At 43.3% G+C, this 266,601-nt stretch overlaps 1 protein-coding gene across 2 annotated transcripts; it reads right to left on the bottom strand.

The window, feature by feature from the left end:
• Positions 1–26,291: 26,291 nt before the first annotated feature.
• Positions 26,292–181,262, bottom strand: LOC121574818 (contactin-4-like). 2 transcript variants are annotated; one of them, XM_041887419.2, is made up of 23 exons: positions 181,128–181,262; positions 65,241–65,384; positions 58,969–59,113; positions 58,626–58,795; positions 57,333–57,428; positions 54,664–54,867; positions 54,024–54,126; positions 52,197–52,381; positions 45,547–45,689; positions 42,780–42,909; positions 42,278–42,428; positions 35,851–35,978; positions 35,098–35,270; positions 34,196–34,313; positions 33,638–33,796; positions 33,146–33,295; positions 32,256–32,326; positions 31,072–31,306; positions 30,842–30,957; positions 30,108–30,288; positions 29,409–29,521; positions 27,342–27,510; positions 26,292–27,206 (listed from the first exon to the last, which is right to left on the bottom strand). In XM_041887419.2, the coding sequence occupies exons 2-23, from the start codon at positions 65,293–65,295 to the stop codon at positions 27,121–27,123; spliced, it is 3,081 nt and encodes a 1,026-aa protein (XP_041743353.1). In that variant the 5' UTR covers positions 65,296–65,384; positions 181,128–181,262; the 3' UTR covers positions 26,292–27,120. The 2 variants fall into 2 exon arrangements, with proteins under 2 accessions (XP_041743353.1, XP_041743354.1); XM_041887420.2 differs by having other exon boundaries at positions 58,969–59,095.
• Between the last annotated feature and the right edge of the window lie 85,339 nt (positions 181,263–266,601).

Below are 266,601 nucleotides of genomic sequence, written 5' to 3'. Positions count from 1 at the left end.
AATAAGTATTTGACCCCCTCTCAATCAGAAAGATTTCTGGCTCCCAGGTGTCTTTTATACAGGTTAAAGGGAGTGCTCCTAATCTCAGCTTGTTGCCTGTATAAAAGACACCTGTCCACAGAAGCAATCAATCAATCAGATTCCAAACTCTCCACCATGGCCAAGACCAAAGAGCTCTCCAAGGATGTCAAGGACAAGATTGTAGACCTACACAAGGCTGGAATGGGCTACAAGACTATCGCCAAGCAGCTTGGTGAGAAGGTGAGAACAGTTGGTGCGATTATTCGCAAATGGAAGAAACACAAAAGAACTGTCAATCTCCCTCGGCCTGGGGCTCCATGCAAGATCTCACCTCGTGGAGTTGCAATGATCATGAGAACGGTGAGGAATCAGCCCAGAACTACACGGGAGGATCTTGTCAATGATCTCAAGGCAGCTGGGACCATAGTCACCAAGAAAACAATTGGTAACACACTACGCCGTGAAGGACTGAAATCCTGCAGCGCCCGCAAGGTCCCCCTGCTCAAGAAAGCACATATACAGGCCCATCTGAAGTTTGGCAATGAACATCTGAATGATTCAGAGGAGAACTGGGTGAAAATGTTGTGGTCAGATGAGACCAAAATCAAGGTCCTTGGCATCAACTCAACTCGCCGTGTTTGGAGGAGGAGGAATGCTGCCTATGACCCCAAGAACACCATCCCCACCGTCAAACATGGAGGTGGAAACATTATGCTTTGGGGGTGTTTTTCTGCTAAGGGGACAGGACAACTTCACCGCATCAAAGGGACGATGGACGGGGCCATGTACCGTCAAATCTTGGGTGAGAACCTCCTTCCCTCAGCCAGGGCATTGAAAATGGGTCGTGGATGGGTATTCCAGCATGACAATGACTCAAAACACACGGCCAAGGCAACAAAGGAGTGGCTCAAGAAGAAGCACATTAAGATCCTGGAGTGGCCTAGTCAGTGTCCAGACCTTAATCCCATAGAAAATCTGTGGAGGGAGCTGAAGGTTCGAGTTGCCAAACGTCAGGCTCGAAACCTTAATAACTTGGAGAAGATCTGCAAAGAGGAGTGGGACAAAATCCCTCCTGAGATGTGTGCAAACCTGGTGGCCAACTACAAGAAACGTCTTACCTCTGTGATTGCCAACAAGGGTTTTGCCACCAAGTACTAAGTCATGTTTTGCAGAGGGGTCAAATACTTATTTCCCTCATTAAAATGCAAATCAATTTATAACATTTTTGACATGCGTTTTTCTGGATTTCTTTGTTGTTATTCTCTCTCACTGTTCAAATAAACCTACCAGTAAAATTATAGACTGATCATGTCTTTGTCAGTGGGCAAACGTACAAAATCAGCAGGGGATCAAATACTTTTTTCACTCACTGTACATACTCCATGTTTCAGTTGTCTCAAGGCTTAAAAATCATTCTTTAAACTATCTCCTTCCCTTCATCTACACTGATTGAAGTGGATTTAACAAGTGATATCAATAAGAGATCTTAGCTTTCACCTGGACTCACCTGGTCAGTCTATGTCATGGAGTTCTTAATGTTTTGTATACTCAGTGTATATTTGAGTCCTGTTCAGCTACACACCAGTGAAACAAAATTATTATCATGTAACAACAACTTTGTTTTTAGTGCTCTAATTAGTGGCAAAATTAAAAGATGTGTCTGAAATGTGACAGCTGTTTGTCTACCTGACTTTAGTGTCTCTATATTTAGATAGGTAGTTAGGTGGTTAAAAGACTGAAGACAAGGAAGCGATGGAAAACAGCAGCAAAGAACATCAGAGCTTTTCATAAAAACTGTCCCCCTAAAATAAGGAGAGCACAAGACATGCAGCAGATTTTCTACTGTTTGTGATCACCGAGGGTCAAGACACTGAGGATGGCAACATTAATTGAGGTTATACCACTGGGGCACACACTCCATTAGACACTATTTCCTTGGAACCAGACTTTGCCCGCAGGAGCATGGGAAAAATTGGAACAAATGAGCGTACTTTTCTTCAGAGAGTTTACTGTGATTTGGGAAAACTGGGATCATTACATCAGATCAGATCTGTGTTTACACACTGTTGTGTACTATTTCCCTCTTGCCAGCAATAACAAGGACTAATTGCCAAGTTGCAAACAACACAACGGCATTCATCTCTTGGTGGGTTCCACTCAATTACTCAATTATCTCAAAGGAGTAAGCCAAACAATTGGCTTCACGTCTATAATTACAAATGTTCTCATTTCAGAATGACATTTTAAGTGATATAACATAATCATCCAATTGTTTTATCATTTGTGAGCACCTGTTAACACCCAATATATGTGTTTATTGGTATGATACGCATTGTGACAATGGGTAAAATATATTATGTCAAATGTTTTGCCTAAAAATGTATCACTCAATGCTCTTCATAACCCCATAGACTGGAGCCCCTTCCTCGACTGGAACATTATATAGGCCTCAAAACCAACTTGTACTGCTTCTAGTCTTCATCGTAAAAAATAGTCTTATTTTTACATGCTAGCCTTTTGTAACCTGTTAGTGCCTCACTCTTTATGTAGAGCATTTTGAGAATAAGTTTGTAATGAGAAGTGCTTTAAAAATATTGTTATTATGACTAAGCTGCTGCATGACACACTGATCCTTAGCACACCTGCTTTCCTCAATTAAAGCTGCAAAGTGAAAGTGCTGTTGGTTTCGCTCCTATTACACTGTTCCTCCTCACCTTCAGAGTTCATTGAGGCTAATGGAAGCAGCTCATAACAGCTCCATGCCTCCCTCACCTTTATGGGTAAATTCACTCATTTATTTTCACCATATGGTTGGTTGCTGCATCGCTGAAGACCATTTTAAATAAGCCCTCTCTGCACAAAGGCTGGGATTTAGCCACAGTCTCTGACAAAATGTTTAAGCTTCTATTGTTAAGGTCAGAACAGTAAGAGAAGAGTACAGTCATCACAAAGCGTCTACATGAAACCAGTCGTTTTTATAAAGCGGTAAAAAAAAAGTGTTTGTAATTGCAGCAATGTTCTCAGTTATTTTTATTGTTGATCACCGATAAAAACAAAAAAGAAATGTAGTAGAGTTTGAGGTCACGCATGTCGATTTATTTAACGTTTTTGTTTGCGTCTCCACACTACATTACCATTTCCATTCAAGCATTTGTTGATTCAAATTAAAACTAGCAAGTAATCCTGTTTCATAATTAATGCTAAAGAAATATAAATGCTTACTTGTTTGTCCTCGTATTTGTAGATGAGTTTTCATGTTTCCTGGGTGCGTTTGAGAGCTCTGTGTTGTGGTTCATACCAACCTGTAATTTGGGAAAGGATAATTGGTGAACATTGAAACGTATAATGAAACGTTCCATGGAGAAATGCATTATGGATAAAATATTTTTAAACTCCTCATTCCCTGTTGTGGCCAGACAGTGGAAGGTTGGGCTACGTGTCTTGCAGGGGGTGATATCTATGGTTGGCATAGCAATAACAAAAATCTATTCAATCATTCTCCTCTCTCTCAACTTGAGTAGTCAGTGGTTTATAAATTACTCACACAAGTAGTTTCCTTTGTCGATGAATACATTGAAATTATTCTATAACAAACAAGCTTAATCATCAATACTAGGCAATTGTCAGCATATACAGCTTTCAGATGCATTCTCCTGATTTTCCCTCCATTTAATAGTTTGTTCCATTTATCATTGTAGGACCTCTCCAACATGTTAAAATATTTACAAAAATACAAAATATCAAGTTTCAAACTCCTACAGCTTGAGTGACGTTTTGTATTCGATGTTTCCTGACATTCTCAGCTATGCTTTAGCTTTGGAGGCTGAGGTGCACATAGTCATGTCAATAATTATAAATGGTATATTGTGGCATATTAATATTGTTCAATATACTGTAGATCTTCAGAAAAACAAACATCCAACATTTTGGATGTAATGACAGTTATCCTTGATTTAATATTGATACATTGATATATCTCCCTGGCAAGCAAGCATCTGCTTCATTAAAGATGCACTCTCAAACTTTTGCATAATTTCAGCCAGTAGTTTTAGAAGTGGTGCTCACAAGCTAAAAGTGGTCCCCGTATAAAAATATGAATCCAATTTGTACTATGTGTTATGACTTTGTTGTGCTTAAGACCCTGGAGTGCATCTTTAAGTTTAATAGTAGGCTAGCTAAATCAAAATAGCTTTAACAGACATTGTGAATTGTAGAACTGTAAACATGATTCCCAGGGGAATAAACATAATGGGGAAATGTATAGTTAAGTCACATCATACAGTACATCATATTCGATTAGCAGTTTGTCCTTAGGGATATGTATGACATTTGTGCTCTAGCTCCAATGATAAGACTGGTGTCTTTTTTAATCTTAACAAGAGCAAACCATGTTAAAGGAGCCATGTATCAATTAATACTAATCACCCTGCTGATATTCATACTAACTAATCACCCTGCTGATATTCATAGTAACTAATCACCCTGCTGATATTCATAGTAACTAATCACTCTGCTGATATTCATAGTAACTAATCACCCTGCTGATATTCATACTAACTAATCACCCTGCTGATATTCATAGTAACTAATCACCCTGCTGATATTCATAGTAACTAATCACTCTGCTGATATTCATACTAACTAATCACCCTGCTGATATTCATACTAACTAATCACTCTGCTGATATTCATGCTAACTAATCACCCTGCTGATATTCATATTAACTAATCACCCTGCTGGTATTCATATTAACGAATCCCCCGGCTGGTATTCATAATAACTATTCATTCTGCTGGTATTCATATTAACTAATCACCCTGCTTGTATTCATATTAATTAATCACCCTGCTGGTATTCATATTAACTAATCACCCTGCTGGTATTCATATTAACTAATCACCCTACTGGTATTCATATTAACTAATCGCCCAGGATAATTCATATTTGTGAGTCATATTCATGAGCACAATAACTGTTTTTTGGGGATTAAACAAAACATCCTAATTCCAGGCCAAATCAGTAAATCATATGCACTCTAGCCTCCAGTGCACTCTGTCAGCAATGGACATTTGTAGTTCTATAGTTTCATAATCAAGCAATGAGAGCAAGTACAGGATGGGTTAATGAAGAATTACTTGAAGAATAGCTTTAAGAAAGCATGCTTTATTGTCAGACAGTAGCTATAATCGGTATGAATTTGGGTACATATTGTTTATATTATGTACTTCACTAAACATTGATTTTCCAGGAACCATGTGGTTTTCAAGTAAAAAGACATTCAATAACGGCTGATTTGAACCCACTTGCCTCATTATTTTAAAGAGTAGCCAGGTGCTCCCAAGAGATAATGTTTGACATCATCTAGGACTTACAGACCTCTTATCCGTTTTGTTATAATAACATGATTACTTTAATCAGCCTTGCATGGTTTTGTCACAGCCACAGAATACTTTAGCTGAGTTTGTCATTAAGGGCCTTGGCAGTTTTGCTTAGGTCTCAGGAAATGACAGATGAATCCCCTCCCCATTAGACTGTTTGGTTCATGATAGAGAATATCTGCTGTAAATGGCCCTCCTACAGATACATAGCGGCTCTTTAGAAAGAAAGGGACACAAGTACAGAACTCTCCAAAATACTGTCTGTTTTATGACCATTTATTTGCACAATTCCAATTTTCACCGGTACAATATTGAGCTCTTTTGAGCTCTGATACTGGTTACGTTGATTCTTCTGCTCGACTACAGTACTACTAAACGGTATTAACATAGACAAAATGAATGTAAACAATGGGTTACTTCAAATGGCTGGACACGATAGCCTCACAGTTCCTAATCAATAATTTATAGCAGAGACAAGAGGATACTCCTGATGCACATGGCAGTGTGGAGACCGCCCAGGGTTAATGGCAGACATGCATTAATGGACTGAAAGGCAAGAGGATGTTTGACAGAGGGGAACATATGAGGAAACGTTGTTCTTGCAGATTGCTGAAATGGTGACGGACTGAAGCTCAATTGAAGGAGAGAAAATTGCCTTTAAATGACAAAAGACTAGTGGAGAGCTGTGTGTATCTGCTGCTAGATTTTATAAGAATATATTTGACAAAGGTTTGATCAACACAATTGTAAGAATTTGCATGGAATTGACAGTCTGGATCGACCCTCTTCAATGTGTGTCCAATCTTTTCATTGCTTTTCTCAACACCCTGAGGTCGATGTCCGCGCCCCCACAGAAATTGAATTAGCACAATAAAATAATGCCCATACAAATCTGTCAGTTTAAGCTAGAGATATCTTTTGTATTGAATGCGTCTCAATCCATCGCATCCGCCTATGTTGCACTACCGCATCTGCAGTGAAAGGTGACAGAGCTAGAGTGGTGTTTGTCAGACCATGAGACATCCCGAAAATTGGTCTTCTCACTAAATCATCTGTAGCGTCCAAACAGTTTCCATAGAGGGGTCAAACTATTATGACCCCTCTATGGAAAGATGAGACTCTCACAAACTAATAGAAGTAAGGCCCTTTTCCCCCCATCATCATCAGGGCTTAGACTCTTATGGTTAAACCAAATAAAATGAGCAGCTGTTGTAATAGCGCCAATATTTTTGCTGCAATTTGTCCACTTTCACTGTATAGCTAAAGATGGCTATGCTGCTGTCTGGCATTAGACTCCAAATGTCAGGACAGATGACAAAGGCAAACATGGTAGAAATCAATATACCATCATGACACTATGATCCACCTGGGTCATAAACTCCATCGTATACTTTTGATCTCATCAGAGACATGTCGATCAACACTGCCATTGTTTGATCCTGACATAATTAGATGAAACTAAAATCCCTGAGACTGTGGAATGTCATGTTCTGTGAGAGAATACTGTCAATGAACTGGATCTCTACTGTCATCAATTCTGCTGGGAGAACACAGAACAGGTTGATTTGGCTCAAGTTCAATGACTTAGATAGATTTTTGATGCTGACCTATGTGTTCAAATGTATGTTCATGTGAGATAAAAGCTCACCTTCAGAGTCAATCAAGTAACAAACATGAAATAGAAATCATAGATACATCATGTTCATGTCTGAAACATCTTGATCCAAATTGAATTACATGTGTGTTGATTAAAATGTCATACCTCTTTCATATGCATGCATCTGCGTAGGAACTGAAATCAAAAGACCTGTCTCTCTACAGACTAGCCCAATTATCACACAATCAAAGTGTTTCTTCACAGGCAGCTTTAACATGTTCCACATTTTTCATATGATTATTTTCTAATGGGTGACTATGATGTTCCTGCAGATTGTAGTTTTGTAAGTCACCTCTATTAAATTAAGCAATTATTAAGCAAATATTCATTGCACAAGATACAATTATACCTTTAGAATAATGCCATACTAAAGAACACCATGTGAAAACTGCTTTTCTAGCTAGGAATCTTTCCATGTTTGTTTATAAAAAAATATATAATAATCATACATTTTCCTCTTGAGATGGGAGTATTGAAATACATTTTTAATATGTGTCCTTATTCTCCATACACAAGTCACTGTCTTGGAAGGATGCAATGAAGTACAGTCAGGGTAGGGAGGGTAGGGAGGTTAGGCAGGGTAGGAAGGGTAGGGAGGGTAGGGAGGGTAGGCAGGGTAGGGAGAGTAGGGAGGGTAGGCAGGGTAGGCAGGGTAGGGAAGGTAGGGAGGGTAGGGAGGTTAGGCAGGGTAGGGAGGGTAGGGAGGGTAGGGAGGTTAGGCAGGGTAGGGAGGGTAGGGAGGTTAGGCAGGGTAGGGAGGGTAGGCAGGGTAGGGAGGGTAGGCAGGGTAGGGAGGGTAGGGAGGGTAGGCAGGGTAGGGAGGTTAGGCAGGGTAGGCAGGGTAGGGAGGGTAGGCAGGGTAGGGAGGGTAGGCAGGGTAGGGAGGTTAGGCAGGGTAGGGAGGGTAGGGAGGGTAGGCAGGGTAGGGAGGGTAGGCAGGGTAGGCAGGGTAGGGAGGGTAGGGAGGTTAGGCAGGGTAGGGAGGGTAGGCAGGGTAGGGAGGGTAGGCAGGGTAGGCAGGGTAGGGAGGGTAGGCAGGGTAGGGAGGGTAGGGAGGGTTGGCAGGGTAGGGAGGGTAGGGAGGGTAGGCAGGGTAGGGAGGGTAGGGAGGGTAGGCAGGGTAGGCAGTGCTTACCCTGTGATAATCTATTTAAAAAAAATATATATATATATATATATATATATATATATATATATATATATATGAAAAGTCAAATAAAAAATACAATTATATATAACAAAAATATTATTTTTTGTTTTCTAATGTTTTTTATCAATGATTCTGGTGGTTTTCATGCTCAAAATCTCAAAAGTTGCAAAAATTGCATCAAACCTCAGGAAAAGCGCCAGGGTATGCATGCCTTCCTCCGCAATGTCCCCATCCATTCAAATCACACGCACAGCCATTCCTGACTCCAGTCACTGTTAATGGACAGGGCCAGCATAGACCTCACTACTATTCCTAGCTGACATTCGTTGCGTTGAGTGGATTTCATATTTTGCGCATGCGTATTGCCTAAACATGATGTGTGGGTATTGCCTGGGGTGGTAAACTGTGCACATTTGGGCGTGTCTACATAATTTGGCGCTCACATCCCTTGATCTGAACAGACTCGAAGCTAGCTATCTAGCAAAAATAACCAGACAAATGGACATTATAGTATGCTGCACCTCAAACAATAATGTTCAAAGAGTGGAATGTCATCTATAATAAAGGTTAAAGGAGAATTTAGCTTAAAAAAATATATATATAAAGTATATATTAAAAAATGTTTACGTAAATGGCATGTTATAGAAAGGTCCAGACACTTTTTTTGCGATTTCACATGTTTTTGAGAAACTTACCCAAGCTAGAGAGTCACTTCCTCATCTTTTTGGTGCAGTCGGGGCTCTGAAAAAACAAATGCTCCAAAAACACCCAAATACATCTTTTTAGAAATGGTATAGTGATGCAGGTCTTTAGATTAAATGTTGTCATTCTGAATTTATACGTTATATTCAATTTTGTGCGACTCAAGCTGTTTTCCCTATCCATTCTCAGTGTAGCTTGCTGCTAGATTGGACAGAGAGGTATCGCTCGAGTCGCAACAAAATAGAATATAACGTTGCGGATAAAGTTCGGAATGACACAATTTCACATGTAAAAAAACTAAAGACCTGCATCACTATACTGAGAGCTTTTCTGTTTCTAAAATAACATATTTGGGTGTTTTGTAGCATTTGTTCATGTTTTTTCAGAGCCATGCATTCATAAATGCATTTTCCTTAGCAATTTGTGGGTTAGGCTACTGTTAGATAGACAACATCCCTTTGAATAAATGTGATTTATCAAGCCACAATTTCATTTTGATCAGACACTTTTTTGACATTTTGTAAATGCACAGTAGCTTATGTATCTTGGCTACATTGGTATTTACATTTGGTGAAAATTGTTTGTCAATTTTGGTTAATAGCCTATGTCACTCTGGTTGTTGGAGCTATATGTTGTATTGTGAACTTGGGCTTCATCAAGGTTTACTTTGTGAGTAAATCTGGCTTTGATAATAGCCAGTGCTTACCCAGCCACCGACCTCACCGCATGTCACTGGAAGGATATTTATCAGTTTTTATTTTCCAAAATCAAATCAAATCAAATCCCATATTTATCAGTCGAAGCTCACTAGTGGCCTTCCATGTGGACCTGGGGAGAGAGCGCTATACAGGCTGCCTGTCAGCTGTCTTTTGGTGCTCGGAGAGGGCTCATTGCTTTTTTAATTCTCAGCCAATCTTCTGTCCATCACACCACTTTATCCCTTCTTTAGAGCTCAGCACAGGTCCACACACTGTCACTTTCTGACATGTCTCACAGCCTAGACCTCGGCAATAACACAAAATATATGTCAGCGCAACTTTACTCAAATGAAAAAGGGATGTTCAGACAATCAGATTCATTATGGATTTAAGTAATTTTTCTTTGCAGTATGGGACTAAACTCTGAAGTGAAAATACTAATTTACATATGAGCCATGAATACATTTAAAAAATAAAGAATTATGCCACCTCAGATGTGGTCAAAGGTAAGATAAAACACTATAGGAACAAGTGATTTTGGAAGTCACAAATCCATATTAAATGTAAATGAAACAATAACAAAGCGAAACCCCGCCTCTGTTTTGGTAAAAAGCTGAGAGATGGGCCTAGTGAAATGTAACCAATCTTAAATTCACAGACAGAGCTATTGATGCAAGGACTGACGATCCATGATCTAAGAAGTTTTTATCATGTTTTGAGACTATACAGTGTTTATTTGTGTTCTGATGGGGTACAACAGTTTAACTAAGCTCATGAGACAAGTCCAATTCTTCAAGAATCAATCGGTATATCATTAATTAATTAAAGTCCAAAAATGTATGTCGCAACTAAGGATTCTAACTTTAAGACATGTTTTTTTCAGGGCATGTTTTTCTCGGTTTCCTAGCTTAGAAAAAAGTTACTTTTGGAGACACTTTAATTGATGTAGCTCCTCAGCATGAAGCAGTTGCACATATCTAATTCCCCTGACATGGTTTATTTGAACTGGAACACCCATTGTGGATACTGTGTTGAATATTGCCTATGGTGCTATGGCCAATAATACACTACTGTAACATGTCACTTGCATTGTAAAGTACAGGAAAGATTAAAAATGCATGAGTTATGTTTTAGTCATTGAGAATCATCCCATGTCAATTTCTAATTTCTGCTCGGGCTAGAAATTTAATGATTTATCTTCATTTTTACATTCCACCCTTGGTCAATTAGTTGTATTGGTCACCAGACTTGATCCTCAGCAGTGAGTTAAATTAATGCGTAGCCTTACTTCTGCTTGACACAATTATTGAAACTGTAGCTTATAAATGAAATACCCAAATAATTAAATTACTCAAATAATGTCAGATGAAAAGTGGGTTTAGGTTTATTAAATGAACTGTTAATTCATCTTTGAGTATTAAGTTATAATCCACCATCTTTGGTATGCTTGCCATACCTGAGACGGTAGAGAAAGCGAGACACCCCATTTTTGGGTCTGGGTCGAACCTTGACCATTTTTTCCAACTGTTAACTGCCTGAGTAAGACATCTTCATTTATCCACCATACCTGAGCAGCTCTACTTCCTGGTCACCTTTGCCAACATGTGACCAGTGACCCATGACCCCACATATAGTGCCCTCTACTGTAGGCTACAAAGTAATAATAATAATAATAATGATAATAATAATAATACATGGTACTTATATAGCGCTTTTCTAGGACCCAAAGTCGCTAAAGTGGAATATACAAAGATAGACAAACTATAGACAACACAACAACTACATACGTAGGCCAAAATGACTCCTAGAATCAGGAAGGCTGACTTTGGCCAATATTAAGTCTATGAGCTCCCAGAGGTAAATAATCCATTTTTTGAATGATACAGGTTCTTATGAGATTTCCATGAAAAAGGGATTAGTTACAATCCATGAGTCAAGCTCTGGTTATACCAATTACTTTACATATTTCAGTCTGAGTTTCCCTCTTACAGAGCAGCCAGCTTAAACTCAACGGGGATTGAAGTTTTGGAAAAATTTAACTGACTTAAAAGTAGACTTTGAGTGATGTTAGTTTCCAAAACATTTACTTATCAACGTGTAATACAGGAACATATGTCTGAAGGATGACAAGGTGCATTGTAATATGATTTATAATTGTAGTTACGCTGTAGTTAGTTATGAAACCCATTTTAGCACAGTCTCTTCCTCAATTTAAATAGCTGTGGAGCATCAAGTTGCTGTGGAGCACCACATTACAAAGGTAGACGTTACACCCAGAGTAAAAAAGGTGGCCTGAAATTAACCATGACTGATATTTGCTCTCCTATCAGTTTAGCATATTTTAATTACTGCAAATGTCAAGTGGCCTTGGATTTGATCCCGTTCAGGCTCAACTCCAAATGGAATGCTTTCAGAACACCAAGAATATACTTATGAATGTTTAGAACATAATTTCTAGCTTAGCTTGTTTTTTTTTGTATGGAGTTCTCTCCTTGTCAAACCAACAGTGGTATTTTCCAAAAGCCTAAACATGTTGATACAAATCACAAATCACAAATATTTTTTTGCCGGATATACAGTACCAGTCAAAAGTTTGGACACACCTACTCATACAAGGGTTATTCCTTATTTTTAATATGTTCTACATTGTAGAATAATAGTGAAGACATCACAACTATGAAATAACACATAACCAAAAAAGTGTTAAACAAATCAAAATATATTTTATATTTGAGATTCTTCAAAGTAGCCACCCTTTGCCTTGATGACAGCTTTGCCCACTCTTGGCATTCTCTCAACCAGATTCATGAGGTAGTCACCTGGAATGCATTTCAATTAACAGGGGTGCCTTGTTAAAAGTTCATTTGTGGAATTTATTTCCTTTTTAATGCATTTGAGCCAATCAGTTGTGTTGTGACATGGTAGGGTTGATATACATAAGATAGCCCTATTTGGTAAAAGACCAAGTCCATATTATGGTAAGAACAGCTCAAATAAGCAAAGAGAAATGACAGTCCATCATTATTTTAAGACATGAAGGTCAGTCAATCTGGAAAATTTCAAGAACTTTGAACGTTTCTTCCAGTGCAGTCACAAAAACCATCTAGCACTATGATGAAACTGGCTCTCATGAGGACCACCACAGGAAAGGAAGACCCAGAGTTACCTCTGCTGCAGAGGATAATTTCATTAGAGTTACCAGCCTCAGAAATTGCAGCCCAAAGAAATGCTTCACAGAGTTCAAGTAACAGACACATCTCAACTGTTCAGAGGAGACTGTGTGAATCAGGCCTTCATGGTCGAATTGCTGCAAAGAAACCACTACTAAAGGACACCAATAAAAAGAAGAGACTTGCTTGTCCAAGAAACACGAGCAATGGACATTAGACCGGTGGAAATCTGTCTTTTGGTCTGATGAGTCCAAATTTGAGATTTTTGGTTCCAACCGCTGTCTTTGTGAGACGCAGAGTAGGTGAACGGATGATCTCCACATGTGTGGTTCCCACCGTGAAGCATGGAGGAGGAGGTGTGATGGTGGGGGAGCTTTGCTGGTGACACTGTCAGTGATTCAAGGCACACTTAACCAGCATGGTTACCACAGCATTCTGCAGCGATATGCCAAACCATCTGGTTTGCGCTTAGTGGAACTTTTTCAACAGGACAATGACCCAACACACCTCCAGGCTGTGTTAGGGCTATTTGACCAAGAAGGAGAGTGATGGAGTGCTGCATCAGATGACCTGCCTCCACAATCCCCCGACCTCAACCCAATTGAGATGGTTTGGGATGAGTAGGACCGCAGAGTGAAGGAAAAGCAGCCAATAACTGCTCAGCATAGGTGGGAACTCCTTCAAGACTGTTGAAAAAGCTTTCCAGGTGAAGCTGGTTGAGAGAATGCCAAGAGTGTGCAAAGCTGTCATCAAGGAAAAGGTTGGCTACTTTGAAGAATCTAAAATATAAAGTATATTTAGATTTGTTTAACACTTTTTTGGTTACTACATGATTCCATATGTGTTATTTCATAGTTTTGATGTCTTCAGTATTATTCTACAATGTAGAAAATAGTAAGAAATCAAGAAAAACCCTTGAATGAGTGTGTGTGTCCAAACTTTTGACTGGTACTGTATAAATGTTGTTATTTATAAATGTTCTTAGCCATGATAAAGTAAAATAAAACAAGCTTAAACTATAGTGATGGACATTAAATAGAAGTAATCCCTTTCTGGTCATATCTTATATGGCACACAAAAGCTACCTCCAGGGATGCATTCCAAGTCAACCATTATGCAATTAGAGGTCTTCACGGGTCCACCCGAACTGAATACCTGAGATCTGAACCGGGACCGGAGCGGGTCCGGGACCAAAATTCCTACTTTTCCCTCGGGTCCGGGTCTATGTAACTACAGCTGATAGACCCGAGTGGACCCGACCACGGCTCTGCACAGCCTATAACATATTTATGTTACTCTAAAAAACATATAGAAGGCCTAGCCAACATAAAGACATATTCATTAACCAGAAGAGCAACTTGGCTGATAAAAATACATTTTTGTCACTCTGGTCCAATCGGGTCTGGTCTAGATCCGGACCCGGTAGGGTACCAGTCGGGTCTATGTCTGGTTGTCGTCGGGTCTGTTTCGGGTCCAGGTCCAACTTTTTAGACCTGAGAAGACCTTTACATGCAATATCTCTAGCTATGTAAACAAAATATTCCATAGTGCTGTACCATAAATGTCCACTGGGTTTATATGTAGAGACATTCTGTGTACCTCTTTGAGGCTTGGAGAAATTACACACTGATGTTTCTACACATTACAAAAACTGACATTACCTCCACTCTGTAATCTGTTAGGGGTCAATGCTATCTGGGATCCTTGGGACATCCCTACCCTAACCTTAACCTTAACCCCTACCCTAACCCTAACCCTTAACCATTTTAAATTTCAACTTCAATGGGGTAGGGACATCCCAATGATTCCGAATAGCACAGACCAATCTGTTATACAACGTGTTAGTAATACAAATCTATCCAGCTCTTGCAAAACATTTAAAACATCTATGCACCTCTATGCAAATCTACTATGTTCTACTGTATTTAAAAAGCCCTTGATACGATTCTCATTATTACTGTATTGTTTTATGCAGCATCCTGTTGATATGAAAAGCATAGCTTTATAATGTAGAGTAACCTTCTCTTCTGTCTGCTATCTGGAGCAGTATTGCATTAATGTTTTACACCTGTCCCCATTCTGTGTGTCTGTGAAGAAAAAAATATAATTAAACACAATCTTAAAATAGAATGTAAAGAGACCTGTTTCAACAACTACATTTTTATAGGATTACTTTATATGTGATTATGATTCATGGTCTTCTCTGAGCCTTACAAAGTAAGTAGTAAGTAACACTAATATAAGTGTAGGCCGTCATTGTAAATAAGAATTTGTTCTTAACTGACTTGCCTAGTTAAATAAAGGTAAAATAAAAAGAATACTTTATTAGCTAAAGCACGGATAGAGAGCAGTATCAGAATGCAGGCATGGAACTATATCAATCTCAATCTATCAACCCTATGGAGTTGACCTTACAGATTGACTTTAAAATATGTACACCTGCCATTCTGCCAATGGCTCCACATTCCTCTATTTGTCATAGCGATCAGTTGATTTGGTACTGCACACACATACACCCATAACCACATACACATACAGTACATCCAATACAAACATATGGTATACATTGTCCTGAACTGAGCATGCTAAGTCCACATAAAGTGTCTGACACACTTAAAACATTTTATCTCGCTGTCAGTAAGGTGATGCTTTCCCTTTGAGTACTAATCCTGTTTAAAATAAAGATTATGGCTCTGTCATAGCTCCCAGTCCTGAGACCAGCTTTATCAGTACGGCACCTTGACTATTCATGTGAATTTGCAGGCCAAGTAGCTCAAGGTGCTACTTTGCAGATTGAGTGCTTTAACCTGGATCTTAGAACTTCTGGGCCCAGCATATTTTTAAACCTGAAAAAAATACTTGCAGATGTTATGTGTGGACTTGAGATCAGGTCTTGGTTATTTCCATAATTCTAAAAGAGATTAACTCCTTTATTAAAGGTCCAATGTAGCTGTTTTTATCTCAATATCAAATCATTTCTGTTCAAAACATTAGGAACACCTGCTCTTTCCATGACATAGACTGACCAGGTGAATCCAGGTGAAAGCTATGATCCCTCCTTATTGATGTCACTTGTTAAATCCATGAAGGGTAGGAGACAGGTTAAAGAAGGATTTTTAAGCCTTGAGACAACTGAGACATGGATTGTGTATGTGTGCCATTCAGAGGGTGAATGGGCAAGACAAAAGATTTAAGTGCTTTTGAACGGGGTATGGTAGCAGTGGCGGCTGGCCGATAGAGGGCGCTAGGGCGCCGCCCCCTTAAATAAAATTATTTAAAAAAATAAAATAAAAAATAAATAAAAATAATAATAATAATAATAAAAACATCAGTATGTCAATATTTGTGTGTTTGAAATATGGAATGCACACAGTAATATGTGTAAGATATGATAGAAAATCATATTCGCAACCTTTCCTCTGCCTGTCAAACGCCTCGTCAGCTCTGGGCGATACAGAAAGTGCCCCGAGGAGGCGGGTCTACGTAGCAGTTAAGCCAATTGCTAATTTAAGATATGAATGTATGACATAAAATGTAGCCAATCAGCGATCTTAAATCGAATCCAAGGAGGGCGATTATTTTATCGCCCCAAGCTCGCCCCTGATAAAATAAGGACCGGGCTCCAGTGGCGCCATTTTTACTAGACGACAATGGCGAGCGCAAACGTTACTCCTCCAAGACCCAACCCTAACTCGGTGAAATCTCTCCTCCAAGATCCGTTTGAGAGGAGAACTTTGTCAGAGAAAGTTCGGGTGAAAGAGCTGGGCCCAGATCAACCTGACCTCTCAATCAGACAGCAGGCTAGCGAGAAAGGGAAGCAGTATATGCGCGCTTCTCCCGTAGCTGGTACACCAGGAAGGCTTGGCTAGCTGGGTGCACTGATGCTAATGCTTTATTTTGCTTTCCGTGCTTGCTTTTTAAAAGCACGGGGTCAGATTCAGCATGGACAGGTACCGGAGTGAGGGATATGAAGCACCTGTCAGAGAAGGTAAAGAAACATGAGAACACCAGGGCACACATGGACAACTCTGTAAAGCTAGCTGTATTAGGAAGGGTGAACATTGCTACGCAGCTGGATGACGGCCACAGGATTGCGGTGAGGAAACACAATGAGGAGGTGGATAAAAACAGGCACATTCTATCCAAAATTATCGATTGTGTGAAGTTATGTGGGGCTTTTGAGTTGGCCTTGCGTGGGCACGAGGAGACTGACTCCTCGGACAACCCCGGCATTTTCCGGGGCTTAGTGGATTTTGTTGCCTCCCTCGACAGTGTGCTGGAGGAGCACCTGAAGACAGATACCATTTTTAAGGGCACGTCAAAGACGATACAGAACGAGCTGTTGGACTGTATGCTGTCAGTGCTTAAGGATTACATCCTGGAGGAAGTAAAGAGTGCTGATTTTATCGCCATTCAAGCTGACGAGACGACTGACGCTTTCCACCCACTGCCAGTTGGTGCTTGTGATACGCTACATCGATGCTAAAAGTAACGTCCCAAGAGCGTTTTTTCGAGTTCATTTTGATCGAGAACGCAACCGCCGACACCATCGCTACAGCGCTGCTGGAGAGGCTCAGCACCATACTCTCACATGGACAAAAGGCCAAACTTATTGCCCAGGCATACGACGGAGCAAGTGTGATGAGGGGGAGCCACCGGCGGAGTGCAGCGTAAAATAGTGGATGTGTACGAAAATGCGCACTACGTCCACTGCTATGCACATCAGCTGAACCTCATCATGCAGCAGGCTACTTCACGCATCCCCAGGATCGGCACTTTCTTTCCGACCTTGCAGGATTTTCTGCTTTCTTCTCCAGGTCTCCCCAAGCGAACCACCGTGCTTGGACGAAGTGGTTGCGCATAGACTCCCAGAGCCTCTACAACACGGTGGAACTTCCACAGTCGCGCTGTAAACACTGTGTACGAGTACAGGGATGACCTCCTAACGTGTTTCCAGACCATCAGAGACTCTGGGAACTTTGATGCCCCGACTGTCAGAGAGCCGGGGGGCTTTGTGAGGATGCTCGAAGACGAGGCTTTCTGTTTTTTCCTGGCACTGTTCCACAAGATCATGCCAAATGTGGACATGCTTTTCAGCCAGCTGCAGAAGAGGAACATCGACCCTGTCTTCATTAAAGGACTTGTCCAGAGGTTCACAGACAGCATGCTAACAATCAGGTAAATAACTATATTTACTATTGGCTGATAAAGATGTTGTTAGAAAGATGAATAGTTCACTTACAACAGTTTAAAAGCCTAAATGTGTCTGGTCATCAAAGTGAGTGATTATCATAGAGCCGTCACAATTATATTTGTTTTAGTATTTTAAAAGGAAAGAGAAGACACAATCAGACGTTGATAATAATGCAGGAAAGTACTACACAGTTTGTAATAATTATTCAGGTGTCCACCAGGTCAATTTCTAGAAGAGGCCTAGTTGTTATTGAAGATTAACTTTATTGCTAAGTGCACAGCAGAACAAAATGATGTTGCATCCCTCTCACAAATGTAATAGAAAAAGGCTTTAAAACGTAATAACATCAGTTAATTATGTACATCACAGGTTAAAAGCAGTTACTAGACATAGTTTGTGTGTATATACACACTATCTGTCTGTCTGTCTGTCTGTCTATATATATATATATATATATATATATATATATATATATATATATATATATATATATAAAAGTCACTGGTTGTGTGTTGAGGGGGAATTACAGTGAGTTAAGAAGTCTGATTGCAAGTTATCAAATTAAACTTTATTTTTTGGACCCAGGGCCTCAATTCCCTCTTTGTGTGGGGACAGCGCATCTGACGAGCAGCAACAGCCCATCAAGCGACGGAGGATGCTGGGACCAGGAGAACAACAGAGGTTGGCTATAGAGGTAAGTTGTGATGTAATTGTCAGTGTTTCCCCCTAGAACTTTTTTCAGGCCTGGTAGTATGTAGCCAAAACCCTGAACAATCAGCACCTTGGTAATCATATACTTGAGTTGGACATAGGCATGTGTCAGTCAGGATCACTTGCATCAAAATAGCTTAATTGCAAATTAAAGCTGATGATGTATCTTTTACAGGTATGTGATACCATCCTGAGTCATGCCAAAGAGAGGTTCTCCTTCACCCAGCACCTCATCAGCGCAACACTATTGCACGGAGAGTTGTTCCCACAACACAGTGTGAAGTTCCCGATACAGCGCTTGAAACAACCGTGGAGGCGTACCCCATGTTGAACAAGGCCAAGCTCAAAACCGAACTGTCCCTCATCTATGAGAACAGTGAGTTCAAGGCTTGTAGTGGTGCAGTGCCCCTGTACCAGTTCTTCATGGAGAACAACCTTCAGAGCACTTTCACAGAGACTGCCAGCCTCCTCAAGATCCTCATCACCACACCCATGACAACTGCTGAGTCAGAAAGGTGCTTCTCTACACTGAAAAGGATCAAGACCTTCCTGAGAAACAGCATGACACAGGATCGCCTGAACGCTCTGGCCATGCTCTCCATGGAGAAGAAACTTGTCAGGGACATTCCTGACTTTAATCAAAGGGTCATTGAGAGGTTTGCCACTCAGAAGGACAGACGGGCAAAATTCCTGTACAAATAAGATGACAGACACACACACACAGAGCAGCTCTGGCCGCATGTTTCTTTGTATATAGTTGACCTTAGCATAAAAAATCCAGTTATATATGGTACTCTAGAAAGTCTTAATAGTGTCTTTGCTAATATTACTGTATATATGTTGTTTTGTATCAATTAATTGTTGCAGTTCTGGAGCACATTAACAATTAGTCACATTTAGTATGATCATAAAATACTGTATGCTATTCTTCCAGTCAAAGGTTTGAGTTCATCCACTTGATATCCATTTCTATATTATACATCCTTTTATACAGTGTAAGATTTCCTATAAACTTTATAATAATTTCATGTTATTGTCCACTTTCCACTCTGTTCTGACAGCATGCCTGTTGCGTTGCCTGTTTACTACCAATGGTGAAAAGTTCACTTTAAATGCAAATGAAAGGCTTGGGTTTGTGTAATATGTTTTTGTGTAAGAATGCCTCAACTTTTTAATATTGGCATTAAATAATTACTGAATGTTTCACTGAGCACTGCTGTCCTGCAGTTTGTGTTAAAATATATCGCGATGGTTACAGGAAAAAAAAAGTATGGCACAGCCCCACCGAGAATATTTTTCACCAGCCGCCACTGTATGGTAGTAGGTGCCAGGCGCACTGGTTTGAGTGTGTCAAAAACTGCAACGCTGCTGGGTTTTTCACGCTCAACAGTTTCCTGTGTGTATCAAGAATGGTCCACCACCCAAAGGACATCCAGCCAATTTGATGCAACTGTGGGAAGCATTGGAGTCAACATGGGCCAGCATCCCTGTGGAACGCTTTCGATACCTTGTAGAGTCCATGCCCCGACGAAGGCTGTTCTGAAGGTGTTCCTAATGTTTTGTACACTCAGTGTATCTATAAAACACAGGAAATCACATTTTCTTTACTGTACTGGGCCTTTAATCACTGATTTCGATATTCAACACACCTTGACAATTCAAAACGTGTATTTCAACATCCACATTTTTTATTTGAACCTCGACAAACTCATTCTATCACCGACATTATTGCAATTCCAGGGAGTTCCTTTAAACCTTGACTCTCCTTTGTGTATATGCAGTGACCTTTCACCATTTCTGTGGGAAATCTGGGCCAAATGTTCTCTGGCTCTATTGCATAAGATCCATTACATGGCCTTAGGAGGCTCTGTCTAATCTGTCCCTACTTGAATTAACTGATCTCTATCTAACATCTATTTAAGTATTGTCAAGAATAAGACTGCTGTGTGTATGATTTAAGACTGACAGTGGATGGGGGAGGGAGGGGCTCCATTGAAATCCAAGAAAAGCATGACTGGGCTGTGAAGGCCAGTAGAAAATGGTGCAGAAATCACTAATGTCACAGATCATAATTATTTTATAGTCTGACAATTACAACATGCAGTTCCTTATAAGATGATATATTATTAACCTAGATCGTTTCTTGATGTATTAACGTAAGTAATGGAGTGATAAATTATTTAGTGCGTGATTGATTGATGGGAATTATTGGTAGATTGAACAATATCTACTTTCCCCATTCACTGTTACCTGTACATCAGTCATCTCTCCCCTCAATCCTCTTACATCAGACTTATTCTCTCAAATATGACAGTAAAGATAACACGAATATACCTTAACTCTGTCAGAGTGAGGAATTTAACTCCACCTGGAGGTCTAGATCATATCTCTTCACAGTTAATGTTACTGTGATAAATACCTATTTTTGAAGGTACTGACAGGATGGTATGTCCCTCTCAGGCTATGAATAATTAATAATCACAATAAGACATCTTTACTATTAATTCACAGTTCATGATCTCTATATTGATGGTGTACTGTGATGAAAAATAATCAGCTAAAAGAGACCTTAATTGTCTGTGCTTTATTTGAGACACACCTTTGTGCAACATAGTGACATATAGGACATTTAACCTTTATTTAACCAGGTTAATACACTGTTTCTATTTTCATTCCTACAATACACCTGCTTCTGTTTTCAGACGGCCTGGTGTCTGCTATGAAATCCCTGGTACTCCTCAGAGTTACAGCAGGTATCAGGAGATTAATGTCCATGTCCAGACACTTACCTGTCAGCCAACATGACAAGATTATTCCTATGTGTGGCTGGCTGGAATACACTTACTCTGCTATGGTGTAGATGTCACGCAGTCTTCATGTCACGCATCTTCTTGGAAATGTTGTCTGTCATGTGATACACAGTACTTTGTTATAATATATACAGTGCATTCGGAAAGTATTCAGAACCCTTGACTGTTTCCACATTTTGTTATGTTACAGCCTTATTCTAAAATGGATTACATTGTTTTTTCCCCTCATCAATCTACACACAATACCCCATAATGACAAAGCAAAAACTGGTTTTTAGAAAGTTTTGCTAATGTATAAAAAATAACAAAAAACTGAAATATCACATTTACATAAGTATTCAGACCCTTTACTCAGTACTTTGTTGAAGCACCTTTGGCAGCGATTACAGACTCGAGTCTTCTTGGGTATGACGCTACAAGCTTGGTACACCTGCATTTGGGGAGTTTCTCCCATTCTTCTCTGCAGATCCTCTCAAGCTCTGTCAGGTTGGATGAGGAGCGTCGCTGCACAGCTATTTTCGGGTCTCTCCAGAGATGTTCGATCGGGTTCAAGTCCGGGCTCTGGCTGGGCCACTCAAGAACATTCAGAGACTTATCCGGAAGACACTCCTGCGTTGTCTTGGCTGTGTGCTTAGGGTCGTTGTCCTGTTGGAAGGTGAACCTTTGCCCCAGTCTGAGGTCCTGAGCGCTCTGGAGCAGATTTCATCAACGATCTCTCTGTACTTTGCTCCGTTCATCTTTCCCTCGATCCTGACAAGTCCTCCAGTCCCTGTCGCTGAAAGACATCCCCACAGCATGATGCTGCCACCACCATGCTTCACCGTAGGGATGGTGCAAGGTTTCCTCCAGACGTGACGATTGGCATTTAGGCCAAAGAGTTCAATCTTGGTTTCATCAGACCAGAGAATTTTGTTTCTCATGGTTAGAGAGTCTTTAGGTGCCTTTTGGCAAACTCCAAGCGGGCTGTCATGTGCTTTTTGCTGAGGAGTGGCTTCCATCTGGCCACTCTACCATAAAGGCCTGATTGGTGGAGTGCTGCAGAGATGGGTGTCCTTCTGGAAGTTTCTCCCATCTCCACAGAGGAACTCTGGAGCTCTTTCAGAGTGACCATCGGGTTCTTGGTCACCTCCCTGACCAAGTCCCTTCTCCCCCAATTGCTCAGTTTGGCCGGGCGGCCAGCTCTAGGAAGAGTCTTGGTGGTTCCAAACTTCTTCCATTTAAGAATGATGGAGGCCACTGTGTTCTTGGGGACCTTCAATTCTGCAGAAATGTTTTGGTACCTTTCCCCAGATCTGTGCCTCGACACAATACTGTCTCGGAGCTCTACGGACAATTCCTTCGACCTCATGGTTTGGTTTTTCCAACTGTGGGACCTTATATAGACAGGTGTGTGCCTTTCCGAATCATGTCCAATCAATTGAATTTACCACAGGTGGACTCCAAACAACATCTCAAGGATGATCAATGGAAATAGGATACACCTGAGCTCAATTTCGAGTCTCATAGCAAAGGGTCTGAATACTTATGTAAATAAGGTATATATATTAATTATTTTACTAAATTAGCAAACTTTTCTAAAAACCGGTTTCGCTTTGTCATTATGGGGTATTGTGTGTAGATTGATGAGGATTTTTTATTTATTTAATCCATTTTAGAATAAGGCTGTAGCATATCAAAATGTGGAAAAAATCTAAGGGTCTGAATACTTTCTGAATGCACTGTATAATTTGCTGACCTAATTTGTCACTGGTAATGTTGAAGTGTAACATAGTAAGAAGGAAATAAAACAATATCACATATCAGCATTCCAATTTCATGCATTCAACATGATAAATTGATTTGGCAGAAGGAAACAACAATTAAACAAATATTTAGTTCGATTTAAAATTGAACTGTGGATTTTCTTTGACACCCGCTATTCCTATTACCTCTGTATTTGCCATTCTAATTGCCTGCTGCAAGTCCATTTGTTTTCTCTGAAAAAAATGTGGAAAACCTTCAATCATGCAGGGCAGCGTTGCTCATCATGAATCTTGCCCTGGAGGCAGCTCTGCAGAGTGGTCACTAGTTGGCACAGCCACAAAGTCATACAATCAGATTTGAAACCTAACTTTAACCACATTGCTGACCCTAATGCCTAACCCTAACCTTTAATTAAAACCAAAAAGCACATTTTTGTTTTTATGACTCTTTACAATTCTTTGCAGCTGGCCCATCTAGTGGAAATCACTCAGTTTTGCCTCCAGAGCAAGATTAATGAAAATAAAGTCAACCTGCTTCAATCATATCATAGTAGTGTCTGCTAAATGATGTAAATGTAAATGTGTTCAATAGAGTTCATACATGAGAATTTCAAAGGTTGATTTTCCTTTCTCACAAGTAATCTAAAACTATATGGAAAATAATCTGTAATTTCTGTATTCATGAGCTATTGATAATTAACAATCAGTATGCACAAGGCATTGAAGGGATCGTGTCCAGGCAACCATATAGATCTGAAGCATAAGATTCACATATTTATTGGTTTCATGTGGGGAAGGTACATCCACACAATACACATACTTTCAGCAGTATTGAGCTGCTTACAAATAACACCCTGGGGTGGCATTAAGGAAAACACTATTTTCTCTTGTTACTTCTCAATGTTTTGACATTAGTGCATCTGATAATAGGGCCATATTAGCAAGAGCACGAAGGTAGTTATTCCCAAGGAATATGTTCTGGGTCTAACCCAAGTAAGGTTCAGTGATATTCTCCATAGACATAACACAATTCATCCTTACCCTAAAATCCACTATACATGTACAGTGGGGAGAACAAGTATTTGATACACTGCCGATTTTGCAGGTTTTCCTACTTACAAAGCATGTAGAGGTCTGTAATTTTGATCATACGTACACTTCAACTGTGAGAGACGGAATCTAAAACAAAAATCCAGAAAATCACATTGTATGATTTTTAAGTAATTAATTTGCATTTTATTGCATGACATAAGTATTTGATACATCAGAAAAGCAGAACTTAATATTTGGTACAGAAACCTTTGTTTGCAATTACAGAGATCATACGTTTCCTGTAGGTCTTGACCAGGTTTGTACACACTGCAGCAGGGATTTTGGCCCACTCCTCCATACAGACCTTCTGTCGCTGGGCAATACGGACTTTCAGCTCCCTCCAAAGATTTTCTATTGGGTTCAGGTCTGGAGACTGGCTAGGCCACTCCAGGACCTTGAGATGCTTCTTACGGAGCCACTCCATAGTTGCTCTGGCTGTGTGTTTCGGGTCGTTGTCATGCTGGAAGACCCAGCCACGACCCATCTTCAATGCTCTTACTGAGGGAAGGAGGTTGTTGGCCAAGATCTCGCGATTCATGGCCCCATCCATCCTCCCCTCAATACGGTGAAGTCATCCTGTCCCCTTTGCAGAAAAGCATCCCCAAAGAATGTTGTTTCCACCTCCATGCTTCACGGTTGGGATGGTGTTCTTGGGGTTGTACTCATCCTTCTTCTTCCTCCAAACACGGCGAGTGGAGTTTAGACCAAAAAGCTCTATTTTTGTCTCATCAGACCACATGACCTTCTCCCATTCCTCCTCTGGATCATCCAGATGGTCATTGGCAAACTTCAGACGGACCTGGACATGCGCTGGCTTGAGCAGGGGGACCTTGCGTGCGCTGCAGGATTTTAATCCATGACGGCGTAGTGTGTTACTAATGGTTTTCTTTGACACTGTGGTCCCAGCTCTCTTCAGGTCATTGACCAGGTCCTGCCGTGTAGTTCTGGGCTGATCCCTCACCTTCCTCATGATCATTGATGCCCCACGAGGTGAGAGCTTGCATGGAGCCCCAGACCGAGGGTGATTGACCGTCATCTTGAACTTCTTCCATTTTCTAATAATTGCGCCAACAGTTGTTGCCTTCTCACCAAGCTGCTTGCCTATTGTCCTGTAGCCCATCCCAGCCTTGTGCAGGTCTACAATTTTATCACTGATGTCCTTACACAGCTCTCTGGTCTTGGACATTGTGGAGAGGTTGGAGTCTGTTTAATTGAGTGTGTGGACAGGTGTCTTTTATACAGGTAACGAGTTCAAACAGGTGCAGTTAATACAGGTAATGAGTGGAGAACAGGAGGGCTTCTTAAAGAAAAACTAACAGGTCTGTGAGAGCCGGAATTCTTACTGGTTGGTAGGTGATCAAATACTTATGTCATGCAATAAAATGCAAATTAATTACCTAAAAATCATACAATGTGATTTTCTGGATTTTTGTCTCTCACAGTTGAAGTGTACCTATGATACAAATTACAGACCTCTACATGCTTTGTAAGTAGGAAAACCTGCAAAATCGGCAGTGTATCAAATACTTGTTCTCCCCACTGTATATAATCATGATTTGTTAGACTCTAACTGCCACTTTCATTAGTTTCATTAGTCCTCTGCCAGTTGCAGGGCATCAAATCCAATTCAGGTTATTCAATTCTGATTGAAACAATCCAAATTGCATGCATGGACTGACACTACAGGAGTTGGATTTGTTCATTTTATGCTAGCCAAGGACCAAAGTATTCAGTTAAATATTGATCATGTTCAAAAATAAAACCTGGGTGAGGGAAAGCACAGCAGCCATGCTGTCAATGTCGTGTACCTACCTGTTGGTAACCATTAATGCAGGGGATGTCACACTGACTCCTGTGAATGATGGCTGTCATTCTCCCTGGCACTTTCAAAATGGTACAGAAATCTAAAATGAAAACACATTTAAAATAGACATTTCAATGTGAAACATTTTATTCAGTCTCAATTACATCTCACAGAGATACATTTAGTTTGTTAATACAATAGTATTAAAAGGCTTATGCAACACCTAAAATATATCACATTTATGGTAAATCAACAAAAAAAGGAGCTATCAAGCACACAACTTGAAATATATTGATTACAAAACATTAGAAAACGAAGAAAGAGTTAAATTAATGGAAAATATTAGAGAAAATCTTCCCCAGGTATCAACAAACATTAAGATGTTTTTTTTTGTCTAGTTCTGTATATTGATCCAAGATGTATGTGATGGTCATATTGACCATGATGATACTGTTAAATGTTGATGATAGAATATGTAAAACCTCAAGAACGTCCGAATACCACAGAACTGGGATTCTTTTTCACAGAATTTGCTGAATATTGACGGCCGCCAGACAGACGATATACAGTAACTGTGCTTCATGAAGGAATTAAAGGACAACCTCTGAGTGAACCATGGTCGTTTCAACAGTTGAGTCATCGTAACAGAACGTTTACTGTACAATAACAAACAGGTCACACAGAACACAGGGATGAGGCACAAATAGGCTAGGCTCATGTAGATTGTTCTAATATTTGACAATCTTCTCATATGTAAAGCCTATCCTTTCTGTGTAAAATCTAGAAATAAAACACTCAAAAGCCTGGTTGACAAATTAATACAAAAATGCATACAATTATAAGGCAATGCAGCTGCGTTGAATACTCTAAATAGTAAGCTGTTGATTTCACATTCTTGAGAAGTGAATGCTACACATAAAATAACAATAATGTTATCCTTTGCTGAGTACATGACTCTCAAAGTTAGAGTTCATAAAAGGCATTTTTAAGTTATAAAGTTAACCTTGAAAGTATAAAAAACATAACTACACATATGTTCCTTGGAGCTGAGTTGAAATGGCCGTTTGAGTTAAGACCTGAAAAAGACAAAGACACATTAACAAGCATACCTGGGTGACTCGTAGTTATGAGACAGACATTTGTTGAAGGCACTTTGGAAACCCAAAAGTTCATCCTGTGAATGGTGAAAGACAAAAAATGTAATCTCTTACTGGACATCTTTGGGATCCTGATGGGGCCACTGCTGCTGCCATCCCCTCCACCACTCAAGGCTTTGATCTCAATGAGGTAGTCCTCACCAGAGGGGACCTGCAGCTCCACGCTGGTCCTGTTGGTCTCCACCATGCTGGTCTTCCCAAGCCAGTTCTGACGGTACACCACCTTGATACGGGAGAGGGAATATCATGGCGAGTATCTGATGTCAACAAAAGTAGTTTGACCTTAACAAGAAATTACAGATTTATGGATAATGCCACTGTACTGTTTCTTTGAAGAAAGAGAAGCTGCTTCTCAGAGAAAGCAAAACTCTTCAGAAAAAGAAAGAGTATTTTCTTGTGCAGCCAAATAGTCTTAAGAAATGTATTGTATATTTTCTGCAGGCTCTTTCCAGAGGATGCCATGAATTGCAAATTATAGAATGAGGTGTTAGTGTGGCCCCCTGTGGCACTCAGTGGAGGCTGGTGGAGCCCTGTGGGGCTCAGTGGAGGCTGGTGTCTCCCTGTAGTGCTCAGTAGAGTCTGGTGGCTCCCTGTAGCGCTCAGTAGAGGCTGGTGTCTCCCTGTAGCGCTCAGTAGAGGCTGGTGTCTCCCTGTGGCGCTCAGTGGAGGCTGGTGGATCCTTGTGGGCCTCAGTGGAGGCTGGTGGACCCCTGTGGGCCTCAGTGGAGGCTGGTGGAGCCCTGTAGCGCTCAGGGGAGGCTGGTGGAGCCATGTGGCGCTCAGTGGAGGCTGGTGGACCCCTGTGGGCCTCAGTGGCTGGTGTCTCCCTGTGGTGTTCTGTGGAGGCTGGTATGGCCCCCTGTGGCACTCAGTGGAGGCTGGTGTCTCCCTGTGGTGCTCAGTGGAGGCTGGTGGACCCCTGTGGGCCTCAGTGGAGGCTGGTGGAGCCCTGTGGGGCTCAGTGGAGGCTGGTATGGCCCCCTGTGGCACTCAGTGGAGGCTGGTGTGGCCCTGTGGGGCACAGTGGAGCCTGGTGTCTCCCTGTAGCGCTCAGTAGAGGCTGGTGTCCCCCTGTGGGCCTCAGTGGAGGCTGGTGGACCCATGTAGCGCTCAGTAGAGGCTGGTGGACCCATGTAGCGCTCAGTAGAGGCTGGTGTCTCCCTGTGGCGCTCAGTGGAGGCTGGTGGACCCCTGTGGGCCTCAGTGGAGGCTGGTGGACCCCTGTGGGCCTCAGTGGAGGCTGGTGGAGCCCTGTAGCGCTCAGGGGAGGCTGGTGGAGCCCTGTGGCGCTCAGTGGAGGCTGGTGGACCCCTGTGGGCCTCAGTGGAGGCTGGTGTCTCCCTGTGGTGCTCTGTGGAGGCTGGTATGGCCCCCTGTGGCACTCAGTGGAGGCTGGTGTCTCCCTGTGGCGCTCAGTGGAGGCTGGTGGACCCCTGTGGGCCTCAGTGGAGGCTGGTGGAGCCCTGTGGGGCTCAGTGGAGGCTGGTATGGCCCCCTGTGGCAGTCAGTGGAGGCTGGTGTGGCCCCCATGTGGCGCTCAGTGGAGGCTGATGTCTGAATGTGGAGCTTCAAAGGCTCCCAGCTGCTTCCTCACCTTCTCTCTCATATCTCTGAGCCACGTCAGAAAATGTATACTTTAAAAGAAAGCAGGACCTTTTCTGAATCATAATCCTCTGCTGAATGCTCCAAGAGTTCAGATACCCAGGATGACATGAAACACTTCCCGTTACGCAGGTTGAAATACAGCAGGTCTTTTTACTACTGCGCATTCAGAGAGATCGAGAGGCAGGAATCTTGACTGAATGTATCAACAACCATCAACAAGGTCACATTTTGCGTGTTCACATATCGAAATGTTGCAGATGATCAATCAACCTACTCAGTGCAAAACCAGCACAATGGAGAAATAGGTTTGTTTTGGGTCATATCACTGGGAACAGACCTTTTAATTTTGTACGGCCAGACAGAGACAATCCGTATGTGACACTGAAAGTGCTGAGGTTTATATTTCCACAGCGACCACGGAGTCATTTATAGAGAACATAGAGGCTGAGGTTAGCCAAGAAACTGCATTTGTTTCCTAGTTTTCAAAGATTCTGCTATTCCATTGACAACACTCACCTTGTATCCTGTCACCTCAGACTCATTTCCCATTGCCTTGACATGCTCCCACTTTAAAAAGATCTTGGAGTTGGTCAAGTTCCACTCAATATTCCCTGGAGGTTGACTTGGTGCTGAAAGATATGCAATCATATAGCCACACGAGTTAGTCACGTAAAATTCCATCAATAGCTGAAATAACTCCTAAATTACTTTCTCACTTTAATCATCCCCTTATCGCTTCTGAATTAAGGAAATCTCGACTAGAATGGAACAAGAAAGCAGATTGCTTTGAGATAGAGTTAATGGTTGAATAATTGCCTCCAACTCTGATAAGCTCATAAGCACGCCTCCTCTCCTTGAGTCGTCAAGACAAACAGCATCTTGTCACAGATTTTCGTAATTTTTTTAAAGAGGGCCCTGCTAATTCACCTTGTAGGTATAACATAATCCAATTCCATCTGTTAGTCTTGCAGTCAACATGCAGTCAAGAATATACCCAGATGACTGTGTTTCGTCTCAGCAGTGCTGTTGATGTCGAGTATTCACAGAGGCTCTAAAGTCATTGAAGTTGTATTGTATCCTGCTGCATTTTACCACAATTCGATTAATGTAAAACTCTGCGGGATATGCAGGCTTCATGAACGTGAAAGCAGACTTGTAAAGAGAGAAATGCTCAAATTGCATGTGACAGCTATCCCATCTCAGAGAAAAACTCACGTGGTTTCTTGGTGGTGACTTTGACTGCGGGGCTAGAAGGCCCGGCTCCAGCGCTGTTCTGGGCCCTGACTGAGATCAGATACAACGTACTTCCCATGAGTCCAGAGAGAAGGGCCACAGTGTCCGTGACCTTCACCATCTCAGCATCGCTCTCCTGCACCCCCTCCTCCCAACAAAGGACCTGGAACCAAAGACATTAAGGTTATTCCAGACCTCCCGGCATCATTAGAAACACTTCCAGCACTGTTGTTTGTTGATTTATTTCTGGACCTGATGAACAGGGGCTGTGAGTGAACAATGAAGGTCAAGTAACCAGGGCCTTCCCTATAGCCAGCCAGTCCTGGGCTATACTAAGGGAAGAATGGGTAAGATCCTCTAGGTGTTCTGTCATGAGGGACGATGTTTGTTGTGGAGGAAATTGACATATGATGTTCACACTTGTGAGGCGTGATTCATAGAACACTACTCAGGCAGGGTAGCAGCCAGGATATAAGGGTCCTTGGGAGACCGTAACAGCTGTGGACAGACCTCTTCATTCTCCAGATTAGATGGTGAGAAATGTACCTGTATCCCAAGCAATTTTTCAGTGTAGGGGAAATTCCTAGTTTTTGCCACTGGCAGTTCTATTTAAATGCATGCCGACCCATTGCAGAGTCAATCATATTGAGGATAATATCTATCATGCTGTTTTCTGCTCTCTACCAGTATCATGAATGCTGGGATATTTTTCATACCTCATATCCAAGGATCTTTCCACTGCTGGCTGTCTGGGGGATGGGTTCCCAGTACACCTCAATTTCAGAGGCTGATAGCGTCCGGGCCCACACTCTGGACGGGGCTACAGAGGGCTCTAAACATGAAAAGATCAGACCAAGAACATTATCAAGAATGGTAAACATTCAAGTCAAACTAAACCAAACTTTCCCTTTCATCAACAACTTGACCAATAGTCAAAATAACTAACCTTCCTCTGCAGAATACACTACAACCACATGGCTAGATGGGCCTTCTCCTTTGTTGTTGTAGACTCCAACTTTCACCTCAAATTGGGAGAGGGGCGGGATGCTGTCGTTCCTGAAGGTGTATCTTGATGCATCAGGTGAAGCCAGCACAGTCTGTTTCCACGTGTTTGTACCAAGAGGACGAAAAGCCACAATATATCCAAATTCCTCTCCATTCTGTAGTTCCTCTGGTATCGGCTATGAGACAAAGACATTTCGACAGCATAAATTGTAGAATTTCTTCCCATTGGTTGTGAACTGAACATCAAATGATTATATCAACTAGAAGTGTCAAATTCTGAATAGCCAAATACCACAACACCAACAAGATAATACATGTACAGGTACCTGCCAAAATAATGGAAACACTTGAGTTAATGAAGCATACAAAGTATATTGAAAGAAGGTGCTTCCACACAGGTCTGGTTCCTGGGTTAATTAAGCAATTATAACACCCCATCATGCTTAGGGTCATGCCCAGTTACCCATTATTTTGGCTACCATGGCTAGAAGAAGAGATCTCAGTGAAGGGTGTGTCAGTATGTGTGTGTGTGTGTGAGTGTGTGTGTGTGTGTGTGTGTGTGTGTGTGTGTGTGTGTGTGTGTGTGTCTCAGTCACCGTCTCTTTACCCAATTAAACAACTTATGGGAGATTCTGGAGTGGCGCCTGAGACAGCATTTTTGACTGCCATCAACAAAACATCAAATGATGGAATTTCTCGTGTAAGAATGGTGTCGGATCCCTCCAATACATACCAGACACTTGTAGAATTAATGCCAAGGTGCTTCCTTTATTTTGGCAGTTACCTGTATATCCAAAGCTATACACAGTATACACACTTCCTAAACCATTCTGCACGATAAGCCAAATCACTTTAAGAGACCCACAGATATCATCCTAGATTTATGCACATACAATTTCCACCATCGCTAATTCTTGCATTTTGATTTACACACCAGGGGAGATGTTTGGAGGAGGCAAATAGCTAGGCAAGACAGCTCTTGTTTTAATTAAAACCCATTTAATTGAAGTCACATTGCTGTAGAGAATTCTGTCAAAACCCCATTCATGTCAGAAGACTGATTTGAAAACAGTCTGTCACAATGAAGACATATTCTAATAAGTCTGTGATGATCAGCAAGCTTACCTCCCATTGGATAACCAGTTCTCCTCGCCTTCCTCCTCCTCCACTCACATTACCTGGTGCTACTTCAGGAACTGGATGGACAGAAACAACAACAGTGTCCAATATAAGGGTGTGTATTCCTTCAGAGGGGGGAGCAAAGGCATATTTGAATCCTTACTACTCCAAAACCATACAGAAGCCTTGATATCACTATCATAGTGCCCCTAATCCCAATACGGTTTCCTAAATTCACAAAGCAAAGGCTTGATGTTTTTATCAAATTAAATGTGGGTTGATACTGGCACAAGCGCCTGCGCATGCTGCTGCTGTTACTACAGTGTGTCACCTCCATATGTACTCCTCTCTTGTGATTCAGTGAGCCAGGCGGACGCACTCTGCTAACCCGCTCAAAATAGACACTTTTAAGTCCTTGCCTTATGGCATGCGTGGGTATTTCACACGGTTCCTGTTGATATGGCTGACATGAATTAATCATGTTAGGTTTTCCATAGTGCTGATGTATACAGCATCTAAATGCTTAAAAGGTATGATGCATCCTGCTCGGGTGGTTCTAATCTGACGAGCAAAAGTATCACTAGTGTCAATATGCACATGGCTGTGTCATCTAAACATATGAATAAATTATCTCTCACTTTCTTTGCCTATTAGGTAAATCATTAACACCTGTCTCGGTGTCTGTCAAATTGGAACAAAGCTGATTATGTCTTCATTACACATAATTAGCGATGAGAAAGGCACGATAAAAGTGACTGTGGGATCTACATGGTGAACTCTATCAGGGGAGGAACAGAACACGCAATACAAGTTAAACTAATCAGACAGTTAAATTCCATTTCCACTGTGGGGTTGATAGATTCACCACGAGAGGACAGAAAGGAATTAAAAAGTACCTGCTGCTTTCGTTCGAATCTGCTTGGATTGCATGCTGGGCTCTCCAACACCCACATTGTTGATAGCCACCACCCTGAATTCATAATCCACCCAGGGGTTCAAATCTATCACCGTTGCATGAAACATCTGTCCAGGCACAGAATCAGGAACTAGGATTAAAGAATTTAGAATTTAAATACATATTGATTCTCATCCACCAACAAATCACATTTCAAAAAGCATCCATGTTATCAAAGACTGCCTGTGATATAATTCAGTCAATATAACTTATCCAAGAAGGCCCACGAGATAACGAATGAGTAAAAAGAAAGCAATACTCCTGTTCACATCATCCCCAAAGTTGACTCTTCTCACAATATTATCATAGTACAGAAACCACCTAATTATATATCTCTATGACAGAAACATTCTCTGAATATAATGTGCTGTAGAAAACAATTTCATAAACGCTGTGGTGTCTAAACAGATGGATGGGCTGGTGTTGTAGCTACCTGTCCTGACGGCCTGCCAGCCGATGGAGAAGGGGGTCCTGGCCTGGATGGTGTACGTGGTGACAGGGCTGTGGTTGTCAGGCCCAGACCCCCAGGAGAGCTGGACAGTGGAGTCAGTGATCTCCCCCACCATGAGGCCCTCTGGGGCACCGGGCGGCCCTGACAGAAGAGGGAGAAAACCACTGTCAAAGAGCTCTATTGTGTCAGCCAAAAAAGGATGGCAAGGTTAAAGCAGTTTCATGCAAGGCAGACAAGTCTACCCAAAAAAGAGAAAGACATTTAATATTTCACCCAGCGGAGCTAAAGATCCTTCAATTGATGAGGGGAAATACAAAATTATTCCAAAAGGAAGGAGAAGTGGAAAATTAATGTATTGATTTAGAGATTATCCTGTAATCATTATTTAACACTGAATGAATGTCACCCAGAATAGTTGGCTGAAGTAAAGAGAATGAATAGAGGGTGATAATGTGGTAGGTTTTCGAATTCCTCTTTAGATGAGTGCTACAGCATATCAGTAATACAAAGTAGCATCACGGTGAGGAAGTGCGTGCGTACCTCTGACAATGAGGTCGGCTGCTGCTGAGACGCTGTCCACCACGGTGTGAACCATGCACACATACTTCCCAGAATGCTTTAGCTGAATATTCCTGACCATCAGATCACCAGCTGATTCCTGATGACAATAGAACAGAAAACAGTGTAATTTCACAACAATCCTAGTAATTCCAAATACAGTCATTAAATAACTATTTTTCCAGCTGTGTACCAATTATCATAATGATAACGTTTCAACTCTCTATACGCTAGGGCAGTAGCAGATTGACCTAGGCCAGGCTAGGTCTTTAGTGAGAGAAAAGAGCAGGTAGGAACACTGGAGTGACACTGATTCTAACACTCCTTGTGTTAAACAAACGACTTCCAGAAGTTTAATAGCTCTGCTAAATGATGCTCACAGTGAAAATGTCAGTGTTATGCAGGCCATTTTAGTGCAGGGTCTTTGTGTGCTCAGCAGACCAGAGGATACATCCTGTAATCAGACAGATTTGTGCTCCTTGTTCACAGGAGTATCATGTGGTTTACTCCTAAGATCAGCTACAGGTTTGGGGTTTTCATCTCTCGCTACAGGTTTTACCTTGCCAGGCCTCCATGTTAAATGCCCTAGTCTTGTCTGACATGTAGGTGTACTGTTACTGTACAAGCTATGAAGCTTGTGAGCAGAAACGACTGTGTACAGTACAGGTCGGTGTTTCTCGACCCTGGTCCTCCAGTCCCTCCAACAGTACACATTTTTATCGTAACCCTGGACAAGCACACCTGATTCAACTTGTCAACTAATCATCAAGCCCTCAATGAGTTGAATGAGGTGTGCTTGTCCAGGGCTACAACAAAAATGTGTACTGTTGGGGGTACTGGAGGACCAGGGTCGGGAAACACTGATATAGGTAGTAGGTACACACCCCTCCTATCATCTCAAAGTGGTCCTGTTTGTTGAAATCAACGAGTTTGCCGTTGAAGAACCACTTAAAGGTGGGATCCAGGGAGGAGTCTCGGGACACTTCACATGGCAACACGATGCTCTCTCCCACAGTGGCATCCACACTCAGCGGTGGAACTGTTATCTTGGTCGGCTCTTTTTGACAACACAGAAAAACAAACACACAGGATCATGTGTTACTGGAGCCGTGCGACATGACTTGAATTTGAATATAGACCTGCTGCTGGACAAAATGTCCTGTTCATGTAGACAAGATGTTTTCAATGCAATGCTTATTCCTCTCAATCCAATTAACATGTTTGGAGAATTTTTTTTTTTATTGATATAGTCTTGAGATGGAATAATTCAACCTAATGCAATCATGGTGTCAATTTAATACTCCATGTACAACCATCAGTTATTAAAACAGCCAAATCAACAAATTTAAACAGCAGCTCTTTTTAAATTAACATGAAATGTCTGACTTGGGCGGAACATAACATCTCTATCCTCACTACTCTAGATGCCAGGGATTTTCTCCCCTCTGTTGTGTGACCAATAACTCACAGCTGACAAAACCAAGGATGATGAGTTATGTTTCTGTCAAACCAGCAGGAACATAAAACAACTATATATTTCATTATCAATTTCATGCTTGGCTTAGTATTTCCCCCCTCTAAACACAGGTTTAAACCATCTGCTTAAAAGGTAGTGAAATCTGTGTCCGGAAAAGTACCTTTCACCACCAGAGTGCCAGTACTGCTTGATGTCCCAAAGGGGTTCCTGGCCACACAGGTGTACCTCCCTCCGTCTGATTTGCTGATGTTGGTGATACGGAGAGTTCCATCCTCCATAATAGTCTGTCTGACAAGAATGAAAGAACAGACAACTGTTGTTATCAGGATCAATAATTATTTGATAGCACTCACTGGATTATATAGGGATTCTAAATGATAATTAGCATACAAATACATAAACACTTCTGGCTTCATTTCAAATATAAACTGGGTGGTTCGAGCCCTGAATGCTGATTGACTGAAAGCTGTGGTATATCAGACCGTATACCATGGGTATGACCAAAACATTTATTTTTACTGCTCTAATTATGTTGGTAACCAGTTTATAATAGCAATAAGGCACCTCAGGGGTTTGTGATATATGGCCAATATACCACGGCTAAGGGCTGTGTCCTAGCACTCCGCGTTGCGTCGTGCTTAAGAACAGCCCTTAGCCGTGGTATATTGGCCATATACCACACCCCCTCGGGCCTTATTGCTTAAATAGCCTACATCCATGTTGTAGTTTGAATAACAACTATTTCATGAATTAAAAACGGAATTGTCTGGAAGACTGAATTCTCTACAAGCACATTTGCACATTTCAGAACAGAGCAATTCTCTTAGTTGAAGCAGAACAGATTTGCTGTAGGGTCGACATGCTATTGAAAGCACAAAAGATGAAATGTGCATTTTAATAGAATACACAGCGGGACACAGCGGCCAATGAGGACATGGGAAGGAGAAGAGAGCAGAACAACAGTGAGAGATGATTCACTCCGAATAGGAATCTTTACCTGCGGCCTTGTAATTATACAACATGTGTGAGATCCTATCGACACACTAAAAGCCATTTCCAAAAAGTAATGAAAGCAGATATGACTAAAGAGCCATCTCACTTGTAGCTGGCTGTCAGGACACAGTGAGAAACCGAGGAAACTCAAGCAACAATGTTTCAAAGGCACATGACTGAAATACTAATCAGAGATGATTGTAGACTATATCTATTTGCAACATTTTCCCCACTGTCAAGTGGAAGTTTCACAAACTATCTAAAAGTGCTTTACTTTATACAACATAACAAAAGCAACCTCATAACAAAGAAGTCGATTCTGCATATGTTTTCTTTTCAGTCGCCTCCATCTCCTCTAACTGAAGCTAACTGTAGAGATTTTTTTTCTATTGATAATGTCAAATTAACAGCCACACAGAAAGACTCATGTGAAGGTGAAATTACAGAGGAGGAACTCCTGGATGCAATTAAAGACTTTAAGTCCGGGAAAACTCCAGGGTTGGATGGCATACCAGTCGAGGTATACCAAACCTTTTTTGATATACTAAGAGGACCGTTAAGAGCATGTTTTAACCACTCCTATGTAAATGGTAGATTATCTGACACTCAAGAAGAAGGTCTGATCTCATTATTACTGAAACAGGATACAAGTGGAAAATATAAAGATCCAGTCCATTTACAAAATTGGAGGCCCCTTACACTTCAGTGTTGTGATGCAAAAATCCTAGCAAAATGTATAGCGCATAGAATTAAAAAGGTATTGTCGGATATTATTCATTCTAATCAGACAGGTTTTTTACATGGAAGATACATTGGAGATAATATAAGGCAAGTATTGGAAACAATAGAACACTATGGAAAATATGGGAAACCAGGCCTGCTATTCATAGCAGACTTCGAAAAAGGCATTTGATAAAGTTCGACTGGGGTTTATATATAAATGCCTGGAGCATTTCAATTTTGGAGAATCTCTTATAAAATGGGTCAAAATCATGTATAGTAACCCTAGGTGTAAAATAGTAAATAATGGCTATTTCTCAGAAAGTTTTAAACTGTCAAGAGGAGTGAAACAAGGTTGTCCACTATCGGCATTTCTATTTATTATGGCCATCGAGATGTTAGCTATTAAAATCAGATCCAACAATAATATCAGGGGATTAGAAATACAGGGCTTAAAAACAAAGGTGTCATTGTACGCAGATGATTCATGTTTTCTTTTAGATCCACAACTAGAATCCCTCCACAGCCTCATGGAGGATCTAGATACATTTTCTAACCTCTCTGGATTAAAACCAAATTATGACAAATGTACTATATTACGTATTGGATCACTAAAAAATACAATTTTTACATTACCATGTAGTTTACCAATAAAATGGTCTGATGGTGATGTGGATATACTCGGAATACATATCCCAAAGGAAATAAATGATCTCACTTCAATAAATATTAATAGAAAGTTAGCAAAAATAGATAAGATCTTACTACCATGGAAAGGAAAATACCTGTCAATTTGTGGAAAAATTACCCTGAGTAACTCTTTAGTATTATCCCAGTTTACCTATTTGCTTATGGTCTTGCCTACGCCTAGCAAACAGTTTTTTAAATTATATGAGAAAAAAATATTCAATTTTATTTGGAACGGCAAGCCAGACAAAATTAAAAGAGCATATTTATATAATGAATATGAATTCGGAGGACATAAATTATTAAATATTAAAGCATTAGACCTATCACTAAAATCTTCAGTCATCCAAAAGTTATACTTAAATCCGAACTGGTTCTCAAGCAAATTAGTAAGATTGTCTCACCCACTGTTCAAGAAAGGCCTTTTCCCTTTATTCAGATTACAACCTCTCACTTTCAGTTATTTGAAAAGGAAATAATCTCCCAAATGTCACTATTTCTAAAACAAGCCATAGAAAGTTGGTTGCAATTTCAATTTAATCCTCCAGAAACGACAGAACAAATAATGCAACAAATATTGTGGTTAAATTCAAATATACTAATTGACAAAAAAACTTTATTTTTTGACAGAATGTTTAAAAAAGGTATAATCTTCGTAAATGATATCATTGGTAGGACTGGTGGAGTTATGTCGCACATGCAGCTAACAAAAACATATGGAAATGTCTGCTCTACCCAAAATTACAACCAAATAATTGCAGCCTTACCGCAAAAGTGGAAGAGGAAAGTTGAAGGGGGAGAAAGTAAGGAACTTGTCTGTCGGCCTTGCATTAAAGAACATAATTGGTTAAGGAAAACTGTGATAAATAAAAAAGTATATCAGTTTCACTTAAGGACCAAAGGATTGACAGCCGTCCCATATAGATTGCAAAATAGTTGGGAAGAGATCTTTGACGTACCGATCCCATGGCATAGTGTTTATGAACTGACACGCAAAACGACACCGGATTCAAAAATTTGAATCTTTCAATTTAAATTATTATATAAAATTCTTGCTACCAATAGAATGTTATTTATATGGGGGATACAATCTTCCCAGCTCTGCAGATTTTGCTGTGAAGAGACAGAATCATTTGTTTTGGTTCTGTCCATTTGTAGCTTGTTTTTGGACACAGGTCCAGGAATGGCTAAAGGATTGCAATATTTACCTGGAACTAACCTTGCAGATAGCATTACTGGGTGATCTGAAAAGTCATAGTCAATCAATCAATAATATAATAATACTTTTAGCAAAAATGTTTATTTTTAATTCACAATCTGTAGAAGCAATGAGAATAGAAAGGTTCAGAACTTTTGTAAAACATCACAGTACGGTTGAAATATATATGGCAAATAGAAATCCTATATGGATGGTGTTAAGAGATAGATGGGAGGTATTGAATAGAGTTGAAGGATGGGACTAATAACAAATAACAACAAATAATAACAAAGATAGCTAATAATGTAAGCATACTGTGTCCATAATAAGTATATAGGTTGTATGTTGGGAGCTTTTGGGAAAGAGCACAGTTAGAAAGATATGGCATTTAGAAGCAAACCGGATGGACATCATGAAAATGATCGGAGAGGTTGAGAGTATAGAAGTTCAGGAGCAAAAAATAAATAATATATATATATATATATATATAATAGAATTATTGTAAAATTAACTCTGTCCATAAGGTGTAGATAGTAAGTATAGACCGGAAGTAGAGGCCTGGGCATTGTTGTTCACTAATTTACTCCAAGTGGGGAAAGGATGGTGGGGTTGAAAAGTAATAAAGGGGAATATATATATAAAAAAATAAAAATAAAAATAAAAACATGGGGGATTGGAAGTGATGCAGACAATTACATTGATAGAAGATACAATCTATCTGCAATATTAAGCTGATCCATCCCCCCCCCCAAAAATAAAATAAATAAATAAATAAAAGAAGTCGATTCTATTCATTGTTTGCCATATTCCACAAACATTGGGTTTTGAATGCTTGTACGTTATTTTCTAATCTAACAAAATGTAACAAATGTAAACATGCATAAACAATGCTATGAACTCCTAGCTATCGTGACCTTCTGTTTCAACAAATAAAAAACAAAAACTGTGAACTGCAAGCTCAGAAATCAAACTATTTCACTGCAGCTCTTAAAAATAAATATGTATTCACTCTGGCTGAGCTGAGACCCAGAGACCATGTCTGACACAGGGTGCTTTGTGCTGATTCATTGACAGAAATATCAAACATTGAGTGATAGAGGCATGCTGAAAACATGACCTGAGGGGCAATGAGCTGCAAAACAAATCAAAATGTAAAGAACTATCTGCTTTAAGAAAGAAACGCCGTTCCACGCCGTGCATTTTCTATTCTCGTCCAGACGCACAGCCATCGTAATCACTTCTTTCTCCTTTTCTTCATGACCGCCCCGTTGAATATGATAACTAATCAATCGCTCTGCTCACATGTTGAGGCAGGTCCACTGAGTTACGGAAAGACTATGGAAATGTGGCAAGAACATATTGATTCAGGCCATAGCTTAAAAGCAGCAGTATCAACAAGGCTGCTGTTCACACTCCATCTGTCTCAACCGCACCATCTCAATTAAAGATGCAGAATTAGAGGGCGTGTGAGAGGAGTACACTAAACATTACGCTGCTGGTGAGATCTCTCTCTCTCTCTCTCTCTCTCTCTCTCTCTCTCTCTCTCTCTCTCTCTCTCTCTGTCTCTTTCAAGGTAGGCGGTAGTATATTGGATATGTTATTCTCCAGCTCTTGGTCCACAGCGTGCTCTTGACGGAGTCTTTCTCTCAGAGGGCTGCAGTACAGTAATTCACTGTAGGTTAGTGTAGCTGCAGCAGGGTTATGCAGCAGTTCCACTGTCCCCACAGACCTTCTGGGCTATGACCAGTACCTCAACTGAACTTGTCAGCTGTGAACCTGTGAAGCTGTGAGGCTTGCATGAGAGGTTACAAGGAATCATTTATAGCCACTGCTGAATACAAGCTTGAAAGACCAATGACATCATAATGAACATGAAAGTCCCTACCATAACAGTAAAGTTGTTGTACAGAACATTCCTGAATACAGAGATATACAGACAGCAAACAAGATCCTGGACAGCTCTATTGAACTACAAGCAAAAGCAAAAGCAAAAAGCCCCCTCACCACGTCATTGATTAGAGACATAAACAGCGTTGAGCCCTAGAGACTAGCACGTCCCCAGGAGAAGGGCCCTTATACACAAGCCATCGATGGCATGAGCAGCGATGGGTACTGTTTTTGGGTCATTCCACCATTTCGGTGCCTTTTGAGAAGTGTAACTTGGTAAAAGATATATATATTTCACCTTATTTTAACCTTCAACTTAACCTTCATCTCAAGAGGTTAAATAAAAAAATGACTATAGCAAGTGCCTATTAAAGTAACAGGGTTGACAATTTCTTCCTAAGTCAGCCATAAATCCCCCTGTGACAGGGGGAATGGAAGCTTTTTTTTTTTTGTCATTTTAGCAGACGCTCTTATCCAGAGCAACTTACAGTTAGTGAGTGCATGCATTTTTCATACTGGCCTCCCGTGGGAAATGAACCCACAACCCTGGTGTTGCAAGCGCCATGCTCTACTAACTGAGCTACAGGGGACTACAACAGCGAGAGGCAATTGAATGCAAGCTTCACAAAAAAATACAATTGTTAAAACATTTCTAGCTGTCTATCTATGGGTAACAGGGTTGATGTTGTGTTATGCTCGACACGCTCAGTTTTCCACCGCAAAACACCAGAAAATTGCAAAAAATTGTAGAACCAGCTCACCTGCTTTTACTCTATGATTTGACTATTAGATCTTCAATGTTTCTTAAACAAAAAAAACAAAAAAAAAAAAGGAATAGTTTAAACATTAAAACGAGAGTTCAGTTCACGTAACAGGGTTGACCTTAAAATGCTTTGTCAAAGCAACAAAATAACTTGACGGAGCTTCAGCAAGCCTTAATTCATATTAACATTTGGATTTATTCAATTTTCCCTGTTGTCTGTATTTAATTGATTCATTTAACATAACAGGCTTTAAAATGCAATATTGGTGCACAATATCTACTTAAAATATAAAAAGGCACTTATTTAGTGGAATGACCCTATTGCGACTGCGACTGTACCTCTTGCTGTCCTTCAGAAACTCTCCCCCTCTCCGCCAGGAGATAGAGGCCCTAGGGGACGCATGGGGACGGCACTCCATTATCACCTCCCCCCCTCTCTGGATCAGCATGGACTTCTTCACAAGACTCTTGGAGAAGTCGGGTGCAGAGGCTGCATGTGGAACAGAACAAACCCTGTTGAAACCATTCTGTTCTCTTTGACGAGGCAGTGGCACAGCAGTTAGCTACTGCATGTATGCATCAGCCAAACTCTGTCAAACGCATCATATTCAATTATAAAAATGTAATTTAATAAAAAACCACTGGCTGGCTTTCTTTATCAAGTAATTATGTAGATGTGGCTAAAAACCATGGCTCAGCTGATGTTAATTGTCTTTTGGAGTTGGTTCTTTCTACTGACAGTGTTAGTACACAGATGTCTTGACCTCGCTGTGTCTCTGGCTTCAGCTTTCTAAACAAGACAAAACAAACACTTCAGACTAGAGTCCCCCGACATATTTACCTACAACCTTGAGTTCAGCGCTGGCATAGATGGCTCCATGTTCGTTCTCTGCCAGGCACTGGTACATCCCTGAGTCCAACAGGTTGATCCTGGATACGGCCAATCGTCCACCTTCTACAAGTATCCTATCCTGGTAACAAGAGAGATATACCCTCAATAACACATCTCAGTATGTGATGTGTGATAAAACTCAAATTATAAACTGGCAGGTTCAAGCCCTGAATGCTGATTGGCTGACAGCCGTGGTATATCAGACCGTATACCACAGGTATAACAAAACTTTGATTTGTACTGCTCTAATTACGTCGGTAACTAGTGTATAATAGCAATAAGGCACCTCAGGGGTTTGTGATATATGGCCAATATACCACGGCTAAGGGCTGTGTCCTAGCACTCCGCGTTACGTCGTTCATAAGAACAGCCCTTAGCCGTGGTATATTGGCCATATACAGTGAGGGAAAAAAAGTATTTGATCCCCTGCTGATTTTGTACGTTTGCCCACTGACAAAGAAATGATCAGTCTATAATTTTAATGGTAGGTTTATTTGAACAGTGAGAGACAGAATAACAACAAACAAATCCAGAAAAACGCATGTCAAAAATGTTATACATTTTAATGAGGGAAATAAGTATTTGACCCCCTCTCAATCAGAAAGATTTCTGGCTCCCAGGTGTCTTTTATATAGGTAACGAGCTGAGATTAGGAGCACACTCTTAAAGGGAGTGCTCCTAATCTCAGTTTGTTACCTGTATAAAAGACACCTGTCCACAGAAGCAATCAATCAATCAGATTCCAAACTCTCCACCATGGCCAAGACCAAAGAGCTCTTCAAGGATGTCAGGGACAAGATTGTAGACCTACACAAGGCTGGAATGGGCTACAAGACCATCGCCAAGCAGCTTGGTGAGAAGGTGACAACAATTGGTGCGATTATTCGCAAATGGAAGAAACACAAAATAACTGTCAATCTCCCTCGGCCTGGGGCTCCATGCAAGATCTCACCTCGTGGAGTTGCAATGATCATGAGAACGGTGAGGAATCAGCCCAGAACTACACGGGAGGATCTTGTCAATGATCTCAAGGCAGCTGGGACCATAGTCACCAAGAAAACAATTGGTAACACACTACGCCGTGAAGGACTGAAATCCTGCAGCGCCCGCAAGGTCCCCCTGCTCAAGAAAGCACATATACAGGCCCGTCTGAAGTTTGCCAATGAACATCTGAATGATTCAGAGGAGAACTGGGTGAAAGTGTTGTGGTCAGATGAGACCAAAATCGAGCTCTTTGGCATCAACTCAACTCGCTGTGTTTGGAGGAGGAAGAATGCTGCCTATGACCCCAAGAACACCATCCCCACCGTCAAACATGGAGGTGGAAACATTATGCTTTGGGGGTATTTTTCTGCTAAGGGGACAGGACAACTTCACCGCATCAAAGGGACGATGAACGGGGCCATGTACCGTCAAATCTTGGGTGAGAACCTGCTTCCCTCAGCCAGGGCATTGAAAATGGGTCGTGGATGGGTATTGCAGCATGACAATGACCCAAAACACACGGCCAAGGCAACAAAGGAGTGGCTCAAGAAGAAGCACATTAAGGTCCTGGAGTGGCCTAGCCAGTCTCCAGACCTTAATCCCATAGAAAATCTGTGGAGGGAGCTGAAGGTTCGAGTTGCCAAACGTCAGCCTCGAAACCTTAATGACTTGGAGAATATCTGCAAAGAGGAGTGGGACAAAATCCCTCCTGAGATGTGTGCATACCTGGTGCCCAACTACAAGAAACGTCTGACCTCTGTGATTGCCAACAAGGGTTTTGCCACCAAGTACTAAGTCATGTTTTGCAGAGGGGTCAAATACTTATTTCCCTCATTAAAATGCAAATCAATTTATAAAAATTTTTACATGCGTTTTTCTGGATTTTGTTGTTGTTATTCTGTCTCTCACTGTCTTTGTCAGTGGGCAAACATAGAAAATCAGCAGGGGATCAAATATTTATTTTCCTCACTGTACCACACCTCCTTCGGCCTTATTGCTTAAATATACACTGAGTATACAAAACATTAAGATAGAATGACCAGGTGAATCCAGGTGAACGCTATGATCCTTTATTGATGTCACTTGTTAAATCCACTTCAATCAGTGTAGATGAAAGGGAGGAGACAGGTTAAAGAAGGATTTTTAAGCAATTGAGAAAATTGAGACATGGATTGTGTGTGTGTGCCATTCAGAGGGTGAATGGGCAAGACAAAATATTTAAGTGACTTTGAACGGGGTATGGTAGTAGGTGCCAGGCGCACCGTTTTGTGTCAAGAACTACAACGCTGCTGGGTTTTTCACGCTCAACAGTTTCCTGTGTGTATCAAGAATGGTCCACCAACTTGACACAACTGTGGGATGCATTGGAGTTAACATGGGCCAGCATCTTTGGTATATTCAGTGTAAATGGATACTTTCATAAATGTATAACCTACGAAGATCAGGATATAAACAATACAAATGTTCACACTAACTGTCTAGAATTTTGATATTTTGGTCATGTAGATTTAGCAGAACAATTGTCAATCAGCCTTTTATGCCCTGTAATATCTCTGATGATTGTGTGTGACCTTTGCAGCAAACTTTGTGATGGGTAGACATTTGAAATAAAAATCGGCTTAATGTTTGATCTCATGTCTTTGATCTGAGATGTAAAGGGATCTTAAGATGGGTAGAATAGTTCTTAATGGGATTGCACAATGACACATTCAAATTCTGTAGTCATTCTCACCTCCAACACCAGGGGCTCCCCATTCCTCAGCCATCTGTACACAGGTTTAGGCTTACCGCTCGCCCTACACTCCCACTGGAGATTAGCCTCGATAGCCATATGAGCATCTTTTAACGTCTGGACCCAGTGCAGATGTTCAACATCTGGAGAATAAAGAACACAATTTAGTTTCCAAATGACAGTATCTATATTGACAGTTCTAATGCAAAACTGGTCTTTATTGGCCTAAATCATCCCAAAATGAATGGCACAAAGAATAGCTGTATGGTAGAGCGGAAAGCTGCCCTAAGCTTGGGATGCAATTTGTATTTCTCTCTAAGGACCAACTGGGTTGTGGCAGTGTTCAAGTTGGCAAGACAACGACTTAGCCACTTCAGAATGACTAAACATAAAGGTTAATTGGTACACATTAATTCCAGATTATCCTGTCTTTATAATGCCCTTTCATAGAGTGAGCAAAAGGTTTTCCAGGCCTGACTTATGACCATAATTTATCCATAATTTATGGACCAGATATATAAATTAGACATGCTTAACTAAACATTGACAAAGGACAGATAAAACCATTAGCATTCAAACAATGTGTTAGTTATTATTAGTTATATTTCATTTTAAGAATTTAAAGTTGAAAACAACTTATTGGTTTTAATTGATTCATTATTATATTAAGAAGCAGCTACAAGGATGGGAAATAAAGTTAAAGGTCCCGAACAGTCATTCTGAGTCCCATGTAAAATAGCCTTTTGAGTGACTAAAATATCACCCATAATATTTGTTTTGGATAGAAATGCTCAATATTTGAGATTAATTTTTTCTCTCTCATGGCTAGAAACCAGGAAGTTTGAAAAGACAGGCTGAGTGAGCATGGAGCATATATTCATGAGCTCTCCTTGAATGACAGCTCTTTGAAATGCCTATGTCAAGCAACTTGGATGCAGTGAGCAGTGTTGCAGTAAAATCATCTCAAGCTAATTTGGTGATACACAAAGCAACTCAAACAACATTGAAATTGCATCAACATTCACAAGGCCGCAGGGCCAGACGGATTACCAGGACGTGTACTCCGAGCATGTGCTGACCAACTGGCAAGTGTCTTCACTGACATTTTCAACATGTCCCTGACTGAGTCTGTAATACCAACATGTTTCAAGCAGACCACCATAGTCCCCGTACCCAAGGACACTAAGATAACCTGCCTAAATGACTACCGACCCGTAGCACTGACGTCTGTAGCCATGAAGTGCTTTGAAAGGCTGGTTATGGCTCACATCAACACCATTATCCCATAAACCCTAGACCCACTCCAATTTGCATACCACCCCAACAGATCCACAGATGATGCAATCTCTATTGCACTCCACACTGCCCTTTCCAACCTGGACAAGAGGAACACCTACGTGAGAATGCTATTCATTGACTACAGCTCAGCATTCAACACCATAGTGCCACCAAAGCTCATCACTAAGCTAAGTATCCTGGGACTAAACACCTCCCTCTGCAACTGGATCCTGGACTTCCTGACGGGCCGCCCCCAGGTGGTAAGGGTAGGTAACAACACATCTGCCACACTGATCCTCAACACGGGGGCCCCTCAGGGGTGCGTGCTCAGTCCCCTCCTGTACTCCCTGTTCACCCATGACTGCATGGCCAGGCACGACTCCAACACCATCATTAAGTTTGCCGACGACACAACAGTGGTAGGCCTGATCACCGACAACAATGATGAGACAGCCTATAGGGAGGAGGTCAGAGACCTGGCCATGTGGTGCCAGGATAACAACCTCTCCCTCAACGAGACCAAGACAAAGGAGATGATTGTGGACTACAGGAAAAAAAAGAGGACTGAGCACGCCCCCATTCTCATCGACGGGGCTGTAGTGGAACAGGTTGAGAGCTTCAAGTTCCTTGGTGTCCACATCACCAACGAACTATCATGGTCCAAACACACCAAGACAGTCGTGAAGAGGGCACGACAAAGCCTATTCCCCCTCAGGAGACTGAAAAGATTCGGCATGGGTCCTCAGATCCTCAAAAAATTATACAGCTGCACCATCGAGAGCATCCTGACTGGTTGCATCACCGCCTGGTATGGCAACTGCTTGGCCTCCGACTGCAAGGCACTACAGAGGGTAGTGCGTACGGCCCAGTACATCACTGGGACCAAGCGTCCTGCCATCCAGGACCTCTATACCAGGCGGTGTCAGAGGAAGGCCCTCAAAATTGTCAAAGACTCCAGCCACCCTAGTCATAGACTGTTCTCTCTGCTACCGCACGGCAAGCGGTACCGGAGTGCCAAGTCTAGGTCCAGAAGACTTCTCAACAGCTTCTACCCCCAAGCCATAAGACTCCTGAACAGCTAATCATGGCTACCCAGACTATTTGCACTGCCCCCCCACTGTAATCCGCGCATGTGGCCAATAGAATTTGATTTGATTTGATCAATGATGTCAAAAATGTTTTATACACCCCCCTTTTGTCTCTTGTGATGCGGTTTACGGCAGCACTGACGGATGTGTTAACTTGAAAACTGCGTCCGAGTTTTGAACTACCATTCCCCACACTTTTGTTTCATGCTAGCTGAAGACGTAGCTAGCCAGTAACTACAGTTGAAGTCAGAAGTTTACATACACCTTAGCCAAATACATTTAAACTCAGTTTTTTTCACAATTCCTGACATTTACAGTGAGGGAAAAAAGTATTTAATCCCCTGCTGATTTTGTACGTTTGCCCACTGACAAAGACATGATCAGTCTATAATTTTAATGGTAGATTTATTTGAACAACAAATAAATCCAGAAAAACGCATGTCAAAAATGTTATGAATTGATTTGCATTTTAATGAGGGAAATAATTATTTGACCCCTCTGCAAAACATGACTTAGTACTTGGTGGCAAAACCCTTATTGGCAATCACAGAGGTCAGACGTTTCTTGTAGTTGGCCACCAGGTTTGCACACATCTCAGGAGGGATTTTGTCCCACTCCTCTTTGCAGATCTTCTCCAAGTCATTAAGGTTTCGAGGCTGACGTTTGGCAACTCGAACCTTCAGCTCCCTCCACAGATTTTCTATGGGATTAAGGTCTGGAGACTGGCTAGGCCACTCCAGGACCTTAATGTGCTTCTTCTTGAGCCACTCCTTTGTTGCCTTGGCCGTGTGTTTTGGGTCATTGTCATGCTGGATTACCCATCCGCGACACATTTTCAATGTCCTAGCTGAGGGAAGGAGGCTCTCACCCAAGATTTGACGGTACATGGCCCCGTCCATCGTCCCTTTGATGCGGTGAAGTTGTCCTGACCACTTAGCAGAAAAACACCCCCTTAGCATAATGTTTCCACCTCCATGTTTGACGGTGGGGATGGTGTTCTTGGGGTCATAGGCAGCATTCCTCCTCCTCCAAACACGGCGAGTTGAGTTGATGCCAAAGAGCTCAATTTTGGTCTCATCTGACCACAACACTTTCACCCAGTTCTCCTCTGAATCATTCAGATGTTCATTCGCAAACTTCAGACGGGCCTGTATATGTGCTTTCTTGAGCAGGGGGACCTTGCGGGCGCTGCAGGATTTCAGTCCTTCACGGCGTAGTGTGTTACCAATTGTTTTCTTGGTGACTATGGTCCCAGCTGCCTTGAGATCATTGACAAGATCCTCCCGTGTAGTTCTGGGATGATTCCTCACCGTTCTCATGATCATTGCAACTCCACGAGGTGAGATCTTGCATGGAGCCCCAGGCCGAGGGAGATTGACAGTTATTTTGTGTTTCTTCCATTTGCGAATAATCGCACCAATTGTTGTCACCTTCTCACCAAGCTGCTTGCCGATGGTCTTGTAGCCCATTCCAGCCTTGTGTAGGTCTACAATCTTGTCCATGACATCCTTGGAGAGCTCTTTGGTCTTGACCATGGTGGAGAGTTTGGAATCTGATTGATTGATTGCTTCTGTGGACAGGTGTCTTTTATACAGGTAACAAACTGAGATTAGGAGCACTCCCTTAAGAGTGTGCTCCTAATCCCAGCTCGTTACCTGTATAAAAGACACCTGGGAGCCAGACATCTTTCTGATTGAGAGGGCGTAAAATACTTATTTCCCTCATTAAAATGCAAATCAATTTATAACATTTTTGACATGTGTTTTTCTGGATTTTGTTGTTGTTATTCTGTCTCTCACTGTTCAAATAAACCTACCATTAAAATTATAGACTGATCATTTCTTTGTCAGTGGGCTAACGTACAAAATCAGCAGAGGATCAAATACTTTTTTCCCTCACTGTAATCCTAGTAAAAATTCCCTGTCTTAGGTCATTTAGGATCACCACTTTATTTCAAGAATGTGAAATGTCAGAATAATAGTAATTATTTCTTTCAGCTTTTATTTCTTTCATCACATTCCCAGTGGGTCAGAAGTTTACATACACTCAATTAGTATTTGGTAGCATTGCCTTTAAATAGTTTAACTTGGTTCTAACGTTTCGGGTAGCCTTCCACAAGCTTCCCACAATAAGTTGGGTGAATTTTGGCCCATTCCTCCTGACAGAGCAGGTGTAACTGAGTCAGGTTTGTAGGCCTCCTTGCTCGCACACGCTTTTTCAGTTCTGCCCACAAATGTTCTATAGGATTTAGGTCAGGGCTTTGTGATGGCCACTCCAATACCTTGACTTTGTTGTCCTTAAGCCATTTTGCCACAACTTTGGAAGTATGCTTGGGGTCATTGTCCATTTCGAAGACCTATTTGCGACCAAGCTTTAACTTCCTGACTGTTGTCTTGAGATGTTGCTTCAATATCATTTTCCTTCCTCATGATGTCATCTATTTTGTGAAGTGCATCAGTCCCTCCTGCAGCAAAGCACCCCCACAGCATGATGCTGCCACCCCCGTGCTTCACGGTTGGGATGGTGTTCTTCGGCTTGCAAGCATCCCCGTTTTTCCTCCAAACATAACGATGGTCATTATGGCCAAAGAGTTCTATTTTTGTTTCATCAGACCATTTACATTTTAGTCATTTAGCAGACGCTCTTATCCAGAGCGACTTACAGTTAGTGAGTGCATAACATTTTTTTTTTTTCATACTGCCCCCCCGTGGGAAACGAACCCACATCCCTGGAGTTGCAAACGCCATGCTCTACCAACTGAACTACATCCCTGCCGGCCATTCCCACCCCTACCCTGGGTCAATTGTGTGCCGCCCCATGGGTCTCCCGGTCGCGGCCGGCTACGACAGAGCCTGGATTCGAACCAGGATCTCTAGACCACTGCGCCACTCGGGAGCAGCCATGTAGACCAGAGGACATTTCTACAAAAAGTACGATCTTTGTCCCCATGTGCAGTTGCAAACCGTAGTCTGGCTTTTTTATGGCGGTTTTGGAGCAGTTGCTTCTTCCTTGCTGAGCGGCCTTTCAGGTTATGTCGATATAGGACTCGTTTTACTGTGGATATAGATACTTTGTACCTGTTTCTTCCAGCATCTTCACAAGGTCCTTTGCTGTTGTTCTGGGATTGATTTGCACTTTTCGCACCAAAGTACATTCATCTCTAGGAGACAGAACGCGTCTCCTTCCTGAGCGGTATGACAGCTGCGTGGTCCCATGGTGTTTATACTTGTGTACTATTGTTTGTACAGATGAACGTGGTACCTTCAGGCGTTTGGAAATTGCTCCCAAGGATGAACCAGACTTGTGTAGGTCTACAAAAAAATGTTCTGAGGTCTTGGGTGATTCCTTTTGATTTTCCCATGATGTCAAGCAAAGAGGCACTGAGTTTGAAGGTAGGCCTTGAAATACATCCACAGGTACACCTCCAATTGACTCAAATGATGTCAATTAGCCTATCAGAAGCTTCTAAGGCCATGACATAATTTTCTGGAATTTTCCAAGCTGTTTAAAGGCACAGTCAACTTAGTGTATGTAAACTTCTGACCCATTGTAATTGTGATACAGTGATAATGTGAAATAATCTGTCTGTAAACAATTGTTGGAAAAATTACTTGTGTCAAGCACAAAGTAGATGTCCTAACCGACTTGCAAGATCTATAGTTTGTTAACAAGAAATTTGTGGAGTGGTTGAAAAACAAGTTTTAATGACTCCAACCTAAGTGTATGTAAACTTCCGACTTCAACTGTAGCTAACACCAGACACAGGTTAAAGGGGAAACATATAGGTATCTTTGCCATAGATGAATAGGGTAAACTTTTAATTAGATTTGCTGACACCCTACAGTCAAATTTTGGCACCAGTAGAGTAGCTATCTAGCTATATATAACCATGCCCCTCTGCAAACATGCCTTCTCCGATGTTGTTTACAAGGCGGTACTTATTTAAATTAGGTAAGAGAACATCATCTTACCATTGGTGTATTAAAATGAGAGGGTTAAGGTAATGTCACCATATCCCTTTAATAATCCCGCCTCCTGAATCCAAGTGTTTGACAGGGGGGTGGGGACCAGTGACTTTATGATCAAACTTGATCAATGTAGAAGCAACAGTCATTTTTCATACTTTTGCCATCATACTTTGATCTGGTTTCATCCAAATATCATCAAATTTCATGAAAAACATGATTTTGACTGTTCATGACCTTCTGTACAGTTCAATTCTTTATCACATATCACAAAAGCAACATACAACTGTTAATTTATATACATTGTGAGCGATCATACTCTGGAATATGAGTTGCCCTTTGGCGACGTTCTTTCCTCTGGAGTTCTCTGCAACACACTCATATGCACCAGCATCCTCCGGTCTGAAATATGGTATTTCTAGGACCCCGTTGGAATGGTTGATTTTGATCTTGCCAGGGAGGGGATTCCCATCTGTTCTCCTCCATGTGATGGCAGGCACTGGGCTGGAGAGGTCAGGTAGTAAAGGTCACCACAGCCACATGCTTGATACTGACACTTAGTATTAAGACATTAGCTGCCAGACATAGATACAGTGCCTAGAGAAAGTCTACACACCCCTTGCACAGTCTTCACATTTTGCTGCTATACAATCAAATCTAAAAAGGGATTACATTAGATTTTTTTCCCTACAGATCTATACAACCTACTCCACATTTTCAAAGTGAAAGAAAGTTATAGAACATTTTCCAAAAAAAAAATAAAAAAAAATGAAAATGTCTTGATGTTTTCGCACCCCAGAGTTAATACTTGGTGGAGGCACCTTTGGCAGCCATTACAACTGTGAATCATTTTAAATTATATTCTACCAATTGTTTTTGTAAGAATTGCTTTAGTTCAGTAAATTTGGTTGGGAATCATTGATAGACAGCAATATTCAAATTGTGTCTCTAATTTTCAAGCAGATTTAACTAGACCACTCAGAAACACTCAACAGCTCTTGAATAGCCATTCTGGTGTGTCTTTGACAATAACAATTGTCTCAATGAAAAATACAACCCTATCCCAGGGTTAGGTTTTCAGTAGACTGAGTCGGGTTTTCCTTTAACTTTTTACCTGGGCTTTGCTCCTTTCGTATTTCTTTTGATCCTGACAAACTCCCCAGTCCCTGCCGATAACAATCATACCCATAACATGATGCTGCTTGTCACCGGCAGGGACTGGGGAGTTTGTTAGGATCAAAATAAATATGAAAGGAGCAAAGCCCAGGTAAAAAGTTAGAGAAAACCTGCCACAGTCTTCTGAAAACCTAACCTTGGGATAAAGTTGTATTTTTCTATGGGACAATTACATAAATTGTACTGCCAAAGACACACCACAATGACTTTCCAAGAGGTGTTGAGTGTTCCTGAATGGTCCAGTCTCTGTCCTGACTTAAATCTGCTTAAGAAATCACAGACAAGGTTTAAATATTGCTGTCCATCAATGATCCAACCCAATTTTCTGAGCTTGAGCAATTTTGACAAAAACAATGGATTAGTTGTGCAAGGTTGGTAGTCTTATTCAGAATGATTCACAGATGTAATGGCTGCCAAAGGTGTTTCCACCGAGTATTAACTCTGGGGTGTGAAGACATGCGCAATCAAGACATCCTCATTTTGTATTTCTTAGTAATTTCTAAATATTTCTATAATTTTTCTTTCACTTTGAATATGTGGAGTAGGTTGTGTAGATCAATTGGAAAAACAATCAATTTGTAATAATAATATGCCATTTAGCAGACACTTTTATCCAAAGCGACTTACAGTCATGTGTGCATACATTTTTACGTATGGGTGGTCCCGGGGATCGAACCCACTATCCTGGCGTTACAAGCGCCATGCTCTACCAATTGAGCTACAGAGGACCACATTGAGCTACAGAGGACCACAAAAACATCCTTTTTAGATGTAATTTTAAGGCAGCAAAATGTGAAGACTGTGCAAGGGGTGTGTATACTTTCACTAACAACTGTATCTAACAGTGGTGTGTGCCATGGGAGATGTCTGGCCATGACTAATACAGTACATTCTCAGAATATTAAATTCCATATGCAGACTATGTGATGCTTCTACAGTGTTCTTGATAATGATCCCAGTTGAGACCTACTTTCCTAAGGCGAAGCATTCCAGTTTCACTGATGATCCTTTGGCGACATGAAGACTTTCTGGGAACTGAACTTCGATCTTTGGCTCATACTCTGCCATTACAGCTGTGTGAGGTGAAAGAAAATCACATTCATTCAAACACAAAGTGAACGTTGTGTTTTATAATTCTAATTAAATGCAAGAACTGTGGCACAGGACAGGATGGTAGAGGGCAAGCCTGCATGTTGATATGCTTTAAAGCAATACTTTGTTCAGGGGTTGTATGACTTTGGATAACAGCTCTGCTCCAGCTCAAATCTTAAGTGGCACACACTGTATAATCAGCAGTAATGGGGTTGAGGTGAGGTGAATCTCCCTGTGCAGAAGTATGTTTGTGTGCATGCGCATGTGTGCCTGCATGTATGTGTGTCTGTGCACTCTGCATTTCTGGATATGTAAATGTTTAAATGTGTCTTTTCATGCAGAGAGAGAGGGCTTTTCAGACCCACAGCTCTGTAGAGTGTGAATACTGCACAACCCCGCTCCTAAGCAGCAGAAAAACAAACAGATGGCTGATTTTATCTCCTTAGCTTTCACTCCCCTTCAACGGCACAGGCAGGTTCAGCGTGCAGGATAAGCAGGAGCCAGTGGAGCATGCTTACCGTCCCTGCGCAGCTCCACAGGGGTGGGCGAGCTGTACACGGTGGCGTTGGTCATCATGTTCCTCACCACACACGTGTAATTCCCCACATCGGAGGCCTCCACTTTGGCGATGTACAGGTTGCCTGTCCTCTGGGAGACGAAGCGACGGGTATCCTGCAGCAGGAAACTTGGGCGTCCATTGAAAACCCATGAGTATTTGATCTCTGCAGAGGAAGAGCACAGACAGCAACCGCAGAGGATCGTGGGTATTGACAAAGGAAGAGATACATGTTCCAATGACATTCCAAAATCTGCCAGTGTGGTGAAACTAAGAATAGACAAGAGATCAGGTTAGATTCTTGTACCTGTACTGTAGCTATAAAAAAGGTGGAGACATAAAGTAGCTGAGTCCAGTTTTCTACTTATAATATCAATGAAACATTGCACTTAGACAGTGTGAGGTGACTTTGCCATTTCCCGTGCCAGATATGTGCAAACAGTTACTAATTCAATAATGCATCATTCAAATTGTTATGCTTAACATGGCTGAACCTTGCCCTTTTCACATCTCTAGGCATCCCAGAGAGTAAGCAGAGATTTGGATACGCTATTGAATTACATTTTCAGTTAGCCAAGCTAGATCCTCCTCCCGCACATATTAAGTGTCAGTATTAAGGGTCAGTGCCACAGGCTTGTGCAGATCACACAGACAAAACATTATCGTAATCTAGGCTGGGTCCTTTTTGTCCTGAAAGCCTTTAGACTCAGCTTCCCTTTAATATTAATGAGAGCGGGATGGATAGAGAGAGAGAGAGAGAGAGAGAGAGAGAGAGAGAGAGAGAGAGAGAGAGAGAGAGAGAGAGAGAGAGAGAGAGAGAGAGAGAGAGAGAGAGAGAGAGAGAGAGAGAGAGAGAGAGAGAGAGAGAGAGAGAGAGAGAGAGAGAATGGGGCATGGAGCAGCGGGATCTGAAGAAATGTATGTGAAATTAAGAGCTTCTTATTAGAGGTGTGAGGGACAGGGAGGGTAGGATGGGCTAGGGTATTAGAGCCCCTCTGTGATCAGAAACACATTACATCCTGCAGTCAGTCTTTTGACTTGACAGTAAAACATCCCATTGCTTCCTTCTGGGAAACAGTGAATTAAAAATCATCATAGTGAAAGTCAGGGCAGAATGACAGACCTTTCATGATTAGACCGAGTGGTTCTGCTTACGGATTGTGGTCTCACAACAACAGAGGACTCGCAGGCACATAATCTTATGTCCTCAGACAGAATTTAACTCTGAACACAGACCATTATGGACCACATCACACTGAACACAGACCGATTTAGACCACCTAACACTGATTGCTCAAAGTTGCTTCAAATAACATTAATTTTTTCTATTTATATAGGTAAATGTATTTCTGTACAAGCATTAACTTGCATTCAATTGGTTTGACATTACTGCAACTTATGGCAGAAAACTAAAAAACATGTTTGCTTGGATCTAAAATCCACAACATTGTTTTCCAATTTAAGAGTTGACATTTGATTCATTTAGCAAACACTCTTATCGAGAGCAACTTACAGCAGGGAGTGCATACATTTTCATACTGGCCCCCCGTGGGAATCTAACACACAATCCTGGCGTTGAAAGCACCATGCTCTACCAACTGAGCCACACAGGACTTCCTCTCAAATCCACCTGGAGACAGCAGCATCGTGTAACAAAATCCCATAAAATGTGTGACAATGGTCTATCTGGCTTGAAAATGTCAAATAAAGAGATGAAGGCATTTTGGGAAAAGGAGGGCAAATTGCAAACGGTGCAGTTCAAATCCCTTCTGGAAATTGATTCAGTTAGAAACAGAGTTGTGAAATGCTGGTGCACTGGCGTGAAAGTGTGCTGGTGGCGCGGAATGGCTGTGGGATTGCGGGCACTTTGAGGGTCTGCTAATCAGCAGCACACACACTCACAGCTGTGCCACGGGATAAACCTTCCCCCTGCGACACACCAGCCACCAGGAGCCTTTACTACCCACAGATACCCAGGCTACACTGAAAAAACCTGACGCTAGGAAGTGGAGCACCGGAGGCTTTACAGATGACAGCATAGTCGCGGCTCACATGGGGGAAAAAGTGAGCTTGAGGCCATGAAGTGTGAGGGTATGAACTATGGATGTGAAGGGCTGAGTTTGGGGAGCGTTCACCTAGAGGAGTGGTGCTGCTACAGTCCAGTAGGAATGATCATAAAAGCCAGTCCCACAGGAGAGGAAACAGGATATGAAAAGACTGAAAGATTTAAAATAGACTATAGCCTATTTATTGCCTTACCTCCATAACTTGCTACATTTGCACACACTGTATATATATTTTCTGTTGTATTTTTTTGACTTTATGTTTTTTTACCCCATATGTAACTCTGTGTTGTTGTTTTTATCGCACTGCTTTACTTTATCTTGGCCAGGTCGCAGTTGTAAATGAGAACTTGTTCTCAACTGGCTTACCTGGTTAAATAAAGGTGAAAGAAAGAAAAAGAAAGAAAGAGTAGTGAGAAGAAATAGTAGGCATGAGAACAGAAATGTATAGCAGTGTTGGGGAAAGACAGTGAGTATGACAGTGAAGAACAATAAGATGTGCAGGGCGTGACTGAGAGTGAAGCAGCAAGTAATCTGTGAGCTTTGAGGATACAAAGCATTATTGTACCTCCATTATGGGGTGGAGGGCCACACAGTAGCACCACAGCCTGGCCTTCTCTCACTGACACTGTGTTCCTGGGCTTTCTGCTGAAGTTCTGGAGATCTGTGAGGAGGCAAAGATAAAAGGGGCTTTGATTACTTTCAGATTTCTATAGCAAACAGCCTCTACAGCGCAGTGAGATTCTTGAGAGGGCATTTTCATTTTGAAGACCATTTTCCTCTCTATGCACATTGCTTATACCTCATCCACTTTAGTTCCCTGCTGATACCAACAGTGACGTGTGAATAGGGAGAGACGTAAATACCTTCCTCTAAACTGGATTTACAGATCACTTTCACTTTTCATTAAATGCTACTGCCTTATAAGGAAAAACAAACAGCACTAGGGACCACAAACCTTTGAAAATATCATCCAAATCCCAAGAGGGGACAGGCAAATATCAAGAATAATAAAGTCATAACTCATCTCATCCGAAGGCTTATCACCATTTAAATGAAAAGATCAAGTATGAACCCCCTACCTGCATGAATATAACAACCCCCTACCACCTGAGATTGGTTATAATTTCCCTAATGTAATGGGTTAGATTGGTTAATTAGCTGAGACTGGCAGTAAACCTGCGTTGTAAAGTGAAACAACATAACTAAATGTTCAACTGACATATGAACACCCAAACAGGTCTCCCAATTAAAGATTGTCCAACGATAAACAAGCAATCAGCAAGGAAGATAATTTCGGTGGACCTTTATAACTGGGATAGTCTTAGTATTATCTCTAGAGATGTGAACATGTTGATGGATTCATAGGATAACTTTAGTCTAAAATCATGTTTATCTTTTCACAAGCTATAGAGGGAGTGAATTTCTCAGTGCATTTGAGTGAGAGGAAGAGAAAAGTAGCCTTCTGTTGTTGAAATGCTCCAGACGATGTGATTCTCAGGGTGTAGCATTAAGCCAGTGTTAAAACCATGCTAAGATTCAGACTTACACTAATCACTAATGGAGCTGCAGGCTTAGTACATGTCAACATGGCAATTACCCCCAATAACGTCTCTTTTCAAATTAAAAGACAGAATGAGAGGAAAAACACTTTTTGTGTTCGTAACCTGAATGATTCGCTTATGCTGTACTCAATTGTGCATCAAATCGCAGCAAATCCCGCCTTCACTCGATGTGTCATCACAAGAAAAACAGAATGTGTCTAAGAAGGAGAAGTGGTCAAAAAATTCACTGTTTAGGTAAATGTCTGAAATGGCAGTATTTTGTTGTTCGTATTAGATAGAGGACTAGATGTACTCACATGCAAACTGCACCTTGGCCTCCCTGCTGACGATGGTTCCAAAGGCATTGGTAGCAATACACTGGTAAACCCCCCCATGATGTGTTGCATGAGGGTTATTGATCAACAGGTTTCCTTCAACCAGGTTGTAGTTCGAATCCATGTCAATATCTCTCCCATCAACCTTCCATCTGTACAGCAACACACACAAACACAATGATTATTCATCACTATCAGATTTGTTCATAACTGATGGAGTTGTTTAGAAAATGGAGACAATATAGACCAAAAGGATAAAACAGTATTATCAGTTAAAATCGTGACAAGAGGAAAGGTATGAAAAGTTAAAGGGACAAACACCTACTTATAATACGGGGCTGGGTTTCCCTTTGCTTTACAATTGATGAACACCTTGTTGTCCTCAAAACTCAAGGGGAAAATGCTGTCACTTGGTTCTTGACTGAAGACGGGTCCATGGCGGATGTTTCTCTCTGAGTGAAAGAGCACAACTGTTCTAGTTTTACCTTGCTGCTGACAACAATGTCTGAATGGTAAAAGCAATACAGAGGAGAATTACTGAGGACAAATGATAAGTTGTATGAAACTATACTCAATTATGTGCCAAACCATTTCATTATACATACAGTAGTCTTAGGCAACAAATTTGGCCCACAGTGTTGACATGAGAGAGGACAAATACTACACTGACACAAGAGGCCAATTAACTGATTACATTCTCTACACCCTGTAGCTCTGCATGCATATTAGCACTCTGCAATTTACAGTACACACTGACATATCCTACAGTGTTTTCCTTCTTTCCATTTGAATTCTAACCAACGTGCAGTCTGTTGTTGGCATACCCATGACACGCATGGCAGCTCAGTCAGGTCTGTTGTTTTGGTAAGCTGCGGCCAACATACCAATTCACCAGAGCAATTACCCAATGTTACAATAATTAACTCCACTGAAATGTAGCTATCATTCCCATAATGGGTAAAGTCCCCCCCAACAGAACTAATGGTCTTCACTATTCATACAGTAGGTCACAGTATCCTGGTGTTGAGACATACAGTAGGTTACATTATCCTGGTGTTGAGACATATAGTAGGTTACATTATCCTGGTGTTGAGACATACAGTAGGTTACAGTATCCTGGTGTTGAGACATACATTAGGTTACATTATCCTGGTGTTGAGACATACAGTAGGTTACAGTATCCTGGTGTTGAGACATACATTAGGTTACAGTATCCTGGTGTTGAGACATACTGTAGGCTACAGTATCCTGGTGGCTTCTCACAGCTATAGTTAAATTTTTTATGTCCCCTTTGAAAATCACCTGTTTTTTTTTTCTTTCATATGGTCTCTAACCTTGACGACTAGGGCAAAGAGAAGTAGTCCCTCCCGCATCATCACCCTAATGAGAGTGTGGGGGAGAAGTGTTGCCTAAGGTGAGGGCCTCCTTTCCTTTACCAGCCTCCAAGGGAGGTGCTTCATTTCCCTATGTGCTTTAAATGAAATAAATGAATGAACCTTTTATAGCTGGGCTATTCGACCTGGGAAATGCTTCATGTAAGTTTGAGAGAAGTCACCCTGGCTTGCAGTCACTCTCCTCTTGCCATCAAACTAAACATGCACACTGAATATCAATTATATGTGCATTTATGTAAATGAAAGCTCAATGATGCGGAAAATACTTAAACTCGCACAAAGTAGAAGTCTTTGACATCTCCACATTCTGTTACCCCCTCTTCATTCTCTTACGCCCTCATTCTGTTACCCCCTCCTCATTCTGTTACCCCCTTCTCATTCCATTAGCCCCTTCTCATTCTGTTACCCCCTTCTTATTCTGTTACCCCCTTCTCATTCCGTTACCACCTCCTCATTATGTTACCCCCTTCTCATTCTATTACCTCCTCCTCATTCTGTTACCCCGTCCTCATTCTGTTACCCCCTCCTCATTCTGTTACCCCCTTCTCATACTGTTACCCTCTCCTCATTCCGTTACCCCCTCATCATTCTGTTACCCCCTCCTCATTCCGTTACCCCCTCCGCATTCCGTTACCCCCTCCTCATGCTGTTACCTCCTCCTCATTCTGTTACCCCCTCCTCATTCTCTTACCCCCTTCTCATTCTCTTACCCCTTCCTCATTCTGTTACTCCCTCCTCATTCTGTTACCCCTTCTCATTATCTTACCTCCTCCTCATTCTATTACCCCCTTCTCATTCTCTTACCTCCTCCTCATTCTATTACCCCCTTCTCATTATCTTACCTCCTCTTCATTCTGTTACTCCCTCCTCATTCTGTTACCCCCTTCTCATTCTCTTACCCCCTCCTCATTCTGTTACCTCCTCCTCATTATGTTACCCCCTCCTCATTCTGTTACCCCCTCCTCATTCTGTTATCCCTTCTCATTCCGATACCCCCTTCTCATTCTGTTACCCCCTTCTCATTCCGTTACCTCCTCCTCATTCTGTTACCCCCCTCTCATTCTGTTACCTTCTCCTCATTCTGTTACCTCCTCCTCATTCTGTTACCCACTCCTCATTGTCTGTTTCCCTTTCCAGGCTGCCTAGATCCGTACGTGTCCCTGAGAAAGTGCTGACTTCAGACAAAATGCTAAATAAATGGAGATGGAAGCATAGAAAACAACACAATGGCCACCTACTCCATATACTGTTTACATTTAAATACATTTGTCTGACGACTTGTAAACATTCGGTTTGACTTCCATTTATATCTGTCAGCCAGGCCTGTCAACTTCAAACCCCTCTTCATTCTGTAGATAGTTCATAATATGATAACAGTATTATGACATAACCGTGTGGGAGATACTCGGCTCTATTGAAACTCCAGAGCTCTGCCTTTACCAGGTCACTCAGGTGTATGGAAACGGAATTCAGGTTAGCAATTGGGACCTTACAGGTGTGTGTTGAGTGTTTTGGCAGAGGGCGAGATATAGAAGGTAAGGAAGTGTTATTCCCATTGTACTACAAGGAGATGTGAGTATAAAGCGAGACATATGACATGAAGAATGAGAAATAGAACATAGATCAGCAGCATAGAAACCATTGTAACTGAGTTAATCACAAACTCTACAACTTTCACTCCAAGTTTGGTCAAGTTTGACACATGATAAAAAAAACATTATTTTTGTAAACAATGTTTAAAAAATGGTATAATCTTTGTAAATTATATCATAAATAGGACTGGTGGAGTTATGTCACCCATGCAGTTAACAAAAATATACAGAAATGTCTGCTCTATCCAAAATTACAACCAACTAATTGCAACATTAACGCAAAAATGGAAGAGGCAAGTGGTAGGGGGATAAAGTAAGGAACTTGTCTGTCGGCCCTGTATTAAAGACCAAAATTGATTAAAAAAAATTGTGATAAATAAAAAAGTATACCAGTTTGATTTAAGGACCAAAAAATTGACAGCTGTGCCATACAGATTGCATAATACTTGGGAAGACATTTTTGATGTACCGATTCCATGGCACAATGAAATTGAGTTTTTCAATTTAAATTATTATACAAAATTCTTGCAACCAATAGAATGTTATATTTATACATACAGTATCTCACAAAAGTGAGTACACCCCTCACATTTTTGTAAATATTTGAGTATATCTTTTCATGTGACAACACTGAAGAAATTACACTTTGCGACAATGTAAAGTAGTGAGTGTACAGCTTGTATAACAGTGTACATTTGCTGTCCCCTCAAAATAACTGAACACACAGCCATTAATGTCTAAACCGCTGGCAACAAAAGTGAGTACACCTCTAAGTGAAAATGTCCAAATTGGGCCCAATTAGCCATTTTTCCTCCCCGGTGTCATGTGACTCGTTAGTGTTACAAGGTCTCAGGTGTGAATGGGGAGCAGGTGTGTTAAATTTGGTGTCATCGCTCTCACACTCCCTCATACTGGTCACTGGAAGTTCAACATGGCACGTCATGGCAAAGAACTCTCTGAGGATCTGAAAAAAATTATTGTTGCTCTACATAAAGATGGCCTGGGCTATAAGAAGATTTCCAAGACCCTGAAACTGAGCTGCAGCACGGTGGCCAAGACCATACAGCGGTTTAACAGGACAGGTTCCACTCAGAACAGGCCTCGCCATGGTCGACCAAAGAAGTTGAGTGCACGTGCTCAGCGTCATATCCAGAGGTTGTCTTTGGGAAACAGACGTATGAGTGTTGCCAGCATTGCTGCAGAGGTTGAAGGGGTGGGGGGTCAGCCTGTCAGTGCTCAGACCATATGCCGCACACTGCATCAAATTGGTCTGCATGGCTGTCGTCCCAGAAGGAAGCCTCTTCTAAAGATGATACACAAGAAAGCCCGCAAACAGTTTGCTGAAGACAAGCAGACTAAGGACATGGATTACTGGAACCATGTCCTGTGGTCTGATGAGACCAAGATAAACTTATTTGGTTCAGATGGTGTCAAGCGTGTGTGGCGGCAACCAGGTGAGGAGTACAAAGACAAGTGTGTCTTGCCTACAGTCAAGCATGGTGGTGGGAGTGTCATGGTCTGGGAGCTACAGTTCATTGAGGGAACCATGAATGCCAACATGTACTGTGACATACTGAAGCAGAGCATGATCCCCTCCCTTCGGAGACTATTCCAACATGATAACGACCCCAAACACACCATATGTGTTATTTTTGCAATTTTTTACATTGTAGAATAATAGTGAAGACATCAAAACTATGAAATAACACATATGGAATCATGTAGTAACCAAAAAAGTGTTAAACAAATCAAAATATATTATAGTCCCTTTGCCTTGATGACAGCTTTGCACACTCTTGGCATTCTCTTAACTGTCTTCATGAGGTAGTCACCTGGAATGCATTTCAATGAACAGGTGTGCCTTCTTAAAAGTTAATTTGTAGAATTTATTTTCTTCTTAATGCGTTTGAGCCAATCAGTTGTGTTGTGACAAGGTAGGGGGGGTATACAGAAGATAGTCCTATTTGGTAAAAGACCAAGTCCATATTATGGCAAGAACACCTCAAAAAAACAAAGAGAAACGACAGTCCATAATTACTTTACATTTTACATTTACATTTACATTTTAGTCATTTAGCAGACACTCTTATCCAGAGCGACTTACAGTTAGTGAGTGCATACATTATTATTTTATTTTAATTTTAATTTTTTTTTCATACCCCCGTGGGAATCGAACCCACAACCCTGGCGTTGCAAACGCCATGCTCTACCAACTGAGCTACATCCCTGCCGGCCATTCCCTCCCCTACCCTGGACGACGCTGGGCCAATTGTGCGCCGCCCCATGGGTCTCCCGGTTGCGGCCGGCTACGACAGAGCCTTTAAGACATGAAGGCCAGTCAATACGGAAAATTTCAAGAACGTTTCTTCAAGTGCAGTCGCAAAAACCTTCAAGCGCTATGATGAAACAGGAATGGAAGACCCAGAGTTACCTCTGCTGCAGAGGATAAGTTCATTAGAGTTACCAGCCTCAGAAATTGCAGCTCAAATAAATGCTTCACAGAGTTCAAGTAACAGACACATCTCAACATCAACTGTTCAGAGGGGACTGTGTGAATCAGGCCTTCATGGTCGAATTGCTGCAAAGAAACCACTGCTAAAGGACACCAATAAGAATAAGAGACCTGCTTGGGGCAAGAAACACGAGGAATGGACATCAGACCGGTGGAATTTTGTCCTTTGGGCTGGAGTCCAAATTTGAGATTTTTGGTTCAAACCGCCGTGTCTTTGTGAGACGCGGTGTGGGTAAACGGATGATCTCCGCATGTGTAGTTCCCACCGTAAAACATGGAGGAGGAGGTGTTATGGTGTGGGGGTGCTTTGCTGGCACACTTAACCAGCATGGCTACCACAGCATTCTGCAGCGATACGCCAACCCATCTGGTTTGGGCTTAGTGGGACTATCATTTGTTTTTCAACAGGACAATGACCCAACACACCTCCAGGCTGTGTAAGGGCTATTTTACCAAGAAGGAGAGTGATGGAGTGCTGCATCAGATGACCTGGCCTCCACAATCCCCCGACCTCAACCCAATTGAGATGGTTTGGGATGAGTCGGACGGCAAAGTGAAGGAAAAGCAGCCAACAAGTGCTCAGCGTATGTGTAAACTCCTTTAAGACTGTTGGAAAAGCATTCCAGGTGAAGCTGGTTGAGAGAATGCCAAGAGTGTGCAAAGCTGTCATCAATTTAAAGGGTGGCTACTTTGATGAATACAAAATAAAAAATAATTTGTTTAACACTTTTTTGGTTACTACATGATTCCATAAGTGTTATTTCATAGTGTTGATGCCTTCACTATTATTCTACAATGTAGAAAATAGTAAAAATAAAGAAAAACCCTTAAATTAGTAGGTGTGTCCAAATTTTTGACTGGTACTGAATATATATATATATATATATATATATATATACAGAGAGAGAGAAGAGAGAGACGAGAGAGATGAGAGAGAGAGAGAGAGATGTTGTACCACTGGTAACCCTCTAACAGCATGCATCCTGGGTAAGAATGGCATGATACTCTTTGAAGAGATAAGGAAAGGATGAAACAGACATGCAAGAGATGAGTGTGCAGATCAGGTGTGGTATCAACGGCGACTTGGGGGCCATCTTACCAGCAAAGCAGTCCTTGAGTGACAGAAGGATTAACAGTTCCCATGGCAACAACATCTTCAGTTTGCGAGGTCAAAGATTGTCTTTCTCCCATCCAATTGCCAGTGAGAGGAGAATAGTTCCTGTGTAAACTCTGCTTCTTTTAGCTGTGGAAGGAGAAAAGAGGAAATGGGCAATGCGGCAACAGTCCTTTTGCAATATACACTGAGCCTGTCGAAAAAACGGAACTGGAACTTGAGGAAAATCAGTGAGCCGTTAACAAATCATTCATCTAATAAGCAGAGCCAAGACCCTGTGCCTGAGGGGCAGCTAGCATCTTATCCATGGGAGCTGATATTTGGTGTATACATTCTGCTGCTACAATATCTCCCAGGAGGACAAGTCAAAGGAGCGAGAAAAAAGATTCAAGGCTTACAGCAGCAGCCGATGAGCAGCACAGCCCCCCTGCCAAAGGCAATGTTTAGATTTCTCTAAAACTATTGTTGGTTCAACACATTTACACTGTGAAAATAATGTGATGCAAATACAGATCTGCATGAATTTCTCTCCCCATATATCAGTGAAAAGGATGTGCCGGGGTGGCGTTCGATGTGAGACTTTTAAATGGCAGGAAATAAGACAGCGTGGTGAGACATATTAAATTAAACTGCCTTTATTGAGAGAACTAGAGAGAGCAATCCATCTAGTGGAAAGGCATTCAATCCACTTCAAAACAGAGTAGACACAGACACAGACGATATCCTCTATGAATCATGAGGGAACTGTTACTGCTGTGAATTCTAAAAGCAAAGTGTTGCTGCTCAACACATTACATTCACAGGCTCTGATCAGCAGTTCCAGACAGAGAGGGTCAGGTATCAATAACATAAAGTCATTATATTGTGCTGGTATCGGAAATAAATACCTGGAGTATTAACAGGCCTAATGGGAGATGTTTGAATGGGAGACGGTTTAATTAATATCGTTATTATAATATTGTTAGATATTTCTGCACTGTTGGAGCTAGGAGCACAAGCATTTCGATACACCCGCAATAACATCTGCTAAATATGTTTATGCGACCAATAAAATGTGATTTGGATTTGAATTGGTGCAGTACCTCTCCGAAATAATATATAATATAATCAAATCAAATCACATTTTATTTGTCACATGCGCCGAATACAACAGGTATACCTTACCATTAAATGCTTACTTACAAGCCCATTGTCATCATATGATTTCTGTATTTTTAAAGTTACATTATCTTCCAAACATGATTGCTGAAAAGCAAAACATTTTGGGACTATATCAACAATGGACTAATGAAACAAATACCAAAATATTGTTTTTGGGTGGAGTTTTCCTTTCAACAACAATGCAAAGTTTTAAAAAAGTAAGAAAAATTTGCTAAATAAACTAAATAATAACAACAAAATAATAATAACAAGGTACTGGTACCGAGTCAAAGTTCAGGGGTACGGGTTAGTCAAGGTAATTGAGGTAATATGTACAGTTGAAGTCAGAAGTTTACATACCTTAGCCAAATACATCTAAACTCAGTTTTTCACAATTCCTGACATTTAATCCTAGTAAAAATTCCCTGTTTTAGGTCAGTTAGGATATCCACTTTATTTTAAGAATGTGAAATGTCAGAATAATAGTAGAGAGAATGATTTATTTCAGCTTTTATTTCTTTCATCACATTCCCAGTGGGTCAGAAGTTTACATACACTCAATTAGTATTTGGTAGCATTGCCTTTAAATTGTTTAACTTGGGTCAAACATTTTGGGGAGTCTTCCACAAGCTTCCCACAACAAGTTGTGTGAATTTTGGCCCATTCCTCCTGACAGAGCTGGTGTAACTGAGCCAGGTTTGTAGGCCTTCTTGCTCGCACATGCTTTTTCAGTTCTGCCCACAAATATTCTATAGGATTGAGGTCAGGGCTTTGTGATGGCCACTCCAATACCTTGACTTTGTTGTCCTTAAGCCATTTTGCCACAAATCTGGAAGTATGCTTGGGGTCATTGTCCATTTGGAAGACCCATTTGCGACCAGGCTTTAACTTCCTGACTGATGTCTTGAGATGTTGCTTCAATATATCCACATTATTTTCCTTCCTCATGATGCCATCTATTTTGTGAAGTGCACCAGTCCCTCCTGCAGAAAAGCACCCCCACAACATGATGCTGCCACCCCCGTGTTTCACGGTTGGGATGGTGTTCTTCGGCATGCAAGCACCCCCCTTTTTCCTCCAAACATAACGATGGTCATTATGGCCAAACAGGTCTATTTTTGTTTCATCAGATCAGAGGACATTTCTACAAAAAGTACGATCTTTGTCCCCATGTGCAGTTGCAAACCTTAGTCTGGCTTTTTTATGGCGGTTTTGGAGCAGTGTGTTCTTCCTTGCTGAGCGGCCTTTCTCAGGTTATGTCACTATAGGACTTGTTTTACTGTGGATATAGATACTTTGTACCTGTTTCCTCCAGCATCTTCACAAGGTCCTTTGCTGTTGTTCTGGGATTGATTTGCACTTTTCGCACCAAAGTACGTTCATCTCTAGGAGACAGAATGTGTCTCCTTCCTGAGCGGTATGACGGCTGCGTGGTCCCATGGTGTTTATACTTGCGTACTATTGTTTGTACAGATGAACGTGGAACCTTCAGGCGTTTGGAAATTGTTCCCAAGTATAAACCAGACTTGTGGAGGTCTACCATTTTTTTCTGAGGTATTGGCTGATTTCTTTTGATTTTCCCATGACGTCAAGGAAAGAGTTTGAAGGTAGGCCTTGAAATACATCCACAGGTACACCTCCAATTGACTCAAATGATGTCCATTAACCTATCAAAAGCTTCTAAAGCCATGAAAACATTTTCTGGAATTTTCCAAGCTGTTTAAAAGGCACAGTCAATTTAGTGTATGTAAACTTCTGACCCTCTGGAATTGTGATACAGTGAATTATAAGTGAAATAATCTGTCTGTAAACAATTTTTTGAAAAATTACTTGTGTCATACACAAAGTAGATGTCCTAATCGATTTGCCAAAACTATAGCTTGTTAACAAGACATTTGTGGAGTGGTTGAAAAACGAGTTTTAATGACTCCAACCTAAGTGTATGTAAACTTCCGACTTCAACTGTACATGTAGGTATGGGTAAAGTGACTAGGCATACAGTAGATAATAAACAGAGAGTAGCAGCAGCATATGTGAAGAGTGTGAAGGAATGTGAATATACACTATATATACTAAAGTATGTGGACACCCATTCATATTAGTGGACTCTGCAATTTCAGCCACACCCGTTGCTGACAGTTGTATAAAATTGAGCACACAGCCATGCAATCTCCATAGACAAACAGCAATCTCCATAGACAAACATTGGCTGTAGAATGGCCTTACTGAAGAGCTCAGTGACTTTCAATGTGGCACTGTCATATGATGCCACCTTTCCAACAAGTCAGTTTGTCAAATGTCTGCCCTGCTAGAGCTTCCCCGGTCAACTGTAAGTGCTGTTATTGTGAAGTGGAAACGTCTAGGAGCAACAACGTGAAGTGGTAGGCCACACAAGCTCACAGAACGGAACCGCCGAGTGCTGAAGCGAGTAACGCGTAACAATCATCTGTCCTTGGCTGCAACACTCACTACCGAGTTACAAACTGCCTCCAGAAGCAACGTCAGCACAAGAACTGTTCATCGGGAACTTCATGAAATGGGTTTCCATGGCCGAGCAGCCGCACACAAGCCTAAGATCACCATGTGCAATGCCTAGTTTTGGCTGGAGTGGTGTAAGCTCACCGCCATTGGACTCTGGACCAGTGGAAACGCGTTCTCTGGAGTGATGAATCACGCTTTACCATCTGGCAGTCTGACAGACGAATCTGGGTTTGGAGGATGCCAGGAGAACGCTACCTGCCCCAATGCATAGTGCCAACTGTAAAGTTTGGTGGAGGAGGAATAATGATCTGGGGCTGTTTTTCATTGTTCGGTCTAGGCCCCTTAGTTCTAGTGAAGGGAAGTCTTAACGCTACAGCATACAATGACATTCAAGATGATTCTGTGCTTCCAACTTTGTGGCAACCTCACTAATGCTCTTGTGGCTGAATGGAAGCAAGTCCCCGTTGCAACGTTCCAACATCTAGTGGAAAGCCTTCCCAAAAGAGTGGAGGCTGTTATAACAGCAAAGGGGGGACCAACTCCATATTAATGCCCATGATTTTGGAATGAGATGATTGACGAGCAGGTGTATACATACTTATGGTCATGTAGTGTATGTGTGTGGGGTCAATATGCGTGTGTGTGTTTTGTGTATGTGTCCGTGTGTGTTTGTGTGTGTGTGTGTGTGTGTGTGTGTGTGTGTGTGTTGGAGTGTCAGTGTAGTATGTGTGAGTGTGTGGTTAGGTCCAGTGAGTGTACATCGAGCCTGTGCAAGAGAGTCAGTGCAAAAAATAATAAATAATAATAAAATAAGGTGGTCAATGCAAATAGTCCAGGTAGCCATCTGATTAACTGTTCAGCAGTCTTATGGCTTGCGGGTAGAAGCTGTTAAGGAGCCTTTTGGCCCAGAATTGGTGCTCCGGTACCGCTTACCATGCGGTAGCAGAGAGAAAAGTATATGACTTGGGTGGCTGGAGTCTTTGACAATTATTAGGGCCTTCCTCTGACACCGCCTGGTATAGAGGTCCTCAATGGCAGGAAGCTCGGCCCCAGTGATGTACTGGGCTGTGCGCAGTAGCGCCTTCCGGTCGGATGCCGAGCAGTTTCCATACCAAGCGGTGATGCAATCTGTCAGGATGCTCTCGATGGAGCAGCTGTAGAACTTTTTGAGAATCTGAGGTCCCATGCCAAATATTTTCAGCCTCCTGAGGGGGAATAGGTGTTGTCTAAGCCCTCTTCACAACTTTGTTGGTGTGTTTGGAGCATGATAGGTCTTTAGTGATGTGGACACCAAGGAACTTTAAGCTCTCGACCCGCTCCACTACAGCCCTGTTGATGTGAATGGGGGCGTGCTCCGCCCTCCTTTTCCTGTAGTTCACGATCAGCTCCTTTGTCTTGCTCATGTTGAAGGAGAGGTTGTTGTCCATATATGCCATTTAGCAGACGCTTTTATCCAAAGCAACTTACAGTCATGTGTGCATACATTTTTGTGTATGGGTGGTCCCGGGGATCGAACCCACTACCCTGGCGTTACAAGCGCTGTGCTCTACCAGCTGAGCTACAGAGGCATACATTATATAATTGAGAAGGAAACACATTGATCCTAGATTGTAATATTCTGTCACCTTCCATGTGAACATTAACTAATACACTGATGGGAAAGTAAACACTGGTGGTTATAAACGCTAAAAGGAAACAAAGCAGTGAAGTGAAATCTGTTTCGCACACTGCTACAATCATTACCTTTATAAATTACATACTGAGACACAGCATGAAACAATGTGCCTGAAAAGCTCAGCATGAACTTCTACATAGGTACTGTACTTCTTAAATCAGGTATGCAATCACTGTTCCTGTAGTGGAAGGTTGAGCTAATGGACTTTTGTACAGTTATACAGTGTTCTTTCAGATTTTTTGTAAATGTTAAAATCAGATCATTACATTTGATGGATACAATAATTCTCTAAACTTTGAAAATACAAAGCTTATACATAATTTTTTCCTTCACAATGAGTGCAGTCCCATTCCCAATTTAGAGAAAACCCCATGAAGGAAACTTGATGGATGTTGAAAAAAGTAGTGTTCAGGGAAGAAAAAATGTAAGTAGATCTCAGAAGGGATGAGCAGAGAGATTAAATTAGATGAGATTTATTAGGTTATTTATCTTCTACTCAGAGGGACTTTTCAGCCATCTCTATTGATTTGGTTTCCATAGTTTAACCTCCTGCCTTTTTGTTAGTCATTCTGCCCACAGTCTTGCCATGGGTCTCAATCAACTATGGAGGAATAAGTCAATAACCGGACATTTGGTTGATGTCGACTCCCCTTACATGAGTTACAAGGATGATGTATCTGTCTCATATAGGGAAAACTGATGCTGAAACAGTATACATCTGACAATAGAAGGAACTCACATTTGATCCATTTGAACTATCATGGAAGAGCTAAATGTTTTGACTTTTCCCCCTATCCATTGCAATACCATCAGTCTGCATCAATCTCCAGTCTTTGGTGGGGGTATATGTACCATTTTATGTTATGTTAAGTTTGTGTTAAATGTTTAACTCTCTGAACCTGCCAGGAATATTTGCCAGCCAACTACCTAAAATGTCTATTTGTAATCAATAAATTATACATGCCAGTTAGTGTGGTGAGTCATTCACAATCAATGTGATCTAAATTCAGGCAAGCTTGCCAAAAACTGGCTGAGTGAGATAAGGTGCAACGAATTCACTGACAGTAGTGATGTACATTGGCCAAGAGGGGGCACTCTTCCTTTTGGTCCAAGTATATCCTACTGTAATGATGTAGAGTCAGGGTCTTAAATACTGTATCTTGACTAAATCCCTAATCATAATATTCTGGCCATCCAATCATCCCTCAGTTTAGAACGGGCTGGAATTACTCCTCACATTTTCCAACTCCAAGAACTGCTGCATCCAGTAGTGATCATTCTGGTGCTCTTTTCCCTGCATCGCCCAGACAGGTGGTGCACATGTTAATGGATGAGTTGATTTAAACCCAAAAACACTGTAAAGCACTTTAGGATCCAGCCAAACGTGTTACTGTACATGGATATGAATTGTGTAGTAGAGGAGTAGTGGCATTAATCTAGCCATTCCTATGGCGACTAGGCTCACTGAGGAATTATAGCTATTTATGGGATTGTGAGGGAAGGTGAACCATTTCAGCCCATTGCTGAGGTTGTCTAACAAGGCCCTGAAGCCTAAAGTCATTAGTGTCCCTGCTCTGCCAGATGATCGATGCTAATTTATGTTCACTCTAGTCAGCTGTCCAGTTTCATTTTCGAGCTGATCAACTTTCTTTTGTCTCCTCACTGTAGCACGTCCTTTCCCCCTGGCGTTCAAAGTCAAACTCATGGAGCTGTATGCATTTGCCTCATGGATCGCAGCTATGATTATGCTCAGCGTCAAGATGCAGAGACTAGATTCCCGTAAGCGTAATGTACCACTGAGAGAGATGGCGCTGTTCCTCTGTCAGATAGCACAGCTCTGTTTTAATGATGCTTAGGTCCTGGGCATCCTTGGGGAGGATGTGTTTCTTGGTCACAGTCCAGAAAAAAAAAATTGTTGCTCATGAACCCCATGATTCATTTATATACCCGAGAAAAATACAACGGTAATAATTCTTGTGCCCAGCGGATGGTGGTTGCAGGTGTTGGAAATACCAAGTGGGATGAATCTGAGCTAATGGTGCCTGCAAGGGAAACTATCTGTCAGGGATAATCCCTAATAACACTGTGGCATAGATAATGAGCCTCTTCTCCCTCAATGGCCTCCGATATTAAGATAGCTAGCTGGAGAGAAATGATTCAATGAGGTATGGGTATTGACACGGCTGGATTCTAGTCTGATGCATTGGCTGGTTTAATGTTCATTACTGATGAGCAGTATCCCCTAGTGGGATATGTAAACTAGGTGGAACTGAGAGGAGGATGCAGTTGAACTCTGGTGAGCAGTGTTCCACTTCATTAGTTCCTGAGTACTGAGATAAACACGTGACTACTGAAAATGTACATCAGCAGCCCAGCCAGAGGTAATTAAGTCATGTTTTTCGAGTGTACCCCTTTTAATAAGACCAGCACACACCCTGGGTTTCAAAGGCCTCATTTTGTTAGGGTTAATCATGGCATAGAGCATCTGGACCAGGCTGGACATTTACATTTTAGTCATTTATCAGACGCTCTTATCCAGAGCGACTTACAGTTAGTGAGTGCATACATTTTCATACTGGTCCCCCGTGGGAATCAAACCCACAACCCTGGTGTTGCAAGCGCCATGCTCTACCAACTGAGCTACAAGGGACTAAACAATTTCTCTGTGAAATTGCAATGTCGAGGAGGGGAGAGGAAAGGGGAAAGGGAGCCTAAGGATCTACAGTGTTGCAATGGACAGACCTTAATTATTGCTATGAAATATTATACCGGCGGTATAGACTGAATTAAATCTTGTCCATCCCCTTCCATTTATATCCTAATCATATCATAGCTCGCCTTTCCAAAACATTCCTGTAATCTCCTTGATCTCAGGTTACCGTCAACCCATATCCAGTCATGGGGGAGCAGGGGCTAGGCACCACTATGGTGGCTATCTGTCAATCAACATCCACCGGCTAATGGGTAAACATGTTGATAGCTAGAGGAGAGGAGAATATTGACGAGTAAAATCTACTTACATCCCATATTGCTTTTCAGTATTCACAGGAACATAACAGTGAGTTCACAGAGTCAACAGGCAACGAAGAGTGAAGGACGGAGTGAAGATAGCTCTAAAGAGAAATCGTTTATATAAATAGATAGACCTCAAATTAACCCACCGATGAATCTTTACACTCTGAACTTGCAGTATACAGTAACTCAGTAATTCACTCATATGCTTAAATCACTATCCAATAAAAAAAATATCTACTTTTATGGGTTATGAAAAGCAGCGGCTCAAAATGGTAAGTAAAGTAAGTAATGATACTGTTATTAGAAAAATGGTTGTTGTCATGGAGGTGAAGAGAGCTTAAGAGTATAAGAGGAAGAACATGGTAAGATTCTAATTATCTGGACTGTAGTGATGCACACAATTGAAAGTAAACAATTCCTACTAGTCCTTACAGAGCTCGAAATGCAGACACGGTGATAAGACGATAAGTGCCATCACCAATAATGTAACTTACACAGATCAGCTCCATGGACAGCGCTAGTTGCTGTATGTTGAATATTCACAGCCCAGTATTGCTAAATGTAAAGTGGGTATAAACACTCACACGAAAACATGCATGCCTACATGCATGCACACACACACACACACACACACACACACACACACACACACACACACACACACACACACACACACACACACACACACTGTACAGTAGACACATAGAACAATGGGATTACAGTAGCTGCAGCCACAGCTCCTGTACCTGAAATAACACCCAAAGTCGCACTCATTTACACTAAGCAATAAATCACCAGCTCCACTGACAACCATGTTTCCCACTGATTGAGTACTCACAGAGTAACTGGAGAGAGCCCTATACTTCCCCAGGAGCTGAGACACAATCAGCCTCTTCCTTTGGTCAGCTAAGAGAGAGTGAGAGAGAGAGAGCTCAGAGACCATGTGAGCTGAAGCTCTGAAGCTGTGCATGAGCCACTGAAATGGTGGGAGTTGGGGAAGCTCTGTGCCTTGCTGCTGCTATCAGTCTGTAACACAGTGGGCAACCCTGATCACAGGGAACATTGTTCCATGCCCTACACCTTCAAGGCTCCGCAGTCCACCACCACAGGATTCAAGGATTGTCCTTGAATTCCTGGAGAAAAGGATGACAATGTCAAATAGTGATAAAGATGTAAAAAAAACTATACTACAAGTTTGACCCATCTCATCGACCCCAGATCATAGATTGTTTGACAGAGTTTGTGTATTTAGCTTGTAAATATGCATTATTGACTTTTAAAAATCAATAATAATAAACTTGGTAAGAATATACAGTGCTGAATATTAATAAGTTAAATACTGGCCAATAAATTCACTGCTTTTAACTTTTCTACAATGTTGTGTAGTGGTATAACGCTATAAAGATGTTTTGTACAAGTGGTAGCTACTTCATAGGGTATCACCATTTCTAAGAGCCATTGGTGTGATACACACACACACACACACAGACGCACAAGCACGCACGCATAGACACGCTCACAAACACACACACACGCGCACACACCAATCACAATGACCTGAATTCCTGTGCTTGCACCACAGAGGCCATTTACTCATTGTAATTTGGTTTCCAGCATGGCAGACACCAGCAGAGCTATCACAAAAAGACTGATTGTTTCTGCAGGTGGATAGAGCCCCGCTTGCAGTGGCCTTAATAAAAAGCACTCTGCATACTCTACAGTGCAGAGAGAAGGCAGAGAGAAGCAAACTACTAGCAATTTCACAACAAGAGTATTAGAAAGGATCATTGAGCAAGTTGCTGTTGAAATGGCTAAATGTAATAGGCTAAATGTAATCCAACTGGTGAGAATTCATAATATTTAAGAGCTGTATTTCCAACAAAACTAGTGTCCGTGTTTGTTTGCTAGGCAATTTCATGTTCAGTGAAAGGACCCAAGACTCAATAATAATAAGAAAATATTACTTAAGACAACTTTAGCTACTTAATCATTATGATGAATGGTTGTTCTCCAGAGAGAGAGAGAGAGAGAGAGAGAGAGAGACTAAGACTTGGCTTATAGCCCTGCATTATATTTCTAACATGAAAAAGCCCAATAAATATAAGCAGCAGCAGTGATATTCAAGATCTCATTCTACCTGAATGGCTGTGTCCAATAGGAGAGTAATCAGGAGAGGAACAATGCAAGGCTATTCTTTATTACTGATTACTATGCATAATACTGCCACTCTCTGCTTCCAATAGGGAATGGATATGTGCTACATAACACCACCCATAACCAATCATATATATATATATATTCCGCTCCCCTTTGAGCTAAGAGCAGGGGTGTTGGAGTTTGGTGTTATGCTTCTCTAGACTAATAGCGTTTCTATTTTAAGAGGTGACAGCGCAAGTCAAATGCAGGTAATCGGGTTCATGCCATTGTTTCCAGTGAGTTGCTTACGACACACACTATTTTTCACAGCTTGTTTTCTTGCCATATGTTGTAGCCTACTGTATCTTACTTAATGACAAGTTAGGTGATAATGAGAACACATAGGCATATCTTTAGCGCAATGAATAGTTTCAAGGAGAGTATGAATTCTTAGATTAAAATTTTAGTCATTTTAGTCATTTAGCAGACACTCGACTTACAGGAGCAATTAGGGTTAAGTGCTTTGCTCAAGGGCACATCGACAGATTTTTCAACTAGTTGGTTAGGGGATTTGAACCAGCGACCTTTCGGTTACTGGCCCAACGCTCTTAACCGCTAGGCTACCTGCCTCCCATATAAAGGAAAAAGATAACCTTGTGAAGTGTTGCTAGTCTTTGTGATCTGTGCTGGCTTTACAGTATGTTAATGATGTGAAATGGATCACAGCCTTGTCTCAGTAGCAGATTGTACAATAGTAAACCAGACATATACACTCAGATATCCATCTATTCAGACATATCCTTATCATATCCAACATCTTACTCTATTCTTTATCAAAAATCCTCACCCTGAGCACAGGGTTTTTCCTATATTTTCCTGTATTCTCAGCCATTATATCTAGGGTGTTAACATTTGAAGCCTCTGTTTCAGCATTCACTAAAAATGTCTCTAGTTCCACCCCTTCCTTACATGCTCAGGTATCCATCAGCAGGCTTTTTGGAAATGCAACTAAGTGCCCAAAGCAAGGGAGTCACATTACTGCAGCCCCGGAGATTATGAATGATAGGGAAACTCTTTTTACATTCATTACAGGGCCACCCATGAATAATTCATTGAATCAAATTACAGGCCCCGAAATATTCAACGGTGTTGTATCAGCCCTTTCCTCTCCAATTGATCACTTCTTATACAAGTGATGTATTTGCAGGCAAGGGAGCTGCAGCCCCATTCACCAGCTAACCAGATAGGAAATAGCTCTTACTGTAGGGCGAAGGGACATTAGGAGCAATTCCAAACTGATATGAAAAGGTGAAGTCAAGATCAAGAGAAATCTAACAGCAATGCTCATCTATGTCGGTGGAACCATTTTATTCGTTTGGTCAGGTGAAATATATGTTTCTGTAAATAATACTTTGCCCTGAGTCAAATAATACATCCCTTTGAGAATATCTGCTGAGGAAAAGTAAAAAAAAAACAACTTCAAATCACAAACTGCTGATACGGTAATGCACGCATCATCACCCTGTATCATCAGAGCTGTTCCGAGTTCTGTCAACACAGCCTGGCTGTGGGTCCCACCGGGCAATGGCAGCTGTCATTCACCTGCATAATGTGGGAGACAGCAATGGTATTTCAGAGAAAGGAAAGGGAGTCCATCATCTCTGCTAGGTCACAGAGTGAGTGACTAATTCTGCTAAAGAATAGGCAAGAACTGTGACCGCTCTCCTTGACACCGGCTCTGACAGAGCATTCACACCCAACAAAACAGGCCAATGCCAGTCTGATTATTCCTCCTACGCCCATAAGAATGGGAGAGATGGTAAAGTAGAAGGTGGAATCAGAGGTTGGCAGTGAAGGACATCAAATAGAAAGGTAGCTTGAGATGAAAAGAGACCACACAATAGAGTTACAATATAAAAAATTGATGGCATTTTGTTGCATCCGCTGGATTCCAAAGGGTGCGATCCACGTGGTCGAGCTCCTCAGAACAGCCTTGCTGAGGAGAAGCGTCCCTCATTTCACAGTCTTCAGATTGCAGCCCCTGTAAAAAGCTGAAGATATGATTCCATTGGACTTCAAATTAAAAAGGCATCTGAAACCAGTGACGATTTTAGCATGTAAAACTTGGTGGGGGAAAAAAATTAAATAATTGGGATGCATGCCAGCAAAACCACTACACAACACAACACTAAACAATACATTAATTGCACTATAACGGTGACAAACGGTGCCCACAAACTGTTAGGGCCTACATAAAGCTGTCCCAACAGCAGAGCTTTCTTTTCAGCACCATTGAGACTTGTCTGGCAGCGAAACAGTTAATTCAGCCTCATTTAATGACTTTTTAAAAAACATAGCTGAAATTGCTGACTTGCTTAAACAAATGTGGTTTCTACTGACAATTGAGATGTACAAACTATGGTATAAGGGAACAATGAGCGGATAAGAGGCAATCCGTAATTTCGATTAAGACATTAATGAGCGAGCTAAGACAGACGTAGTCAATATAACTATTTGTTCAGCACTTTTTAAATGTACAGCGACAGAATTCAGAACATGGGCCGTTCGTACAGTATTCTCCCTGTACACCAAGTCAGAACCGTAGGATAAATAAAGGGGGCATATAAGCAGACAATGAAAGCTCTTACAATATTCGATGATGACATTTCTCTAAAACAGGCTATAGGCTACATCAAATCAAATCAAATTGTATTAGTCACATGCGCCGAATACAACAGGTGCAGACATCACAGTGAAATGCTTACTTACAGCCCTTAACCAACAGTGCATTTATTTTTAACAAAAAAGTAAAAATAAAACAACAACAAAAAAAGTGTTGAGAAAAAAAAGAGCAGAAGTAAAATAAAATAACAGTAGGGAGGCTATATATACAGGGGGGGTACCGTTGCAGAGTCAATGTGCGGGGCACCGGCTAGTTGAGGTAATATGTACATGTGGGTAGAGTTAAAGTGACTATGCATAAATAATTAATAGAGTAGCAGCAGCGTAAAAAGGATGGGGTGGGGGGGCAGTGCAAATAGTCCGGGTAGCCATGATTAGCTGTTCAGGAGTCTTATGGCTTGGGGGTAGAAGATGTTGAGAAGTCTTTTGGACCTAGACTTGGCACTCCGTTACCGCTTGCCGTGCGGTAGCAGAGAGAACAGTCTATGACTAGGGTGGCTGGAGTCTTTTACAATTTTGAGGGCCTTCCTCTGACACTGCCTGGTATAGAGGTCCTGGATGGCAGGAAGCTTGGCCCCAGTGATGTACTGGGCCGTACGCACTACCCTCTGTAGTGCCTTGCGGTCGGAGGCCAAGCAGTTGCCATACCAGGCGGTGATGCAACCAGTCAGGATGCTCTCGATGGTGCAGCTGTAGAATTTTTTGAGGATCTGAGGACCCATGCCAAATCTTTTCAGTCTCCTGAGGGGGAATAGGCTTTGTCGTGCCCTCTTCACGACTGTCTTGGTGTGTTTGGACCATGATAGTTCGTTGGTGATGTGGACACCAAGGAACTTGAAGCTCTCAACCTGTTCCACTACAGCCCCGTCGATGAGAATGGGGGCGTGCTCAGTCCTCTTTTTTTTCCTGTAGTCCACAATCATCTCCTTTGTCTTGGTCACGTTGAGGGAGAGGTTGTTGTCCTGGCACCACACGGCCAGGTCTCTGACCTCCTCCCTATAGGCTGTCTCATCGTTGTCGGTGATCAGGCCTACCACTGTTGTGTCGTTGGCAAACTTAATGATGGTGTTGGAGTCGTGCCTGGCCATGCAGTCATGGGTGAACAGGGAGTACAGGAGGGGACTGAGCACGCACCCCTGAGGGGCCCCCGTGTTGAGGATCAGTGTGGCAGATGTGTTGTTACCTACCCTTACCACCTGGGGGCGGCCCGTCAGGAAGTCCAGGATCCAGTTGCAAAGGGAGGTGTTTAGTCCCAGGATCCTTAGCTTAGTGATGAGCTTAGAGGGCACTATGGTGTTGAATGCTGAGCTGTAGTCAATGAATAGCATTCTCACGTAGGTGTTCCTCTTGTCCAGGTGGGAAAGGGCAGTGTGGAGTGCAATAGAGATTGCATCATCTGTGGATCTGTTGGGGGCGGTATGCAAATTGGAGTGGGTCTAGGGTTTCTGGGATAATGCTGTTGATGTGAGCCATGACCAGCCTTTCAAAGCACTTCATGGCTACAGACGTCAGTGCTACGGTTCGGTAGTCATTTAGGCAGGTTATCTTAGAGTCCTTGGGCACGGGGACTATGGTGGTCTGCTTGAAACATGTTGGTATTACAGACTCAGTCAGGGACATGTTGAAAATGTCAGTGAAGACACTTGCCAGTTGGTCAGCACATGCTCAGAGTACACGTCCTGGTAATCCGTCTGGCCCTGCGGCCTTGTGAATGTTGACCTGCTTAAAAGTCTTACTCACATCGGCTACGGAGAGCGTGATCACATAGTCATCCGGAACAGCTGGTGCTCTCATGCATGCTTCAGTGTTGCTTGCCTCAAGCGAGCATAGAAGTGGTTTAGCTCGTCTGGTAGGCTTGTGTCACTGGGCAGCTCACGGCTGTGCTTCCCTTTGTAGTCTGTAATAGTTTTCAAGCCCTGCCACATCCGACGAGCATCAGAGCCAGTGTAGTACGATTCAATCTTAGTCCTGTATTGACTCTTTGCCTGTTTGATGGTTCGTCGGAGGGCATAGCGGGATTTCTTATAAGCGTCCGGGTTAGAGTCCCGTTCCTTGAAAGCGGCAGCTCTACCCTTTAGCTCAGTGCGGATGTTTCCTGTAATCCATGGCTTCTGGTTGGGGTATGTACGTACGGTCACTGTGGGGACGACATCATCGATGCACTTATTGATGAAGCCAGTGACTGATGTGGTGTACTCCTCAATGCTGTCTGAAGAATCCCGGAACATGTTCCAGTCTGTGCTAGCAAAACAGTCCTGTAGCTTAGCATCTGCGTCATCTGACCACTTTTTTATTAACCGAGTCACTGGTGCTTCCTGCTTTAGTTTTTGCTTATAAGCAGGAATCAGGAGGATAGAGTTATGGTCAGATTTGCCAAATGGAGGGCGAGGGAGAGCTTTGTATGCGTCTCTGTGTGTGGAGTAAAGGTGGTCTAGATTTTTTTTTTCCTCTGGTTGCACATTTAACATGCTGGTAGAAATTAGGTAGAACGGATTTAAGTTTCCCTGCATTAAAGTCCCCGGCCACTAGGAGCGCTGCATCTGGATGAGCGTTTTCCTCATTCAGTGCAATCTTAATGCCAGCATTGGTTTGTGGTGGTAAATAGACAGCTATGAAAAATATAGATGAAAACTCTCTTGGTAAATAGTGTGGTCTACAGCTTATCATAAGATACTCTACCTCAGGCGAGCAAAACCTCGAGACTTCCTTAGTATTTGATTTTGTGCACCAGCTGTTGTTTACAAATATACACAGACCGCCACCCCTTGTCTTACCGGAGTCAGCCGTTCTATCCTGCCGATGTAGCGTATAGCCCACTAGCTGTATGTTATCAATGTCGTCGTTCAGCCACGACTCGGTGAAACATAAGATATTACAGTTTTTAATGTCCCGTTGGTAGGATAACCGTAGTCTTAAATCATCCAATTTATTTTCAAATGATTGAACGTTGGCTAATAGGATTGATGGAAGAGGCAGTTTACTCGCTCGCCGTCGGATCCTTACAAGGCACCCCGATCTACGTCCACGATATCTCCGTCTCTTCCTCACGCGAATGACGGGGATTTGGGCCTTGTCGGGTGTCTGTATGATATCCTTCGCGGCCGCCTCGTTGAAGAAAAAATCTTCGTCCAATACGAGGTGAGTAATCGCTGTCCTGATATCCAGAAGCTCTTTTTGGTTATAAGAGACGATGGCAGAAACATTATGTACAAAATAAATTACAAATAACGCGAAAAAACACACATAATAGTACAATTGGTTAGAGGGCTGTAAAACGGCAGCCATCTTCTCCGGCGCTGTTAGCTCACATGTGCACCACCAAGAACAGTAGGCTAAGTTATAAGGGGGAAAGGGACCAAATTATTTGGGTGAGGCACATGAGCTACTTACAGGTTACTACACAACATAGACTTAGTATTACTTTCTTAGCTACGGTATACATATCTCAATGGCATATTACATCATTTATGCAGCAGCATACAATACATTTTTGGACTCACCATTGTGCTGTGCTCACTTGAACAGGAAGGTGGTGCGGCGGTCCTTCTTGTGGACAAATTTTGTCATTAAACTTTGTCATCAAGTCTGGCATTCTCTGGATTTATGGTGCTTCAAGACAACTGGGAACTCTGAAATAAACATGGTCAAATCATGACGTCAGTGATCTTCAGATCGGAGCTCTAGAAAGAGGACCAATGTCCCGACTTGGAATTCCGAGTTGGATGAACGTTCAAAGCGTATTTTCCCAGTCTGAGCTCTTTTTTTGGGGAGTTCCCAGTTGTCTTGAACTCACTGAAGTTTGAGATTTCCCAGTTCTGAGTTTCCAGTTGTTTTGAACACGGCAGAAGTCATGCTGGATTGACAGCATGGCCAATGTATTCAACCTTTTCTGGCCCATGATGTTGCGTGTGAATGTTCATCCTTTTAAGCTTGGAAAAGAGACCCTTAAACCCAGACTTGGACCACACACACTCTCCACCGAATATCAGGCAGGGGAAGCAAAATAGTGATTGCTTTGCAACGCTTGCAGTTAGCCACTGATTCCTTCCAAACCATTCATTGATGAATTTGCGATTTCCAACTTGTTGTGTAATGTTTATGTCCAATGGCCGATGAGCACCGATACGTTTTATCTATAATTTATCTTCATATGACAAGGATTGAAAAGGATTTGCCAGTAGATTGTCGACTTGATTCATGATGATGACTGCTTGTCTAGATTACTAGCTAAGATTTTGAAAGTATGATGTTGACATGATCAGTCCATTCAAAGCTACGGTAGATATAACGTGATTTAACATAATTTTACCTGTGGCCAATGACCTTGAGCATTCTTGGATGGGCACTTCTAATGTAAGTCTATGGCAGCACCCAAGGGGGTTGAACTTTCTAGCTCTCCCTGTAGATTTTGCGGTGACAGTTCTGAGCCAGAACACTGAGCCAATCACGGTGCAACTAGAGAAGATTACCAACCCCTACACTCTGTTTTTTCCACTGGCTGCTCCTCCACCACAGAAAGCACTGAGCTAGGCTGAAACACCTGCATTTTGGAGCTGCCTTACTTAAGAAAGTAATAAAGAGACCATGTTTGTATGCGGCTTTATTGAAATTTGTTTTATTTTTTAATTTTTAATTTTGCAAACTGATATGTGACACGTATTAATGCCAAAATAATATGCAAAACAGACCCCCCCTTATCTTAATTTTATTTCAGCTAAACAGGTGGGGCTCAAAACACAGGTCGCCAGTGGCTGAAACACCTATCGACTTACAGCATCTACTCACATCACCATATAAATTATCTATGGTAATGTGGAGAGATTTGTATTAATGCATATTTTATTGTAATGTCCAGGACCCCCATATCTAAAAGGAAAGTGCTGTTTTTCATAATCATACAAAAATCAAAATATATCCCCACCTCAGTGTTTACCAGTGAAATAACCTACAAGATAATCTAAAAGGCAAGATCAAAAGAGCACGGCCATACAATAAGATGGAGTCAAACGGCAAGTTGTCAAGGTCATGAGTTGAATGATTAAAGCTACTGTATATTTGGAGACATTTTTTTACATAGATTGAAGGTCAAGAGTTGAAATGGGAAAGAAATCCTCAACCTCCTCAAGCATGAAATAATAATGCAGATCATTTAAAAGTCGTTGAAATCACTACCACATTTGGGCATGTAATACAGCTGCTAAATACTGTATGTCCTTTTTCAATCTTTTTTCCCCTCAAGGGTAGCCTACTTGTTCCAGTGATACCATGGCTGCTGCGCCCTTGCCTGCCCATGCACCCTAAACTCTCTGGGACCCCAATCTCAGAGGTCTCAATTAGGCTGTCTCCCTCAGCTAGAGACATCTGGTACCACGCAGCCCCAGAGACATAAAGCCCATTAACACTAGTTCTCCAACTCCATTTGAAATCTAGCTCAGCCAAGAGAGGATTTTTTCTGGCATATCTACCCTTATCACCATTGACTTTAAGCCCCTGCCTGACACTATTTTACACACATGAAATAAGGGAGGCCGAGTGATAATTAGGAGTGTGTTTTTTAACCTATTTTGAGATGTCAAACTTGACCAATTTGACATTATTCACACCATTGTCATAATGATTCAAAACACAGGCTTGCAGGGTAGGAAGTGGAAGTGCTCTTTTTCAAGTCTGAAATTATTCATAATTGTTAATCCCCCAGTAATTAAGTTACCACAAAGTTAGCATTAAAATAGCTTTAGCTGTCGGTGGAAGATTTATTCAGTGTTCACGTGTTCTGTGAAAAAGGTCGTCCATTGTGTTACTTTTAACAACCAAGCGTATTCCAAACACAAAGTGTTTTGAAAAGGATTTCAGATTTAATGGCTGAAGTTGAGTTTCTTCACCATGACCTGGGCTAAATTGCAGTGGGCTTCAAATTTTATTTTAAATATGCTTTTAGTATAATGTTACCTAAAAGCATGGAGAAAGTATCGAACATCATAAAAAAATGCTGTCACTAAAGTGTTGTAACAGCCTGTGCGGTGCAAAGCCATTACTACATCACAGTGAGATACAGTGGCTTGGCATTTTTCCTATTTTGTTGCCTTACAACCTGGAATTAAAATGGATTTTATGGGGGTTTGTATCATTTGATTTACACAACATGCCTACCACTTTGAAGATGCAAAATATTTTTTCTTGTGAAACAAACAAGAAATAACTTGAGCATGCATAACTATTCACCCCCCCAAAGTCAATACTTTGTAGAGGCACCTTTTGAGCAAATAGCAACTGCAAGTCTCTTGGGGTATGTTTCTATAAGCTTGGCACATCTAGCCACTGGTATTTTTGCCCATTCTTCAAGGCAAAACTGCTCCAGCTCCTTCAAGTTGGATGGGTTCCGCTGGTGTACAGCAATCTTTAAGTCATACCATAGATTCTCAATTGGATTGAGGTCTGGGCTTTGACTCAGCCATTCCAAGACATTTAAATGTTTCCCCTTAAACCACTCGAGTGTTGCTTTAACAGTATGCTTAGGGTCATTGTCCTACTGGAAGATGAACCTCCGTCCCAGTCTCAGATCTCTGGAAGACTGAAACAGGTTTCCCTCAAGAATTTCCCTGTATTTAGCGCCATCCATAATTTCTTCAATTTCCCAGTCCCTGCCAATGAAAAACATCCCCACAGCATGATACTGCCACCACCATGCTTCACAGTGGGGATGGTGTTCTCTGGGTGATGAGAGGTGTTGGGTTTGCGCCAGACAGCGTTTTCCTTGATGGCCAAAAAGCTCAATTTTAGTGTCATCTGACCAGAGTACCTTCTTCCATAAGTTTGGGGAGTCTCCCACATGGCTTTTGGCGAACACCAAATGTGTTTGCTTATTTTTGTCTTGGTGGTGCCCCTTGCTTAGTGGTGTTGCAGACTCTGGGGCCTATCAGAACAGGTGTATATATACTGAGATCATGTGACACTTAAATAAAGTCCACCTGTGTGCAATCTAACTAATTATGTGACTTCTGAAGGTAATTGGTTGCACCAGATCTTATTTAGGGGCTTCATAGCAAAGGGGGTGAATACATATGCACACACCACTTTTCCGTTATTTATTTCTTATAATTTTTTTGATACAAGTAATTTTTTTCACTTCACCAATTTGGACTATTTTGTGTATGTTCATAACATGAAATCAAAATATAAATCCATTTAAATTACAGGTTGTAATGCAACAAAATAGGAAAAATGCCAAGGGGGATGAATACTTTTGCAAGGCACTGTAGATATGTGAAAGGACTACTGAATACAAAAGCTTTTTTTTTGTAGTGTAGCTGACACTTATCCAGAGCGACTTACAGTAGTGAGTGCATACAGTTTCATACTTTTATTTTCGTAATTTATTTTCGTACTGCATAATGCAAATGCTAAGTTTTAAGTTTTGTCACGTGCACAAGTACAGTGAAATGCCTTTCTTGCAAGCTCTTTCCCAACAATGAGGTAAACAATATCAGTAGTACTACAAAATAAAGTATAGTAGAACAAAAACACAGAAGAAATAGAAATAAGCAGAACACAAGAAAGTAAGTAAGCTATATAGATGGTCAGTTTCAGGGTCAGTTGCCAAAACCACATTTACAATGTGCAGGGATACTGGAGTGGTAGGGTTAGATATGTATAGGGGTAAGATGACTAGGCATCAGGATTCATGATAAACAGAGTAGCAGCAGCGTATGTCAGTAGAAGCTCCTCAGAGGAGGAAAGGGAGGACCATCCTCCTCAGTGAATTTCATAAAAAGAAAAATAGTGAAACATCAACAAAGTTATAATTTTTAGATAAAACTATATTAAATATATTCACGTCACCATTTTATAGATTAAAACATACTGTTTTGTATTGAAGGTCTACAGTAGCCTCAACAGCACTCTGTAGGGTAGCACCATGGTGTAGCCGGAGGACAGCTAGTTTCTTTCCTCCTCTGGGTACATTGACTTTAATACAAAACCTAGGAGGCTCGTGGTTCTCACCTTCTTCCATAGTCTTACACAGTAATTATAACAACTTCCAGAGAATGTCCTCCAACCTATCAGAGCTCTTGCAGCATGAACTGACATGTTGTCCACCCAATCAAAGGATCAGAGAATGAATCTAGTACTGAAAGCATAAGCTACAGCTAGCTAGCACTGCAGTGCATAACATATGGTGAGAGGTTGACTCAAAGAGAGAGAAAGACAATAGTTGAACAGTTTTTAACAAATTAATTTCTTCGAAAATGAAGGAGAAGCTAGAGAGAGATATTTAGTATTATTTTCTACTTTCTCTTTCACATAGCCTACTTAACAAGCGAATGCAGCTAGCTAGTTTAGCTTACTCAAACACCCGGCTCAAACAGAGAGGGATGCCATGTTAGCTAGCTGGCTATGGCTATCCAACATTGGAACTCATCCAAGTCAGGTAAGCTATTGATTTTATAAATGTATTGCCACCGGGGCCTTCCAGTGTAACTGTTAAACTGTGTCACGTTCGTTCATAGACGGGTCAGACCAAGGCGCAGCGTGATATGCATACATGTTTATATTAAACGTAATAAACAACGACAAAACAATAAACCAACGAAACGTGACGTCCAAAGGTAACACACAACAAACCTCACACGGAACAAGATCCCACAACTTAACGAGTGCCAATAGGCTGCCTAAGTATGATCCCCAATCAGAGACAACGAGTGACAGCTGGCTCTGATTGGGAACCACACCAGCCAACATAGAACTACACATACTAGAACATAAACATAGATATACACCACATAGAAAATCACACCCTGACTCAACAAATAAGAGTCCCCTGAGTCAGGGCGTGACAAACTGCTTGCTGCTGACTGTACACTATACTGCATGATTGTAGCGGGTTTACTAACGCGTTAGTTCTAGTAGCTATGTTGACTATGACGTTAATATGGTAACAATGATGTAGGAGGAATGCATCCAGCAGCACTCGACCATGCTGCAGACTAGGTTTGCCTATGGATCTAGTGGTGAACACCATGGATCGATGGGAGAGAGGTGGGTTTCCTACACTTCCTCCTCCTCCGATTTCTCCCCCATTAAGACCATCAAACCCTGGATCAAGTGGAATTCGGCTCTCGCTCCCGAGGGAATATGATGGGACAGGTGCCGGGTGTAAGGGTTTCCTGCTCCAGGTGGAGCTCTACCTGGAAACCATCCACCCGGCTCCCTCGGGATACGAGAGCGTGTCCGCCCTCATCTCCTGTCTGTCGGGCAGAGCGCTGGAATGGGCCATGGGTGGAATAGACGCTGAGTCCGTACGTTACGAAGATTTTACCCGCCGTTTCAGGGCAGTATTCGATCATCCGCCGGAGGGGAGAGCGGCGGGGGAACGTCTGTTTCACCTCAGACAGGGAAGGAGGAGCACACAGGACTTCTCCCTGGATTTCAGGACACTGGCAGCCAGCGCGGGATGGAATGAGAGGGCCCTGATTGACCACTACCGATGTATTTTACGGGAGGATGTTCGTAGGGCGCTGGCCTGCAGGGACACGAATCTAAACCTGGACCAGCTGGTAGATTTATCGACCCGGCTGGATGACCTGTTGGCCACCCGCGGACATCCGGATCAGGGTCCGTCCAGTCCATTCCCCAGCACTTCCGACTCCACTCCTACGGAGCTTGGAGGTGCTGATGTGGAGAGACCCGGCAAGGGGGTGGTCTCCTGCACCAACTGTGGCCGCAGAGGACCCACTGCGGGACGGTGAAGGAGAGGACCCTCAAGGAATCGAGGCAGCAGGGATTCCTATATTGCCTGTAGATGTGCCCTTCCCCATACGTGCCCTAGATAGTCGCCCTTTAGGGTCGGGTATGGTTAGGGAGGTCACAGTTCCCCTCCGGATGGAGACGCAGTGGGGTCATGAGGAGAGAATTAGTCTCTTCCTTATTGATTCTCCTGCATTTCCTGTGGTGCTGGGGCTTCCCTGGCTAGCCACCCATGACCACAGGATTTCGTGGTAACAGAGGGCTCTTAAGGGATGGTCACCTCAGTGCTCGGGAAGGTGTGTAGGTGTTTCCGTAGGGGTAACTACGGTGGAGAGTCCAAACCATGTCTCCACAATGCACATTCCCTCAGAATTTGCCGATTTGGCTCTCGCCTTCTGTAAAAAGAAGGCGACTCAATTACCACCCCATCGACGAGGGGATTGTGCGATAGATCTCCGGAAGGGCGCTGCAATTCCCAGGAGTCACGTGTATCCTCTGTCACAGGAGGAGACGGTAGCTATGGAGACATTCAGTGAAGGAAAAAAGTATTTGATCCCCTGCTGATTTTGTACGTTTACCCACTGACAAAGAAATGATCAGTCTATAATTTTAATGGTAGGTTTATTTGAACAGTGAGAGACAGAATAACAACAACAAAAATCCAGAAGAACGCATGTCAAAAATGTTATAAATAGATTTGCATTTTAATGAGGGAAATAAGTATTTGACCCCCTCTCAATCAGAAAGTTTCTGGCTCCCAGGTGTCTTTTATACAGGTAACGAGATGAGATTAGGAGCACACTCTTAAAGGGAGTGCTCCTAATCTCAGTTTGTTACCTGTATAAAAGACACCTGTCCACAGAAGCAATCAATCAATCAGATTCCGAACTCTCCACCATGGCAGCAGCTTGGTGAGAAGGTGACAATAGTTCGTGTGATTATTCGCAAAAATTGAAGAAACACAAAATAACTGTCAATCTCCCTCGACCTGGGGCTCCATGCAAGATCAGTTGGTGAAGAAATGATCAGTCTGACAAAGAAATGATCAGTCTTTAATTTTAATGGTAGGTTTATTTGAATAGTGAGAGACAGAATAACAACAAAAAAATCCAGAAAAACGCATGTCAACAAAATTTCCCTCATTAAAATGCATATCAATTTATAACATTTTCGACATGTGTTTTTCTGGATTTTGTTGTTGTTATTCTGTCTTTCACTGTTCAAATAAACCTACCATTAAAATTATAGACTGATCATTTCTTTGTCAGTGGGCAAACGTACAAAATCAGCAGGGGATCAAATACTTTTTTCCCTCACTGTATGTCACCGAATCTCTGGGACAGGGATACATTCGGCCCTCCACTTCCCCTGCCTCCTCGAGATTATTTTTTGTGAAGAAGGATGGAGGTTTACGCCCATGCATTGACTATCGAGGTCTAAATCAGATAACCGTAAAATACAGCTATCCTCTACCTCTCATAGCTAGTATGACGGAGTCATTGCACGGGGCGCGCTTCTTCACAAAATTGGACCTCAGGAGTGCGTACAATCTGGTCCGTATCCGGGAAGGGGACGAGTGGAAAATGACATTTAGTACGACCTCTGGTCACTATGAGTACCTCGTCATGCCGTACGGGTTGATGAATGCTCCCTCAGTCTTTCAATCCTTTGTCGATGAGATTTTCAGGGATCTGCACGGACAGGGTGTAGTGGTGTATATAGATGATATTCTCATCTACTCCGCTATACGCGACGAGCATGTGTCCCTGCTGCGCAAGGTGCTTGGTAGACTGTTGGAGCATGACCTGTACGTTAAGGCTGAGAAAGTCTCTTTCTTAGGATACCCCCCGTCAGAATCAGGGGTCGAGATGGAGTGTGACCGCATTTCAGCCGTGTGTAATTGGCCGACTCCTACCACGGTAAAGGAGGTGCAGCGATTTTTGGGGTTTGCCAACTACTACCGGAGATTTATCCGGGGCTTTGGCCAGGTAGCAGCTCCCATAACCTCATTGCTGAAGGGCGGACCGGTGCGCCTGCAGTGGTCAGCTGAGGCGGACAGGGCTTTTGGTCAGCTGAAGGCGCTGTTCACCTCGGCTCCCGTGCTGGCTCATCCGGATCCTTCCTTGCAATTCAGGCTGGGATAGGAGCTGTACTGTCTCAGCGCTCGGGTACGCCTCCCAAACTCCGCCCCTGTGCTTTCTTTTCAAAGAAGCTCAGCCCGGCGGAGCAAAACTATGATGTGGGGGACCGGGAGCTGTTAGCTGTTGTGAAAGCTCTTAAGGTGTGGAGACATTGGCTTGAGGGGGCAAAACACCCTTTTCTCATTTTGACTGACCACCGCAATCTGGAGTACATACGGGCAGTGAGGAGACTGAACCCTCGTCAGGCAAGGTGGGCCATGTTTTTCACGCATTTTGTGTTCACCCTATCGTACAGACCAGGTTCCCAGAATGCTAAGGCAGACGCTCTGTCCCGGCTGTATGACTCAGAGGAGCGGACCAGGGAGCCCATTCCCATACTTCCGGCTTCTTGTCTGGTTGCACCGGTGGTATGGGAGGTTGACGCGGACATCGAGTGGGCATTACGCACGGAGCCCACTCCCCCCAGTGTCCAGTGGGTCGTGTGTACGTTCTGTCTGAGGTTCGCGATCGTTTGATCTATTGGGCTCACACGTCACCCTCTTCTGGCCATCCTGGCATCGGTCGGACAGTGCGTTGTCTTAGTGGGAAGTACTGGTGGCCTACCTTAGCTCAGGACGTGAGGGTTTATGTTTCTTCCTGTTTGGTGTGCGCCCAGTGCAAGGCACCTAGACACCTGCCCAGAGGGAAATTACAACCTCTCCCTGTTCCACAACGGCCGTGGTCACACCTATCGGTGGACTTTGTTACGGATCTTCCTCCGTCACAAGGTAACACCACGATCCTGGTCGTTGTGGATCGGTTTTCTAAGTCCTGTCGTCTCATTCCTTTACCCGGTCTCCCTACTGCCCTACAGACCGCGGAGGCCCTGTTTACACACGTCTTCCGGCACTATGGGGTACCTGAGGATATAGTGTCTGATCGGGGTCCCCTGTTTACATCAAGGGTCTGGAAGGCATTCATGGACCATCTGGGGGTCTCGGTCAGCCTGACCTCAGGGTTTCACCCCGAGAGTAATGGGCAGGTGGAGAGAGTAAACCAGGATGTGGGTAGGTTTCTGAGGTCATATTGCCAGGACCGGTAGGGGGAATACAGCCGAGGCTGCCCCTCCTCCTTGCTCGGCAGGCTTCGGCGTTTGTCGTCACCGGAGTACTAGCTGCCACCGATCAATGTTTCTGTGTTACACTAGTCTTGTCTTTATTATTCACACCTGTTACCCATTATGCTTATTTGTTTCCCTATAATTACCTCTGTTTTCCCTCCTGGGTTTGTGCGTGATTGTCCGTTGTTTTACGTCGTTTGGTGAGCTGTTGTGCTGCTCTTCCCTGCGTGGAGGGTTTGTTATGGTTTACTTTTGTTTTAGTATATCCATTCATTTCTCAGTTCTGTGTCCTGCGCCTGATTCCGTTTCACCACTTCACCCAGACGTTGACAAGTGGTTATGATATAAAGGTTTGGCATGGAAAGGTTTTGTCACCTGGTCACAAAGCTGGTGTGTTGTGCACTGATGTCCACAAGCGAAGGGAAAAGGTGAGAGGAGAGCGCTTCGATTGCGAGAAGGAATACAACAATCAAAGGGATCATGCTTTTTTTATGTGGCTGCTATGAAAGTGAACTGTGTTTTCGTGTGATCAGGGGTGTATTCATTCCGCCGATTCTGTTGAAAAACTTTTCTTAAATGGAAGCAAGATGAACGAAACGGTATATACATACCTAAACCAATAGAAACTGTTGTTTGCAACTGTTGGACTAATGATTACACCGTAGATCAGCTAGATGCAGGCAAGAGTGTGCAAAGCAGTATTGAATGTGTCAATGTCTGTCACCTTGATTATTCAAATTTCTCTCGACCTGTGCACCTATGTTGTAAAGTTGTAGCAACCTCATGAAGGGTACAGGGAGAATTCATGTAGTAGCCTAAACCTATCGATGTTACATTGACCTGGTTGAATGGAATATGAATGAGAGTCATCCAATATGCTGTAATAGAAAAAAGGCCCATAAAAAAAAGTATTGTCCTCCCTCATCTTAAACGGCACAGACGCCACAGGTGTATATGATGATTGTATGTGAGTGTGTGTGAATGTGTGTAGAGTAAGTAAGTATGAATGTGTGTGCGTGTTATGTGTTTGTGAGCAAATGAAGTGTGTGTGTGTGTTGGAGTGTCAGTGTTAGTGTGTCTGTGTTAGTGTGTAGAGTCCGGTGAGTGTGCATAGTGTGCATATAAATAAACAATGAATAAAAGAGTCAATGAGGATGTTTTACTTACCACTTATTTTTCATAAAACTGCATTGTTGGTTAAGGGCTTTTACGTAAGCATTTCACTGTATTGTGGCAAATACAAATTGATTTGATTTGAAAGTCCATGTAGACATTTTTTTAAAGCTATTTAGCAGCCTTATGGCTTGGGGATAGAAGCTGTTCAGGAGCCTGTTGGTGTCAGACTGGTTGCTCCGCTACCGCTTGCCGTGCGGAAGCAGAGAGAACAGTCTATGACTTGGGTGGCTGGAGTCTTTAACAAATTTTCCGGGCCTTCCTTTAATACCGCCTGATATAGAGGTCCTGGATGTCAGGGAGCTTGGCCGTAATGCACTGTAGTCCCTGCCACATGCGGCGGGCGTCTGAGCCTGTGTAATAGGATTCCACCTTGTTCCTATATTGTCCTTTTGCTTGTTTGATGGCTCTGCGGAGGTCGCAGCAGGACTTCTTGTACTTGTTTGTGTCCTCAGCAGTAATCAGGGAGGTATTGTAAGAGAGCAACATTTGACCGCATAATGATAAGCTCACTGTTTTCTTAACATCTTATAAACCATTCTTTCAGTAACCATTTTATCCTCTCTTAACACGTTGGTTCCAGCTGTGCCAAAGTACTCAATATAAGTACTCAATACAAGTACTCAATATAATAATGGATTTTTTTTGTCTATTCCAAATATTGTATCTTAAGAAATAGTACATTGGTATAATTATGCTTTAGTAACTAGTGGTTACCAACGGTTATAGATGAAGACCATCATGAAAATAAAATAACCATCATAACGAACAGCTGACTGAAGACGGGACAGCCGGGCATTCGTGCGGTTGAGTCCGTTTCTGCAGTAACATGGACTCTTAACAACATGATGAAACTTTGTTGCTCCTTGCTGAAACAAGCAAGGTATTGTAGCAAACAAGTCTTCAGTTGCCTAGCAACACCCCCCACAATAGACACCCCCCACAATAGTCCCAGTCGGTATTAGATAGAATGTCGCGGCCCCGCCCGAATGTGGGGAAAACAACTTGTGGTTACCTAGTGGCTCACAGCAAAACTTTTACCTTTTTTAACGCAATTTTCTTGTTGTCTGCTTGTTTTAGTCAATTACAAAACTACATTTAAGAAAAGTACAACGTCTTAAGATTACATTTCAACATTGCCTGCCCCAAGCAATCTCACTACTTAGAAAAACGTAATATTGTTGGGCTTCCCTCATGCCCCTTTTAATGACATGCTAGCAGCCACGTGAGTGAGTGAGTGTTAGCTAGCTACCGACTGGAACAGTAAGCTAGCCAAGACCAACAAAACCAACAAATGGACTTTACAGCTACAAGGAGTGAGTTATTTTTTTATAACTAAAATCGACAACGAAGTTGGCTCTTTTACAATGGTGGTCAATGGGAAAGAATGTTTGTTTTCCCCAATTTGTGGGCATGGTCGAAGGGAATTCCTTATTATTACATGAATATAGATCCGGAGTATGCAGCAGGCGCACACATAGAAATCAAATGAATAGAACAGCCTTGGAAACTCTAACCCTGACATTTTGACTGGTAAACTAATGGGTACACTCGCAATGGCTGCCTGGTATTGTGATGCAATAATTTCCATGGTAATGTAGAATGTTCATTTAAATTATGTTAACTGATGTGTCTCATGCAATGGAATGTATTTTTTGTAATGTCAGTTGAGTTGAATAAACAAATCACAGCACATATTGATGGGTACACTTCCTGCTTTTACTTCATGCTTTTACTTCCTGCTTTGCTCCTATGGGTACACTCGCAATGGCTGCCAGTCCACCCATTATGCCATAATTGATTTGAATGGGGACGCCCGTTCTATTCATTCTATTCCTATGGCAGCACAAGCGTTCAGGAGCGGATGAGAGGAGAAAATGTGTGTCACATTACTAATGTCACATTACTAATACTAGTTTTAGATCAATACATTTTAGTCATTTAGCAGACACTCTTATCCAGAGCGACGTACAATTAGTGCATTCATCTTAAGATAGCTAAGTGAGACAACCACATATCACAGTCATAGTAAGTACATTTTTCCTCAATAAAAAAGTTAGCAGCAAAGTCAGTGCTAGTAGTAAAAGACAAGTTCCATTTTTAAAAAATGATTTTAGGGTGGGGAAAATAAGACTGACTTATGTCTTATTTAATTAAATTACTCTTTGAAGAGGTAGGGTTTCAGAAGTTTTTGGAAGATGGGCAGGGACTCTGTTGTCCTAGCATCAGGGGGAAGCTGTTTCCACCATTGGGGTGCCAGGACAGAGAAGAGCTTTGACTGGGCTGAGCGGGAGCTGACCTCCCATAGGGGTGGGACGGCCAAGAGACCAGAGGTGGCAGAACGGAGTGCTCGGGTTGTGATGTAGGGTTTGAGCATAGCCTGAAGGTAGGGAGGGGCAGTTCCCCTTGCTGCTCCGTAGGCAAGCACCATGGTCTTGTGGTGGATGGGAGCTTTGACTGGAAGCCAGTGGAGTGTGCAGAGGAGCGGGGTGACATGGGAGAACTTGGGAAGGTGGGTTGCGGCATTCTGGATAAGTTGCAGGGGTTTGATGGCACAACTGGGGAGCCCAGCGAACAGAGTTGCAGTTATCCAGACGGGAGATGACAAGTGCCTGGATTAGGACCTGTGCCGCTTCCTGTGTGAGGAGAGGTCACACTCTACTGATGTTGTAGAGCATGAACCTGCAGGAGTGAGTCACTGCTTTGATGTTTGCAGAGAATGACAGGGTGTTGTCCAGGGTCACGTCAAGGTTCTTTGCACTCTGGGAGGGGGACACCGTGGAGTGGGCAGGCCTTCCTCAGGAAAAAGAGCAGCTCAGTCTTGTCGAGGTTAAACAGGTGGTGGGCCTACATCCAAGCTGCGATGTCTGCCAGGCAAGCAGAGATGCGTGTCACCACCTGGGTGTCAGAAGGGGGAAATGAGAAAAGAAGTTGAGTGTCATCCGCATAGCAATGATAGGAGAGACCATGTGAGGATATGACAGAGCCGAGTGACTAAGAGCAAATTTATGCTTGATCCGAAAATGTGGTCGGAGACGCCGTATGAATGGTGTGACGCAATTGCGGTGCCTCCGGAGGCATGCAGAGGCCAAATTGAGCTCCGCACTGCATCACTGTGCGCATCTCAAATTTTGCAACAATGCAGAGGGCTCCGTATAGCTCCGCATTGACTTGATTGGTTGACGGTAGGTGAGGGCAAGAGGTCCTGTAAAAACACAAACTCACTTCCTTGACAACTTCCTTCACAACAGCGCTGCGCTGCGCTGCTCGGCAAAGCTCAACAAATATGAGTGCCCTGACTTCTGCAGAGGCCATATTATCGTAAATGCTGCACGGCCAATGCAGACGTCGGATTGACCATGCAGCACCTTTTAGTGTAGAGAGAAAATATATACATTTACAGACTAGTGTTGTCACTAGGCCATGTATCACGATACCGAGTAGTATCGGGACACCATGGGGAGAAAAAATCAGTGGCCTAGCGTCCTGTTCTTCCCATCCCACGGACGCTTGTTCCCGTTTTCTAAACTTTCTGCGCATGCGCAACGCAAAAACCTATCACTGAAATTCACACTTCTACTCAATATAAAACATTGAATTTAACTTCACACTGTTCAGTGTATAATATAATACTGCATAGAATGGCTGATTTGCTCATATTTGCAAAGGCCTACCTGTGATTTGGCTGGAATAATGGGAGGAAGGAATGCCTTCAGAAAGTATTCACACCCCTTGACTTTTTCCAAATTTTGTTGTGTTACAGCCTGCATTTTAAATGAATTAAATTGAGTTTTTTGTCACTGGCCTACACACACAATACAACATAATGTCAAAGTGGAATTCTGTTTTTCAACATTTTTACAGATTAATTAAAAATGAAAAGCTGAAATGTTTTGAGTCAGTAAGTATTCAACCCCTTTGTTATGGCAAGTTTAAATAAGTTCAGGAGTACATATGTGCATAACAAGTCACATAGTAAGTTGCATGGACTCACTCTGTGTGCAATAATAGTGTTTAACATGATTTTTGAATGACTACCTCATCTCTGTACCCCACAAATACAATTATCTGTAAGGTCCCTCAGTCGAGGAGTGAATTTCAAACACAGATTCAACCACAAAGTCCAGGGAGGTTTTCCAATACCTCGCAAAGAAGGCACCTATTGGTAGATTAAAAAAATAAAAATAAAAAAATAAACAGACATTGAATATCCCTTTGAGCATTGTGAAGTTGTTAATTACACTTTGGATGGTGTATCAATACACCCAGTCACTACAAAGATACAGGCGTCCTTCATAAATCAGTTGCCGGAGAGGAAGGAAACCGCTCACGGATTTCACAATGGTGACTTTAAAGTGGAACTGACAGCGTTTTAGCAACATTAAATCTTATTCAAATCTGTTCATATACACCCCCAGGAAGATCATTACACCTTTTTTGGAGGGGGGACAAGCGAGCACTTAGATATGGTCATTTTCACATTTTCATAAATTCATAGAATGTTTGGGAATGATGTACAGTAAGGCATTTTTGAAAATTCTATAGCAATATAGAGTGGGAAAGTGGCCGTGTGTTTGGACAATTAATAGACACTGCAGTAAATAAAACCTAATAATAACCTCTGTCTTGTCCAGGTCCAGAGTCTACACAGACCGGTGCGCCATAGCCAATCAGAGCTACAGTAGGCCTATATGCAAATAAGCCATTTGCCACACGGGCCTGCCATCATTCACTTTGAACAGGACTGTGTGTTTACAGGCAGTGGCAACAGAGCAACTTTAGATCATTAGAACACATTTGCCAAAAGCCACAAAATACAATTGAATGGATTTCTGTAAATATGTAAATATCACTGGAGTCCTGTTACATTTGGGAATTTCAGAGCTATCGATCAAACAACCATGAAAAGTAAGGCTCTCTCTCCCTCAGTTGCCTATACACATCAACAACAACAAGATCAACAACTAATGCTAGCCATAGCGTGATGAGCTAAAATCTAACGAGAGAACAGATAAACCCTCTCTAACTTTTTCAGCTAGTTGGCCGTCATATAATTGCACTGATAAACGGTGGGGAATAGTAGCCTGCTCGTCCTCCTGCAGCTTGCCTGCCAATGCATGCTTGTCCCAACTCACATTTTAACAACTAAATGGGAACTTGCCTGCCTGCCCGCCTGCCCATTTGATCGATGCTAAATACATTTGCTTGACAACTAAGAGATATGCTAACTGTGGATAACAGTCGTTCAAGTTCAGCATAGCTAGCTAGCTAGCTAGCAAAGCAATTCACACGTCTTGCTAGCTAACCAAATGACAACTGGATCTCTAGCTGTAGCCACCGAAAAACGATATGAGGGAAAAAAGTTGGTCACTCACCCACTCCTCTAATGACATGACATCCTCCCAGCTGCTAGCTAGCTAGCTAGCTAACTCAATCAGTGCATGGGCCATATAAAAATAAATACATTTGTGTGCTAGACATAGCCTATTTGTTTTTACCAAGAAACGTTCAACTGCGACCCAAACTGGCCATTGTTTTATTAGAAAAAATATGGCCCTTTATAATGTCCACTTATGGTCATAGGATGCTGTATATAGCATTTTAACATATTACAACAAAAGAAGAGATAAATAATATTTATCCAGCCTTTGCTGCTATGCTTGCAGATGTGCATAATATGCTGCGATCCTAATCAAAATGTATTTAACAACTCCAAATAACAAAAACGTAGCTATAGGTTGTTGTAACATTTAAACTTAAAACATGATTTTCGTTTTTTTGCACTGCAGGGATCACTGGTGCGGTTGAATGCAGCATTGCTGTATGGTGTTTTGTTGCAGGTTTTGTTTTTTGGTCATCCATTGTCAAGCTTTAAAAACCTAAGCCTGACTGCAACATTTTAGTAGCCTAGCATGACTGTGGCATGTGTCTGTACACTTTCCCTCCGCTGCGAGCTGTAAGCAGGACACACGAAATCAGTGCAATTGCAGTTGAATTCATCGATGCTGTTGCATCAGGCTGTAACTTCATAAAGTACATGACTCAACTGTTGACTCATTTATACTCGCTTGGTGTCCTATACGGCCCGCGGGCCTTGTGTTTGACACGTGTGCTAGCCTATTAGCCACGTTATGACTGACTTGTGATCATTGCCCTTGCTAGTTTGATTGTATTGATATTCTCAGCCTTAGTTACAGTCGTCCGTTTTTGTTCAAAATATTGAGTGATTGAAACTGAAACATCCCGAATGGGTGGAGGAAGCAAACAATGTACCAGGCCAGCTGTGATTTACAACCTGTATTGGTGAATTATGTTAATCATGCATTGAACTGCATCCACCTATTCTGTCAACAATGCCTTACTGTATGTCATGGAATTTTGAGTCAAATAAAACTTATTTTTTAAACATCTTATGAAGTTGGTTTTGAAGAATAAACTGGGAATTTTATATTTTTTACTGATATTATGATTGTCTGTTTGTTTTATATCTGCAAAGTAGTTAAAACGCTGATGTGTTCCACTTTAAAACAGTTACAGAGTTTAATGGCTGTGATAGGAGAAAACTGAGGATGGATCAACAACATTGTAGTTACTCCACAATACTAACCTAATTGACAGAGTGAAAAGAACGAAGCCTGTACAGAATAAAAATATTCCAAAACATGCATCCTGTTTGCAATAAGGCACTAAAGTAAAACTGCAAAGCTGTGGCAAAAAATTTACTTGATGTCCTGAATACAAAGCGTTATGTTTGGGGCAAATCCAACACAACACATCTTAATATCTTCAAGCATGATGGTGGCTGGATTGGTTATGGGTATGCTTGTCATCGATAAGGACTAGGGAGTTTTTTATGACAAAAAGAAACAGAATAGAGCTAAGCACAGGCAAAATCCTAGAGGAAAACCTGGTTTAGTCTTTTTTCCAACAGACACTACGAGACAAATTCACCTTTTAGCAGGACAAAATCCTACAACACAAGGCCAAATATACACTGGAGTTGCTTACCAAGACAACGTTGAATGTTCCTGAGTGGCCTAGTTACAGTTCTGACTTTATCGGCTTGAACATCTATGGCAAGACTTGAAAATGGCTGTCTAACAAAGGTCAACAACCAAATTGACAGTGTTTTATTAATTTAAAAGAATAATGTGCAAATATTGTACAATCAAAGGTGTTCAAAGCTCTTAGAGACTTACTCAGAAAGACTCACAGCTGTAATCGCTGCCAAAGGTTATTCAAACATGTATTGACTCAGAGGTTAGAATACTTATGTAAATGAGATATTTCTGTATTTCATTTTCAATACATTTTCAAAAATAAATAAATAAAAACATGTTTTCACTTTGTCGTTATATCACGACTCAGGATATGACCCAGATGCAGACACAGGAGGCGGATAGTACAGTTCTCAATAATAATTTATTAGAACACAGGGTAAAGGGCAGGTCGAGGACAGGCGGAGGTTCGTAATCAGGTCAGAGTCAGGCAGGTACAGGACGGCAGGCAGGCTCGGGGTCAGGGCAGGCAGAGGTTCGTAATCAGGTCAGAGTCAGGCAGGTACAGGACGGTAGGCAGGCTGAGGGTCAGGGCAGGCAGAATGGTCAGAACCGGGAAAACTAGGAAATAAACACTTGAGAAACAGGAAAATGGGAAAGAACGCTGGTAAGACCTGACAAGACATGACGAACTGGCAACAGACAAACAGAGAACACAGGTATAAATGCACTGGGAATAATGGAGAAGATGTGCGACACACAAACAGATCAGGGTTTGACAGTACAAGTTGCTGGCTAAGGGTGGTGGGATTGGTGGAGACGAGGCAGCGAAGAGTCGTCTCCAGGACCTGATTGGCTCGCTCCAACTGGCCGTTGGACTGGGGATGAAAACCAGAGAACAGGCTGACGGCGACCCAATAAGGGTGCAGAACGCCTTCCAGAACCGGGACAAGAACTGAGGACCACGATCGGAGAACATGTCGACCGGCAGTCCATGGATCTGGAAGATGTGCTGCACCATGAGCTGGGCCGTGTCCTTAGCTGAGGGCAACTTAGGAAGATTAATAAAATGGGTGGCTTTGGAAAACCGGTCCACCACCGTAAGGATGGTGGTGTTGCCATCAGACGGCGGGAGGCCCGTAGCAAAGTCCAAGGATATATGGGACCAGGGGCGGTGAGGGACAGGAAGTGGTTGAAGGAGGCCAGCCTGAGCTTGCCGTAGAGTCTTGTTCTGCGCACACACAGTACAGGTGGCAACGAATGCAGAGACATCAGGAACCATGGTGGGCCACCAAAATCGTTGTCGGACAAAATCCAAGGTCCGACGGTAGCCAGGATGACAGGTGAGTCTCGAGGAATGAGCCCATTCCAGAACAGGAGCACGGGCAGAGTCCGGGACAAACATCCCGTTAGCTGGGCCCCCAACAGTAGCAGACAATAACAGCCACTAGGGAGGACGTAGGGAGGATGGTCTAGGGGTGCGAGGGGATAGTAGCGGGACTGTACAGACGTGAGAGTGCGTCAGGCTTCACATTCACAGCCTCCACTCCTCCAACGCCATCTTGACAGCGAGTAATTCTCGATTTCCCACGTCGTAGTTCCTCTCGGCGGGTTTAAGCCGATGGGAAAGGAAGGTGCAGGGATGCAGCTTCTGGTCCTTTGCGGAGAGCTGGGACAGGAAAGCCCCTACTCCAACGTCCGAGGCGTCGACCTCCACCAAGAACTGACGGGACGGGCCAGATGGATTAAGATGGGGGCTATAGTGAATCACTGCTTGAGGTCAGAGAACGCCCGGTCAGCTGCTGGAGACCATATGAACGGCACCTTGGGAGAGGTGAGTGCAGAGAGGGGGGAAGCAAGGGTGCTGTAATCCCGGATGAAACAACAGTAGAAATAGGAAACGTTGCAGCTGCACTCTGGACGTAGCTTGTGGCCAATCCACCACCGCTCTCATCTTGTCAGGGTCCATCCGAACACTCCCTGCAGCAATGACGTATCCTAGGAAGGAGATAGTGGTGCGATGGAACTCACACTTCTCTGCCTTCATGAACAGCTGGTTCTCCGGGAGATGCTGGAGGACCTGTCGGACATGGAGGATGTACTCTTGAGCTGACCGGGAATAGATGAGGATGTCGTCGAGGTAGACAAACACCAATCTGTTCAACATGTCTCAGAGCACATCATTGACCAGGGCCTGGAACACTGCTGGAGCATTGGTCATTCCGAACGGCATCACCAGGTACTCGTAGTGCCCGCTAGCCGTATTAAAGGCAGTCTTCCACTCATCCCCTTCCCGTATCCGAACCAGATTTTAGGCGTTCCGAAGGTCCAACTTGGAGAAGATGGTCGCCCCCTGGAGAGGGTAAAAATTTGAGAAGATGAGTGGTAGCGGGTACCGGTTTATAACCGTAATGTCATTGAGACCCCGGTAGTCGATACACGGATGCAGGGTCTTGTCCTTCTTCTCCACAAAGAAGAACCCTGCACCGGCGGGTGAGGAAGAGGGATGCATAAACCCAGCAGTGAGAGAGTCCTCAATATACCCTTCCATCGCTTTGGTCTCCAGACCCGACAGGGAATAAAGTCACCCCCCGAGGAGGTGTAGTGCCCAGGAGAAGGTCAATGGCGCAGTCATAGGGCTGATGCGGAGGAAGCGAGGTGGCACGGGCCTTGCTGAAAACCTCCCAGAGGTCCTGGTATTCCACGGGAATGGCGGAGAGGTCCGGGTCTTTTCCGAAGCCCGCAGGAAGACGTCCCAGGGCAGGCAGCGCTGACTTCAAGCAATGCGCATGGCAAAACGTAGCCTCTGTCGTAGCCGGCCGCGACCGGGAGACCCATGGGGCGGGGCACAATTGGCTCAGCGTCGTCCAGGGTAGGGGAGGGAATGACCAGCAGGGATGTAGCTCAGTTGGTAGAGCATGGCGTTTGCAACGCCAGGGTTGTGGGTTCGATTCCCATGGGGGGCCAGTATAAAAAAAAATGATGTATGCACTCACTAATTGTAAGTCGCTCTGGATAAGAGCGTCTGCTAAATGACTAAAATGTAAATGTAAATGTAAAACGGGCTCCAATACAGGATGGAACCAGTAGCCCAGTCGATTAGAGGATTGTGCCTCTGGAGCCAGGTGGACCCCAAAACCATGGGTGCATGAGGGGATTCAATGGGCAGGAACTGCATACTCTCACTGTGATTGCAGACACTCTCAGGTCAATGGGAAACGTAGTGTGGGTGACTCTGCCAATAGAGCGCCCATCCAACGCTCTGACGTCCATGGGAATGGAGAGGGGTTGTGTAGGGATTCCCAGCTCCGACACCAGGGTAGCGTCCATAAAGCTCTCGTCTGCCCCAGAGTCAATGAGCACCCGGAGAGATTTGGACCGGTCACCCCGCAACAAGGTAGCATGGAGAGGGGTACAAGCAATGGAAGGTGGGAAACTCCCCATACGTCTCACCAGCTTACTCGTACCTACTTGATGAGCCTGGGTTTCTAATGGGCAGGTAGCTAAGAAATGTCCCGTTGCTCCACAATATAGACAGCTCTGGCTGTTAGGTCTGCGTAAGCGCTCAACAGGAGACAATCAAGCACTGCCCAGTTGCATGGGCTCTGAAGGAGGCAAGTCAGCAGCCCTCGGTGATTCCCGAGAGAACTCGGGTGACATCGGGTTCACTCGGACATGTAGACTTCGGGGGTTTCCGGGATTCCTCGGAGGTGAGGTGGGAATCGAGGGCAAGCGAGGGCGACAGGGCACAGATTCCCTCTCCCTCCTACATTCTTGTAGCCGCCCATCGATCCGGATGGTCAAGGCTATGAGGGAGTCGAGGTCCATGGGAAGCTCATCTAGTCTGCCACACTATGGGAGTCTTGACGTAGTTGGAGCAGCTTACAAGCAGCCTCTCTCCCGGACAACGGAGAATTGAACACCTTTCGTACTTCCCCCACAAACTCCTCCAGGCTGAGGCAGATGGCGGACTGTTGCTCCCACACCGCCGTAGCCCAGGCGAGTGCCATCCCGGACATCAGCATTATGAGGTACGTTATCTTCGAACAGTCCAAGGGGAAAGAAGAAGGCTGCAGCTCGAAGACGAGGGAGCACTGGGAGAGAAAGGCCCAGCAGGTTCCAGAATCTCCAGTGTAGCGCTCCGGAGGAGGTAAGCGGGGTCCTCGGGACACTGGGGTAGGCTGGGAAGAAACGCCGCTGGTGGCAGGGTTGCTGAGAGTTTTGGGGATCACTGGTGTGGCCTGCTGCCTAGTAGGGAATCCGCGGAATTGCTCCAGCAATGTATCAAACGCCTGGTCATGGCGTTCTGCCAGGGTATGGAGTCCCTCCATAAGGCATTGCAGTAACTCCTCGTGTCTTCCAATGGTGGCTACTTGATTGGAGACGGCATTGTGGAGCTGGTTTGAGTCTGCTGGGTCAGTCAGGGCCAGTTCGTAATATCACGACTCAGGATATGACCCAGATGCAGACACAGGAGGCGGGTAGCACAGTTCTCAATAATAATTTATTAGAACACGGGGCAAAGGGCAGGTCGAGGACAGGCAGAGGTTCGTAATTGGGTCAGAGTCAGGCAGGTACAGGACGGCAGGCAGGCTCGGGGTCAGGGCAGGCAGAATGGTCAGAACCGGGAAAACTAGGAAATAAACACTTGAGAAACAGGAAAACGGGAAAGCACGCTGGTAAGACCTGACAAGACAAGACGAACTGGCAACAGACAAACAGAGAACACAGGTATAAATGCACTGGGGATAATGGGGAAGATGGGCGGCACCTGGAGGGGGGTGGAGACAAGCACAAAGACAGGTGAAACAGATCAGGGTGTGACACATTATGGGGTGTAGATGGTTGATAAAAAAATCTATAATCCATTTTAAATTCAGGCTGTAACACAACAAACTGTGGAATAAGTCAATGGGTATGAATACTTTCTGAAGGGCATAATGATCTGCATGTCATTGTGGCAGTAAGGGGAAAACACAGCATGAAACCTTTACTCTTCAGTTAACACAGACACACACTCTCCCTCCCTTCCTCACACACTCTCTCAGTCTCCCTCTCTCTCATAAACACACATACACACAAATCTAAATCTAATCACATAATAATAATATGCCATTTAGCAGACACTTTTATCCAAAGCGACTTACAGTCATGTGTGCATAATTATTATTTTTTGTGTATCGGTGGTCCCGGGGATCGAACCCACTACCTTGGCGTTACAATCGCCGTGCTCTACCAGCTGAGCTACAGAGGACCACGTTATTAATTGTATTGGTCGCATACACATATTTAGCAGATATAGCTAAATGCTTGTGTTCCTAGCTCCAACAGTGCAGTAATATCTAACAATACACAACAATTCACACAAATCTAAAAAGCAAAAGTATAGAAATATAGAAATATTAGGATGAGCAATGTCAGTGTCCGGAGCATATATATACAGTATATATATGTGTGTGTGTGTGATGGGATGTATAGACAATATAGACAGTATATGGATAGAATATGTAGTATATCTGAAGTATAGTATAATGTATGTACAGCAATAGTTAAATAGGATAGGCCTTGGCTAGAATACAGTATATACATATGAAGTGGGTAAAACAGTATGCAAACATTATTAAAGTGACCAGTGTTCCATGACTATGTACATAGGGCAGAAGCCTCTAAGGTGCATGGTAGAGTAACCGGGTGGTAGCCGGCAAGTGACAGTGACTAAAGTTCAGGGCAGGGTACTGGGCGGAGGCCGGCTAGTGGTGACTATTTAACAGTCTGATGGCCTTGAGATAGAAGCTGTTTTTCAGTCTCTCGGTCCCAGCTTTGATGCACCTGTACTGACCTCACCTTCTGGATGGTAGCGGGGTGAACAGGCTGTGGCTCGGGTGGCTGAGGTCCTTGATGATCTTCTTGGTCTTCCTGTGACACCGGGTGCTGTAGATGTCCTGGAGGGCAGGCAATAAGCCCCTGGTGATGCGTTGGGTAGACCGCACCACCCTCTGGAGAGCCCTGTGGTTGCAGACAGTGCAGTTGCCATTCCAGGCGGTCATACACCCCAACAGGATGCTCTCAATGGTGCATCTGTAAAGTTTGTGAGGGTCTTAGGTTGAAGAGGTGCTGTTGCGCTTTCTTCACCACACTGTCTGTGTGGGTGGACCATTTCAGATTGTCAGTGATGTTTACGCAGAGTAACGTGAAGCTTTTAACTTCTCCACTGCGGCCCCGTCGATGTGGGCGTGCTCCCTCTGCTGTCTCCTGAAGTCCACGATCAAGTCCTTTGTTTTGTTGGTACCACTCTGGCTGTGGCGGTCATGACACTTTTAAAACGTTAGGCACCAAACAGAATTTAAGGAACATAAAAATGTTATGTACACTGCTCAAAAAAATAAAGGGAACACTTAAACAACACAATGTAACTACAACTCAATCACACTTCTGTGAAATAAAACTGTCCACTTAGGAAGCAACACTGATTGACAATAAATGTCACATGCTGTTGTGCAAATGGAATTGACAACAGGTGGAAATTATAGGCAATTAGCAAGATACCCCCAATAAAGGACTGGTTTTGCAGGTGGTGACCACAGACCACTTCTCAGTTCCTATGCTTCCTGGCTGATGTTTTAGTCACTTTTGAATGCTGGCGGTGCTTTCACTCTAGTGGTAGCATGAGACGGAGTCTACAACCCACACAAGTGGCTCAGGTAGTGCAGCTCATCCAGGATGGCACATCAATGCGAGCTGTGGCAAGAAGGTTTGCTGTGTCTGTCAGCGTAGTGTCCAGAGCATGGAGGCGCTACCAGGAGACAGGCCAGTACATCAGGAGACGTGGAGGAGGCCGTAGGGAGGGCAACAACCCAGCAGCAGGACTGCTACCTCCGCCTTTGTGCAAGGAGGAGCAGGAAGAGCACTGCCAGAGCCCTGCAAAATGACCTCCAGCAGGCCACAAATGTGCATGTGTCTGCTCAAACGGTCAGAAACAGACTCCATGAGGGTGGTATGAGGGCCCAACGTCCACAGGTGGGGGTTGTGCTTACAGCCCAACACCGTGCAGGACGTTTGGCATTTGCCAGAGAACACCAAGATTGGCAAATTCGCCACTGGCGCCCTGTGCTCTTCACAGATGAAAGCAGGTTCACACTGAGCACCTGTGACAGACGTGACAGAGTCTGGAGACGCCGTGGAGAACGTTCTGCTGCCTGCAACATCCTCCAGCATGACCGGTTTGGCGGTGGGTCAGTCATGGTGTGGGGTGGCATTTCTTTGGGGGCCGCACAGCCCTCCATGTGCTCGCCAGAGGTAGCCTGACTGCCATTAGGTACCGAGATGAGATCCTCAGACCCCTTGTGAGACCATATGCTGGTGCGGTTGGCCCTGGGTTCCTCCTAATGCAAGACAATGCTCGACCTCATGTGGCTGGAGTGTGTCAGCAGTTCCTGCAAGAGGAAGGCATTGATGCTATGGACTGGCCCGCCCGTTCCCCAGACCTGAATCCAATTGAGCACATCTGGGACATCATGTCTCGCTCCATCCACCAACGCCACGTTGCACCACAGACTGTCCAGGAGTTGGCGGATGCTTTAGTCCAGATCTGGGAGGAGATCCCTCAGGAGACCATCCGCCACCTCATCAGGAGCATGCCCAGGCGTTGTAGGGAGGTCATACAGGCACGTGGAGGCCACACACACTACTGAGCCTCATTTTGACTTGTTTTAAGGACATTACATCAAAGTTGGATCAGCCTGTAGTGTGGTTTTCCACTTTAATTTTGAGGGTGACTCCAAATCCAGACTTCCATGGGTTGATACATTTGATTCCCATTGATAATGTTTGTGTGATTTTGTTGTCAGCACATTCAACTATGTAAAGAAAAAAGTATTTAATAAGATTATTTCATTCATTCAGATCTAGGATGTGTTATTTTAGTGTTCCCTTTATTTTTTTGAGCCGTGTAGTTTAGGCTTACATTGGGCCTATATGAATCCTACCTTTCAAGCACATTTATTGAGTAGCAGACCATTTTCCTTTCTTCCTGTGCCAATCAAATTAGCCTGTACCTACTGTCAAGTTACTAGGTTGTTAGCTAGCTAGGTAACATGACTGAACCTTTGTTATCAAACAAATAATTAGCGACCCGGGATTAGTTTAAAACGGCCCGCGACATGGTTTGTCAAGATGCTCTCAATGGTGCAGCTGTATAACTTTTTGAGGATCTGAGGGCCCATGCCAAATCTTTTCAGCCTCCTAAGGGGGCAGAGGCGTTGTCGTGCCCTCTTCACGACTGTGTTGGTGTGTGTGGACCATGATCATTCGTTAAATCATGTGGACACCGAAGAACTTGAAGCTCTCGACCTGCTCCACTACAGCCCTGTTGATCTGGATGGGGGTGTGCTAGGCTCTCTGTTTCCTGTAGTTCACGATCAGCTTCTTTGTCTTGCTGACGTTGAGGGAAAGGTTGAAGCAAGCATATAAGGTATTTAGCTCATCTGCCACATCCGATGAGCATCATAGCTTGTGTAGTAGGATTCGATCTTGGTCCTGTATTGACGCTTTGCCTGTTTGAGGGTTTGTCGGGATTTATTATACGCTCCTTAAAAGTGGCAGCTCTAGCCTTTAGCTCAGTGTGGATGTTCCATGTCCTCTATGGCTTCTGGTTGGGATATGTACGTACGTCACGACGTCGTCGATGCACTTATTAATGAAGACGGTGACTGATGTGGTAAACTTCCGGAACATATTCCAGTCTGTGCTAGCTAAACAGTAATCTAGTTTAGCATCCGCTTAAATAACATAGACAATGTTTAGGCTAGAGACAAGCCGTTTTATTTGCTGTAATGCTGCAACCATGCCTGTCGTGAAGCCTCTGGCCTCTGGCACTCAGAGGCTGCATGACAGTGAACTTGCAAAGTCTACTCAGACTGGCCTGTACTCTTGATTGTAACAGCCGATTAAATTATACAATGTATCAACATTGCTTGCGCTGCGTGCTGCTCCAATGTAACAAATGTATAAATTTAACAACAGAAGACTCATCAGGGTCTGCATTCCCGCTCGCCATCACAGCTAAATTATATTTCAAAAACTGATGGAGGAATAGATGCAGATGGAGAGAAGCAGGTGAGTGAGGGCTGGTAGGGGATGCAGCTGGCTGATTACAGCTGCCACAAGTGATATACACATGAAAATGAATAGCACATACAAAAGACTAGTTGCTGTTGCTTAAGTTCAACTGAATTTACAAACAAAACTGACTTTATAAACATTTTATAACTGGTGACACTTAAAAAGATGAGAGAGGCCTGTAATTTTCAACATAGGTACACATCAACTATGACAGACAAATTGAGAAAAAAAAATCCAGAAAATCACATTGTAGGATTTTTAATGAATTTATTTGCAAATTATGGTGGAAAATAAGTATTTGGTCACCTACAAACAAGCAAGATTTCTGGCTCTCACAGACCTGTAACTTCTTCTTTAAGAAGCTCCTCTGTCCTCCACTCGTTACCTGTATTAATGGCACCTGTTTGAACTTGTTATCAGTATAAAAGACACCTGTCCACAACCTCAAACAGTCACACTCCAAACTCCACTATGGCCTAGACCAAAGAGCTGTCAAAGGACACCAGAAACAAAATTGTAGACCTGCATCAGGCTGGGAAGACTGAATCTGCAATAGGTAAGCAGCTTGGTTTGAAGAAATCAACTGTGGGAGCAATTATTAGGAAATGGAAGACATACAAGACCACTGATAATCTCCCTCGATCTGGGGCTCCACGCAAGATCCCACCCCGTGGGGTCAAAATGATCACAAGAACGGTGAGCAAAAATCCCAGAACCACACGGGGGGACCTAGTGAATGACCTGCAGAGAGCTGGGACCAAAGTAACAAAGCCTACCATCAGTAACACACTACGCCGCCAGGGACTCAAATCCTGCAGTGCCAGACGTGTCCCCCTACTTAAGCCAGTACATGTCCAGGCCCGTCTGAAGTTTGCTAGAGTGCATTTGGATGATCCAGAAGAGGATTGGGAGAATGTCATATGGTCAGATGAAACCAAAATATAACTTTTTGGTAAAAACTCAACTCGTCGTGTTTGGAGGACAAAGAATGCTGAGTTGCATCCAAAGAACACCATACCTACTGTGAAACATGGGGGTGGAAACATCATGCTTTGGGGCTATTTTTCTGAAAAGGGACCAGGACGACTGATCCGTGTAAAGGAAAGAATGAATGGGGCCATGTATCGTGAGATTTTGAGTGAAAACCTCCTTCCATCAGCAAGGGCATTGAAGATGAAACGTGGCTGGGTCTTTCAGCATGACAATGGTCCCAAACACACCGCCCGGGCAACGAAGGAGTGGCTTCGTAAGAAGCATTTCAAGGTCCTGGAGTGGCCTAGCCAGTCTCCAGATCTCAACCCCATAGAAAATCTTTGGAGGGAGTTGAAAGTCCGTGTTGCCCAGCGACAGCCCCAAAACATCACTGCTCTAGAGGATATCTGCATGGAGGAATGGGCCAAAATACCAGCAACAGTGTGTGAAAACCTTGTGAAGACTTGTTTGACCTGTGTCATTGCCAACAAAGGGTATATAACAAAGTATATAACAAAGTATTGAGAAACTTTTGTTATTGACCAAATACTTATTTTCCACCATAATTTGCAAATAAATTCATTAAAAATCCTACAATGTGATTTTTTTTTCTCATTTTGTCTGTCATAGTTGACGTGTACCTATGATGAAAATTACAGGCCTCTCTCATCTTTTTAAGTGGGAGAACTTGCACAATTGGTGGCTGACTAAATACTTTTTTTTCCCCACTGTATTCGATTTAGAACTTTAGGACCCCTTTCAGTATAATATATATATATATATATATATATATATATATATATATATATATATATATATATATATATATATATATATATATAATATATAATATAGTATGTGGTCCTCTGTAGCTCAATTGGTAGAGCATGGCGCTTGTAACGCCTGGGTAGTGGATTCGATGCCCGGGACCACCCATATGTAAAAATGTATGCACACATGACTAAGTTGCTTTGGATAAAAGCGTCTGCTAAATGGCATATTGTTATTATAATAAAAATTACTTGATAAAATATTGAATTTGGCTACTATAGCCCAGAGAAACGCATTGAAAAACACATTCATCAATGGCAAAAAAGACAGTACAAAAATGTATCATAAGAAACAAGGTTTTGAAGTGTTTGTCCTACATCTAGGAGATACATATAAGAAAGATCAGGAAAGATATTTATATATATTTTTTAAATTGTCGTGGTCAAAAGTTTTGAGAATGACAAAAGCATTGGTCTTCACAAAGTTCGCTGCTTCAGTGTTTTGAGATATTTTTGTCAGATGTTACTATGGTATACTGAAGTATAATTACAAGCATTCCATATGTGTCAAAGGCTTTTCTTGACAATTACATTAAGTTTATGCAAAGAGTCAATATTTGCAGTGTTGACCCTTCTTTTTCAAGACCTCTGCAATCGGCCCTGGCATGCTGTCAATTAACTTCTGGGCCACATCCTGACTGATGGCAGCCCATTCTTGCATAATCAATGCTTGGAGTTTGTGGGTTTTTGTTTGTCCACCCGCCTCTTGAGGATCGACCACAAGTTCTCAATGGGATTAATGTCTGGGGAGTTTCCTGGCCATGGACCCACAATTTCGATGTTTTGTTCCCCGAGCCACTTAGTTATCACTTTTGCCTTATTAAAAGGTGCTCCATCATGCTGGAAAAGGCATTGGTCGTCACCAAACTGTTCTTGGATGGTTGGGAGAAGTTGCTCTCGGAGGATGTGTTGGTACCATTCTTTATTCATGGCTGTGTTCTTAGGCAAAATTGTGAGTGAGCCCACTCCCTTGGCTGATAAGCAACCCCACACATTAATGGTCTCAGGATGCCTTACTGTTGGCATGACACAGGACTGATGGTAGCGCTCACCATGTCTTCTCCGGACAAGGTGTTTTCCGGATGCCCCAAACAATTGGAAAGGGGATTCATCAGAGTAAATGACTCAGCAGTCCAATCCCTGTACCTTTTGCAGAATATCAGTCTGTCCCTGATGTTTTTCCTGGAGAGAAGTGGCTTCTTTGCTGCCCTTCTTGACACCAGGCCATCCTCCAAAAGTCTTCGCCTCACTGTGTGTGCAGATGCACTCTCACCTGCCTGCTGCCATTCCTGCGCAAGCTCTGCACTGGTGGTGCCCCGATCCTGCAGCTGAATCAACTTTAGGAGACGGTTCTGGCGCCCTGACGCCTTCTTCACAACAATTGAACCTCTCTCCTTGAAGTTCTTGATAATCCGATAAATGGTTGATTTAGATGCAATCTTACTAGCAGCAATATCCTTGCCTGTGAAGCCCTTTTTGTGCAAAGAAATGATGACAGCACGTGTTTCCTTGCAGGTAACCATGGTTAACAGAGGACAAACAATGATTTCAAGCACCACCCTCATTTTAAAGCTTCCAGTCTGTTATACTAACTCAATCAGCATGACAAAGTGATCTCCAGCCTTGTCTCCGTCAACACTCTCACCTGTGTTAACAAGAGAATCACTGACATGATGGCAGCTGGTCCTTTTGTGGCAGGGCTGAAATGCAGTGGAAATGTTTATTTGTTGATTAAGTTCATTTTCATGGCAAAGAGGGACTTTGCAATTAATTGGAATTGATCTGATCACTCTTCATGACATTCTGGAGTATACTTTGTGAAAATTAGTATTTGTGTCATTCTCAAAACTTTTGCCTTGCAAAAGTATTCATTTGCCTTGCAAAAGTATTCATTTGCCTTGCAAAAGTATTCATCCCCCTTGGCGTTTTTCCTATTTTGTTGCATTACAACCTGTAATTTAAATGGATTTTTATTTGGATTTCATGTAATGGACATACACAAAATAGTCCAAATTGGTGAAGTGAAATTAAAAAAATTACTTGTTATAAAAAATTCAAATAAATAAATAACTGAAAAGTGGTGCGTGCATATGTATTCACCCCCTTTGCTATGAAGCCCTTGAATAAGATCTGGTGCAACCAATTACCTTCAGAAGTCACATAATTAGTTAAATAAAGTCCAACTGTGTGTAATCTAAGTGTCACATGATCTCAGTACAGTGAGGAAAAAAAATATTTGATCCCCTGCTGATTTTGTATGTTTTCCCACTGACAAAGACATGATCAGTCTACAATTTTAATGGTAGGTTTATTTGAACAGTGAGAGACAGAATAACAACAACAAAATCCAGAAAAATGCATGTTTAAAAATGTTATAAATTGATTTGCATTTTAATGAGGGAAATAAGTATTTGACCCCCTCTCAATCAGAAAGATTTCTGGCTCCCAGGTGTCTTTTATACAGGTAACAAGCTGAGATTAGGAGCACACTCTTAAAGGGAGTGCTCCTAATCTCAAATTGTTACCTGTATAAAAGACACCTGTCCACAGAAGCAATCAATCAATCAGATTCCAAACTCTCCACCATGGCCAAGACCAAAGAGCTCTCCAAGGATGTTAGGGACAAGATTGTAGACCTACACAAGGCTGGAATGGGCTACAAGACCATCGCCAAGCAGCTTGGTGAGAAGGTGACAACAGTTGGTGTGATTATTCGCAAATGGAAGAAACACAAAATAACCGTCAATCTCCCTCAGCCTGGGGCTCCATGCAAGATCTCACCTCGTGGAGTTGCAATGATCATGAGAACGGTGAGGAATCAGCCCAGAACTACACGGGAGGATCTTGTCAATGATCTCAAGGCAGCTGGGACCATAGTCACCAAGAAAACAATTGGTAACACACTACGCCGTGAAGGACTGAAATCCTGCAGCGCACGCAAGGTCCCCCTGCTCAAGAAAGCACATATACAGGCCCGTCTGAAGTTTGCCAATGAACATCTGAATGATTCAGAGGAGAACTGGGTGAAAGTGTTGTGGTCAGATGAGACCAAAATCGAGCTCTTTGCCATCAACTCAACTCGCCGTGTTTGGAGGAGGAGGAATGCTGCCTATGACCCCAAGAACACCATCCCCACCGTCAAACATGGAGGTGGAAACATTATGCTTTGGGGGTGTTTTTCTGCTAAGGGGACAGGACAACTTCACCGCATCAAAGGGACGATGGACGGGGCCATGTACCGTCAAATCTTGGGTGAGAACCTCCTTCCCTCACCCAGGGCATTGAAAATGGGTCGTGGATGGGTATTCCAGCATGACAATGACCCAAAACACACGGCCAAGGCAACAAAGGAGTAGCTCAAGAAGAAGCACATTAAGATCCTGGAGTGGCCTACCCAGTCTCCAGACCTTAATCCCATAGAAAATCTGTGGAGGGAGCTGAAGGTTCGAGTTGCCAAACGTCAGGCTCGAAGCCTTATTGACTTGGAGAAGATCTGCAAAGAGGAGTGGGACAAAATCCCTCCTGACATGTGAGCAAACCTGGTGGCCAACTACAAGAAACGTCTGACCTCTGTGATTGCCAACAAGGGTTTTGCCACCAAGTACTAAGTCATGTTTTGCAGAGGGGTCAAATACTTATTTCCCTCATTAAAATGCAAATCAATTTATAACATTTTTGACATGGGTTTTTCTGGATTTTTTTGTTGTTATTCTGTCTCTCACTGTTCAAATAAACCTACCATTAAAATTATAGACTGATCATGTCTTTGTCAGTGGGCAAACGTACAAAATCAGCAGGGGATCAAATACTTTTTTCCCTCACTGTATATATACATACACTTGTTCTGAAAGGCCCCAGAGTCTGCAACACCATTAAGCAAGGGGCACCACCAAGAAAGCGGCACCATGAAGACCAAGGAGCTCTCTAAACATGTCAGGGACAAAGTTGTGGAGAAGTACAGATCAGGGTTGGGTTATAAAAAAATATCCGAAACTTTGAACATCCCACGGAGCACCATTAAATGTATTATTAAAAATGGAAAGAATATGGCACCACAACAAACCTGCCAAGAGAGGGCCGCCCACCAAAACTCACGGACCAGGCAAGGAGGGCATTTGTCACGGTTTCGGCCGAGGCTGCTCCTCCTCCTTGTTCGGGCAGGCTTCGGCGGTCGTCGTCCCCGGAGTACTAGCTGCCACCGTTCGATGTTTCATGTTTGTTTGGTTTTGTCTGTTTGTACACCTGTCCCTTGTTAGTGTTTGATTTTGTTTCCTATTTAGTTATCGTGTGTTGGGGCAGGTGTTATGTGTGATTGTTATGTCAGCTGTTGCTGTTGATGGTTTTTTCTCTCTCGTGTTGTTTGTGTCGAGAGTCCGCACTGCGTGCGCCTTTTCTTGTTTTACGCACTGTTGTGTGTGTGCGTAATTTATTCATGCCTCCCGGTTGGGTTGGCTATTCACCTGTTTGGAGTTACTATTTTGGATTACTAAAGTCTGTTGACGAACACCCTTGTTCCTGCGCTTGATTCCCTGCACCACATCCACACTCAGCGTTCTGACAGAATCACACATCACACCATGGAATCAGCAGGAGCAACCGCGCCAACAGAGATCATGGAGGACCGTCTTCGTGGGCAGGAGGACAGGATCAACCAGATCGGTCACGCCCTGGATCGGGTGATGAACACTCTCCACCGATGGGAAAGCAGCGGGGTACCCACGCCCCCACCTACCGGACCGTCCCCATCGGTCAGTCCTCCTGTCCACCTTCCGGAAACCAGTGGGATTCGGCTCTCGTTCCCGAGGGCGTACGACGGCTCCGCTGCCGGGTGTCAAGGGTTCCTGCTGCAAGTGGAGCTCTACCTCGCCACCGTACACCCGGCGCCCTCGGGACACGAGAGCGTCTCCGCCCTCATCTCCTGTCTCACCGGCAAGGCGTTGGAGTGGGCCAACGCCGAATGGAGGAGAATGGACGCCGCTACCATTACCTATGCGGAGTTCTCCCGCCGCTTCCGTGCCGTGTTTGACCATCCACCAGAAGGGAAGGCGGCGGGGGAGCGTCTGTTCTACCTCCGACAGGGGATGAGGAGCGCCCAGGATTTTGCTCTGGAGTTCCGGACTCTAGCGGCAGATGCAGGGTGGAATGAGCGGGCCCTCATAGACCACTTCCGCTGCAGCCTCCGGGAGGACGTCCAGAGAGAGTTGGCGTGCAGGGATACCACGTTGTCGTTTGACCAACTGGTCGAGATGGCCATTCGGCTGGACACCCTGCTCGCCACCCGTGGACGTCCCGGGTGGGGGTCGCCCATTTCACCCTCCAGCACCTCCGAGCCGAGCCCTATGGAGCTTGGGGGTGCTGGCGCTAGAGAACGGAGGAGTAGGAACCCGAGGGGGGCCGTTCCCTGCACTAACTGTGGCCGTGGAGGGCACACCGCGGCTAGGTGTTGGGGAAGGTCCCCCGGTGGAGGTGAAGGCAGGCCACGCATTGGGGGGTCCCCCCAGGTGAGTAGGCGCCCTACTTACCCAGAGCTTTCTGTCGTTCACATAACCTTGCCTGTTTGTTTTCCACAGGTTGCACCTCGTTCCCAGCATAAGGCGCTAGTAGATTCAGGCGCAGCTGTTCTGTGTAGAGTTAGGGATTCCTCTCCTTCCCGTTGATAAGCCTTTCCCTGTACATGCCCTAGATAGCCGTCCGTTAGGATCTGGGTTGATTAGGGAGGTCACAGCGCCCCTTAAGATGGTGGCGCAGGGGGGTCATGAGGAGACGATTCAGCTCTATCTGATTGACTCTCCTGCGTATCCGGTGGTGCTGGGGCTTCCCTGGTTGATTACCCATGACCCTACTATTTCGTGGCGAGAGAAAGCTCTTAAAGGGTGGTCTGCTCAGTGTGAGGGGCTGTGTCTGGGTGTTTCCATAGGGGCGACCTCGGTGGAAAGTCAGAATCTAATGCCAGCACTGCATATTCCCCCCGAGTATGAGGATTTGAAACTGGTGTTGAGTAAGACTAGGGCGGCGCAGCTGCCGCCTCATAGACAGGGGGATTGTGCGATAGATCTCCAGTCAGGAGCAGCCCTCCCGCGGAGCCATGTGTATCCCTTGTCTCAAGAGGAGAGGAAGGCAATGGAAACTTACATCGCCGAGTCTCTGAGACAGGGATACATACGGGCCTCCACTTCACCCGCTTCCTCAAGCTTATTTTTTGTGTATTGATTACCGCGGTCTCAATCAGATTACGGTGAAGTACAGCTATCCACTCCCTCTGATTGCGACTATGACGGAGTCATTACACGGTGCTCAGTTCTTCACAAAATTGGATCTCAGGAGCGCATATAACTTGGTGCGCATTAGAGAGGGCGATGAATGGAAGACAGCGTTTAGCACGACCTCCGGACATTACGAGTATCTCGTCATGCCATATGGGTTAATGAATGCTCCCTCAGTCTTCCAATCCTTCGTCGATGAGATTTTCCGGGACATGCAGGGACAGGGAGTAGTCGTGTACATAGACGATATTCTGGTGTACAGTTCTACCCGAGCAGAGCATGTAGCCCTGGTGCGCCGAGTGTTGAGGAGGCTGTTGGAGCATGACCTATATGTCAAGGCAGAGAAATGTCTGTTCTTTCAGAAGTCGGTCTCCTTTTTGGGTTATCAGTTGTCTGCGCCAGGGGGTGAAGATGGAGGTTGACCGGGTGTCAGCTGTGCGTAATTGGCAAACCCCAACCACTGTGAAAGAGGTGCAACAGTTCTTGGGTTTTGTGAATTATTACCGGAGGTTTATCCGGGGTTTTGGACAGGTGGCAGCTCCCATAACGTCTCTGTTGAAGGGGGGTCCGGTGCGCTTGCGGTGGTCAGCTGAGGCGGACAGGGCTTTTGGGAAACTGAAGGACCTGTTTACCTCAGCGCCGGTGTTGGCGCATCCGGATCCCGCTTTACCTTTCCAGGTAGAGGTAGACGCGTCCGAGGCCGGTATTGGGGCCGTTCTCTCACAACGGTCTGGCACACCACCTAAACTCCGCCCCTGTGCTTTTTATTCTAAGAAGCTCAGTCCGGCGGAGCGGAATTATGACGTAGGGGACAGGGAGCTGTTAGCCGTGGTACAGGCCCTAAAGGTGTGGAGGCATTGGCTTGAGGGGGCTCAACACCCTTTCCTCATTCTAACTGACCACCGTAACCTGGAATACATCCGGGCAGCTAGGAGACTGAATCCTCGCCAGGCCCGCTGGACTATGTTTCTAGCCCGGTTTGTGTTTAAAAGCACTTACATCCCTGGGTCCCAGAAAGGGAAGGCAGATGCCCTGTCTCGGCGGTATGACACGGAGGAGAGGTCCGTTGAGCCCACTCCCATACTACCAAAGTCTTGTCTGGTTGCACCGGTGGTATGGGAGGTCGATGCCGAGATCGAGCGGGCGTTACGCACCGACCCAAGTCCTCCACAGTGTCCAGTGGGTCGGACGTACGTTCCGCTCGAGGTACGCGATCGCCTCATTTATTGGGCTCATACGTCCCCCTCCTCTGGACATCCAGGTATCGGCCGGACAATTCACTGCCTTAGCACTAAGTACTGGTGGCCAACGTTAGCCAGGGATGTGAGGATTTATGTCTCCTCCTGTTCGGTGTGTGCCCAGTGTAAGGCGCCCAGACATTTGCCCAGGGGTAAGCTACAACCCCTGCCCGTTCCACAACGACCCTGGTCCCACCTCTCGGTGGATTTTGTTACAGACCTTCCCCCCTCACAGGGGAATACTACCATCCTGGTCGTTGTGGATAGGTTCTCGAAGGAATGTCGTCTCCTTCCCATGCCGGGTCTACCTACTGCCCTACAGACCGCTGAGGCTCTGTTTACCCATGTCTTCCGGCATTACGGGGTACCCGAGGATATAGTGTCTGATCGAGGCCCCCAGTTCACCTCCAGAGTGTGGAGAGCGTTTATGGAACGGTTGGGGGTTTCGGTGAGCCTTACCTCGGGTTACCACCCGGAGAGTAATGGGCAGGTTGAACGTGTTAACCAGGATGTGGGTAGGTTTCTGAGGTCTTATTGCCAGGGCCGGCCGGAGGAGTGGGCGAGATACGTTCCTTGGGCCGAGATGGCACAGAACTCTCTCCGCCACTCCTCCACCCAACTAACCCCTTTCCAGTGTGTGTTAGGGTATCAGCCGGTTCTGGCACCTTGGCACGAGAGCCAGATCGAGGCCCCTGCGGTGGATGAGTGGGTGCGGCGCTCGGAGGAGACATGGAACGCTGCCCACGTTCATCTGCAGCGGGCCATCCGTCGGCATAAGACGAGCGCCGATCTCCACCGCAGTGAGGGGCCTGTGTACGCACCTGGAGATCGAGTCTGGCTCTCGACCAGAAACCTGCCCCTCCGCCTGCCCTGCCGGAAGCTGGGTCGGCGGTTTGTGGGGCCATTCAAAGTCCTGAGGAGGTTGAACGAGGTGTGTTACAGGTTAGAACTGCCTATTGATTACAGGAATATTAACCCCTCGTTCCATGTGTCTCTCCTCAGGCCGGTGGTAGCTGGTCCACTCCAGGACTATGAGATAGAAGAGACTCCTCCGCCCCCGTTGGACATCGAGGGGCTCCGGCGCACACTGTGAGGTCCATCCTTGATTCGAGACGCCGGATGGGGGGTCTCCAATATCTCGTGGAGTGGGAGGGGTACGGCCCGGAGGAGCGGTGCTGGGTGCCGAGGAGGGACATATTAGACCAGTCCCTGCTGACCGAGTTCCATCGGGGTCATCCTACGCGCCCTGCTCCGCGTCGTCCTGGTCGTCCCCGAGGCCGGGATCGGCGCACGGCTGGAGCCGCGCGTCAAGTGGGGGGTACTGTCACGGTTTCGGCCGAGGCTGCTCCTCCTCCTTGTTCGGGCAGGCTTCGGCGGTCGTCGTCCCCGGAGTACTAGCTGCCACCGTTCGATGTTTCATGTTTGTTTGGTTTTGTCTGTTTGTACACCTGTCCCTTGTTAGTGTTTGATTTTGTTTCCTATTTAGTTATCGTGTGTTGGGGCAGGTGTTATGTGTGATTGTTTTGTCAGCTGTTGCTGTTGATGGTTTTTTCTCTCTCATGTTGTTTGTGTCGAGAGTCCGCACTGCGTGCGCCTTTTCTTGTTTTACGCACTGTTGTGTGTGTGCGTAATTTGTTCATGCCTCCCGGTTGGGTTGGCTATTCACCTGTTTGGAGTTACTATTTTGGATTACTAAAGTCTGTTGACGAACACCCTTGTTCCTGCGCTTGATTCCCTGCACCACATCCACACTCAGCATTCTGACAGCATTAATCAGAGAGGCAAGAAATAGACCAAAGATAACCCTGAAGGAGCTGCAAAGCTCCACAGCGGAGATTGGAGTATCTGTCCATAGGACCACTTTTGGATTTCGCCAAAAGCCATGTGGGAGACTCCCCAAACATATGGAAGAAGGTACTCTGGTCAGATGAGACTAAAATTGAGCTTTTTGGCCATCAAGGAAAACGCTGTCTGGCGCAAACCCAACTCCTCCCATCACCCCGAGAACACCATCCCCACAGTGAAGCATGGTGGTGGCAGCATCATGCAGTGTGGATGTTTTTCCATCGGCAGGGACTGGGAAACTGGTCAGAATTAAAGGAATGATGGATGGCGCTAAATACAGGGAAATTCTTGAGGGAAACCTGTTTCATTCTTCCAGAGATTTGAGACTGGGACGGAGGTTCACCTTCCAGCAGGACAATGATCCTAAGCATACTGCTAAAGCAACACTCAAGTGGTTTATGGGGAAACATTTAAATGTCTTGGAATTGCCTAGTCAAAGCCCAGACCTCAATGCAATTGAGAATCTGTGGTATGACTTAAAGATTGCTGTACACCAGTGGAACCCATCCAACTTGAAGGAGCTGGAGCAGTTTTGCCTTAAAGAATGGGCAAAAATACCAGTGGCTAGATGAGCCAAGCTTATAGACATACCCCAAGAGACTTGCAGCTGTAATTGCTGCAAAAGGTGGCACTACAAAGTATTGACTTTGGGGGGTGAATAGTTATGCACGCTCAAGTTCTGTTTTTTTGTCTTATTTCTTGTTTGTTTCACCCCAAAAAATATTTTACATCTTCAAAGTGGTACGCATGTTGTGTAAATCAAATCATACAAACCCCCAAAAAAATCCATTTTAATTCCAGGTTGTAAGGCAACAAAATCGGAAAAATGCCAAGGGGGGTGAATACTTTCGCAAGCCACTGTATTTAACCCTTTTTGGGTAGGCACAAAAGTACCTTCATACTTCCATTCATTTTTTTAAACGGGCACCGGTTACCTTCACGAGTCCCGTTACATTTCCGTAGAGTGGTCATAATAGTTTGTAGGTCTTCTCACGATTTTTGGGATGTCTCATGGTATGACAAACACCACTTTAGTTCCGCCACCTTTCACCATGGAAGTGTGACATCGGCGGATGCGGTGGATTGAGATTCATCCAATGCAAAAAAACAGATGTCTCTAGCTTAAACTGATGGATTTTTTTTATTTTACTTAGATTGACGCACCGGTGCATCAATCGACTCTAGGGGGTTAAGCAATAAGGCATGAGAACCCGGGGATTATCGAGGTTCGAGTGCTTTAATAATTGAGAACCCGGGGATTATCGAGGTTAGAGTGCCTTATTGCTTTTATAAAACTGTTGCCAACATATAAAAAGAAGATTAACAACATATTTTCATGAACAACATTATTTTAATTTTTTATTTATTTCAACCTTTCACCAGACAATATAGTCCGGGCAAAAGCCAGTTCATGGCCAACCAAACAGGATGGTCCGTTAATTCTATTTTCAAGTTTTGACCCATTCGTTAATTCTATTTGTTCCATGTTACTTTGCTAAACAAATCATTGGCATGTAGCTAGCTAGTTGAGGTTCAATGATGACGAGAGAGAAGAACTTCATACATTTATGAAATAATTAATAAATAGGCAACAAGAACTTCAGCAAATAATGATTTAATAAATAATTTATGAATAGGCAACAAACCAGCTGATTGTCGAGTCAATAACATAGTTATGGAGGATAGCTAGGCTAATGTTACTAATGTTACAGGGATGTAGCTCAGTTGGTAGAGCATGGCGTTTGCAATGCCAGAGTTGTGGGTTCGATTCCCACGGGGGGCCAGTATAAAAAATAATGTATGCACTCACTAACTGTAAGTCGCTCTGGATAAGAGCGTCTGCTAAATGACTAAAATGTAAATGTTACTTCTCCTTTGTTAGCTAGCTAGCTATCCAACTAAAGCTAACACACAATCACATCAAGCAGCTGAAATGACAGCAAACTATGTGCATTTTAATTTTTTTACCTTAGTTTCTATTGCCAATTCTTTGGATATATCCATTATAAGGATCTTAATAAATGAATTTGCCTGGATCAGAGAAGCTGTCAGTCTTATCAAGTTCATATGCATGGCACAGTGGAGATCACAAAAAAAATACTGCAACACGTTGCACAGGTTGGATAGGCACAGCGAGGCTTATATTAACCCCCACTATACCAAACCAAATCATAAGCAAGAAGCATGGGGAAATAATGTCTAGACACTTTTTTCCAGGGGAGATTAAGTTTATGATACTTGAAATGTAATTATGGCATTATGGCAATGGGCTAAAGCTGGTTTAGATGGCTAGCGTGAACCTGTGAAGTTGCTTGTTCTACCATGTTTTTGTTGTTGAGAGCATGCAGATTGTGTGTGTATGGCTGAGGGGACAGAATGGATTGTCTCAGTGGCTGAGAGAGCATGCCAGCCACTCAAAGCCTAATGTTTGCCGCTCCTCTGGGCCTCTCCCCTGAACTCCACTGTGCCTAAATCATCACGGCTTCGCCCTTTATCCGGACTTAAGTCCTGTAACTTGATCTCTTTACCATCAATTAAGACAAGGTTTACTCTAAGTCCATTTGAAGCCCGCGGCAGTGCACAGCACAGGCCTTCCACTACTCAGAGTGCTGAGTCCTTCACACTGGTGGCCTCCAAATATTCCTCACTATATCGCCCCATTAAACAGGCCCACTCCTAATTGCAGCAGCACTATCTTGCATCTACAGGGGGAGGGATGGTGTTGCTGCAGTCAGCAGTCCAAAAGGCTCATTTGCACTTCTCTCTGTGCTTTAGCACCGTGGAACATAGACTTCCTCTGAAAACACATCTCATTCTCATGTCACTTTAATAGATGGCAAACTTGCCATCGGTAATATAATTAACAACAATTAACAACATGGAGGTCTTCTTTCTTTTCTCTCCAAAACTCTTGAGCGTGCCGTCTTTAGCCAACTCTCTTGCTATCTCTCTCAGAATGACCTTCTTGATCGAAACCAGTCAGGTTTCAAGACTGGTCATTCAACTGAGACTGCTCTTCTCTGTGTCAAGGAGGCTCTCCGCACTGCTAAAGCTAACTCTCTCTCCTCTGCTCTTGTCCTTCTAGACCTGTCTGCTGCCTTTGATACTGTGAACCATCAGATCCTCCTCTCCACCCTCTCCGAGCTGGGCATCTCCGGCGGGGCTCACTCTTGGATTGCGTCCTACCTGACCAGTCGCTCCTACCAAGTGGCGTGGCGAGAATCTGTCTCCGCACCACGTGCTCTCACCACTGGTGTCCCCCAGGGCTCAGTTCTAAGCCCTCTCCTATTCTCGCTATACACCAAGTCACTTGGCTCTGTCATAGCCTCACATGGCCTCTCCTATTATTGCTATGCAGACGACACACAACTAATCTTCTCCTTTCCCCCTTCTGATAACCAGGTGGCGAATCGCATCTCTGCATGTCTGGCAGACATATCAGTGTGGATGACGGATCACCACCTCAAGCTGAACCTCGGCAAGACGGAGCTGCTCTTCCTCCCGGGGAAGGACTGCCCATTCCATGATCTCGCCATCACGGTTGACAACTCCGTTGTGTCCTCCTCCCAGAGTGCGAAGAGCCTTGGCGTGACCCTGGACAACACCCTGTCGTTCTCCGCTAACATCAAGGCGGTGACCCGATCCTGTAGGTTCATGCTCTACAACATTCGGAGAGCACGACCCTGCCTTACACAGGAAGCGGCACAGGTCCTAATACAGGCACTTGTCATCTCCCGTCTGGATTACTGCAACTCGCTGTTGGCTGGGATCCCTGCCTGTGCCATTAAACCCCTACAACTCATCCAGAATGCCGCAGCCCGTCTGGTGTTCAACCTTCCCAAGTTCTCTCACGTCACCCCGCTCCTCCGCACACTCCACTGGCTTCCAGTTGAAGCTTGCATCTGCTACAAGATCATGGTGCTTGCCTACGGAGCTGTGAGGGGAACGGCACCTCCGTACCTTCAGGCTCTGATCAGTCCCTACACCCAAACGAGGGCATTGCGTTCATCCACCTCTGGCCTGCTGGCCCCCCTACCTCTGCGGAAGCACAGTTCCCGCTCAGCCCAGTCAAAACTGTTCGCTGCTCTGGCACCCCAATGGTGGAACAAGCTCCCTCACGACGCCAGGACAGCGGAGTCACTCACCACCTTCCGGAGACACTTGAAACCCCACCTCTTTAAGGAATACCTGGGATAGGATAAAGTAATCATTCTACCCCCCCTTAACCCACCCCCCAAAAATAAAAAATAAAATAAATAAATACATATTGTAAAGTGGTTAACCCACTGGCTAAAAGGTGAATGCACCAATTTGTAAGTCGCTCTGGATAAGAGCGTCTGCTAAATGACGTAAATGTAAATGTAAATGTTCTGACTTCAGGTGTGTCTATTTGAAAGGGACTCGTCTAATTTATCATCCAGCAAGGCTGTGCTACTGTATTGGACTAATCTGGTTTCCTTCAGTAAATCATGCCATATACAAAATAGACTTTCCATATTACATAACTAATTACAGGTATAACATTTTCCACCTCGGAGTCAACACATTTTCATTTCTGAGGATGGATTACAAATTGACCACCACAACCTCCACTACACCTTATTTCAAGCCTGTCTTGTTTGATCAAGCCGACAAATTACATCAAGAGCCTCGCTTCTGTGCAGTTCATTGAGAGCATTTATGACAGCAGATAGATAACCTTACATGTCTGACATTTCAGAGGAAAAGGCTGCTTGGATGGGGACTGACACAAAACCCTGGGTTGTGTCTGAAATGGCACCCTATTCTCTGGGCAAAAGCAATGCACTATATAGGGAATAGGGTGCAATTTCGGACACAGCCCTGGTTAGGTGCTATTGAACCATGAGGCTCAGTGCTCCTGGGTTTGACCACACCTGCCTGGGCTGCTTTTGCTTGGAGACTCGATCACTAGGCCTGAGGATTAGTATGCAAAGCATTAGGGCATTGAACATGGTGTCTGCTGCCTGTGACAAACTGTAATGAACCCAGCGGTACCTTATCAACCCTGCTGAAAGCAGCAATGATCACACCAGAACAGCTCGCTGCGACTGAAAGTGAATTGAAGTGAAATTGTAGTGAGAGAAACAGAACTTTTGTGTTATTTAGACAAAACCTGTACTATTTGTAGACGTAATATACAATAGGATACTACTTTTACTACTAGGCTACTATTATCCTTTTATCTACAGTTGAAGTTGGAAGTTTACATACATTTAGGTTGGAGTCATTAAAACTCGTTTTTCAACCACTCCACAAATTTCTTGTTAACAAACTATAGTTTTGGCAAGTCGGTTAGGATATCTACTTTGTGCATGACACAAGTAATTTTTCCAACAATTATTTACAGACAGATTATTTCACTTATAATTCACTGTATCACAATTCTAGTGGGTCAGAAGTTTACATACACTAAGTTGACTGTGCCTTTAAACAGCTTGGAAAATTCCAGAAAAGAATGTCATGGCTTTAGAAGCTTCTGATAGGCTAATTGACATCATTTGAGTCAATTGGAGGTGTATCTGTGGATGTAGTTTAAGGCCTACCTTCAAACTCTGTGCCTCTTTGCATGACATCATGGGAAAAACAAAAGAAATCAGCCAAGACCTCAGAAAAAAATTGTAGACCTCCACAAGTCTGGTTCATCCTTGGGAGCAATTTCCAAATGCCTGAAGGTACCACGTTCATCTGTACAAACAATAGTACGCAAGTATAAACATCATTGGACCACGCAGCCATCATACCGCTCAGGAAGGAGACGCCTTCTCTCTCCTGGAGATGAACGTACTTTGGTGTGAAAAGTGCAAATCAATCCCAGAACAACAGAAAAGGACCTTGTGAAGATGCTGGAGGAAACAGGTACAAAAGTATCTATATCCACAGTAAAACAAGTCCTATATCGACATAACCTGAAAGGCCGCTCAGCAATGAAGAAGCCACTGCTCCAAAACCGCCGTAAAAAAGCCAGACTACGGTTTGCAACTGCACATGGGGACAAAGATCGTACTTTTTGGAGAAATGTCCTCTGGTCTGATGAAACAAAAATAGAACTGTTTGGCCATAATGACCATCATTATGTTTGGAGGAAAAAGGGGGAAGGCTTGCAAGCCGAAGAACACCATCCCAACCGTGAAGCACGGGGGTGGCAGCATCATGCTGTGGGGGTGCTTTGCTGCAGGAGGGACTGGTGCACTTCACAAAATAGATGGCATCATGAGGAAGGAAAATTATGTGGATATATTGAAGCAACATCTCAAGACATCAATCAGGAAGTTAAAGCTTGGTTGCAAATACTCTTTCTCAATCCAATTATAGTATAGTTTCCCTCTCATAATCTCAATTATCAATGGCACAGTAAAGAAAATCTTCCATTATAATGGTTCTGCTCATACACAGAGCCTATCAAGAGACCTTTGGTGAATATGCCTGATATCATATTGTATGTTTGAAAACTAGTAACATCCCTATCAGGGAAATACAAACTGGGCATATACACTGAGTGTACAAAACATTAGGAACACATTCTTAATATTGAGTTGTACCCCTTTTGCCCTCAGAACAGCCTCAATTTGTCAGGGCATGGACTCAAAAGGTGTTGAAAGTGTTCCACAGGGATGCTGGCCCATGTTGACACCAATGCGTCCCAGAGTTGTGTCAAGTTGGCTGGATGTCCTTTTGGTGGTGGACCATTCTTGATACACAGGGAACCTGTTGAACGTGAAAAACCCAGCAGCGTTGCAGTTCTTGACACACTCAAACCGGTGTGCCTGGCACCTACAACCATACCCCGTTCAAAGGCACTTAAATCTTTTATTTTGCCCATTCACCCTTTGAATGGCACACATACACAATCCATGTCTCAATTATCTCAAGGCTTAAAACTCCTTCTGTAGCCTTTCTCCTCCCCTTCATCTACACTGATTGAAGTGGATTTAACAAGTGACATCAATAAGGGATCATAGCTTTCACCTGGATTCACCTGGTCAGTCTATGTCATGTACACTCAGTATATATTATTCTTATTTTATTTTTATTTATTTTTTAAATGGGGGGAGGGGGCACCACTGCCTCACGGGGGCTGCAGGGGTGCGTGCCTAGCCATTGCTTATAACTATAAGTTAAGAAATCTAAGATGTGTCAAATAAATTATATCCAGCTCAGGGCTCCAGCTATGCGTTTGGTTTGCTAACTTGCTAGCTAAGTGGCTAGATGTCAAGATCAAGCTTCTTGGTTACATCAGAGACATTCAATCCCCTCCTGGATCAAGATCCCTGTTGCCTAAATTGTTTTGTGCAATGTTTATTTTTATGAATATTATTATTAAACACATTTTGGGGAAATAGCGCCCCTTGTGTGCACTTCTGGTAATACTGTATACCCCAGTATGGTACAGAAACAGTATGACGTATGAAATTCTGGATACCGCCCAACCTTAAGTTTTTGAACAGTAGGCATGTAGCTGTACCAGTCAGCAGTTTGCCTAGCCTGTCAGAGCCTGCTGAACAATGTGAGCTTTCACACTAAGGCCAATTAGTTTGGAGGCAGAGCTCATTGGAATGGAACAGCTGAAATGCAGAACAAGAGCTAAACTGTTCCTGGTAAAAGGGATGCCAATCAAAAGCATGTCCCACTATGTCTGACAGGAGGTGGAACAAGAACGCCCACCACTGAATGTGAGTCAGAAACTTTCCACTGTTGAATAGTAATCCTGTTCACAATGTGCCTGAATAGCAATTAGACAATTTCCCAAGCTTACAATCACAGGAAGATGCAATACTTATTCAGGTAAAATAACAATTGCCATGCTAACCACACATTTGAATCTGCCCTAGATGCCACCTAACAAATCATTATTTTCAATATTAGGCTGCAAGTCAGCAAAACCGAAACACTATGGGTGTATTTCTGTGTCAGGTGAAATTCTACAGAGTCCCTAAACTTCAGAGCAGTACCATGACAAGCTGTAATAACTACAGATTATCTCACACTGTGAGTTAATTTCAATGTGGTTGCAGTGTTTAAAAAAGACATGTTCAGCTGATTCACTGCTAAACTGTCAACAGTTTGGTAATCTCGTCTGACTTTTCTCACAACCTTCCTTGTGGTATGGAGGGATGAATTTTTTTAAGCACTTGAAGAAGTATTATGTTGTCTGCAAACCCTGCCTCCCCCGGCCAGATCAAGACCATGTACCACAGAGAAAGGAAAACCATTTTCCACAGTGTTCCTTAAGTTAAGCAATGAGAAAAGCATTGAACAATTAAAGACAAATAAATCTGAATAGGAAACTAAAATTCAGATTGGGTCACCAGTGATAGATATAATGCTTTAATCACTGGATAATGCATAACCGTAGTTAGCACCAGCAACAGACTAACATCTTAGTCCTCATTCTCCCTCAGAGATAATTTTGGGTCTCTATTCTAATGTGTGTTTATCGGTATGAATTGTTTACAAGACGCAACAAGCAAAGGTAGCTAGGTTCTTTGAAACTCCTAAACTGCTAGAGCCAGACTGGGTAATTGCTGTGAGGGCAGGAGTAGCATGTTTTAACTGGAGATCTTTTAACCCCTCAACATCTTTGAGCATCAACCTGTCAGATGACAGGTGTGTAGCCTGAAAGAAGAGGCAAAGGCCAACTTACCTCCGAAGTGATTTCTGGACCAAAGTGAAAGACTGTTCAATCCAACAAAGACGCACCACAAACTACTGATAGATTTGGATGGCAGCCCTTTTCCATTTGACCCAAGAGAAGCTGAGGATACAGATGTTTTCAAATTCTAAACATACTTGTATTGCCATAGATACAGTGCCTTCAAAAAGTATTTATACCCCTTGACCTATGCCACATTTTGTTGTGTTACAGCCAGAATTCAAAATTGATTAAATTGTTTGTTTTTTCTACTACACACAATACACACAATACCCCATAACGACAAAGGGAAAACATGTTTGTAGAGTTTTTTGCAAATGTATTGAAATATTTCATTTGCATAAGTATTCACACCCCTTTGCTTTGACACTCACAAATTGAGCTCAGGTGCATCCAATTTCCTTTGATCATCCTTTAGATGTCACTACAACTTGATTGGAGTCCAGCTGTGGCCAATTGAATAGTTTGGACACGATTTAATAAGAAACACACCTGTCTATATAAGGTCCCACAGTTGACAGTGCATGTCAGAGGCTCGCGGATTGGTCTGGAGGGAAAAACTGCTGGCTAGCGGAAGCAATGGCAGAAGCGGAAATATTGTGCGAATCTCTTGGCGCAAGTACAGTTTGTGAGAATGAGTGGACGATGGTGAAGAAGAGTGCAGTAAAAAGGGCTAAAGTTGGAAATGAACAGCAGTTTATGGTTGGAGTGCGATTCACGAGCAAGGATGTTTTTTTGGGTGCCCTGTTTGCTGTGGTGAAGGACGAATTGGGTAAAGTGGAATCGGTCAGAGTGACCAGGAGCGGTATGATGTGTTGATTTCCTGTGTGTCAAAAGCGCATCAGGAGAAAGCTCTGCGGCTCTACAAGATGTCAACGTATGATGTGGAAAGCTATGATTTTCAGAGTAGGGCACCGGTTAAAGGTGTCATCTCTGGTGTCTCGTTGGACATAGAGGCTGTGTGGTTTAGGGCTAACATTCCATGAGTGGTAGATGCACGTCACTTGAATCGAATGATAGCCGGAAAGAAGGAGCTACTGTCGTTTGATGAAGTGGTTCTCCCGCCTTATTTAAAACTTGGGTATGTGAGATATGCGGTGAGACCGTATGTACAGAAGCCGCTGCAGTGTTACAATTGTAAAAAGTTTGGACACATGGCAAGTGTTTGTCGAAGGAATAAATATGTAGTAGAGTCAGATCTCCAATGTGGAGGAAGTGATAAATTCCACTAGTCAAACTAATAAAAAATCAAAGAAGTTAGACATCATTGTAAATGCGGCAAATAGATCTCCAGGACTTAACAGCCGAAATGTTACAGGGAGTACTGAATGAAGAGGGTTCCCCCCTCCCAGGTTCCTGAGCCTGTGTAGGGATCTAAATAGACATTTAAATCCGACTGGAGTACATATATACACTACCATTCAAAAGTTTGGGGTCACTTAGAAATGTCCTTGTTTTCGAAAGAAAAGCAATTTGTTGGTCAATTAAATTAACATCAAATTGATCAGAAATACAGTGTAGACATTGTTAATGTTGTAAATGGCTATTTTAGCTGGAAATGGCAGATTTTTTATGGAATATCTACATAGGCGTACAGAGGCCCATTATCAGCAACCATCAGTCCTGTGTTCCAATGGCACATTGTGTTTGTTAATCCAAGTTTATCATTTTAAAAGGCTAATTGATCGTTAGAAAACCCTTTTGCAATTATGTTAGCACAGCTGAAAACTGTTGTGCTGATTAAAGAAGCAATAAAACTGACCTTCTTGATCTGAGAAATGAAGGCTATTCCATGCGAGAAATTGCAAAGAAACGGAAGATCTCGTTCAACGCTGTGTACTACTCCCTTCACAGAACAGCGCAAACTGGCTCTAACCAGAATAGAAAGAGGAGTGGGAGGCCCCGGTGCACAACTGAGCAAGAGGACAAATAAATTAGACTGTCTAGTTTGAGAAACAGACGCCTCACAGGTCCTCAACTGGCAGCTTCATTAAATAGTACCCGCAAAACACCAGTCTCAACGTCAACAGTGAAGAAGCGACTCCGGGATGCTGACCTTCTAGGCAGAGTTGCAAAGAAAAAGCCATATCTCAGACTGGCCAATACAAAGAAAAGATTAAGATGGGCAGTCAGAGATATGTATTTTTCTTTGCAACTCTGCCTAGAAGGTCAGCATCCCGGAGTCGCTTCTTCACTTCCAGATACTCAACTACTCTCAAGAAGGCCAGTTTTATTGCTTCTTTTAATCAGCACAACAGTTTTAAGCTGTGCTAACATAATTGCAAAAGGGTTTTCTAACGATCAATTAGCCTTTTAAAATGATAAACTTGGATTAGCAAACACAATGTGCCATTGGAATACAGGACTGATGGTTGCTGATAATGGGCCTCTGTATGCCTATGTAGATATTCCATAAAAAATCAGCCGTTTCCAGCTACAATAGCCATTTACAACATTAACAATGTCTACACTGCATTTCTGATCAATTTGATGTTAATTTAATGGACAAAAAAATTTGCTTTTCTTTTGAAAACAAGGACATTTCTTTTTTTTCAATTTAAAGTTTTATTAAGTTTTCAATCAACCAACCAAACACATTCCACATTCACAGATGTGAATTAAAAAAATTTAAAAAATAATAATAATAAAAAATTGTTTTATATATGTATATATATATACATACATATATATACATACATACATACATACATACATACACACACAAATAATAATTATAACAAAATTTAAATTATAGAACTTGCAGCAGCACTATCAAGGTTCTTATTAGCTATTTCCAGCCTTAGCTGAGATGACGAGCCAATAATTAGTTTTTAGGTTTTACAGCACCTTACACAACACGCATCTGCCCATCTCCCTGATTCCCCCATTCACTCTGTCCAATTTGAAATATAGTTGAGTAGTGGAGACCAGAGTCTATCAAACTTGGGCTGTCTCTTGTGGAGGTCATAAGTGAGCTTTTCAAGAGGGAGAAAGTCAACAATCTGGTCAATCCACATTTTAAATGTAGGAGAAGTATTAGAGGCCCACAATAGAAGAATACATTTCTTAGCAAAGTATGTAATGGTCATGAACAAATTTTCTCTGTCAGGATCAAGAACAAAGTCCTGCTGGGCATTAAGAAGATAGAGACACGGGGTCATATCAAACTGTACATCTAGTATTTTCTGTGCAGCAGTATGTATAGATTGCCAAAATCTGGCAATCTCTCTGCAGCTCCAAAATACATGCATATAGGTTCCACTTTCAGAGGTACATCTATTACAATTAGGAGAAATGTCTGTTTTCATTTTATGGAGTCTCAGGGGAGTGTAATAAAATTTGTAAAAAAATTTGTAATTAGATTCTTTCATTTTTACATTAGTAGAGGAGCAGTATACCCTGTCGCAAACCTCCGCCCATAACTCATCACTGATAGTCAGACCAAGGTCCTTTTCCCATATTATTTTCAAAGGAGTAAAGGAGGATCCTCCTTTCTCAGAAAGGAGTCTATAGATATAGGATATTTTGCCTTTAATGGATTGTGCTGTGACAAGAAGGGTTTCAACTTCATTCAACTGAGTTCTAAACCTCCTCTTGGAAGTAAATGAGGAGATGACATGTCTAATTTGTAGATATTTAAAAAAATGGGATCTTGGCACATTGAATTCATTGCAGAGCTCTTGAAAGGATTTCAGTGTAGTGGTCTTCTGATGAAATAGGTCTGAAAAGGTCCTGATTCCTAGAGTATGCCAAAGATTAAAGTTGGCATCTCTCAGGGCTTTTGGCAAGTCTGGGTTGCCTACTATAGGCGAGTGAGAACATATTTGGGAGGAGATGCCCAAGTATTTCTTTACAGTCCCTCCACGCTCGTAGGGTACTGTAAATCACAAATGTTTTGGCTATGTTGCCCACTTCACTAAAGTTATCAATGAATATAGTTGAGCTTAGTGGCAATGAACCACAAGATTGGGCTTCTATCTGGCTCCACGTTGACTCTTGTCTGTTTGTGATCCATGTTAGCATGTTGCGGATTTGGGCAGACCAGTAGTACAATTGAAGGGAGGGAAGGGCAAGACCACCCTTAGATTCAGGTTTCGATAGAGTGGAAAGCTTGATCCTAGGTTTTTTATTGCCCCATATAAATTTGGTGATGCTTTGGTTAATTGTTTTGAAAAAGGAAGCTGGGAGATAGCATGGGAGCATCTGAAATAAATAGTTCAGTCTAGGGAGGATGTTCATACGGATTACATTAATTCTTCCTACTAAGCTAATTGGGAGGGAGATCCAGGTTTGGAGGTTGTTCTTGATTTGATCCAGGAGTGGAAGATAATTATCTTTGAAAAGCCTATTCAGATCTGGTGTTATGAATATCCCAAGGTATTGAAACCCCTGTGTCTTCCATTGGAATGGGCATAGTGTCTTCATAGAACTGGTGAGTATAATATTGAGAGGGCAGACAGTGGATTTATTCAAATTAATCTTATAACCTGAAAACGTGCCATACTGAGCAATTGTATCTAAGATGGGAGGAAGGGATTTCTCAGGGTTGGATATGTAGAGCAAGACATCATCCGCGTAAAGCGAAATCTTGTGCTGCAGGCCGCCTGCAGGAACACCCATAATACTTGGATTGCTCCTTATCAACTCTGCCAGAGGCTCCGCCCCCAACAAGTAGAGCAGGGGGGACAGCGAGCACCCTTGTCGTGTGCCCCGTCCCAAAGGGAATCTGTCAGAGTTCAGTCCGTTAGTAGTCACCATGGCTTTTGGATGAGAGTATAGTGATTTGATCCATTTAATAAAGTTTGGGCCCATGTTGAACTTCTCTAAGACTGAGAACAGAAAGCTCCACTCCATCCTGTCGAACGCCTTCTCAGCATCCAGTGAAGCCAGCAGGACAGGGGTCTTCTGTGCGTTTACTTGATCAATAATATCAAAAAAGACGGCGAATGTTATCAGAAGAGTATCTGTCTCTAATAAATCCCGTCTGGTCCGCTTTTATTATTTTGGGAAGAAGAGTGTTTAGTCTTTTGCGAGCAATTTGGTGATTATTTTGTAGTCGAAATCCAACAAGCTTATGGGCCGGAAGGAGGAGCAGGATAGGGGATCCTTGTCTTTTTTGAGCAACACTGTAATGCGAGCTGTGTACATTGAGTCTGGGAGAACTCTGTTTTTGCAAAAATCCTCCAGCATTGGCATGAAAATAGGGCTAAGCTGGGGCCAAAAAGCTTTGTAGAACTCTCTGGGGAATCCATCTGGGCCTGGGGACTTGTTAGGTGGCATGGAGGTAATTGCCTCCAGGATCTCCTCAGGAGTGAAGGGGAGTTGAGATCTTCTTGGTCGGTCTCTGATAGTTTAGGTAGCGAGATTCCTCTAGGAAGGAGTGGAGTTCTGCCTCCGTGTGTTTTCTCTCAGAGGTATATAGTTTGCAGTAAAAATCATGAAAAGTTAAATTGATCTTTTTTGGATCATATGTGACCTCATCCTCTGCTGTTCGGATAGCCATAATTGTACGCTCTGATTGCTCTTTTTTAAATTGATAAGCAAGCAATCTACTAGGCCTATTGCTATACTCATGGTATTTCTGTTTAGTAAAGAAAACTTTTTTTTTTAATCTCCCGAGTATAGTCCAAATTCAGTTTGGCTTTGGCTGCTTTAAGTTGACTCCAGGAGGTGCTGTCTGGGGATTGTTTATGTACTTTTTCACAGCGTTCCAGCTCCCTCTCCAGATCTAGCCTGTGTGCTTCCATTGCTTTTTTCTTAGAGGAAGCATATGCAATTAGATGACCTCTTAGTGTGGCTTTAGCAGCGTCCCACATTGTGGCCGGAGAAACAGGAGAGAATCTTTGTTGTCTTGTGTGTAGTTGTCTATCCATGTAGTTACCAATGTATGGAATGCTTCGTTTTGATAGCATGGAGGTGTTGAATTTCCAGCTCTTTGATCTCGGGATGTTTTTGCAGAGGTCAAAGCGGAGGTGGACAAAGGCGTGATCCGAAAGCGCTATGGGTCCGATTGTACACGTGGCTGAATTTATGAAACTCTTTGGGATAAAAATGTAATCTATACGGGAGTAGGTGTTATGGACATTAGAGTAGTATGTATAGTCCATAGCTGAGCTATTAGTCTCTCTCCAGATATCTATCAGTCCCATCTCTTTAGTAAGAGAGTTCAACATCTTTGCAGATCTAGGATTTGTGGTGGTGATTTGAGATGATTTGTCTAGGGTTGGGTTCAGGTACAATTAAAATCTCCGGCCAACACTCCAAAGGAAACACAATGCTCATTGAACAGAGTTATCATTTTCGACATAAAAGCAGGAGTATCTGTGTTAGGGGCGTATATGTTTAAGATAGTAATTGGTTGCCCATACAGTGACCCAGTTATCAAGATAAATCTCCCCCTCCGGATCAGATATGTTTTTGTCAATTATGAATGGAACATTCTTATGGATAAGTATTGCTGTACCTCTACTGTTGGATTTGAAAGATGAGAAATACACCTGTCCCACCCAAGCTCTTCGGAGTTTGGCATGTTCAGCATCACAGAGGTGTGTCTCTTGCAATAGCGCGATGTCTGCTTTTTTCCTTTTTTAGAGCACATAGTATCTTTTTCCGTTTTATTGCATGGCCTAGACCGTGGCAGTTCCATGTCAATAGATTTAAGGTACTAGTCATCGTCATCGAACAGTAATCGAACTTTAGTGCAAGTCATCTCTGGGTAAAGGTGGATCGTAGTTACAGCTGCGTTCACATAAAAGGAAAATAAATGGTTTACATAAAATAACAATCTCTGAACACCCCAGCCGAGTTCCCAAACAACTCGACATATCCCGTTGGATCTATTACCTCCCCGCTCAGTCACAATTATGTGTTCCAACAAAAAAAAAAAAGACCGGGAACAGTTAGCAACGCACAACGTCTCCCCCTCCCCACCAAAGAAATGCCTCATCCTCTCCGCCCGCATTGAGTAACTGACAACGTAGCCCCCGTCCAGACCACATTAAGAAAGGGAGAAAATAAAATCAATAGCCCAGCCTACATACAGTAGGCCTAAGTTATAATATGGGGCCTATCCCTCTCAGCTAAAGGAACATAAATATAGATTGGACGGCTATAATGAAATTTAGCAGGGCGGTGGGTCTTTGGATATCGGCTATATGTTGTCTTACCTCCTTTAGTAATAACAGTAATCGCATTAATCGCATTTAGTCAATGGTCCATTTCTCATTGACCGGGGTTGTCCTTCAAAAAACTTTTTGCCTCTTCGGGAGTTTTGAAGTGTCGCAGGGCTCCTTGGTGAAGAATCCTGAGCTCGTTTGGGTATTTGAATCCCCTAAAGATGCCTCGGTCAATGGAGCATTTCTTCACCTCGTCAAACTCTCGGCGCTTTCGGCGTATTCCAGCTGACAGGTCCTGGAGTAAGGTGAGTTTGGCGTTTCCCCCTGTAATGGTGTTGGTTTTCGCCGCCTGTAGGACTCGTTCCTTGTCGGTGAATCTCAGGAAACGTATGGTGATTGGGCGCGGTGGTTGTCTGGCTGCTGGTGGGGGCCTCAGTGCTCGGTGAGCTCTCTCGAGTTCTATGGGCCTGTCGGTGGACAGGTGGAGCCACTCGGGAAGTTTGTCTTGCAGGTAGCGGATCAGTGGCATGTTTCCCTCTTCTTTTTCGCCCAGATTTAATAGAACACAATTATTCCTTCGCCCCCTGTTTTCCAGGTCCTCTGTTTTCTCTTCCAGCTGCTCTATTTTTTTTTTAGCATATGCTATTGTTTCCATGGCGTCTGTCAATAAGTTTTCCGTGGATAGGATTCGCCCCTCTGCCTCGTCCAGGCGCCCCGCGTTTATGGTTATCTTGTTGTTTATGTCAGGCAAGGCATTTTCCAGGATTGTCACCTTGCCCCCTATCGCACTGAGCTGAGCGTTAATGGCATCTAGTTTAGTGTTGAGTTCTGTACGTTGGGATCTCAGCTCAGAAAAGATGTCTTCGACAGAGTGCGAGGTTGGCATTCGTTGGGCCTCGGGGGGGGGGACGGGTCCTCTTTCTCCTGGCTAATGGCGCTAGCTTTTTCTGAAGCTAGCTGCTTCTTGGAGGCTTTTTCCGTCGCTAGTACTCGAGTCCGGGTAAAAATGTCACCTGTAGTGTTGCCTTTTGAAGCCGCCATGACTTTTTGACTAAAGCTAAATGAGTTTAAACTTGAAGTGGAGGTAAGATTAGGAATTGGAAACTACTTGTGCGGAGCTCCTAGTTCATGCGGCCATCTCGTTCAAGGGTCACGTGATCCTAACAAGGACATTTCTAAGTGACTTTTGAACGGTAGTGTATATTCATTTTTTTGGGTTGTAGCATGAATTTGGTTAGTGTTTTGGGTTATTAGTATGAATTTGTTAATCCATGTCACGGTTTCGGCCGAGGCTGCTCCTCCTCCTGGTTCGCGCAGGCTTCGGCGGTCGTCGTCCCCGGAGTACTAGCTGCCACCGATCTATGTTTCATGTTCGTTTGGTTTTGTCTTGATGTTGTACACCTGTGTCTTGTTAGTCCTCGTTAGTGTCCTATTTAGTTCTCGTTGTGTGTGTTTGTCTTTGTGTGTGATTGCTCTTCTGTTTTGTGTTGGAGCTACGTACTTCCCTCCAGTGTTTTGGAGAGGTTTTTCGCACATGTTAGTGCGCCGTTTGTTTGACGCCTGTGTGCGCCGTTATTTCGCCTTCGGGCTTATTGTGCTTATTTTCTACGTGAATATTGCACTAAAGTCTTTTGGACTGAGCTTCTGCGTCCTGCGCTTGATTCATGCACCACACCCACCTTCAGCACCCCTTGACAGAATCACACACCAAAATGGAATCAGCAGGATCTGCAGTTACGCCTGAGTCGCTCGAGGAGCATGTTCGCGGCCAAGATGACCAGATACGACAACTGGGGACCGCTCTACAGGACGTCATCAACACCCTGCACCGATGGGAGGCCAGCGGGTACCCACACCTCCACCTACCCTGCCAACCCCATCGGCCGGTCCACCAGTCCCAGGTCCGGAACCCAGGGGGATTCGGCTCTCGCTCCCGAGGGCGTATGACGGAACAGCTGCCGGGTGTCAGGGGTTCCTCCTGCAGGTGGAGCTCTACCTGGCCACTGTACACCCGGTGCCCTCGGGACACGAGAGCGTTTCCGCCCTCATCTCCTATCTCACGGGCAAGGCGTTGGAGTGGGCTAACGCCCGAGTGGAGGAAGATGGACGCCAACACCATCTCCTACGCCGAGTTCTCCCGCCGCTTCAAGGCCGTGTTCGACCATCCACCTGAGGGCAAAGCGGCGGGGGAGCGTCTAGTCCACCTGAGACAGGGGGAGGTGGAGCGCACAGGCGTTTGCTCTAGAGTTCCGGACTCTAGCGGCGGACGCAGGGTGGAATGAACGGGCCCTCATCGACCATTTTCGATGTAGCCTACGGGAGGACGTTCAACGTGAGTTGGCCTGCAGGGATACCCATCTCACCTTCGACCAGTTGGTCGATATGTCCATCCGTCTGGACACCCTGCTGGCCACCCGTGGACGTCCCGAGGGGGTCCGTCCATTCCGCCCTCCGGCACCTCCGAGCCGAGCCCTATGGAGCTCGGGGGTGCCGGCGCTAGAGAAAGGAGGAGGAGGAGCCCGAGGGGGCCTGTCTCCTGCACCAAGTGCGGTCGTGGAGGGCACACTGCGGCCAGGTGCTGGGGAGGGTTCTCCGGGGGAGAAGACAACAGGCCACGCACTGGGGGCCTCCCAGGTGAGTAGACGTCCCACTTACCCAGAGCTTTCTGTTGCGCACTTTTGTATACCTGTGTGTTTTCCACAGGTTGCACCTCATTCCCAGCATAAGGCGCTAGTAGATTCAGGAGCAGCTGGGAATTTTGTTGATCGGAAGTTTTGTTTAGATTTAGGGATCCCTCTCCTACCTGTTGACAAACCTTTTCCCGTTCATGCCTTAGATAGCCGCCCGTTGGGGTCGGGGTTGATTAGGGGAGATCACAGCACCACTTAGGATGTGTGCGCAGGGGGGATCATGAAGAGACTATACAGCTGTATCTGATCGACTCTCCTGCGTACCCAGTGGTGCTGGGAATTCCCTGGTTAAGCACCCATAACCCTGCTATTTCGTGGCAACAGAGGGCTCTCGATGGGTGGTCTGCTCAGTGCGAGGGGCGATGTCTGGGTGTTTCCGTGGGGGGCGACTTCGGTGGAAAGTCCAAACCAAGTGCCCGCACTGCACATTCCGCCTGAATATGGGGATTTAGCTCTCGTGTTTAGTAAAACTAGGGCGACGCAGTTGCCTCCTCATAGACAGGGGGATTGTGCGATTGATCTCCAGGCAGGAGCAGCGCTCCCACGGAGCCACGTGTATCCTTTGTCTCAAGAGGAGAGAAAAGCTATGGAGACTTACATAGCCGAATCTTTGAGACAGGGATACATTCGGCCCTCAAGCTTCTTTTTTGTGAAGAAGAAAGATGGAGGGTTGCGCCCGTGCATTGATTACCGTGGTCTCAATCAGATTACTGTGAAATACAGTTATCCACTCCCTCTGATTGCGACCATGACAGAGTCATTGCATGGAGCGCGGTTTTTCACAAAATTGGATCTCAGGAGCGCGTATAACTTGGTGCGCATTAGGGAGGGCGACGAATGGAAGACAGCGTTTAGTACCACGTCAGGTCATTTCGAATATCTCGTCATGCCATATGGGTTGATGAATGCTCCATCAGTCTTCCAATCCTTCGTAGATGACATTTTCCAGGATATGCAGGGACAAGGGGTGGTCGTGTACATTGATGACATTCTGGTGTACTCGTCTACCCGAGCCGAGCATATAACCCTGGTGCGTCGTGTATTGAGGAGGCTGTTGGAGCACGACCTATATGTCAAGGCAGAGAAATGTCTGTTTTTCCAGGAGTCGGTCTCCTTTTTGGGTTATCGGTTGTCCGCGTCAGGGGTGAGAATGGAGGTGGATCGTGTGTCTGCTGTGCGTAATTGGCAAACTCCAACCACTGTAAAGGAGGTGCAGCAGTTCTTGGGCTTTGCGAATTACTACCGGAGGTTTATCCGGGGTTTTGGAGAGGTGGCAGCTCCCATCACGTCCCTTCTGAAAGGGGGTCGGTGCGCCTGCAGTGGTCAGCTGATGCGGACAGGGCCTTTAGGAGACTGAAGGACCTGTTTCGTCGGCTCCGGTGCTGGCGCATCCGGATCCCGCATTACCCTTTCAGGTTGAGGTAGACGCGTCTGAGGCTGGTATAGGGGCCGTTCTCTCTCAACGGTCCGGCACGCCACCTAAACTCCGCCCCTGTGCTTTTTACTCAAAAAAGCTCAGCCCGGCGGAGCGTAACTATGACGTTGGGGACAGGGAGCTGTTAGCTGTAGTTCAAGCCCTTAAGGTGTGGAGGCATTGGCTTGAGGGGGATCAACACCCTTTCCTCATTTTGACTGACCATCGGAACCTGGAGTACATCCGGGCAGCGAGGAGACTGAACCCTCGCCAGGCTCGATGGAGTATGTTTCTCACCAGGTTCGTATTTAAAATCACGTACATCCCTGGGTCCCAGAATGGTAAGGCAGATGCGCTGTCCCGGCGGTATGACACGGAGGAGAGGTCCGTTGAGCCTACTCCCATACTATCGGAGTCTTGCCTTGTGGCACCGGTGGTGTGGGAGGTCGATGCCGAAATCGAGCGAGCGTTGCGTACCGACCCCAGCCCTCCACAGTGTCCTGAGGGTCGGAAGTACGTTCCGCTCGAGATTCGGGATCGACTCATTTACTGGGCTCACACGTCACCCTCCTCTGGACATCCGGGTATTGGCCGGACAGTGCATTGCCTTAGCACTAAATACTGGTGGCCCACTTTGGCTAGGGATGTGAGGGTTTATGTCTCCTCCTGCTCGGTGTGTGCCCAGTGTAAGGCGCCCCGACATCTGCCCAGGGGTAAGTTACAACCCCTGCCCGTTCCACAACGACCATGGTCCCACCTCTCGGTGGATTTTGTGACAGACCTTCCCCTCTCTCAGGGGAATACCACCATCCTGGTCGTTGTGGACCGGTTCTCTAAGGCCTGTCGTCTTCTCCCTATGTCGGGTCTTCCTACTGCCCTACAGACCGCTGAGGCCCTATTTACCCACGTCTTCCGGCATTACGGGGTACCCGAGGATATAGTGTCTGATCGAGGCCCCCAGTTTACCTCCCGTGTTTGGAGAGCGTTCATGGAGCGTTGGGGGTCTCGGTTAGCCTTACCTCAGGGTACCACCCGGAGAGTAACGGGCAGGTAGAACGTGTCAACCAGGATGTGGGTAGGTTTCTGAGGTCGTATTGCCAGGGCCGGCCGGAGGAGTGGGCACGGTACATTCCCTGGGCCGAGATGGCCCAGAACTCTCTCCGCCACTCCTCTACCAACCTAACCCCCTTCCAATGTGTGTTAGGTTACCAGCCGGTTCTGGCACCTTGGCAGCAGAGCCAGATCGAGGCCCCTGCGGTGGATGATTGGATGAGGCGCTCGGAAGAGACGTGGAACGCTGCCCACGTCCACCTGCAGCGGGCTGTCCTTCATCACAAGGCGAGCGCCGATCTCCACCGCAGTGAGGGGCCGGTGTACGCACCCGGAGATCGAGTCTGGCTCTCTACCAGAAACCTACCCCTCCGCCTGCCCTGCCGGAAGCTGGGTCGGCGGTTTGTGGGGCCCCTTTAAAGTCCTGAGAAGATTGAACGAGGTGTGTTATAGGTTACATCTACCTGTTGAGTATAAGAATATTAACCCCTCGTTCCATGTGTCTCTTCTCAGGCCGGTGGTAGCTGGTCCACTCCAGGACAATGAGATAGGGGAGACTCCTCCGCCCCCACTGGACATCGAGGGGGCTCCGGCGTACACTGTTCGGTCCATCTTGGACTCAAGACGCCGGATGGGGGGTCTCCAGTATCTCGTGGAGTGGGAGGGGTACGGCCCGGAGGAGCGGTGCTGGGTGCCGCGGAGGGACATCCTAGACCCATCTCTCCTGTCGGAGTTCCACCGGGACCATCCCGCGCGCCCTGCTCCAGCGTCCTCCTGGTCGTCCCCGAGGCCGGGGGTCGGTGCACGGCTGGAGCCGCGCGTCAAGGGGGTACTGTCACGGTTTCGGCCGAGGCTGCTCCTCCTCCTGGTTCGGGCAGGCTTCGGCAGTCGTCGTCCCCGGAATACTAGCTGCCACCGATCTATGTTTCATGTTCGTTTGGTTTTGTCTTGATGTTGTACACCTGTGTCTTGTTAGTCCTCGTTAGTGTCCTATTTAGTTCTCGTTGTGTGTGTTTGTCTTTGTGTGTGATTGCTCTTCTGTTTTGTGTTGGAGCTACGTACTTCCCTCCAGTGTTTTGGAGAGGTTTTGGCAGCTTCATTAAATAGTACCCGCAAAACACCAGTCTCAACGTCAACAGTGAAGAAGCGACTCCGGGATGCTGACCTTCTAGGCAGAGTTGCAAAGAAAAAGCCATATCTCAGACTGGCCAATACAAAGAAAAGATTAAGATGGGCAGTCAGAGATATGTATTTTTCTTTGCAACTCTGCCTAGAAGGTCAGCATCCCGGAGTCGCTTCTTCACTTCCAGATACTCAACTACTCTCAAGAAGGCCAGTTTTATTGCTTCTTTTAATCAGCACAACAGTTTTAAGCTGTGCTAACATAATTGCAAAAGGGTTTTCTAACGATCAATTAGCCTTTTAAAATGATAAACTTGGATTAGCAAACACAATGTGCCATTGGAATACAGGACTGATGGTTGCTGATAATGGGCCTCTGTATGCCTATGTAGATATTCCATAAAAAATCAGCCGTTTCCAGCTACAATAGCCATTTACAACATTAACAATGTCTACACTGCATTTCTGATCAATTTGATGTTAATTTAATGGACAAAAAAATGTGCTTTTCTTTTGAAAACAAGGACATTTCTAAGTGACTTTTGAACGGTAGTGTATATTCATTTTTTTGGGTTGTAGCATGAATTTGGTTAGTGTTTTGGGTTATTAGTATGAATTTGTTAATCCATGTCACGGTTTCGGCCGAGGCTGCTCCTCCTCCTGGTTCGCGCAGGCTTCGGCGGTCGTCGTCCCCGGAGTACTAGCTGCCACCGATCTATGTTTCATGTTCGTTTGGTTTTGTCTTGATGTTGTACACCTGTGTCTTGTTAGTCCTCGTTAGTGTCCTATTTAGTTCTCGTTGTGTGTGTTTGTCTTTGTGTGTGATTGCTCTTCTGTTTTGTGTTGGAGCTACGTACTTCCCTCCAGTGTTTTGGAGAGGTTTTTCGCACATGTTAGTGCGCCGTTTGTTTGACGCCTGTGTGCGCCGTTATTTCGCCTTCGGGCTTATTGTGCTTATTTTCTACGTGAATATTGCACTAAAGTCTTTTGGACTGAGCTTCTGCGTCCTGCGCTTGATTCATGCACCACACCCACCTTCAGCACCCCTTGACAATCCAAAACATATTTAGTTTTTGGGGTATTTTGTACTACCCCGTACAGTAGGTGGCAGTAATACACCTTATGAGTGTAGCCTGCCAATAAAACTTAAAGAAGAAGTGCATGTCAGAGCAGAAACTATACCATGAAGTCCAAGCAACAGTCCGTAGAGGCATATATAGTGCCTTGCAAAAGTATTCATCCCCCTTGGCGTTTTTCCTATTTTGTTTAATTACAACCTGCAATTTAAATGGATTTTTATTTGGATTTCATGTAATCAATATACACAAAATAGTCCAAATTGGTGAAGTGAAATGAAAAAAAGGACTTGTTTAAAAAAAATCTAAAAAATAAATAACGGAAAAGTTGTGCATGCATATGTATTCACCCCTTTTGCTATGAAGCCCCTAAATAAGATCTGGTGCAACCAATTACCTTCAGAAGCCACATAATTAGTTAAATAAAGTCCACCTGTGTGCACTCTAAGTGTCACATGATCTCAGTATATATACACCTGTTCTGAAAGGCCCCAGAGTCTGCAACACCACTAAGAAAGGGGCACCACCAAGCAAGCGGCACCATGAAGACCAATGAGCTCTCCAAACAGGTCAGGGACAAAGTTGTGGAGAAGTACAGATCACAGTTGGGTTATAAAAATAAATCAGAAACTTTGAACATCCCACGGAGCACCATTAAACCCATTATTAAAAAATGGAAAAAATATGGCACCACAACATACCTGCCAAGAGAAGGTCGCCCACCAAAACTCACAGACCAGGCAAGGAGGGCATTAATCAGAGAGGCAACAAAGAGACCAAAGATAACCCTGAAGGAGCTGCAAAGCTCTACAGTGGAGATTGGAGTATCTGTCCATAGGACCACTTTAAGCCGTACACTCCACAGAGCTGGGCTTTACGGTAGAGTAGCCAGAAAAAAGCCATTGCTTAAAGAAAAAAATAAGCAAACACGTTTGTGTTCGCCAAAAGGCATGTGGGAGACTCCCCAAACATATGGAAGAAGATACTCTGGTCAGATGAGACTAAAATTGAGCTTTTTGGCCATCAAGGAAAACGCTATGTCTGGCGCAAACCCAACCCCTCTTATCACCCCGAGAACACCATCCCCACAGTGAAGCATGGTGGTGGCAGCATCATGCTGTGGGGATGTTTTTCATCGGCAGGGACTGGGAAACTGGTCAGAATTGAAGGAATGATGCATGGCACTAAATACAGGGAAATTCTTGAGGGAAACCTGTTTCAGTCTTCCAGAGATTTGAGACTGGGACGGAGGTTCACCTTCCAGCAGGACAATGACCCTAAGCATACTGCTAAAGCAACACATGAGTGGTTTAAGGGGAAACATTTAAATGTCTTGTAATGGCCTAATCAAAGCCCAGACCTCAATCCAATTGAGAATCTGTGGTATGACTTAAAGATTGCTGTACACCAGCGGAACCCATCCAACTTGAAGGAGCTGGAGCAGTTTTGCCTTGAAGAATGGGCAAAACCCCAGTGGCTAGATGGGCCAAGCTTATAGAGACATACCCCAAGATACTTGCAGCTGTAATTGCTGCAAAAGGTGGCTCTACAAAGTATTGACTTTGGGGTGGTGAATAGTTATGCACGCTCAAGTTCTGTTTTTTTGTCTTAGTTCTTGTTTGTTTCACACAAAAAAATACTTTGCATCTTCAAAGTTGTAGGCATGTTGTCTAATCACATGATACAACCCCCCCAAAAAAAAAAAATCAATTTAAATCCAGGTTGTAAGGCAACAAAATAGGAAAAATGCCAAGGGGGGTGAATACTTTCGCAAGCCACTGTATCTGGGGAAGGGTATAAAACAATTTCTATAATGTTGAAAGTTTCCAAGAGCACAGTAGTCTCCATATTTGGGAATGGAAGAAATATGGAACTACCCAGACTCTGCCTAGAGCTGACCGTCCGACCAAACTGAGCAACTGGGCAAGAAGGACCTTGGTCAGGGGGGTGACCAAGAACCCAATGACCGGTCTGACAGAGCTACAGAGTTCCTTTGCTGAGATGGGAGAACCTGCCAGAAGGAAAACATTCTATACAGCACTTCACCAATCTGGGCTTTATGGGAGAGTGGCCAGACAGAAGCCACTCCTGAGAAAAAGGCACATGACAGAACGCCTGGAGTTTGCAAAAAGTCACGTGAAAGATTCTGAGACCACAAAGCAAAAGATTATGTGCTCTGATCAGACAGAAATGTTACTCTTTGGCCTGAATGCAAAGCACTGTGTCTGGAGAAAACCAGGCACAGCTCATCACCCATCTAACACCATCCCTATCGTGAAGCATGGTGGTGGCAGCATCATGCTATGGGAATGCCTTTCAGCAAGGACTGGAAGACTTGTAAGGATAGAGGGAACAATGAATGGAGCCAAATATTGGCAAATCCTTGATGAGAACCCGCTTCAGTGTGCAAATGATCTTAGACTGGGGCAAAAATGTACATTCCAACAGGACAATGACCCCAAGCATACAACCAAATCAATGCTGGAATGGCTTCAGAACAAGAATGTGAAAGTCCTTGAGTGACCCAGCTAAAGCCCAGACTTGAATCCCATTGGAAATATGTAGAAAGTCTTGAAGATTGCTGTTCACCGCCGCTCCCCATCTAACTTAACAGAAAATCCGCAATGAAGAATGGGAGAAAATCCCCAAATCCAGATGTGCAAAGCACCCAAGACGACTCAAAGCTGTAATTGCCACCAAAGGTGCTTCTACATATGATTGACTAAGGGGTAAATCATTATTTAAATACAAATAAAACCATGTTTTCACTTTGTCTTTATGGGGTATTGTGTGTAGATGGGTGAGAAAAAAATAATATTTAATCAATTTTGAATTCAGGCTGTAAAACAACAAAATATGGAATAAGTCAAGGGGTATGAATACTTTCTGAAGGCACTGTATAAAGTAAGTTTAACAAAACATGTGACTATTATTAATGCATTTGTCAAATCTACCAGTATATAAACATCACATCACAAAACAACACAAGGGAAAAGGTGGTTTCACTTGACTGATTGCTTCTTTCTTTGGGTTTATACTTTTCATAAGACAAAATAATATGCTATCATGACTAGATAAAATAACTCATCTAAACCCTAATCAACATCAAATGTTAATACCCAAGACATTTCCTGTCTCTTTAGAATTGTATTTTAGTATTCTCTTTTAACTGTGTGCTCTGTCAAACAAAATACATATTTAATTCATTTTACAAAGTTGGAAATTTCAGAAATGAAACGTGCATTCTCTGATGTTTATGTCTGGATATAAAGTAGCTGAATATGTATACAGGAACATTTGAATTACTATATGAAAATTAATTATTAAAATGTCTGCTCCATAGTCAACTCCGTCACTACTTTGAACAAAACCCCCAGACATCCAGAGAATTTAACAGGCTCCTGAGTAAATGGCCGCCACATAAACCCCCACCCCTGGTTTGACTTTTGAGAAGGTTGAGCGCCCTGCAGGGGGTGAATGCGCCAGCTCTTAGTCTGGGTCCTACAGCAGCAGTAGCACTGCTCTAGTTTATGTGCCTGGTTGCAATGAACACTTTATTATTTACCACTTCAGTATATTCAATCATCCTGCAGACTGCCACTGACACTATAAATACTCCTGCCCTGGGTTGTCTGCTACTTTGAGCTTTCAGTACAGACCAGCAGTTACCTTCAGTCAGTTCAATGGTGGCTTGCGGGGGGCAACCTAAGTGCTCTGAACTCAACTGACCGTGTGGACACTAGCTCAGATCACAGATCACTTTTCTATTTGTTTCAATCAAACCACAAAGTAATGTAGAGCCCTCTATGATGTCCTCTCTCCGCAGGCAGGAGAGGGAAGAGGGCTGTGGAAACTGCTGCTTGTGTGCATGTCTCAAATTGGACCACCTGAATCATACCGCAAGAAGACCTAACCTTGGATACATTCTGTGATTTAATTTGACCTTTTATTTAAAGCAATATGAATTCAACCCTCACAGTACTAATGGTCGGCTGATCTCTTAGAGGACAGAGATATATTTAAGACAACTCTTACTTGAGATGGAGTAGCAGTAAAGGTAACCATAGTGATAAAGATGACTGAAGCCCTCTTAATTGGCTCAGTGAATTATGGAAATGAATGACTTTCATAACTGATGTACAAATGTTCGTTTTATGAATAACAGCTTAATAATGGGGGTCCGTAAATTATTGCAGAAGTAGCCATAATTCCTATATGCATCTCAAAATAAACTAAAAAGATAAAAGATACCCCACTTTATGCTCAGTGTTCCTTGGAACCAGTATCATTCAAACAAACAGACTGAGTTTAAGCTGAGACAAATTCTCATGAGACATTGCTTTCAAAGCAATTATGAAATTCGTATCTATATAAATATGCACAACTTTCAGTATTCTTTCTGCCAGAAACAAGCGTTAGTTCTACTGTCTGGACATTTGAGATAGTCATATCTAAATATGTAGCATATTTCCCCCAGAAAATAAGCTATTTAAGAGCACCTGCCAACTTGGAATGAGTTTAGCTATGTGAAATCAGGGTTCAAATGAACATAAAGCTGATAATCATATAATAAAACAACTAATAATCAGTGGTTTGCTTGAGCATATGTTAATATACAACATTATCTCCCAATGCAATAGTACATATTTCAGCCTGTAGCAAGATAATAATTGTTATTGGTTGAAATGGGATGCATTGTTTGTCAACATAATGATTACACATCTAGTAGTGATGGAGAATAATGACGAGTGAATGATAGAACTATGATTATAATGGTTTTGGAATATGCAAACAGAACTGTGACTTCATCTGTCCATATTAAGATAGGCACGAGTGAGGAGTGAGGAGCTTAGGGAAGGGACGGGGAGCCATTCAGTGGGATGCTGCTGATTTGAATATGATTAATGGAGGGCCAGCTCCTGGAGTTCCATCCAGCACACACAGCCAGTCAGTCGCTGATAGGGTATAACCCAACGTTGTCTCTGCCATCACCAGATACACTGCTTCTATTTACCCAACACTCAGGAGGATAGACTCCTGCGCTCAGTCTTAAGACCAGACCAGGGATCTGACCATAATAAGACAGCGAGGAGTCTGTCCAGCTGGAAGAGGAGCTGAAGACCACTGGCACCAATGCCACAGCCACAGCCACAGTCACAGCCACAGCCACAGCTACAGCCACAGCCACAGCAACAGCCACAGCCACAGCCCAGTCCATGGGAGGTCAGGCCATCTCTCCCACACAGAGGACAGGACAGTCTGATGAGACAACAATGAGACAGCCTATGGGGAGGAGGTCAGAGACCTGGAAGTGTGGTGCCAGGACAACAACATCTCCCTCAACGTGATCAAGACAAAGGAGCTGATCGTGGACTACAGGAAAAGGAGGGCCGAGCACGCCCCCATTCTCATCGACGGGGCTGTAGTGGAACAGGTTAAGAGCTTCAAGTTCCTTGGTGTCCACATCACCAACAAACTATCATGGTCCAAACACACCAAGACAGTCGTGAAGAGGGCATGACAACACCTATTCCCCCTCAGGAGACTGAAAAGATTTGGCATGGGTCCTCAGATCCTAAAAAAGTTATACAGCTTCACCATCGAGAGCATCCTGACTGGTTGCATCACTGCCTGGTATGGCAACTGCTCGGCCTCCGACCGCAAGGCGCTACAGTGGGTAGTGCGTACGGCCCAGTACATCACTGGGGCCAAGCTTCCTGCTGTCCAGGACCTCTATACCAGGCGGTGTCAGAGGAAGGCCCTAAAAATTGCCACATTTTTCTTAACTCTTTATTTTTTTTTCAACTGCATTGTTTGTTAAGGGCTTGTAAGTAAGCATTTCACGGTAAGGTGAAATGCTTACTTACAAGCCCCCTGTTGTATTCAGCGGATGTGACAAATAAAATTTGATTTGATTTGTTGTGACAACAGCAGTCCCTTCCCCTCTATGTCACTTCATAGAGCTGGAATCAAAAGCCATGTCAGAGGAATGCATGTCATCACCATTAGGACAGAAAGCACTACAGGAATCAAGGTCTTGCTTAATGTTAGTGAGGGAGATAAGAGTCTCCAGCTTCAGAGATTTTTGCAGTTCGTTCCAGTCATTGGCAGCAGAGAACTGGAAGGAATGGCGGCCAAAGGAGGTGTTGGCTTTGGGGATGACCAGTGAGATATACCTGCTGGAGCGCATACTATGGGTGGGTATTGCTATGGTGACCAGTGAGCTAAGGTAAGACGGGGATTTGCCTAGTAGTGATTTATAGATGACCTGGAGCCAGTGGGTTTGGCGACAAATATGTAGTGAGGGCCAGCCAACAAGAGCGTACAGGTCACAATGGTGGGTAGTATATGGGGCTTTGGTGACAAAACGGATGGCACTGTGATAGACTACATCCAATTTGCTGAGTAGAGTGTTGGAGGCTATTTTGTAAATGACATCGCCGAAGTCAAGGATTGGTAGGATAGTCAGTTCTACGAGGGCATGTTTGGCAGCATGAGTGAAGGAAAAAATAAACTTTTGATTGGAGATTCTTAATGTGAGTCTGGAAGGAGAGTTTACAGTCTAACCAGACACCTAGGTATTTGTAGTTGTCCACATACTCTAGGTCAGACCCGCCGAGAGTAGTGATTCTAGTCAGGTGGGTGGGTGCAAGCAGCGTTCGGTTGAAGAGCATGCATTTAGTTTTACTAGTGTTTAAGAGCAGTTGGAGGCTACGGAAGGAGTGTTGTATGGCGTTGAAGCTCATTTGGAGGTTTGTTAACACAGTGTCCAATGAAGGGCCAGATGTATACAAAATGGTGTCGTCCGCATAGAGGTGGATCCGAGCTTCACCAGCAGCAAGAGCAACATCATTGTTATACACAGAGAATAGAGTCGGCCCGAGAATTGAACCCTGTGGCACCCCCATAGAGACGGCCAGATGTCCAGACAACAGGCTCTCCGATTTGACACATTGAACTCTATCTGAGAAGTAGTTGGTGAACCAGGTGAGGCAGTCATTAGAGAAACCAAGGCTATTTAGTCTGCCAATAAGAATTTTTTATTTTTAAATTTTATTTCACCTTTATTTAACCAGGTAAGCCAGTTGAGAACAAGTTCTCATTTACAACTGCGACCTGGCCAAGATAAAGCAAAGCAGTGCGATAAAAACAACAACACAGAGTTACTGTTATGTGGGCAGCTTGTCTCTCCCTTTTCTGTTTCCCTTCCTCCTTGTTTTGTCCCCTCTTTTTCTGTTGTATCTGTATGTGTGTTTGTCCCCTTTATGTGGGTGTGTCTGGAGTGGATCAGGGGGCGTGCTCAGGATCTGCCTCTCCTGTGCAGCTGCGGGTTGTTTCCAGTGATTCCTGCCTACGCAGCTGCATCCTATTCTCTCATCAACCTGCACTACTTATTCCTGGGCATGGCTCTCCACCGGAGCCAGATCGTTGTTCTTACCAGAGCGGTAACTTGGCTCACCAGTAAAGTTATTTTGTCTTTGTCTTCAGCCTGGCTCTCCACTCTCCTTAACCTGTCGTTTGTTTTGTCTTTAGTTTCGGACATATCTCCCAACCTGCCTGCCTTCCTGCCTGTCGGTCTGCCTGCCTGCCTGCCTGCCTGCCTGCCTCAGCCTCTCCTTCCTCCGGAGCCGACTAGCCCACTCTGTTCCTTTACTTCAGTTGTTTTTGGACTAAGACAATTTTAACTTTGATTAAATATTTTTGTTTCTTCCACTCCCTTTGTCGTGTTGTTTCTCTGAGTGCTGGGTTGAACCATAGCCTAACAGTTACATATGGGGTAAAAAAACAAAGTCAAAAAATACAACAGAAAATATATATACAGTGTGTGCAAATGTAGCAAGTTATGGAGGTAAGGCAATAAATAGGCTATAGTGCAAAATAATTACAATTAGTATTAACACTGGAATGCTAGATGTGCAAGAGATTATGTGCAAATAGCGATACTGGGGTGGTTGACAGAGTCGAAAGCCTTGGCCAGGTCGATGAAGACGGCTGTGCAGTACTGTCTTTTATCGATCGTGGTTATAATATCGTTTAGGACCTTGAGCGTGGCTGAGGTGCACCCATGACCAGCTCGGAAACCGGATTGCATAGCGGAGAAGGTACGGTGGGATTCGAAATGGTCGGTGATCTGTTTGTTAACTTGGCTTTCAAATACTTTCGAAAGGCAGGGCAGGATGGATATAGGTCTGTAACAGTTTGGATCTAGAGTGTCACCCCCTTTGAAGAGGGGGATGACCGCGGCAGCTTTCCAATCTCTGGGGATGTCTGTGATGTCGAAATTCTAACAACATATGTGTGTTAAATAGACTTCTTTATGTAAAGTCAAGGACGGAAGGGGGCATGACTTTAAAAATGGCAGAGATATTTAAATGTTTAATTCATATTGGGTCAACATTATCCCCTTGGCCTTTCTAGTGTTAAGGCTACTCAGAAATCAAGAACTGTCTACTGTATGTTGCATCCGAGAAATAGGGGACTAACCAATTTAAAGATGTCTCAATGACCTTGAGGTTAATAGCTACAATCATGGTTAAGCTCACGTTATTTTTGAATGAGAAATGTTTTGGAGTGGGTCTGAGGACAGAGGAGTCCTCATAAAAACACCATATAGGCCCATCTCTTTAATTTTTTATATGTTGCTTCCCACTCAAATAGCCTCCCTGGTTTCATATTTTACATCATGCAGAATGACAAGCAGGCACAGGCAGGTCAAGTGTGATTGATATCAACTTCAATGATGTAAGCAACATTTCAATCTCTTAGTATACAAAATCCCAATTTATAATTCATTATACTGTATGTCATTCACACCAAGGAATAACATATGATAGCATACTGTATGAGTTATGAATATGTCAATAATTCATATTTTTATCAAACTTTGATTATTGAAGAGAAGGTGAGTACCATGACTGGAAGGCTAACAAACTGGCCTATCACACTTTGACCATAAACACTAGCGCTGTACCTTTCTAGAGGAGAAATGTTAACTAATGGCTTTAAAAGCACCAGTATTACGAAAGGCAGCAGTATTATGTATATAATAGCAGGGAGAGAAGCATCATTTTTTTTATAGACAACTATTGATGCACAGTATGAGCCAAACCTTTTCGTTTAGACACAAATGTGGGGATTTGAAATAGAAAAAATAAGTCAATAACAATGCCAATGGAAATAAATCTGTGTATTTGTGCTTATAAAAGTGACAGAGTATGGATTATTACTGAGATCCCTGAACCCATGGTGTTGTAAAGGGATACATCTTTGTGGACAGGGGAGACGAGGGAGGCATAAACAACCCTCATTCAACATCCACCCCAGGAGGCATTTTCTATTCATCCTAACAAAAACAATACCATGTACCTGTAAACTGGCCATGGGAAGGGACGGGGAGCCATTCAGTGGGATGCTGCTGATTTGAATCAGTCTTTTCTATACACTCCTGCTGCATACCACACATACTCATGGAACACATGACATGCAGTATCTGTTCACCAGGGGGAAAATATGAATATCTGGGAAAGGTATCTACAGCCCACATCGAAGCACAGTTAGTATACTGTATCTGCATGTCATCAGCTGAGAGGAGACAGTAAGCATATTTGTAATATATTTCCTATAAGACATCTAGGTATTATAGGTTGGGCATTGGACACATCAGTGTGTCATATCTCTCTGCATGGACATGTCTCTCAGGGTAGTGGCATGGAGCCAGAGAGTGCTCTCTCATCGCTGGGACTGTCCACTAGCACAAAATAATGAGATCATCCTGGGTGAAGTGATGCTGAAAATGAATCATCTCCTCTCTATCCCCCCATGGCACGGTGTCCACATTTCTCCAAAACCTTGTGCTCATAGCCCATCCATCCTGTAACACAGGCCAGTGACACCAGAGCCATCACTGGAACAACCCAGCACCCACACAGCATCTAACTGACAGTATCCCCAAATCTAGTCAAATCAGAGCAGAAAACATAGGCGCATAAGAAGTTTGGTAACACTTCCTACTAAAAGGGATCCTTATTACAGTGTAATTACATGTGTAATTACACTGTAACAAGTATTGTAGTTAACTGTAACGACTCATAGTTACAATGTAATAACAACATGTACCTGGTTGTAATTGCGGTCTGTAATTACAGTAGTGTAACAACGAATGCTTGTTATGATGCTTCTTATAAATGGGCAGGTTTCCACTAAATTCACCAACTTATTGTTTAGCTTCTTCTCAGCTGCATCTGATTCATTAACAACTGTGACAAAGGTTGGGATCTCTTGTGGATGCGCTGGGTGTCTGAGATTATAGCCTATGCTCAATAGGCTCTAATTACTTAACCATGAATGTGTATTGTTCAAAATATATCGCCAGTCAACGTTGCTGCTAACACTTGCCCCAAAATAAAGTGTACCACCTGGGTTAACTTGGTTGAGCTTAAAAAACAGATTAAATATGAGTGTCATCCCAGATGAGGAATAAGACACTATTTCTAAGCATTTCTAAGCTAATATTTGCATAAGTACAGTGTAAATTACTAGTTGTTACACGTTTTAGCTAATTAAAATGAAGTGTATCTTGAGGAGTTCTTACTTGTAATTAATGTGTACTTATACAGTACATTACCCATCCTAACGAACTGGCCCTCAATTTAAAGCTTGTGGAAGCAAGATCCAAGTAGGAGAATATATACACTAGTACACCACAGAGTATAAGTAATATCTGCATAAGTACAATGTAATTACAAGGTGTTACACAGGATTTGGCTAGTTACAATGAAGTGTAGCTTTAGGGGTACTTACTTGTAATTATAGTGGACCGATAGCCAGTGATGGAAAAAGTACCCAATTGTCATACTTGAGTAAAAGTAAAGATACCTTAATAGAAAATGACTGAAGTCACCCAGTAAAATACTCCTTGAGTATTTGGTTTTAAATATACTTAAGTATTCAAAGTATAAATAATGTCACATTCCTTATATTAAGCAAACTAGATGGTACAATAAAAAAATATACAAAATATAATGGATACTAGTTTAGCGAGCTGGCTAACGCTTTCGCCGCTTCTGATCTAGCCTAGCTTGCTAGCTAGTTGGCTAATAATGCTAAGAATACATACCTTTGTAATCAGTTAAATAGGACGACGCTTAGAATTTAAAGCCCTTCTCCAATTTGCTTTTCGCCACTTACGTTGTGGCCCGGGCAATTCTGTGGACATTGTTTACGGTCAACTTCGGCAACTCCTGAAGGCACCGAGAGGAATCCTCCGCCATTTTCACCCACTGAGCTACGACTTCCGGCTATGCTGGAAATAATGGGTACTGTTTACTAAATATGGAAGTAACATTCTGCAAAGAGCCTTTAATTAATTTTTATTTAACCTTTATTTAACTAGGCAAGTCAGTTAAGAACAAATTCTTATTTACAATGACGGCCTACACCGGACGACGCTGGGCCAATTGTGAGCTGCCCTATGGGACTCCCAATCACGGCCGGTTGTGATACAGCCTGAAATCGAACCAGGGGGTCTGTAGTGACGCCTCAAGCACTGAGATGCAGTGCCTTAGACCGCTGCGCCACTCATGACCTCTGGAGTCTGATTACCAGGCCCAGGTCACGCTTTTGTTTCAAATTCATGGAAGCTCATGAGCGCAATGGCAAAAACAGGTTCCCAAACGGTTCACATAAAAACCAAATTAAATTGTTAAATCATTTAATGGTGTATTTGACAATGGGTCAATTGCTTTAACCGTCAATTAAAATGTTTTAGACACATTAATTAACAGTTATGGTTAAAATTGTGAGAGAGTAATTTGTGCTTGCCAAATTGTAAGCTTGGTTGAATAATTGTTTATAAACGCACTTAAAATGGTCATAAGACAAACTCTTATTCCATCATGTAACCTTGCACTGTTGAAGAACATTCTCACTTTTGGATGTGATGCATTGGTGCAATTATTTATTTATCGCAGGAATTAAGGCATGTCAAGGAATTAATGGAAATTTAATGTCTGCCCATCTGCGCAACACGCTCAAAATAATGATGACCTCGAACGTGTCCCTTTGTAAAAGAACGGGGTCGAGAAGGTCAGTGTGACACGTACTGAGTATACGAAGAGGCAGGACGCAGATGCAGGAATTAACAAGGTCAAGGTTTACTTAACAATGAGCAAGATAAATAACAAAGATAGAGTAAACGACATGAAGCTTAACAATCACACACAACATCATCCAGAACAGTCCAGGGCTAAATAGGGGTGGTGATGAGATGAGGTGCAGGTGCGCTGGAGGTGATTGGGGTGCGTTGGGTTTCCATTCCGGTGTTGCCGAGGTGGTGCGCTCAGAACGGTGGCTCAGTAGACTAGCGAATCAGAGCGCCGGAGGGGAGCAACGGGAGGAGACGTGACAGTCAGTGTACAAAATCCAGACATGATAGATTGCCATGAAATAAAAAAAGTGGTGTAGACGAGAAAAAAACGTGTGTGAATTGGACCATTTTCCTGTCCTGCTAAGCATTCGAAATGTAATGAGTACTTTTGGGTGTCAAGGAAAATGTATTGAGTAAAAAGTACTTTTTCTTTTTTTGAACTGTAGTGGAGGAAAAGTAAAAGTAGTAAAGTACAGATACCCCCAAAAAACAACTTAAGTAGTATTTTAAATTATTTTTACTTAAAGATGCACTCTCCAATTTTTTTGAAAGTGGTGCTCATGAGCCAAAAGTGGTCCCTGTTTTTTATGTACTAAGTCATCCATTTCGTATGATATGTTACGTCCTGCAATTATTATAATATATTTTGTAATTGGTGCAATTAGTATGATATGTTACGAATCCAATTCGTACTATATGTTACAAATTTGTTGTGCTTAAGATCCTGGGGTGCATCTTTAAGTACTCGTACTTTAGTTTACACCACTGCCGATAGCATCCCAACACGTCATATTTCAGCTTGCACAAATCCCGTGATATGTGTTAGCCAACTGAGAACCAATCTCCTCATTGAAACAACTCTGCTTAGATCGCCAGGTAGTAAAGTTAACTTAGTTTTTTTTTAAAACTAATTTAGCGAGCTGGCTAACGCTGTCGCTGCTGGTATGTACTGATCTAGCCTAGCTTGCTAGCTAGCTGGCTATTAATGTTAAGTATACATACCTTCGTAATCTGTTAAATAGGACAACACAGAATTTAAAGCCCTTCTCCAATTTGCTTTTCGGTATTGACGTTGTGGAATTTACGGTTCGCCTACCTGATAAAAGTCCCCCAATGAAAGTGATGCAAACGGAGCACACCCAGCATGTTAACGTTAGCTAGCTACGTGTGTCAACACACACTATGAGTAACATTAATTCCTTTTCAATGTAGCTAAACACTAACTAGCTAACTTTTTAGTGTTCGCACAGATAGAACAATGGCCCAGATGTTTCACCTGAAGTATAAATGTGAAGCATCCGGTTGGAGATGCCTCTCTCCGCCGAATCTGGTGGGGAGAGGAAGCTCAGTGGCCGGCAGTGGGAGAATATTTACATTTACATTTATGGAGTGAGATGGAACTGGGCTGACATTCTGACGATTTTCTCATCGATTAAACATTTGATCTCAATACAGTTTTATTTTCCCAAAACTATAATATTTTATTAACAGAGTAGACTCCCTTTGCCAAAGTTTATAAAAATTGCTATATTTAGGAGTGCAAGGGTGAATTGAGTTATTGCAGATGCACACTTCACAGACTAGGCGTTCCCTAATGGAAATATGCAAATACATGCTAGAACATGCCAGTAGGATCTTGCTAGCTCATGCTTGGCTCTGCCCACCTCCTTCCTTGTTCTGCCCACTCAACTCACTAGCTTCTCATTAGTCTTTCTTGGGTTAGTTATAAGAATTCATTATGATGATAACTAGTATCGGGTAACAGTGTCTAATGCTAGCTAAATTGTCATACATTCTTCTTCTCTACCACAGATTTCCACAAGGTCTCAGACTCCAGGATGGAAAAATGCTTACAAGAAAGAAACATATGATGACAGAGACAGATTTCCATTGTTACCAATAACATTTTATTTGATTTTACTTGTAACATTAAAAACGCTATCTAGGCTACTCAACATTCTATAGGAAACAGATTTGAGTCACCACTAGAATAGTTACTTTTATGTTATATTTTTGTTTATTCTAATTAATCAAATGTTTAATGTAACAATAAAATACTTAATATTTTGTACAAAATGTAAGTAATTTTTACATGTTGTAATTAAGTTAACCAGGTGAGCAGGTGAGGAGCTTGGAGCTTGGCGTCGGGTAAGTTTGGCTTTATACATAGCTTGGGCTTTGTCGAGTAAGGCTTAAACTATGTATTTAGATTGTAGTTAGGTATTGTAGGTAGGTATCGTGGGTTGTTGTAGGTAGTTATTGTATGTAATTATTGTAGGTTAGTGTTGTATTTGGCGGTGCCGGGTGTAGCACGAAGCTAGCTAGCTAGCTAACTCACCACCTGGACTAGCTGGCGAGTAGCTATTAGCAACGGTATAGTTGTTTCACGCCTGAGAGTGCCTGTAATTACGCCAGCTGGCTGCCTACAATAATTACATACAATAATTGCCTACCATTCAGCTGTTTTCTAACCTCATTGTCTGAACCGTTAACGTTAGGCAGCAAGTGGCTACTGTGCTCAAAAATTAGCAAGCTTGTTGCAACCTGGATAGCTACTTGTAAACAATAGCTGGAACGACCGAGCGAACAGACGCGAACTGGCTGAGTCAATTCAGTGGCTAGCTTTGCACTTGGCTAGCTAACAGTAGCTGCTAGGGGTAAGTCATAACCTACACTTGTGTTTTGTTTTTTTACATATTGATAGCCCGAGTCGCTCAAGGAATTCGGGACATGGGTGACTAGTTAACGTTAGTTTGGCTCTCTCTGTGTGTTCGTGCCGTGAAAGGAGGGGTTCTTCTTTGTCTGAAAGCAATGGCTAGCTAGTTTGCTAACTATTCTAGCTAACTAACTGGCTGAATAAGTTGACGACGGACTCGCTCAAGCTGTCGGGACTAACCCACAACGTTAGACACGGACGATCTGCTTGTGTGTTGATACACTGGTGGTTGTTGTGGCTGAGTATTGGCGCTAAACCCTGCTGTTGGAGACCGGCATGCTAGCTGGCTGTGGCGTCTTATGACGAGGTGCCCGGACGTTTTTCACGGAATAATACTGCCCCTAGTTAGCTAGCTGAATAAACTAGGTTAGTCTATTCGTAGAAAACATTGAACCGCTGTAGTTTACAACAATTATAGTTTCTGAGGTGGAAGTTGGGAGAGTTATATTTGGGAGTTGTGGTGAGGGAGGCCCCGCTCTCTCCTTTCCCAGATGTTTAGTTCATTTTATTCCGATCTCCTCTGCATTATTGTAGCCATCTGCTGCAGCCTGTCAACTATGCCTCTGCCTATCCCTGTTCTCTCCTCTCCGCACAGGCTACACAAACGCCTCACACCGCGTGGCTGCTGCCTCTCTAACCTGGTGGTCCCTGCACGCACGACCCACGTGGAGTTCCAGGTCTCAGGCAGCCTCTGGAACTGCCGTTCTGCTGCCAACAAGGCAGACTTCATCCCAGCATATGCTACCCTCCAGTCCCTCGACTTCTTGGCGCTGACGGAAACATGGATTACCACTGAAAACACTGCTACTCCTGCTGCTCTCTCCTCGTCTGACCATGTGTTCTCGCATACCCCGAGAGCATCTGGTCAGCGGGGTGGTGGCACAGGAATCCTCATCTCTCCCAAGTGGACATTCTCAATTTTTTCCCCTGACCCATCTGTCTGTCTCCTCATTTGAATTCCATGCTGTCACAGTCACTAGCCCATTTAAGCTTAATATCCTTGTCATCTATCGCCCTCCAGGTTCCCTTGGAGAGTTCATCAATGAGCTTGACGCCTTGATAAGTTCCTTTCCTGAGGATGGCTCACCCCTCACAGTTCTGGGGGATTTCAACCTCCCTACGTCTACATTTGACTCATTTCTCTCTGCCTCCTTCTTTCCACTCCTCTCCTCTTTTGACCTCACCCTCTCACCGTCCCCCCCCTACTCACAAGGCAGGCAATACGCTTGACCTCATCTTTACTAGATGCTGTTCTTCTACAATCTCACTGCAACTCCCCTCCAAGTCTCCGACCACTACTTTGTATCCTTTTCTCTCTCCCTCTCCTCCAACACTACTCACTCTGCTCCTACACAGATGGTAATGCGCCGTCGCAACCTTCGCTCTCTCTCTCCCGCTACTCTCTCCTCTTCCATCCTATCATCTCTTCCCTCTGCTCAATCCTTCTCCCTCCAATCTCCTGATTCTGCCTCCTCAACCCTCCTCTCCTCCCTTTCTGCATCCTTTGACTCTCTATGTCCCCTATCCTCCCGGCCGGCTCGGTCCTCCCCTCCAGCTCCGTGGCTTGATGACTCATTGCGAGCTCACAGAACAGAGCTCCGGGCAGCTGAGCGGAAATGGAAGAAAACTAGACTCCCTGCAGACCTGGCATCTTTTCACTCCCTCCTCTCTACATTTTCTTCATCTGTTTCTGCTGCTAAGGCCACTTTCTACCACTCTAAATTCCAAGCATCCGCCTCTAACCCTAGGAAGCTCTTTGCCACATTCTCCTCCCTGCTGAATCCCCCCCCCCCCCTCCTCCCTCTCTGTGGATGACTTCGTCAACCATTTTGAAAAGAAGGTTGACGACATCCGATCCTCGTTTGTTAAGTCAAATGACACTGCTGGTCCTGCTCACACTGCCCTACCCTATGCTTTGACTTCTTTCTCCCCTCTCTCTCCAGATAAAATCTTGCGACTTGTGACGGCAGGCCGCCCAACAACCTGCCCGCTTGACCCTATCCCCTCCTCTCTTCTCCAGACCATCTCCGGAGACCTTCTCCCTTACCTCACCTCGCTGATCAACTCATCCTTGACCGCTGGCTATGTTTCTTCCGTCTTCAAGAGAGCGAGAGTTGCACCCCTTCTCAAAAAACCAACACTCGATCCCTCTGATGTCAACAACTACAGACCAGTATCCCTTCTTTCTTTTCTCTCCAAAACTATTGAGCGTGCCATCTTTAGCCAACTCTCTTGCTATCTCTCTCAGAATGACCTTCTTGATCCAAACCAGTCAGGTTTCAAGACTGGTCATTCAACTGAGACTGCTCTTCTCTGTGTCACAGAGGCTCTCCCGCACTGCTAAAGCTAACTCTCTCTCCTCTGCTCTTGTCCTTCTAGACCTGTCTGCTGCCTTTGATACTGTGAACCATCAGATCCTCCTCTCCACCCTCTCCGAGCTGGGCATCTCCGGCGCGGCTCACTCTTGGATTGCGTCCTACCTGACCGGTCGCTCCTACCAAGTGGCGTGGCGAGAAGCTGTCTCCGCACCACGTGCTCTCACCACTGGTGTCCCCCAGGGCTCAGTTCTAGGCCCTCTCCTATTCTCGCTATACACCAAGTCACTTGGCTCTGTCATATCCTCACATGGCCTCTCCTATCATTGCTAAGCTGACGACACACAACTAATCTTCTCCTTTCCCCCTTCTGATAACCAGGTGGCGAATCGCATCTCTGCATGTCTGGCAGACATATCAGTATGGATGACGGATCACCACCTCAAGCTGAACCTCGGCAAGACGGAGCTGCTCTTCCTCCCGGGGAAGGACTGCCCGTTCCATGATCTCGCCATCACGGTTGACAACTCCGTTGTGTCCTCCTCCCAGAGTGCGAAGAGCCTTGGCGTGACCCTGGACAACACCCTGTTGTTCTCCGCTAACATCAAGGCGGTGACCCGATCCTGTAGGTTCATGCTCTACAACATTCGGAGAGTACCTCCCTGCCTTATACAGGAAGCGGCACAGGTCCTAATCCAGGCACTTGTCATTTCCCGTCTGGATTACTGCAACTTGCTGTTGGCTGGGCTCCCTGCCTGTGCCATTAAACCCCTACAACTCATCCAGAATGCCGCAGCCCGTCTGGTGTTCAACCTTCCCAAGTTCTCTCACGTCACCCCGCTCCTCCGCACACTCCACTGGCTTCCAGTTGAAGCTCACATCTGCTACAAGACCATGGTGCTTGCCTACGGAGCTGTGAGGGGAACGGCACCTCCGTACCTTCAGGCTCTGATCAGTCCCTACACCCAAACGAGGGCACTGCGTTCATCCACCTCTGGCGTGCTGGCTCCCCTATCTCTGCGGAAGCATAGTTCCCGCTCAGCCCAGTCAAAACTGTTCGCTGCTCTGGCACCCCAAAGGTGGAACAAGCTCCCTCACGACGCCAGGACAGCGGAGTCACTCACCACCTTCCGGAGACATTTGAAACCCCACCTCTTTAAGGAATACCTGGGATAGGATAAAGTAATCCTTCTACCCCCAAAAAAAAAAAAAAAAAAACATTGTAAAGTGGTTATCCCACTGGCTATAAGGTGAATGCACCTATTTGTAAGTCGCTCTGGATAAGAGCGTCTGCTAAATGACGTAAATATAAATGTAAAATCTATTGTTTTGTAGTTATTTTCACTTGGTAATGAGTAGTAGGCTGAAGTAATTACATAGAAATTGTTAAATCCTGTGTAAAACCTAGTAACTTAATTGTATTTATGCAGATATTACATGTACTCTGTTGTACTAGTGTGTTTATTTCTCACTTGGATGGGCGCTTTCAGAAGCTGATGATTAGATTGTCAGGATGTGTAACGTACTTTGTAGTTACACTATAATTACAAGTAAGTACCCCTCAAGATACACTTCATTTTAACTAGCTAAATCTTGTGTAACAAAAAGTAATTACATTGTACTTATGTGAACATTACATGTACTCTGTGTTGTACTAGTGTCTTTATTCTCCCACTTGGATGGCGCTTCCAGAAACTTTAAAAATGATGGCCAGGTTTTTCAGGATGGGTAATGTACTGTATAAGTACACATTAGTTACATGTAAGTACCCCTCAAGATACACTTCATTTTAACTAGCTAAATCCATTGTAATAACTAGTAATTACATTGTACTTAGGCAAACATTGCATGTACTATGCTTTAAAATAGTGTCTTATTCAAATCAAATCACATTTTATTGGTCACATAAACACATTTAGCAGATGTTATTGTGGGTGTAGCGAAATGCTTGTCCTCATCTGGGATGACACTCCTATTAGATCTGTTTTTGTAAGCTCAACCAAGTTAAGCCAAATGGCATAGCCGTGGGTGGTAGTTTTGGGGTGCTGCACATTTTTCAGAGGGGGCGGTTGTGTTGCAGACGGCTATATCGGTACGCTAATACAGGACAATTATTAAAAACCCAGTGCACTACTTTTCTGATGAAAAAAACATATTTAAAAAAAAATATATATATATATATATATATATGTGTTTTTTTTCATTCCTCAACACTTTATTTTTGGGGCAACTTCTAGCAACAACATTAACGGAGGATATATTTTTGAACAGTGCACATTCATTGTGCATAGGCTATAATCTCTCAGACACCCAGCTCATCTGCAAAGGATCCCAACCTTTGTCAGAGTTGTTAATTAATCAGATGCAGCTGAGAAGAAGCAAAACAATAAGTTGTTAAATTTAGTGGAAACCTGCCCATTTGTAACAAGCATTCATTGTTACACTTCTGTAATTGCAGACCGCAATTACTACCAGGTACATGTTGTTATTACATTGTAACTATGACACGTTACAGTTAACTACAATCCTTGTTAGTGTAATTACACATCTGAATCCCCCTTTTCATGGAGAATGTCATCTAAGTGGTTTCCAGTGTCCCACCTACGTAAGGTCAGGTAATGATCTATGCTGGCTGAGATAGGTATGGCAGGATTGTAGATCAACAGTGTTACCTCTGTATCTTGGGGAATTTTTTCTATTAGGAGGGCAAATAAAGAAAATGGCTCTTTCAGTTAAAAGCTATTTAGCTTTTGGTAGAAAGTATGAGAGCCTTTCTGTGGGTAATGAAAGCACAATGCAAGATCGGTGGTGTGGTTGTGGGATGGCAGTGGTCTTAATCCATTAGGACTGGCATTCATTGAGAGACTGATTAAAGCCTTCCTTATATTGACCCCATATTTGGGGACACATTATTGATGAATCCCTGCAAAGAGGCTTTTCCAGACAGACACAAACATAAACAATCCAGAGAAAGTAAAAAGGGCCACAATGTGGCCCTGAAGATACAGTTAAATATATCACAGGCCAGTAAGTGTAATGGAAAAATACAGTTTAAAGGTTTAGAATAATCACAGATGTCAAGAGTTAATTTTCACTGCGTGTTGTCCAAGAAATATAGAGTTGACTAACGGTGAGGTCATGTGATGTCTGGTGAGTTCTGTTGATGGATGAGCAGGCGCAGCGCCCACAGTCGCCTCACAAAGCCAGAGTGAAATGGCACAGGGCATAGGACAGAATGACAGACAGTGACACAAGCAGACAAAATCAGCAGAGCCAAGCTACCGGGTCAGACACACAGCACACACAGCCATAGACAAATAGGCCTTTGACCCGCACAGTCTGCCCCAGAGAGTTGTAGCCACACAGCGGACTGAGCCTGTCACAGACACAAAGCCATTACCTCTCTTGATTACTTACTCTCCTCACGTTAACATACATGGACCTAGATGTTTGGTTTGCAAATTCCAAGATAAAAAAGACTAGGAGGGAGACCCTAGACTGGAGGCAGGCATGTGCTTGTTTATTGCAAGTGTAAGCAGCTCATCAGAAGATTGGTTCATTGCAAATCCATTAAGTGTGCAGTGCATTAATCATGCTGCAGCCTGCACTGCCTCAGTATTTATGTTGTGCTGTAGTTTCTAGTGAACAGGAGTGGTGGAAATGCTGCCAAACAGCAAGGAAACTCTCATTATGTTTGTCACATCATTCATTGTCCCAATATCGTTGAGTTTGTTACACACACTGCTCATGTTTGAAAGTGTATATTAATAGACTTCAAAATATATGAAATTTGGGATGCAACCACGTTGCTCGGCAATCCAGTCTGTTACAGTAGAGGTTATTTTAGGGTGTCCACCCACTCTGCCCAGAGTGGGTGAAAATGCGCTTTGGTGATGACATTTCACTTCCTTATGTTATAAAATACATTTTACTAAGACAAATATGATTCTTCATGTTCTAAATCATTCAGTGGGATCTTTCTCTAACATACAATATCATTAACATTATATCAAAAAAGTCAGATTTCGTAACCTAATATATCCGATAATATTAAACCACAGAGCTCTTTTGACAGAGTGGTGCAGCTTTCTCACCGAAACTTTCGAGAATTTAAGAATTTGTAAAAGGATTTGAAAATAAAAAGCTTAAGGTACGCTTAGTGCTCTGTTGTCTTTTCACAGATTTACACTTGTTTTTGTGAGAAGTCTTCGAAAAAGAACAGGAACTTCGTATTAATATGAACAGCGTATACTAAAATATGAAAATACTATGTCGTGTCTCAATATCGATATCTATTTTAACTTTATATTGTTTTATGTACTACAGATTTGAAAAGAATGATGAGTTCAATGGTAAGCCTGTCAGGTAGCCTTAATTATCTCACAGTATCCAGCCTAGCTGATTCAATGCTATTTTCCTGATTTATGACCCGTTTTTTTTTATTCTGTCTCTCACTGTTCAAATAAACCTACCATTAAAATTATAGACTGATCATGTCTTTGTCAGTGGGCAAACGTACAAAATCAGCAGGGGATCAAATACTTTTTTCCCTCACTGTAGGTACAAATGGCAGTGGTGTGTATGGAATCAATATATATTCCACCCCACTATCTAATGCAGTGCCAGAATATGCATCATGCACTCAGAGAGAGGTGCTAAGTTTTAAGGCTGTAATTCTAGACCATTTGTGGAGGTAGATAGAGATATTACTGTATTAATATGAGACTCGCAATTTCCCAACAAGGTCCTATGGGATCTCTCTCAATTACATCTACGTGGAACTGCACTGACATTACATTCCCAGTTAATGTGATGTTAATACATCCACAGAATAAAATTGCATTACAAAAAGGTTATGCGAATTAACCCAGACATTAAAGAGCACACGCATACATTTCCGCCCCTCTCCATGTCTTGCATTGTGGCCTGTCATAGTTAATAGGTTCCTCTTAAAAAAGCAGGTATATGAGCCTGAAGCATATTCAGGTATACAGTACGTGATCATTGACAAAATTATGAATCATCTTAAAGCTTGAGTTAGTACATTACTACCTGTTCATTATAACACCACACGTTGTCATGACATTTGTACCAAGCAACATAGCGTACACACTCTTTTCTCTTACTGAGAGGACACTGAAAGCCTGCATACGAACATACAGTTCTATAAAGAATAGAGACTGAAAGAGACTCATACTTTCGTTAACCACTACACTCACACAATATATTATTTTGAGATGTGGCATAATGGAAGTGCTTCAGGTAAAGTTATATTCATTTCTACGATCTTAACCTGCCTGTTGTGAATGTGTATGGGTGAGTGGTGAGAGTAGGAGCACTGAAAACGCAGAAAAAGCAAACAAGTGGAATAGAAGTTTCTTGTAATGTGTGCGCTAGCAGCGCAGTGTATGTATGCAGAGGTCAGGGTTTGTCAGATACTCTCTTCACAAGCACAGCCACATAAGAAATTCACATAACAGTACATTTCATGTTCTAGCAACTGGAGGCACACTGTCAGAAGTGCATTGAAACATTTATGAGGCAATGGTGTGGCACTCGCATGTATTACAATGCAGCAATACAGAGAGCAACACAACACAACCACGCATTTAACTGCTACTGGGATATTCTAGGGACAATGCAAGTGGCAAACCCTGAGACAATACAGAAAATAACGATTTCTATTTCATTTTGAATTCTGCACGTCCCACTGAAATAAGAGCATCCTTACTGTGCTCAAAGAAGCCTCTGTGAAATCCCTCTACTGCATGTGGATGTTGAAGTCACTGACAGGAGGTAAGATTTCAAAGATGAAGAAGTGGAATATGCAAAACTGCTTAAAATTATTGAAAGAGAAAGTGTAGAAGAGTAAATCTGAAATATTTAATAGATTATTCATAAAGGGAGGTAGTGAGGGCTACTTTCCGAATTCACTGTAGATTCTTCATAATGGGAGGTAGTGAGGGCTATGGGATTTTGAGGTTATTTGAGGTTAAATGCTAATCAAAATGGTTATTCGCGCAGTTACATATTTACAGTACATATGCATTTGTAAACATTACCCATAATGTGTCTGAATGCAGGTCTATGAAATAGATTAGACATTAGAACAAAGAACACAAAATAGGAACACAAAAATGTGCTCTGATTTTGCCATCCCCACTATGCTACTGGAAGATGCTATCACAAAACGCAATGGCTTCATGAACAAGCTCCAAATACCATCTGATTATTCAGTCCTGATCTGACTGTCTTGAGTGAACAAAACTCAATTTTTCAGATTAGGCCTAAGTATTGAGTTCTCTGAGACATCCCTCTGAACGGCAAAGTCTAAAAGACTATACTTCATCCCAAGTCACTACCCCCACATAACTCAAACTTATACTTCATACTTTTTGAAGACATAAATTCTCTCCACGACATGTTTTGAATTTCCATTGTGGTGATTACCTGGAAATTGCTACTGTTATAAATGTAATTTGCGAGGGTTTTTGAAGTATCGGTCTTGCATGACAGGCCCTCTATCAGGCTGGTGCAGGTGGCTATATACAGTAGCTAGCCTATCCTCACTATGTGTTGACAACACAGTGTTGTGCACCACCTCCTCCTCTAACACCAACGTGTTACAGATGCCTGTGCGTCAGAGGATTTGTTAGATGTAGCTAAGCTCAGCTCCCACCTTATTCCCAGGGTATTATCCTCAGGCATCTTTCCCATAAACCCCAGAGTCTGCTCAATATCTCCTTGTAAATTCTCCAACTTCTCCACTGCATACCACAGGATTGAGCAGATGTTGGATTTATACTGTGTATCTGTACTTTGGCGTTAAAACGGGAGGTAATTTACTTCAAAGTATTATTGTGTCCTGTTTGAGGATGGTTTGAGTTAAACCTTGTTATGTATTCTAACGCTGTTGCACTGATATTAGTGTTGATGACGTAAACTTCCTAAGTGTTACTCGATAATCTAGAGCTGGAAATGTCATACAAATATTAGTGTGGTGACAGAATCCTGCAACAACATAACTGTAACCATTCCAAGCTTAATCAAAATGAATCTCATGAGAGCATAATCTATCGATCTCTTTGGAAATATATGGCGACAAGGTAATCTGCAGCACGGCATGATGATATTGTCTATTGCTAAGAAGATTACAACCAGGAGTGACCACAGTGGAGGCAGCCAATATACGTAAGGGATAAGTAATTGAGGAATATTTGTTCAAAACCATTACACAATGGCTTATGGGTTCACAGTCAGATTCAGATAAATAGTTGATAGTGACAGTACTACTATAGAAAACAAAAAACACATACACTACCAGTCAAAAGTTTGGACACACCTACTCATTCAAGGTTTTTTCTTTATTTTTAAAAATGTTTACATTGTAGAATAATAGTGAAGACATCAAAACTATTAAATAACAAATTAAAATAGCCACCCTTTGCCTTGATGACAGCTTTGCACACTCTTGGCATTCTCTCAACTAGCTTCATGAGGTAGTCACCTGGAATGCATTTCAATTAACAGATGTGCCTTCTTAATGCATTTCAAATAAAATAAAATAAAATAAAATGTTATTGGCCACATGCGCCAAATACAACAGCTGCAGACATTACAGTGAAATGCTTACTTACAGCCCTTAACCAACAGTGCATTTATTTTTTTATAAAAAAGTAAAATAAAACAACCAAAAAGTGTTGTGAAAAAAAGAGCAGAAGTAAAATAAAATAACAGTAGGGAGGCTATATATACAGGGGGGTACCGGTGCAGAGTCAATGTGCGGGGGCACCGGCTAGTTGAGGTAGTTGAAGTAATATGTTTTATTTTTATTTTATTTTTTATTTAACCTTTATTTAACCAGGTAAGCCAGTTGAGAACAAGTTCTCATTTACAACTGCGACCTGGCCAAGATAAAGCAAAGCAGTGCGATAAAAACAACAACACAGAGTTACATATGGGTAAAAAAACATAAAGTCAACAAAAAAAAACAACAACAGAAAATATATATACAGTGTGTGCAAATGTAGCAAGTTATGGAGGTAAGGCAATAAATAGGCTATAGTGCAAAATAATTACAATTAGTATTAACACTGGAATGCTAGATGGTGCAAGAGATTATGTGCAAATAGAGATACTGGGGTGCAAAAGAGCAAAATAAATAACAATATAGGGATGAGGTAGTTGGGTGGGCTAATTTCAGATGGGCTGTGTACAGGTGCAGTGATCGGTAAGGTGCTCTGACAACTGATGCTTAAAGTTAGTGAGGGAGATAAGAGTCTCCAGCTTCAGAGATTTTTGTAATTCGTTCCAGTCATTGGCAGCAGAGAACTGGAAGGAATGGCGGCCAAAGGAGGTGTTGGCTTTGGGGATGACCAGTGAGATATACCTGCTGGAGCGCAGACTACGGGTGGGTGCTGCTATGGTGACCAATGAGCTAAGATAAGGCAGGGATTTGCCTAGAAGTGATTTATAGATGGCCTGGAGCCAGTGGGTTTGACGACGAACATGTAGTGAGGACCAGCCAACAAGAGCGTACAGGTCACAGTGGTGGGTAGTGTATGGGGCTTTGGAGACAAAACGGATGGCACTGTGATAGACTACATCCAATTTGCTGAGTAGAGTGTTGGAGGCTATTTTGTAAATGGCATCGCCGAAGTCAAGGATCGGTAGGATAGTCAGTTTTACGAGGGCATGTTTGGCAGCATGAGTGAAGGAGGCTTTGTTGAGAAATAGGAAGCCGATTCTAGATTTAACTTTGGATTGGAGATTCTTAATGTGAGTCTGGAAGGAGAGTTTACAGTCTAAATGTGGGTAGAGTTAAAGTGACTGTGCATAAACAATTAACAGAGTAGCAGCAGCGTAAAAATATGGGGGTGGGGGGGCAGTGCAAATAGTCCGGGTAGCCATGATTAGCTGTTCAGGAGTCTTATGGCTTGGGGATAGAAGATGTTGAGAAGTATTTTGGACCTAGACTTGGCACTCCGGTACCGCTTGCCGTGCGGTAGCAGAGAGAACAGTCTATGACTAGGGTGGCTGGAGTCTTTGACAATTTTGAGGGCCTTCCTCTGACACCGCCTGGTATAGAGGTCCTGGATGGCAGGAAGCTTGGCCCCAGTGATGTACTGGGCCGTACGCACTACCCTCTGTAGTGCCTTGCGGTCGGAGGCCGAGCAGTTGCCATACCAAGCGGTGATGCAACCAGTCAGCATGCTCTCGATGGTGCAGCTGTAGAATTTTTTTAGGATCTGAGGACCCATGCCAAATCTTTTCAGTCTCCTGAGGGGGAATAGGCTTTGTTGTGCCCTCATCACGACTGTCTTGGTGTGTTTGGACCATGATAGTTCGTTGGTGATGTGGACACCAAGGAACTCGAAGCTTTCAACCTGTTCCACTACAGCCCTGTCGATGAGAATGGGGGCGTTCTCAGTCCTCTCTTTTTTCCTGTAGTCCACAATCATCTCCTTTGTCTTCGTCACGTTGAGGGAGAGATTGTTATCCTGGCACCACACGGCCAGGTCTCTGACCTCCTCCCTATAGGCTGTCTCATCATTGTCGGTGATCAGGCCTACCACTGTAGTGTCTTCGGCAAACTTAATGATGTTGTTGGAGTCGTGCCTGGCCATGCAGTCATGGGTGAACAGGGAGTACAGGAGGGGACTGAGCACGCAGCCCTGAGGGGCCCCTGTGTTGAGGATCAGTGTGGCAGATGTGTTGTTACCTACCCTTACCACCTCGGGGTGGCCCGTCAGGAAGTCCAGGATCCAGTTGCAGAGGGAGGTGTTTAGTCCCAGGATCCTTAGCTTAGTGATGAGCTTTGAGGACACTACGGTGTTGAATGCTGAGCTGTAGCCAATGAATAGCATTCTCACGTAGGTGTTCCTCTTGTCCAGGCGGGAAAGGGCAGTGTGGAGTGCAATAGAGATTGCATCATCTGTGGATCTGTTGGGGCGGTATGCAAATTGGAGTGGGTCTAGGGTTTCTGGGATAATGGTGTTGACGTGAGCCATGACCAGACTTTCAAAGCACTTCATGGCTACAGACGTCAGTGCTACGGGTCGGTAGTCATTTAGGCAGGTTATCTTAGTGTCCTTGGGCATTGGGACTATGGTGGTCTGCTTGAAACATGTTGGTTTACAGACTCAGTCAGGGACATGTTGAAAATGTCAGTGAAGACACTTGCCAGTTGGTCAGCACATGCTCGGAGTACACGTCCTGGTAATCCATCTGGCCCTGCGGCCTTGTGAATGTTGAGCTACTTAAAAGTCTTACTCACATTGACTACGGAGAGCGTGATCACATAGTCATCCGGAACAGCTGGTGCTCTCATGCATGCTTCAGTGTTGCTTGCCTCGAAGCGAGCATAGAAGTGGTTTAGCTCGTCTGGAAGTCTTGTGTCACTGGGCAGCTCGCGGCTGTGCTTCCCTTTGTAGTCTGTAATAGTTTTCAAGCCCTGCCACATCCGACGAGCATCAGAGCCGGTGTAGTACGATTCAATCTTAGTCCTGTATTGACTCTTTGCCTGTTTGATGGTTCGTCGGAGGGCATAGCGGGATTTCTTATAAGCGTCTGGGTTAGAGTCCCGCTCCTTGAAAGCGGCAGCTCTACCCTTTAGCTCAGTGCGGATGTTGCCTGTAATCCATGGCTTCTGGTTGGGGTATGTACGTACGGTCACTGTGGGGATGACATCATTGATGCACTTATTGAAGAAGCCTGTGCCTGATGTGGTGTACTCCTCAATGCTATCTGAAGAATCCTGGAACATATTCCAGTCTGTGCTAGCAAAACAGTCCTGTAGCTTAGCATCTGCGTCATCTGACCACTTTTTTATTAACCGAGTCACTGGTGCTTCCTGATTTAGTTTTTGCTTATAAGCCGGAATCAGGAGGATAGAGTTATGGTCAGATTTGCCAAATGGAGGGCGAGGGAGAGCTTTGTATGCGTCTCTGTGTGTGGAGTAAAGGTGGTCTAGAGTTTTTTTCCTCTGGTTGCACATTTAACATGCTGGTAGAAATTAGGTAGAACGGATTTAAGTTTCCCTGCATTAAAGTCCCCGGCAACTAGGAGCGCTGCCTCTGGATGAGCGTTTTCCTGTTCACTTATGGCCTTATACAGCTCATTCAGTGCAATCTTAATGCCAGCATTGGTTTGTGGTGGTAAATAGACAGCTATGAAAAATATAGATGAAAACTCTCTTGGTAAATAGTGTGGTCTACAGCTTATCATAAGATACTCTACCTCAGGCGAGCAAAACCTTGAGGCTTCCTTAGTATTTGATTTTGTGCACCCCTTGTCTTACCGGAGTCAGCCGTTCTATCCTGCCGATGTAGCGTATAGCCTGCTAGCAGTATGTTGTCCATGTCGTCGTTCAGCCATGACTCGGTGAAACATAAGATATTACAGTTTTTAATGTCCCGTTGGTAGGATAACCGTAATCTTAGGTCATCCAATTTATTCTCAAATGATTGAACATTGGCTAATAGGATTGATGGAAGAGGCAGTTTACTCGCTCGCCGTCGGATCCTTACAAGGCACCCCGACCTACGTCCACGATATCTCCGTCTCTTTCTCATGCGAATGACGGGAAATTGGGCCTTGTCGGGTGTCTGTAGGATATCCTTCGCGTACGACTTGTTGAAGAAATATTATTCGTCCAATACGAGGTGAGTAATCGCTGTCCTGATATTCAGAAACTATTTTTGGTTATAAGAGACGATGGCAGAAACATTATGTACAGAATAAATTACAAATAAACGTGGAAAAAAACACATAATAGTACAATTGGTTAGAGGGCTGTAAAACAGCAGCCATCTTCTCCGGCGCCATTCTAATTTGAGCCAATTAGTTGTGTTGTGATAAGGTGTGTGGGGGTATACAGAAGATAGCCCTATTTGGTAAAAGACCAAGTCCATATTATGGCAAGAACAGCTCAAATAAGCAAAGAGAAACGACAGTCCATCATTACTTTAAGACATGGTCAGTCAATACGTAACATTTCAAGAACTTTGAACGTTTCTTCAAGTGCAGTTGCAAAAACCATCAAGCGCTATGATGAAACTGGCTCTCATGAGGACCGCCACAGGAATGGAGGACCCAGAGTTACCTCTGCTGCAGAGGATAAGTTCATTAGAGTTACCAGCCTCAGAAATTGCAGCCCTAATAAATGCGAGTTCAAGTAACAGACATCAACTGTTCAGAGGAGACTGTGTGAATCAGGCCTTCATGGTCGAATTGCTTCAAAGAAACTACTACTAAAGGACACCAATAAGAAGAAGAGACCTGCTTGGGCCAAGAAACACGAGCAATGGACATTAGACCAGTGGAAATGTGTCCTTTGGTCTGGATCCAAATTTGAGATTTTTGGTTCCAACCGCTGAACGGATGATCTCCGCATGTGTACTTCCCACTGTAAAGCATGGAGGAGGAGATGCTATGGTGTGAGGGTGCTTTGCTGGTGAAACTGTCTGTCATTTATTTAGAATTCAAGGCACACTTAACCAGCATGGCTACCACAGCATTCTGCAGTGATACGCCATCCCATCTGGTTTGGGCTTAGTGGGACGATCATTTGTTTTTCAACAGGACAATGACCCAACACACCTCCAGGCTGTGTAAGGGCTATTTGACCAAGAAGGATACTTGAGTGATGGAGTGCTGCATCAGATGACCTGGCCTCCACAATCCCCTGACCTCAACCCAATTGAGATGGTTTGGGATGACTCGGACAGCAGAGTGAAGGAAAAGCAGCCAACAAGTGCTAAGCATATGTGGGAACTCCTTCAAGACTGTTGGAAAAGCATTCCAGGTGAAGCTGGTTGAGAGAATGCCAAGAGTGTGCAAAGCTGTCATCAAGGCAAAGGGTGGCTATTTGACGAATCTCAAATATAAAAATATATTTTGATTTGTTTAACACTTTTTTGGTTACTACATGATTCCATATGCGTTATTTCATAGTGTTGATGTCTTCATTATTATTCTACGATCTAGAAAATAGTAAAAATAAAGAAAAAGCCTTGAATGAGTAGGTGTGTCCAAACTTTTGAATGGTACTGTACATTAATTAATTATTCATGAATTCCACATACAAACTAAATCCCAATTATGCAGTTTATAGACAGTACTTTATAGCAGGGTTTCCCAAACTTGGTCCTGGGGTCCCCTCTGGTTGCACGTTAAATGTTTTTCCCTAGCACTACACAGCTGATTCAAATAATCAACTTATCATCAAGCTTTGATTATTTGAATCAGCTGTGTAGTGCTAGGGCAAAAAACAAAACATGCTCCCAGGGCGGTCCAGGACCAAGCTTGGGAAACCCTGCTTTATAGGGTCTGGGGGTGTTTGAAGGGAAGGAGGAGCAGGAAATAAGACGAAAGTACTTCCCAATTCAGAATGGTACAGTACGTGATAATTCCATTCCCTCAAAGCACTGATAGTGAGGGCTCTGATTTGTTTATGCCCCTCTGCTGCCAAAGAGTATTAAATGAAAGTGGGAAGACTGAAAGGTAAATATTCTGCTGAGAAAATTAAACTACAAATCAAAACAAATCAAATGTAGGTGTGGACAATGCATGTCTCGCACCCACCTATTGACTTTACAGAAATAGTTGTTTGCCTCGACATCAACAATTAAAGCTTCGCTGCCCCAGCCTCTGCATCATCCCGGGTTTCAGGGGACAATGCCAATCTTTCTTCAGTTTCAGATAAAGGACGATTCACTGAAATGGAGACCGCTTATCACATTCTTTCATCACTCCGAAAGGTTATTCAGTAAGTTCTTGTTGTGAAATGTTGAGGGCAGTTTTTAAAGATTGTAGCAGCACCAGAAATAAATGACGGAGGTTCCTGTCATATAAATCAGCCTCCACCCGCGCTCCAATCAGTGTCCATCAAGAGGTGAAGGTCACCAGTCTGTGCTGCTTACTGTGCCTGGCCTCCTGCAGACCTTCCACATGTCCTCTCCCTGCTCCTTCAAATATCCTCACACAAGATAGTAGGCATACTACAATCCATTGGAGAAGGATTCGTCAAGTGAAAATATATACTGAACAAAAATAAACGCAACAATTTTAAAGATTTTACTGAGTTACAGTTCATATAAGGAAATCAGTCAATTTAAATACATTCATTAGGCTCTGATCTATGGATTTCACATGATTGGGAATACAGATATGCATCTGTTCATCACAGATACCTTAAAGAAATAAGGTAGATCAGAAAACCAGTCAGTATCTGGTGTGACCACCATTTGCCTCATGTAGCGCGACACATATCATTAGCATAGAGTTGATCAGGCTGTTGATTGTGGCCTGTGGAATGTTGTCCCACTCCTCTTCAATGGCTGTGCGAAGTTGCTGGATATTGGCGGGAACTGGAAAACGCTGTCGTACACGTCGATCCAGAGCATCCCAAACATGCTTCATGGGTGACATGTATGGTGAGTATACAGGCCATGGAAGAACTTGGACATTTTCAGCTTGCAGGAATTGTGTACACATCCTTGCGACATGGGGCCATGCATTATCATGCTGAAACATTAATCTCGTCATGATATCTCTGTGCATTCAAATTGCCATCGATAAAATGCAATTGTGTTTATTGTCTGCAGCTTATGCCTGTCCATACCACCACCACCCTGGGGCACAAAATTGACATCAGCAAACTGCTCGCCCACACAACGCCATACACGTGGTCTACGGTTGTAAGGCCGGTTGGACATACTGCAAAATTCTCTAAAGTGACGTTGGAGGCAGCTTATGGTAGAAAAATGAACATTCAATCCTCTGGCAACAGTGCTGGTGGACATTGCTGCAGTTAGCATGCCAATTGCATGTTAACTGTAGCTCAATAGGTAGAGCATGGCGCTTGTAACGCCAGGGTAGTGGGTTCGATCCCCGGGACCACCCATACGTAAAAATGTATGCACACATGACTGTAAGTCGCTTTGGATAAAAGCGTCTGCTAAATGGCATATTATATTATTATGCTCCCTCAAAACTTGAGACATCTGTGGCATTGTGTTGTGTGACAAAACTGCACATTTTAGATTGCCCTTTTATTGTCCACAGCACACAGTGCAGCTGTGTAATGATCATGCTGTTGAATCAGCTTCTTGATATGCCACACCTGTCAGGTGGATGGATTATTTTGGCAAATGAGAAATGCTCACTAACCGGGATGTAAACATATTTTTGCACAACATTTTAGAGAAATAAGCTTTTTGTGTGTATGGAACATTTCTGGGATCTTTTATTTCAGCTCATGAATCATGGGACCAACACTTTACATGTTGCGTTTATAGTTTTGTTCATTGATAATGTCTCATTTTTATGTGTAGTTTTTTCTTTTCTAATTTCAAGGTAATTTTAGCTGTAGGTGTTCTTGATCAGAAGGATACTTCATGCAACTAGCGCTGGGCGATATATCGAATTAATTTGATATTCAAAGAATCTAGGTTTTTCATTTTTTGTTGTTTTTATGATCGGGTTCTAAGATAACATATGGAATTGTTTTAAGATGGTCATACCAAGGATTATATAGCTATTTGATTTGGAATTTTAAGACCCCTTAAGGTATCAAAAAAATATATATCAAAAAAAGGGATTGGATGAAACATTGAATTTGGCATTACTGCTATTAGCCACTAGAAACACATTGAATAACATATTCACTACATGGAACAACACATAGTCAAAAGAAATAGTCTAAAAGAAGAGTGTTCTTAAGTGTCTGTCCTATATCTGAGAGATATAAGAAAGATCAGGAAACTATTTGTATTTTTTTGTACACTTATTTATCCCCTTATTTTAGGCACTAAACTAACTCCATATATACTTCCATTCAGTTTTTTAAATGGTACTGGGGACCGACCTTCAGACAAGTCTTGTGAGGCTTGTGGTCGTCATAGAGCAAAACGGAGAACACCATCAAATTCGTGACAGTCTCAGCTTTCCACAGCTGGGTCATCCGTGTGTAGCCCAAACCGTTCGGAGGTTACCGACATAAATTGGCAGAAGAGGCTGCACCGACTTCAAACGAGGCTTGTGGGCGTCCTATAGCAAAACGGAGAACACCGTCGTGTTTGTGACACTTCAGACTTTTTTGTGAGAAGACCGATTTTCAGGATGTCTCATGGTTTGACAAACACTGCTCTAGTTCTGCCACCTTTCACCGCAGATGCGGAAGGGCAAAAAAAAATCTCTAGCTTAAACTGTTCTTTCTTGTTAGCAAGTAAATAGATACAAGTTGGCTACACTTTAAATATAAAGATTAGCTGGCTACTCAATAGCACGTGGGCTTGTTGTGCTTGAGGGATTGTTTATGAGACCTGTGTTAATTTTCTATAATGCCTGCTACAAGAAGTTGGTAATTATTAGTGGATGTGCATTGTTCTGGTTAAATTTGAAACAAAAAGGGCATTTTCATAGACAGACTTGAAAGCCAGATCTGTGCATAGTGCAATAAAGCAGATTAAACTATTTCGATAAAATAATTAAATTATAAGTGGCTTATATTTAGCCTAGGTATAACTTTACAAGCATAAATTCATTAGATTATTCCTGACTGTTTGAAATGCAGTTTATTGTGCAACAAAGCTTATTTAGAGAAAATGTTTTTTGTGGGGGTTTTTTGTTAGTTTTTTTTTACATATACAGCATATCGTGAATCGCTCATAGTTTTGAAAAAATAATAGAGATATGATTTTTAGGCCATATCGCCCAGCCCTACATGCAACCCTACCTTTTGAGAATTCTATTAAATGGTAATTTTGCTAAATGCAATGTAGCGTTGAGTGTTCTTCTGATGAAGAGTTGTTTTGCTCGTATGCATCAAGGATCCAGATAACCTTTGTTGAAAGCTTCGGGGAGTCTAACAAGGGTGTTATTATCCATCTGTGCTACACTTCCACAACAAGGGTGACATAAAGCATGATTCATGTAGCAATGAGCCATCATTAACTAATTGCAAGAACATTTACTTCCATTCCAATCACCATACTGGGTCATATACTGTAAGTAGGTGTATGCATCATTGCTCGCTTTCCTCTCTATTTTCAAGTGCTGAACTTGAAAAAAAATCGCACTACCTGAAGACATCACTGAGAATGTAGCCCACTCACGTCACAATAACATCCGGCTGCTGGCTGGCGGATGGCCAGGGAAGCATTTCACTTGAAGTGTGCGAGGGACTGACAGACAGCATCTGAGGCCGTGAATACCGAACCAGCCTGGCTCATACGCACACCGGCAGCTATTAACGCGACCAAGATCCCGGGCATGAGGACGGGTGGAGGGAGAATGAAGCTGGCTGAACTGGCGCTATGATATCACAGGCCTGACCCCGGCAGACAACACTGAGCTCAGGATGTTAAACCACACCACCCGCTCCATCTATCACTGTTATCTCCCTCTATCACCTCAGTGAAGATTAGGCCTCAGCTAGCTACCTGCCCTGGCCTGCCTGGCCACGGGGAACTGGGGGAACATGTGTATAATGCATGATACCTCAGGGAAATGTAATGTCTACTCAAGTCAACAATTAAACCCCATACATATGTACAGTGGGGAAAAAAAGTATTTAGTCAGCCACCAATTGTGCAAGTTCTCCCACTTAAAAAGATGAGAGAGGCCTGTCATTTTCATCATAGGTACACGTCAACTATGACAGACAAATTGAGGAAAAAAAATCCAGAAAATCACATTGTAGGATTTTTAATGAATTTATTTGCAAATTATGGTGGAAAATAAGTATTTGGTCACTTACAAAAAAGCAAGATTTCTGGCTCTCACAGACCTGTAACTTCTTCTTTAAGAGGCTCCTCTGTCCTCCACTCGTTACCTGTATTAATGGCACCTGTTTGAACTTGTTATCAGTATAAAAGACACCTGTCCACAACCTCAAAAAGTCACACTCCAAACTCCACTATGGTCAAGACCAAAGAGCTGTCAAAGGACACCAGAAACTAAATTGTAGACCTGCACCAGGCTGGGAAGACTGAATCTGCAATAGGTAAGCAGCTTGGTTTGAAGAAATCAACTGTGGGAGCAATTATTAGGAAATGGAAGACATACAAGACCACTGATAATCTCCCTCGATCTGGGGCTCCACGCAAGATCTCACCCCGTGGGGGTCAAAATGATCACAAGAACGGTGAGCAAAAATCCCAGAACCACACGGGGGGACCTAGTGAATGACCTGCAGAGAGCTGGGACCAAAGTAACAAAGCCTACCATCAGTAACTCACTACTCCGCCAGGGACTCAAATCCTGCATTGCCAGACGTGTCCCCCTGCTTAAGCCAGTACATGTCCAGGCCCGTCTGAAGTTTGGGAGAATGTCATATGGTCAGATGAAACCAAAATAGAACTTTTTGGTAAAAACTCAACTCATCGTGTTTGGAGGACAAAGAATGCTGAGTTGCATCCAAAGAACACCATACCTACTGTGAAGCATGGGGGTGGAATCTTCATGCTTTGGGGCTGTTTTTCTGCAAAGGGACCAGGACGACTGATCCGTGTAAAGGAAAGAATGAATGGGGCCATGTATCGTGAGATTTTGAGTGAAAACCTCCTTCCATCAGCAAGGGCATTGAAGATGAAACGTGGCTGGGTCTTTTAGCATGACAATGATCCCAAACACACCTCCCGGGCAACGAAGGAGTGGCTTCGTAAGAAGCATTTCAAGGTCCTGGAGTGGCCTAGCCAGTCTCCAGATCTCAACCCCATAGAAAATCTTTGGAGGGAGTTGAAAGTCCGTGTTGCCCAGCGACAGCCCCAAAACATCACTGCTCTAGAGGAGATCTGCATGAAGGAATGGGCCAAAATACCAGCACCAGTGTGTGAAAACCTTGTGAAGACTTACGGAAAACGTTTGACCTGTGTCATTGCCAACAAGGGGTATATAACAAAGTATTGAGAAACTTTTGTTATTGACCAAATACTTATTTTCCACCATAATTTGCAAATAAATTCATAAAAAATCCTACAATGTGATTTTCTGTAAAAAAAAATCTCATTTTGTCTGTCATAGTTGACATGTACCTATGATGAAAATAACACGCCTCTCTCATCTTTTTAAGTGGGAGAACTTGCACAATTGGTGGCTGACTAAATACTTTTTTCCCCCACTGTATGTATGTATATGAAATACATTGAGGCTGTCTGTCGGTCAGTGTAACAATTGAGGCTGTCTGTCAGTCAGTGCAGCATTTCATATTGCCATTCTGATCATTTGTCTATAATATGCATACATCTGTCAGCGAGAAGCAGCCAGGCCAATATTTTCTTCTCCAGAACAATTACCAAATGGATCACTTCTTTTATGTTCACATTAATTTCCTATGGATGGTGGGAAACAGAGTGATTTGACATCTGTTGCAATTCGGTGAGAGCAGGCTGAATGGTCAGGCCGTAGTGAGCCACTGCCAGTCTGTCAGGTGGGCATGAGAAACTGAGGGGGCCCAACGGCCCATATGTATTCTCTAGATTGCCCTCCTGAGGCTAATTGACAGAGCTGCAGAGATGTGGCACTTTTATTAAGTCACTGCTTGAGAAATTAAGCCACAAAGTGGTATATTAATCATCATTTCGCCAGATTAAGTGACAGAAGAGTGTGATCATGGAATAAATCTATTGAGTTACATTTGAAAGAAAACAGCTAATTATACATTATGCTTTACCTTCCTGTAAAGTTTTGAACCTCATGTTAATCATGACAGAAGGTAGGATTGCATAGCTTTCCTAGCAATTATGACTGCAGACTTGGGTCTAATTTATAAAACATTGTCCTGTTGACCAAAGTCTAACAGTACCATTTTCAAAGCTTAAGGCAATACATGTTCATAACAGACACACATGCACACACACGAGCCCTGCCTGTCGCAGAGAGAGAGAGAGAGAGAGAGAGAGAGAGAGAGAGAGAGAGAGAGAGAGAGAGAGAGAGAGAGAGAGAGAGAGAGAGAAGCTCAAATCTGTACCACAGACAGCACAAGCACTAGTGTGCTTGTTTCAAGTGGATGTTTTATATACTGCTTTAGGAAGATGTAGCAGCTAATTCCTTTTTGAAAATCTTAAAATGACTGCAAAATGATCTCATCCAATTTCATTTCAAACAAACACCTTTTGGGGGCAATACACTGAACAGCATTAATTTAGCTCTCATCACATATTATAGTAGCCTACTGCAGGTGTGTATGCCCACGGTAACCTGGGTACATTGCCCAAACAGCCTGTATGCAAAGCCTAGTTTAGTTAGGCACAAATACAGAACAGGGATTTTAGTGGGAACGAGTGCGTATTTGTATTTGTAAAAAATACAGACTTGTTCAGCAATTAGGCTATACCTGAACAACTCCCGAGAGCCCAGAAAAAGAATACGAAATAGGTTGAAAGACTGGGTGAAATTCAGTAACGTGATTCACCAACGTTTTATTTTATTTAACCTTTATTTAACTAGGCAAGGCAACTAGGCAACCTACCTGTTATGTGATGCAAGTTAAAACAAAAACCTATGTAGTTTGCTGCGTCTTCCAACAAGACATTTGGAAAGCATTTGTGCACCAAATGTAAAGGTATGAGGCAGGGAGAAGATCAATTAGAAAGCGCATTGCTTGCTATAGTGCAACGACAAAACTACAAAGAATAGCCTTCCCTTTTGAATGTAGCCTAGCGAAAATATGATTTGAAATGCAATTCCTAAGCATTTACTTAAGTGTAGATTAAAATGAACCGCACGAAATGTCGCCAGGGACTCAGTATGAACTTTATCTTAATGTAACCGGGAGAGAAAGCATTGATTGGTGTTCAAAACATTGGAATTCTAAGGCTTTTCATGAAAATGCGCAAATCAAACGGCTGTGGTTCAACTAGGTAACCTACTATAGTTATACCTGCTGCTATGCGTTTAGTCAAATTAGTGGACTGGACGCATTCGCCACCGAAGAAACATTCTCCATTCATAGAATTAACACACAGTAGACTACGTGGCACAATAACTTTCATGGAACCTTACCTTCAACAGAGAAGACAGGGCAGGTTGCTGCAGGCGAAGGAAGAGGTTGTTCAAAACCAGGAGGATGATGAGAGGACTGTGAAGACGTCCGGAACACAGGAATCTCAAGTCGCTTTTGATACAGAACCCGCTTGATGTCCAACCTGTTTATCCCAGTCTGGCTTTTGAAGGCACAAAATCGCCACACCATAGACCCCTCCTCCGCATAAAATCACAATATGTATCAAATATGGTTATTCTCATGCATAGTAGGCAATGTCTAGCCTATTTATCTCAACACAACTATTGACTATAACATCAGACTATTGAATATGTAGGTGAATTACACTATACCAATCTATTTGAGGTGTAATCCTTCAGGATTTGGGACAAATTGTTGACCTTGTTTTTACTGAATGACTAAACTACAGTAGGCCTACACCTATATGCCTTCCAGCAAGATTGATCGATCAGCAATGTTCTAATCTGCACCTTTTATGTAACCATATATTTTTTGTTATTCAACTTCAAGTTAGACTTTAATTAGCCTGTGTTATTACACTATGAAATGTGTTATGTCCCTTTATAAAAATGTGTCTATCTCAAACCAGGTTTCTTAAAGAGGCAATCAGCAGTTACATTTACGTCATTTAGCAGACGCCCTTATCCAGAGCGACTTACAGTTAGTGAGTGCATACATTTTTCAAACTGGCCCCCCGTGGGACACGAACCCACAACTCTAGCGTTGCAAACGCCATGCTCTACCAACTGAGCTACACGGGGCCAGTTGAAACAATAACAAAGCGTTGGCCTAGAGAAATGGGGCTGGAGTGTAACCACTCTCAAATTCATAGACAGAGCTACGGATGCAAAGTATAGTTTTAACCATGTTTTGGGGCTGTATAGTGTTTGTTTACATTTCATGTGTTTACAAACATTGGAGTGAAACAGGTTTATATTTTGGGTTCTGATGGGGTATGACAGTCCAACTAATGCTCATGAGAGATTTGTAAATTATATATTTCAAGAATCAAAAGGTACATTTTATTAATTCAGAAAATTGAATGTGCTACTGTACATCATGCACTATGAAGAGGATTGAAGCTAAGAGGTGCACAGCTGTCTATTATCTATTACTCTATGCTGTATTGACTATTCACACCTTATAGAGGAAATCAAATTATAGCATACCATAGCCATAGCAAATAATAGGTGAAATATCTCTCATGAGCATAATGTATTGCATAATGTAGGCTAAAAAGTAGTTGTTTCTTATCTCCAAGTGAACAATTTCGCAACACATAGGAGAATATTGGACAGGCCACAAAGAGTCAAAACATAAAGCTATTTTACTTTACGACTAATCAAGTGCAAAAAAATCTGTCTGCTTAAAGTGTAAATCATTACTTTACAGTAACAAAATATGCGACTGCCGTTTCAACATGTAAGTAGGTAAGCTACTTTAAAGGTCTTCATTCGTGTGAAAATTACAGTGTTGGCGTTAGACATTTCCAAGAAAGTAAGTACAGAAATATAAAGTAAAGTACCTAATCGTTACAAAAGTATATTTCTCTCACTAAACTGAAAGACTCATTATGTTATTAACAATACACTGTACCTCACATTACATTGGCTGCCAAGAAGCAAGCATAATAACTTAATGGACAAACCATGAGAACATTAGTTCTTAGAAGGAATATATAGTTCAACTTCCCAGGTATGGGCAATTTAATACTTACATAACACAATTGGAATCACATAACTTTACTTTAAAACTATGTAAGACTGCAAACAAAAGGACTAATGTGGATGGTCAATATTCATGTTTAAAAACTAAGTGAACTATCGTTTGACACCCTTCTCACACAAGTGTGCTACATCAGGCAAGTATTCTTCAAGTAATCAAGTTGTGATGAGGTGGTGTTGAAGGAGTCAGGCGCAGGATGGTCAATCACAGAATAACAGGCTTTAATCTGCAAAATACAGGTTTACGCAGAAATGCGTCAAACACACTCCCGGGCACAAAACAGGCGCACTGGAAAATACAAGGTACACAGGAAATACTCCCGTTGATACAAAATAGATGCGCTTCACTAACCTCCACAAAAAACAATCACCCACACAGACAAGGAAGCAAAGGGAACACTTATACAATGACTAATGAGGGAATAAGGACCAGGTGTGTGTGATTGAAGACAAGACAAATGGAGTGATGATAAATGGATCGGCAGTAGCTAGTAAGCCGGTGACGCCGAACGCCGAAACCTGCCCGAACAAGGAGGGGAGGCAGCCTCGGCGGAAGTCGTGACACAAGTATGTTGTTGAACTAAAAGAAACAGAGGAAGAACTGTAAAGACATCATTTCTTGCTATTTTAGAGAGGGTATACATCTCTGAATATCGCTAATGCCAAAATGTGCATGTTTAGGACAATGGACTTAATTAGGCTAAGCCTGATGGAAAGTGAAGTAGCCTCTGAAATATATTATCTTAAAGGATCAACACCATACTTGCTACCATTTGCAGGGCTAAGAACAATTTTCTTTGATAGATTGCAATCACTTTCCTTTATTTGTGTGTAATTTACATCACTTTAGGAAAACTGATGGATAGTGTTTTGTGACTATCAAGCCTAAAGCACAAGTATTTCTTGAAGCCTTTTTTGCGTTATCAACTCTGGAATGTCTCTCTGCTACAAGATAGACTTAATATAATAAATGCCATTCAGCAGACGCTTTTATCCAATACGACTTACAGTCATGCTGTCACAGCGACGTGTATGCGGTAGGCGAAGTCAAGAGCAGGACACCGAGCTACTGGCAGAAACTTTACTGCATGCAGTGCAAATACAAAGTACAAAGGCAACCTCAATCAGAGAGGAAATAATATGACCCGCACACATGGGCAACTGCCGCAAAGACCAAAACAATTACGCACAATACACAATGTGAAACAGAGGGTTATAAAGGGAACACAATAAAACATAATGGGAAACAGGTGTAAACAATAAAGACCAAACAAGACAAACACCGAAACATCGATCGGCAGCAGCTAGTACTCCGGGGTCGACGAACGCCAAAGCCTGCCCGAGCAAGGAGGAGGAGCAGCCTTGGCTGAATCCGTGACAGTACCCCCCCCCTTGACGCACGGCTCCAGCCGTGCGCCGACCCCAGCCTCGGGGACGGCCAGGAGGACGCAGAGCAGGGCGAGTCGGATGACTCCGGTGGAAATCCCTCAACATGGAGGGATCTAGGATGTCCCTCCTAGGGACCCAGCACCATTCCTCCGGACCGTACCCCTCCCACTCCACGAGATACTGCAGGCCCCCCATCCGACGCCTCGAATCCAAGATGGAACGGACTGAGTACGCCGGAGCCCCCTCGATGTCCAGCGGGGGCGGAGGAGCCTCTCGCACCTCACTCTCCTGGAGTGGACCAGCTACTACCGGCCTGAGGAGAGACACATGGAACGAGGGGTTAATGCGGTAATTAATGGGCAGTTGTAACCTATAACAAACCTCGTTCAATCTCCTCAGGACTTTAAATGGCCCCACAAACCGCCGACCCAGCTTCCGGCAGGGCAGGCGAAGGGGCAGGTTTCGGGTCGAAAGCCAGACCCAATCTCCCGGTGCATACACCGGAGCCTCACTGCGGTGGCGATCGGCGCTCGCCTTTTGCCGCCTGATCACTCGCTGTAGATGGACATGCGCAGCGTTCCATGTTTCTTCCGAGTGCCGAAACCACTCGTCCACCGCAGGGGCTTCGATCTGGCTCTGATGCCAAGGTGCCAGGACTAAAAGAAACAGAGGAAGAACTGTAAAGACATCATTTCTTGCTATTTTAGAGAGGGTATACATCTCTGAATATCGCTAATGCCAAAATGTGCATGTTTAGGACAATGGACTTAATTAGGCTAAGCCTGATGGAAAGTGAAGTAGCCTCTGAAATATATTATCTTAAAGGATCAACACCATACTTGCTACCATTTGCAGGGCTAAGAACAATTTTCTTTGATAGATTGCAATCACTTTCCTTTATTTGTGTGTAATTTACATCACTTTAGGAAAACTGATGGATAGTGTTTTGTGACTATCAAGCCTAAAGCACAAGTATTTCTTGAAGCCTTTTTTTGCGTTATCAACTCTGGAATGTCTCTCTGCTACAAGATAGACTTAATATAATAAATGCCATTCAGCAGACGCTTTTATCCAATACGACTTACAGTCATGCTGTCACAGCGACGTGTATGCGGTAGGCGAAGTCAAGAGCAGGACACCGAGCTACTGGCAGAAACTTTACTGCATGCAGTGCAAATACAAAGTACAAAGGCAACCTCAATCAGAGAGGAAATAATATGACCCGCACACATGGGCAACTGCCGCAAAGACCAAAACAATTACGCACAATACACAATGTGAAACAGAGGGTTATAAAGGGAACACAATAAAACATAATGGGAAACAGGTGTAAACAATAAAGACCAAACAAGACAAACACCGAAACATCGATCGGCAGCAGCTAGTACTCCGGGTCGACGAACGCCAAAGCCTGCCCGAGCAAGGAGGAGGAGCAGCCTTGGCTGAATCCGTGACAGTACCCCCCCCCTTGACGCACGGCTCCAGCCGTGCGCCGACCCCAGCCTCGGGGACGGCCAGGAGGACGCAGAGCAGGGCGAGTCGGATGACTCCGGTGGAAATCCCTCAACATGGAGGGATCTAGGATGTCCCTCCTAGGGACCCAGCACCATTCCTCCGGACCGTACCCCTCCCACTCCACGAGATACTGCAGGCCCCCCATCCGACGCCTCGAATCCAAGATGGAACGGACTGAGTACGCCGGAGCCCCCTCGATGTCCAGCGGGGGGCGGAGGAGCCTCTCGCACCTCACTCTCCTGGAGTGGACCAGCTACTACCGGCCTGAGGAGAGACACATGGAACGAGGGGTTAATGCGGTAATTAATGGGCAGTTGTAACCTATAACAAACCTCGTTCAATCTCCTCAGGACTTTAAATGGCCCCACAAACCGCCGACCCAGCTTCCGGCAGGGGCAGGCGAAGGGGGCAGGTTTCGGTCAAAGCCAGACCCAATCTCCCGGTGCATACACCGGAGCCTCACTGCGGTGGCGATCGGCGCTCGCCTTTTGCCGCCTGATCACTCGCTGTAGATGGACATGCGCAGCGTTCCATGTTTCTTCCGAGTGCCGAAACCACTCGTCCACCGCAGGGGCTTCGATCTGGCTCTGATGCCAAGGTGCCAGGACCGGCTGATAACCTAGCACACACTGAAAAGGCGTAAGGTTAGTTGAGGAGTGGCGAAGTGAGTTTTAGGCTATTTATGCCCAGGGGATATATTCCGTCCACTCCCCCTGCCGGTCCTGGCAATAGGACCTCAGAAACCTACCCACATCCTGGTTCACTCTCTCCACCTACCCATTACTCTCGGGGTAAAAACCTGAGGTAAGGCTAATCGAGACCCCCAGACGTTCCATAAACGCCCTCCAGACTCTAGAGGTGAACTGGGGACCCCGATCAGACACTATATCCTCAGGTACCCCGTAGTGCCATGAAGACGTGTGTAAACAGGGCATCAGCCGTTTGTAGGGCTGTAGGGAGACCTGGCATAGGAATGAGACGGCAAGCCTTTGAAAACCGATCCACAACGACCAAGATCGTCATATTCCCCTGGGAGGGGGGAAGGTCCGTGACGAAATCCACCAAGAGGTGAGACCACGGTCGTTGTGGAATGGGTAGGGGTTGTAATTTCCCTCTGGGTAGGTGTCTAGGCACCTTACACTGAGCGCACACCGAGCAGGAGGAAACATAAACCCTCACGTCCTTAGCCAAAGTGGGCCACCAGTACTTTCCACTAAGGCAGTGCACTGTCTGTCCAATACCGGGATGGCCAGAGGAAGGTGACATGTGAGCCCAATATATTAATCGATCACGAACCTCGAGCGGCACGTACTTCCGACCCTCTGGACACTGTGGGGAAGTAGGATCGGTACGTAACGCCCGCATCAACCTACCATACCACCGGTGCCACCAGACAAGACTCCGGAAGTATGGGAGTAGGCTCAATGGACCTCTCCTCTGTGTCATATAGTCGGGACAGGGCGTCTGCTTTAGCGTTCTGTGACCCTGGTCTATAGGTGAGCGTAAATACAAATCGGGTGAAAAACATAGCCCACCTAGCCTGGTGAGAAAAGGGTGTTTAGCCCCCTCAAGCCAATGCCTCCACACCTTCAGGGCTTGCACCACAGCTAACAGCTCCCTGTCCCCCACATCATAATTGCGCTCCGCCGGACTGAGCTTCTTAGAAAAGAAAGCACAGGGGCGGAGTTTAGGTGGCGTACCCGAGCGCTGAGACAGTACAGCACCGATCCCAGCCTCGGATGCATCCACTTCAACTTGGAACGCCAAAGAGGGATCCGGATGTGCCAGCACCGGAGCCGAGGTGAGCAGGTCCTTCAGATGCCTAAAAGCCCTGTCCGCCTCAGCCGACCAATGCAGACGCACCGGACCCCTCTTTAGCAGGGAGGTAATGGGAGCTGCTACCTGCCCAAAGCCCCGGATAAATCTCCGGTAGTAATTGGCAAAACCCAAGAACCGCTGCACCTCCTTCACCGTGGAGGGAGTCGGCCAATTGCGCACGGCTGAAACACGGTCAATCTCCATCTCCACCCCTGACGCGGACAACCGGTGTCCCAGGAAGAAGATGGACTCCTGGAAGAACAGACATTTCTCCGCCTTTGCATACAGGTCATGCTCCAACAGTCTACCAAGCACCCGACGAACCAGGGACACATGCTCTGTGCGGGTAGCGGAGTATATTAGAATGTCATCAATATACACCACTACACCCTGTCCATGCAAGTCCCGGAAAATCTCATCCACAAACGATTGGAAAACTGAAGGAGCATTCATTAAACCGTATGGCATGACGAGGTACTCATAGTGACCCGAGGTGGTACTGAATGCTGTCTTCCACTCATCTCCCTCCCTACTGCGCAACAGGTTGTACGTGCTCCTGAGATTTTGTGAAGAATCGAGCCCAGTGTAATGACTCTGTCATACTAGCAATCAGAGGGAGAGGATAGCTGTATTTCATGGTGATCTGATTGAGACCACGGTAGTCAATACACAGGCGTAAACCCCCATCTTTCTTCTTCACAAAAAAGAAACTTGAGGACGCAGGGGAAGTGGACGGCCGTATGTATCCCTGTCTCAGCGTTTCGGCGACATATGTTTCCCTTGAGAGCCCTCTGTTGCCATGAAATGTTGGGGTCATGAGACGTCAACCAGGGAAGCCCTAACACCACGGGAAACGCAAGAGAGTCAATCAAATACAACCAAATTATCTCCTCATGGCCCTCCTGCGTTTTCATCCTGAGCGGCGCAGTGACCTCCCTAATCAACCCAGTCCACAAAGGGCGACTATCTAGGGCATGGATAGGGAAGGGCACATCCACTGGAACTATAGGAATCCCTAACTTATGGGTGAAATGGCGATCGATAAAATTCCCAGCTGCGCCTGAATCGACTAGCGCCTTATGCTGGGAATGAGGAGAAACCTCGGGAAACACAACTTTAATACACATACAGTGAGGGAAACAAGTATTTGATCCCCTGCTGATTTTGTACGTTTGCCCACTGACAAAGAAATGATCAGTCTATCATTTTAATGGTAGGTTTATTTGAACAGTGAGAGACAGAATAACAACAAAATAATCCAGAAAAACGCATGTCCAAAATGTTATAAATTGATTTGCATTTTAATGAGGGAAATAAGTATTTGACCCCCTCTCAATCAGAAAGATTTCTGGCTCCCAGGTGTCTTTTATACAGGTAACGAGCTGAGATTAGGAGCACACTCTTAAAGGGAGTGCTCCTAATCTCAGTTTGTTACCTGTATAAAAGACACCTGTCCACAGAAGCAATCAATCAATCAGATTCCAAACTCTCCACCATGGCCAAGACCAAAGAGTTCTCCAAGGATGTCAGGTTCAAGATTGTAGACCTACACAAGGCTGGAATGGGCTACAAGACCATCGACAAGCAGCTTGGTGAGAAGGTGACAACAGTTGGTGCGATTATTCGCAAATGGAAGAAACACAAAATAACTGTCAATCTCCCTCGGCCTGGGGCTCCATGCAAGATCTCACCTCGTGGAGTTGCAATGATCATGAGAACGGTGAGGAATCAGCCCAGAACTACACGGGAGGATCTTGTCAATGATCTCAAGGCAGCTGGGACCATAGTCACCAAGAAAACAATTGGTAACACACTACGACGTGAAGGACTGAAATCCTGCAGCGCCCACAAGGTCCCCCTGCTAAAGAAAGCACATATTCAGGGCTGTCTGAAGTTTGCCAATGAACATCTGAATGATTCAGAGGAGAACTGGGTGAAAGTGTTGTGGTCAGATGAGACCAAAATCGAGCTCTTTGGCATCAACTCAACTCGCCGTGTTTGGAGGAGGAGGAATGCTGCCTATGACCCCAAGAACACCATCCCCACCGTCAAACATGGAGGTGGAAACATTATGCTTTGGGGGGGTTTTCTGCGAAAGGGAACAGGACAACTTCACCGCATCAAAGGGACGATGGACGGGGCAATGTACCATCAAATCTTGGGTGAGAACCTCCTTCCTTCAGCCAGGGCATTGAAAATGGGTCGTGGATGGGTATTCCAGCATGACAATGACCCAAAACACACGGCCAAGGCAACAAAGGAGTGGCTCAAGAAGAAGCACATTAAGGTCCTGGAGTGGCCTAGCCAGTCTCCAGACCATAATCCCATAGAAAATCTGTGGAGGGAGCTGAAGGTTCGAGTTGCCAAACGTCAGCCTCCAAACCTTAATGACTTGGAGAAGATCTGCAAAGAGGAGTGGAACAAAATCCCTCCTGAGATGTGTGCAAACCTGGTGGCCAACTACAAGAAACCTCTGACCTCTGTGATTGCCAACAAGGGTTTTGCCACCAAGTACTAAGTAATGTTTTGCAGAGGGGTCAAATACTTATTTCCCTCATTAAAATGCAAATCAATTTATAACATTTTTGACATGCGTTTTTCTGGATTTTTTTGTTGTTATTCTGTCTCTCACTGTTCAGATAAACCTACCATTAAAATTATAGACTGATCATGTCTTTGTCAGTGGGCAAACGTACAAAATCAGCAGGAGATCAAATACTTATTTCCCTCACTGTATGCGCAACAGGGAGCTCTGGGTGAGTTGGGCGCCTACTCACCTGGAATGACTCATCAGTGTGCGGCCTACTGCCTCGATTCCGAGGAGACCCTCCCCAGCACCGACCAGCAGTGTGTCCTCTGCGGCCACAGTTGGTGCAGGGGACGGCCTCTTTCCTGGTCTCTCTCCTTGTACCAGCACCTCCGAGCTCCATAGGGGTCGGCTCGGAAGTGCTGGGGGATGGAATGGACGGCCCCGAGTCTGGACGTCCGCGGGTAGCCAACAGGGTGTCCAGGCGAATCGACATGTCCACCAGTTTATCGAAGTTTAGGTTGGTGTCCCTGCAGGCCAATTCCCGACGCACGTCCTCCCTCTGGCTACATTTGTAGTGGTCGATGAGGGCCCTTTCATTCCATCCCGCGTTGGCAGCCAGCATCAGGAAGTCCAGTGCGAACTCCCGCGCGCTCCTCCTCCCCTGTCGGAGGTGGAATAGACGTTCACCCGCCGCCTTACCCTCTGGTGGATGATCGAATACTGCCCTGAAGCGGCGGGTGAACTCCGCATAGTTGACTGTAGCGGCGTCTATTCCCCCCCTCTCTGCGTTGGCCCACTCCAGCGCCTTGCCGGACAGACAGGAGATGAGGGCGGACACGCTCTCGTATCCCGAGGGCGCCGGGTGGATGGTTGCCAGGTAGAGTTCCACCTGGAGCAGGAAACCCTGACACCCGGCAGCTGTGCCATCATAAGCCCTCGGGAGCGAGAGCCGAATCCCACTGGACCCCGGAGATTAAGCGATGGGCATAGCTGATGGTGGTGGTATCGTCGGAGGAGGTGTAGACCAACTTCTTCTCTCCCATCGCTCCACGGTTTTCACCACCTGTTTCATGGCGGTGCCGAGAGCCTGGATCATAGCCGCTTGTTGTTCTACGCGCTCTTCTATTGATCCAGCTGGCACCGCCGCTCCTGCTGACTCCATGTCTAAAGGTGCGTAATTCTGTCACAGCGACGTGTATGCGGTAGGCGAAGTCAAGAGCAGGACACCGAGCTACTGGCAGAAACTTTACTGGATGCAGTGCAAATACAAAGTACAAAGGCAACCTCAATCAGAGAGGAAATAATATGACCCGCACACATGGGCAACTGCCGCAAAGACCAAAACAATTACGCACAATACACAATGAGAAACAGAGGGTTATAAAGGGAACACAATAAAACATAATGGGAAACAGGTGTAAACAATAAAGACCAAACAAGACAAACACCGAAACATCGATCGGCAGCAGCTAGTACTCCGGGGACGACGAACGCCGAAGCCTGCCCGAGCAAGGAGGAGGAGCAGCCTCGGCTGAATCCATGACACATGCGTGCATACATTTTAAGTATGGGTGGTCCCGGGATTCGAACCGACTATCCTGGCGTAGCAAGCGCCAAAGCTGTGGAACAATGGTATGTTAAGGGAGAGGGGGGAAGAAGGGGAAGAAGGGGAAGAAGAAAAGGGAGGAAAAAAGGAAGTTCTAGGGCTCAGATTAGCGTTGGTCCACACCCACATATTGGTTGTTTTCGCTGTGTCGGAGGTGGAACTGCGTTAGAGCTGTCAAATCCACAAGCGGCTTCTTGTGTTACCATATCGCCTACATTGCCATTGGATGCAACAAAACCATCAAACTTTATGTCCGACAAATCCCATGTAGCCGCGTTAGAAGTTCCTGCAGCCACGTTACAAGTTGAAACACTTGAATGCGTGATGTTCTATTGTAGGCTATAGGCCCTACTCCCGAGTAGACTGATAGGCTTTACATCCCCCTTCCAAATGAACATGATTGAATCAAGCCCCTAATTGTAGACAGAAGATAAAAAGGTTTGGAGTACAGCAGCGTCTATATGGAAACTAGTGATGCATTGCCACATATCAAACCAATCAAGTTTTTTCTATTAAGCTAACATATGGAATTGTTTTGAGATGGTCATACCATGGATCATTTAGCTATTTGATTTATAATTTTAGGACCCCTTTAGTTATCAAATTGTTTAAAAAAAGAACGTTAGATTAAATATTTAACTTGGCCTTTACTACTATAGTCCATATTGAATAACATATTCATAAATGACAAAAAAGACAGTAAAAAAATGTATTGTCTACGAGATATAAGAAAGCTCAGGAAATGTATATTTTCGGACACATATTTAACCCCTTATTTTTGTTGGCACAAAACTACCTCCATACTTCCAAAACGGAGAACACCATCGTGTTCGTGAGAGTCTCATCTTTCCAAAGCTTGTAGGACGTTTTCGCGAGAAGACCGATTTTCAGGACGTCTCATGGTCTGACAAACACCGCTGTACCTCGGCCACCTTCCACCGCAGATGCGGAAGACCTATGTGGAAGGCCTGATTCAGTGGATTGAGATGCAGCCCATGCAAAAAAAACGTATACGCAAGGGTGTGTCAATAGACTCTTAAGAATTAGAGGCTATAGCAGAGAAGAACACTAACAGAGGCTCTAGCAGAGCTGGCGGTGCCCTTGAGAGACAGCAGAGGCAGTGGTGGTCTTCACAGAGGCTGTAGAAGAGGGGGTCTGGGAGAAAGGCGAGGTGGTCTTCACAGAGGCCAGTAGCAGGGCTGCAGAGGGGCCGGGAGAAAGGAGAAATGGTAGAAGATTATTATATAACCTAAAATGAAAATTATTTGAGGCTAAACAGTATTAAAAATAAATACAGTGCTATGAAAAAGTATTTGCCCCCTTTCTAATTTTCTCCACTTTTGCATATTTGTGATACTGAATGTTATCAGATCTTCAACCAAAACCTAATATTAGATAAAGGGAACATAAGTGGACAAATAACACAACAATTACATATTTATTTCATAAACAAAGTTATGCAACACCCAATTCCCCTGTGTGAAAAAGTAATTGCCCCCTTACACTCAATAACTTGTTGTGCCACCTTTAGCTGCAATGACTCCAACCAAATGCTTCCTGTAGTTGTTGATCAGTCTCTCACGTCGCTGTGGAGGAATTTTGGCCCACTCTTCCATGCAGAATTGCTTTAACTCAGTGACGTGTGGGTTTTCAAGCATGAACTGCTCGTTTCAAGTCCTGCCACAACATCTCAATTGGGATTAGGTCTGGACTTTGACTAGGCCATTCCAAAACTTCAAATTTGTTGCTTTTTAGCAATTTTCATGTAGACTTGATTGTGTGTTTTGGATCATTGTCTTGCTGCATGATCCAGCTGCGCTTCAGCTTCAGCTCACAGACGGATGGTCTGACATTCTCCTGTAGAATTCTCTGATACAGAGAAGAATTCATGGTTTCTTCTATTAAGGCAAGTCGTCCAGGTCCTGAGGCAGCAAAGCATCCCCAAACCATCACACCACCACCACCATGCTTGACCTTTGGTATGATGTTCTTACTGTGGAATGCAGAGTTTGGTTTTCGCCAGGCATTACTGGAACCAGGTGGCACAACCAGTTATTGAGTGTAAGGGGGCAATTACTTTTTCACACAGGAGAATTGGGTGTTGCATAACTTTGTTTATGAAATAAATATGTAATTGTTGTGTTATTTGTTCACTTATGTTCCCTTTGTCTAATATTAGGTTTTGGTTGAAGATCTGATAACATTCAGTATCACAAATATGCAAAAGTAGAGAAAATTAGAAAGGGGGCAAATACTTTTTCATAGCACTGTATATACAGGCAGGTATCCTTGAGGTCAGAGCATTGGGCCAGTAACTGAAAGGTTGCTCGTTTGAAGACCAGAGCCAACAAGGTTTTTTTTTTTTTTGCTGTGTCCTTGAGCAAGGCACTTAACCCTAATTGCTACAGGGGAGCTGTACAATAGCGACCCTGGCCGTGACCCGACTCCTTGCGGGTGTCTCATGGGGAGTTGGGATATGCCAAACATTTCCAAATGTAAGCACCCCCAAAATTATTATTATATGTCATCAAACAAGTTCTTGAAAGGTTAAGCTATATCATATTTACCCAGACAGGCTTCCTAGGTACATCATGACAATAAAAAAAAAATATATACACTACCGTTCAAAAGTTTTAGAACACCTACTCATTCAAGGGTTCTTCTTTATTTTTTACTAATTTCTACATTGTAGAATAATAGTGAAGACATCAACACTATGAAATAACACATATGGAATCATGTAGTAACCAAAAAAGTGTTCAACAAATCAAAATATGTTATATATTTGGCAGAGCTAGCATGTTGGAGTGAACGGCTGTGTGTGAGAGGCTCCCGCAACTTTTTAGCGAAATAATCTAACCTAACTTACTTTATTGCACTTGTTACAACTAACTTTTCTTTCTAATACAATATTGTAACTTTCTATGTGAAAATGCCTAGTAATAAGCGACCAAAGGACAATAAATCCACATCAGAGGCCTACTCCCCACCAAACAACGAGACAAACATGGCGGAAGGCACAGGTAACAACGTGACACTTACAGAACTTACCCGGGCTTTGGGAGAACTACGTGTTGCTATAGCGGAGGATCTTAAGGCTACTATTGCTGAACTGGACACTAAAATCGAGAGCACCATTCGAACGGTCGCATCGCAGGGCCAGAGTATTGTGGACCTTGAGAAAGCTTCTGAATTCAACGCTGGTAGGATCGACGAGTTAGAGAAGCTATGCACGTCATTGCAGGATAATGTGCAGAGGCTTTCTGTGAAAGTGGTCGACCTGGAGGGCAGATCCAGGCGTCATAACCTTCGCGTTGTGGGTCTGGCAGAAGGGGTGGAGGCGGGCTCTCGCCCCACCGACTTCTTCGCCAAGCTACTGAAGGATGCAATGGGACCGGATGTTTTGGCGTCGGATCCCCTACTGGACCGTGCACATCGCGCCCTTGTCCCAATGCCTGGACCGGGCCAGCGTCCTCGCCCAGTAATCATCTGTTGTCACAGTTTCAAGTCCAAGGATCTTATCCTGCGCGAGGCTCGAATGAGGGGCAACCTGTTACATAAAGGGCACCCCTTTCGTGTCTATGAGGACTATGCGCCCGATGTGGCAAAGCACCGCGCTGGCTACAGAGATGTCATGACCAAACTCTACAAACTCCATCTTCGCCCAGCCTTGCTCTTCCCTGCAAGACTAAGAATTACCCCGCCTTCCGGGGAGAAGATTTGGCTCTCCTCGGTTTTGGACGCAGAGAAGTTTATCCGGGAATATACACCAATCCCCCGTACAGGTTAGAGTGCCTTGTCATTGTGTGTTAAGGTCTGCTCATGGACTCGAATCCATACCATACCATAACGGGTGAAACCGTATTAAACGGTCTCAGCAAGGGCTACCGAACATGTAATACGATGAGCTGACCAATGGAGGGCGGTCAGAGCTCTCACTTAACGTTAATTTCACTTTCATTCCGACTGGGTTTAGAGCGATGCCTGTTTGGGAGGCCTTCCATATAATAATTATTATTTGTACTTTATTATTATTTTCACTTTCATTCCGACTGGGTTTAGAGCGATGCCTGTTTGGGAGGCCTTCCATATAATAATTATTATTTGTACTTTATTATTATTTTCTCTTAGCATTTTAGTATTATGTATGTGTATATTTTAAATTAGTATAGATTATTATTCTGGGGTATGCATGTTTGTGTATGTAGATGTGTGTGTATGGATATATGTGTGTATGCGTGTGTATGTATCTGTATATATTTAAGAATATTCATTTTATATGTATATATTATTTTTTGGGGGTTTGTGTGTGTGTGTATGTATACGTGTGTATATGTGTGTGTGTGTGTGTGCGTATATATATATACGTATGTGTGTGTGTATGTATGTATGTAGGTATGCACATGTATGTGTGTGTGTGTGTGGATGTGTATATGTGTGCACATATGTATATATAAATCACTATTTAATTTTTTTTTTATTTGAAAATAATTAATTATTATTTTTTTTACAATTTTAATTTATTTATTTTTTTAAAACATTTTTTATTTATTTACTTTGTTATTTTTTTGATTGGGGGGTACGTTCAATTTATCAAAATCCTTGTTCCCTTCTCCTAACCCACAATATGTAACTGTACTGCTGTCTATGTCGGTTACTGATGGTTTATGTTTAGACCGGCATTGCTTAGCAATAGAATATTGTGATGATACATCTTGCTTATCTCAGGGATTGACCCAAGATGAACCTTAAGTGCGCAATATGTTTAAGTTGCAACTTATTCTGTTTAGGTTTATTAGATGCTAATTGAACACTTTAAGTGCGGGAGCCTCCTCAGTTCATATGTTTAGTAGAAGTTCTAGGATAGTGAGAGGTGAGCGTATAGTTGGGATTTTATTTTTGTTTTACCTCTTGTTCGAGGCCGCGCCGTGCTTTTTTGGCATCGGCCAGACAATGTGTTTGTTATTTTTATTTTCATATTTTTTTCTGTCCTATGTGTGTATGCCTGTTAAATGTGGGTTGATGGGGGGGATAAAGGTTGGGGAAAGTAGGGGAACAGGGTGGAGAGTAAAGGTGCTTGCGGGGGAGGGGTGGGTTGGATACTGCTCGGGTGTAGGTGCTACATATGCTGATTGTGATGGTTTGGTGCGCTTTCTTACCTTTTTAGTGAGTTACATGTTATGCAGGCCACCATAGGAACTACAAATGAGAGGAGGGCGGGACTTACATTCACTTCCTGGAATGTCAAGGGTTTAAACGAACCAATTAAGAGAGGCAGGGTCCTAGCCCACTTGAAAGCACTTTCTTCTGATATAATATTTTTGCAAGAAACCCATCTGAAAAACAAATCTCATAACAGACTTAAATGTAAGTGGGTGGGGCAAGTGTATCACTGTAACTTCTCTGCCAAAACGAGAGGCACAGCGATTCTGGTACGGAAAGGAATTCCCTTTCTGCATAAAACCACTATTGTCGATAAAGAGGGTCGTTATGTGATCGTAATAGGAGAGATCCATTCTACTTCTGTAACTCTACTAAATATCTATGGGCCAAACATTGATAACCCCTCTTTTTTCAAAAGAGTCCTTGCCCTGATTCCAGATATCTCCCATACTAATCTGGTCATTGGAGGGGACCTTAACTGTGTACTAGACCAATATTTGGATAGATCCTCTACCCGGCAAACCCCTACCTCCTATTCAAGCGAATTCTTGAATACCTACATAAAAAATTCTAACTTATTTGATATATGGAGGATCTCTAATCCTACGGGTAGGGAATACTCCTTTTACTCTCATGTTCACAATGTATATACTCGAATTGACTACTTTTTGGTTGATGCTAAACTACTCCCCTATACCTGTAATGTGAGATATCATGATATTATAATCTCTGACCACAGTCCACTCACCTTCTCCCTGAGATTGGGTGACATCGTACCAAACGAGAGGGTCTGGAGGTTGAATCCTCAACTCCTCACAGAACCAACATTCTGTGAACATCTTAAAGACCAAATTACATTTTTCTTCGATACCAACGACAACACAGAGACTTCCCCAGCATTATTGTGGGAAACGCTGAAGGCTTATTTGAGAGGCTGTATCATCTCCTTTCAGACTGCCAGGAGTAGGCAAAACAGAAAAAAAGTGGTAGAACTGGAGGGACAAATTCACTTACTGGATAGGGAGAATGCTAGACATCCATCTATGGAGAAACATAAAAAAATTATGTCTTTAAAATTTAAATACAATCAGATCCTCTCGGCTAAAATTGCAAAATCTTTTCTCTATGCCAAGCAAAAATATTTTGAGTTTGGTGACAAACCACACAAATTACTCGCCAGACAACTTCGAAAAAACGTGAGTGACCGAATGATTCACAAAGTTAAATCTGCATCTGGGGAATTACTCTCCTCCCCCAAAGACATCAATGACAGATTCCGTCAGTTTTATGAGACTCTATATACATCTAAAGCGGATCCTAACCCCTTAAGTATGCAAAACTTTTTGGAGGACTGTAATCTTCCTGCCCTGAACCAGGAAGACTCTAACTTCCTGAATAAGGAAATATCTCTTGAAGAAATTAGAGAAACAATTAAATCTCTAAAGAGTGGCAAGACCCCGGGCCCAGATGGATACCCTGGTGAATTCTATAAAACATTCAGCAACATGCCTACCTGCACAAAATGTTGGTTCGGGCCAATGAGGATGGAGCTCTCCCATCTACTTTGGATGAGGCGTTTATTACAGTTATACATAAGAAGGGTAAAGATCCGGAAGAGGTAGGGTCATACAGACCAATATCCCTCCTTAATACAGACCAAAAGATTTTAGCAAAAACTCTGGCTAACAGGCTTAGCACTTTAATTGGAAAATTGGTCCATTCGGACCAGACCGGCTTTATCCCTAATAGAAACTCATTCTTCAATCTCAGGCGCCTCTTCAACATTATGTATTCTCAGAGGTTACCTAACGTGGACCTTGCCGTTATATCTCTTGACGCCGAAAAGGCCTTTGACCAAGTTGAGTGGCCCTATCTATTCAAGGTCCTACAGAAATTAAATATTGGAGATGGGTTCATAAATTGGATCCAGCTTTTATATAGGAACCCCTGTGCGAGAATACTCACTAACCAATCAATGTCGCCCGATTTAACCTTCACAGAGGGACAAGGCAGGGTTGTGCGCTGTCGCCTATGCTCTTCGCCCTAATTATTGAACCTCTCGCTCAAGCGATCAGATCTCATTCAGCAATACACGGCTATAATACTAAAGATACTCTAAATAAGATTTCCCTATACGCAGATGATATTCTCCTTTATGTAACAGAACCCCAAGCTAGTATTCCAGCTATTCTTGAGGTGATTAATTTGTTTGGTACCTTCTCGGGATACAGAATAAATTGGAACAAGAGTGAATTAATGCCCATACGGTTGCAAAACACCTCCTGGCTAGAACATCTTCCAGTTAAGTTATCTTCAGAAAAATGTATCTACCTTGGAATTGTAGTTACCAAACAATACTCCTTACTATTTAAAGATAATTTCCCTTCTCTGATACAAAATCTCAAGGCAAACATACAATTTTGGAGAACTCTCCCAATTTCTCTGCTCGGAAGAATTAATGCCATTAAAATGGTCTTCCTCCCACAACTGCTCTACCTATACCAGAACATCCCAGTATTCATACCTAAATCCTTTCATAAACAACTGGACTCTATTATCAATCCTGTCATCTGGGATTATAAAACACACAGGATAGGTAAAAAACACCAATGTAAATCCAAGATGGAAGGAGGATTGTCACTCCCAAATTTTATATTTTACTATTGGGCCGCTAACCTCCGCGCTGTTACGTTTTTGCTGGATGACGCACCCCCGCCATCCAGCTGGCTTAGCATGGAGTGGGAGGAGTGTCACCCCTTCTCTATTGGTGCCGTGATTTTGTCACCGGTCAATCTGGAGATGTCACTTTACCATAACAATCCTATTATACATAGCACAGTCCGAATCTGGAAGCAAATTAAAGTCCACTTTGAGCTTAGACCAATATCATTCATGCTCCCTGTTGCCAGGAATCCCTCCTTTGCCCCTCTAACCTTGATAACACCTTTGAGCGATGGGGAGAGTTGGGGATAAGTACCATAGGGGATTTATATATAGGAGGGACCTTTGCTTCCTTTGAAGCGCTGAGGGAAACTTATAACCTTCCCAGAAGTAACTTTTTCAGATACCTACAAATTAGAGACTATGTTAGAAAACACCTCCCAACATTTGAGAATGCTAAACCTTCCATGTTCGACGGATGCATAAAAATATGCCCCACCTCAGACAAACTGATATCTCGTCTATATGACGCTTTTCAATCTGTTAGTGTACCCTCTACTGATGCCATTAAGGCAAAATGGGAGGAAGAACTAGGGACTGATATTTCGGTGGCAGACTGGGAGGATAGCTTGGAGTATATCCACACCTGCTCCATTAACTCCAGACATCGTCTCATACAATTTAAGGTATTACACAGATTACACTATTCCAAAACTAAACTGCATAGGATATTTCCTGATACATCCCCTATGTGTGATAAATGTCAGGCTGAGCAGGGTACACTACTCCACTGCTTTGCCCTATGCTCTAGTCTGTATGGTTATTGGTGTGGAATTTTTGGGGTCCTCTCTGAAGTTCTGGAGACTTCAATAGACCCAGACCCGCTTCTGATAATCCTGGGAGTCTCCGATTCCCTAAACGGATTAACCAACTCCCAAAAACAACTAATCTCTTACAGTCTCATTTTGGCAAAAAAATTAATCTTGTTGTTTTGGAAAAGGAGGGAAGCGCCCTCTACCAAATTATGGCTCAGCGAATTGGCAAAAACTGTACACTTAGAAAGAATTAGATATATTCTGAACAATAAATTATCAACATTTGATCAAATCTGGCAGCCTTTCCTCTCTTACCTGGACCAGTCGGTGCTGTGAATTTGTACTTTTTAACGCACTCTCAATTGTCATATTGTAATCCACCTTTGGGCAGCGTGTGCTGGCCCCGACACTCGAGCAGTCGGGAGGGGAACAGGGTGGAATAAGGGGGGGGTTACATCTACCCTTTTTCTTTCTACCTGTCCCTGTTCTGTATGTCGTGTTTTGTAATATTTGTTTTGTGTCCAGAACTCTGGGTCTTGTTGTTCATGTCTGTTCTCTTATGTTTAGATAAGAACTGTACACATGTCTTTCATACCTATACACCATTCTTGTGTGTGTTCAATAAAAAATATTTGAACAGAAAATATGTTTTATATTTGAGATTCTTCAAATAGCCACCCTTTGCCTTGATGACAGCTTTGCACACTCTTGGTATTCTCTCAACCAGCTTCACCTGGAATGCTTTTCCAACAGTCTTGAAGGAGTTCCCACATATGCTGAGCACTTGTTGGTTGCTTTTCCTTCACTCTGCGGTCCAACTCATCCCAAAACATCTCAATTTGGTTGAGGTCGGGGGATTCTGGAGGCCAGGTCATCTGATGCAGCACTCCATCACCCTCCTTCTTGGTAAAATAGCCCTTACACAGCCTGGAGGTGTGTTGGGTCATTGTCCTGTTGAAAAACAAGTGATAGTCCCAGTAAGCCCAAACCAGATGGGATGGCGTATCGCTGCAGAATGCTGTGGTAGCCATGCTGGTTAAGTGTGCCTTGAATTCTAAATAAATCACAGACAGTGTCACCAGCAAAGCACCACCACACCATAACACCTCCTTCTCCATGCTTTACTGTGGGAAATACACATGCAGAGATCATCCTTTAGCAGTGGTTTCTTTACAGCAATTCAACCATGAAGGCCTGATTCACACAGTCTCCTCCGAACAGTTGATGTTGAGATGTGTCTGTTACTTGAACTCTGTGAAGCATTTATTTGGGCTGCAATTTCTGAGGCTGGTAACTCTAATGAACTTATCCTCTGCAGCAGAGGTAACTCTGGGTCTTCCATTCCTGTGGGGGTCCTCATGAGAGCCAGTTTCATCATAGCGCTTGATGTTTTTTGCGACTGACCTTCATGTCTTAAAGTAACGATGGACTGTCGTTTCACTTTGCTTTTACCAAATAGGGCTATCTTCTGTATAACCGCCTACATTGTTACAACACAACTGATTGACTCAAATGCATTAAGAAGGAAAGAAATTCAACAAATTAACTTTTAAGAAGGCACAACGGTTAATTGAAATGCATTCCAGGTGACAACCTCATGAAGCTGGTTGAGAGAATGTCAAGAGTGTGCAAAGTTGTCATCAAGGCAAAGGCTCAAATATATTTTGATTTGTTTAACACTACATGATTCCATATGTGTTATTTCATAGTGTTGATGTCTTCACTATTATTCTACAATGTAAACAACAGTAAAATAAAGAAAAACCCTTGAATGAGTAAGTGTCCAAACTTTTGACTGGTAGTGTATACATGAATACAATACTGTCATGTGATATTTAAAATACAGAGACAACACTAGAGTATAGGATCTAATTTCAGTAAATTAGAAAAGAGAATAAATGTTGTTTCAGCCTGTAAGCTTTATTAATTTGACCTCCTGGGGTGAAATCCACAGACACATCCCTGAAGCCCCCCGAGTAGAGTTGTCCACGGACCTGCATTGGACAATTCTCTATCTGTAACAATACATAAGGAAGCCTGTGTTAGGAAGTCCCCTGCTGGTGATGTCACCATATCAAAGAAGTCTCAAGCAGCTCACCCCCACTACCCATCCCCCACACCGGGAGTCAAGGGGTGATGAACTCTGGCTCTCTCTGGAACAATCTACACAAAATACTCTAATGTCAAAGTGAAAGAAAAATTCTAACATTTGTAAAAAAATTTATATGTCTGTCATAGTTGACGTGTACCTATGATGAAAATTACAGGCCTCTCATCTTTTTAAGTGGGAGAACTTGCACAATTGGTGGCTGACTAAATACTTTTTTCCCCCACTGTATAAAAATAAAACACTAATACAGTATATCTTGATTACATAAGTATTCAACCCCCTGAGTCAATACATGTTAGAATCATCTTTGGCAGAGATTACAACTGTGAGTCTTTCTGGGTAAGTCTCTAAGAGCTTTCCACACCTGGATTGTGCCACATTTGCCTATTATTCTTTTCAAAATTCTTCAAGCTCTTTCAAATTGGTTGTTGATCATTGCTATACAACCATTTTCAGGTCTTGCAATAGATCTTCAAGCAGATTTAAGTCAAAACGGTAACTTGGCCACTGAGGAACATTCACTGTCTTCTAGGTAAGCTACTCCAGTGTAGATTTTGTGTTTTCGTTTATTGTCCTGCTGAAAAGTGAATTAATCTCCTTGAAAGGTGATTTCATCTCCCAGTGTCTGGTGAAAGCAGACTGAACCAGGCTTTCCTCTAGAATCTTGACTGTGCTTAGTTCCATTCTGTTTCTTTTCATCCTGAAAAACTCCCCAGTCCTTAGCGATTACAAGCATACCCATAACATGATGCAGCCACCACAATGCTTGAAAATATGGAGAGTGGTACTCAGTGATGTGTTGCATTGGATTTGCCCCAAACATTACACTTTGTATTCTCAACAAAAAGTTAATTGCTTTGCCACATTATTTTTTGCAGTATAACTTTAGTGCCTTGTTGCAAACAAATTTTGGAATATTTGTATTCTGTACAGGTGTCCTTCTTTTCACTCTGTCATTTGGGTTAGTATTGTGGAGTAACTACAATGTGTTGATCCATCCTCCGTTTTCTCCTATCACAGCCATTAACCTCTTTAACTGTTTTAAAGTCACCATTGGCCTCATGGTGAAATCTCTGAGCGGTTTCCTTCCTCTCCGGCAACTGAGTTACTGTAGGAAGGATGCCCGTATCTTTGTAGTGACTGGGTGTATTAATACATCATCAAAAGTGTAATTATTAACTTCACCATGCTCAAAGGGATATTCAATGTCTGCTTTTTTATTTATTTTCTACCAATAGGTGCCACTCTTTGCAAGGCATTGGAAAACCTCCCTGGTATTTGTGGTTGAATCTGTGTTTGAAATTCACTGCTCGACCGAGGGATCTTACACATAATTGTATGTGTGGGGTATAGAGATGAGGTAGTCGTTCAGAAATCACTATTATTGCACACATAGTGAGTCCTTGCAGCTTATGTGACTTGTTAAGCACATTTTTACTCATGAACTTATTTAGGTTTGCCATAACAAAGGGGTTGAATACTTATTGACTCAAACATTTCAGTTTACATTTGTTTATTAATTTGTAAAAAAAAAAAAAGAACAACTAAAAAAAAACATCATTCCACTTTGACATTATGGGGTATTGTGTGTAGGCCAGTGACATTTTTTTTTTTACTGTAACGCTATTGTTAACATTATCATGCTAGCTAGCTAGCTTACCAGGCAGCTAAGCTAAGTAGCAGCTATTGATAGTACAAGTTAGCGGTTGCTTTATAAATTCTACTGTTGGAAAACAAGTTGGCTCTGGTTAATATCACCATTGCAGTATCATTAATATTTTTTATCTTAGCTTGTGGTATGAAAAGCTGATAGTCCAGGAGAACGTTGGAAAAGGTTGGCTAGCTAGCTACAGTTCTGTCTCGATCGAGCACTGTCTGGACATTTGGACAATTGGCTGAGTCAACTAATAGTGTCGAAAGATGGAGGGGCGCGACGCTATCTCCTTCTTCCAATGAATAACAAGCTATACATGATTGACTTTTGAAACATGGACATGGAGATGGTGATTGGACAAGGTTGACAGCATAACGTGAGTAAAATAGCGTCAAAGTGCCATGCTCTACCAACTGAGCTACAGAGGACCACTAATAAAACCTGATATTTCTTAAAGCATTTACAGTTAGTTTAATCTTGAACCACTTGACACCAGACAACATCTATTATAACAGACACACAATGAGAGCCAGCTGCTCCATACTATCTTGCCAACTACCCTATAGGTGAGACTTCCTCAGTTTACATTTGAAGGCGTTTCACTTGTTAATGCAATTATCTTCTTCTTATTGAGGTAGAGATAGAAACCATTAATACAATCCCAAGACATATGACTCATACTAAACCATTATCTTGCTCTTTCCTCCAATCTTACAATAACAAGAAATGGGTTACCATCTGATTTCAGCTCAAGGTCCTTTACAAACAAGGTAGCATGAAAAGAGAGTGAAGTCGTTAACATAATGGATAATAACTCTGGGGGCATTCATGTAAAGAGAAGTCCCCTTGAAGGTATCTCTTGTGTCATCCTTTTAGCATATCAATACTCCCAGCTCCCTAGTGAAAACCCACTGACAGGAATAGAAAGGATGTGGCAAGGGTAGATCTCTGTTTCATCAACAGGAGAGAATGTGCTGGGGATCCAGGAATATAAAATACATGACCACAGTTATCAGAAGTGTTTACATAATTAAGGTATTCATTTCATGTAATTACTGCAAAAATCCAGAGGGACACAAAGTGTTATATTATGAACTTCCTGATATTGATCAACCTGGACAAGGGTGGAATATTAGATGTTTCCATGGTATTGGCTTATATATATATATATATATATATATATATATATATATATATAGTATTAGTCAAAAGTTTGGACACACCTACTCATTCAAGGCTTTATCTTTAGTTTTACTATTTTCTAGATCGTAGAATAATAATGAAGACATCAACACTATGAAATAACGCATATGGAATCATGTAGTAACCAAAAAAAGTGTTAAACAAATCAAAATATATTTTATATTTGAAATTCTTCAAATAGCCACCCTTTGCCTTGATGACAGCTTTGCACACTCTTGGCATTCTCTCAACCAGCTTCACCTGGAATGCTTTTCCAACAGTCTTGAAGGAGTTCAAACATATGCTGAGCACTTGTTGGCTGCTTTTCCTTCACTCTGCTGTCCGACTTATCCCAAACCATCTCAATTTGGTTGAGGTCGGGGGATTGTGGAGGCCAGGTCATCTGATGCAACACTCCATCACTCTCCTTCTTGGTAATATAGCCCTTACACAGCCTGGAGGTGTGTTGGGTCATTGTCCTGTTGAAAAACAAATGATAGTCCCACTAAGCCCAAACCAGATGGGATGGCGTATCGCTGCAGAATGCTGTGGTAGCCATGCTGGTAAAGTGTGACTAGAATTCTAAATAAACCACAGACAGTGTCACCAGCAAAGCACCCCCACACCATAACACCTCCTCCTCCATGCTTTACGGTGGGAACTACACATGCTGAGATCATCCGTTTGCCCACAACGCGTCTCACAAAGACACGGCGGTTGTAACCAAAAATCTCTAATTTGGACTCCAGACCAAAGGACAAATTTCCACCGGTCTAATGTCCATTGCTCGTCTTTCTTGCCCCAAGCAGGTCTCTTCTTCTTATTGGTTTCCTTTAGTAGTGGTTTCTTTGCAGCAATTCGACCATGAAGGCCTGATTCACAGTCTCCTCTGAACAGTTGATGTTGAGATGTGTCTGTGACTTGAACTATGTGAAGCATTTATTTGGGCTGCAATTTCTGAGGCTGGTAACTCTAATGAACTTATCCTCTGCAGCAGAGTTAACTCTGGGTCTTCCATTCCTGTGGCGGTCCTCATGAGAGCCAGTTTCATCATAGCACTTGATGGTTTTTGCGACTGCACTTGAAGAAACTTTAAAAGTTTTTGAAATGTTCCATATTGACTGACCTTCATGCCTTCTTCTCTTTGCTTATTTGAGCTGTTCTTGCCATAATATGGACTCGGTATTTTACCAAATAGGGCTCTCTTCTGTATACCCCCCTACCTTGTCACAACACAGCTGATTGGCTCAAACGCATTAAGTAGGAAAGAAATTCCACAAATTAACTTTTAAGAAGGCACACCTGTTAGTTGAAATGCATTCCAGGTGACTACCTCATGAAGCTGGTTGAGAGAATGCCAAGAGTGTGCAAAGCTGTCATCAAGGCAAAGGGTGGCTACTTTGAAGAATCTCAAATATAAAATATATTTTGATTTGTTTAACACATTTTTGGTTACTACATGATTTCAAATGTGTTATTTCATAGTTTTGATGTCTTCACTGTTATTCTACAATGTAGAAAATAGTAAAAATAAAAATAAAAACTTGAATGAGTAGGTGTCCAAACTTAGTACAACTGAAAAAGTGTTATTCTCTAATACTGATTATTCTCTTCACCAGAGCTTAAATATATTTTCATGCTTTCCCTTTTAATATGTGCCAATAAATCAACTGTTTGATTTCTATGAAGTATGACCTATAATGAATTACAATGTGACTGAAACTTTTCCTTCCCAAAAAAAATTGTCATTAAGTATGTTAAAAAGCTTTTCTGGGTTGAAATGGTGTGGGCGTACCCCAACAACAGAATGGTGTGGGCATATACCAGTCATTAAAAATATTAATGCAAGTAGACCGCTGATTGGCCAGCTCATCCTCCTCAGGACATTATCCTTTATGAGGAAATAGCAAGCATTTCTGAAACAGTCTGTTTGAGATAGAAGTTTGAGGTTGGGTTTTTTAAGTGTTTCTTCTCCAATTTATGCTTTGGCCACAAATACGAGTGTAGAATGAGTCAACAACATTATTTGGGTATGAGTTAACAGAATATGAACACAATTGTACTAGTCAGAGCCATTGCAGTTGACTGCAGAAGAAAATTCAAACCCAGTGGTGTACTTAAATAGTACTTTAAAGTATTTTTACCTAAGTAATATTTGGGGGTATCTGTACTTTCTATTTATATTTGACAAATTCTACTTTTAATTCACTACATTCCTAAAGAAAATAATGTACTTTTTACTCCACACATTTTCCCTGACACCCAAAAATACACATTACATTTTGAATGCTTAGCAGGACAGGAAAATGGTCCAATTCACATACTTATCAAGAGAACATACCTGGTCATCCCTACTGCCTCTGATCTGGCATACTCACTAAACACAAATGCTTGGTTTGTAAATGTCTGAGTATTGGCTCTCCGTAAATAAAAAACAAGAAAATCGTTTCGTCTGGTTTGCTTAATATAAGGAATTTGAAATTATATTTTAATATTTAAGTATATTTTAGCAATTACATTTACTTTTGATACTTAAGTATATTTAAAACCAAATACTTTTACTCAAGTAGTATTTTACTGGGTGACTTTCTCAATTTAATACTTTTTCCACCACTGTTCAAACCCAGACTAATTGAAATATGACTGTTGACCATCCTACTCACATTAATTATCTTATTTACAACTCAAAGGACTGCCGTATTTATATTTTTAAATGTCTAGAGTAGTAGCAGTGCTTTGCCTTTACAATAGACTGTCCCAAACTACATACAGTTTTATGTGTTAGAGTAATACCATTTTTAAAAATATATATATATTGTAACCCTCTCTAATTTCCAGAGGAAACCATGCAAGTTAACTCCCAGTACAGAACCCTCACTCTCTGACCTGGTTTCCTTGTTGATCTGCAAAATTCAACTGTTATGTTCCCCTGCAAGAAAACCCAAAACATTTTGCTCACACAGAAAGGGGAACTACCAAAGAGTAACTGACAAACAAAACGAAGCAGGTGGGGTTTTAGGAGGGGTTCTGAAAGACACTCATGAGGGTGTCCACTAAAAGTTGTCTAGCAACAACAACTGGGACCTAAAAGACACCCACCATGAGCACCCACTAAATTTGCCCACTAAGAGGCAAACAAAATAAAAACCCACACCAAACTTAAAGACAGGAAGCAAACCAAAATAGTGGAGCAAAATGAAAACAGGGAAGATCAGATAAAGGATTGTTTTTCGCATCTATCAAGACAACTAAAGGTGATAACCCTCCACATCTATCATGACTACTAAAGGTGTTAACCCTCCACATCTATCAAGACAACTGGAGCACTGGACCAGCCATTCTTAAATAGCACCTAGGCCAGCACAGGTGCAACACTTTCCGACTAACGAGATGGACAAGCCAGCACAGGTGTAACACATACTGACTAACGAGGTGACACCAATCGGTGCACCCTACGTTCTAATGTGCTATACGTGCTGAAAGTCCAACCTAAAAACATACATGGAAAAACCAAAGCCTGTAACATCAACACACACACACACACACACACACACACACAACCATGCATACAGGCACGCATGCACACACACACACACAACACATTTTCTCTGAGGATGCTGGGTTTTTTAAAAAGCATGTCGTAGTCATCAATGATAATAAGAGAAGAACTCAAAGATTTTTGTGTGACTAATTAATACTGTACGTCATATCAAGAAGCTAGAAGGGTATTACAGATAATATGTATTTACTCTCCTCACTTTGACACATTTCCAAGAATGCAAAGAAGGATTCTCAGAAACTGAGGACAAGGCAGCATTATTAATTATTAGTCCTCATTGTGGTGTTATGTTGGCCTGTGGCAACTGGCTACCTTCTGGGCAGAAATTGGTTGAGTCAATAAGGTTTCCTAATTTTTTTCCATGTACTTTATCAATGTAATCCCATTACTTCAAAATGGCTAGTAGGTTGAATTTGCATGAGGTTTATAACATACAAAGTTTGGTTATTTCATGTTGAATTCCATTTTTGTTGACAACACAAATGTCAACAAAAACTGGATGTTGATCTGACAACATGCTGAGAGATTTAAAAATTGCTCTCAGTAATGATATGAATATTGTGTACCTGAAAGGGCAGGCTCTTACTATCCTGGCAAAGAGAATGACCTTCATGTCTCCTGTGATCATGTGGGGCTTTCAACACATTCACAACACAGGAGGCTGCTGAGGGGAAGACGGCTCATAATAATGGCTGGAATGGAGTAAATGGAATGGCATCTAACACATGGAAACCATATGTTTGATGTGTTGGATACCATTCAATTAATTCCGTTCCAGCCATTACTATGAGCCTGTCCTCCCCAATTAAGGTGCCACCGGCCGCCTGTGATTCACAACTCACAAAATGTGCTGTCGTCACCTTGCATGTCCCCATTATGGCTGGTTCAGCTCATTGTTGTCACCTTGCATGTTCCCATCATGGCTGGTTCAGCTCATTGTTGTCACCTTGCATGTCCCCATCATGGCTGGTTCAGCTCATTGGCAACATGACTTTAATCAACCTATCAGATGACAGAGAGAACAGTAGATTGAAAACACAACTGCAATATGAATAATTAAGCCCACCTTAAGAGTAAGTAGTTTTATGCAACTTAGCCACAAGCCCCATGGCCACTATTAAGCTGATGTTGATTTCCTCTTGAGTCAGATGAAACCTACAGAACATTGGAACATATTGTACAAACATTTTCCTTTTAATTTCGAGCATAATATGTAATGTACCAATGCCAAATTGTATCATCAGATGGAATCAACACAATTTCTAACTGATCTTAAGGTTGATCAGCTATTTTGAAAGGGACATTTTTAATGTCCCTTTTAATATGAATCTGCTCGCTCCTCATAGTTCCTTATTTTCCAAGTTATTTGAAAGATTATGCACTTTTACTGGACCGTATTCTACATTCTTAAGTGGTAAACACTTTTCAAACACTACTCAAAGTTTCACTGTTTACGGTGGCTGTGAATAATGATTAATGGCAATTCTGCACTCTGCGAATGCAGTCACTGTTCAGTAGAAAGAGACAAATCAGAGAGCTGCTTTTTATATGCAGACCTTTAAATCAGGACCTCACCTGTCTCTAATAAATTACATCCTGGACTAGCTGTGTAATTTATGAGCTGCCTCCACAAATTGCTTCACAAGGGACCAGAGGAGCACCACTCAGGCAGATGAAACCCATGGAGACTAAGCCTCACACACACAGACACACTGATCTGCCTCGCTTTCACACAGAGCTGCCCTATCTCTGCCACCTCCTCAGGCAAATCTTACAAACAATGTGAGATAATCATATTTATACCCCATCTCTAAACAGCTATACCAACCCTGAAAGCTGCTTAAGAAGGTCTGATTACTTGTATTCATATGAATTTGCTTCAGTTTCTATTATTGTAATGGCTGTTGATGATTTCACATGCTTGAGAAAAGAAAGCCTGTAAATGTGGTTTGCCAGGGCTTCTTTTGTTGCCTTAAGCAATAGTGGTGTGTTATTATGTTTCGAAAACATTATTTGCACTCTTAAACCACTCTAGTTTTTCCCTCTAATTGTCTCTTTAGGGAGCATAGCGTCATCCAAGAAGTATTCAGCTCTGGTTCTTGAACCAGTTTTCTTCCTGACCTCCCAGAAGACCTTGTGACCGAGCATCACCCTTTCAGCTGGACTAGTCAGCTTTGGCATCATTTACCCACAAAGAAAACTCTGGGTTGAAGATGATAAATGGGTTGTTTTTTTTGGTCAAAAACTGGCTTCTAAGAACAAAATAAGTCTATAGTTCATGCTGCCATTATTTTCTCTATTTGGTTCTCTCTGCATGATGTCTCAGTTTAAGGGTGGCATGTGAATATGAAAAGATGTCTGTTCATTACAGTAATTACACTCAAATCCAAATGGAAAAGCATTTTCGAACTCAAGCACCAAGGCCTAATTTCCAAACACTCAGAGCACCTGGAATATTGTGGTGGAACTGTGCCTCAGACCTCTCTAAATATACGGCAATGAAATTACTGAAAGTATTTCAGAATAAAAAGAGCAATTGTTTTGCATGCACATAGTTGGGACGATGAATTGCTATTTATACCCTGAGAAGTGCATCCAAGCTGTGGCTTTCATAGCCACAGCTTCTCATCAACACAATGACGGGGTAGGCCGTCATTGTAAATACAAATTTGTTCTTGTCACGCCCTGGCTCTGGGGACTCTGAAATGTTGAGCCAGGGTGTGTAGTTTCTGTGTTATATTTTCTATGTTGATGTGCTAGATCGTTTAGATCTATGTTGGCCAGGGTGGTTCCCAATCAGAGTCAGCTGTATCTCGTTGTCTCTGATTGGGGACAATACCTAGGCAGCCTGTTTGGCACTAGTCGGTGTGGGATCTTGTTCCGTAAAGGTTTGTTTTGTGTAACCTAGGACTTCACGTATCGTTTGTTTGTTGTTTTGTGTCGTGTTAAGTACTTAATAAAACGTACGCTTATCACGCTGCGCCTTGGTCCGTATCTTCCGTTAACGATCGTGACAGAAGATCCCACCAAAAGAGGACCAAGCAGCGTGTCCAGGAACAGACAGCCTGGACATGGGAGGAGATCCTGGACGGGAAGGGATCCTGGACTTGGGAGGAGATTCAGGCCGGAATGGATCGCCGTCCTTGGGAGGAGACTGTGGAGGTGCGCTATAGAGAGGAGCAGCGGCAACGCAGAGGGTACCGGCCGAGGAGGAAGCCCGAGAGACAGCCCCAATTTTTTTTTGGGGGGGGGGCTAAAAGGGTGGTTGGCGGAGCCTAGGGTTAGAGCAGAGCCAACTCCCCGTACTCAGGCTAGGAAGCGTGTGACTGGGCAGGCTCCGTGTTATGCGGAGCCACGTACTGTGCCGCGAGTGTTCCGGCACAGTCCTGTACATCCTGTGCTAGCACCACGCATGTGTCGTGCAAAGATGGGCATTCAGCCAGGACGGGGTGTGCCGGCTCAACGCTCGTGGTCTCCAGTACGCCTCCTCGGTCCCGTATATATCCTGCGCCAGTGCCACATGCTGTAGCGCCAGTACGAGTGCACAGCCCCGTACGTCCTGTGCTGATGCCTCACACGTATTGTGTGGAAGTAGGCATTCAGCCAGGACGGGATGTGTCAGCTCTCCGCTCCAGACCTCCAGTCCGCCTCCACAGTCTGGCCCGGCCCGTTCCGGCTCCCCGCACCAAGCCAGTGGTGCGTGTTCCCAGTCCAGCCCGGCCTGTTCCTGCTCCCCGCACCAAGCCAGTGGTGCGCGTCGCCAGCCGGTCCGGCCTGTTCCTGTCCCTCGCGCCAAGCCAGTGGTGCGCATCGCCAGCCCGGTCCGGCCTGTTCCTGCCCCTCGCACCAAGACAGTGGTGCGCGTCGCCAGCCGGTCCGGCCTGTTCCTGCCCCTCGCACCAAGCCAGTGGTGCGCCCGTCAGCCCGGTCCGGCCTGTTCCTGCTCCCGCACCAAGCCAGTGGTGCGCGTCGTCAGCTCCGATCCGGCCTGTTCCTACTCCCGCGCACCAAGCCAGTGGTGCGCGCGTCGTCAGCCCGGTCGGCCCGTTCCTGCTCCCGCACCAAGCCAGTGGTGCGTGTGTCCAGTCCCGGCACGGCCCGTGCCTGTTCCACGGTGCCTGGTCGGCACCGGTCAGCTGCTCCACTCGAGTCAGAGCAATCCGCTCCACCGGGGTCCGGTCCAACTCCAGTCAGCGGATCCACTCCGGAGCCAGAGCAATCCGCTCGACCGGTGTCTAGTCCAGCTCCGGCCAGCGGCTCCAGTCCGGAGCCTGTACGGTTTGATCCACCGTCGTCGGGTCCAGCTCCAGTCAGCGGTGCCAGACCAGATCAGGGGCGCAACAGGGAGGTGGAGAGAAAGTGGTGGTCACGCCCGGAGCCGGAACCGCTTCCGAGGCGGAATGCCCACCCGGCCCCTACCCTGTTGTGTTTGTGTGGCGCGGTCGCAGTCCGCGCCTTTGGGGGGGGTACTGTCACGCCCTGTCTCTGGGGACTCTGAAATGTTGAGCCAGGGTGTGTAGTTTCTGTGTTATATTTTCTATGTTGATGTGCTAGATCGTTTAGATCTATGTTGGCCAGGGTGGTTCCCAATCAGAGGCAGCTTTATCTCGTTGTCTCTGATTGGGGACCATACATAGGCAGCCTGTTTGGCACTAGTCGGTGTGGGATCTTGTTCCGTAAAGGTTTGTTTTGTGTAACCTAGGACTTCACGTATCGTTTGTTTGTTGTTTTGTGTCGTGTTCAGTACTTAATAAAATATACGCTTATCACGCTGCGCCTTGGTCCGTATCTTCCGTTAACGATCGTGACAGTTCTTAACTGACTTAAATAAAGGTTAAATAAATACAAATATAAAAAATGCGCTGGGCCTTCGAGAAACTGGAGAACAACAGTGAGAAACTAAACACTTTCCCATTGCCTCTGCTGTGTCCAGAACATGCTGGAAACTATCATGCTGAAAACCAAAAGAGCAGACGCAAACAAAGTTAGCGTAGTATCTGTGTTCCCATTATGTAGTATCTGTGTTCCCATAGTTAAGATGCATTTACTGCATTGTGCATTTGTTATATTGTGCTTAATTTGTCTCATTGAAGTCCTTTATTTTCTTTTAGAATGACAATAATAATTCAACAACACAGTAGGTGATTCTCCACAAAATCATAACCAAGTTCACATTTCTGTTTAGTTTTTAAATAAAATGTTATACATACTGCTTTTAATTGACATGGCTATTTCAGCATAATCTGAATACTGACCTGAGGGAGCCAATGTCAACAGGGACACAATCTCAGGTCCTCACCTTTCGGAGAATGTGCCGCGTGTGCTCTAGTTTTAAAAGTGATAAATGATGCATCATTTTTCATGAAACGCTATCCTGCTAAGAGTGTCTAGTGTTGTGCTCTCACCACCCCTGAGTCTCCAGGAGGCGTTGGTCCCTGGCCAGAGAGAGATCACTGGACGAGGTTGATTTCATCAGAGTTTGCTTCGTACCTGCCCCCCACTCTATTACAGAGAGCCACACACAAGCTTGCACTGAGAAGATAACAAAGTCCACCTTCAGCTCCATTAAAGTTGTAATTCCCGTGCTGGTAATGATGCTTGGATAACAGGTTCTGTCTGTAAGTAATTGACAGTGGTAAAGTTTCCTTGAAAGTGAGTAGTTAGGCTAATGGTTTAAAGCCATTCTGGTTTGACCATAGTGGTGCTTGAGGGTCTCCTGAGTAGCAGGAACATAGACAAACATCCTCTTAGACATAGAAAACAACAACACAAATGAACACATTCATACAGAAAAATACATTGTAACTGTAACATAGTCAACCTACTATCCCACCGGGTTCCTTCGAAATGCTGATATGAGTTGTAGTGTAATGTTGACTTCATCAAGTAGCTAGTAGATACCAACATTTGCATAAGAATTACTCACGTTGGGGGTTGAGTTAAAGGACAACAGACCCATCTAAAAAAGGAAAGGCATTTGGAAATAATGGATGTTGAATGAATTAAACATTGTTTCTGCTCTACACTCCAAAAATGGCACACAGGCTGCAATAAGCAGATATGCTTTAAATGAACCCTAATCATTCCCCATGGTGCACTTGATTTGTATCCTGGAGGCACAATTGGGTTACCGTGTCAACAGATCTGTGACATCCATTTGAGAGTCCGAGGCAGCTCGCTTCCCTTGTCTGATCCTGTGATGAAACGTGGGTGGAGAAAGAGAAGAGAGGTAGACACATAGAAATAGAATGAATAGAAAGGGCGTCCCCATTCAAATTGCCGGGATCCAAGCCTGTTCTTTTCATTCTCTTTCTATGGGTAGACACACAGCCAGAAATCCCAGCATGACAGAGGGGGAAGACCGAAGCTCATTAAGGTAAAAGATATGGGGACAGCTAGGTGAGAACTCTGATGGTCAAGGCAATGTGTATCCAGTCTTGAGATTACATTTGTTCCCCAAGGACAAATGGCTTCATATGAAAAATGTATATGGGGCAGAAAATAGACTTTCAGTTAGATATAGAGGGAGTCTGACTGAGAGAGACCAGCAGGATTTCAAGTTACTGCAGCCCAATTGACCTGAATCAATTATTCACTGGGCAGCAGCCTGATATCAGCACCTAGAAGCACAATTAGAAAGACCAGAGGTTGAGCTTGTTTCAGGATATATCCAGAATAAAACTAATGAGGAGTGGCATATTGATTGATGGCAGCATATTTAAGCCATTTGTTTGCCTTCCGGAGGGCTCCACATTGGCTGGACTATTGCTTAACTTTGACAAAGGAAGTAGTGGTTTTCTAGTTGTAACCTGCTTCCTATAGTTTAAGACCTTCAATAGCACGTCATAAATAAAATAATTTACTTTAGATATGCTAAAAGTATTTGTTTTCAGACAATTATTTATCCTTATACATTGCCTTTTCATCACAGTGATTACATGTATGGAACCTGTGATGTCACGAGAGGCTGTGTCCTGGAGGGACGTTACATCCCCCTGAGGTGGCTGCAAACCCAGACAGCTATGGCTCCATCTGCTGGTATGGTCGGGAACTCCACCCCTCTATGGCCAATCTTCCCACGCAGCTGAAACAAATCAGGAGCTGATGAGCTGAAGGTTTTGGAAGGGAAGAGACACACTGAGGGAGTGTGTGGGGGGTGAAGAAACACAGTCTCCAACCTGGGCTCTCTGGAGGACAAGAGTGCTGCACGTCCACTTCCATGAGGAATATAAGGATTTGGAGATACTTACCTTTGGGAAATACTCACCTTTGGATATATGCACCTGTGGAAATACGTGAGAGACATTTGGAAGGACTTTTTGCTGGGTTGGCCACTAGCTGCAACGTGGACTACAGTAAGGCTGGGGAAAAGTTATCTGAGCGAGTGAGAATTATGATTTTGGATGTGGAAGAGACATCCCTGAACTGTTAACCCTTAAAGAGCCACAAGAGAACAGAATTTTGTTATATTTTCGTTAATTTCCCCAAGACCTATAATAAAATCCTTGTTTTGTTTGAACCTTGTCTCCTTGCACTACTTGAGCAATCCCGCTGAAAGCTGTGTAGCCTCTCGTGACGTCACAGATGGTGGAGAATACGGGCACGCTCAAGCGTTAATAGTGCATGTCAGAGGAGGATACCGAAGGTTTGATCACCCAGTTTTCCAAGTTGGCCGTAGGCTCCCCGCCCGACTGAAATGGAGGACATATTGAAAGCCCTTGTTGCTGGCCAGCAAGCCCAGATGCAAGCAAACGTGGCTCTCTTGGAGGAGCAAAAGAAAGCCAACCTTCTGAAGGCAGAGGAATTGCAGTTGCAGAGACAGAGGGTGGTCCAAAATACCCGCCCAATAAAGGCAAGTGACTTTATATCTAAGATGGGAGCTACCGATGACATTGAGGCATACCTGCATGCATTTGAGGCCACGGCCACTAGGGAAGCCTGGCCCAAGCAACAGTGGGTTGGTCTGTTAGCCCCCTTTCTAACCGGGGAATCGCTGAATGCTGTCCGGGACCTGGGCCCTGACCAGGTTACTGACTATGATGCCCTGAAGTCTGAGATCCTCAGCAGATATGGACTCACAAAGTTTGGTATGGCCCAGCGCTTTCACAGCTGGACCTTCCAACCAGACCAACCTCCTCGGGCGCAGATGCATGAACTTGTCCGAATCGCAAGGAAATGGCTGGATCCGCAGAGGAATACAGCAGCGGCGGTGGTGGAGGCCGTTGTGGTGGATCGTTACCTACGCGCCCTGCCTTATGAGGCAAAACGGTTCATCAGTCAACAGGCCTTGACCACGGCTGATCTGACCGTGGAAGCTGTGGAAAAGTACCAGGCCACAGCGGAGATGCTGAATGCTTCCCGAAAAGACCCCAGGAGTGCGGCCCCACCACAAATGGGAAGAACCCGTCCAAAGGACCCCAAGGTCTCGAACCCAGCCACGTCAGGACTTATCCCGGCTCCAGGGGGAGCCAGAAACCAGGCGGGTCCAAGAAGAGTACACCAGGAGGGGGAAACTCGACAGTGTTACCGGTGTGGGGAGATGGGACATATCTCCTGGCAGTGTGGGAAACCAGCCGATGAACCTATGCCCACTGCGGAGTCCTCCAGCTCAGCACCCACACACCGTTTGCCTCGCTCTTGGGAGTCGTAGATGGCGGCCCAGATCGACCCCCACCTGCCCGGTAACTGTGAATCACCATGATGTGGAGGCCTTACTGGATTCTGGTAGCCGGGCCACCCTGGTGCGTAAGGATTTGGTGGGCCCAACGTGTCTGACCCCGGGGAAAGTCCTCCCAGTTTCCTGTGTCCATGGGGACACCAGAGAATACCCCATTACTGAACTTACAATGACCAGCACACGGGGAACCATACACACGACGGCGGGGGTGGTTGATTCCCTCCCGTCCCTGTCCTTATTGGACGAGACTGCCCAGCCTTTTACCCACTCTGGAGAGAGTCTCAGGAGAGGATAACCCGAGTACCTCGGAAACGGAGAGGCAAGACTCATCCTGGGAAGGCTCGGTGCAATCCTCAGAGTTACTCACTCCCGCCCGGGCTCTGATAGGGATGGCAGGTGCCCAGACCGACACAGAGACGGAGCTACAGAATCTGGACAAAGAACTGTCTGGTCTGAAAGGGGACCGCTGAGAGGTATCGTTTGTTAAAGCAACAGTTAGACATGAAGACAGAAGAGTTAGATATCCTCCAGGCTAAACTCCAACAGAGCTCCTTCCCTAAGCAACAGGAGGAGCTGGAGAGGCTGCGCAGGACCATCGAGGAGTGTGAGGAGACCCTGCGCAGGAGTAAGGAGGTCCAGAAGAAGGCAGAGGAGAAGTACAAGGTGTTGGAGAACAAGATGAAGAATGCGGGAGGCAGAGAGAGAGAAGGAACTGAAAGCTGCTCAACAGAAGCTAAACTCTGCTAAAACCAAGGCTGATGCGTTCAGTAAGAAACTCAAGGAGAGACAACAGGAGGCTGAGTCCCTGGTCCTAGAGTTGGAGGAGTTGAAGAGAGAGCAGTCTGGCAAGCACCACGGCAAGGCGGACGCCCTCTCCCGGCGTGATGCCTTCTTCGCTGCCTTTACCCGACGAGGACGTCGGTCCCGAGAAGGGGGATGTGTGATGTCACGAGAGGCTGTGTCCTGGAGGGACGTTACATCCCCCTGAGGTGGCTGCAAACCCAGACAGCTATGGCTCCATCTGCTGGTATGGTCGGGAACTCCACCCCTCTATGGCCAATCTTCCCACGCAGCTGAAACAAATCAGGAGCTGATGAGCTGAAGGTTTTGGAAGGGAAGAGACACACTGAGGGAGTGTGTGGGGGTGAAGAAACACAGTCTCCAACCTGGGCTCTCTGGAGGACAAGAGTGCTGCACGTCCACTTCCATGAGGAATATAAGGATTTGGAGATACTTACCTTTGGGAAATACTCACCTTTGGATATATGCACCTGTGGAAATACGTGAGAGACATTTGGAAGGACTTTTTGCTGGGTTGGCCACTAGCTGCAACGTGGACTACAGTAAGGCTGGGGAAAAGTTATCTGAGCGAGTGAGAATTATGATTTTGGATGTGGAAGAGACATCCCTGAACTGTTAACCCTTAAAGAGCCACAAGAGAACAGAATTTTGTTATATTTTCGTTAATTTCCCAAGACCTATAATAAAATCCTTGTTTTGTTTGAACCTTGTCTCCTTGCACTACTTGAGCAATCCCGCTGAAAGCTGTGTAGCCTCTCGTGACGTCACAAACCATACAAGAAACAGTCACTGATAATGCTAAATAAGCCACGATGTATGTCAAATCAAAGTTTATTATTTGCGTACACAGATTTGCTGGTGTTATAGCAGGTGCAGTGAAATGCTTATGTTACTAGCTCCAACAGTGCAGTAGAATGTCTCGCAAATACAATACAAATACACAAACAAGGAATCAAGAAATGACAGAAGGAGTCCAATTAACATTCAAGAGTAGATATATTAGAGTGAGTATGTGTCACAATCCAGAATATAAATAGGTGGTGTGTATGTAATTTTGAAAGAAACTGGTATGTACTGTAGTAGGTATATTATATTAGGAAAATACAGTATATACATAAAAGGGAGTAAACAACAGTATATAAACAGAATATGAGGTGACCAGGGTTCAATGAGTCAATATACATGGGGCATTAGTCTCAAGGTGCAGGGCAGAGTACCGGGCAGATAGCCGGCTAGTGATGGCTCTTCAACAGTCTGATGACCTGGAGATAGAAGCTGTCTCTCGGTCCTGGCTTTGATGCACCTGTACTGTCTCTGTCTGCTAGATGGTAGCAGAGATGAACAGTCCATGGCTCAGGTGGCTGAGGTCCTTGATGATCTTCTTGGCCTTCCTTTGACACAGAGTGCTGTTAATGTCCTGGAGGGAAGGCAGCGTGCCCCCGGTGATGCATTGGGCTGACCGCAGCACCTTCTGGAGAGCCATGCGGAGAGCAAAACGTCAATACATAGACAAAGTGAAGTCGCAATTCAACGGTGGCTGGGACTCCAGATAATCATGGAGTATAAAGGGAAAACCAGCCACATCGCGGACACACACATCTTGCTCCGGACAAGCTAAACACCTTCTTCGCCCGCTTTGAGGATAACACAGTGAAACGGGCTGCTCCCGAGGACTGTGAGCTCGTGTTCTCCGTGGCCGACGTGAGTAAGACGTTTAAGCGTGTTAACCCTCGCAAGGCTGCTGGCCCAGACGGCATCCCTAGCCACATCCTCAGAGCATGCGCAGACCAGCTGGCTGGAGTGTTAATGGACATATTCAATTTCTCCATATCCCAGCCTGCTGTCCCCACTTGCTTTAAGATGTCAACCATTGTTCCTGTACCCATGAAAGCGAAGGTAACTGAACTAAATGACTATCGCCCCGTAGCACTCACTTCTGTCATCATTAAGTGCTTTGAGAGGCTAGTTAAGGATCATATCACCTCTACCTTACCTGACACCCTAGACCCACTGCAATTTGCATACTGCCCCAATAGATCCACAAATGATGCAATCACCATCGCACTGCACACTGCCCTATCCACTGCCCTATCCCATCAGTTCATTGACTACAGCTCAGCCTTCAACACCATAGTACCCTCCAAGCTCATCATTAAGCTTGGGGCCCTGGGTCTGAATCCCACCCTGTGCAACTGGATCCTGGACTTCCTGACGGGCCACCCCCCAGGTGGTGAAGGTAGTCAACAACACCTCCACTACGCTGATCCTCAACACAGGGGCCCCACAAGGGTGCATGCTCAGCCCCCTCCTGTACTCCACATTTTGTTACGTAACAGCATTCTAAAATGTTGAATTGGCTTTTAGAAATGTTGGCAAATGTATTAAAAATAAACAACTGAACTATCATATTTACATAAGTATTCAGACCCTTTACTCAACAGTTGAAGCACCTTTAGCAGCGATTACAGCCTTGAGTCTTCTTGGGTATGACGCTACAAGCTTGGCACACCTGTATTTGGGGAGTTTCTACCATTCTTCTCTGCAGATCCTCTCAAGCTCTGTCAGGTTGGATGGGGAGCGTCACTGCACAGCTATTTTATGGTCTCTTCAAAGATGTTAGATCGGGTTCAAATATGGGCTCTGGCTGGGCTACTCAAGGACATTCAGAGACTTGTCCCGAAGCCACTCCTGCGCTGTCTTGGCTGTGTGCTTAGGGTTGTTGTCCTGTTGGAAGGTGAACATTCGCCCCAGTCTCAGATCCTGAGCGCTCTGGAGCAGGTTTTCATCAAGGATCTCTCTGTACTTTGCTCCGTTCATCTTTCCCTCAATCCTGACTAGTCTCCCAGTCCCTGCCGCTGAAAAAATTCCCCACAGCATGATGCTGTCACCACCATGCTTCACCTTAGGGATGGTGCCAGGTTTCCTCCAGACGTGACGCTTGGCATTCATGCCAAAGAGTTCAATCTTGGTTTCATCAGACCAGATAATATTGTTTCTCATGGTCTGAGAGTCCTTTAGGTGCCTTTTGGCAAACTCCAAGCTGGCTGTCATGTGCCTTTTACTGAGGAGTGGCTTCCGTCTGGCCACAATAAAAATAAAGGCCTGATTGGTGGAATGCTGCAGAGATGGCTGTCCTTCTGGAATGTTCTCCCATCTCCACAGAGGAACTCTGGAGCTCTATCAGAATGACCATTGGGTTCTTGGTCACGTCCCTGACCAAGGCCCTTCTCCCCCGATTGCTCAGTTTGGCTGGGCGGCCAGCTCTAGGAAGAGTCTTGGTGGTTCCAAACTTCTTCAATTTAAGAATGATGGAGGTCACTGTGTTCTTGGGGACCTTAAATGCTGCAGACATGTTTTGGTACCCTTCCCCAGATCTGTGCCTCGACACAATCCTGCCTCTGAGCTCTACGGACATTTCCTTTGAGCTCATGGCTTGTTTTTGCTCTGACATGCACTGTCAATTGTGGGACCTTATATAGACAAGTGTGTGCCTTTCCAAATAATGTCCTGTTACGGATACAGGTATCCTGTGTCTTTTTGTGTTTTTCCTCTCCTTCTGCCCTAATCACAGGTGTCCTGTATGTTCCTGATTGGTAGTCATTGGGGTGTCTGCTGATTGCTAAGGTGGACCAATCAGTGAACATTCCTCTGCATTGCACCACCTGTTTCTGGTTTTTCAATCACACATCCCATTGTTTAAAAGCCGGTCAGTTGTGTTTGTTGTGAGAGACTATTTCCGTATGTGAGTATGGATACTGTGGTGTCCTGTGTTTTGTGTACTCACTCATTTGCTGGTTACTCTGTTTGGTAACTTTGTGTGTTTCTGGGAAAAGGGGAATTTAAGCAAGTTGCCCTTGGGCGTACATTACCCGTAGGAAGAAAACTGTCTAAAAACACTAGTTAGACCTGAGCGGACCACCCACTGTATTTTTGCATGATTAGCAGTAGCTTAGCGGTTCTTGAGGCAGGCAAGATCAGTTTAGTTATTTTTTTACACTATTGTTTCATTTCTTGGGTCCTGCTCAGCCCTTTTTCCCAAACCTTTACCGTGTGTTAAAAAAAATAAACCTTTTATGTTTGACGGTAGTTTATGGTTGTCGTGTAGTTTTTGTTCTCACTGTTCCATGTCACGCTTATAATTTGCCTGAATTATGTTACGGGTCTCATGTCCATTCACCCTAGACGTTTAAAGCCACGGGGTTCGTAACATGTCCAATTAATTTAATTTACCACAGGTGGACTCCAATAGAGTTGTAGAAACATCACAAGGATGATCAATGGAAACAGGATGCACCTGAGCTCAATTTCGAGTGTCATAGCAAAGGGTCTGATTACTTACGTAAATGTGACGAGATGGGATGGGTAAATATATTTTGATTTGTTGAACACTTTTTTGGTTACTACATGATTCCATTTGTGTTATTTCATAGTTTTGATGTCTTCACTATTATTCTACAATGTAGAAAATAGTAAAAATAAAGAAGAACCCTTGAATGAGTAGGTGTGTCCAAACTTTTGACTGGTACTGTATATATACTCTCCGGACTCCGACATTGCTCGTCCTAATATTTATAATTCCATTATTATACTTATAGATTTGTGTGTATTGTTTTGTATTGTAATACACTGCTCAAAAAATAAAGGGAACACTTAAACAACACAATGTAACTCCAAGTCAATCACACTTCTGTGTAATCAAACTGTCCAGTTAGGAAGCAACACTGATTGACAATAAATGTCACATGCTGTTGTGCAAATGGAATAGACAACAGGTGGAAATTATAGGCAATTAGCAAGACACCCCCAATAAAGGACTGGTTTTGCAGGTGGTGACCACAGACCACTTCTCAGTTCCTATGCTTCCTGGCTGATGTTTTGGTCACTTTTGAATGCTGGCGGTGCTTTCACTCTAGTGGTAGCATGAGACGGAGTCTACAACCCACACAAGTGGCTCAGGTAGTGCAGCTCATCCAGGATGGCACATCAATGCGAGCTGTGGCAAGAAGGTTTGCTGTGTCTGTCAGTGTAGTGTCCAGAGCATGGAGGCGCTACCAGGAGACGTGGAGGAGGCCGTAGGAGGGCAACAACCCAGCAGCAGGACTGCTACCTCCGCCTTTGTGCAAGGAGGAGCAGGAGGAGCACTGCCAGAGCCCTGCAAAATGACCTCCAGCAGGCCACAAATGTGCATGTGTCTGCTCAAACGGTCAGAAACAGACTCCATGAGGGTGATATGAGGGCCCGACGTCCACAGGTGGGGGTTGTGCTTACAGTTGGAGTCGTGCGTAGCCACGCAGTCATGGGTGAACATGGAGTACAGGAGGGGGCTGAGCACACCCAACTGTGGGGCCCCCTTGTCGAGGGTCAACGTGGCAGAGGTGTTGTTGCCTATCATCACCGCCTGGGCTAGGCCCGTCAGGAAGCCTATGACCCAGTTGCACAGGGAGAAATTCAGAACCAGGGCCCTGAGCTTTTGGACAAGCTTGGAGGGCACTATGGTGTTGAAAGCAGAGCTGCAGTCGATGAACAGCATTCTTACATAGGTATTCCTCTTGTCCAGTTGGGATAGGGCGGTGTACAGTGCAACAGCGATTGCGTCGTCCTTGGATCTGTTAGGGCGGTATGCAAATTGTAGTGGGTCTATGGTGTTGGGCAAGGTGGAGCTGATATGGTCATTGACTAGCCTTTCAAAGCACTTCATGATGACAGAGGTAAGTGCTACGGGGCGATAGTAATTTAGTTCAATTACCTTAGCTTGCTTGGATACAGGAACAATGGTGGACATCTTGAAGGAAGTGGGGACAACAGACGGGGATAGGGAGAGGTTAGATGTCCATTTTGTGTGACATTTGCAGAGAAAAATGCTGTCAGAACCAAGCCCACTTTCTCCTGAGACATCTACCAGACAATGCTGCCTTGATGCAATCAATTCTAGAGTCAGACAAATAATTACGGCATCAAAATTACATCATATTGTGTGTGTACTTTATCCTGCACATAATAATAACCTCTTTCTCCCTGGTCAATATGTTTGTAAATGGCAGTTTACTTAATAAGTCATTAACCAGATTGCAGAGATTCATGATCTAGGCTCAAGGCAGATACATAGATAATCAAAGCATGACAGTAGGTTTGACATTTCAAATAACCCACAGTGCATTACCAGCAGTTATTTACAGTGCAAGCACTGCTCATTCATTTTTTATCAGGCCCTTAAGGTCCCAGTGACAGACAAAGCTGACAAGCAAAGCAGGAGAATGAACAGTTGTTGTTTTTCCCCTCACAATATAAAAATAGTAATGGCTCTGAGCAAAGTGCAGGAAAATCAATTATTGATAGGGGGCTGTGCTCATCGATGATGTAATATGCAAAGGTTACAACTCCTGTCTCTTCATATGGTAATTAATAATTGGAAAGACAGGCAGAATTTCTGGATATCTACACTGAACAAAAATATAAACGCAACCTGTAAAGTGTTGGTCCCATGTTTCATGAGCTGAAATAAAAGAGCCCCTACATTTTCCATACGCACAAAAAGCTTATTTCTGTCAAATTTTGTTCACACATTTGTTTATATCCCTGTTAGTGAGCTTTTCTCCTTTGCCAAGATAATCCATCCACCTGACAGGTGTGGCGTATCAAGAAGCTGATTAAACAGCTAGATCATTACACAGGTGCACCATGTGCTGGGGACAATAAAAGTATACTCAAAAAATGCAGTTTTGTCACACAACACAATGCCACAGATGTCTCAAGTTTTGAGGGAGTGTGCAATTGGCAAGTTGACTGTAGGAATGTCCACCAGAGCTGTTGCCAGAGAAGTAAATTTCAATTTCTCTACCATAAGCCACCTCCAATGTAATTGTAGAGAATTTGGCAGTACGTCCGACTGGCATCACAACCGTAGACCACTTAAATGGCATTGTGTGGGCGAGTGGTTTGCTGATGTCAACGTTGTCAGAGTTATAGACAGCGCCGGAGAAGATGGCTGCCGTTTTACAGCCCTCTAACCAATTGTACTATTATGTGTGTTTTTCCGCGTTATTTGTAATTTATTTTGTACATAATGTTTCTGCCATCGTCTCTTATAACCAAAAAGAGCTTCTGGATATCAGGACAGCGATTACTCACCTCTTTATTGGACAAAGATTTTTTCTTCAACGAGGCGACCGCGAAGGATATCATACAGACACCCGACAAGGCCCAAATCCCCGTCATTCGCGTGAGGAAGAGACGGAGATATCGTGGACGTAGATCGGGGTGCCTTGTAAGGATCCGACGGCGAGCGAGTAAACTGCCTCTTCCATCAATCCTATTAGCCAACGTTCAATTATTTGATAATAAATTGGACGACTTAAGATTACGGTTATCCTACCAACGGGACATTAAAAACTGTAATATCTTATGTTTCACAGAGTCGTGGCTGAACGACGACAATGATAACATTCAGCTAGCAGGCTATACGCTACATCGGCAGGACAGAACGGCTGACTCCGGTAAGACAAGGGGTGGCGGTCTGTGTATATTTGTAAACAACAGCTGGTGCACAAAATCAAATACTAAGGAAGTCTCGAGGTTTTGCTCGCCTGAGGTAGAGTATCTTATGATAAGCTGTAGACCACACTATTTACCAAGAGAGTTTTCATCTATATTTTTCATAGCTGTCTATTTACCACCACAAACCAATGCTGGCATTAAGATTGCACCGAATGAGTTGTACAAGGCCATTAATCAACAGGAAAACGCTCATCCAGATGCAGCGCTCCTAGTGGCCGGGGACTTTAATGCAGGGAAACTTAAATCCGTTCTACCTAATTTCTACCAGCATGTTAAATGTGCAACCAGAGGAAAAAAACTCTAGACCACCTTTACTCCACACACAGAGACGCATACAAAGCTCTCCCTCGCCCTCCATTTGGCAAATCTGACCATAACTCTATCCTCCTGATTCCTGCTTATAAGCAAAAACTAAAGCAGGAAGCACCAGTGACTCGGTTAATAAAAAAAGTGGTCAGATGACGCAGATGCTAAGCTACAGGACTGTTTTGCTAGCACAGACTGGAACATGTTCCGGGATTCTTCAGACAGCATTGAGGAGTACACCACATCAGTCACTGGCTTCATCAATAAGTGCATCGATGATGTCGTCCCCCACAGTGACCGTACGTACATACCCCAACCAGAAGCCATGGATTACAGGAAACATCCGCACTGAGCTAAAGGGTAGAGCTGCCGCTTTCAAGGAACGGGACTCTAACCCGGATCGCTTATAAGAAATCCCGCTATGACCTCCGACGAACCATCAAACAGGCAAAGAGTCAATACAGGACTAAGATTAAATCGTACTACACTGGCTCTGACGCTCGTCGGATGTGGCAGGGCTTGAAAACTATTACAGACTACAAAGTGAAGCACAGCCGCGAGCTGCCCAGTGACACAAGCCTACCAGACGAGCTAAACCACTTCTATGCTCGCTTCGAGGCAAGCAACACTGAAGCATGCATGAGAGCACCAGCTGTTCCGGATGACTATGTGATCACGCTCTCCGTAGCCGATGTGAGTAAGACTTTTAAGCAGGTCAACATTCACAAGGCCGCAGGGCCAGACGGATTACCAGGACGTGTACTCCGAGCATGTGCTGACCAACTGGCAAGTGTCTTCACTGACATTTTCAACATGTCCCTGACTGAGTCTGTAATACCAACATGTTTCAAGCAGACCACCATAGTCCCCGTGCCCAAGGACTCTAAGATAACCTGCCTAAATGACTACCGACCCGTAGCACTGACGTCTGTAGCCATGAAGTGCTTTGAAAGGCTGGTCATGGCTCACATCAACAGCATTATCCCAGAAACCCTAGACCCACTCCAATTTGCATACCGCCCCAACAGATCCACAGATGATGCAATCTCTATTGCACTCCACACTGCCCTTTCCCACCTGGACAAGAGGAACACCTACGTGAGAATGCTATTCATTGTCTAAAGCTCAGCATTCAACACCATAGTGCCCTCTAAGCTCATCACTAAGCTAAGGATCCTGGGACTAAACACCTCCCTCTGCAACTGGATCCTGGACTTCCTGACGGGCCGCCCCCAGGTGGTAAGGGTAGGTAACAACACATCTGCCACACTGATCCTCAACACGGGGGCCCCTCAGGGGTGCGTGCTCAGTCCCCTCCTGTACTCTCTGTTCACCCATGACTGCATGGCCAGGCACGACTCCAACACCATCATTAAGTTTGCCGACGACACAACAGTGGTAGGCCTGATCACCGACAACGATGAGACAGCCTATAGGGAGGCGGTCAGAGATCTGGCCGTGTGGTGCCAGGACAACAACCTCTCCCTCAACGTGACCAAGACAAAGGAGATGATTGTGGACTACAGGAAAAAAAAAGAGGACTGAGCACGCCCCCATTCTCATCGACGGGGCTGTAGTGGAACAGGTTGAGAGCTTCAAGTTCCTTGGTGTCCACATCACCAACGAACTATCATGGTCCAAACACACCAAGACAGTCGTGAAGAGGGCACGACAAAGCCTATTCCCCCTCAGGAGACTGAAAAGATTCGGCATGGGTCCTCAGATCCTCAAAAAATTCTACAGCTGCACCATCGAGAGCATCCTGACTGGTTGCATCACCGCCTGGTATGGCAACTGCTTGGCCTCCGACCGCAAGGCACTACAGAGGGTAGTGCGTACGGCCCAGTACATCACTGGGGCAAAGCTTCCTGCCATCCAGGACCTCTATACCAGGCGGTGTCAGAGGAAGGCCCTCAAAATTGTCAAAGACTCCAGCCACCCTAGTCATAGACTGTTCTCTCTGCTACCGCACGGCAAGTGGTACCGGAGTGCCAAGTCTAGGTCCAAAAGACTTCTCAACAGCTTCTACCCCCAAGCCATAAGACTCCTGAACAGCTAATCATGGCTACCCGGACTATTTGCACTGCCCCCCACCCCATCCTTTTTACGCTGCTGCTACTCTGTTAAGTATTTATGCATAGTCACTTTAACTCTACCCGCATGTACATATTACCTCAACTACCTCAACTAGCCGGTGCCCCCGCACATTGACTCTGCAACGGTACCCCCCTGTATATATAGCCTCCCTACTGTCACTTTATTTTACTTCAGCTCTTTTTTTCTCAACACTTTTTTTTGTTGTTGTTTTATTTTTACTTTTTTTTGTTTAAAATAAATGCACTGTTGGTTAATGGCTGTAAGTAAGCATTTCACTGTAATGTCTGCACCTGTTGTATTCGGCGCATGTGACCAATAAAATTTGATTTGATTTGATTTGATTTTGTGAACAGAGTGCCCCATGGTGGTGGTGGTGTTATGGTATGTGCAGGCATAAGCTACGGACAACAAACACAATTGTATTTTATCGATGGCTATTTAAATACACAAAAATACAGTGACGAGATCGTGAGGCCCATTGTGAGGCCCATTTTCTTTAAGGTAACTTTGACCAACAGATGCATATCTGTATTCCCAGTCCTGTGAAATCCATAGATTACCGCCGAATGAATTTATTTCAATTGACTGATTTCCTCATATGAACTGTAACTTCGTAAAATCAATGAAATTGTTGCATGTAGCGTTTATATTTTTGTTCAGTATACATACCTAATATTCTAAAGTTATTTTCTCCAATGTGATTGCAATTCAAGCACATATTTTACAATGTCTGCGAGATATCAATCTCTGAGTGCACATAAGTGGCAGGAAGCAGATTGAGAGGAGTGTCCTGGATGACAATTCCAATTCAGCATAAACAACCTGAGAACTTTTACATTGCAGAAAAGCTGCTATGCTACCTGAGTGTAGGCTAAACGTAGGCCTACAGCCGTCCTCTTCTGTAAATGCTATCAAATTACTTACTAATCTTACTTCATTTATAGTACATGAATATCTCAGATTTTGCAATTACAATGACATGTCGAAATACATTTTCATACAATGTCACAAAAATGGATGAGATAATTTAACATTTTATGACTACATATTTTAAATTCTTGTTCATTAAGTAAGATTGATTGTCATCCCTTTCTCGACTTTGCTTGTGCTTCCGATGACAAGCCCGTGGAGATATCAAAACAGCTGCGACAAATGTTGTTCCCTGCCATAAACCTGATGCGTCAGGGAGCACCACAAGACCTGAGCGCCACAAATGAGATCACACACCTGCCATGTATCCACCATCCACGCTGGCACTGTGGTGAGTGTTAGATGAGGCTCACAGGTGTGTCCCTGCTCTCCGCAGTGGAGGTGAGGCTGTGACAGCATGTACCTGGTAATCTTCCTTTCTGGCTTCTCTGCTACATCTTTGTAATCTCATTACCGATGCATTTCTCATTCATTTCCATCATGGCCGACTGGCCCACCACTCCTGCTGTCACTGCCTGGGACCAGTCTCCTGCCGATGCTAGGAATCCAAGGACCTGCATCCAAAACAGATAAAGGGGAAAACAATGGCCTGTTAAAAGGTTCCTCTATGCTGAATCATCAATGAGCATCTGTCCAAGTGGAATTTTAAAGGTTAGCAAGCATTCATGAAGATGACATAAATGTAGTTGCCAAATTAGTCAAACAATTTTTTTTTAAATTGGGGGCCAACTTTTGAGAAAAAATTAGGCAATAATGTGATTTAAACAAATAACCAAGTCAAAGGAGAAAGACAGGGCAGTATGACTACATTTATTTGTAGAGATCGGAGTTGGCCTTGATGCTGTGTTAAATTAACGTTGGTTATGTGTAAAATAAAGTGAATGACACATTGAACAGATTTCATGCACCACTTCATGACAAATGTGTGTAGAGCTGATGTGGACATGTAGTCTATTGTAAAACCCAAGGGACTATGGCTTTCAGTATTTTGATGTAAGTTGTGTAGGTCTACAATAATGAGGATGCTAATGATGCTTTAAATGAGTTTATTGAGATGTTAACTGCTTAGTGTTTCTGTTCAGTTATTTTCTTGCATGGAATGATGACCAAATCCAATATCATTTTAAGTGGCCCTATTTGTTATTTTACTGTGTTGGACGTAGGAGTCAATTATGGAACTGTGTTTGTGAGGTAAAGTAAATATATTCTGTATATATGGGAGTATTTTTCTATTCCAAGCTAAACATACTATTTCTCCGAAAACTTGCGTAGTGGTTATTGAATTTCACTGTTTTCAGTGATGAATACAAAAGCTTAAAAGTGAATTCTCTCTCACACAATTCAACGATTCTTGCATATTTCATTGTTAACTTCTAAACCATGTATGAATTTAAAACCTGGTAGAATAGACTATTAATGTAAAAGTGCCAATTTGACTAGTCACCTATTATTTTGTCATTGTGCTGATTGTAAACGTAATCTAGCCTCCCCTATTGTACTTCTCTGTACTGTTATAAGATGAGTTCCTGATACTTGCTCAAGGTTGGCATTAAATGAAACATATTCAGATTTTTCACATTATTTGAAATGCAATGTTCAAATTCTCCTTTGTCAGTTAATGGCCTTATTTGTTTGTTCTTCAAAAGGTTGTCCCTTTGATGTTTTCCCTTTGCCGCTTGCTCTGAAATATTGCTGTGTCAGGTAGTGGTTAGCCTTAGCCGCATTGATTTTACCATGTGACAAAATTATACCATAATATAATATAATATGCCATTTAGCAGACACTTTTATCCAAAGCGACTTACAGTCATGTGTGCATACATACCAGAACCCTTTGTCTGCAAACTGTCATACCTATCTATTCAAAGACAGAACTTGTTGTGTCACATACTGGGCAATTTCAGAGGAAAACAGCAAACATCGAGTTGGACCATTCCTCTAATTTAGGTTTAGGTAAGGGTTAGGGTAAGGTTTGAAAACGAAGAGTGCCTGGAGTCCATCATGATACACTATTCAGAATTGTGCTACTAACTTGGTGACTGACAGTGGTCAAAACATTACTCTCTGTAGATTAAAAAATAATAATCTTACAAATAAAATGATGTATTGCCCTGTCAAGGTTGTTCTTGAGACAGTCAAATCAAAACCTATCAAATGCAGACAAAGTCCATCGCTGTGGGAAGTCATTGCCGGTCACAGGGTTCCTTACGTCCCACCCATGGAACTAAAGACCAACCACAACACTACCCATTTGCCATCACATTTATGAAAGTCTCGGTGAAGAAATTCTTAAAAATCAAATACAAGTAATAGATCCTGTAATAAAATTGATGCCAAAGCGTGAACCTGTTGTTGCTACTTTTTTAATTCCCACATACACCAGATAGGTGCAGTGAAATGTTTTTTGTTTTTTACAGGGTCAGGCATAGTAGTACAGCACACCTGGAGCAAGTTAGGGTTAAGTTGTTCAAGGGCACATCAACAGATTTCACCTTGTCAGCTCATGTATTCAAACCAGCGACCTTTCGGTTACTGGCCCAACGCTCTAACCACAACCTGACGCCCTAGTCTTCAGCTAACAGGTTGGTAAAATTCCACAGACTCTCTCCCTCACTGCTTCTGGGGCGATGTAACACATTGTACTGAAAATTGAACAAAATGACAAAAGCTTTGTGACACGTCATGTACAGTCGGAAGTTTACATACACCTTAGCCAAATACATTTAAACTCAGTTTTTCACAATTCCTGACATTTAATCCTAGTAAAACTTCCCTGTCTTGGTCAGTTAGGATCACCACTTTATTTTAAGAATGTGAAATGTCAGAATAATAGTAGAGAGAATGATTTATTTCAGCTTTTATTTATTTAATCACATTCTCAGTGGTTCAGAAGTTTACATACACTCAATTAGTATTTGGTAGCATTGCCTTTAAATTGTTTAACTTAGGTCAAACGTTTCGGGTAGCCTTCCACAAGCTTCCCACAATAAATTGGGTGAATTTTGGCCCATTCCTCCTGACAGAGCTGCTGTAACTGAGTCAGGTTTGTAGGCCTCCTTGCTCGCACACACAGCTTTTCCAAGCTGTTTAAAGGCACAGTCAACTTAGTGTATGTAAACTTCTGACCCACTGGAATTGTGATACAGTGAACTATAAGTGAAATAATCTGTCTGTAAACAATTGTTGGAAAGATTACTTGTGTCATACAGAAAGTAGATGTCCTAACCGACTTGCCAAAACTATAGTTTGTTAACAAGACATTTGTGGAGTGGTTGAAAAACTTCAACTGTAAGTACCTTTTCCTGACAGAAATCATCCCTTTACAGAGGGACTTTTTATAAAGCCTCAGGACAGCGTTTGATGTTTTAAGTTCAACATGTTTTTGATAGGGGGAGTTCTTTGTTGTTGATGTTAGTTGATGATAAAAACTATTATAGGAATTGTTCCCTGAATGCTACTTTTCCACTTTGCTGATGACAATAACAGAGATCCAGGCCATGACATGCACTTAATGTGACATTGCACAGAATGTGCAACTTATGAAGGCTGAGGGAAATTGGCAGCAAGCCTAAATTCATGTCATACTAAGCATATGAAGATAACTGCATCGAAAAATAGTTTATAGTTTCCCTTCTCTCCTCTTTCAGTTGCATGAAAGCATTAAAAAAAGCAGTCTTTTCCTTCCCTTTTCTGTGTAAAAAAAAAAGTGCTGTCAAAGGATCCCAGAGAGCAATGCTTGTGCATCACAAAGAACAGACACTTACTGTTGAGAGAGGGGTGCATTGATATCCATAGAGATGCTAGGTGGAAGCTGCTAGAACTCTTATAAAGTGAAACCTTACAATAGAAAGCATTTGAGATGAGACGATGGCCTCAAACACAACTCAAAGTTATTGTTACTGGACTGTTCAATACTAAACAAGGACTTCACCTCAGGAGACCGTTGAATCCCGAATACATCATTGAGAGCAGTGCTGCACTGTTCTCCTCAGTGACAGCCTTCAAGGTGCCGAGATTAGGAAAAGGAAATATGCCACCTTTGGGAACAAGATTTTTTTTTTAAATAGTAGCTTTTTACAAGGCATTGTTTGTTTCGTTCACTTTTTATGTGGCTTTGTTCAATAGTTGTCTCAGTCAAGGTCATGACGCTATCATTGAACTTTGTACACTTGATTAAAGTCTCTTTTCTTTTTACTCTCGCTGTAAACTGCCAATGGAGTTCACAGTAAAGAATCACTAGTCTGTAGCCATGACTACACTAAAAAATAATGAGCTCTTCATACAGTAATATTTTTTTGGTAAACCTGAAACTGCATGATCAAAACTATCTTGTTTAAATTTAATTTTCCAAATATGTACCCATTTGAATAAAACAACATTTCCAAGCTCTGTTTCATTTCCAAGCTCCATATTGATAATAAATTACACTTAAGAGCCACAACACTTAATTTAGTATTGTACTGCATATCAAACAGCATACTTGTTGAGAGGTTTCTCATTTAAATAATATCTTGTGACTATGAGACTGCTGAAACTATTCTCTAATAGAAGCCTCTAGTTGCTATGCACAGTACAGTATAGAACATTATGAAATGTAGCCTATATATTTAGTTTATCAAAAACAAATCCATATTAATTATTGCAGCATGATATTGGGGACATACTTCACAGTACCTCACTGGATCCATACTGTAAGTGTAACCAGCAGGAGAGAAACAAGGCATAGCCAGAAGGCCACGAGCCCATTAAGTTCAATCCTCTCTCATCAGCATTGTATTGGATACTTGCTACTTAAAGATGCAGTCTGGGATCTTAAGCATTTACAAATTCATAACACATTGTCAGACTTTTTCTTGTTGTTGCAGTACTTAACGTATCATATGAAATGGATGGCGTAGTACACAATTGTGCACAATTTTCGAGAAGCATCCATCAGCAGATTATGCGCGCAGACACCACATGGTCTGCGAACCGCAAAGGCCATGCACGTGCATCTCAGATGTTATTTTTGCATCTCAAATGTATGTGCTTGCTCAACCTGTAGACGTTTGTTGGTCTCGGGTATCGCGTGAGTCAGTAGCTTTGGGCGTCATTGTGCTACGCACATACAGTTAAAGTCGGAAGTTTACATACACTTAGGTTGGAGTCATTAAAACTAGTTTTTCAACCACTCCACAAATTTCTTGTTAACAAACTATAGTTTTGGCAAGTCGGTTAGGACATCTACTTTGTGCATGACACAAGTAATTTTTCCAACAATTGTTTACAGACAGATTATTTCACTTATAATTCACTGTATCACAATTCCAGTGGGTCAGAAGTTTACATACACTAAATTGACTGTGCCTTTTAAACAGCTTGGAAAATTCCATGACTTTAGAAGCTTCTGATAGGCTAATCGACATCCTTTGAGTTAATTGGAGGTGTACCTGTGGATGTATTTCAAGGCCTACCTTCAAACTCAGTGCCTCTTTGCTTGGCATCATGGGAAAATAAAAATAAATCAGCCAAGACACCTCCACAAGTCTGGTTCATCCTTGGGAGCAATTTCCAAACACCTGATGGTACCACGTTCATCTGTACAAACAATAGTACGCAAGTATACACACCATGGGACCACGCAGCCATCATACCGCTCAGGAAGGAGACGCGTTCTGTTTCCTAGAGATGAACGTACTTTGGTGCGAAAAGTGCAAATCAATCCCAGAACAACAGCAAAGGACCTTATGAAGATGCTGGAGGAAACAGGTACAAAAGTATCTATATCCACAGTAAAAAGAGTCCTATATCGACGTAACCTGAAAGGCCGGTCAACAAGGAAGAAGCCACTGCTGTGATGAAAGAAATATAAGCTGAAATAAATCGTTCTCTCTACTATTATTCTGACATTTCACATTCTTAAAATAAAGTGGTGATCCTAACTGACTAAAACAGGGAATACTTACTAGGATTAAAAACAGAGTTTAAATGTATTTGGCTAAGATGTATGTAAACTTCCGACTTCAACTGTATCAGTCGGCACACTAGCTCTGGTCCAGGGCATTATGTTAAACACTGTTGCATGTGCAGCTAGCTAGTACACACTAGCTAGCTAGCAGACTCTCTAGCTAGTACACACTAGCTACTAGCTTGTACACATTAGCTAGTACCTAGCTTCTAATTCTAAATGTAATTTCACCACCCATGTTGTTGTTGGCAGTAACAGACTATTCTATCTGGTGCCATTCGACATCCTGTCTCATCTCGTATGTCTCACAGCGTCTGTGGTGTGAGAAGGTATCTGTTGAAGCCAGACCCTATTGCAATTTTCGCTGACCCGTTTTGGCTCGTCTACTTTCAAAACTACTGACTGAAATTATTTTAAAAACTCTGTAGCATCACTTTAAGGGGATTGTAACAACCTTTGTCAAACGTTTTCATACATTGGGAGTGTCATGATGTCGAGCTGTCCATGTCCCACTGCATTTATTCCATTTATCCATAACAACTTCTGCGGTCTTGATTTCCAGAATAAATCAATTCAGTGTGCAAATGATAGGATGAAAGGTTAACTCCTAAACTAGCTGTACATGTCTGTTCTCTCTCCTTGAATCTATATATCCATTTCGTTTTATCTGGTTGCTAAACCACACATTCATATTTGTTTCCTGTTTCAGCCTGCCTGTTTTGACTGTGTTCACGCTGCGATCTCGGGTAACACGGCCAAAACCTTTTTTTGGAACAATTGTGCTAGAAAAGCTTACCGTGAAAGTTTACATGTGAACCAAACCTAGGTCACTTCTGACAATATTTGAATTGTAACCAAACATTGTTTATACATTTGTACAAAAAAAAGGTGAAAATGTTTGCTGGTAGAAACTAGTAATTTTTTTGTATTGAGTATAACACATGGATATGTTCTTTCCATTGCAGATGTAATTTATTGTTATATTTCATTCTGAAGGAGGATTCTAATTAACCTCATTGCACACAACCTGCAGGCAATGATTATCTGGTGAATACACTCTTCATTAACATGAATTTTAATAGAGGCTTTATAAAAACAATGTTTCCTTTAGTCATATCTTGAGGCAATGATGCAATTATCTTCACAACTATGTGTTCTTCTTAGTGATAGTTTGTGTATTATTGTAGTTTGGCTCATTATTATATTCAGTGTGCCATGAACACTCCACATAGCCCTCTTTGCTATAGCTGACCGCATTCAAAATCTAAATAAAATAAAATCAAATGTATTGGTCACGGTTAGCAGATGTTTTTGCAAGTGTAGTGAAATGCTTGTCCTTCTAGTTCCGACTGTGCAGCAATATCTGGCAAGTAATATCTAACAGTTCCAGTAAGAATATATAAAAATATGGATGAGCAATGTCATTATCAGAGTGGCATAGGCTAAGATGCAATAGATAGTATAGAATACAGTATATACATAAGAGATGGGTAATGCAAGATATGTAAACATTATTAAAGTGGCATTATTAAAGTGAGTATTGTTCCATTTATTAAAGTGGCCAGTGGTTTTCAAGTCTGTATGTAGGCAGCAGCCTCTCTGTGCTAGTGATGGCTGTTTAACAGTCTGATGGCCTTGAGATAGAAGCTGTTTTTCAGTCTCTCTGTCCCAGCTTTGATGCACCTGTACTGGCCTCGCCTTCTGGATGATAGTGGGGTGAACAGGCAGTGGCTCGGGGTGGTAGTTGTCCTTGATTATCTTGTTGGCCTTCCTGTGACATCGGGTGCTGTAGGTGTCCTGGAGGGCAGGTAGTTTGCTCCCGGTGATGCGTTGTGCAGACCGCACCACCCTCTGGAGAGCCCTGCGTTTGTGGGTGGTGCAGTTGCCGTACCAGGCGGTGATACAACCCGACAGGATGCTCTCAATTGTGCATCTGTAAAAGTTTGTGAGGGTTTTAGGTGTCAGGCCACATTTCTTCAGCCTCCTGAGGTTGAAGAGACGCTGTTGCACCTTCTTCACCACACTGTCTGTGTGGGTGGACCATTTAAGTTTGTCAGTGATATGTACGCCAAGGATCTTAAAACTTTCCACCTTCTCTACTGCTGTCCCGTCGATGTGGATAGGGTGGTACTCCCTCTTTCAGGATGATAATTTCTGCAACACTATCGATAATTATAGTAAACTAGAATTTTTAGTTAATTAATTAAGTATTAAATTGTTGTCTTTGCTTGGCATTATGTAGTAGTGGTACAATATCAGTCTGGTGCAGACTGAACACCTGTATCGAAAGTGTCCCTTTGCGACAAATGAGGACCTAGCAGGCTGCAATGAGCTACAATAGGCCGCCTACCTACAGTACACCACCATGTCTTCCTTGCTGTATGCTTCCAACAGTTTCATCAGCTCATGAATAAGATTAATGATGTGGAAGTGAGTAATACTGCATATACAGTAGGAAGATGTCTTTTTGAGGCAGTGGCAGGCAGCACCAGCTCTGTTGACTATGCTTTGTAATCACTAGGCCCAGAGCCATTTGTCACTGTTTCGATCCACCAACATCTACAAGCCAACCTGCTCTCCCATTCATCAAACCTAAAGCTGCTAACCGACTGTTTGCTAAAATTAGAAGAGAAGAAGAATGGACTTATTGAGATGTTCCAATAACGTAAAGAGTAGGCATATTTCTTAGTCATTAAAATCCTGCATTAACAATGACCCACATTCCATTCTTCCATCTCTCCACTGACAAAATACTAATTTGCATTCAAATGAAGCAAGGGTATGTATCGTTTATTATAGCCTCAATCAGAAGACTCAAATTTAACAAGTATACATTTGCAAATTCTGAACAAATTTCAAGAAAAGAAATGCATGACACCAGTGGTGACACCTCTTTTTGTCTAGTTGGTCTGAGCTTGTGAGCAATCAGCAGCAGAGTAATAGAGTATTATAGTGGGGCCATGATGCACTTTTGTAGAGAAACATTCCATTAGTAAACTCTTGAAGCCAATAAAAAGAAATAGAGACAGGTCAGAGAAATTAAAGACTAAGGAGCAAATATTATGATTGGTTACCATGTCAACATGATATCAGATATATTTTATTGATGAAACAATGGCTGACTAGACCAGAAATGCCTTTTGTATAAACCCTGTTTTATTCTTGTTTTTTGTTTTCCATCCACTCAGTAAAAAGCAGGTGTCTGGGGTGTCTGGCTCTTAAAACCATACCCAAACAACTCCAATAAGCTGAGTCATGACATGACTCTAAGCAAAAGAAGCCCACCACACCTATGGACTGTATAACTTTTTATGGGGTGCAGACATCCACAAACATCACACAATCTGAAATGAATTGTGCCAATCATCCATTGCTTAATTATACTGAACAAAAATATTAACGCAACAATTTCAGATATTTTACTGAGTTACAGCTCATATAAGGAATTCAGTCAATTTAAATACATTCATTTACCAGACGCTCTTATCCAGAGCGACTTACAGTTAGTGAGTGCATACATAATAACAAGAGAGCATGTTGCTCTCGCCTCACAGATAGAGAGGCCCAACCCACATGTTGATATAGGATACAGTGATGAGTTTTGTAACTATCACCCGTGATAAACCTGAGTGCACAATGGTAAATAGCATCCAGTGGTTTTAATGTGTTTGCCGATGCATGCATATAGAAAATATCACCATAATCTAAAACGGACATACAGTGGGGAAAAAAAGTATTTAGTCAGCCACCAATTGTGCAAGTTCTCCCACTTAAAAAGATGAGAGAGGCCTGTAATTTTCATCATAGGTACACGTCAACTACGACAGACAAATTGAGAAAAAAAATCCAGAAAATCACATTGTAGGATTTTTAATGAATTTATTTGCAAATTATGGTGGAAAATAAGTATTTGGTCACCTACAAACAAGCAAGATTTCTGGCTCTCACAGACCTGTAACTTCTTCTTTAAGAGGCTCCTCTGTCCTCCACTCGTTACCTGTATTAATGGCACCTGTTTGAACTTGTTATCAGTATAAAATATACCTGTACACAACCTCAAACAGTCACACTCCAAACTCCACTATGGCCTAGACCAAAGAGCTGTCAAAGGACACCAGAAACAAAATTGTAGACCTGCACCAGGCTGGGAAGACTGAATCTGCAATAGGTAAGCAGCTTGGTTTGAAGAAATCAACTGTGGGAGCAATTATTAGGAAATGGAAGACATACAAGACCACTGATAATCTCCCTCGATCTGGGGCTCCACGCAAGATCTCACCCCGTGGGGTCAAAATGATCACAAGAACGGTGAGCAAAAATCCCAGAACCACACGGGGGGACCTAGTGAAAGACCTGCAGAGAGCTGGGACCAAAGTAACAAAGCCTACCATCAGTAACACACTACGCCGCCAGGGACTCAAATCCTGCAGTGCCAGATGTGTCCCCCTGCTTAAGCCAGTACATGTCCAGGCCCGTTTGAAGTTTGCTAGAGTGCATTTGGATGATCCAGAAGAGGATTGGGAGAATGTCATATGGTCAGATGAAACCAAAATATAACTTTTTGGTAAAAACTCAACTTGTCGTGTTTGGAGGAAAAAGAATGCTGAGTTGCATCCAAAGAACACCATTCCTACTGTGAAGCATGGGGGTGGAAACATCATGCTTTGGGGCTGTTTTTCTACAAAGGGACCAGGACGACTGATCCGTGTAAAGGAAAGAATGAATGGGGCCATGTATCGTGAGATTTTGAGTGAAAACCTCCTTCCATCAGCAAGGGCATTGAAGATGAAACGTGGCTGGGTCTTTCAGCATGACAATGATCCCAAACACACCGCCCGGGCAACGAAGGAGTGGCTTCGTAAGAAGCATTTCAAGGTCCTGGAGTGGCCTAGCCAGTCTCCAGATCTCAACCCCATAGAAAATCTTTGGAGGGGAGTTGAAAGTCTGTGTTGCCCAGCAACATCCCCCAAAACATCACTGCTCTAGAGGAGATCTGCATGGAGGAATGGGCCAAAATACCAGCAACAGTGTGTGAAAACCTTGTGAAGACTTACAGAAAACGTTTGACCTGTGTCATTGCCAACAAAGGGTATATAACAAAGTATTGAGAAACTTTTGTTATTGACCAAATACTTATTTTCCACCATAATTTGCAAATAAATTCATAAAAAATCCTACAATGTGATTTTCTGGATTTTTTTCCTCATTTTGTCTGTCATAGTTGACGTGTACCTATGATGAAAATTATAGGCCTCTCTCTTTTTAAGTGGGAGAACTTGCACAATTGTTGGCTGACTAAATACTTTTTTTCCCCACTGTAAAAGTAGCCTGCACAATTTGTTTTCTATTTACGGAGGACAGACAAGCCCTGTTTCTGTAAAGGAACCCTATCTTGAATTTGAGCTTTTTTCCCAATTCAGTAACATGTTTTTAAAAGAAAGCCTATCATCTAACCATACCCCTAAGTATTTATATGCAGAGACCTGTTTGATTTGAGTACCATCCAATCTAGTGATTACAAAAGTGTTTCTAATTGAGAGTTTAGACCTAGAAAAAAACATGACATTTGTTTTCTTAGCGTTTAAAACAAGTTTAAGCTGTAAAAGAGACCCCTGTAGTATCCTAAAATCAGACTCCAACTGCATTAAAGCTTGGTCCGCTGTTGGAGCAATAGAGTACATCACTGTGTCATCTGCATATAAATGGAATTTACAATATCTGACATCATCACCAATGTTGTTTATATAAAGTGAGAACAATAGTGGGCCAATTATTGAACCCTGAGGGACCCCTTTAAGTAACTGTAAGGGGTCAGACTTGACCCCGTCGACCATGACGGCCTGAGTTCTATCTTTAAAATAGTCATAAAACCATCGACAGGCATCAGTGCCCAGTCCTATAGATGACAGCTTACTCAAAAGGATAGCATGGTCTACAGTGTCAAAAGCTTTTGACAAATCTACAAACAACGCAGCACAGTGCTTTCTATCATCTAAGGCATTTGCAATATCATTTACAACAAGCATAGTGGCCGATGTGGTACTGTGTTTAGATCTAAAACCAGATTGATTGGGGCTAAAAATACTGTTAACAGAAAGAAAAGATTGTAACTGTTTGTTGACTATAGATTCTAGGATCTTTGCCAGACAAGGGAGCCTAGAGATAGGTCGATAGTTATCCAAATCACTACCGTCACCTCCCTTATGTAATGGCAGAACAAAAGCTGCTTTCCACACCTTAGGGATATTTCCTGTGCTTAATGTTATATTAAAAATGTGTGTCACTGAACCAGCAATGATAGGTGCAGCACACTTAAGTAAGTACGGGTCTAAATTGTCAGCGCCTAAGGATTTCTTAGTATCAATGGCACACAGGGCAGCTAGAACCTCTGCTTCAGTTATTTTCTGCAAACTAAAAACAGGGTTACCATTTTTCAGAGTAACAGTTGAAAAGCAAGACGAAAAATCAACTAACTGGCCAGTACCACAATGGCCACTTTTCTTTTCAAATAAAAAACCAGCAGAGATTAAATGCTTATTAAAAGCATCACAAATATCATTTTTTTCACTTAGAATACAGGAGTCTGAGATAATTTGCTTAGAAAGAGAAACAGCAGAATTCCCCCGTTTCAGTGAATTAACGGTTTTCCAGAATTTTGCAGGATCTCCTGCAGAATCTGTCATAGCATTAAGGAAGTAATTTGATTTTGCCTTTTTGACAGCTGCAGTACATTTATTTCTCAATTGCCTAAAAAACAGCCAATCAGCTGGAGTACCTGTTTTCCTCGCCAAGGCCCAGGCCCGATTCTTTTGCAGAAAAAGACCTGACAATTCAGGAGAGAACCAAGAACTGGTTCGGTTTCTTACTCTGTGATTCTTAAGCGGGGCATGTTTATCAGACATAGAGGTAACAATAGAAGAGAAAAAAGCAAGGGCTAAAACCGGGTCCAGAAAGCAGCAAGTGGATAAAAGCTCAGAGTGATATAAGTCAAGGATAAAAGCTTGATGTGAGAAATGTAATCAGATCTATAAGAAAATATATGTTGTGTTAGCCTGCCAAGCTAGCTAGTAGTCTATATTGCCTAAAGCTAGTAGAATATTATGCAGACCCTTACATTTTTTATAGACCCTTTAAACAATCTACTTTGTTGAGGTCAGCTGATTAAAAGTTTAGCAGCTAACTCCTTTATTGTTTGGTGAGTTTTCTGTGCCACAATGTTTTTTTTTTGTTTTTTTTACAGGATAAAGGAGTAACCCCGCTCAAAGGATGGATTATCACACCAAATGAACTTCGTTGTGCCACAACGCATTCCAAGGCCTCAGCCTCAATAGTAAAAATCTGGATTATTGTTATTTATATACAGTATATACAGTATATACTGTATACTGCATATATTATACAGATAATTTGTGGTATGAATTCACTAAAGGAGCTGTAAATAGTTTAACCAGTAAAAGGCTTAATCTGTTTGCTTAGATGCATGCAGATGCATTTGCATTGTACAACTCTGTAAAGTTGACAATTTAGTCAGAATGATTATTCAAATTGCCTATTGTAGGAATTACCTGCTTAAAGGCCCAGTGCATAAAAACATGTGATTTTCCTGTGTTTTATATACACTGCTCAAAAAAATTAAGGGAACACTAAAATAACACATCCTAGATCTGAATGAATGAAATAATCTTGTTAAATACTTTTTTCTTTACATAGTTGAATGTGCTGACAACAAAATCACACAAAAATTATCAATGGAAATCAAATGTATCAACCCATGGAGGTCTGGATTTGGAGTCACCCTCAAAATTAAAGTGGAAAACCACACTACAGGCTGATCCAACTTTGATGTAATGTCCTTAAAACAAGTCAAAATGAGGCTCAGTAGTGTGTGTGGCCACCACGTGCCTGTATGACCTCCCTACAATGCCTGGGCATGCTCCTGATGAGGTGGCGGATGGTCTCCTGAGGGATCTCCTCCCAGACCTGGACTAAAGCATCCGCCAACTCCTGGACAGTCTGTGGTGCAACGTGGCGTTGGTGGATGGAGCGAGACATGATGTCCCAGATGTGCTCAATTGGATTCAGGTCTGGGGAACGGGCGGGCCAGTCCATAGCATCAATGCCTTCTTCTTGCAGGAACTGCTGACACACTCCAGCCACATGAGGTCTAGCATTGTCTTGCATTAGGAGGAACCCAGGGCCAACCGCACCAGCATATGGTCTCACAAGGGGTCTGAGAATCTCATCTCGGTCCCTAATGGCAGTCAGGCTACCTCTGGCGAGCACATGGAGGGCTGTGCGGCCCCCCAAAGAAATGCCACCCCACACCATGACTGAGCCAAACCGGTCATGCTGGAGGATGTTGCAGGCAGCAGAACGTTCTCCACGGCGTCTCCAGACTCTGTCACGTCTGTCACATGTGCTCAGTGTGAACCTGCTTTCATCTGTGAAGAGCACAGGGCGCCAGTGGCAAATTTGCCAATCTTGGTGTTCTCTGGCAAATGCCAAACGTCCTGCACGGTGTTGGGCTGTAAGCACAACCCCCACCTGTGGACGTCGGGCCCACATATCACCCTCATGGAGTCTGTTTCTGAGCGTTTGAGCAGACACATGCACATTTGTGGCCTGCTGGAGGTCATTTTGCAGGGCTCTGGCAGTGCTCCTCCTGCTCCTCCTTGTACAAAGGCGGAGGTAGCAGTCCTGCGGCTGGGTTGTTGCCCTCCTACGGCCTCCTCCATGTCTCCTGATGTACTGGCCTGTCTCCTGGAAGCGCCTCCATGCTCTGGACACTACGCTGACAGACACAGCAAACCTTCTTGCCACAGCTCGCATTGATGTGCCATCCTGGATGAGCTGCACTACCTGATCCACTTGTGTGGGTTGTAGACTCCGTCTCATGCTACCACTAGAATGAAAGCACCGCCAGCATTCAAAAGTGACCAAAACATCAGCCAGGAAGCATAGGAACTGAAAAGTGGTCTGTGGTCACCACATGCAAAACCAGTCCTTTATTGGGGGTGTCTTGCTAATTGCCTATAATTTCCACCTGTTGTCTATTCCATTTGCACAACAGCATGTGCAAGTTATTGTCAATCAGTGTTGCTTCCTAAGTGGACAGTTTGATTTCACAGAAGTGTGATTGACTTGGAGTTACATTGTGTTGTTTAAGTGTTCCCTTAATTTTTTTGAGCAGTGTATATTTCCACAGTATGAGGTTGGAATAATACTGTGAAATTGTGAAAATTATGATAATGCCCTTTTAGTTTAAGAGCTGGTTGAAAAGACTACCTGAAATTGCAGGCTGTTTTGGTGGGATGGAGTTTTGGCATGCCTGATGACATCATAGATTAGTTAATAGACGAATAAGAAAGAGAGCTCCAAACCTCTCTGCCAATAATAGTAGTTTTCAGTTTTCCCATCCACAGACCACTCCCAGTGGTGGAAAAAGTACGCAATTGTCATACTTGAGTAAAAGTAATAGTGAAAGTCACCCAGTAAAATACTACTTGAGTAAAAGTCTAAAAGTATTTGGTTTTAAATATACAGTACTTAAGTATCAAACTTAAATGTGATTGCTAAAATACACTTAAGTATCAAAAGTAAAAGTATAAATTATTTCAAATTCCTTATATTAAACAAAGCAGACGGCACCATTTTCTTATTTTTTTATTTACGTCTAGCCAGATGCACACTCCAACACTCAGACATAATTTACAAACGAAGCATTTGTGTTTAGTGAGTCCGCCAGATCAGAGGCAGTAGAGATGCGTTTTGAACGGTCATCCAACTCGGAATTCTAAGTCTGGAACTCGGGCCTCTTTCTAGATCTCCAACCTGAAGATCACTGATGTCATGATTCAACCTTGTTTTTTTCCGAGTTCCCAGTTGTCTTTACAGCACCAAAAAATCCAGAGAATGACAGACTTTGATGACAAAGTTTGATAACAAAATTTGCCCACAAGAAGGACCGCCGCACCACCTTCCTGTTCAAGTGATCACAGGACAACAAGGTGAGTCCAAACATGTATTGTATGCTGCTGCATAAATGATGTAATATGCCAGGGAGATATGTATACTGTAGCTGAGAAAGTAATACTAAGTGTATGTTGTGTAGTAAGCTGTTCCTCACCATAATAATTTGGTCCCTTTCCCACTCATAACTTAGCCTACTGTTCTGACTTGGTGGTACACATGTAGCCTATAGCCTATTTTAGAGAAATGTAATCATCGAATATTGTATGAACTTTCATTGTCTGCTCATATGCCCAATTTATTTATCCTACGGTTCTGACTTGGTGTACAGGGAAAATACTGTAAGAACGGCCCATATTCTGAATTCTGTCGCTGTACATTTCAAAAGTGCTGAACAAATAGTTATATTGACTACGTCCGTCCTAGCTCGCTCATTAATGTCTTAATCGAAATTACGGATTGCCTCTTATCCGCTCTTCATCCCATTATGTCATAGTTTGTACTTCTCAATAGTAGAAACCACATTTGTGCAAGTCAGCCATTACAGCTATGTTTTTTTTTTAAAGGCAGTAAATGAGGCTGAATTAACTGTTTCGCTGCCAGTCCAGGCTTCGCTGATAGCCAGGTGTAGCAGTTGTAAGGATTCACTCCATGGTGCTGAAAAGAAAACTCTGCTGTTGGGACAGCTTTATGTAGGCCCTAACAGTTTGTGGGCACCGTTTGTGACTGTTATAGAGCAATTAATCCATTGTTTAGTATTGTGTTGTGTTGTGTTGTGTTGTGTCGTGTAGTGGCTTTGCTGGCATGCATCCCCAAACTTTTTGGGGGGTTTGCCCCACCAAGATTGACATACTAAAATCGCCACTGTCAATGAGTCAAGGGGATGTTACAATACCACTAACTCCCTAAATGTATTTTTATGGCACCCATAGACACTGTATAATGCTCAGTAGCCTTGGTTTTAATTCTAAAGCCCACTGTACAATATTCTTCTAAAGTCCTCCATCGTCCAAAATGGTTTGGAAACCTCTCCACTCATCAAATGCCTTTTTAACAGATGCTGAACAATCTCAACCTCCTTCTCTGCTGACTTTACCGTTGCTTTTTGTGTGATTGATTCGTATTGTGTTTGGAAACAAGACACCTTGTAATATTTTCACTTTCATTTGAAAACTCCTCATCAGACTTGATCAAGTTCTAACTCATGTTCACATCAAAATCATATGGAATTAAACATTTTGTAGTGATCTAAACTAAACAATTTCAAATACATAAACAATTACATCTCTTTTGCTTCAATACATTTAAATGTTTTGCTAATTCTTCACAGTGCATCCTGTGAGTGTGAATTACTGGCTGTTATAGACAAAAAAAGCTTTGGAACTTGGAATGGAGAACATTTTAATTAACTATTAATCACTTCTCTCAGATTTGTGACTTCTTAGTCACCTTTAAAGTCTTAAAGAGAACATGTTTAGAAATTGTACAGCATGTTTAATAGTGCTACATGTTTTTGATAGCCATCTGGGCATTGTTTTCTCAATCTGCCTTATTTTATGCACAAATACTACTCCTGTGCCTAATCTCCTGAAGCACTCAGTGTGGAGGATCAGACACTCGGCAGGTGTGACAGGTTTGAGAATAGCGAGGTACCACAATGTGCTGCTCCTGGTTGTTTATGGACTAATTGGAACATTTCAGAATCAGATGTGATTGAAATTATAAGCCATGCCAATGTAAATGAATGCCAGGAAATTGCTGTGTGAGATTCGTTGCAGCTGTGAATCAAAAACATTTGTTAAGATAATACCATCAACAAAGAGAAATACACTGCAGTCTACATATGCAAGCAAAACTTCTAAATTTGCAAAGCTATTCACAGGCTTCTAATCAGTTTTCCCATTCTTGTCAACATTTACAGTGGGGAAAAAAAGTATTTAGTCAGCCACCAATTGTGCAAGTTCTCCCACTTAAAAAGATGAGAGAGGCCTGTAATTTTCATCATAGGTACACGTCAACTATGACAGACAAAATGAGAAAAAAAAATCCAGAAAATCACATTGTAGGATTTTTTATGAATTTATTTGCAAATTATGGTGGAAAATAAGTATTTGGTCAATAACAAAAGTTTCTCAATACTTTGTTATATACCCTTTGTTGGCAATGACACAGGTCAAACGTTTTCTGTAAGTCTTCACAAGGTTTTCACACACTGTTGCTGGTATTTTGGCCCATTCCTCCATGCAGATCTCCTCTAGAGCAGTGATGTTTTGGGGCTGTCGCTGGGCAACACGGACTTTCAACTCCCTCCAAAGATTTTCTATGGGGTTGAGATCTGGAGACTGGCTAGGCCACTCCAGGACCTTGAAATGCTTCTTACGAAGCCACTCCTTCGTTGCCCGGGCAGTGTGTTTGGGATCATTGTCATGCTGAAAGACCCAGCCACGTTTCATCTTCAATGCCCTTGCTGATGGAAGGAGGTTTTCACTCAAAATCTCACGATACATGGTCACATTCATTCTTTCCTTTACACGGATCAGTCGTCCTGGTCCATTTGCAGAAAAACAGCCCCAAAGCATGATGTTTCCACCCCCATGCTTCACAGTAGGTATGGTGTTCTTTGGATGCAACTCAGCATTCTTTGTCCTCCAAACACGACGAGTTGAGTTTTTACCAAAAAGTTCTATTTTGGTTTCATATGACATTCTCCCAATCCTCTTCTGGATCATCCAAATGCACTCTAGCAAACTTCAGACGGGCCTGGACATGTAATGGCTTAAGCAGGGGGACACGTCTGGCACTGCAGGATTTTAGTCCCTGGCGGCGTAGTGTGTTACTAATGGTAGGCTTTGTTACTTTGGTCCCAGCTCTCTGCAGGTCATTCACTAGGTCCCCCTGTGTGGTTCGGGATTTTTGCTCACCGTTCTTGTGATCATTTTGACCCCACGGGGTGAGATCTTACGTGGAGCCCCAGATTGAGGGAGATTATCAGTGGTCTTGTATGTCTTCCATTTCCTAATAATTGCTCCCACAGTTGATTTCTTCAAACCAAGCTGCTTACCTATTGCAGATTCAGTCTTCCCAGCCTGGTGCAGGTCTACAATTTTGTTTCTGGTGTCCTTTGACAGCTCTTTGGTCTTGGCCATAGTGGAGTTTGGAGTGTGACTGTTTGAGGTTGTGGACAGGTGTCTTTTATACTGATAACAAGTTCAAACAGGTGCCATTAATACAGGTAACGAGTGGAGGACAGAGGAGCCTCTTAAAGAAGAAGTTACAGGTCTGTGAGAGCCAGAAATATTGCTTCTTTGTAGGTGACCAAATACTTATTTTCCACCATAATTTGCAAATAAATTCATTAAAAATCCTACAATGTGATTTTCTGGATTTTTTTGCCTCTATTTGTCTGTCATAGTTGACGTGTACCTATGATGAAAATTACAGGCCTCTCTCATCTTTTTAAGTGGGAGAACTTGCACAATTGGTGGCTGACTAAATACTTTTTTTCCCCACTGTTTATGTGTTATGCATTGGAATCAATTACATTTTCTGAGTTTTCGTCTACAACAATCAATATATGACCCCAATGAGCTGTATAAAACAAAAAACTATTAATTGTCATCATGGAAATCAGTAGTTTGATATTCAAAAGGCATCACAATGCATAACATATGAGATGGCTTCTCACCTGAAGGCTAGATACATGTATTCATGAGACTAAGGCCATCTTGGGATTGAGTTCATGAGTTCCTACTCCGGTTTACACAACCCTCATATTCCATGTTGGGCATGCAGAAAACAAATCAACACAGAGCATGGAAGGCACTACCTTTCTGCTTACCATGGGCCAGGCTGGTCATTTATGACCTACTAATAAATAAGAATATTGTTGAGTAGAGGCCAGACTAATAGAAAAGTGACATTTCCTTTGTAAAATAGATTTAAATGGAGGACATTTGTATTGCAGGGTAGAAAAGCATTTCGATATGACAATCAAATGAGCCGTGCTGGCTCAGCAAACATCTGAAAATATGAAAAGATGGCTGATGCACATTTGATTGTGGAGTTCCGGCTATAAAGAGAGGATAAAGAGATTCTAAATCAACCATAAAATTGCAGATGGTGGTCCAGTATACACCAGTAAATATGTTAAATGATTGTCATCATTACCGCCATCCCCTACCTGACACGTGGTATACTTCATTACCTTATCAATGAGTTGTAACTCCAACAGTCTTGGAGGAAAACGTTTTATTTTATTTTCACAACAAGAGAGACCTTCATAATCTTGTTTGATTTGCATCATTTGTCAACATAGACTATGATTTAAACACCAGGCGGCTCTCTTTTTCTTCACTAAGTTGTGTGATTTAGCACTTGAAGTGTGGTAGTGTGTGGAGAAAAAAACAACAGTAACAAAACAAAACATTTGATCTTTAATTTGATTTATTTTCAACACACAAACCATAATGAGTGGATCAGTTATTAATATTATATTTCCATGATTCTGTTGTACTGTATGAGTCATGGGGGATTTAGGCTATTCAATTGTGTTATATACATTGAACAAAAAATATAAACGCAACATGTAAAGTGTTGGTCCCATGTTTCATGAGCTGAAATAAAAGATCCCTGAAATGTTCCGCATGCACAAAAAGCTTATTTCACTAAATGTTTGTGTACAAATGTGTTTACATCCATGTTAGTGAGTATTTTTCCTTTGCCAAGATAATCCATCCACCTGACAGGTGTGGCATATCAAGAAGCTGATTAAACAGCATGATCATTACACAGGTGCACCTTGTGCTGGGGACAATAAAATGCCAATCTGAAATGTGCAGCTTTGTTACACAACACAGTGCCACAGACGTCTCAAGTTTTGAGGGAGCGTGCAATTGGCATGCTGACTGCAGGAATATCCACTAGAGCTGTTGCCAGATATTTGAATCTTCATTTCTCTACCATAAGCCGCCTCCAACGTCGTTTAGAGAATTTGTCAGTACGTCCAACCGGCCTCACAACCGCAGACCACGTGTAACTACGCCAGCCCAGGACCTCCACATCCGGCTTCTTCACCTGCGTGATCATCTCAGATCAGCCACCCGGCGTCGTGTGGGCGAGCAGTTTGCTGATGTCAATGTTGTGAACAGAGTGCCCCATGGTGGCGGTGGGGTTATGGTATGGGCATATCTGTGTTCCTAGTCATGTGAAATCCATAGATTAGGGCCTAATGAAGTTATTTCAATTGACTGATTTCCTCATCTGAACTGTAACTCAGTAAAATCTTTGAAATTGTTGAATGTTGTGTTTACATTTTTGTTCAGTATAATTATGCATAGTGGTCCTCTACTTAAATCGGTTATCACTGTGGTCCTGGCTCAATGGTTGGATCAGGAAGGTAAATGTTGTGTCAGAGAAGGTACCATAACAAGCTGGTTACTGTCAGTCACTGGATAGTTATTGAATGATTTCCTTTTCTTTGGGTATTGGATAATTCGGTGAAAACTGTAGGAAAACATCTTATACAAAGTGAATACCTGTTCTGTATGCATGTTTCCCAGAATTACCTGTTCAGAGGTGCCCTATAAATAATGGAATATTACTTTAATGTTGCTTTTTTTCTTGAACGTATGTACTCATGTAGTTAGTGCAGAGTGTGGGTATAACTAATAGCCCCCAAGCCTCTAAAAGTTATTAACGTCTGAAAAATATATATATAATTAAATCAGGGACGGAGGTCAAGCAGTGAGATGCAATTATCCATCTCTGGGGTAGAATAACATTAGCAGCAGGATCCAAGTCAATTATATAGAAAAAAATGGATAATCTGGTCTGAGATCAGATAAGCATAGGCAGCCGGCTAGTTTCATCTCCTCTCATGAAGAGAAGATCAATGTCAATGAGGGGGTGATTGTAGTAAACAACTTTCACACAGGTAGGTGGATTCCAGTCTGGTTCGCTGGTAGTTGAATGTACAGATAACTTCCAAAATAAAGGAAACACTTGAGCAAGTGAGGGTTCTGGCGGCTCTGTTATGGTGTGGGGTACATTTTTCTGGCATGGTTTAGGACCACTCAACCACTTAGAGGGCAAGGTAAACACCAACAAATACACAGCCATTCTGAGTGAACACCTTCAACCTATGGTGAATCATTTCTATCCTGATGGGAGTAGTCTCTTCCAGGATGTCAATGCCACCATCCACAGTGCTCCCTGAATCATTTGATGAGCATGAAAACAATGTAAACCATATGCCATGGCTGTCTCAGTCACCAGATCTCAACCCAATTGAACACTTTTGGGAGATTCTGGAGCAGCGCCTGAGACAGCGTTTTCCACCTCAACAAACAACAAGTGATGGAATTTCTCATGGAAGAATGGTGTCACATCCCTCCAATAGAGTTACAGACGCTTGTAGAATTTATGCCAAGGCGCATTGAAGCTGTTCTGGCAGCTCGTGGTGGCCCTATTAAGACCCTTTATGTTGGTGTTTCCTTTATTTTGGCAGTTACCTGTACCTTGCCAGTGCAGAGCTGATCTCTGCATAATGCTACAGTATAACGTACAGTTATGAATATAACTACTGTTCCCTGAAGGAGGGAACGAGGTATAACGTACTATGGGGGAGTCAACGACCAATCCTATTCACCTGAAGCAAACTGAAATCACACCCAACGGGCCAATGGATGCTGATCCCACCCGGTGAAGCCCCGCGTTCCTGGCTATAATACCGGGGCTCGCATCCATTTCCTCAATTCAGTACCGCTCTTCAGCGAGCCCAAGCCCCCTGATGGCATGGGGCCAAAATATGTTATACCTTATTCCCTCCTTCAGGGAACAGTAGATATATTCATAATGGTATGTTCCCTTTCAGTTGGTCACTCAGTATAACATACTATGGGGACATACAATCAGAGGGTACCAGACTACGAGGCCCTCGGCAGCCCAAGCACACACAGGTTCCACCAGCTCCAAAAAGGAGTTACAGAAGCAATCCTTTAATACTTACACGAGAAGCCTGAACTGTCAGAGCCTCATGAGGCCTGAACTGTCAGAACCAGGACCTACTATAACTTGACTATGTGCATTGACACACTGCCACTGCAGCCCAAGTCCCTAGACCCCATGGTTCCAAGAACAATACTTACCTTGCGAGCTTGAAATATCAGAACTTGTACAAGGAAACCCAAAACAAGAGAACACCTGTCGTGACTTCGTAAAGCGCACACGTGCGCTGCATAGCATTGACCAGAGTCAAACTCACAGGAAACCTGCAGTAACCTGGAAATAGTGTAATAGTTTGCTGCCATGGCAGACAAAGGCTTAAACCCACAGGGAACTGTGGAAACCTGGACAAAATGCGCTGCCTCATCGACGAACCACTGCAAGCTCAAACCAACAGGAAAACTGTGGTTACCTGGATAAATGCGCAACCTGCTTGCTGACGTACACCAAGGCAGCCCAAGGCTCAATTCCACAGGGGATTGGTAACCCCAAAAAACTGCCCAACCTGCGTGCTGCCAAACACCCACTCCCGGACCCAGCCATTAAAGCACTATGAGCCACACTGGGAGCAATTACATCCAAGCGATAAAACTTCACAAAGGTATGTGGGGAACCCCAACTCACTGCAGCACAGATATCACCAATCACCATGCCCCTGTACACTGCCCAAGAAGTCGCCACATCCCTAATGGAGTGAGAACGCACACCGCTCAGCAACCCTTGTCCTTTGCTGTCATATACCAGGGAGATAGCCTCTACAATCCAATGAGAAATACGCTGCTTTGAAGCACCCTACCCCAAGCTGGATTTGCAAAATAGACAAAAAGATTGTCACAAACGCCCACATACGTGCGTAAAGTGCACACCGGACACAGGCCATGCAACCTCCATTGTTCACTGGAAGCAAGCGGAGGAGGTGAGTAAGGGAACAGCCAGGGACCTGTAAGACATAGGCATAACCTTGGGAGCAAAAGCTGCATTAGAACTTAACGTCACTTTGGAGTCGCAAGGCATGAACTCCAACCCGGAACGGTGTACTGATAGTGGGTAGAGCCGTCAATCCCTACATGACTAGCCGAGATGGCTGCCATATAAACCTTCAATTTGGAAAAAGAAAGGCCCTGCTCAAAAAGCTCTTGCAAGAACATGAAAATGTCCACCAAAGAGCTCTGAAAAAGGAGACTCTCCTTTAACCTGACACCAACCCTCAAACGTACTCCACTTATATGTATGCAACCCTCCCGTAGAGGGCAGACAAGCGACTGTACAGTCGTAATCACGTTAGAGGGTAAACCCCTAGCCGTCAAATTCAACCTTTCAGGGGGCCAACCCACAGATCCTATATCTGCAGTCGTGGGTGCCAAATTCTCCCGTGAGCCTGGGACAATAGATCCCAATGACACGAAACTCCCCACGTGTCCCCGCCCAACAGGCGGATGGTCTCCGGGATCCCGGATTGTCTGGACCAACGGATAGCCACCAAAATCAACAACAGACCCTCCTGGTGGACCCTCTCTACGATGGCCTGAATCAGGTCCACCGGAGGAACACATAGAGCAGGGTCTGAGGCCAACAATAAGCCAAATCAACCGTTCCCAATGGAGCACCCTAATTCCTTATTGAGAAGAACAGACGACAATGCACGTTTTCTCGCAATGCGTAAGATCTATGATGGCCCTTTCGAACCGGTCCCATATCTGGGCCATCACTGAGGGATGCAGTCTCCACTCCATAGGGATAGGACTCCCCCTGGAAAGTAGATTGGCACCCACTTTAAGAGATCCAGGAAGATACGTTGCCCTGAGCGACAGGAAATGCGCACTGCTCCATACGAGCAGATAACGGGCCAGGTTTAGGAGAGAGAGAGACCGCATCCCCCCCTGCCTGTTGATGTACGCCACCACCGTTCTGTTGTCCGCAATCACCCAACACTGAAACAGACGCATCAACAAAAGTCCCAGAGGCACCACAGCTATCATAGAGGCCATCAGACCGCAGGCACAAGCAAAAAGGCACGAAGTTCCCCAACTGAAACTGTACCAGACAGAGCAGGAATGCGACACTCCTCTGTTAGGACAAAAACGCATGATTCAGAACTGAGTCCAGAACGAGACCCAGAAGCTGAATGCGCTGAGCCGGATTCAAACAACCTGTCTTGTAATTCATTATGAACCCCAGCGACTGAATATGTGAAACCAGCGTAGCAGTGTGGAGCTCCACCTGTTCCCTCGACTCCGCTACGACCAGCCAATCGGAGCACGCTGCCTGTCTCCCATACATTGTCTCCTGAAGGGACCGAGCACTGTTTTTTTGTCATGCTTGTTTTCATATCCACCACTCTTGACAACAGTGTGTCTGAACGTGGGGAAGGAACTGTGTGTTCTGATACCCAGCCCACACCGGGTTCAGAGACCTCGGCAATCAGTAACTTGCCTCCATTGAACGAGCCACTTGGGAGCACTGTTGCCACAGTAAATGCTTGGGAGGAGGGCCCCGAGCCAAACAACCTTGTAGGTGAAACTGGCTCACCCAAATACATCCGCCTGTCCCTCCCAGGATTCCCGAGAAGTGGCGCAGCAGGGACAGGAGGTGAATACCTTCCTCCAAGCCTGGTGGAACTCCGCTGCGGGGGAGAAAATGCCATCAAAGGCGCATTCACCACCGATGGTTCATTCTCCCCGATTTACACTCTGAAAACCCTCCAGATGTCAAGTGTCAATGTGCAGCGGTAGGACAGAGTCAGGCGCAGGACACAGAACTGAGTAAACAACGTACTTTACTCGAAAAATAAACAACACTAATTTCCACGCAGGGAAAACACACCAGCTCACGTAAGTCTCAAACACAAAACAAAGAACAAACACGCACAAAACCATGTGGGAACCAGAGGGTTAAATAGGGAAATAATATAATGTAATGGGAACCAGGTGTGTACAATCAAGACAAAACAAATGGAAAAATAAACGTAGATTGGTGGCAGCTAGAAAGCCGGTGACGACGACCGCCGAACGCCGCCCGAACAAGGAGAGGCACCAACTTCGGCGGAAGTCGTGACACCAGAGCCAATCAGGGATCAGTGGTGTAAAGTAGTTAAGTAAAAACTTTAAAGTACTACTTAAGTAATTTTTTGGGATATCTGTACTTTACTTGACTATTTATATTTCTGACAACTTTTACTTTTACTTCACTACATTCCTAAACAAAAATATTTACTTTTTACTCCATACATTTTCCCTGACACCCAAAAGTACTTGTTATCTTTTGAATGCTTAGAAGGACAGGAAAATTGTCTAATTCACACACTTATCAAGAAAACATCCCTGGTCATTCCTACTGCCTCTGACCTGGCGGGCTCACTAAACACATGCTTCGTTTGTAAATTATGTTGGAGTGTTCCCCTGGCTATCTGTAAATAAATAAAAACCTGAAAATGTGGCTGTCTGCTTTGCTTAATATAAGGAATTTGAAATGATTTATACTTGTACTTAAGTATATTTAAAACCAAATACTTTTAGACTTTTACTCAAGTAGTATTTTACTGACTTCATAGAGTCATTTTCATAGAGTCATTTTCTATCAAGGTATCTTTACTTTTACTCAAGAGTATGACAGTTGGGTACTTTTTCCACCACTGTCAGGGATAGTATATCATCCCCGGAATCCGGACTCTGAACACTGCCAGAGAAACCGGAATGAGCCTCACTTGGCTGGGATGACACCCCTATCAACTCCGACCACCAATCTTCCTCACAAAGTCAGCCCGAAGTTGAACCCAGCCGGAGGCAACAGTCACAAGAACTGATCCGAGCCAAGGCCTCCTGAGCCTGTTGTGAGTTTAATTTTCATTGTGAAACCAAATGCCCTAGGGCACGGTCAGAGGTTCAAATTCGTCTGGTTAGCCTTTTTGATGGATGCAAGCCCTGATATTATAGCTAGGAAGCCCATTTGCTGTGATTTCAGTTTGCATCAGGTGAATAGGATTGGTCGCTGACTCCCCATAGTATGTTATACCGAGTGACCGACTGAAAGGGAACACCATGTTATATGTTGAACCAGTATCTGGCAGAGGAGGAGACAATGAATATGACGAGTCTCCTCTCTAGCCCAGTTTGCTACCATTCATTTTCCCATTAGACAGCTCTGCAAGTGTTATAATATCAAAATAAGTTTGTTACTCACCAAATTGAGAGCTCACCAAATCAAGAGCTTGGGACAATGAGGTTATATCTGCAAAAAGATGATTCTGAGATAATTGACTTTAAAGTTCCGAACCCTCATTGGTTTGAATCACTCATTACTGCCATGTACAGTATCCCGTACAGTATCCTGAAAGATAATTTATTTTATCACCTACATCAGTGTATGAACATCATATCAACCTGTTGTTTCACACGCGCTACACGGAATGCACTAATATTTCATGTAAGAGGTGGATTTGGCGCATGCACACTTGGTCAAAAACAATACATAGATTCTTTCCAGACATGTTTTGGGGGTTGCTTGTAAATTTATTTTTATACCTTTTTTGAAAGTACATACCGGGCGTGACAGCATGTTTGATCTTGCAAGCCAGCCACCTTTAGCCAGAAAGTTAGCAAACCAAATGCATAGCTGGAGCCCTGAGCTGGAGAAAATGTATTTGGCACATGTTAGATGCAGTAGTTATCGTATAGGTATAAGATATTTAGCTGGCAAAGATTTAGTAGTGAACTTCAAGTGTAACTTGATCACCTCTCTTGTGCTGCTCAACAGTGATCGTCACGTCACAAAACTTCCATTTGCTCAATGTGCTCTTTGTTAACAAACATACCATGTGACTGCCTCAATATTTTAAAATAATTGGGGGAGGGGGATGATATTGAAAATCATACCACTGGTATTTCAAAATACCCCGGTACACGGTATATACCGCCAATGCCTATTGTCCATAATTGTTGATTACATGATAATACAATTATTGTGACAGCCCAATTTTTTCCTCACAGTTTCCTCACCTTCTTTTACCGCTGAAGGTCAATGCAATTGAGCGCAGAATTGCCTTGATTGTAGTGCTCTGAAGCTGATCCTCTTAAGTGTGAGGGCTTTTGAAATTGGCATGGTAGGACTTTGGCTTACAGCTTATCCTGGAGTAACTGGTGTGAAAATGTGTTCAGAATGTGTAAGAGCCTCTGCTCCTCCGGCGTGGTCTACAGCCCCTGGTGGAAAGCCCTGTGCAGGTGGCTGGCTAAACAGCCCAGCACACAGCAGATAACGGCCTCCTCACCTGATTGGATCACAGAGAACCACTCCTCTTGCGGTCTCCTTGCCAGCTGTGAGCCAGAAGCTAGAAGCCAGAAGCCAGGGTGAGGTGGAAGCTCTGTCCACTCAAGTCATTAAGTTGTTAGACATACTTTATATAGGTCTTCTGAAAAGCCAAGGGCAGCGCTACGTCTCCAGATAAAGAAGTAAACATCTTAGATTAGGCTCCTTGCAGATCAAGTTATTATGAACTGTGTAATACAATTGAGACATACTGTACATGACTTGTTGGTAAAAGTGAAAGTCTCATTCAATCAATGAGTTGCGAGTTTTTTCCCCAAATCTAAAATGTGGTTTAGTTTGTTTCTCAAATCATTATATTGACATTTGTCAACATCATTATACTTGGAAGCATTTGTAAGACCAGTCAATGCTTTTCAACATGTAATATATTTGATCAACATAACTAAAATCTCTTTTAAAATATCATAAGCATTTGGCTACGTTGCACTTGGTCCTCTGAGAGCAGACAAATTTGATTTGTTGTTCAATAAACCAGGGACCTGTTTTGCTCAATTAGCTCTATTTATCTCAATAATAGTATTTCAAGTTTACTTGGCCAGCTCCCTTTGTTTCTATCTTGAAGCTGTACTACATGTTTCACTGACGCTTGACTTCTCATTCCATTCCATTTCTGTTGTAAATTAAAAAGATAAATAAAAATTCTGGACAGCTGAAATATTAGGCCATATATTATCACCATTACTTCTGACTGCAATGTAATTAAAAATGTTGCATTCATGGTTGGTAACACATTTGTCACACACATTAATTGGTGTTGCATTACACTGTGCAGTTTAAATGTTGTGGCAATATTCAGCACAGCAACCACTAAACATTGTTTTTGCTCATAAAATTAGGCGGACATGGTGTACTTGAATGTCGAGTTTAAAAACCAGTGGGAATTCCCCATGTTGTAAGGCACTCTGGCACAAGTAATAATCCTATTTCTAAAGACCCAGGGCAGGGATTTACAGAGCACAATTAGGGTAATAACGAGAAGCTGTTTAATGCCCTCATCAGCATATCAATAAATAATACAGTGGCTCCTTAAATTCAATTTCTTTGATTCCATTTATGCTTTGGCCATTTCTTAGATTCCCCCCTTCCTGCATATACTTTCCAGTATGTTCATGTACAGTAGTATCTGTCATTCGACTTCCTGATTGGGTGTGTATCTGAACTTTTGACTTTTGTAAATTAGTAATTCTTCCAGGTGATATTCTCCATAAACCTTTCATAGAGACAGAAAGGCATGAGTTGTAAATGTGTGTGGAATTTATTTTCCAATTGCATTGTGTATTAATATCAAAGAGAGTCAAATATGCAAATACACTTCGAAGCATGCATCCAGTTGCCCATTTGTGATAAGGGGAGGTCTCTGTAGAATGGTAATGTTCTTGTTGATTTATTTCATGTTTTATCATTCATGAAACCCATGGATTATACAAGCTAAGGCAAACTGCTCTCTAGTAGAGAAGGCCATACTGTAGCACTACCTAGAGGACAGACACTGTGCTGCTCATGAGACCACACACACACACACACACACACACACACACACACACAAAACACACACACACAAACATACAGAGACTGAGGCACGTACAGTAGAGGATATGTGGAGACTTGGCCGGAGAAGAATGGAGATTCAGGGTCAAACATTGAGTCGCCCCAGTCTGAACTGCAGAAACCTCTGCTACAGTGCTCTGACCTGACAGTGTTGGGCCGTTTTCAGAGCAGGCCCAGAGCCATCTCAGATGTGTCATATAACCCCATCTGTCTGCCTCCCAAGGGGACCTGCTTACCTTTGCCCTGCCATGTGTTCCTCCATAGCCTAAATTCCCAAGTCTGTGCTACCAGAGTCACAGTACAGCATCTGTCTGTGCCAGATACGTCAGTCTGTGGTTGGCCTTTTAACGCCTTCTCCGGAAATACTGGGACGATGTCCTAGTCCTAGCACTCAAAGCTTTGAGGAAAATACTCTTAACGTTACAACTTCAAATAACTGTTTCACTGAAAAGGCCACTAGTTCTACAACATTTTGGATTGCTCCGGCGGACTGGGACCAGAAATCGGCCCTGGCATTTCTAACACACCGGACCATTTATTTCCTTGAGGCCCCCACACCGGACAATCTTTTTACTTGACCCCTCCACACCAGCCCATTTTGTTTCCTTGAGACCCCCAGTATTAGACAGATCATTATCATTTTGCACAAAACCCCCAAGTTAGACAGGCCCACTGGGCTAAACATGGACCAGCCCATCTGGCATTTGCCTGAAATGCCAGATGGCCAATCCGCCCCTCAATTGCACACCATCAAGAGCCAGTACCAGACATGTGAGATGTCTCTGTAATCATCATTAACCTCAGCATTACTGCATCACAAATGCTTCTGCCATGTCTGTTGGTGAGAGTACATGCATCTGGTCTGTAGATAATTGGACAGAAATGCAGACACCTTGATCCTCATGAAGCTGGTTGAGAGAATGCCAAGAGTGTGCAAAGCCGTCATCAAGGCTACTTTGAAGAATCTCAAATATAAAATATATTTTGATTTGTTTAAGACTTTTTTGGTTACTACATGATTCATATGTTATTTCACAGTTTTGATGTCTTCACTATTATTCTACAATGTAGAAAATAGTAAAAATAACCCTGGAATGAGTAGATGTGTCCAAACTTTTGACTGGTACTATATATATATATATATATATATATATATATATATATATATATATTGCAAATTAATAGAAATTAAACAACAAAAATATAGTCGTTGCATTTGTATTCACCCACTTGGTTTAGGCAAGCCTAAATTAGTTCAGAAGTAAAATGTAGCTTAACAAATCACATAATAAGTTAGTGCCCTCAGAAAGTATTCTCACCCCTTGACTTTTTCCACATTTTGTTGTGTTACAGCCTGAATTTAAGATGGATTAAATTGTGATTTTGTGAAACTGGCCTACAGTCATTACCCCATAATGTCAAAGTGGAATTATGTTTTTAGATATTTTTACAAATTAATTAAAAATGTAAAGCTGAAATGTCTTGAGTCAATAAGTATTCAATCCCTTTGTTATGGCAAGCCTAAATAAGTTCATGAGTAAAACTGTGCTTAAGAAGTCACATAATAGTAGTCCTCTGTAGCTCAGCTGGTAGAGCACGACGCTTATAACGCCAAGGTAGTGGGTTCGATCCCTGGGACCACCCATACACAAAAAATGTATGCACGCATGACTGTAAGTCGCTTTGGATAAAAGTGTCTGCTAAATGGCATATTATATTATAATAAGTTTCATGAACTCACTCTGTGTGCAATAATAGTGTTTAAAGGGACATTTCACCGGTGCTCTTTCACTGTATGTGTCCATTAATATGTTGTCAACATATAAAATGTCTCATAAAAGCCTAGAATTTCCTCACTACACGCACATTTCTGCATCTCACTGGTAGAAACGGGCCATCTACATTTCCTGGTTGTATGCAAACCAGAACATCCAGAATTCTTAGCCATTTCAGGGGGGGTTGGTATCGCCCCTGTCGAGGTGGATCCATTTGAGAATGGGTGTCAAGAGGTAGCTAACATTACTTGCTGGACCAGCCACTCGTTCATAGAACATCAGCTTGCGAAAAACCTTTTATTTTTATGTCGACAACAACTGTAAAGTTTAGTCATGGTGTAGTGCTCAGTACCTGAATTACATTGACATTTTAGTCATTTAGCAGACGCTCTTATCCAGAGCAACTTAACGTTAGTGAGTGCATACATTTTCTTAATGGCCCCCCATGGGAATCGAACCCACAACCCTGGCGTTGCAAACGCCATGCTCTACCAACTGAGCTACACGGGACCAATGTGCAAACTACAAGCAAGCACAGGCTACCTTACTAAGAAAATGGGCAGAGGTAACGTAGATAACTTAGCTAGCTAGCGAACTAACTAGCAAACTACATTTGTAGCTAGCTAGCTTTCATAATACGCTGGCTAGACATTCCAAAGCATATCAGCATAATTAGCCAGCTGCTATCTGGCGATGGGATTTGTAACTTTTTCAAGCTAACTTTAGCTACGTTAGGTTACGTTAGCTACAGCCTACCGAACCGTATCTAACCATTAGCTAGATAACTAACTACCGCATGGTGGTGGCTGCATCATGTTATGGGTATGCTTGTCATTAGCAAGGACTCGATCCCCATTAGCAAGTATTTGATCCCCTGCTGATTTTGTACGTTTGCCACTGACAAAGAAATGATCAGTCTATAATTTTAATGGTAGGTTTATTTGAACAGTGAGAGACAGAATAAAATAAAATAAATCCAGAAAAACGCATGTAAAAAATGTTATAAATTGATTTGCATTTTAATGAGGGAAATAAGTATTTGACCCCCTCTCAATCAGAAAGATTTCTGGCTCCTAGGTGTCTTTTATACAGGTAACGAGCTGAGATTAGGAGCACACTCTTAAAGGGAGTGCTCCTAATCTCAGCTTGTTACCTGTATAAAAGACACCTGTCCACAGAAGCAATCAATCAATCAGATTCCAAACTCTCCACCATGGCCAAGACCAAAGAGCTCTCCAAGGATGTCAGGGACAAGATTGTAGACCTACACAAGGCTGGAATGGGCTACAAGACCATCGCCAAGTAGCTTGGTGAGAAGGTGACAACAGTTGGTGCAATTATTCGCAAATGGAAGAAAAACAAAATAACTATCAATCTCCCTCGGCCTGGGGCTCCATGCAAGATCTCACCTCGTGGAGTTGCAATGATCATGAGAACGGTGAGGAATCAGCCCAGAACTACACGGGAGGATATTGTCAATGATCTCAAGGCAGCTGGGACCATAGTCACCAAGAATACAATTGGTAACACACTACGCCGTGAAGGACAGAAATCCAGCAGCGCCCGCAAGGTCCCCCTGCTCAAGAAAGCACATATACAGGGCCATCTGAAGTTTGCCAATGAACATCTGAATGATTCAGAGGACAACTGGATGAAAGTGTTGTGGTCAGATGAGACCAAAATGGAGCTCTTTGGCATCAACTCAACTCGCCATGTTTGGAGGAGGAGAAATGCTGCCTATGACCCCAAGAACACCATCCCCACCGTCAAACATGGAGGTGGAAACATTATGCTTTGGGGGTGTTTTTCTGCTAAGGGGACAGGACAACTTCGCCGCATCAAAGGGATGATGGACCAGGCCATGTACCGTCAAATATTGGGTAAGAACCTCCTTCCCTCAGCCAGGGCATTGAAAATGGGTCGTGGATGGGTATTCCAGCATGACAATGACCCAAAACACACGGCCAAGTCAACAAAGGAGTGGCTCAAGAAGAAGCACATTAAGGTCCTGGAGTGGCCTAGCCAGTCTCCAGACCTTAATCCCATAGAAAATCTGTGGAGGGAGCTGAAGGTTCGAGTTGCCATACGTCAGCCTCGAAACCTTAATGACTTGTGGGACAAAGTCCCTCCTGAGATGTGTGCAAACCTGGTGGCCAACTACAAGAAACGTCTGACCTCTGTGATTGCCAACAAGGGTTTTGCCACCAAGTACTAAGTCATGTTTTGCAGAGGGGTCAAATACTTATTTCCCTCATTAAAATGCAAATCAATTTATAACATTTTTGACATGCGTTTTTCACTGTTCAAATAAACCTACCATTAAAATTATAGACTGATCATGTCTTTGTCAGTGGGCAAACGTACAAAATCAGCAGGGGATCAAATACTTTTTCCCTCACTATATATAATCATATATTTCTGCATTTCATTCAGAAGAGCAGAGTAACAGAAGGCCAGGAAAAATGCATTTCAGATCAACTGGGACACTCAGCAAGCTCTAACTGCCTCCTGTTCATAATTTGTTTCCTGAAATGTCCAGCAGTGCTGGCAGCAGGATTTATAAATAGGCCAGGGCAGAAAAGTTTTGCTCTCTCTTTTTTTGTTGTTGCTGTTGCTGCTCACAGGGAAAATTGTGTTGATGAATGAAGGATGAGTTTGTATGAGTTGCTGACAGCTCCAAGAGAGCTGTCGCATAAGTGCGATGTGTTGAGATCATTCCCTTAGATGCCCCGGCTGCAATAAAGCTTTGAGTGAGTCACAGGCCTGCCTAGGGATTACAATTTTTGCCACTCTCCAAATGAATCACCTCATCACAGCACTTGTAATGCAGGATTTCCTTACTTTAATATGAGTATGGGCTGTAACTAACTCTTGCTAAGACAAAAAGAGGGAGAGAGAGAACATTTTGCTTGCAGAAAATACTGAAATTATCCTAGATCAAATCAAATCAAATGTATTGGTCACATACACATGGTTAGCAGATGTTATTGCAAGTGTAGCGTAATGCTTGTGCTTCTAGTTCCGAAAGTGCAGCAATATCTAGCAAGTAATATCTAACAGTTCCACAACAAATACCTAATACACACAAATCTAAGTAAAGGAATGGAATAAGAATATATAAATATATGGATGAGCAATGTCATTATCAGAGTGGCATAGGCTAAGATGCAATAGATAGTATAGAATACAGTATATACATATGAGATGGGTAATGTAAGATATGTAAACATTATTAAGATAGCATAGAATACAGTATATACATATGAGATGGGTAATGCAAGATATGTAAACATTATTAAAGTGGCATTATTAAAGTGACTAGTGTTCCATTTATTAAAGTGGCCAGTAATTTTCAAGTCTGTATGTAGGCAGCAGCCTCTCTGTGCTAGTGATGGCCTTGAGATAGAAGCTGTTTTTCAGTCTCTCGGTCCCAGCTTTGATGCACTTGTACTGACCTCGCCTTCTGGATGATAGTGGGGTGAACAGGCAGTGGCTCGGGGTGGTAGTTGTCCTTGATTATCTTGTTGGTCTTCCTGTGACATCGGGTGCTGTAGGTGTCCTGGAGGGCAGGTAGTTTGCCCCCGGTGATGCGTTGTGCAGACCGCACCACCCTCTGGAGAGCCCTGCGGTTGTGCACCTGTACTGACCTCGCCTTCTGGATGATAGCAGGGTGAACAGGCAGTGGCTCGGGTGGTAGTTGTCCTTGATTATCTTGTTGGCCTTCCTGTGACATCGGGTGCTGTAGGTGTCCTGGAGGGCAGGTAGTTTGCCCCCGGTGATGTGTTGTGCAGACCGCACCACCCTCTGGAGAGCCCTGCGGTTGTGGGCGGTGCAGTTGCCGAAACAGGCGGTGATACAGCCCAACAGGATGCTCTCAATTGTGCATCTGTAAAAGTTTGTGAGGGTTATAGGTGACAGGCCAAATTTCTTCAGCCTCCTGAGGTAGAAGAGACCCTGTTGCGCCTTCTTCACCACACTGTCTGTGTGGGTGGACAATTTCACTTTGTCAGTGATATGTACGCTGAGGAACTTAAAACTTTCCACCTTCTCCACTGCTGTCCCGTCGATGTGGATAGGGTGGTACTCCCTCTGCTCTTTCCTGAAGTCCACGATCATCTCCTTTGTTTTGTTGATGTTGAGTGAGAGGTTATTTTCCTGACACCACACTCCGAGAGCCATCACCTCCTCCCTGTAGGCTCTCATCGTTGTTGGTAATCAAGCCTACTACTGTTGTGTCGTCTGCAAACTTGATGATTGAGTTGGAGGCGTGCATGTCTACGCAGTCATGGGTGAAAAGGGAGTACAGGAGGGGGCTGATTACACACCCTTGTGGGGCCCCAGTGTTGAGGATCAGCAAAGTGGAGATTTCCTACCTTCACCACCTGGGGGCGGCCCGTCAGGAAGTCCAGGACCCAATTGCACAGGACGGGGTTGAGACCCAGGGCCTCAAGCTTAATGATGAGCTTGGAGGGTACAATGGTGTTGAATAATGGCCTATAGTCAATGAACAGCATTCTTACATACAGTGGGGGAAAAATGTATTTAGTCAGCCAACAATTGTGCAAGTTCTCCCACTTAAAAAGATGAGAGAGGCCTGTAATTTTCATCATAGGTACACGTCAAGTACGACAGACAAAATGAGAAAAAAAAATCCAGAAAATCACATTGTAGGATTTTTAATGAATTCATTTGCAAATTATGGTGGAAAATAAGTATTTGGTCAATAACAAAAGTTTCTCAATACTTTGTTACAGTGGGGAGAACAAGTATTTGATACACTGCCGATTTTGCAGGTTTTCCTACTTACAAAGCATGTAGAGGTCTGTAATTTTTATCATAGGTACACTTCAACTGTGAGAGACGGAATCTAAAACAAAAATCCAGAAAATCACATTGTATGATTTTTAAGTAATTAATTTGCATTTTATTTCATGACATAAGTATTTGATACATCAGAAAAGCAGAACATAATATTTGGTACAGAAACCTTTGTTTGCAATTACAGAGATCATACGTTTCCTGTAGGTCTTGACCAGGTTTGCACACACTGCAGCAGGGATTTTGGCCCACTCCTCCATACAGACCTTCCCCAGATCCTTCAGGTTTCGGGGCTGTCGCTGGGCAATGCGGACTTTCAGCTCCCTCCAAAGATTTTATATTGGGTTCAGGTCTGGAGACTGGCTAGGCCACTCCAGAACCTTGAGATGCTTCTTACGGAGCCACTCCTTAGTTGCCCTGGCTGTGTGTTTTGGGTCGTTGTCATGCTAGAAGACCCAGCCACGACCCATCTTCAATGCTCTTACTGAGGGAAGGAGGTTGTTGGCCAAGATCTCGAGATACATGGCCCCATCCATCCTCCCCTCAAAACGGTGCAGTCGTCCTGTCCCCTTTGCAGAAAAGCTTCCCCAAAGAATGATGTTTCCACCTCCATACTTCACGGTTGGGATGGTGTTCTTGGGGTTGTACTCATCCTTCTTCTTCCTCCAAACACGGCGAGTGGAGTTTAGACCAAAAAGCTCTATTTTTGTCTAATCAGACCACATGACCTTCTCCCATTCCTCCTCTGGATCATCCAGATGGTCATTGGCAAACTTCAGACGGGCCTGGACATGCACTGGCTTGAGCAGGGGGACCTTGCGTGCGCTGCAGGATTTTAATCCATGACGGCGTAGTGTGTTACTAATGGTTTTCTTAGAGACTGTGGTCCCAGCTCTCTTCAGGTCATTGACCTGGTCCTGCCGTGTAGTTCTGGGCTGATCACTCACCTTTCTCATGATCATTGATGCCCCACGAGGTGAGATCTTGCATGGAGCCCCAGA

Source organism: Coregonus clupeaformis, chromosome 10, assembly GCF_020615455.1.
Source record: "Coregonus clupeaformis isolate EN_2021a chromosome 10, ASM2061545v1, whole genome shotgun sequence".
NCBI lineage: Eukaryota > Metazoa > Chordata > Actinopteri > Salmoniformes > Salmonidae > Coregonus > Coregonus clupeaformis.
The sequence above is the reverse complement of the archived record's forward strand: the minus strand, read 5'-3'. Positions and strand labels throughout refer to the sequence as shown.

What these genes read in the sequence shown, in the direction of transcription:
- LOC121574818 (XM_041887419.2), bottom strand. Translation starts at nt 65,295, where the DNA reads ATGTTGTTGCCATGGGAACTGTTAATCCTTCTGTCACTCAAGGACTGC. An exon ending in ACTCAAGGACTGCTTTGCTG is followed by an intron (nt 59,114 to 65,240) that starts GTAAGATGGCCC and finishes AAACTAGAACAG; the next exon opens with TTGTGCTCTTTCACTCAGAG. An exon ending in AACCCAGCCCCGTATTATAA is followed by an intron (nt 58,796 to 58,968) that starts GTAGGTGTTTGT and finishes GTTGCTGTACAG; the next exon opens with ATGGAAGGTTGATGGGAGAG.